This window comes from Diplotaxodon limnothrissa, linkage group LG18 (genome assembly GCF_057381915.1).
Source record: "Diplotaxodon limnothrissa isolate DT_005_m linkage group LG18, D_limnothrissa_male_GT1.1, whole genome shotgun sequence".
NCBI classification, from domain to species: Eukaryota; Metazoa; Chordata; class Actinopteri; order Cichliformes; family Cichlidae; genus Diplotaxodon; species Diplotaxodon limnothrissa.
This window is the reverse complement of record NC_140613.1, coordinates 38,838,319-39,125,029: the sequence shown is the minus strand read 5'-3', so window position 1 is coordinate 39,125,029 and position 286,711 is coordinate 38,838,319. Positions and strand designations below refer to the sequence as shown.

Here is a 286,711-nt window from a genome sequence, read left to right as displayed (position 1 = left end):
CACAGCCTGTCCGAGTCCAACAGGACAATGCCAGTGCTGATCGTGCTGATCGTGCTGATCGATGTAGCGGTTCCGAATGACAGCAACATCAGAAAGAAGGAACACGAGAAGCTGGAGAAATACCAAGGGCTCAGAGAAGCGCTCGAGAGCAGGCACGTGCGGGGGGGGGGCTTGAGGGGCTTGAGCACCCGCCCCTTTCCTGATGAGTGCCCAAAGTGCCCTTTTGTTGAAGCAACTTTTAAATTTTTTTAAATTTTTTTAATTTATTTTTTTATGTGTGTGGGCGCGCGGAGTCCTGTCTGTGCTCCTCAACAATAATATTTAACTATTAATCACAGTTTTGCTAAATAAAAGGATCTGGCTTGCATCAGTCACATGATCACATTTAACCAATGATCGCCCTTGACGGCAGAACGCGCTGGTTACGAGCCGGGAACGAGCTCACAAAGAGCACGCACATTTTTTGCGGTCCGGAGCTGTAGGAGAAACTTACCATATTTCTTCCATACAGACTGATGCGACAAAACCAGTAAGTAGGTGTGCAGCGTACACTGTAGTGTATAGCACACAGGAGTGTTAGCTTATTACGTACACGTTGGTAAGCTGTCTTGTTGCAACTGACGAACTGAAACAAACGAGCGTGCTGTGTGTGCAACAGCGCGACAAACATTACCTGTCCTTTTATTAACTGCACAAGTAGTGCTGGTCACAGCTGCTGGCTACCTGTGTAAGGCTGTCATGGGTCTGTAGCTCTGTCACCGTTTTAGGGAACATATTTAGTTTTAAAGTATTTAGAAACATATTTAGTTTTAAAGTAATTTTCTGGGCTTTTCCTGCCTTTCTGGAGGGATTATATTTCACTAAAAAACGATCTAATATGCATGTCCACATAATTATGCATTATTATAATTATAATATATTAAAAAACACACTGTATTTTACAGAACATACATTAAGAAGTAGATTATATTAGATTTATATTTTAAATAAGACAAAATTTGAATTTTACAGCAGTAAAATTATTGTATCTCTACAGTTTAAAAATGTAATAAGCTTTGCCCCTGCACAGAGTGGATAGTGAAACAAATGGAATCATCATAATGACATTATTTCATATTTATTACTTCCCCCTCCTCATTGCTTTATTATTGTAGCTCTAGTAATAAATAATAATGTAAGGATGCCCATAGTATATACAGTATTCTGAAGAAGGTCTAAAATGTCACTGTGTGTGCATGCATGTGTGTTTTATGTATATGGATTTTTTAAAAGTATTACTCATGATATAACATTGTCCAGACATGCCTGGTAAGGACATGAGGAGGAAACAGTAGGAGCTGTGTGAGGCTACTAAAGGCAGTGCTATAACATTTTTCTGTCATCATTTTATTATAGATTAAGTGCAAGAGTTGTTAGGTGTGGATAATTAGATTATAGTTTATTGCAATAGCAAGTTGTGCCTTGTTCTCAGATAGACAGCAAGTGGAGAGTGATATATGAAAAGATGGGATGGAAGGAAGAAGAGAAGCAAAGAGTGATTCACAGGCAGAGCCTAAATTATTTCTCACAGTTTTTTGTTGCCTTATGGTTCCAAGCGCTGTCACCAATCTTTGCATTTTGTTATTATCTCATGACACTTGTTTAATCAGCTACCATCTCTCCTATGGACTTTTTAATGTCAACAGTCTCAGATCAACACAGCCCTGCCCTCCAGCACTATCAGCAGCAGGAGCAGCAGAAACCCCTCAACAGCAACATTGTACCCATCAGGTAAAACATCGGCTAAGTTTGCTTTGCCTTGTTGCCCATATTAGATTCTTGATGAATGTGTGTTGTTGTTATTCAGCCTGGTTCAATGTGCCCCTTTTTAACTTTGAGCACCCGCCCCTTTAAACCTCTCTGCACGGCCCTGCTCGAGAGGATGTGGAGGGTGAAGGTAACGGTGGTCCCCGTGGTAATCGGAGCACTAGGTGCGATGACTCCCAAGCTAGGCGAGTGGCTCCAGCAGATCCCAGGAACAACATCGGAGATCTCTGTCCAGAAGAGCGCAGTCCTGGGGTGTATATACGTATATATTAGGAATGCAACGATACTCGTATCGTTGAGCGCTCAGTGGATCAGCGCTCGACAGTCGAGCGCTGATCCACTGAGCGCTCAACACAGACAGCATCGTCAGAAGGAAAGTTGATCAAATAAATTAAACATTTTGTATTGTTCGATACATATGCGTACCGAACCGAAAGCACTGTATCGAACGGTTCAATATCGATACGAGTATCGTTGCATTCCTAATATATACGTGTGTGTGTAGTCCATTAAGGGGTTTTTGAATATCCCTGGTATATCAGTTACAGCAGTTAGCTGCTTTACAACACACACCCTTTATATAGTTTCGTATTCGTTCTTCTTTGTAAAAGCGCATACTCCCAAAGAATACCACGGTATAAAAACAACTTTGTTCCAACACCCATCACTCAAATTATCAAATCATAGTTTCTATATCCTACAAGAGTGCAGTGTAGACTTTTGATTGGCTTTTTGTATATTTGTGGTATTGGATATGTATACACTCACTCAGTGTGTAGTTCATACGAATTCTATTAGAATCTAGCATTCATTTATTAAACACATTTACTGTATTACTTTTTTTAAGAATATCACTACTGAGCAACAAGTGTTCATTTAATTGTAGTCAATAATACTTTCAGTGTCAGCTGGAGAATACTGACATTTTGTTTACATTTGCTTTTTAATATACAAAACATGTATTCTACATGTTTATCTTTGCAACAACAACAAAAAAAAGACTGTTAGTAGTGTAACTCAATCCTGACTTTTCTAGTAGTCATAAGACAGGGCAAAAAGCATTTTAAATCCCATCCCCAGTTCTTTAACCTTAACAAAAACATCACTCAAAAAAAAAAAAAAAAAAAAAAGCAAACAAGCAATTTTACATCATTTTCAAACAAAGTGCCTTATCTCATCAAATCCTTCAAATAAATTAAATTTAACACATTAACAAAAGTCTCATCTTACAGACATCAGTTTTCACATTAATTCTCATCCATTTCATTTCATGAAATTAATGCAGTAACTTGAGCTGATGAAGTGTCTGCTTACATTAGGCAGCAGTGTAAATTCAGTACTCTTCATATGCTGGACAATGAATTTAACCCATCCAGTCCTTACGAATTCATTTTAAACCAACTCCTCTCACTCTCTATTATTTGCTCATCATCCAACCATGAAGGAACCAGTGGCTTTATTTTTCAGGCAGCAGGTTGAAGCTTAGGCATGGCTGACTGGCAGTTGTGTCAGTGAATGGGACATGTGTGGCTGCAGCAGAAGTGGGTCTGGAGTTTGGACTGTGGAAGTAACAAACTCAAAGTTATTCAATGATCATAGATGTCGGTAAATAAGCATGGTTTCTGACAAGATCTCAGACTTTGATTTTAACAACAATAACTGATTCCCAGTACTGAAAATGGGATTCCTCCAAACTATCAGCAAGTGATGCAGAGATTACCTTAGCTCTGAGTTTCCTGCGTATTGGTAGATTCAAAGACTGATCAGCATAGCAATGACCGTATTACCATCAGTGTTGGGGAGTAACGCAATACATGTACCGCCATTACTCATATTTTGTATTTTAAATACGTAACTGTATTCTGTTACAGTTGCTGTTTAAGAAGGTGGTATTCGGAATCAGTGTTGGTCAAGTTACTTGAAAAAGTAATCAGTAACTAATTACTGATTACTTCCCCAAAAAAGTAATCCCGTTACTTTACTGATTACTTATTTTCAAAAGTAATTAATTACTTAGTTACTTTTTAAAAACGATTTACAACCTGAATAGGTGATAAAGCGATAGATCTTTCAGCCCAATTCTACTTTTTCTGCATAATCCATCATACAAAATGTAATCAAATGGAAAAGTCTCTTTTTTTTTTAACTTGTTTTATTAGTTTTAATCTTTTAACTTTATGCATCAAGCAAAAATGTAATTATATGCAACATTCTCTGACTGGAAGAAATTTGTTTAATATATAAACCTATTTTCTGCACATTCCAGCACATAAAATATATATTTTTTTGTGTTTACACTCACTCTTTCAAATAGATGCAAGTAAAACACAGCAGAAAGTAAATAAAATCAAAGACTCGTGGTCCTTTTGCTCTATTTTCACCTGTAAAGCAGGAGTGGAGCAGGCGGAGGGTTACCCTGGTGCAGGTGTGCCGCAGCGGTCAGTGGAAGAATCCGCGAGTTTCTCTGTGTTTCCCATTACGTCGTAGCGCACTCGGTGCTTGCTTGGAAGTTTAGGGGGTTTTTTCGCTGTAAAAAGAAGTTTTCTTCCCACGCACAGCGGACGCTAATGTTTTTGTCACTTTTTATGGAATCAAACTTAAAGGTCAGTACTTCCACGCTTTAAACGCTGCACGCTCATACGCTCTCCCGCACTCGATATATTATCCATTGTTGATCTGCAGACAGCTGTTGTCACAAACGTAGCACTTGCTTATGTCACTGTCATGAGACATTCTCGCAAAAAAAAAAAAAAAAAAAAATTTCACGGTTTTAGTAACGCAGCGTTCCTACGGGAAAGTAACGGTAATCTAATTACCGTTTTTGCAATAGCAAACCTGTTACTTTACTCGTTACTTGAAAAAAGTGATCGGATTACAGTACTGCCCATCTCTGTTCAGAATACAGTTACTTTGTTCAAATGAATGGATTACACGGCGATATTTTCCTGTTTCATATGTTAGGCTATGCCCTCTCTATTTTTAGTTTTCCATGCCGGTGGACACCCAAACAAAACGCGGATTAAGAAGCTCTAATGTCCGTGTCTCAATCTCGCGGCTCATGTCACCTCTACTTGCGGACCGCATAATGACGAGAAGAAATGTTTTTTTAAGAAATTATTCACAAAAATGATTTAATATGAAAGCATTAGGCAGCGTGTTACAGGCATCGCCTTAAAGAATGTAGCCTCATGGGCAGTGTAGTCCGTGCTGCAGGGAGAATGGACTGCCATACCCGTTATGTGTCTGTGAGCGAGGGAGGGAGAAAAAGAAAAAAGTACGAGCTGTCACGGAGCAGAAAGCGGAGCTGGAAGCATGTAAATATAATAATAACCACTGCAGCCAAGAAGAGTGCCTGACGAGCCCAGTTGTAAGTAAGCTATTAAGACTCAACTGTACACTGTGTTCGTGTTTTCCTCCGAAACAATAAGTTCCGTTGGAGCAGCCTTTCAACCAAAGTAAAGCTAGTTTTCAGCTACGAGCCCGACACGAACCCGACATATTAGCCAGAGTTCCCTTTACGGTTTTACGCCTTTACAGCTCAGAGCCGCGAACCTGTTTTACAAGTGTGGAATAGTTTTCTATACGAGATCGCTGCAAAAAGTGCAGCCTTACCTAATGTCAACCTACTGTTACTCATTTTATATTAAGATTTAAAATCTAGTTGGTATTGGTATGGCAGTAAAAGTAATAAATCACACAGCAATAGTACATTCATGTAGTTGTAAAAAGCATGAGAATATATTAAGTAATCCAAAGTATTGAGAATATGTTACTCTCATTGAGTAACGTAACGGAATACATTACAAAATACATTTTGGGGCATTTATTCTGTCATCTGTAGTGGAATACATTTTAAAGGTAACCCTCACAACACTGCTTACCATCCATATAGGTCAGTGTGGTGAGGAGAGGTGCATCTGGAGAAATATAGGTGGTATACTGGAGATCATCCATCAACGGTGGAGACAGCTGACCAGGAGCAAGTGATGTCATCATTGTTGACTGGGCAGGATTTGGGTTAATGTGCTTCTTTTGACGAGCTCGGCAGTTCTGAAACCAAACCTGTATGAAAGAAGCCTGGATTAATCGCTGGTCTTGGAGTGATGGTTTCCCTTGAAAGCGCAGGGGATTGTTTTTCTTCACACAGAAAAATGTCTAGACATCAACTGTGCAAATACCCTGGATTTCTCACTATTCTCAACTTGAGGGAAAACGAACTTTGCAAGTTCATTATGTTGTTTGCTGGCATTTTAAATTCTGGATTTAGCTCCAGATTCTAACTGTTTACATTAATCCAACAATTAGCGCAAAGCAATACACCAAAAGTTACACCTATGTTTAGGGCTGCTACGATTAGTCGACTAGTCACGATTACGTCGACTATCAAAATCGTCGACGACTGATTTAATAGTCGACGCGTCGTTTAAAGCTTTGTAAGATCCCAAAAGACGCAGGAATAAGTAGTAGGATTTAAGAGTGTAATAACGGACTGAAACAGAAGATGGCAGCACTGCATCTACAAGGATGTCAGCTGCCGTTAAACCCCGAAGAAGAAGAAGAAGAAGCTGTGTCCCAGAATTCATAGCGCAGCCCAGCTCAGTTTCCAACAATGGCGGCAGCTAGTTAGTTTTAAAATTACTCTTATTATTCTTTCTGGGTCACAAAATAAACGTTTAACATATTTTCAGGCGAGAATGTTGCTGTGTAAACCTCAAATATCTGCTCAGTTTATCAAGACACCACATATTTTCAAAAGCGCTCCGACGTTTTCGGAGACGTCTGTTACCCGCTAGCTCGATAGCTAACCGGGGGCAAGGCTAACTAGAGCCGTGAGAACACCGGACTCCCGGCTGTCACTTAGATAACTTAAAAATTTTATTGTTTGGCTTTTTTCAGTATTTTATTTGTTCCTGAGTAAATCGGTTTGGCTGAGATCAAAGTTATAATTTTTACACAGCTGAATAAACATCAAGCAGACAGCTGATTATCAGAAGTGTGAGATGCTCGAGAATTTACTCCGGTGTCCTGTTATATTTTAGATAGCAAGGAGTTTATTAAACTTCACCGAAACAATCTGCAAATGTCATTAAAATTTAATAAACTATCATCTTGTCTTTATTTTTAGTTAGCACAGACCTTAAACACCTAAAGCTGTAAGCTAATGATAGTTATATAAGAGCAGATGCTGCTGGTGCAATAAGCTGTACGTTTTACGTCCAATGGATGATGATCTGATTAGTCGACTAATCGCAAAAATAATCGGTGACTAGTCGACTATCAAAATAATCATTTGTGGCAGCCCTACCTATGTTATGACCAGTTATGAAGAAATCTGACAGTTACTGCGAACTTTAAAATTCTTACAAAAATTGCCACCCACAGAGTTTAATTATGACCCAAAATTTGTTCACTCCAACCAACTAAGCATGCATTATTTCAAAGGGACTGCTAAATTTGCTCACTTAATCCTGTGACACGTTATTGCAGGACCTCCCTGCAGTCGTTTAGTATTGTCATTCAGGTCTGTTTTACCTGAATAACCCTGCGGCTGAGTCCGGTTCTCTCTGCCAGCTTCTGCAGCGTCTGTGCATCTGGGTTGTTATCTTTAGCAAACTGGGTCTGCATCACCTAAACAAGTGGAGATGACAGATGAGTAAATGTTTACATCACTGAAATCTAAGATGGGTTTCACTGTTATTTTAACAGACCATGGTAGCAGAGTGCTATGGTGTTCAAATGCCACTAGAGGGCAGAAAAACGTCAAAATAAGCTGAACAAATATCTGGCTTATATTGTTCTTTCCTCTGAACACACTCAGCAAACAGAGCCCCAGTAACATTCACTAGTCACCATACAATCATACACAGCCATCACTTTAATATTAAAACAGTAACTTAACAGGGTTCTCTCACAGAAGAACAAAGTATTCACTGGATATTAAAAATATAGACATGAAAAAAGACAAAGTGCTATTATTTTAGTCATCCATGCTAGTGGTTGTACTTGTTGTGACACTTTTAAGTGTAAATGGTCTAATGGCAATGCAGGAGTTAGCACGCAGGAAAAAAAGAAGAAAAAAAAAAGTGGACAACACCTGTAACTGGTCCACAGTGAAGCTGGTCCTGGCCCTCTTAGCTGGCTTGGGCAAAATGCTAAGGTCATCTTTGTCTGCCATCTCTTCATTTTTTGGTTGTTCTTTAAGAAAAACAGGATTAAAGGACATTTTAAATGACTGGTCCCATTTCAGGTCAGATGCCCTGCGGACATCACCGGAACACGAGTTCCATCTAGAAGACCCATGTGTTAGAAAGGTGTCTTTTTGTACAGGGTCGGGCTATATTCTTCAGTATGTGTGACAGAGTGGTAACAGGAGGATTCAGCTGTCTCTCTGCAGAGTTTAAGGTTCGGTGTGATATTGTGACAGGCAGAAGCATTCGTGTTAGCAGTACAGATATATTTTCAAAGTGGGTGTTACTAAGAACTTCTAATATTTTCATTTCTATCCTTGAGACATTTATTCAAGTATTTGATGTTTGAGTGAAACTAAAATGCCAATGCAAGCAAGTATGGCATTGAACTGTAATGTCTGGAGTATTCTAACCATAGGTTTTTTTGGAAAGACTTCCAAAATATAGTTTACATGGCAGCAGAAATGACATACCTCAGTAAGATGAGCATGTGGTCTGTACATGACATTTGCTCGTCTTTTACTTAACTTTAAAATTCAAAGTTGAATTTTTTAATTTTTTTTTGGGGGGGGGTGGAATATTCATTTCACAATCATTTTACTGTTTGCTGTAATTCAGATCGGACCCTTGTCCATCCATACACTCACTGTTTTCCTTGGCTCGTTTGAGATTCTCCATCATAATATCATAGTGTGGCCGGCAGAAGATTCGATTCTCCAGAAGTCCGCATTCTTCCCCTGTAGAAAGCTGGCGTTTACACGAGGTGCAGGAGAAACAAGCCAGGTGGAAGGTGCTACCTCTCGCCCGACGCACCCAGTCACTAGAATGGATGTTACGCCCACAACGGGCACAGCGAGTCCCATATCGCCTGGAACAGAGGGAAAAAAAGAAAAAAAAAATCTGTATTTATCTATGAAAGACTTTCTTCAGGTTTTCAGTCCATCCTTGATACCCCATTTAAAAAAAAAAAAAAGTCATTTACATTTTTTCCTGTACTTAAAATAAAAACAAAAAAGAAAACGAAAACCCTCACCCAAACAAGATTTTGTTACCGATTATAATGTCTAAGGCATAATCCATTGACATTTTTAGCCTTTCCTGTCAGTTCACTGTACCTACATTGCCTACACGCCCCAGTATGTGTACCAGCCCGGCCCTGACCCTGCATGAGGGCTGATATCAATCATCATCTGAGATCAAAGTGCATGTGTACCTGATCGCAGGTGTGATGAATATAACCAGACAATCCATTTGAAACAAACATATTCTTCTCCAGTGATGCATTTGGGGATAAGCTGCAGCAGCTTGCCCTTCTTATCCCCTAACAAGAGAAGTTGATGTGTCATACGTTATTCGGACTTCCTTAAGAGTCATGTTTTAGTCAGTTGGAATAGTCTCCCTCTGCCAAATATTAACTATTAGTCAAAATTTAAACAGGATGGAAATGACAGGAAGTTTCTAAACAACTGAAAGCAAAAGGCAGCCCAATTGCAAGGTGTTAAATATTTTCACCAGTCAGTCGATTCTGACTAAAATTAATTCATGCACGTAACACACAGATCAGATAGTTTTCTGCTCTTTGATATCATTACTTAAAGACTAGATGTGTACTATAAAAATATGAATATCATATATGCAACAAAATCTTACATTAAATTATATTAAAAAATTACCTGGGGGCATAGTCCCCACCTCTTTGCATTTGGAATGGTTTCCTCTGTTAGGATAAGCATCTGGTTAGGTCAGTTTGTTAGTGTTCTTGTTCTTCTAGCCAAATTGTTTTGTTTAAGCTCATTTTCCATTCCTTCATGTTTTGGATAAAATCTTTATGATCTTTTGGGGTGAAGTGAAAGCTACATTTTTGTAATTGTAAAGCGCTTTGAGGGCCCCAAAAAGCGCTATATAAATGCAATCCATTATTATTATTATTACTACATTTTGAATAGCAAACCTGTGTGTCCTTTCACTGCTTGACAGGAAAAAAAAAAATCATATACCGATAATGTTAAACTATTCTTGAGTCCCAGATTCCCACAGTCTGACATTTTATAAAATTCACATTTAGAATAGAACTAACTGCATATAGGACACAGGTGGTGTGTGTGTGTGTGATGTACCTGAAGTAGTCGAGTTTGCAGAAAACCTCTTTGTCTCTGATGTAACAGCTCACGTGTCGGCCCAGTGAAGTCTTACACACACTGCATGAGAGGCAGCGCACGTGCCAGCACAGATTATTGACCTAGGATTTCAAATTTTGACAGTTTAGAATTATTTAAATACCCTTCCAAAGTATATTCTATCATCATTACTAAAGACCATAGAGGCTCCTGGAATTATTGGTAATGCTTTTATTTTTCTGAATGCAATGAGATATTATTGTTCTCATTTGATAATTAATAAGCCTTTTGTGGTGTGATTCCAATTCCAAAATAATACCAAATGTACATCCAGAGACAGAAAAGCTTTAATGAGCCAAATGAATTTTGACTGCACACTCATCCATTCTGTCCTTATAGACACAGAAGTGTTTAAAACATTTTATTTATTTATTTTTCTTTAATTAATTTTCTACAAAGTTTTTTTTTTTTTTTTAAAGCAGAATAATTATGTTCCTAGTGTTAGAAGTTAGTGTTAATAGAATTCCTTGGAGTACTTTAAAGGACAGTACAGATACAATGAGATTTATGCATCTTAATTTTACAAACACAAATATAAAAATAAAATAAAAAAAAAGTCAATGTATCAGCACTGCCCTCTAAAGCACAAAGAGGACCCCATGCCAAGGGTTCAACAGCTGTACCTTAAGAACTGTGACCCCAATGACAAGGCGATCATAAACCTACGGGCAAAATGAAATACTTTATTTTCTGAGGGTGAAGATTAGTACGAAGCATTAATGTGCTGTGTAAAATTGCAGAAATACTTGTTCTGCTTAGGCTAGCTCATATATTTATATCAGTTTTCAAAATTAATAAACCCTCAAAATGATTTAATTCCTCTTGTAGGACAATCAAATCCACATTTAGCTATAAAGAGAGGCAACTTTGCTGTACAACTCTATTAAAAGAAAGCTGACAAGTGCTGAAAATATCTGAACTACTTTTCCCCCTTTTCTTAGAATGATAACTGGACTGCTTTGTATTAAAACTGGCCTAGTTTGGAAGTGTTGTCAGTGACATTTTGGCCAGACACAGTATGTTAGTTTGACCTTCAGGAGGTATCTGTCCACTATCTCCAGACCGCAGGAGGTGCACACCGGTTTCCCCTGCACACAGACCTCGGTGGGGACCGCAGACGAAGAGGACGAGGAGAGGGAGGACGGAGAGTAAGAGTCCTCATCAAAAATATCATCGGGACCAGAGGAGCCCTATTAGAAATAACAGTCCCCAGAGTAAAAAAATAAATATAAATCAAAATGATTAAAAAGGGACAGCAAAAAAAGAACTTTACACTTTTAAAAATGTCCTCAAATGTGTCACGAAATTTAGGAGCATAAGTCAATTTAAAAATTAATTGCGTTTGTTTTATGTACATTTGCTACTCAAATGCGTACACTCACGCGTGCTCCTTGCAATTTCTGTGTCTGTCTCAAGCTGTTATCCCCACGGGAAAAAGAAAACGCAGTTAATTTGGAAGTGAAACACCTACTGTGTCGCTATAAATATGTCCTTGTTGTAGCTGAGTGAAAACAACCTCCGTCGATGGCGTTTCTTCTTCTGACATGGTGTCAGCCATAAGTCTGGAGTGACGCACTAGCCTGACTGGCACCTAGTAAAAGTTATGTCGTCCTCATATGACAACCATCGAGATTAGCCTTCGCTTTCTATAGGTATGAGTGTGCATTTATTTTATTTAAGTAGACATGGGTCCAGTCATGGTGTCGAGCTAAATATTATTTTTATTACGGAAGCCCACACATGACTTAAAATATTATATTAGCATTGTGGGGAAAAGAGGACGTATATGTTCAATTAGCAGCTCGTGGGACCGCATGTAGAGCGGCCTCGCGCACAGCTGAATTTAATTCTGACTAATTGTGTGTTTAGTAACGCACGTGCACAGGCTAAAGACCACTGTATGCTTGTCACGCTACAGTCTGCACTTGGCTACAGTCTTCCAGAGTCAGGTCACAAATCAGGCTTCCCCCCCTTTCTATTACATTTTTGAAAGTGTAGCTACATGGCGTAGGCTACGAAAATATGAAACGTGGAGGTGCCCGTCTTTATTTTGTATTTATATTGCTAACGTCTGCATGAATAAATATTTATATTTTGTTTTATTTTATTTTATTTTATTTTATTTATGTACTGTGATGCGGAACTTATGCAAATTGAAGAAAATGTGTCACTTTTTTTAGAAGCCTGTACCTGACTTTATCGAAAACAAAAAGTTCGCTGAACCCTCTAACTTCAAATATTGCATTATATTTGGGGTATCTTAAAAGTTCACTAAGCTAATTTAGGTCGCTGGCCCACATTCGTCAATTGTTCGTTGTAAATGAGCACTGGGATACAGGGCAGCTGAAATGTAACGAGTCTGTTTGAAAATATTATGTAACTAATTTTCCGAAATAAACATAATAATAATAATAATGATGATGAAAATAATAAATAACTATAAGCTCGTACGAAGTTTGTTTTACCTGTGATTAACTTACAGAATGTGACTTAATGATAGATTTGTACTCACCACGCTGTTGGACACACAGTTAAACATTTTCATGAAGCATCCCCGTTCAGCCAGATGTTCACAGCAGCAGCGGTTCGCTGTTTTACCCTCCTTGTTTTATTAGTCCACCGCGCTTCTGCCGACTCGCCTGCTTTATTGTGACGGTCAGAGGTTTGTTTCTCTTCTTACCACTTGTTGCAAAAAAAAAAAAAGAAAAAAAGAAAAAACCCGACAGAGAAAGACCGGCGCACCTCCCACTGCGTTAGTCTGAGACCGCCCGCTGTAGCAAGAACTCCATTTCGGGTAGATTGGTTTAAATCGTTAGTGTTAAATTAAGAACAAAAATACTTATATTGATATTGATGAATCGTGAGCTTTAAGGCCTCAAAACTTTAGATATCAATATCAGTCAGTGAAAAATGACAAATTGTTGACTGAAATTACAAAGAAATTACAAAGAAATGAGCCAAAAAGACATTCCCCCCATTTTTGCTTAAAATATAGGTCCAGTAAAACGAATTTGATTTGGAAAATTCCCATGACGCAATGTAATATACAGTTATTTACTCGAAAACGACTTTACAATATTGTACTTGGGAAAAATGTTAATATTTGCACGCTGACAGTGTAGAAAGGGAATTTACAGCAGACAGCTTTTCAGTCGAAAACATCTAACCCAGGATTTTATATGGAATCACAAGATTTCGGTTTATATCATTTAGTTTATTTCTCATAACCTGGAAAAAAACATACTGCAACACTTTGAGAAAATCTTCTTAAAAAATGAACCTTCATAAATCTTTTCTTGTGAGAGACACTTATAGGTTCAGTTAAGCCCAGCCGGACTTTATCACCACTCTTCATCTTTTCCTTCCTTGTCATTAGGGACCTAAAGAAAACATCACAGGTTGTGTTTGGGCGCTGAATTATATTTATTTAGACATCCACACCATCTGAGCAGCTGCTAAAGTTGTTGATTTAATCCTTCGAAACTGCTCACAGTACATTAGAACAACAGTTTTAATCAATTCAATTAAGTGACCCTGCTGTTCTTTTGCTGTGCAGCATTGAAATACAGTGTGTCTATATTTATAACTACAAATAAATATTGAAAGTTAAGCTATTTATTGCAATACTATCACAACACTTTCATGACTTTTCATGTACCTTTTATTGTCCCCTTTAAAAAAGAGATGTGCCCCCCACATACACACATCCATTCTTTGACGATTACCTTATGAGACATTAAGTAAAGATGAAGGCTGACCAGAAATTGGGGTCGAAAAAGCATGAATGAAAACATTCTCAGAGGGCACTTTCTGAATGGAGAATCAAGAGGCAGGTCAAGAATTCCTTCGGGTCTTATCTGCATATGCAACCCAATACCGCAGCCCACTCAGACTTCTAAAACTGTATCTTTGACGTGGAATTTAATGGCTTGATGTGTGCTTAACCCTGAACAGAAAAGTCTGCTTTTAAAAACTGTAATGTGAAATATGAAAGTAGCAGCACCACAAAACATTCAGTTATTAATGGATGTCATCTGGACCTTTTCTGAAATAGCTATAAGAATGTACGAACATATTAAATGGAACGGTCTTTGTCAGCACTTTCTAGGAACATAAACTTGTTAAACTGTCTAACAGACGGAGTATTGTATCTTTGTCATAAGATGATACTATCATTAAAATGAACATAATAACTTTTTCAGTGAAACAGGCATTTCTGATATTTTCTTGCCCTACTGGAGGAATGGCGAGTAACATTTGTGCAGTGGTTAGCACTCTTGTCTCTCGGCAAGAAGGTTCAAATCCACCATGTGACTGGGCCCTTTCTGTGTGGACTTTGCATGCTCTCCCCGTGTCTGAGTGGGTTCCATCCAGGTGGTCTGGCTTCCTCACACATTCCAAAAACAACCAAAAAGTTGAATGGGAGGCAGAGCTAATTGGTGATTCTAAATTGCCCATAGGTGTGAATGTGAGTGTGACTGTGTTAGCCCTTTGACAGACTGACCTCTCCAGGCTGTACCCTGCCTCTTGCTGGATGGATGGATGGAACTTATCATCATATCATTATAACTTCAGAGTACACCAAAATGACAGATAATGTTGTAAAAGGTTAAATCTAATAAAGTTCCTGTCTTTTTGTGTCTAGGAGTAATTGTAATTGGACAAACTCTTGAAAAATGGCCTAACCTCCCTGTCAGCACCCAATGTAGAGACCCAAAACATAACTCTACTGTAACTCATCTCTCTCTCTTAAACACACACACTGAAGCTGATGTAAGAGGATGTTTATCTCCCAGTGATGCTGATTACAGACATGCAAACCCTTACTTACTTCTTCTCTACAAATCTGAATGGAACTGAATGGTTCAGCTCCTCCAAAAAACAAACCAAAACTGCCCTGTTTGCATTTGCATGACATCTGACATTAAATTTGAAAATTTATAGTCGGACAGTCAGCGTGTGGTAACTCTAATAAAATCTTTGTAGCACAATTAGTTTGATCTTGCTTTTCTTTCCTTTCACTTTAAATATCCACTTTAAATGTTCTGCCAAAATTAGCTCAGGCTAATGAACATTTAGTAAAACTACAGTGTGTTCCATGCTAAGTCAAAGCCATGAATGGCTATCATTCTTAAACAGAAAACACTGTTTTTGCAAAAGAGTTACCCCCTGCACCTACTACAGCTTTCTTCAGGCTTTATTTATTTTATTTGCAGCAATATGCATTAATCTCATGTCAATGAAGCTTCCGTATGACTGTTCCCACCACTAACACATGACCCTACGCTGTGTTCACTGCATCATTCCATGTCTGGCACTGATCACCACCTGCACTCATGTATATATCTTTCTACGTAGCACTTTAATTCTTATTCTTATTTTTATTTTTTCATGTCTATTTAAGCGTAATTTATGACAGTATGTTTGCACTGAAGCACTGCAGCAATTTCCTAATGTTGTAAACCTGCTCAACATTTGGCAATAAAACCCTTTCTGATTCTTATTCTGATTCTTCCAGTTGAGGACATGTGAGATGTTCTCAAACATTTATACTCATACATACTATGATTTACTGCAAAACTGCATCAACACTATGCAAGCAAATGTTTTATTTGTCTTAATGTCACTGTAAAATATTCTAATAACTACTGGCCTCTGTGCAGGAACAGAAGCCCAGTGCCCTGTCCCCCTCCCCTACACAGTGGCAAGTTTACTGTCATTAAGTCAGAGTTCGTGAGCAGTGGCAGTGTTTGTCAATGGGCTTGGTTTCCCTCTTTGGTCATAAACATCCCAGCATCATAAAAACACACAGTTATTTTTGGTTTAAGGCAGCTTTTGCTTTTAATTTGCACGTGACATGCTATGGCTTATCTCGCTGCTTGGAAGTTTTCTCAGTACGGGTGTGTCTCTGTACATCTTTGTGTGTTTGTGTGCAAGTTTATCTGAGATGATTTAGCTGAATGTCAGAGAGTTGCTGCTGAAAGATCGGTTGGGACTGCGTGCATCATGGCTGCTCACTGAACGTGTGGTTGAGAGAGGAGACCACCTTCCTCGCCAACTGCTAGGTTTCCATAGGTTATCTGACCCCTGGCAGGAAGTGTTGTGACAGGTATGGATGGAAGAACATGACTGGAAGACGGTGGTCCTTTCATTCTGTACACCGGAAACTCTACAAACGGTTACAATTAGGAAGGGCAGCACTTTGTGTGTGCGTGGATATATATGTGTGTGTGTGTACCTCTTTAGAAATCTTTGTGGGGACCAAAAACTGGAATTTTACTATACTTGTGGGGACCAAAGGTCACTTTGAGGACAAAAGTGCCTGTCCTCGTGAGTTTGAAGGCATTTTTGAAAGTCAAAATGTGGTTTTAGTGTCAGGGTTACAGTTAGGTTATGGTTTAGGCTAAGGGTTAGGGTTAATCCTTCATTTTTGATGGTTAGGATAAGCACATTATGTCAATTACATAACCTCACTAAGATATAAAAATGAGAATGTGTGTGTGTGTGTGTGTGTGTGTGTGTGTGTGTGTGTGTGTGTGTGTGTGTGAGACAGAGAGTGGCAACAGTTGCCTCAAGGCGCTTTATATTTTAAGATAAAGACCCTTCAATAATGCTTCCAGAACGCCAACAATCAGATGAGCAAGCACTTGGAGATGGTGGAAAGGAAAGACTCCCTTTTAACAGAAGGAAACCTAAGGCAAAGCTGTCTGATTCCACAGACAGCCTGAAAGCTGAAGGCTCTGCCTCCCATTCAACTTTTAAATATTCTAGGAACAACAAGTAAGGCCGCAGTCTGAGAGTGAAGTGCTTTATTTGATCAATATGATAATATTAGGTCTTTAAGATAAGATGGGGCACAATTATTCCAGACCTAGTATGCATTGAGAAGGATTTTAAATTCAATTCTGGATTTAACAGAGAGCCTATAGAGAATGCAGCGATAGAACGGGAGAAATATGCTCTCATTTTGATGCGTTGAGAGGTTTTGAACATTTTAGTTTAGTTTAGGGTAATGGCTGACGTTGGTTTTTAAATTCTTTAAGTTTTAGTTGATTTAGTATCACAAGATTATTGTTGACTAAATCTAAAGTTAATTCAGTTTACTTAAATATGTAGTGTTTACAAAGCCTCTTATTTTCCTTGATATCAAATGCAAAATGTGTCCATATGTCTACGCTTCTCTTCCCCACAAACATCGATGTTTTGTCATGTTTCCATGAAAAACAGTAAGCATGGGGGTAAGGTCGCTGACATACATTAACAGTATGAAATTAACAAGTGATGTGATAGTTTTGAAGCCACACAACAGCTACCTAACGTTCAGAGCACAAGGTTCTTGGTATGTTCACCAAATGCAAAGTTTTTGTGACACGTGATTATTATATGGCTTATTAGTATGACACAAATTTGTGCGTGTCAAACCTTTTCAACTTGGGTGAAAAATTTGCGTAGCTCTCCAGGTGGGGGTTAGAGAGAAGTGAGCAGAATAATAGGATTCATCATAAGTTAAAACAAATACACTACTACAACCTCCTTGTTCTGTTGGCTGCTGAGCTGCATATTCATGGGTTTCCAACATGACTGTATTCAAATCAGTAATGGGTGGTGAAACTTTGCTTGTCATTTAGTGTGAACATCACTATACAAGTTTCCCCAAATGTCTCAAGTCCACTTTTTTTACTTTTGGACCAAATGTCTGAAATGTCTGCTCCACATATCAAGCCAGATTTTTTATTTTCCAGGTAATTCCACTAAAAATGCTCCAACCGGCACTGACGGGAGAATCACAGTCAATAAGTTTAGTGGACAGCAGGTTGCATTATTTCAGGAAAACCTGATAATTAAATCAGCCACACCACTAACTCTAGCACTGAGATCAATGATATAAAAACAATTCTCACACGTTAAGGTTGTTAGGAAGTTGTTTTTCCATATCTACTAGAATGTAAACATGCTTTCAAACATCCTGGTGGATAGGTTCACTTTTGGAACCAGACTTGAGTGAACACAAGAGGGCCAAACACCCAGATTTCATTTAGAAGTGAGGTACTAGGTCTAAAAACATGCAAGAGGAACCCCCAACTTGTTCAGTGTAAAATCAAAAAGACCATAAAGGAAATAATATGCAAAATGATAACAAAAAACATGATAGGATAAAGCAATTTAATAATACAGACTGCCAGCTAGAGCAGGGCGATATGACCAAAAATATTTATCACGATATACATTTGAAAATTTGCGATAACGATATAAGTGACGATATAATTGACACTAGACAAAATACTTTACAACTCCACAACTTTATTAGTGCAAAAAAAACCCCCATCAATGTATTTTCACTTAAACAAGCAGCTGTTTTTTATGTGCATTAAAGTTATATAAAAATTTAACAGTGCAAATGCAAATTCCTCGCTGACAGTTTAACCAAAAGGCATTTCCAGTGGAAACTGGCCGACATATCCTCAGCATAACCATGTATAATATCCACAAAACTTAAAAAGAGCTTATACACACACAATACGGCACTATTATGTTGAGGCACAGTACGTATCACTCCGCGAGGCTGCCTACGATAGCTGTAATGCTCCGACAATCCATCAAGCGGTGCGGGTTCGTAGCTTAGCAAAGTCGTACTAAAACATTTGACAGATTTTTGAGCGCCGTGTACATAAAATCGTTTCGAGGTCAGTAAGCACAACCAGAGTTCATACATAAGGCCCATTGGATTATAAGGGGCACTGTCGATTTTCAGAAAAATCAAAGGATTGATTTTAAGTGTACCGTATTTTCCAAAAAACACGGTAATAACGACGGCCCGCTAGCATGCGCTACCAAAAATAGTGCTTTGTTGTGTAACTGCCGGATGAAAGCTACACCAGTTCCACACCACTGAAGTTGCAGCATTTTTACAAACGATTCTGGTCCATCCGCTTCATTCAACGATCTGCTTTCGCCGCCATGCTTTTTCCACTGTGTGCGTATGAAAACAAAGGCACTGCGCATGTGCGTTTTACCCATATTCTATCACAATATTTCATTTTTCTATCGTTGCCCAACATTATTACCGTGAACGGTATGATATGGCCCAGCCCTACTGCCAGCTAATGTAAGTGACAGCCAGCCGTATAGTCTATAAGCAAATAATGTTCGTCCATCTCTACATCATTACCTTCTCTTATTTTATTTCAGCTCCAAAAAATCTCCAGGACACTGGGACAAGTACAATAAACAGCACGATTCTGGGTACTGTATTGCTCTGACAAGGATAAGTTGGTAGCAGCCGGGGTAACCAGAGGAGGACCACATCTGGGCCTCATTATCTAGTGACAGATGAGTTGTATTCTGCCGGGCGACACAGCTTGGGGCTGGGTAGAGGTGTATTCTGACAGAGGGAAATGACATCATGCAGAGAAATGATGATGATTCCTGGGCCTCGGGGAGCCATTTCTGGTCTAGAGGCATTTCATTAAGTTTCATTTTATTGGGATTGTCATTAACTGATACAGTAAAGAGAGTCTCACTGCGGTCCTGAGCTAGGTCCTTGTTGTATTTCTTGTATTTCAGAGGATCAAATACACCCGTGTGCATAAATGTGTGAATGAATGAATGCCCCTCCTCTCGTTCATCATTTTGCTATTTTCTTCCTCCTTCATGTATTCCCTTTCAAAAATGGAAATGTATGAGATTGGAGGTTTAAATTACAGTATCTGTAAAAAGTTAAATTGTGTAAGGAGAACATTGTAGGAAATGCATTAGAACTTAGACATGGGTAAAGTAAAGTAACATTGACACAAGCATGATGAGCTGCTTTCTTGCATCACTTCACTTCAAAGACTAGCACAGTCTGATGGTATGGATACCGCAGCCGCCTGTGGAGGAGCTACAAGGCATCTGTTTCTCTAAAAGCCTGAGCTACTTGTCCTGTGTGTCTGTTTGTTTATTGGTCTGTTTGTTGTTAATTTTTTGGTTTTGCAATTTCCCACAAGGAAGAGCTGCAATGTACAAGAATATTCACATGAGTTTAGGACAAGTTCATCTTTTCTTTTTTCTTTTGCCTTTAAACTAATTCTCAAGACACTAAGGCAGACACTAAGGCAGAAAAATATTTTCTAATGATCCTTCAGTCCTTTATCAGGACAAATTTGGTAACAGAACACAATTAATCGATGCTCAAAAGGGACGTACACAGACAAATTAATCATTAAGGGGATTTAGGATTGGCCCGCCCCTCCCTGAACCTGGTTCTGCCGGAGATTTCTTCCTGTTAAAAGGAGTTTTTCCTTCCCACTGTCGCCAAAGTGCTGCTCATAGGGGGTCATATGATTGTTGGCTTTTTCTCTGTATATATTATTGTAGGGTCTACCTTACAATATAAAGCACCTTGAGGTGACTGCTGTTGTGATTTGGCGCTGTATAAATAAAATTGAATTGACAATTCTAACACTCATTTTTTATCACTTTAGTGATAAGAGGAAAAAAAGGTCCCAAAACATTTGGGTGGTAGTGTATGTGATCATGTTGTAAGGATCGCGAGTATATCTGACTGAGCCAACCACGATGCAGGTGTTTTTCTGTATACAGATTGCATGTGCAAGGGCTCTAAGTACATTCTAGGGAGTACTGGTCTGAATGTTGATAGCCCTGCAAACCCAAACAGAAGCGTGGAAAGATCGGCTCTCCAAAAACGGCATGTGCCTGAACATCAAGAAGACTGAGTACCTTGAATTGGGCCCCCAGACCAACAGTACCATCACTACGAAACTCGACCAGACGCCAGACTCCGAGTCAACGCAGCGTGGATGAAGTGGCGTCAGGTCAGTGGAGTCTTATGTGACAAGAGAATGCCAATCTATCTTAAGGCAAAAGTTTATAAGTCGATTGTGCGCCCAGTGGCACTCTACGGGTCAGAGTGCTGGCCAGCGACGACCAAGCACGAACAAGCCCTGCACACCATGGAGATGAAGATGCTGAGGTGGCCTCTGGGTCTCACACGACTAGACTGAGCAAGGAACGAAGATGTCAGGAAACGATGGGGAGTGACACCGATCACAGACAAGATGCGGGAGGCGAGGCTCCGATGGTACGGCCATGTTGCCCGTAGTGATAAGAACTCCATCGCAAAGACAGCCCAGCAATTAGATCTGGGTGGCAACAGGCCATGAGGAAGACCAAAAAAGTGCTGGATGGACCGAATCAAAGATGATATGAAGGCTGCGAATGTTACACCAGAAGATGCCCTGGATAGGAAGAAGTGGAGGAAGGCATGCAAAACAGCGGACCCTGCATCGCGGGATATGAACTGCTAGGGAGGAAGAAGACTGGCCTGAATATTGATGTGGTTGTAAGGTTTGTGTTGCATCTTGTTCTCAATTGTGAGACCGAAAATATTTTAAAGACTAATGTAACAATGGAAGAATTTCTTATTCTCATCAAGTCTTTCTATAGTTTTGTTTGTTATTAAAATTAACAAGATAAAAATTTTATAAATCTCTGTGGCAACCTGTCCAGGGGGTACCCCGCCTTTCAGCCTATGTCAGCTGGGATAGGCTCTAGCCCCCCACACTCTGCAAATGAGAACTGGATAAGTGGAAGAGGATGGATGCATACAATTCATTATGCTGCTGTATTCCAGTTCAGTACACTATCTTTAGCTGAAAGGGAGTGATGTTGTGCTGAACACTGTACAGAGATGTTGATAAAATTGATAATTACCAGTCTAAAGTTCTCAGGTGGCAAAAAGGAGATGAAAACAATGCAACGGACTGAATTAAGAGGTTAACTTTGTCTCCTGCTGTGTTACAAGCGTGAGTCTGCATGTGTTCTCTTGGCTTCAGTTTAGCTGAGATGTTTTGCTTACCCGTCATTCACATCAAGCTCACTGAACCTCTGTTTCAGCCTGTGGAGTTTTCAAAGCTCCCCATTCTGCTCCAAAGGAAACAGTGTGCTCTCCTCAGAGGCTAGCTAACGTGCTAGTGCTCTACTGAGATTAGTGCAGTCAGTCGTCGCCTCTGATTTTCAGTGGCTGTATTGCAGTGGAAACGAACAACAGTCTCTTTGATGTCGGCACTCACATATTGAAATGGAGAATGCTGTAATGCATCTGGGGAGGTTAAAAAGACCTGAATTCTTTGTTTTTATAGTATCCCTCTGTAACGACACACCGACAACCTGTGAAAATGGGCAGTGTGTAAAATGTTAAAAAAAAAAACAATGCAATGACTTGCAAATTTCATAAAACCATATTTTATATACAATACTACATAGAAGTGTTTAAACTGAAACATGTTATTACAAATTTTGAATTTGATGGCAGCAACATATCTCAAAAGTTGGGACAGGGACAACAAAAGGCCAGAAGGATAAGTGGTACTATAGGCTGAAAATAATGTGTAATATTTTATCATCAGCGCTGAAAGGTAAATACATGCTGCCATCCGCACAATGGGCCAGATTTCCTAAACAGGGCAAAATGGCAAGTGAGAGCAATCCCCAAATAGCGCTAACAGGAGTGATTCACAAAAGTTGTGTTGTCTTACTTGCAATTTTGTGACTGTGCTGTCTTTTTAAACTTATTTTGACTGCTGTATAGATAACAGGATGCTACATAGTGGTAAACATGGTTCTGGCCAAAAGCAAAAACGAATAGCAGAAACAAAGTAACGTTAGCTTGTTATTCAAAATGTACTTAAGAAGAATTTTCACATACTCGTTGATTCGCTTTACTTTAGAGCACTACCCTCATCACTGCATTTTCTGCAGCAGCAAATAGTTACTGTGCTTTTTAAAGTTTCTTTTGGCTGCTCCCTTATTCACTGTGTTGGGATCACTGTGGTGGCTAACTCAGCAAATTTATTTGGCAGATTTTGACACTTCCTAATGGGGTTAGGGTTAGAGATTTGTATCTCCTTCTGGAAGCAAACCAGGGATTTTATGCTTGTTGAGTTTAAACCACTACACTATGAGTACTACCTGCTTCGTCAGATTTTAAATAACCCTATAAAATTCTTGTTATTCCTGAAGATTAAACCAGCAGGTATGAATATTTTGGGGTGTTGCTCAATGACAAACATCACATCTGTGGTTGGTTTTCCACTGTCATTTGTCAGATGTCTGCAATGTAAACAGCACGTTTCAATGCCTTTCTCTGAAGTCAGAAGAAGAAAAATTATCCAATATTTAATTAAAAAGCACAGATCAGAATAAAGAACAAATGGAAGAAAATATAAAATTTCTAGCTGAACTGTCTCCTCCTGATCCCCCAGATTTATTTATGCATTTGGTTAAAAGGTTAAGAACTGAAAGAAGTTCTGCATTACTACACTACTGCATTAGTAAAGTTTTACCAGGCTTTGTGTGTGTAAAAAAAAAAAAAAAAAAGTATTTTTGCCCCAAAGTCTTTTTATATGATAGAGCTGCATTTTTATTTTTATTTTATTTTATTTTATTTTATTTTTTTGCCACTTTAGACACAGCAGTCTACATCTTTATGAAGTGTAAGGTTAAACTGAAGCATGTCCATCATCATATTTTTGATGGATTATATATAGGCATTAAATAAATGTTTTGTATTAAAAAACACATAAAAAATATGTAAAAAGTTTCAGACAACAGACAACTGTAAAAAGTTGTCTGTTGTTTTTAGGAATGAAGACTGGAGTGTCACCCAGCAGTTGTGAGGCAGGGTACACAATGTGTCAGTCTGTGACACGCAGAGACAGACAACCATTTAGAATCACCTGTTAACCTCAGATGCATGTCACTGGACTGTAATACAATGAGTTTTGTACTGCACAAGATAAGCTACCAGTTGTGCTTTTTCTAAAATAACCTCACAGCTCACTCTGGCCATCAACCATCTGTTTTGTGAAGCTGGAGTTTCAGTGTTCGGCTCTTACTGTGATGTTAGATTTCCAGTAAAAGATTTACTAAAATGTTTGCTGTGTTTGTGAGCCTTTTGGGTGCAAACTGCTTCTTATATTTGACAAAGGGTTTGTTTGTTTGTTTAGTAATTCCAACAGTCTATATTATTTATTAAGGTGTTTAAAGGTCCTTCATGGTTAATAGTTTTTTTTCTCCTTCCTGCTCCACTGCGTTTTGTATCCTTGTCTTCTCCTGTGGTCTGTCTTCCCCCTTCCTTTCTTTTACTATTTCTGTGCCACTGTGTCTCTGTCTGCTGTTCCCTGCTTTTTACCTGATGATGGTAGCCTGCACTACCATCATCACCTGCATATGCTGAACATTTCTGCATGCAGCACCGTGAACATGCATGGTGTGTGGCGACAGCAAGATATGCACCGCATTTACTGATAAGTTCAAGGACTAAATGGCAAACTAGTGCAAACATCTGGATGCATTTTATTGAGCTAAAGGGTTCATATAGGTCCTTAAAGTTTAAACACCACACTTTATCCATTATTTTTCAGATTTTTATTACAGGTCCTGACCAGTATAACAGTACATTTATTCACATTGCTATTGCACAGTGACTATTATTTTCTACTTGTACACCTCTGAATAAAAAAGATTTTCATGCGTGGTTAGCATATTAATAATATTGAAATCTCATTTGCATATCTTACTATAATAATAATAATATTAATGATAATAATTCATATGATTAATATTATTACAGTACATTTTAACACTGTACTACTCCTGTCACCGTTTTGTTCCACAGTTTACCCACTTTAAAAGTTATTGCTGTTACCTTGAACTAAAACCAGAATCTTGCTGTATTTGTTGAGTTTACAGTGTACCTGTGGTCACAGGGTGTCCTTTTCAAGCCAATATTAGACAAAACAGTCTTTACTTCAAGTAAAACGCAAAGCAGCACAAGTTTTCTCAGCTCTCTTTCCAAGTCTGTCTTGAGGCCTCACTCTGATGCTGAGAGCTGAAACCTCAGCTTCAAAGCTCTGTCTGTCAGCTGATTGGCTGACACAGCGAACAAACAAACTCCAAACTCACTGAAAGCCTATTGCTGGTGCTGACAGAACATTTTCATCCCATTTCTGTATCCCTCCACTGGCACACACAGATATGTTGCTGTGAAGTAAAACACCCTGCTGTGTGTGCGTATGTTGGACAGAATGTTGGATTCCTATCAAGCTATGTTGGAGGATCTAAAACAGGCACTTCTTATTATCACTCACACTTTATTTAATACATCTGCAAAGGCTCCAATGCAAAACGAAATGGTATATACATATATATATATAAAAAAAAAACACCCAGCACGCCCCTGCGGGCGGTTTATCCTTCAAGCTCGGGTCCTCTACCAGAGGCCTGGGAGCTTGAGGGTCCTGCGCAGTATCTTAGCTGTTCCCAGGACTGCGCTCTTCTGGACAGAGATCTCCGATGTTGTTCCCGGGATCTGCTGGAGCCACTCGCCTAGCTTGGGAGTCACCGCACCTAGTGCTCCGATTACCACGGGGACCACCGTTACCTTCACCCTCCACATCCTCTCGAGCTCTTCTCTGAGCCCCTGGTATTTCTCCAGCTTCTCGTGTTCCTTCTTCCTGATATTGCTGTCATTCGGAACCGCTACATCGATCACTACGGCCGTCTTCTTCTGTTTGTCTACCACCACTATGTCCGGTTGGTTAGCCACCACCATTTTGTCCGTCTGTATCTGGAAGTCCCACAGGATCTTAGCTCGGTCATTCTCCACCACCCTTGGGGGCATCTCCCATTTTGACCTCGGGACTTCCAGGTTATACTCGGCACAGATGTTCCTGTACACTATGCCGGCCACTTGGTTATGGCGTTCCATGTATGCCTTGCCTGCTAGCATCTTGCACCCTGCTGTTATGTGCTGGATTGTCTCTGGGGCATCTTTACACAGCCTGCACCTGGGGTCTTGCCTGGTGTGATAGACCCCAGCCTCTATGGATCTTGTACTCAGAGCTTGTTCTTGTGCTGCCATGATTAGTGCCTCTGTGCTGTCTTTCAGTCCAGCTTTGTCCAGCCACTGGTAGGATTTCTAGATATCAGCCACCTCCTCTATCTGCCGGTGGTACATACCGTGCAGGGGCCTGTCCTTCCATGATGGTTCCTCGTTTCCCTCCTCTTTCTTGGGTTTCTGCTGCCTGAGGTATTCACTGAGCACTCGGTCAGTTGGGGCCATCTTCCCAATGTATTCTTGGATGTTCGTTGTCTCATCCTGGACTGTGGTGCTGACACTCACCAGTCCCCGGCCCCCTTCCTTCCGCTTAGCGTACAGCCTCAGGGTGCTGGTGAAACCCTCCATGCATGGCAAGGAGCTTTCTTGTCTTTATGTCAGTGGCTTCTATCTCCTCCTTTGGCCAGCCTATTACCCCAGGAGGGTACCTGATCACGGGTAGGGCGTAGGTGTTGATGGCCCGGATCTTGTTCTTACCATTCAGCTGACTCCTCAGGACTTGCCTGACCCTCTGCAGGTACTTGGTGGTTGCAGCTTTTTTAGCGGCCTCTTCATGGTTCCCATTCGCCTGCTGGATCCCCAAGTACTTGTAACTGTCCTCTACGTCTGCAATGTTGCCTTCTGGTAGTTCATTCCCCTCAGTTCTGACTACCTTCCCTCTCTTTGTTACCATCCGACTACACTTCTCCAGTCCGAACGACATTCCAATGTCATTGCTGTATAGCCTGGTAGTGTGGATCAGTGAATCGATGTCTCGTTCACTCTTGGCATACAGCTTGATGTCATCCATGTACAGGAGGTGGCTGACAACTGCTCCGTTCCGTAGTCGGTATCCGTAGCCAGTATCCGTAGCCAGTCTTGTTAATGATCTCACTGAGGGGGTTCAGGCCTATGCAGAACAGCAGTGGGGACAGAGCATCTCCTTGGTAGATCCCGCACTTGATGGTGACTTGTGCTATGGGCTTGGAGTTGGCCTCTAGTGTTGTACGCCACATCCCCATTGAGTTTCTGATATATATATATATATATATATATATATATATACACACACACACACACACACACACACACACACACACACACACACACACACACACACACACAGTATATACTGGGTGGGCCAGTATGGGCCATTTATATGGATACACCGTAATAAAATGGGAATGGTTGGTGATATTAAAGTCCTGTTTGTGGCACATTAGTATATGTGAGGGGACAAAATCCTCAAGATGGGTGGTGACCATGGTGGCCATTTAGAAGTCGGCCATCTTGGATACAACTTTTGTTTTTTCAATAGGAAGAGGGCCATGTGACACATCAAACTTATTGGTAATGTCACAAGAAAAACAATGGTGTGCCTGGTTTCAACGTAACTTTATTCTTTCATGAGTTATTTACAAGTTTCTGACCACTTATAAAATGTGTTCAATGTGCTGCCCATTGTGTTGGATTGTCAATGCAACCCTCTTCCCCCACTCTTCACACACTGATAGCAACACCGCAGGAGAAATGCCAGCACAGGCATCCAGTATCCGTAGTTTCAGGTGCTGCACATCTCGTATCTTCACACCATAGACAATTGCCTTCAGATGACCCCAAAGTTAAAATTCTTAGGGGTCAGATCGGGAGACCTTGGGGGCCATTCAACTGGCCCATGACGACAAATCCACTTTCCAGGAAACTGTTCATCTAGGAATGCTTGGACCTGGCACCCATAATGTGGTGGTGCACCATCTTGCTGGAAAAACTCAGGGAACGTGCCGGCTTCAGTGCATAAAGAGGGAAACACATCATCATGTAGCAATTTCAAATATCCAGTGGCCTTGAGGTTTCCATTGATGACGAATGGACCCACTATCGTTGTACCCCATATACCACACCAAACCATCACTTTTGTTGTTCCAACAGTCTTGGAGGGATCCATCCAATGTGGGTTAGTGTCAGACCAATAGCGGTGGTTTTGTTTGTTAACTTCACCATTCACATAAACGTTTGCCTCATCACTGAACAAAATCTTCTGCATGAACTGAGGGTCCTGTTCTAATTTTTATTTTGCCAATTCTGCAAATTCTGTGCGCCGATCTGGGTCATCCTCATTGAGATGCTGCAGTAGCTGGAGTTTGTAAGGATGCCATTTGTGAGTAGCTAATATCCACCGAAGGGATGTTCGACTAATGCCACTCTCCAGTGACATGCAGCGAGTGCTGCGCTGTGGGCTCTTGCTGAATGAAGCTAGGACAGCCACTGATGTTTCTTTATTAGTGACAGTTTTCTTGCGTCCACATTTTGGCAAATCCAACAGTGAACCAGTTTCACGAAACTTAGCAAGCAGTTTGCTAACTGTAGCATGGGAGATGGGTGGTCTCGTAGGGTGTCTTGCATTGAAATCTGCTGCAGTGACCCGGTTACTGCGTTCACCAGATATCAACACAATTTCAATCCACACCTCACGTGTTAACCTCTTCGACATGTCAATGGCTGTGAACAAAGAGAAACTTGTAAATAACTCATGAAAGAATAAAGTTACGTTGAAACAAAGCACACCATTGTTTTTCTTGTGACATTACCAATAAGTTTGTGTCACATGGCCCTCTTCCTATTGAAAAAACAAAAGTTGTATCCAAGATGGCCGACTTCTAAATGGTCACCATGGTCACCACCCATCTTGAGGAGTTTGCCCCCTCACATATAATAATGTGCCACAAACAGGACTTTAATATCACCAACCATTCCCATGTTATTACGGTGTATCATATAAATGGCCCACCCTGTGGCGGAAAATTAACACTGCACATGACTCTGAACACACCATCCCCACTGTCAAATATGGTGGTGGCAGCATCATGCTCTGGGGGTGCTTCTCTTCAGCAGGGACAGGGAAGCTGGTCAGAGTTGATGGGAAGATGGATGGAGCCAAATACAGGGCAATCTTGGAAGAAAACCTCTTGGAGTCTGCAAAAGACTTGAGACTTGGGCGGAGGTTCACCTTCCAGCAGGACAACGACCCTAAACATAAAGCCAGGGCAACAATGGAACGGTTTAAAACAAAACATATCCATGTGTTAGAACGGCCCAGTCAAAGTCCAGATCTAAATCCAATCCAGAATCTGTGTCAAGATCTGAAAACTGCTGTTCACAAACGCTGTCCATCTAATCTGACTAAGCTGGAGCTGTTTAGCAAAGAAGAATGACCAAAGATTTCAGTCTCTAGCTGTGCAAAGCTGGTAGAGACAGACCCTAAAAGACTGGCAGCTGGAATTGCAGCAAAAGGTGCTTCTACAAAGTATTGACTCAGGGGGCTGAATAATTACGCACACCCCACTTTGTAGTTATTTATTTGTAAAAAATGTTTGGAATCATGTATGATTTTCGTTCCACTTCTCACGTGTGCACCACTTTGTTTTGGTCCTTCATGTGGAATTCCAATAAAATTCCAACACTGTCCACACCTTCTGTTTGTGAGGGCCAGCCACGAGGAGAAAGTTTGTGAAATGAAATAATCATACAGGAATAGGAGCTAAAGAGAATGAACTGAACACCTGCACCAAAGCACAGTATAAGAAAAAAGAAGGCATCACGCACAACTACTGTAGTAGAGTCCGAGAATAAAAAATATAGAGATGAAAATTGGTGTAATAAGTTCATTTTAAGTGTTTTATTTTTTTGATATTTGTGGCCACTCTGGGGGCCACTCCAGTGTTGCAGATCAGATGGTTCTGCAGTGTGACAGAATAAAGGAAAAGAACACTGTGCAGGGTGTTTTGCTGTCAGGTCTCAGTGACCTCTGTGATGAAGCATTCCTATCTTTATGGAACTGTTCTCTCCTGGGATGATAGTCGCCCCCATCGGTAGAGCACTCGGGCTCACCGAATGTCTGATTTTTGGAACATTGTCTTGGACAGTGATCTCCCATGTTTTCAAATTTATAGTGAGACCAGATCATGCAGAAATAATTGTTTATTTATCCTTACAACCCAATTGTACTTCAGTCGTAAAGATGATGAAAGAAACCCCCAAAATCAGTTACATCCATCACTATTATCAACAATGAGAAAAATCAGTAAGAATCAAAGAGAAAGAACACAGACGCACCTTACTAAGACACTAGCAGGGTATCAGTCACAAAAGATCATTGAGACAATGTTTTTCGTTTGTCTTTTGTTGGTTATATTTTAAATAAATTCTCTTTTCTTACAGTGAACCTGCTTGACTTTTATACTTACTATGAAACATACACCTACAAAATCCTAAAGTCAAAAGTCAAATCTTTAAATTATTATTTTCTTTTTAATTCTTCTAAAGAAATATTCAGATAATGACACATTTGTTTACTTCCAGCTGTTTTTTAAGGGTGTAATATTCTGACGTTTTTCATCAGACCTGGATGCTGATCAAAGCAGCGTCTGTCAGTCTGCTGACTAACGCTGCTAAAAACCATAACCTCTGAGTCACTTCTGTTTTAGAAAACTTTCATCGCTTTATCTGCACGCACCGCAAGCCACCGCTGTTTATCGAATCATATCATAATCACAACAAACCGCTTTGGAACTAAAAGTGGACTTCAAAGCTGTAGGAAAATATTTTTGGCTGCCTTTATCCTTTCTTTATTTCTTTCTTCATTAAACCATCTGGACCTTCTTCCTCTTTTTTCTTGATCTGTCCTTCCAGTTTCCTTCCTCCTCCTCTCTTATATTCTACCTCTGTCTCATACATTTCCCTCCTTAAGCCCACATTCACCATTTCTCCCGTATTTCCCTCTCAGCCATCCTCTTTCTATCTATCCTTCCATCTCTCCATCCTGCTCTCTCTGACATGTCTTTGTGTTTCCTGTCCTTTGTGAAACCCTCCTCTCTGTCACATCTTGTTTTCCTCGTTCTATCCTGTTTTAATCCAGTCCCCCCCCCCCCCCTCTTAGGACAGAGTCACGCTATTGGAGGAAACGGGTGAATAGTAAGCGCTGAGTGACAGGTTATTCTGGTCCGACTGTGGAGGTAAACATCTCGAGGTAATGGAGGTAAACGTCCGGTCAGTTGGCTGGGTGGTATACAAACAATAGGCCAGTAGGTTCTGGTTGGGCAGTGACACAGTCCGGATTGTCTGGTGGGCCAGAAAACTCACACAAACTAAATGAATCTAGTCTACTCTTCCACAACTAACTGCAAAATTCTTATTTTCATATCATAGCAAAACACTTCAGTGAATCACCTTGTCCAAACTGGCAATGTAATTTTTCATTTAATTTTTATTAATAGTTTCTCAATGTTCAAAAATGTGGAAAGGTCAGACTAAGGACCCGGTAATAAGGTTTACTTATAGACTTTGATATTCAGGTAGTCAGATAGTCAGGAAGGGCATCCATGTAAACCTGATTACCTATAACAAACTTAAACAAGACAACAAAAAACCCCAAAAAAACCAAAATCATTTCCTGTACAATTAATACTTCAGTGCTGTTTTGTGGTGGTCGTTTAATTTCACTAACTGTAACTTTTTGTAAAAAGGATTTTATCCAAGCCACCAAAGTGGTTAAAATAAAACTAGGTATTATAGATGAATGCTAATATAAGGGAGTTCATGTACAACAAGATAGTTTCTTACATGCACAACTAAATTATATATTTAAAAAAAATCTTCAGGTTACGTATGTGGCAGTCTGCTGTTCTTTCACAGGATGCTGGATCAAAGAACATAGCAGGTAGGGGTTGCTGTTGTTTCTGTAGTTTGACCTCACAGTAGCAGCTGGGATCAGCCCCTAATCTATTTATTATTATTAGTATTATTAAATAAGAGACAGTTACCTGCTTACCTCATCTTTTTGGTTTTTGTTGTTATTTTTTCCCCAGATTTCCGTTGCATTTGTTGACCTGCCATCCTGTTCTGGTGATGATAAAGTCAATCTGCAGGCTCAGAAGTCAAACTGCTACATTTGAAAGGTAAATAGGGGTCACGTGTGTAATTTTATGTGTGTGTGTGGTACGGCTGTCTGTGCAATAAGCATTCTGTGTGTACACGCACACTCTAGCAACCACACAAAAACATACTTTTCATGTGGGACGTCTCCATGTTATGGCTGGGTGCTCTCAGAGATGGAGAGTTAGTGGAGATGCTGAAGATAAAGAGAAGCAGACAAAATGTACTAGCAGTGCTTACAGCAAAGCCACGGCAAGAGGTTTCATCTGTTCTTCTGGGCTAGATATTCTCAGTTCAGATAAATGGTAACATTTATTTAAACAGTCACACATTTTTGCTTTCTTGTCAAACTATCCATTGTTTTTCAACAAGGCCACGAGAGTGAAATGTAAAACTGTGACCTCAATCCCTCAGACCACCCTGATTAATGATGCTGTTGCTTCACGACAGCAGTAGCATCGCGATCAAGTCGTAGTGGATCAAGTCACAGTCATATGTTTCATATTGATACTGTTGTTCGGTTAGTTAGTTGTTCCGACAATTAAAAGCTACAAAGTAGCCTTTCATTTTGCCTGAATCCTTGAATCTCTTGAATTTTCTTACCACATGAATTTTATCTTCCCCTGTTTCTTCCTCACTGCTAGCTTGTGCTAGCAGCAACAGCCTCCTGTGACTGAGAGGCCTGGTTACTAGTTGTTACTAGTTGTTGCTGGTACTACTGCTCACAGTGCAGCAGTTAACATGTTGGTTAATTTGACACATTCTGCTGCATCTATTTTCAGATTTTCAGCTCCACCTTTTCACCACTTGATCTACACTAAATTTATTCTACAAGCTCCGTGAGCGCACAGTGAAGGTAGTGGAGGGGTTGGTCTGATTGGGCAATCCAGTGTCAGTAATGAAAATAAGTGAATGGGCTGCTGTCAGTGCTTGTACAGCCAGTGTGCAGCAGTCCTTGAGGCTGGCAGATGCTGTCAGAATGACGTTTGGGGTTTAAATTGTAAGAAGTAAAGTTGAAAATTACAGAAATCTATCATTTAATTACTTTGGTGTATTGTGAATGGCCATGGTGAGAAAATGTGTAAAATATGTGAAAATACAGTTCCCTTCACATTTACCAATGTCATGCAGTGGGCCAGATTGGAGTCTTTGCCAGGCCAAATCTGGCCTCCAGACCTTATGTTTGATACCCCTGTCCTAAACACACTTCATGTTATTTATATTATTAGTGGATGAACAATGCTTTGCTTGATGAATTCTGTTTCACAATGATAATAAGAGTCGACTTCAAGGGGTCAAAGAGCAATTATCCCTGTGGTGTCCCTTTATGTTGCACTCTTAAACACATATAACTCAGTCTTTCTTTAGACAACTGTCTCATCATATGACCAACTTCTGATCTAAAGAGCAGAGTGGGAGTCATGACAAAATGGCTGTGCATTAGTGCACATGCCACATGCTAAAAGAGATACAGCGGTTCTGGAGATACAATGCCAATGCCAAGCCTCCTACTGTACATTTTACTGTTATATTCTTCTTTTTCTTCTTTCCTAGCGGTTCATGTCCTGCTGGATGCAGGGTCTGCTATTTTGCACACATTCCTCCACTTCTTCCTATCCAGAGCATCTTCCGGTATGACGTTCGCAGCCTTCATATCGTCTTTGATTTGGTCCATCCAGCGCTTTTTTGGTCTTCCTCGTGGCCTGTTGCTGCCTCCGGTCTAATCGTTGGCCTGTTTTTGCAACGGCGTTATCATCAGTGGCTCGCCCTTGATGGTGATAGTGCCGTCAGTCTGGGGGCCGCATTCGAGGTACTCAGTCTTCTTGATGTTCAGGTGCATGCCGTTTTCGGAGAGCCGATCTTTCCACACTTGTGTTCGAATTTGCAGGGCTGGGTGGTCTTCTGTTTCCGATAGGCTCACGTCATCTGCATACAGGAGGCTCCATGGGTGTGGTGATTGCAAGTCGGCCATCGCAGTGTCCATACAGAAGATGAGCAATAGGGGTGAGAGGGCCGAGGCCTGGTGGATGCTGACGGTGATCGGGAAGGCTGGCGATCATGGGACCACGCTTGTAACGTTGCAATAGAGCAGTTGAGTCCGTTTCACATAAGCTTGTGGGGCACCATGGGTTTGTAGCGATCGCCAAATCAGCTCGTGAGGGACCAGATCGAATGCCTTTTCCAGGTCCAGGAAGACCAGAACATTTTACTGTTACATTAAACACAGACCTTCCCAAAGTGTAGGGCCCGCCCCCCAGAGCCATTGCAGGGGGGGTGCGGTATGAAAAGGGGGGGAAAAAACCCAAAATGCTTAGACCCTACTAGCACGGGGCGCCCACACAAACGCAAAGCAGGAGATGAAGCATCGCTGAATATGTTTCCAAACCATCTTCATACTAAGCCAAAGACTAGAAAACATGGTGAAGCATATCTGCCCTTTGGTTTCACCTGCACAAGTGCCGAGGTAGGTCTCCCTGCAGGGTTGGTTTTCCCTTCGTCGGGAGCAGCGCTGGGCTCTTCAAATCACGGACAAACAGGAACCCACATTCTTGATTTTTAGTTCACAAACACTTGTTGTAATGACTAACTACTCCTGACATTTTGGAGATGTTTGCTCTTTATACAGTAAAGTCACCAGTGTGTGAATGTGTGTGTGAATGGGTGGATGACTGGATATGTAAAGCGCTATATAAATACAGGCCATTTACCATTTAAAGTTACAGCGGGATACAAATAACATCAGGCTGATCCTGCCACGATTTGTTCCCTCGGTTCAAATCACGGACAAACAGGATCCTACAGTTGTTTATGTTTTTAAACCCATTTTGCACAGAGAGGCATTTTTGGAAAAATGCATTGATAGCAATTTTGAATATTATTACACAGGAAAAAAACAACTACATGTAAAATAATTACACCGTGACGCCTCTGCCTTTCTAAATGGAGGGACAGTAACTGTGTGTGTTTATATGTAAGCATGTAAAACCTGCAGACAGTCAGATTAACAGTATTTTGTCTCAGTCTGCCATTCTGCTATTCATCTCATGTAAACAATAACGTGGCGCACAGCCTGACGTGAAAAAAGGCACATACCTTTGATGTTGCGTGACGAACTCTGTATTCCTCGTCCACACGTAAACGCAAAAAAGGAGTTTTAGAAAATCTCAGTTTTCTGTGATTCGAAACGCCGTTTACATGTGGACGAAACAGCTGCGTTTTCAAAACTACCCGTATAGGTGCGGACGTAGCATAAAAGAGTTAGTAGTTTATTTTCTTACTACCTGTAATTTATTGCAGATTTCTTGTATTTCGACCGTGGCTCAGGGGGTTGGTTCTGTAACCAGAAGGTTGCTGGTTCGATCCCCGGACTCTCTGTCCTGGTCGTTGTGTCCCTGGGCAAGACACTTTACCCTACTTGCCTACTGGTGTTGGCCAGAGGGGCCGATGGCGCGATATGGCAGCCTCGCTTCTGTCAGTCTGCCCCAGGGCAGCTGTGGCTACAACCGTAGCTTGCCTCCACCAGTGTGTGAATGCGAGAGTGAATGAATAGTGGCATTGTAAAGTGCTTTGGGTGCCTTGAAAAGCGCTATATAAATCCAATCCATTATTATTATTATTTCCTTAATTGTTTACTAAATGTTTGAGGTGTGAAATAAACCGCAATGGAGCAAAATAGGGGTGTGTGTGGTTGGAGGATGTGTTTGTGCGCATGCGTGCGTGCACGGGGGACGGGGGGGAACATTTTTCTTGTAAAACAAAGGGGGCCTAGCAAAAAAAGTTTGGGAACCACTGCATTAAACATATTATTTGCACTTGTATTTACAGTTTTTCCACTCTTTAAGACAGAATGTTAGCGCTGTTATTTCCAAAATCAAATGCTAAAAATCACACCAGCTGTCACAAACACATAAGAAAGAGAAAAGAAACAGACTGTCAATCTTTAAAAAATGAAACTGACATCAATATCCTGTCTCTGCCTCTAGGTGTTAAGCCAAGAGGGACACACACTCACACAAAGGAAGTGTGTGAGGCCCTCTCTGTCTGGCAGAGTGGAAGATGATTCTCTTCAAGGAATGGGACCACTTAGTAATTTATTCACACTGGTGGCCAATACAAACCATCTCCTAACATTACACTGTTAGATCTAAGCATGCAACAAGTCTGTGATCCTACACACCAAGAACTACACTAAGACCTGAAATTTGAAAGAACCATTCACTGCCCACAAATGTGTGGAATTTACATCTCAGCCCTTTGCCGAAGAATATGCAAACTGTGCCTTAAAGTAATTTAAATCTAGACTGGTTTTAATGTTTTTATCTTCTGTGAAAAGCACATTGAGTTTGCATGTAAGCAAATGTGCTAATAAATAAAACTGCCATTGCCATTCTGTTTAGGTGAGAAAATAATGATTTGATGGCTTGGCACATATATTGTTGCAGGCAGAATTCCTTTCACTTTAATGTACATTTAAGTTTCGTTAGTTACACAGCTATTACAGCAACCAATGAGATGCTCCAACCAAAAAGCATTAAAAATAGTCCTCATAAATACAATTACAGTAGCTTTGAGACCAACATCGCTATTAATGTGAACCAATTTTGTTTCATTTTCACCTTTTAGTTCGTGCAAGCATATGCCTATAAAAATAACTGCAAGCTTGCTAACGCTAGCTTTACTTTATCTGCAACTTAGATTCATCCGGCACGGTTTATAAATCACAGTTCATGTCAACATCCAACTCAAATCGAGAATCAGTGGCTCCTACGCAAGCTAGGCTTCCTAAATCACATTTCATCTTATTATATAAAACACTGCACCTCCAATCTCGTAACTGTTTTTAACTAACATCTGTTTAACCTCCTGGGACCTGGCATCCACATATGTGGACATCACATTTTGGGTTAAATTTTGCTCTACAAGGGCCTGATATCCACTTACAAGGACATTATACTGCTACTGTTCTATGAACAATTTTAAACAAATATCCTCATATGTGGCTCTTATTTTTCTTAAAAACAAAAATAAGGTAAAAAAATAATAAAAAAATCTGGTAATTCTTTGTTTTTACATTCATCGGGTCCCAATATGCCCGAATATCAAAGAGAAATTAAAAATGCATGCAGTGGAAGAGTTCAGGTCTTAGGAGGTTAATGCCTGTTTTATTCTGATTGTGAACTGATTTCTTAATTATTAATTACTGAATGAACATCAAGTTTTATAAAAAAACAAAAAACAAAAAGACTCTAGTGACCAAGAACATAACCTCGTTAGAGATCCCATCATATAAGCTGAGATCTTACTGTTTTTGTGACCACCAGTCACTACTTGGTGACCGGGAGAAAACTCCCAAACCCTGAAAAACCTGAACCATAAAATAATTTCCAGAAAATTTTAATTGTTTTAACTGAGCTGTTGATGAACCTTTTGACAATTCGTTGAAAGAAATTAAATCTTAATTTGTACATGTGACTTTTAATTTGTATCTTTTTTCTGTAATTTATTGCTTGAAAATGTATCATGCAATTTATTCAGGTTGTTCAGGAAAAAAAACACACTGATGGTGTAGAGGTCTTATTACATTACGTTACAGGGTTTAAGTTTTATAAAAACTATTTACTGCATGACAATCGAAGCTGTAAAGGAAACAGTAAAGTGGTGTCAAGAGATGTTGGAATTTCCTCACCCATTTGGACTAAAGTAAAACATCACCTTGTGTAACCAAAATGAAGAAACAAAGGTACCAGACAGCTACTGCTGCCGTGCTGCCACCTCCCCCAAAAGGTCTGGGTTCAGGAGGTAAGGGATATGTGGAGAGAGTGAATGAGGAGAGTGGGATACAGAGGGGTGAGGAAGGGTAGGGAAGTAAGAGGAGACCTCTGCACCTTCTTGGAGTGTTTATATAATGGTGGTAGGATATCCTGCTACATGGTGAAATCATTACAGACTTGTGTAGTCTTGGTTTGTGTGTGTGTGTGTGTGTGTGTGTGTGTGTGTGTGTGTGTGTGTGCGCCAAAGGTCAAAACTCTTTGTTGAATTTGTTGAATCAAACCGAGTGAGTGAGATGAGTTAGTCGTTGCATGTGCTGCACAGATCTTTATGAAGAGGAAACGTAACAGTTAAGTAAACTGTAAAAAGTGAAGCTCAGGAATTCTAACAAAACAAACTAATGTTTTTAGTTTATGGCCATTTAAATCAAATGGGCATATTATGTGTTTAATATTAAACATGACCAACGTTTGTAGAGGTAATCCCAATAAGACCTCAGCCCGCCCTGCATTCTCCGATGTCCTCAGAGCAGATATGTCTGATCTTGCTACTAACTTACATACTTGAATTCAGCCTGTTTTAACTTTAAGATCCTTGCAGTAAAAGATGCATTATAGTGACCAGCTAAGCACTCACAAAAAGCGTCACAAAAAGAAAAACAGGTTTCAAATTAAATATATGCTGATATTTATGAAGTAATTACATGTCTCTGATTTTTTATTTTCTGTATTTGTTGTTGAGCATTCAGTAGGACGACTTCAGTTTGTTCAGAATGCAACAGTCAGAGTTCTGACATTTACTACATTTACTGAACATATTACCCCAACATTCAAGTCTTGTCACCAGCTCCCAGTTTGATACAGAATTCCCTTTAAAATTCTTCTGTTAGTTTATAAAGCTCTCTGCGGTTTGCCCCAAAGGAATATCTGTGTGCGTGTGTGTGTGTGTGTGTGTGTGTTTGTGACTCATAGTCGCTTACTTTGACCTTTCAAAATAAACCTGCAGAGCTTGTTGTCAGCATGTTGTCAGTGACACAAACGCTGACATAAAAATAAAATCTGATCATTAGCATTGAATCCATTATATTGTGTTACTAACTCGCTTATCTGCTGCTCATACATGAAGGATGTCGGTGTGTCTGAGCACTTTGAAGGGGATAGAAAGGTCACAGGAAAGTCTCTAAATCCTTTAATCTTCACTGTTAAACCATTTCCATTGTAATAAATAAATGTGCAAACAGTCAGACATAAAAGACAGGAAATAGCATTCGTTTCTGTGGCTGTGCTACACTAATTAGATCTTACACACACTCACTGTGGTTCATAGTTCTTTTTCAGAAGAGATTGTTATTGTTTTTATTGTTAACTCGGTTTTCCTGGGTCTTTTCATGTGTGTTATGAATAAATCTTCTTTTTTCGGTACCGGTACTAGTTTTATTTTGTTGTATTTATTCGCGACACCTTAAAAGCCGGTCTGTGAAAATATTGTTGGGCATAAACCGGTCCGTGGCGCAAAAAAGGTTGGGGATCGCTGCCCTAGGTCAGCTCAGATCCCAGTCATATAAATTTTGTCATCAGACTGTTAGCATGATAAACCGATGTTAGCAAACAAACCCAGAGCCCATTTGGTGTACATCAAGTGTAGCCACAGAATTTAAATTACAATATACCAACTACACGGATGACGGATATCAAGTTGATGTCAAGGAAGCAGAACAGGAATGAGTATTCGGCCGTTGGGTCTTCAGCAATCAGTGTCTCTAATAGAGTTTAATGTACGCTTAAGCAGACCTTCAGCCGCACAACATCATCCTCTGCTGCTCAGAGTTCTGGAAAACCAGAGTCGCTCTGCTCCACACTGCCAACAGTAATAAAACATTTTCCAACCACCACTGAACAATGGACAAGAAGTAGTTATCAAGTCAAAAAAAACAACCCTACATTTAAAACTAATTCCAAAAAAGGTTCTCCCTGTATATTAGGCCTTTTGAAATCAAGAAGACATGAGTTTCTGCGACCTCTATCTCATCAATATGATCAATACTTGCCATGTTATGGACAAAACTCTTTTTTGTTTAAAATTAACATTGTTGTTAACAAAAACTTGCCAAAAACGCCCAATGTTTCAAATGTGATACAAAAAATATATAATAAATATACAATAAAACTATATCGTACACAAAATGATATACCAAAAAAATGTGGATTTTGTTATAAGGGTTAATAAACATCTCAGTTCCAAAAAAAAAAAGAATTTGCTGGCTATTTTTTGATGGGTTGGGTCTTACAGGGTTAATTTAGTAAAACTCACATTATCAGTAAGAACTTGCATTGATAAGACATGTACCTACATTTTCATTAAATCTGACATTTATTCGCGTGTAACATTCTTTGTTACACGCTGAACTATGTTTACTTTTTTAAGTTAAAAAACGGACCTCACAGCCCATTGTTGGCTAGTGGTGCTGGTTTCAGTATATGCAGTATATGCAAATATACTGTTTATAAGGTTAGGGAAACCTGTAGTGAGGTGAGTCTGGAGAATTCACTGGGATGATGACAAAACGCTTCTCCCACTGAAAACGCTACGTCCAGATGAGGGTTTTTTTTTAGTGGCATGGTACTCACAGGATTTTGACTAATATCAAATAGTATGCACAGTATTGTCTTAAGTTACTTTCATTTTCATGTTTGGTTTAATCACCAAAATGTTTTCCTTCTTTTACACAGAAGCACACTGCATAACAGGTTGGATATGGTCTTTATCACCACTCCCCATACTAAAAACACAGAGACACACTTCCTGTGCTTGTGTCTCACAAAGTTGGTAGATTCTTTGAGGCCGTTAATGTTCTCTTTTTGTCTCTCATGATGTGAATGTGAGTGTACAGTTGTAATGGCAGACACACTCGTGCACATTTCCTCGCCCTATCTAGGAGGAAGTTTTACATTTGTCACTCTCATGTCTGTCTTCCTACCTTGGACGTGTTGTGTGGGGTGGAGGGTTTGTTCTTTTGGGGGGCTGTTTGTATTCTGACTTGCACAAAGTAATGCAAAGAGTGGAAAGGTGCTGAAAAGCAGAGAGCTGTAACGTATTCAACAACGAAGCATGGATCCCCCGGAGGCTTATTCATACAAACACGGAGCAGGAGAGGAAACAAGAATGAATGGATTGATGAAAGAATGAGAGAGAATGTAAGAGTCTGTGCGGGAAAGAATGTTAGTCCTGCGTGCCTGCAAGAAGCCCGACCGACACATCAAGGCGTATTCGGTTACCTTTACTTTCTACATTTCAAAATATATATACCGAGTGCTTTGAGAAGCAATTTAGACGAGAAATTATCTAAATCCAAATGGCGTAGATGCATTTTAATGTTTAAAGTTGAACTAACAATAATACAGTTTTGAACTTAGCAGATGGAAGCTGATGCTGACTCGATTTCAATATAAGTACGGTATTTCCAGGGTTCACAGTCACTGAAGCCTTTAAAGTATTCAGTTTAAGGCATCTAGCATGTTCATGTAGTTCAAGGTTAGAGTTCAGAAAATGAAAATGCTGCCCTACAAAGGCAGAAAGCAGTAATTACACAAACAGTAAAGTGAAGAAAAGGCCATGTAAATAGGTTTATCCCAAATGTAAACCATAATATAACTGGAGAATGCATTTCCTGATGAAAATGCAGTGCAAATGCTGATTTTTAGCTGAAATCCTGTAATTGCTGAAATATTTGGGAAGCTTGTTAAATTTAACAGAAATACACTGTATTTCCAAAATCTCCTATTCTTTAAATCACGTTAAGAGTGGAATGATGTATTTTAAATGAATATTTGAAAAAAAAGAATATTTGCAAAACATCTGCTGTGTGTGTGTGTGTGTGCATGTGTGTGTGTGTGCGTGTGCGTGTGTGTGTGTGTGCGTGTGCGTGTGCGTGTGTGTGTGTGTGTGTGTGTGTGTGTGTGCGTGTGTGTGTCAGTGAGTGAGTGAATTACAGAGTAACAGTCACAGACACTGACTAAATCTAATGTACTCCTGACTCCATGGGCTCTGATGGGGACGTGATGTCAACATTGTCCAAATAGACTTTGAAGCATTAGGAGAAGCCTTAGAGTAATTTCTCAGAAATTAGTAAGATATTAAAAAAACACAAACAAAACGAGCCCCTGGCTCCATTTTACTGAAGGTCAAAACGTCTACTGGGAACTTTAGATAGCAAAAGGGAGCAAAGAACCACATATCCAAGATCTTCAAGCCTCCTTTTGAAACTCCACCAATGTCCAATGTACTTCCCAGTGAAGAACCTCCTTCTGAAAGTCCACCAATGTCTGATGTTCCTCCAGTTGAAGTTGAACGGTTTAATCCCCCAAAAATGTACAGAATAAAAAGCCCCTTTTCCATTAGTACCTAATCAGTACCTACAAGCATGCAAACAAGGTACTACTGGGTTGTAATGGAAAACTAGTTGATCCGAGTCGAGTTGTGACGATTCGTGGCGAGTCGACCCCAGTAGGTACTAATTGAAAAGGGTCTAAAATAACATCTCAATACTGTGAAAGCTTAATCAGCATTCACACTAATAATATAAAAAAAATCAGAATAATCAGTTATTTTCCAACAAATAAATATAATAAAACAAATAGATATAACATATGACATGCAATAGTGACATACAAACACACAAGAAATAAAAGCAGAGGAGTGGCGTGCTCCTCTTCTTCCAGCGCATCACAGGAAGAAGAGGAGCACGTAGCAGCAAATAAGACCAGAGCCCCAAGTGACATCAAGAGTAGGGCCACGTGTTCTGACCAATAGTTAAAAACATCACCATGTAAAAATGTTGTAAATACTTCACTCACCAAGTAGAAGTTATGGCTTGAGCTATTTTTCCCAACTTGTTAATAACATTACTGTAAGGTCACTACAATTAATGTAGTTTGTTGGAAGTGAGTTATAGTATATTAAAATAAAAAAAATAAAAAACAACAACAGTTCTTTAACAAAATATTTTTGTCCTATGACGCCTTTCAGCAGCTCGGTAGCGCGGTGGTAAGTATTGTTTACTCCACCAGCTGGGTGGGGCCTCTCTGTGTGGAGTTTGCATGTTCTGTCTGTGTTTGTGTGGGTTCTTCTCTCCACGCACTCCAGCTTCCTCCCACAGTCCAAAGACATGTAGTTAATGAGGTTAGGTTAACTGGTGATTCTAAATTGTCCTCGGAATCAGAATACTTTCATAATCCCTACGAAAACTATGGGGTTACATAGGTGTGAATGTGGTTGTCTGTTTCTTAAGTGTTGTTGATGTTTTGGGGTTTTTTTATTTTAAATTTCTTATGTTTTCTGAGTTTACAAACCCCCATAATTGTTTAAGAATTACAGATGAAAGCTGCTCAGTCTGATGACCTGCGTGAACAAATCACTTTTCATCACTAATAAGATGACCAACTTTCACTGACACGAGATGGAATAAAGGATCATTTCACTTTGCCTTAAAATATTAGAAATTAACACTGATTTTCCTGCAGACAGTCAGACTGTATACCACATCATAATTATCAACCTGTCTTTGATTGAGCAAGTGTCAAAGATAAATATCATGTAGCAGGCAAAAAATATTTTAATCCATCCATTATTGTACTCACTTCATGATATGCTCTTTCGGCCCCTTAAAAAAGGTAAAATATGAAAGTATTATTTTAAAAAGCCGTAATCCCCCTATTATCCGCTAGGTGGTGCTGTATGTACCTCTCATATTAGCTCTGGTTTCGTGGCTTTTGAATTGCTGTCTCACAGATTGTGCTCTTCGTGTTTTTTCAGTTGAAACAGGAACTGGAGTTAACTGTTTCACTGGACTATATGAGGCAGATAAAATCATTCAAAGAAAGTAAAAGCAAAATAAAAACAAATTTAACAATTATCTAATATCAGTCAGTGTATTTATAAGCACATTTAAAAACAACACAGGTTGTGTACAGGTTTTTTTACTGTGTACAACAGTACACAGTAAAAAAGTAAAAAGTAGAACAAACACACACAGAGAATAAAACATTATACTCAGTCACTATTAAAAGCTAAAGAGTAAAAATGCATTTTCAGATGGGTTTTTAAAAGCCCGACACTAACCCTAATATGGTAAAGCTCTAAAGCCTACTGATTTGGGGCTATTGGTTGTAATCTATGGTAACCAAGAAAAAATGACATAATTTATATTAAACTATAACTTCTGAATTTCCTCAAGAACAGTTTTACTGTGAGCTGAATGAGAAAAGCTCAAAACATGTTTCCACTAAAATCCCTGCTGTTTGTAAAAAACAACAACAACAAACATATTCCACCATTTCCTTTTATTGCTTCTATTTTCACTCGTGCTTTTAATCTTCTCGGCTGCCTCCCTTTTCCCTCTTTATATTCCTCCTCCTTACCCATGCTCTGTAAAACTAAACTGCTGCATATCTGCTGCCAAATGCCAGCACTGTGAGTCCCTTTTTTTATTCATATATTCAGATAATCTTATTTAGATTTTAATTTTAAAGAACAAGCAAAAAAATATTGGGTTTCAAATCCTCTCCATTATATTGTTATTGTCAAACATTCATACAAAGTCATATAAAAGTAACGCCATGTAACAGACATGGAAGGAATGAGCAACAGACAAAAAACATCATAATAAGTATCATTACACAAAAAACCATAGATATGCAATCTAAATAGCAATAAATGTTTGGCCTAAATCTGGTCCATCTGCAGTTTTCTATCACTATATTCAGTTCAATTCAATTTTATTTATATTATTATAGTATTTTTATTCTTATTCTTATTGTTAAGTTAAAGATTCTGCGACAATAGAAGGAAAATCTCAGTGACCTGATGACCTGAGCAATAAGCAACAGTGAGGAGAAAGAAGTGCCTGCTAACAGGAAGAGACCTGAAGCAATAATAGCTGAAGGCTCCGCCTCCCATTCTACTTTTGGAAACTCTATGGACCATAAGAACTCTTAACTCTGAGAATGTATGAGCATTTGTATAAAATATTACAATGAGATCTTTAAGGTATGATGAGGCCTAATTGATTTAGGACTTTGCATGTGAGGATGATTCCATATTCAGTTATAAGATTAAGAGGAAGACAATAAAGAGTATCTATACGGTAAATTCCAATAGCTTTTCTGGTTTCACTTTACTTGAGCATGAAGAACGTTTGCTTTTTACTATCTGTGATAAGTTATTGTTAACTGCATGGTGAAAATAATGGTTTACTTATTATTTCTGAGTGATATGAACTTAAAGCAAATGAATAAGAATAAAGGAATCAATGGCATGATCTCACCAGTGGAGAAAGTAATGCCACTGAATGGTACCCTGTTTAGGGGTGTCACACAAACTCTTTTAATGTCCTCCTTAAGTATATCCATGAATTTTCACTATGGTTTTCTTCTACTTCGCCTGCTTTGAAGCTCCATCTTCAACATTTTTTGTTCAGTACAGTGCTCCCTCGTTTATAGCGGGAGTTCTAAAAATAACCCACAATAGGTGAAATCCGTGAAGTAGCCAACGTTATTTTTTACAATTAGTATAGATGTTTTAAGGCCGTAAAACCCCTCACAACACATTTTATACACTTTTCTCAGACAGGCCTTGACATTTCCACACTTTTCTCTCGTTTAAACACTCTCAAAGTTCAAACGTTCGTAGAAAAATAAGTCCAGTATTATAGAATGAAACCAAAGATCAAACCCTATTTTTCGGTCCAGAACATGGGAATAGAGCAGCTACGAGAGAATTCAACATCAATGAATCAATGGTACGGAAGTAGAGGAAGAGAAGAATGAGTAAAGTTTGACTTATCTGACTGTTTTGTTTCGCTTAATGCGCCTTATGGTCCAAAACATACGGTACCTTCTACCTTCTGTAGTGACAATTCCTTTTGTTTGACAAACCAAACGTCCCACAATTAGAAATCCACAAGCCACTGTTGCACTGAGATAATATTTTGTACACAGGCAAAAGAAGTCCACTGTCCAAACTTGAAAGTTGTGTTTTTATGGTTTATTCATCCAGTTTGGCAAGCAATAACAAGATCTATTTTTTGTTACTTCCTGCTGCTTCTCCTGCTCTGGTAAAAAAAAACAAAAAAAACATAGACCCACCCCAGTGCATGCTGGTCCTATACCAGTCTCTTTATTTATAGAAAAAATGGCCCTACAGTTCTTACTGGCTGACTTAACAAGGTAAACACCAAAACAAAACAAAACATTGAAACAAATATTAACCTACAAATAAAACTTTTAAATAAACAAACCAAAAAAAATATAAGTAAACTAACAACAAAGTTTAACAAATTTCAAAATAATAAAAATAAAAAACAAATAGCTCCAACACTCCGGCCTCTAATTGTGTATACAATCACAATTACTTCAAAATCCCAAAAGGAGGAGCTATTCCCTTAAGCAGGTCCTTAATCTTCGTTGATTATTTTCTTCAAGATGAGGCTTCCAGTAGCAAAAGAAGTTTTGCCACTGGCCTTTCCAAAACACTGGTCTTTGTTTGTAGTCTCACAGAACGCACCAAGCCTTTTGCATCCTGGTTTACATTTAAGACTTTTGCCATCATCCACGATCCTCTTGGAGCTGTAGCGTCTGCAATCAAAACAACATCTTCAGGTATAAGACATCTTTTAGTTCTCGTCCATTTTTGTCTTTCTTGCATCAGAGGTAGGTACTCAGAAAGCCATCTCTTCCAAAACAACTCTGCCTACAACTCTGTACCTGTTTCCACCTTTTCCTGACATGAAGATCACTTTGATCAAACAGTCCTGGTGGTAAAACTGGTTTGTTTTTCAGCAACAAGAAGTGATTGGGTGTCAGTGTTTCAAGATCATTTGAGTCATCTGAAACTCTGGCAATGGGTCTGTCGTTCAACATAGCTTCAACCTCACAGAAGACTGTTTGGAGTCCTTCATCATCCAAAACTTGTTCTTTGAGAACTGAGGCAAAAATACTCTTTATGGAGTACAGAGGCGCTCCCACAAGTAAGTAATGAATAAGATAGTTGGTAGGATTTTGTAATTCCTCCACAATGACATTCACTGTCAGGTCCTTTTTGACCTCTGGGTCATCTGCAGAAATTACACTGTACTCCACATCCAGTTTAGGCCATTCCTCCTTTGACTTATAGAGAAATTCTGGCCCATTTATCCATGTCCTACATTTGAGGAAGTCCCCAGCTCTCATGCCTCTGGATGCGTCATCTGCAGGATTCTCCTTGGAAGAAACATATCTCCACTGATTCACATCTGTTGCTTCTCGAATGACAGCAATTCTGTTTGCAACAAAAGTATTAAATCTTCTGGTTTCATTGGAGATGTATTTCAGTACTGTTGTACTATCAGTCCAAAAAACAGATTTTTCCAACCTTACCTGCAACTCTTTTTGCAGAAGCATATTCACTCGAACTGCAAGAATGGCAGCCATCAATTCTAGTCTGGGAATTGTAGTTTGCTTGGGAGGAGCAACTCTAGCTTTTCCCAGGATAAAGGCAACATGTGAGATGTTATGCTTTTCCAATTTTAAATATGACACTGTTCCATAACCACTTTGACTTGCGTTTAATGGTTTGGTTTAATGCAACGTTCCACTTTGAAATCAGCTGGAGATCCTCCAGCAAATCACGCCACCGCTCAGAAAGAGAGTGGGGAATAGCTTCATCCCACTTCAAATTTTGACAGCAAAGCTCTTGTAGCAACAGTTTATACTGAAGGGAGACAAGATTCCCAAAGGATCATACAGTGAGCTGACCACAGACAAAATGCCCCTTCTGGTTGTTGGACGGTCCTGCAGGGAGGTTCTGAACTGGAACTTGTCTGTTTCTATGCACCACTGTAAACCCAGTGCTCTCTCAACTGGAAGTTGATCTGTGTCCAAATCCAGATCCTTCATTTCCTTTGCTCTTCTTTCCTCTGGGATTGACATGAGCACTGTGCGACTGTTGCTGATCCATTTTGAAAGCTTAAATCCTCCTTTAGTGCAGATATCCGTCAGCCTCTTCACCATGTGCACTGCCTCCTCTTCTGTAGCAACTCTTCTGTAGTAACTTATAAAGGAGCATCATTGAACAGTCAATGATGCTCCTTTATAAGTTGTTCCACAGTCAAATACAACTCTCAACTTGCCCTTTGTGGGATGATACATTCCATGATGAGGGATGTACCACACTTTTCCATCACTTTTCTGCAACTAATCTGCAGGCACAAATTCAGCATATCCTTGTTCAAGCATGTTGTTTATACATGCAGTGTATTCATCCTTATAACGAGCATCCTTTTCAAGTCTCCGTCTGAGACTCGGATGTTAATTGGCAAGCTGGGACCTTCTCTCCTGAAAGGCAAATCAATGTGATAATGATTTCCAATAAGTTTTATTGAACTACTAACAATATCCATGAAACACAGATCCTCTCTGGACATTTCAGTCTGCTCCTCTGATGATCTTTCATTAAAATCATGATTGTACTGTTTAATCAACATTTCTTCAAGATGCTCAACCGAAATCCTATTGGCTGTTACAGCAGTGGGGTTGTTTTTATTTCTGCTGTTACTTCCAGTGGACAGGGGACCATTTATGACCCAGCCAACTTTGGTTTCTACAGCATAAGGTCCACCTTCCACACTGTTTATCACCTTCCATGGCTCTAAAACGTTGGAAGCACCAGTAGCTCCACATCTGCATCAATGTTGTGAAGTTTAACATATTATTATTCAACGTAGAAAATGGCATGGTCTTTTGAGTCAAAACATCTGGCAACGCCATGAAATCATTGGCTCCCAAACCAGACACTTGTGCACTAACGATCCTATTTTGACTCATTGTTCTCGAAAGGATATTGGTCTTTTTACCCTTTAGATTCAGTCTTTTTGCCAGGGTTTCTGTGCAGAATGTACCTGAACTTCCAGGATTCAGAAATGCGTAGGTTTGCAGAATTTTATTGCCCTTTTGGCTCTTAATTTGAACTGGAACAATAGAAAAAAATGCATCAACTTCATGACCGGCCCCAATATGCCCACATGTCTGAGTGGTTGCAGTTGAAAAGTTGACATAGGAGCTTGTCTTGACATGCTCAGTAAGGATCGGTGAGTACTGATCCGTCACTATCGTTTTATTTTTTTGTTTTTGTCTACATTATATTAAATGTTTCATTATCGGAAACATTTTAAAATATACTTATTATTCTTAACATCTCAACAGATACTGTGACCCGTAACTATCGTAAAACGCTTCGACCGGAAGTAGACACCTTTCGCGCATGCGGGGTACGGATCGGGTAGTGACAGTGCCTGTTTGAGTTTTGGACGAAATGGATTCTGGGATATTGCATTTCACCATTTCGAGCTGATTGGAGACCAAAACAGCCGATCAGATTTTTTTGCATCCAAGTCTGTGATTGGCTGATTTTGTGGCACAAATATAACGGTGTACAGAAAGAGTTGAGCGCGCACGGGCAGAAATGTTGAGAGCGCAAGCAACACATTGCGAGCAAGCGCAAATGCAAAAACAGAGCGAGAGGGGCTGCTATTGTGTGTGTGTGTGTGTGTGTGTGTGTGTGTGTGTGTGTGTGTGTGTGTGTGGATAATAGCAAACACTGAAATACAGTTTTTGCACGCAGCAATGAATTTTGTTCACTCAAATTTAGCTTTTCTTTGCTCAAAATAAATTTCTCCTCAATATGCAACACTTGCACCTGCAATTTCTTTTTACATGCACTCATTTTTTTTTTACGTGCGCTTAGAATAGTGGCACAAAAGTAACGGCATACCAATCAGCCGCCGCCAGCTCTTTAAAGACATACCACAGAACAAATATCCAGCCGGCCAGGGCCATAACATGGCAATTGAAGATTTATGTAAGTTTGACAAGCTGAACGCACTGTACTGTACAGGAGACACTGCACGGAGGAGACTGATTGATCTGCAGCCAATTAGGACACAGAACACAATGCACTGAAAAACAAAAAAATGCAAAATTGCACAAAAAAATCCGCGAAACAGCGAGGCCACGAAAGGTGAACCTCGTTATAGGGAGGGACCACTGTATATCCACTATCTCTCCTCCTCAAAGGTCCAAACCATCTCAGTCTTGTCTCTCTACTTCTATTTCCAAACGACTCCCATTTCAATTTTCCATCCTGGTGACTTCCAATGAAAATCCTAACATCTTCAGCTTTGTCACCTTCACCTCAGTAGTCTCCTTTTGTTAGTACCACTGTGTCCAAACCATACATCATAGCAGGTCTCACTACCATCTTGTAAACTCCTGCAGCTATCTTTCTGTCACAAATTGCTCTGACACTTGTCTCTACCTACTCCACTTTGCATTCTCTTCTTCATCTGTCTTGTCCACTTTCCGGTGCTTAGGATGATTGACCCCAAGTATTTAAACTCATCTACTTTCACTATCTCTACTTGCACGTTTCCACCTCTCTCCCTCTCATTCACACACATGTATTCTGCCTTCACTCGGCGACCATGGCTCAGGGGGTTGGGAAGCGTATCTGTAACCGGAAGGTCGCCGGTTCGATCCCTGGGCTCTCTGTCCTGGTCGTTGTGTCCTTGGGTAAGACACTTTACCCTGCCGCCTACAGGTGAGGGGCCGATGGCGCGATATGGCAGCCTCGCTTCTGTCAGTCTGCCCCAGGGCAGCTGTGGCTACAACTGTAGCTTGCCTCCTCCAGTGTGTGAATATGAGAGTGAATGAATAGTGGCATTGTAAAGCGCTTTGGGTGCCTTGAAAAGCGCTATATAAATCCAATCCATTATTATTATTATTCCTCTTCTCTCCAGAGCATTCCTCTACCTCACCAGTTTCTTTTCCACCTGCTCCCTACTCTCATAATTGATCACAACATTGTCTACAAACATCATAGTCCACAGAAACATCTATCTGACCTCATTTGTCAACCTGTTCATCACTCTTGTAAGCAAAAAGGGGTTCAGAGCTGATCTACACCTCAAAAGACCCATCTGTCAAAATCGTAAATTTTGCAGATGACTGACAGTTACAGACAATGCATACATATGTGGGGTTCCGCAGCTGGCCCTGTGGTGCACACAGAAAAGCCAAGAGTTGAATAAACTGTAGGCATGACAGAGGCCCCTGTCCATTATCCTCCCTCACCTCACTCAAGTAATTACTCAAGTCTAAAGTTATGCCGATCCAGACGTAACCCAGATTAATAAGGTCCGTATGAGGTTCTCAAGATTTAAGAATTGGACAGCAGCAGGTCCTGACACAGTTCACACGTACTGACTAAAGAAGCTAACTGCACTCCATGAGCACCTGGGCACCTGTCCCCCAGAAGGGACCAGTCTCATCCAACTATTGGCCAACAACCTCAGCACAACATGAAAGCTCCAGTTAGGTATAATATCAGCTAAGATGAACAGGCTCCATACATGAGTGGGGCCCAGAAAGGAACAGGCAGGAACACCAAAGGGGCAAAACACCTCCTTCTGATAGAGCAGTCACTCAAGACTGTGAGACCAAAGTGACTCTCCTGTGAACTACCTGGATTGATTACAAGAAAGCCTGTGATTCAACGCCCTACACATCGATCCAGGAACAGCTAGAACCATACAAGATCAACAAGAGCCTAAGAGCTTTCATTAGGAATTCGATGGGGACATGGAAGAAAACCCTAGAAGCCAACTTCAAGCCAATAGTACAAGTCGCCATCAAGTGCGGGATTTACCAAGAAGATACGTTGTCCCACTGCTGTTCTGCTAATTTTTAATTGTAAAAAAAAGTTGGCCCATCAAAAAAAGTTTGGGAACCACTGGGTGAACTGGAGATTCTCATTTTGTTAGGCCTGTTGCTCCCTAGAGTGTACTCCATGAGAGCTGGCACAAGCTCCAGACCCCCATCTCAAGCTTGAATTGGATGAGCAAAAGAAAATAGATGAATGGAGGTTGTATTTCAATCAGAAAAATGAAACTTAGTGAATCCCAAATATTTCGTATATAGTTTTTGATCTCAGTACTCAGTAGCAATCTGAGTTTTGGAAAAAAAAAATTCCAAATGAGATTATTTCTGATATTATGAGTTGTTGTAGGTGTTTTATGTTGTCCCATCTCAAATCACCAAAGTTTTTAAATTTTCAGTTGTCTAGTCTGGTAGCTCCAGCTTGGCTAAAAATGTATGATCCAAAGGTTGCACATATAATGTTTGCTGTGAAATTTTTACTTCTTACAGTACCGATCAAAAGTTTAAAACCACTTGAAAAATGGCAAAGAAAATCATGTTTTGCATGGTTGGATCTTAACAGGGCAGAGCTTCAAGATGCAACAAGAAGAAATGGGAGTGAGATATAACATTTTTTGGAGCATGTAATTTATTGAAAACAACACTTAAACTGAAACAGGCTGTTTTACAGCTGATCAAAAGTTTAGGATCACACCTCCAAAAGAAACCCTGTGAACCCCCAAAACAAAAGTTCCAAACATGAACTCAGTAATGAGTAGCTCCACCGTTTCTATTGATCGCTTTAAAAAATTGTTGCGGCATGCTTGATGCAAGAGATTCCATGAGGTGAATGGGAACATTTCTCCAAGTGGTGAAGACAGCCGCATGAAGGGTATCTAAAGTCTGGAACTGTTGTCCGTTTTTGTAAACATCCCTTGCCATCCATCCCCAGGGAAACACGCAGGGTGGTCCAAAGGATCACCTCCTGAAGTTTCATTGTTCCGCTGAAGGAAAAAGCACCCCAGAACATTACGGCACTCCCTCCACTGTGGCGCATAGAAAACATCTCAGGTGGGATCTGCTTGTCATGACAGCAACGTTGGAAACCATCAGGGCCATCAAGGTTATATTTTTTCTCATCAGAGAATAAAACTTTCTTCCACCTTTCAGTGTCCCATGTTTGGTGCTCTCATGCAAAGAGAACAGAACAGTCAGCTCTGTGGCGTTCAAGGAGACGAGGCCTTTGAAGACGTTCTTTGATTTTGAAGTCCTTTAGTCTCAGATGCCGTCTGATGGTTATGGGGCTGCAGTCGGCACCAGTAATGGCCTTAATTTGGGTCAAGGATTATCCAGAGTCTTAATGGATACCCAATTGGATCCTCCAACTCAGTGCTGGTGAAATTATTTGGGGTCTTCCACTTGACTTTTTTGTTCCATAACCCTCAGGATCATTTAAGAAATTCCAAATGACTGTCTTACTGTGTCCCACCTCAGCAGCGATGCCGTGCTGAGAGAAACCCTGCTTATGCAGTTCAACAACCCGACCATGTTCAAAAAGGGAACTTTTTTTTGCTTTTGCCATCAGAATGTCATGACAGTGTGACTACCTGACAGAAAATAACAATAAATCCACATATCTGCACAGTTTTGGCCTGTTAAACACATGTGATCTTAAACTTTTGATTAATAAAAAATAATAAAATAAAAATCAATGACTGAGCATGAATATCTCAGAAACTAAAGATAAAAGCCTAAAATTTTCACTGGTCATTCTTACCATAGAGCAGAATCGAATCAGTATCTGTAATTTGGGGCATACTTAAAAAAGCTTACAATTTCACAGCAATCATTATGTATATCTAAACTTTGGACCATAAAATTTTTACAGAACGGACAGAAATATCAGAGAAAGCACAAGACTAATGTCAAGGATCAGCTGCAGTCAAAATAAAAACCTACAGTGAGCCATAACCAACCACATCTTGTATTTACCTATTTGCCTCCCTGTTCCTCACCCATGCTTTACAGTCTTCACTTCCCTCACCCTCTTTAACCCAGACACCCCCTGTGTAGCCTCGCCCCAAATCCTTTCTCTTTTCTAAATCTCCTTCCTACACAACCCAGACCCTTTCAATGCTGCCAATAATCAAACCAGCTCTCCTATAATAACCTTCAAATGTTTTTATATAATGCTCCAAAAACAGCAAATGTGCCATTTTCATGACATATTACTTATCATTATCCATAGATAGAGAGAATGCTTCCATGTGTCCACTGTGTTTTGTTTAAGCCTTCATATAAAAGTGATTTTATGCGTGAGCCAGAGTGTACATGGTATATCCACAGAATTAGTGTGTCAATCCCTAAGTTAAGCCTCAGCACTGCAGGGGTTCACTCTTTATTTAGGTCATCAGATGGTTAAAAAGTCAAACCCCTCCAGATTGGTGCAAACTGAAAAAAAGACTGATTGCAGCTCCAACAACTGGTCTGTGTTGCCTAAATCCTGCATGGGCCCTCATATTCAGAGGTGGCCACCGACTTTTTGTTTGTTTGTTATGCAGGATTTGATAGCAGATTTTATGCTGAACTCCTTTTGTATGATTATCTTCTGCATCTGTATTAAAATGATCAGTAGTTGAGCACCAATAACCAGGACATATGCCTGTGGAAAAAGGAGCTAGTTTTCAAGCCAAACTTCGTCTACATGGAACTTTACAATCATATTCTAAATACATGAACAGAAGCATCAATATATTACATTGTTCACGACAGAGTGAGAGATGGGGTACATCCTGCACAAGGTGTCAGTTTATGACAAGACTACCATAGAGATATGTTGTTTTTACAGATTCTATTTCTGAATAGAATCTATTATTGAATTATTCCATGTATAAGGAGCATTGTAAGTGAGTGAAGTGTGGTGGTTTTTAAAAGCATTGCATGTATTTATTTTGATAATGAATCAGTTGATATTATTATTATTGTCTTGCATCCCCCCCCCCCCCCCCCCCAATAAAATTATGAATTATCTTGCATAAATAGGCTGTTGATTTTCTTTACTCATTTCAGTTATTACCAGCAAAATACTTGCATGTTTAATCATCTGGGAATCAACCCAAAATTACTCATTTAATTAGACAGAGATCTTTGTCAGTGCTGTGTTGGTGTATTGCAATCAGAAGCTGCCTTTTATCTGCTAACATCAAGTAGCTACGTTAGAGAGCTGTATACCATAAACTGTGTGGACACGAGGCAGAGACGCACAGACTTATGTTGCTGGAGCACTGGGTCACTGTGCTCACACCCCTGGATGATGCATGGTACATGGACTGGTATTTATATAGCAGTTTTCTACTCCAACTGAGCGCTCAAAGTGCTTTTTACTTCAAGTGACTGTGAACAACTGTGGCTCAATATGTACAGCTTATTGTGTAGAGGTGGAGGAAATATAAAGAAAATCACCTTAAAACTGAACTAATATGAAAGATGAAACTTTTCGAGTGTACCCGGCTACAAATATGCTTTTCAAAGAGTATTGTATCATGGCAGCCTATGATCGCAGACCAACCCTTGGAGCCAGCCTCAAGTGGCACCTGGAGAAACTGAAGTTTTTGCTGCATTGGCACTGGCTTCATATTTCAGCTGCAAAGATTGGTTGTCATTGATGGCGACTTAGACCTCAAAGGAGGACCTTCAATTTAGAGTAACTAGATAACAGTACTTGTCATTAAACTGCAGGAACTCCAACTGAATAGTTACTTAACAAATTCATTAAATAAAAGCTTTTATGATATTTGAATTCTGATGATGTGTAAGAGAAGGGCTCGTTGCACAGTGGCAGGAAGAGCAACTTTAAATGTCTTGTCATGTCTTTTACTTTTTAATGAGAGGATTTTAGGAATGGGACAAAATGAATAAAACTGTGCAAAAAGAAGTGAGATGGAAGAATGATACAGCAGAAAGGAAAGAGAGAGACTTCAGCGGATAGATGGTGTGACAGATTGAGTTTCGGTAAGGCAGGACCAGAGATGCTGATGATAGAAAGAGAGGAGGGGGGATGATGCACATAGACAGGGACATTACATAACACTTCATCAGAGCAGAAGAGGAAAAGGGAGGGTAATAGGAGGAGAGGCTGTGAATGAGAAGAAACCACTCCTCTATTCTGCAAGAACCTTGAGGCCATGCCCCCTGGTTTGACCCATCAGGAGTAACTACAGTCGAGAAAGGAAAACAGAAATGGATGAGTTCAGAACAGGTTTAAAGCTAGAACTTTTTACTTTTTCAAGGATGCCCTCCTGATAATCACTCAAAATTTTATTTGAACAAATAAAATTTGTTTTTTTGTTTTATTAATACAAGAACAGATCAAACTGGCACATGTATTATTGATACGATACTAATCAGTATTTTATGTGTAATGATGTTATTTTTGAATCAACAATGAATAATGAAAGAACTGCTATTATAAACGTTTCTCTCAGCTCTTTTGGGGATAAAAAAAATGTGTGTCTCCAAATGGATAAAAAAGTTCTTTGCAACCCACCTCTACCCCCAACATCACTTGCCATACTGTTTCTGACTTAATCAGTGTAACATATCTGTTGTCACTGATACCTGCTCTGTTTTGTGCTGGGTCTTGCTATAGCTCTCTGGCTTTCAACATGTGAATCTGGAGCTATGCCACCAAACAAAAATTACTGGCAATTCTGGAACTGACTGAAGCAAGAATATGCCGATTACAGCAGCTACTTTTATTAATGAACATATCAAGTTCTTCATTTCATTTATTTTATTTCATCATTTCATAACAATAGATGAGATTATGAAGTAAGTAATAGATAGTGATTGGTGTCAGATGAATGGTGCCGCCAACTGTGATGAATATATTCATAAGAACAGTCAACAATAGGCGCTAACAAATCCTGGCTTAGGGGATCAGTTAGGTACATGTTGTTATCAATCATATACAAAGATTGGACATGATTATTAGTGTCTGAATTGAGTTAGACTGGTGGAAATACACAATTACTTTCTGCAAGGAGAGTTCTATAGGAACTTTGTTACTTTGATACTTTGCTTGTTGACCATTTTTGTGCTTGTGTATTGTAAACAATGTGTGTTATTTGGAGATTACAAACAAACTGCACTGAATCAAATGGAAGGCATAATCCTAGATAATCCTATAGAAACCTCTGTGTCCCCCAGCAGCCACTCAGTCCTCTGGTTCGCTAGCAGCTCACACAATCATCTTAACAAATGTGAAAATATTAAAAGTTAAAGGACACAAGGCAGGCAAAGCTGATGGAAACTGCAGATCAAAAAGATAATTTCAAACATTTTATCACAGAATATCCCATGTACCTGGGTAACCTGAGTCTAGAATGTCCACTAGCAACCAACACTAGCTACAAAGTGAACTAGCCCTCTTTGTTAATGGGGTTGTCTGAGAAATAATATGACTTACTGCATGGTTCAGCCCATGCAGAAGGTTTGTGGTTCAGTTTTAATGAGTGAATATTAAATATTTTTATTCTTCATTATGGTCACTTATAGCACTAATATTAGACTTTAAATTGAGAATTTCAGAAACCAAATGTCCATTTTTTATATACAGTCTCTGGTTGCTGTGTATGTCTCTTAATGTCAAGGATAATTACATTTATAACACAAGATTTAGTTGTATGAAATTATAATTCATTTTCATATTTGGGATTGAAAAATACATCTTGTTGAAGAAAAAAAATGCATATTGAGCAAGTAGCTTACTTAAGAGACTTCTTTCATCACGTTAGAAATTACAGGACAAAAATATTCTCCCAGAACAACTTTTTATCGTCCCTTTCCCAGAAGGAGAGAAGCAAAATGCCCTCACACATAAAACAGCAACCAGAGCCCCTCAATGTGGAGACCAACGGTTGCATATTTTTCTCTAATTTGTCACCCACTGTACGTGTTTTCATATTAACACGCTCCCCCTGAGATGTACGATTAAATCTCTAAATAATCAAGCCAAAACAAATAGCGCTGTCACCGGCGGTCCGTAAAGGCGGCAGCTTCCCCTCCCGCATGCAGACTCTGAAGACTCCTCGCTTGACGCTCCAGGCTCCTGATTGGTCGAGCTGTTCGGGGGAAGGGGCGTGGCTTGCGTCTCAGTCCTGGCACCAGTTTGCTCTGCAAGCACCGAAAGGTGGAGAGATTTTCCCCATCACACACTCTTACTGTCAAACACACACGTTCAGCGAGAGACTCGGGACGCATCCACACGGTGAGTTTCACTGTTTTAACGTGATTCGGGACGTGTCATCGCGTTTTCTCTGCATCCTGGCGATGCGCCAGCCTCGCGTGGGCCTTTATAAATGAAATGTAATTGGTGCCATATTTATATTCAGGTCTGCAGGCTGCAGTGGCACGGATGCAGGCCTATATTTAGCTTATGATATGGCGGAATCATAGTCGGAGACATCGCTGTGCGCGGTGTTTCCCATCCCAATGGGGAGAGGATGGTGGGCGTGTGAGGAGGAGAAAGAGTCGGGGTGGCGGGGGGTGAGGGGGGTTCAGTGTCTCATGCAGAGGTCCGTGGATTCTTGTCTCTTTGTTATGGTGGTGCCGCAGAGTCGGGATGATACACCCCTCCTGCTGAAAAATCACTACAAAACAGATTCCTCCGATAGTCCTGCTTTGGCTCCTCATTAGTAAGCCAAGAGTAATTGTAGTGGTCTCAGTGCAGTTAGCCAGCACCTCTGTCATTACAATATTCCTACATGGGACCGTAGTAGGTTTTACACGATGTTTATCTCTATAGTGAAACAGATGCATCTCCAGTACAGCGAAGGCCTTGTTATATAAAGAATAGAAGAGTATCTGATTTTTATACATAGTACCCCCCCAGTCGAGACACATACACACTTACACGCACAGACACACTCTGCATGCTGTGTGTGTGTGGATTAGAGCGCATTGTTTCGTCTATGCTCATTTTTTCTCCTCTAGGGCTCTTTCTGCCTTTTCTCTATCTCACATGTGAACCGCATTGAGCTACAGGACTGTAGACTGTCTGTGGGAATACTATGGGAAAATGGTTGTCTCCATTCTGCACTCAAAGTAGAAATGGATTGAAGGTTCAAGTAAACGGTGCATATCTGCTCTGTGTGTGATAGCTGGAGCCAAAGAAGCTACATGATGCAATGCTGAGTAAAATCTCTAAAGCCGAAGAACGTGGCTGCCCCGTTACATAAAGTGGGCATCATCTGTAGCCTGGTACACGGTACAGAGCATATGTCACTTTGACATGCTCAGTGTGTTTGGGGAGACAGACATCTGAAATAATGTACTCTCATTACACCAGTCAGACTCATCTGACACTGTATTTCAAAGTTGTTGTGTGTTTGTTTATAACTGACATTTCATTAAAAACAGATCGCTGTTTCTGTTTGATCAGTTATTTATTTGCTCTATAGATTGTGAAGATGCAGAAAATCGTAATGTTTAAAAAGGGGAAAAGACTTTGCCATTTGATTGATAGTCACCATGGCCACCAACTCATTTCCAGAGGTTTCTCATATCACTTTATTGTCATTTTGTTGCTGATTATAACAACAACAAACTCATACTACAATGTCACTGCTCCGCATTATCATCTTAAAATTATTGTATATAATATCGTTCAGGTATTTTAATATTGTGATATTGTATTTGACTTAAAAGAGGTTGATGGATCTTTCTTTTCTGTGTTCTGAGTTAAAGAGGTAATTAAGCAAAGTCACATTTGCCAGTATTAACATATAATAAATGGACTGGTTCTTAGAGAGCGCTTTTCTACTCTACTTGAGCACTCCAAGTGCCTTATACACCTTATTCACACAAGCACTTTTTTGGTGTCTAAGTGCTTTCTATCTAACACTCTGATCAGTGTATTAGGGACAGGCCACTTGGGTTTCAGTATCTTGACCAAGGACACTTTGGCATGCAGACTGGAGCAGCCAGGCATCAAACTACCAACCTTCCAATTAGATGGCCTGTTCTACCTCCTGAGTCACAGCCACTCTTGTATGTAGTCGTAGTCTAAAAATGTAATCCCCGAGATCTAAATAGCCCTAAAGCTGACCCTTAACTACAGCATGTGATTTCTTATTACTAAGACTTGGAAGAATGATTATCAAAATTGTTCTTGGCAATCAGGAGAACCCCCCAAATATTCTAACTGACATACTTTAGGATTAAGTTTATGACAATGAGCAAAGACTGTCATTTAATCTGAAATGACTTAAAATGTCCAACTCACTGAATTGTGAGAACAGGCCGAGTACAATATTTGTATCCAAAACGACCAAAACTTCCAGTGGCTTATTAGTTAAACTGTTCTCATTCCAATGGTGTCATGTTTGGCTGTTTTGTCAAAGCCCCTGGTGTCTCACAGCCCCTGGTGTCTCACACATAGGCGTAAGATATCCTTTGATGATGGTATTATTGGATGCCAAAGGCAAATGCTAAAAACAGGACCAGGAGACTGCAGTTTTTATCTCTTCTCACTTCTTAGCTTTAGGCACCAACACTGCTTACTTAGGTTTAGAAAAAGAACTCTATTTGGGCTAAAACAAACCCATTCAAAGTGTTAACTATGCATGCTAAAAAATAAATGATGCTAAAAGGATAGCCAGTCACCTCAAATTTGACAGTAAGGCTACGTTCACACTGCAGGCGAAAGCGCATCAAATCCGATTTTTTTGACCCTATGCGACCCACATCCGATCATGGTATGACAGTGTGAACGGCGCAAATCCGATATTTTCAAATCCGATCTGGGTCACTTTCGTATGTGGTGCTGAATCCGATACATATCTGATGTTTTAGAAAGCGACTGCTGTTTGAACGGTCATGTCGCATTAAATCCACCTTTTACGTCACCGACACAAGACTGAAGCCAATTATCAGCGCCAGAGAAGACATCGCGAACGCTTCCTGGCCATCCAGTGTAGATGTCAGTGAAACATACTATTGTACATACTATTGTTTGAGTACTTACGATTGTTTTTTTTGTACTTTTTATATTTTACATTTATATTTATTATTGAAACTTACACCAAGGGAGTGGCACTCCAATTTCGTTGTACTCTGTACAATGACAATAAAGGCTATTCTATTCTATTCTATTCTAAACTGTTGGGAAGACAACGTAAACATTTTATTTGTACTGTATAATCTGCAGATTCTGACAGAAATCTGCAGCTATCCTTGGAAGCACCGCTCCTCTCTTAAACAGCAATAAGGATCATTATTAGGTTATTTACATTATTATGTAAATAACAAAATAACTTAAAGCAAAAATTGGGAAACGTAAAGTCCGAAGTCTTTATATTAACGGCCATCAGTCAAACAATACTGTTTGCTCTGGGTCTAAACAGAGCGTGTTGTGTGTGACATCTTCTTTTGCGCATGCGGGCCGCTTTGAGCGTTCACACTAGAGCGCGTTTGCTGTCGCATTTTATTTGTAGTGTGAACGAGCAGACAAAAAAATCGGATTGATCAAAAAATCGGAATTGAGCATTAAGACCTGCAGTGTGAACGTAGCCTAAGAGACCTGAAGAGTGTATATGTGATGAGTTCAGATTAAAACTGAGCTCAGATATTCTAAATCTTTGCAAACAGGAAGTAATTTTTGTAGGTGAGAGTGCAGAGAACTACACAGTCCAAGTAACCGCAGAGTAGCAAATCAGGAGAACATCCAGATTCCAGACCAGGTGCATGAAAATTCCAGATCATGAATATATAAATGAAAAAGGCATGTCAGTTCAACTCCTTTGACTCCTTGAATGTTTGAATCACAGAGATACTAAATGTAAAAAACGTAAGGCCATTTTTTGCCTGAGACTGCTGGCACAGAAGCTAGATGGATTATCAGAGATGTTTTAATGCATGAGCGTTGTAATGATGATGATGCCATAATTTCTGCCTCAGGGATTGGTGGGATTACATCCAATCCCTCTCAAAGGGATCAACCAAGTGGCCCGGAAGTCAGCAGGCACCCAGCTACAGTGGGGCAAAAAAGTATTTAGTCAGCCACCGATTGTGCAAGTTCCCCCACTTAAAATGATGACAGAGGTCAGTAATTTGCACCAGAGGTACACTTCAATTGTGAGAGACAGAATGTGAAAAAAAAATCCATGAATCCACATGGTAGGATTTGTAAAGAATTTATTTGTAAATCAGGGTGGAAAATAAGTATTTGGTCAATAACAAAAATACAACTCAATACTTTGTAACATAACCTTTGTTGGCAATAACAGAGGTCAAACGTTTACTATAGGTCTTTACCAGGTTTGCACACACAGTAGCTGGTATTTTGGCCCATTCCTCCATGCAGATCTTCTCGAGAGCAGTGATGTTTTGGGGCTGTCGCCGAGCAACACGGACTTTCAACTCCCGCCACAGATTTTCTATGGGGTTGAGGTCTGGAGACTGGCTAGGCCACTCCAGGACTTTCAAATGCTTCTTACGAAGCCACTCCTTTGTTGCCCGGGCGGTGTGTTTTGGATCATTGTCATGTTGGAAGACCCAGCCTCGTTTCATCTTCAAAGTTCTCACTGATGGAAGGAGGTTTTGGCTCAAAATCTCACGATACATGGCCCCATTCATTCTGTCCTTAACACGGATCAGTCGTCCTGTCCCCTTGGCAGAAAAACAGCCCCATAGCATGATGTTTCCATCCCCATGCTTCACAGTAGGTATGGTGTTCTTGGGATGCAACTCAGTATTCTTCTTCCTCCAAACATGACGAGTTGAGTTTATACCAAAAAGTTCTACTTTGGTTTCATCTGACCACATGACATTCTCCCAATCCTCTGCTGTATCATCCATGTGCTCTCTGGCAAATTTCAGACGGGCCTGGACATGCACTGGCTTCAGCAGCGGAACACGTCTGGCACTGCGGGATTTGATTCCCTGCCGTTGTTGTGTGTTACTGATGGTGACCTTTGTTACTTTGGTCCCAGCTCTCTGCAGGTCATGCACCAGGTGCCCCCGTGTGGTTCTGGGATCTTTGCTCACCGTTCTCATGATCATTTTGACCCCACGGGATGAGATCTTGCGTGGAGCCCCAGATCGAGGGAGATTATCAGTGGTCTTGTATGTCTTCCATTTTCTGATGATTGCTCCCACAGTTGATTTTTTTCACACCAAGCTGCTTGCCTATTGTAGATTCACTCTTCCCAGTCTGGTGCAGGTCTACAATACTTTTCCTGGTGTCCTTCGAAAGCTCTTTGGTCTTGGCCATGGCGGAGTTTGGAGTCTGACTGTTTGAGGCTGTAGACAGGTGTCTTTTATACAGATGATGAGTTCAAACAGGTGCCATTCATACAGGTAACGAGTGGGGGACAGAAAAGCTTCTTACAGAAGACGTTACAGGTCTGTGAGAGCCAGAGATTTTCCTTGTTTGAGGTGACCAAATACTTATTTTCCACCCTAATTTACGAATAAATTCTTTACAAATCCTACCATGTGGATTCATGGATTTTTTTTTCACATTCTGTCTCTCACAGTTGAAGTGTACCTCTGGTGCAAATTACTGACCTCTGTCATCATTTTAGGTGGGGGAACTTGCACAATCGGTGGCTGACTAAATACTTTTTTGCCCCACTGTAGGTATAGTTAACATTTTTGCATCATTTGTAAGGCAATAGGCTTTTCTGGGCTTTTCCACTAAACCAAGCAAACAATATCATTGTAGAGCTTGTCAAACCTTGACTACATATATAAATCGTTTTACAGTGTAGCATTGACAGTAATAATCAGTTGTTAGCTGGAAATGTGTAAGCTCTGTTGTCATTCAGTAAGTCAACAAGTCAGCCAGGCAGAGCTAGTACTGTAGAGATACGATCTAATCATGTTGTAGTTTCTCCAGGCGATATCATAGGCCTGGCTTGTAAAATAAGATAAGATGACCTTTATTAGTCCCACAGGTGGGAAATTTGTTAAAATGTAAGAATTATGTAAAAAATGTAAGATTATGTAACAAAACATGGAGTTATCTCATAATGTTTGTGCCCAGCATGAAACCAGGCGATATGAAGAGTGATAGCATTCTGTAGCCATTAGGTTTTTCTGGAACTTTAAAGAAAATCTATGGACTACAAGATGAACTTCATTTGTTATCCAAAACTATGATGTTTCCTATTTTTTTCTGTTAAGTAAAGAGGAATGGAACAGTGGAAAAGATGACTAGATTACCAACAGTTAGTGGTCTACAAAAAAAGTAGTAACGGTTGTAAATAATATTGCTAATTATTAAAGTCCTACGGTCAGGAGGAGTCCTAGGTAAGGAGCTTCTGGAGTTAAGGAGTTTTCCTTTAACTCTGGGCTTCCGTACACCTCTATGGAAATTTTACCCTATTGTAGCAATTTGTTTAGCTTTTCAGTTCAATTCAATTAAGTTTAATTTATGTAGTACCAAATCACAACAACAGTCATATCAAGTTGCTTTATATTTTAAGATAAGGACCCTACAATTTATAAAGAACAATCCCAATGATCAGACTGTGAGCAAGTACTTGGCGACAGCAGGAAGGTGAAACTCCCTTTCAACAGGAAGAAACCTTCGGCAGAACCAGGCTCAGGGAGGAGCAGCCGTCTGCCACAACTGGATGGGGGTGAGGGGAGGAAAACAGGACGAAAGACGTACCATAGAAGAGAGCCAGAGTTTAATAAGAGCTAATGATTAAATGCACAATGTGTAGTCCTTTCCAACTGATTGCTGTTCTATCTCTAAACACCCATGTTTCAAGGTGCACAAGGGATGTGTATTCACCAAAAACGTTTGGGTAACACAAACACCAACCAGCAGTCAAAATAAGCAACTAGCTGTTGAAAATAGTGTGAATACTAGCTGAAATGTCAGACCAAATAACATTAATAATAAGGATAAAATTACCGTAGGTAAATTATCAGATAATGAAACAGCTAATGAAAGATAATACTGCTTTTTGTATGCTGGCTTATAAGCCCTTGGTTTGTGTGACAAATTTGGGTTTACAGCTTGCTGCATTGCTTTTAAGTGACAACACAAGTCAAATAATGCAGCTGTGTTACTCACACATGGAAAATAAACTGTCTATCAAATTCCACAAACTTTCATCTTGACGCGTTTCAAAACATTATGTTAAGACTAACTGTAAATCCACTGAAATGGAAATTGTGCTTGCAGTCTCACTCCTGCTTAGTGATGAATTCACAGTGAATTAACTTTTCATTAATTCTATATATTTATAAGTTTCCCCCCTCTGAATATTTTAATGTTATCCAGTCAGCTTTTCACTTTGCTAATATATGGATCCACACCAGTCACTTTGAGAATTCCTCTAAAGACTTTCAGCAAACTTCACTATACTTCATTTATTATTGAAACCAATTTTATTGCCAGATTGGGGACAAGGTGCGTTAACTTCCCTCAAACATTTATTATGTCTGATGAAATATATCAGTCACTGAAAGAAACATTATTGTTATGTAGTGTTTTAATCCTGCACACATGTTATCCGCTACTGGAAATATCAGGTTATGTGCTTTGATTGTACTGTTATCTTCAAATTATTTGGTTCATGTGAGGATTGGTGAGGAGGTGACCATGTTAAGCAGTATGAACATAGACCTGGTGCTGCTGCCTTATTTGTGGTTACCATAGTGATCTGCCTTGGTTAAAAGTGGATCACATTAAAGCACTTTTCCTGCTTTGTGAGACAGATCTTTTAAGAGAAATGTCGTTGCTAAATCTCAAAATAAACAGCTCAGTGCATTTTTAAAGGTTGATTGATAGCTGTAACTTCAAGATGGAAAGAGCAAAGAGCTTAATTGGTCAACCTCTAATAGTTAGCAAGACAGCAGTTCTTCTGTGAGGACTGTCAGTTTGCTTGAGGGCTTGGCGTTGAACAAAAGTGCTTCAAATGGGAATGCACACCAGATAACACTGTGTATGAAACCTTTAGAACGGGAAAGGCCGGTGTTGTATTGGATGTTAAAGTACTTGCTGTATATGATGATCAGTCCCTGTTACATCCAGGGTATCCAGTGGCATCTGTGCATTGACGGATGGGTTAACATTATAGATTGCATTTAAACAGAGCCTTTAGGATTACTAATAATACCATTACTAGTAACTCAATTATCCATTTACTAATTTACACATCATGATCTTTATCAGATCACACAGATGAACTACTTAAATGTGACCAAGCTAAATACCAACAGATATCAAGCACAGAGCAAAAATTATTGTCCATGTAGCCTTTGGAGTGAGCCAACTGTACAGTAGAGGTTCAGTGAATAGATCAAACAATGGCTTCAGAGGCAACAACAAAGGTCAGTTTTTCCTGTGGAGAAAAGAGGCGGAGATTCAAATCAGACCTGACATCATGTGGCAGTTGAACCAGGAATGATGGAAAACACTGTGTCCCTTTCTCATCTTCATATTCATCCTTCTGAGAGCTTCCATTATTATGTGTTCATGATTTGAAATAAGCAAAGGTTATTTCTGTCCTACTGAGCTTAAGATCAGACCAGCCATCAGCCAGTACAGCAGAGCGAGGCAGGAATGAGTATAAAATGTCCCCTTCATTTAAAGCATCAAAACATGCACCCTGCTCCCAGGATGTAAGCAAGAGTTCATTATTTAAACCCAAAGTCTGGAGTGCAGTCACAGTTCATCCCAGTTAAATGTTTGGGTGCAGAAAAATGTTAGCTGCTCAAAATAAGTTGAAATTTATCCAATCCTTCCATATCCATCCAGTCACAATGTTTATTTTTAAACAATAAAATAAACAAATCTCAGTGGTCCGAAACGCAGTGTATTCACTGGCTGAGTCATCCCTAATGGCTTTTCAGTTAAATGGAACCGCAGTTCTGAATACAAAAGGACACATGAACTCAATGTAATTGTTCCTCAAACTGAATTCATTATCAATCACATGTCACTAAGCACACGCAGTATGCTTAGATGAGTGACTACTGTGTTGTCACTCAATTAGCCGAGTCCCATTTTGAAGCCTAAGATGAGCATTTTTGCTGTTGCTGCTTGTTTTTGCAAACAGACGTGATGAATTGATCTGATAGTGAAACCACACATTCACTAGCTATTGATTTGTGACCTCTCAGTCACAAGCTTGGTTTGATGTTTGACATCATATGACAGAATATCTCTTGAAGTTGGATTGCAAACTTGGAAACTTTATTGGTAACTACTAGCCTAACACAAAGACATTTCTTATTTGACTGTCAACTGCTTAGTTTAAATGTATCAAGCTTTCATTTATGAAAAGATGAATGTGACTATGGCCATTTACAGTTCAACATTTTTACTTTTAGACTTTACTAGAGTAGCTTTGCATGACTCACAGTTCAAAATAAACCTTATTCTTACTCTTGGTACCATTTCTTAAGTAATCATCCATCTAAAACAAGATGTTAAAGCTCCCTTTTTTCCTCTCTTTAGGCCAAATTCTTGCTAGTACATAACATGTAGCTGTGCACACAAACTGGCTGTCTTAGCCATATCCTCTCTTTTGACATCATACTGAACAAAAAAGTAAAAAAAAATACTGAGCCAAGTTTTTACAGTCTAATGAGCCTCTGCTTTTTTCTGCTTTTTGCTATTTGTGCATACATCAACCTCATTATTAAACCTTGGCCATGTTTAAAACGAACCTCCACCACTGAATCAGTATATATGTCTCCAGAAAAAAAAGCACAAGCATAATAGTCCCACCTTAATGGACCAAGAATGAAAGAAAGTAACAGAAACAGTGCTCTGTTGAATGAATGTGTTACAAAACACAAAGAAAAATCTATGAAATCAGAGTATGATCACAGCAAGAAAAAAGTGAGATGGAAAGATACAGTATCATTTCATGCAGATCAGTTTCCATTTGTTCTCCTCTATTCAACTTCACCAGCTCATATCATCTGTGCACTTCTTGTTTTCTTGAGTACCTTGACAACTCACACACACACACAGAAACTGAAACACAACACAAAGTCACACTTGACAGGTTTGCGCAGTTAGTAATCTGGATTTAGCTGACTTGTCTGCACCTACCCTCATATACTGGAACGTGTGTGCGTGTGTGTGTGTGTGTGTGTGTGTGTGTGTTATCAGTGGTAATATAAACTGCTGCTCATCAGAGACAGTCTGTGCATGTATGTGTGTGGGTGTGTCAGAACTTGTGCCCATCAAGGAGGAGACAGTGAGGAGCTGCTGAGTCACCATGGCGACTGGCTGGGCAGCCATGACAGGATTTTGTTAACACGTTTTGATGGCATGAGTCTGAAAAACAGAAACCTTCTTATATCACTGATATGATGTTTTTGTCCTGATTCTTTAATCAATGAGAATGGTTCTTTATAGTTACCTATAGGGCTGCCACGATTTGTCGACTAGTCACGATTACGTCGACTATCAAAATCGTCGACGACTGATTTAATAGTCGACGTGTCGTTTGAAACTTTGTAAGATCACAAAAGACGCAGGAATAAGTGGCAGGATTTAAGAGTGTAATAACGGACTGAAACAGAAGATGGCAGCATTGCATGTACAAGGATGTCACCTACCGTTAAACCCCGAAGAAGAAGAAGAAGAAGCAGCTGTGTCCCAGAATTCATAGCGCGGCCCAGCGCAGTTTCCAACAATGGCGGCAGCTAGTTAGTTTTAATGTTACTCTTATTCTTCTTTCTGGGTCACAAAATAAACGTTTAACATATTTTCAGGCGAGAATGTAGCTGTGTAAACCTCAAATATCTGCTCAGTTTATCAGGACACCACATATTTTCAAAAGCGCTCCGACGTTTTCGGAGACATCTGTTGCCCACTAGCTCGTTAGCGAGCCGGGGGCTAGGCTAACTAGCGCCGTGAGAACACCGGACTCCCCACAAATCGTTTTCAAACCCACCGCTGTCTTTCGCTACTCAGGTTAAATATATATGAGTCACTTAGATAACTTAAAATGTTATTGTTTGGCTTTTTTTTTTTTTGTATTTTATTTGTTCCTGAGTAAATCAGTTTGTCTGAGATTAAAGTTATAGTTTTTGCACAGCTGAATAAACGTCAAGCAGACAGCTGATTATCAGAAGTGTGAGATGCTCCAGAATATACTCCAGTGTCCTGTTATATTTTAGATAGCAAGGAGTTTATTAAACTTCACCGAAACAATCTGCAAATTTCATAAAAATTTAACAAACTATCATCTTGTCTTTACTTTTAGTGAGCACATACCTTAAACACTTAAAGCTGTAAGCTAATGATAGTTATATAAGAGCAGATGCTGCTGGTGCAATAAGCTGTAGTTTTACGTCTAATGGATGATGATCTGATTAGTCGACTAATCGCAAAAATAATCGGTGACTAGTCGACTATCAAAATAATCGTTTGTGGCAGCCCTAGTTACCTACATGTTTCCTGTTTTCATATCACATTGTTTTCCTGCTGTCTGGACCAGGGTTTTAATAGTTTTGCAATTTTCATTAGTTTTTATTTTTATTTAGTTTTGACTTCAGATTTTCAATTTTATATCAGTTTTAATTAGTTTTTACCAATTGTTTGCTAGTTTAGTTTAGTTTTTATTTTTTTGAAAATCCTTAGTTTCAGTTTAGTTTTGATTAGTTTCAGTTATAGTTTTAGTTGTGTTTGCAATAATTAAGTGTAACAAAATCCCAGTTTCATCATATCAGTCATTCTCTTCTGCTTATCCTTGGGTATGTTGCTATTCCAGCTACCATACCCTGCACCCTGGACAGGTCGCCTGTCTGTCGCAGGGCTAACACGCAGAGACAGACAACTCACATTCCCACCTATGGGTTCTTTAAATAAATAAATAAATAAATAAAGGCAGATGAACAACCATTGATACCAGGCAACTATAAAATGTATATCTTGGCCCCAATGAGACTATTAACTCTTGCGGCACCGGGTGTTCGTAATTTTGGTTCAAGTGAATTGATAAACTTTTTGAAGGCAATTGACTCACACAGTTATGTAGATGTCCCCGTCCTGTTGTCTCGGGATGCATCATGCTGCCTTGCCTGGGGTTAGCTTCTGTTTCTGGGGATGAGGGTTGAGTGTGCTCCCTTACCTTCTCAAGGTAAGCTAGGTTAGCCTTCTTGTGTGAGCTTTTCAAGTGCACTTTAAGGTTTGTGGGATTTTTTTCCTTTAGAAATGTCCCTCATAATTTGTCTCTTTCCACTACAAGACACTTCATCCAAAACACAGTCATATTCAAAGTAATCCCAAATTGGACTCTGGCGCTTTCTCCCGACTTTTCCTGACATGATTCTGCGCGTGGACGGAGCAGCAACACAGACGACTCGACTAACGTACTGCCACCTGCTGGCATAATGAGACAGCAAGAAAAAAATCTGGAAACTTAACTTCATCTTCACCCTTGACTATTGTATGACACACACACATCAATGAAAACTAAACACATTTTTGCTATAAATTCAGTTAATTTTAATTAGTTTTGTGAACACTCATTACAGTTTTAGTTAGTTTTCCTTCTTTTGTTTTTATTTTTATTTCCGTTAACGAAAATGTTTTTTCACTTCTAGTTTTCGTTATTTCATTAGTTTTCGTTAACGATAATAACCTTGGTCAGGACCATGCGTTTGTCACACCAGGTTTTATTAAAAACATAAAAGGAGAAAAGCAAGAAAACATACGTAGTATGATGAAACCACGATTGAACTGGTATTTCTTTCAGAGTCAACATTTCTAAACCAGTTAATGGACTCTCAGACACATTTCAGCTCTCTAGATTACTTGCTCCCAATTAAATTAGGGAACATATTTATCCTCCACATCTGCCAGCTTTGTCATCTAGCTGTTGAGAGGAGCTGCCCTGTCATTGTGGGACAGATCCCTGCTTGGCATGTAACCACGCAGATGAAATCGACTTTGTTCACCGAGTAGTGAGTGTGGATGAGCTCCTTCTATTTCCCTAAAGCTGCACATAGCAATTTGTAACTACTTATTAGAACTTATTTAACCTCAGATGTTACTCCTTGCTGTGGAGTCATCATTCAAATGACTTGCTTCACATTAGATATACAGTAGTTGTTTGATCTTTCATTAATATGAAAGTTTAGATCAGTAGAGCTTCAAAATACATATGTGCATTGTGTTTAGATTGATGATATGGCACCATGTGGTTAGTCTCCAATAGAGATTTGCAGCTGTGATGGTGGAAGAGCATACAGCCCACTGTCCCTTAACAGACGTTGTTGTTTTTTTTATTACTTTGAGCCAGCTGTTTTCCTACTTTAAGGTACAGATACATCAATCAAGTCATGTTTAGTTCCATCTGAAATACACACCTTGTCTTAAGGTATTTGATGTCACTAGTACAAATCTCATACCAGTGTTAAATGAGTTTATGTTTTGTTCCATTTGCCTTTTTGTTTTTTTGTTTTGTTTTTTTGTGCAAAGTGCAAATCTATATGAAACAGGTCGATGGAGATGCAGCCAGGATTCAAATTTGGTGGAATGCAATGTCAAACCAAATTACAGTGTCCTTCTTGATCTTAGATCTGGAAAATGACAATAAATTCAGTACACACATTTTCCATTATTCTTTTTTCTTATTACTCCTACTTTCAATGTCATGGAAAGTGCTGCTACAGCAGCGATGTGCTCCTCTACTTTTTTGTGAATGAGCCTGGATGCACAGATGTGTATGAATATATGTGCTATGTTGACTCATAAAATCTCATAATAAACCAGAATCCTGAATATAACCATGTGTTGGTAACTGCACTTAATACTGTAGCTACAAATATTTGTGGTCTTCTAAGCCAAACAGAAGTGCAAATGCATATGATTTTTTTGCCATTTTTAGCCACCAACGAGCACAGTGAATGTGGGAAAGTGTATCTCCCCGGGGCCACTAACCTCTCCATTCACTGCTGTTACATCATTAGCACAGATTTAGATATTGTACTGTGAGTCATCACAGAGCTGAATTGACCTACAGCTTAGCTGAAAACTGACTTGTATCTTTCTGTGTAATGAAAACAAGTGTTTTCTAGTCTATGGTGAGATGATAACTTGACCAGATGTGTAACAAAATCAGAACTGTATTCATTCCAATTTTGTAAATCTATTTTAACCCACATACAGATGAGAAGTGAATGAAAAAAAAAAATGGGGGCTCGTCCCTTTTCGTTCGTGTGATTGGTTCGTTTCCTTTTTGCGTTTGTGGTGGGGGGGAAAACGTCGTGCGCGAGTTTTGCGGCTCTGGAGTGCGCGGATGCGGTTGGGTGTCTGCGGAGTTGTGTTTTCCTTTTTCGCTTTGCTCGTGATGTCGTTTGACATGGATGATTTTGCGCAACGTCCCTCCATTGAAAAGTTGGAGCGGTGCACAAAAGCAGATTTGTTGGTAGTGGCTAACTTATTCGGGGTGGATGTTCCGTTGAATGCTAAGAAGGCGGAAATTAAACACTGTTTGGTGGAGAGACTGGTGGACAGGGGAGTGTTTGGGGGGCAGAAAACTCCTGCACCAGGAGGGACCACCTCATCAGCCTTTGGTTCGAGTTCTGCATCCGCATTAGGAATACCAAGGGATTGTGGTCGGTATAAACAATCACAGGCGAGGGACTGCCACCGACACATACACCTCGAAATGCTGCAATGCGAACAGCAGAGAGAGGGCCTCTTTCTCAATCGTGCTGTACCCTCGCTGATGGACATTGAATTTCGTTGAGAAATAGCCGATTGGGTGATCCACACCATGATGGTCTTCCTGCAGCAATACGGCACCTGCCCCGTTTGCACTGGCGTCCACTTCCAACTTAAAAGGGCGTGCAAAATCAGGGGCGGCCAGCACTGGCGCACTGCACAGGAGAGTCTTAACAGTCCAGAACGCACTCTGACACGCAGAGGTCCACACAAAAGGTCTCAACACACTAGTGAGGCTAGTGAGAGGTGCGACCACGTCCGCGAAGTTTTGACAGAAACCCCGGTAGTAGCCCACCATGCCGAGGAAACGGCGAAGCTCACGCCTAGTCTGAGGGGCGGGAAAATCCAGTATGGCCTGGATTTTGGCCGAGATAGGGCGCACTTGCCCCTGACCCACCTGCTTTCCTAAGTACGTCACCATGGCTTTACCAAAATCACACTTGGCGAGGTTGAGGGTGAGGGATTCCCTTTCCAAGCGATGGAACACATCAGTGAGTGTCTCCATATGCTCTGACCAGGTGTCTGAATAGACGACAATGTCATCCAAATACACTTCACACTTGCAGACGCCGCCCAGCACGATATTCATGAGCCGTTGAAATGTGGCGGGAGCGTTGCGCAACCCGAAAGGCATGACAGTGTACTGGAGAAAATGGTCAGGAGTAACAAAAGCAGAGATTTCGGCCGCACGTGATGTTAGGGGAACTTGCCAATAGCCCTTTAACAAGTCCAGCTTGGTAACGAAGGTCGCAGAACCGACCCTATCAACACAATCCTCCATTCTGGGCAGAGGATAGGAGTCAGGCTTGGTCACACTGTTCACCTTCCGAAAATCTGTACAAAACCGTGGGGTCTTATCCGCTTTAGGCACTAGGAGACATGGGGAACTCCACGCACTAGAGCTAGGGACAGCAAGACAATTCTCCAACAGATAAGAGACTTCTGTCTGGAAAAGAGCACGCGTAGTGGGATTCACCCGGTAGGCATGCTGTTTGATTGGAGGATGGTCCCCCACATCGATATCATGCTCCAACACGGTGGTACAGGATGGAGTGTCCGAGAAAAGATTAGGATGATTTTCAATCAACCGACACACGTCATTTCGGACATCATCGTCTACCCCAGTTAAATGTGACCTTAAATCACGTAGGATTTCAGAATTCCTAAGTCGTGCGCAGCCCACAGCACAACCGAAAACCAAATCGTCACCTACTGGGTCATACCGAGTTTCGGAAACCGGCACCCCCACAGTCGCAACTGTTGACACACCACCAGCAAAGTAGGGCTTCATCATATTAATATGACACACACGGCACTTTTTCCTTCGCTCTGGGGTGTCGATGACATAATCCGTGTCACTCAATTTCGCCTGCACTGTATACGGACCACTGAACTTGGCCTGGAGGGAAGATCCAGGGACCGGTAAAAGTGTTAAAACTTTATCACCAACCTCAAATTTTCGCTGCACAGCCTTCACATCAAACTTCCTCTTCATCCTACCTTGTGTTGCACTGAGAGCATCCCGTGCAATTGCGCACGCTTTATGCAAACGCTCTCTGAAAGAGCTCACATAGTCTAACACATTTTCCTTAGGGGCAACAGTGTCGGACAGGAAGTTCTCCTTAAGCAATCGCAAGGGGCCACGCACTGTGTGACCGAACACCAGCTCAGCAGGGCTAAATCCTAACGACTCCTGCACACTTTCTCTCACTGCTAAAAGAAGCAGCGGCAACCCCTCATCCCACTCCTTTTGAGACTCAAGGCAAAATTTCCGCATCATCGATTTCAATGTCTGATGAAACCGCTCGAGCGCACCTTGCGACTCCGGATGATAGGCACTAGATTTCCGATGTTTAATGCCAAGTGACTGCAAAACCTGAGCAAAAATCCTAGACATGAAATTAGAGCCTTGGTCAGTTTGAACAGCTTTTGGTAAACCAAAAATAGAGAAAAAGTTTTAACACTTTTACCGGTCCCTGGATCTTCCCTCCAGGCCAAGTTCAGTGGTCCGTATACAGTGCAGGCGAAATTGAGTGACACGGATTATGTCATCGACACCCCAGAGCGAAGGAAAAAGTGCCGTGTGTGTCATATTAATATGATGAAGCCCTACTTTGCTGGTGGTGTGTCAACAGTTGCGACTGTGGGGGTGCCGGTTTCCGAAACTCGGTATGACCCAGTAGGTGACGATTTGGTTTTCGGTTGTGCTGTGGGCTGCGCACGACTTAGGAATTCTGAAATCCTACGTGATTTAAGGTCACATTTAACTGGGGTAGACGATGATGTCCGAAATGACGTGTGTCGGTTGATTGAAAATCATCCTAATCTTTTCTCGGACACTCCATCCTGTACCACCGTGTTGGAGCATGATATCGATGTGGGGGACCATCCTCCAATCAAACAGCATGCCTACCGGGTGAATCCCACTACGCGTGCTCTTTTCCAGACAGAAGTCTCTTATCTGTTGGAGAATTGTCTTGCTGTCCCTAGCTCTAGTGCGTGGAGTTCCCCATGTCTCCTAGTGCCTAAAGCGGATAAGACCCCACGGTTTTGTACAGATTTTCGGAAGGTGAACAGTGTGACCAAGCCTGACTCCTATCCTCTGCCCAGAATGGAGGATTGTGTTGATAGGGTCGGTTCTGCGACCTTCGTTACCAAGCTGGACTTGTTAAAGGGCTATTGGCAAGTTCCCCTAACATCACGTGCGGCCGAAATCTCTGCTTTTGTTACTCCTGACCATTTTCTCCAGTACACTGTCATGCCTTTCGGGTTGCGCAACGCTCCCGCCACATTTCAACGGCTCATGAATATCGTGCTGGGCGGCGTCTGCAAGTGTGAAGTGTATTTGGATGACATTGTCGTCTATTCAGACACCTGGTCAGAGCATATGGAGACACTCACTGATGTGTTCCATCGCTTGGAAAGGGAATCCCTCACCCTCAACCTCGCCAAGTGTGATTTTGGTAAAGCCATGGTGACGTACTTAGGAAAGCAGGTGGGTCAGGGGCAAGTGCGCCCTATCTCGGCCAAAATCCAGGCCATACTGGATTTTCCCGCCCCTCAGACTAGGCGTGAGCTTCGCCGTTTCCTCGGCATGGTGGGCTACTACCGGGGTTTCTGTCAAAACTTCGCGGACGTGGTCGCACCTCTCACTAGCCTCACTAGTGTGTTGAGACCTTTTGTGTGGACCTCTGCGTGTCAGAGTGCGTTCTGGACTGTTAAGACTCTCCTGTGCAGTGCGCCAGTGCTGGCCGCCCCTGATTTTGCACGCCCTTTTAAGTTGGAAGTGGACGCCAGTGCAAACGGGGCAGGTGCCGTATTGCTGCAGGAAGACCATCATGGTGTGGATCACCCAATCGGCTATTTCTCAACGAAATTCAATGTCCATCAGCGAGGGTACAGCACGATTGAGAAAGAGGCCCTCTCTCTGCTGTTCGCATTGCAGCATTTCGAGGTGTATGTGTCGGTGGCAGTCCCTCGCCTGTGATTGTTTATACCGACCACAATCCCTTGGTATTCCTAATGCGGATGCAGAACTCGAACCAAAGGCTGATGAGGTGGTCCCTCCTGGTGCAGGAGTTTTCTGCCCCCCAAACACTCCCCTGTCCACCAGTCTCTCCACCAAACAGTGTTTAATTTCCGCCTTCTTAGCATTCAACGGAACATCCACCCCGAATAAGTTAGCCACTACCAACAAATCTGCTTTTGTGCACCGCTCCAACTTTTCAATGGAGGGACGTTGCGCAAAATCATCCATGTCAAACGACATCACGAGCAAAGCGAAAAAGGAAAACACAACTCCGCAGACACCCAACCGCATCCGCGCACTCCAGAGCCGCAAAACTCGCGCACGACGTTTTCCCCCCCACCACAAACGCAAAAAGGAAACGAACCAATCACACGAACGAAAAGGGACGAGCCCCCATTTTTTTTTTTTCATTCACTTCTCATCTGTATGTGGGTTAAAATAGATTTACAAAATTGGAATGAATACAGTTCTGATTTTGTTACACATCTGGTCAAGTTATCATCTCACCATAGACTAGAAAACACTTGTTTTCATTACACAGAAAGATACAAGTCAGTTTTCAGCTAAGCTGTAGGTCAATTCAGCTCTGTGATGACTCACAGTACAATATCTAAATCTGTGCTAATGATGTAACAGCAGTGAATGGAGAGGTTAGTGGCCCCGGGGAGATACACTTTCCCACATTCACTGTGCTCGTTGGTGGCTAAAAATGGCAAAAAAATCATATGCATTTGCACTTCTGTTTGGCTTAGAAGACCACAAATATTTGTAGCTACAGTATTAAGTGCAGTTACCAACACATGGTTATATTCAGGATTCTGGTTTATTATGAGATTTTATGAGTCAACATAGCACATATATTCATACACATCTGTGCATCCAGGCTCATTCACAAAAAAGTAGAGGAGCACATCGCTGCTGTAGCAGCACTTTCCATGACATTGAAAGTAGGAGTAATAAGAAAAAAGAATAATGGAAAATGTGTGTACTGAATTTATTGTCATTTTCCAGATCTAAGATCAAGAAGGACACTGTAATTTGGTTTGACATTGCATTCCACCAAATTTGAATCCTGGCTGCATCTCCATCGACCTGTTTCATATAGATTTGCACTTTGCACAAAAATCAATCTCAGCAGTTCCTGTTTTCAATGTTGGCACAGTTTTCTGATAAGTGCACATTGCAAAAATATATCAAACTCAACTTGCGCATTTGAGTCATATGCAAGTTTTATTTGTAGTCTATATCTACCATTCATGCTGATCATTAAGAGTGTAAAAGATGGATGTCATCATTTATTATTTGATTTCTCAGAGCTGTTGCTGCTGTATGTTTGGAACCAGAAGTAACATCATTTGAGTGAAAGAACATCAGTGCTAAGTTGTCAGCTAATGGTAGCTAGCTTGGTTGTCAAGCTTCCCCCTTTAAAGAGCTCCGGTGTAACACACAGACACACATACAGTGGGGCAAAAAAGTATTTAGTCAGCCACCGATTGTGCAAGTTCCCCCACTTAAAATGATGACAGAGGTCAGTAATTTGCACCAGAGGTACACTTCAACTGTGAGAGACAGAATGTGAAAAAAAAATCCATGAATTCACATGGTAGGATTTGTAAAGAATTTATTCGTAAATTAGGGTGGAAAATAAGTATTTGGTCACCTCAAACAAGGAAAATCTCTGGCTCCCACAGACCTGTAACGTCTTCTGTAAGAAGCTTTTCTGTCCCCCACTCGTTACCTGTATGAATGGCACCTGTTTGAACTCATCATCTGTATAAAAGACACCTGTCTACAGCCTCAAACAGTCAGACTCCAAACTCCGCCATGGCCAAGACCAAAAAGCTTTCGAAGGACACCAGGAAAAGTATTGTAGACCTGCACCAGACTGGGAAGAGTGAATCTACAATAGGCAAGCAGCTTGGTGTGAAAAAAATCAACTGTGGGAGCAATCATCAGAAAATGGAAGACATACAAGACCACTGATAATTTCCCTCGATCTGGGGCTCCACGCAAGATCTCATCCCGTGGGGTCAAAATGATCATGAGAACGGTGAGCAAAGATCCCAGAACCACACGGGGGCACCTGGTGCATGACCTGCAGAGAGCTGGGACCAAAGTAACAAAGGTCACCATCAGTAACACACTACAACGGCAGGGAATCAAATCCCGCAGTGCCAGACGTGTTCCGCTGCTGAAGCCAGTGCATGTCCAGGCCCGTCTGAAGTTTGCCAGAGAGCACATGGATGATACAGCAGAGGATTGGGAGAATGTCATGTGGTCAGATGAAACCAAAGTAGAACTTTTTGGTATAAACTCAACTCGTCGTGTTTGGAGGAAGAAGAATACTGAGTTGCATCCCAAGAACACCATACCTACTGTGAAGCATGGGGATGGAAACATCATGCTATGGGGCTGTTTTTCTGCCAAGGGGACAGGACGACTGATCCGTGTTAAGGACAGAATGAATGGGGCCATGTATCGTGAGATTTTGAGCCAAAACCTCCTTCCATCAGTGAGAACTTTGAAGATGAAACGAGGCTGGGTCTTCCAACATGACAATGATCCAAAACACACCGCCCGGGCAACAAAGGAGTGGCTTCGTAAGAAGCATTTGAAAGTCCTGGAGTGGCCTAGCCAGTCTCCAGACCTCAACCCCATAGAAAATCTGTGGCGGGAGTTGAAAGTCTGTGTTGCTCGGCGACAGCCCCAAAACATCACTGCTCTCGAGAAGATCTGCATGGAGGAATGGGCCAAAATACCAGCCACTGTGTGTGCAAACCTGGTAAAGACCTATAGTAAACGTTTGACCTCTGTTATTGCCAACAAAGGTTATGTTACAAAGTATTGAGTTGTATTTTTGTTATTGACCAAATACTTATTTTCCACCCTGATTTACGAATAAATTCTTTACAAATCCTACCATGTGGATTCATGGATTTTTTTCACACCAAGCTGCTTGCCTATTGTAGATTCACTCTTCCCAGTCTGGTGCAGGTCTACATGGTGCTCTCCTTCGAGTTATGTTAAAGAGATAACAAAGACTGCCTTGTATCATTTGAGGAACATAGCCAAATTCAAAATCAACTTTTGCCAACGACATTGCAGAGGTTCTTGTCCATGCATTTGTGTCTTCACGTATTGATTATTGTAATGCTCTTCTTTCTGGGCTACCAAAGAAAAGTTTTAGAGGTCTACAGATGGTGCAAAATGCAGCTGCTCGCATTTTAACAAGAACTGGGAAATTTGAGCACATTACCCCTCTACTGAGATCTCTTCGTTGGCTACCTTGTTAGGTTCGAGCAGATTTTAAGATCCTGCTGCTCACCTACAAGGCCAGTGGATTGGCATCGTCATACCTCTCTGACCTTTTACACCTTTATGTTCCATGCCGTGCTCTACGATCTTAGGACTCTGGCCTTCTAAAGGTTCCCAGAGCCAGAAAAAAGACAATTGGAGAACGTGCGTTTTCTTTTCGTGTACCATATTTGTGGAACAACCTCCCTCAAGATGTTAGGCAGGCATGCTCTGTGGGGATTTTTAAAATTAAGTTGAAGACACATTTGTTCAACCTATCCTACATGTCTTAATTCTAGGCTTTCTAGTTTTTAAATTCTTATTGTTTTTAACTTGTATTGTGTTTTTTACTTGTATTGCTATGTATTGCTTTTATTTATTTATCCTTTTAGTTTCAAATAGCTGTACAGCACTTTGTTTATTATTGTTGATAGTTTTGTAGCCCAGGGATTGAAGGCTACAATGGGCCTACAGTTGGATTGTAGACCCATTCTAGGTCCTGACATCCAAGTATATGTAGCTCAGGAAGTCCAGTGGCGTATGAATGTGTGGGAATGTTAGATAATATGCAAATGTGTACAGAAAAAAGTGCTTGTGTGAATGAGACAAGTTGTATAAATTGTTTTGACTTCTCAGAGTAGAAAAGACCTATATAATAACTACTTCATTTACCATATGACTGCTCTTTGGTCTTGCCCATAGTGGTGGAGAGGCTGGAATTGGAAATTGATTCTGTAGACAGGTGTGCTTTAATCACATAACAAGTTGAGATCAGGACTATCTACAATTGATTGAGCCAATCTGTGGGAGCCAAAATTCTAGCTGTATTGTAGGGGATCAAATATTTCACTCAGTGACATGCAAATTAACTTCTAACTTTTATATAATAGTTTTTTGGTTTTTTTTTTTTTTTGGGGGGGGGGGGGGGGGGGGGGATATTTTGGTTTATCTTCTGACTCTCTCCAATAAGACTGCATTAAAAATTAGACACTAATTAGAATTTGGATGTGAGCTAACTTACAAATTCAATAGATCAAATAAACTGTGACAGTTAAGAATGTTGTAAATAAACACTTTCCAACCAACTGATAGTTTAATTGTTGATTTTGATTGTTAATAACTTTTTTGCATCACAAATCTTCATTTATAGTTATAAGAATGCATCAGCGTCTATAGCAGAAATGTAACAGTATACATTTTTAGTTTTAGTATGACATTTCCCTTTTTGTTTGGTTTTATTGGAGCAGATTATGTGGTCTGACTGAGCACTCTAAGCACTTTAGACAGCATAGCTCATTCACCCATTCACACCCACTGATGCAAGCATTTTTTTTCTACTTTTTTCTACATAAATTGTTGTTTAATGTTGTAGTGATTGAAATGATGAAAAGACATTTTTGTTCAGTGACTCTTGCAATTCTAAGAGTTACTCTATTTACTGATACTTTAAGATTGAAAAATCTATAATGCAAACTCCTCCCAGAAAACTTTGTCAGCCTGGTCAAAATAATTACAAAACCTAGCTAATACCCTTTTTATGTAAAGCAGAAAAAGGCAGCAATTTGGAAATAGAGCTTAATTGACATTAGGTTTCGCGTTACCTCACACACAGTTACAAAAATATCCTCAGGTTAATCTCAGTTGTATTATGACGGTACAGCAAAGTGTTTAAATTCCTGCCAGTGTGTGTGTCCTAGCTTGTGTGAGGACTGCCAGTGGTTTGGAGGGTGAAGTGATTACGTAGCAGACGGTTGGCTTCAGACAGGGAGAGGTGGTGGTTTTCGGGTAGAAAGACAGTTTTTAATCCTTCAGACCTGAACAGCTCACTCAACAGTCTTACCGTCACTATAAGCTTTTTCTTTTTTCCTCCTTACTTTATGTACTGCTTTTTCTTTGCATAGTAACATAGTAACATGATAATACAGATGTGTCGCACTGATGTTAAAGTTTATTCTAAGAGGGAACCCACTGATTGTAGCCATCCTGTTGAAATAATGTTGTTTGTAAAAAAAAAAAGAAGAAAAAAAAGAAAATGTGATTCACAGAATGTTTATTTGAATAGAAATAAATTTTCACATATTTTAAACTTAACTAACTGTCTCTGTTTAGTGCAACTTTCTTGTAGTTGTCCACTATATTTCAACATTGTAATACAGTTCACAGGTATAGTAACTGTTGACTTTGCAGATTACATTTTTAGAAAACTACCTAAAAACAAACAGAATATATTATTCTGCATCTAAAATGATGAGCATGACCAGCTGTTAACTTTACTTTAAAATTTTGGAGTGCACCACTTTTACTAGTACTAGTACTACCTTAAGATAATGTTATTTCATATGTATTATACATTGTGGGAAGAAATATTGAGAAATATATAAGCCAGATTCACTCTTCTTACAGCTCAGCTGTAATACAGCTATTACAGCTTATTCACTAGCCACTCATTAACTATGCATGCTGTAGAGGATGTAATGCACATTGGTTTTATCAGAGCTTTTTCATCTGAAAATATCTGCGTACTGCAGACATAAATAGACAAAAAGCAGCTTCAAACTGAGCAGAACTGCAGAGTCCTGTGATCATCTTTAGTGTTTTTATCATTGTTTTGAGTAATTCTCTGTAAGTAAATCTTCGTATTGAATCTAGAAATTATATACACTGTTACCTTCAAAACGTGAAGCTTTTCCATAATTGGGATTCTGGATAAGCTTCTGTATGGGTTGTATTTCCAGACACAAAACTTAATTGTTATTCTGTATAATTCTGTATGTCAGTAATGATAAAAAAAATGTCTGCTATTGTGAGTAAAAACAGTAGATAGACAGATTCAATGAGGCAAAAAAAAGCCCCCCCCCCAAAGAACCCCAAGTTCAGGCCTCTGAATGTTCTGGCTGATGAAACCTGTCCAATGAAGCGATAAATATTGCAGTATAATACGCTAGGAGGGCAATGGAGGCTTCTATTTAGGGATAGTTCATTTTAAAAATTAGAATGATGGCATTATTGAGTACATCCTGATTGTGTTTGTGTGAGGAAGAGTCAGGAGGAATGTGTGACTGTGACACAAAGTACTTGGAATGAGCACTTTTGGTAAAAATGTATGTTTATGAGAAAAATGAGAGGAGAGTGAAAAAATAATACATTTGCATGTGGATTAGCGCAACAGTGAAAACCAACAAGAGAAAACAAGACTGTTAAAGAACCCCAAAGTGACTCTCAGTTTGGGAATGTTGTGTGTGGTGACCACTGTAAGGTGTCTGACCCCTGAAACAATGGCCTACAGTTCTTCTCAAGGCCTGCTAACACTCTACTGTATGTCCTCATCCTGGCTGCTGGCCACAGAGTGTCAGTGTGTGTGTGTTTGGTACAGTTGCAAGACAATGACAGCTTGTTTGCCGCGAGTGTGGATGGAGGGATAAACAGAAATAAAGGACAGGGAGAAAGAAGAGTTTGTAATAGGGTCATGCTGTCTAAGTGTTGGGCTGCAGTGTGTATTTGTGGGATTTAGAAAGTTGTAAGGGGTAATTTCTTAACTGAACATATTGATTTAAGTTATGTCAGGATGAAGTGCATTTCATATTCTTATTTCCTTCCTTGATGCATCTTATTCCAGAAACGGTTTGTCAGTCAAATTGTGCCTCTGTGTCATGGATTAGTTTGCATCATATTTGCTTTTTATGCTGTACTGTATATTACCGCTCTACTTTTCTCCACATTGGAGCTTGCTGAACAGGTGCTTCAATTAAGCATTTAATTAAGCATTAAGATTCCTTCCAAATTAATACGATTCCCAGTAGGGCTGTTCGATATAACGATATATATTGGATGTAATATAAAAACATCTATCGTTTCAGTTTGCGCTATCGTTTGTTTAGTGGTGTCGCAAAATAAACTGTTTATGGCAATATTTTTTCATCGTTTTGATGGTCACTGTAGTGGCTGTATTAATTTCTTAAAGTTCTCTCTTTCTCTTATATTTAATATAACCACACTACAGACGGACAAGCGCCTGTTTTTATGCGTTGCCGTTAGCAACAACGACAGTAAAACCATCGCGTGTCCGCTTGTTTATTTTCCACATAACCCTTTCACAATAAAGCTCAAGATCCTGTTGAGACTTTTCAAAATAAACTGAATCACGTGAAAGAGTATGCAGAGTATTTACGGATGAGAAGCAAAAAAGAGTCGCCAGGTGCTAAAAAATAAACCTTAGACTCAAACGTTAGAACAGCCTTTTTCCCGCAGCACGCCGTATAATAAATACCCACAAAGAAAACGGTGGCCGTTACAACTTATGTCTAAAAATGTATCACTTCGTACATCGGTTAAAACACTCGACTCCAGGTACATGACGCCCAGCTGGAAACACTTAACGCAAGTCGAGCTGCCCGAGATTCACAGCATTTACAGAAAATGTTAAATCTTTGTGATTTATATCGTTAAGGGGACGATATATGTCTTATATTGGGATATGAGATTTTGGTCATATTGCACAGCCCTAATTCCCAGTTCCAGATGCACTGAAACATCCCCACAGCATAATACTCCCACTACCATGTTTCACTGTGGGGACGGTGATCTTTCTTCTTTCTTCGCACATAAGCAACATATCTGTGCTTATAGTTTCATCTCATCATCAGTAATTCTTTTTTTTTTCAACTCTGAACTGATTGCTTTTGTTTTTGGCACGATGCTTTCTCAAGTAACAGTTCAGGCCCTTTGTGAAGCTTTTATATTGTGTGTAAAGATACTCCTCAGTTTTGACTAGATTTTTCAAGCTTTGAGCATTTGAAAGGTGCTTAAAAAGAAGTAAATGGTTCAATAAAAAGGTCTGTTTTCAAGTTGCTTATTAATATTTACCCAGGTCATTTTTTCTGAAATATGCCTGCTACTTTCTGTAGATAAGTAATTTAAGTTTTCTAAAAAAGAAGTCATATGTTGAAAATCCCTTGCTCTGTTTAAAAAAAAAACTTGGGAGATTTTTTCCCAAAAACTGCCTGATAAAGTTTATAAGTGTAGTGAGCAACATGGGCGCCTGACTAAAGGTGAAGAAAAATATCATTAAGCAAAAATTTATGTAAGTAATTTTGTCCCTTTTCTCTCCAGTAACGGGACTATGGACCTGAGCCTGCGAGATGCTCTGGGTGGGGGTGGCGGTGGCGTCCAAGGTGGGGCCCCTGGTGATGCCCTCCTGAAGAGAGACTTTGTGGCTTCACTGGAGAAAGAGAGCTACGATGACAAAGTTGGGGAGACGGTCTCCAAGAGTGACTACCGACCCTTACTGGATGGAAAGGACACCAAGAGCGGTAAGTTGCTACAAGCATTTAAACATAGACATAGTGATTTTCTTCATGTGATCTTCTGGCTGAATGGGTTGGTTGGTAACCCATTAGATATTTAGATATTTTGGCATCACTAGAGTTCAATTTAAGTTGCCTGCCTCACACTGGCGTCCAGTTCAAACTGAAAAACACAACCTGTATTTACCAGTTGGTTCTGTAGAATGAGCCATCAGTTGATGTGTGCTAGCACTGAGATCAGCTGGGATTGCAACTAAGCTTGACTTCATGGCCTGCTTGAAATAACATTAGGCTTGCAGTGCTTTTAAAATGAGTTACATCTTATCAATCTGATGGTAAGTGAAAGCTTAATAATGAAGCTGTGCCATCTGTGTATGGCTGTTATTGTAGTGCGCCATATCTTAAAGTTATTTTAAAGTCTACCACATATCTATATGATAATATATGTAATTTAATAGCAACAGAAAGGCAACATTATGGTACAGGACTCGGTGATTGGATTGGAGACTGTATGCTGCTTAGTTTTTTTGTCACGTTAGAAACCTGATCACTTGAAGAACCTCTGGCACTCAGCTTGGATCCAACACTTACTATAATTCAGTTTGACACCATCCGTTTTTTAGACAGTCCGTCTCTGGGTCAAAGTTCATTTTCAGACTTTACCTCTTAAAGAAACACAGAAGAAATAATTAGTTATAGAAATAGAAGAAATAATTTCCCAGGCTGCGTTGTATCCTTTGTGACTGCTAACATATTATTAACTTGACACCTTTTGAAGATGATCGGTGAAAGAGTCACGTCAGATTTGTCCAAAGCTGTAGGAAAACATTAGTTAGTGTGGAGGCGGCTGGATCTCAGGGAAGTAATGTAGCACAGATAAAGTTCTGTTAACTGTTCATAATATCAGACAAAATGTGCTGAAAAAGTAAAGCAACTTGAAGCTGACTTGGCCTCAAAATGATAATTTGTCACGCAAGCCTGTGATTCAAATGAAAATACCACCAAAGCAAGGTTTGACATGACCATGTTAATCTTCCATAGATGTTGAGTTGATCAAAACTGTGTTATGAAAATGGTGGAGTACAACTGTCCTGTTAGTTTGGTAATGTTTCCTGGCTTGCGGTACTATAATATGGAGAACTGAAGACATATCACTAGATGTTAAGAACGACTGGTGGATAGGGGAGGAGATTTCGATTGCTTTTTGTCAGCACAACGTGTCTGATACGCTTGGTTACTGACTTTTAATAAATAAATAAATCTGAGATGCTTGTAAAAACGTGTATACAGCAACTGTTGCCTGAATATTTTTCTGTGATTCATTCCCTACATCATGGTAAATAAATATGGTAGCAGTAGATATTATATAGTGGTTTTAAAGTATACAAACATTGTCTATGAGGGCGCAGTGGAGAGATAAGCTTTGAGACTGCTTGCCTTCCTTCCATAATTGAACCATAGAGAAATGAAAGAAGGAAATGTTAGGGCATCAAGGTTAAGAGCAAAGCTTTTCATAGAATTGGAGTTTATAGCTATTTGGTTAATGCTACCATGGGGCCAAGCTAAAGAGGTACTTGGAAACCAAACATCCATTAAGAGAGAAACTTAGCCTTCTTTAGACAAATGATTGGTATGAACCAGATCCAGCCAGATGGTTGGATAGTAGGAAGTAGCCATTTGCAAATAAATAAACAAAAAGAAATAAAGAATTAAGAATTTAATGCTGGGCCCCCAAATGGGCAATCAGAAATATGACCAAAACCAAAAAAAGAAGAAGAAACAAGACAAAACAAACAAGAATTAACAATGTCACATAATATTGCACAGATATGAATTTAAAAAATACCACCGTATGTCCTTATTTTACATAATCACTTATTTCAGTTATATTTAGTTAGCATTTGTTTCACAGATTAATTGTCTATAGATTTAGGGAATAATGAATCTAGTAACGAACCTCGTCCCCTATTCAGAATTGCATGCTGGCTGAAAAAAGAATAACAATAACATTTCACTAAATAATTCATTGTTAGTTATCTTTTGCATGATAATGAAGATACAGGGAGTGCAGAATTATTAGGCAAGTTGTATTTTTGAGGAATAATTTTATTATTGAACAACAACCATGTTGTCAATGAACCCAAAAAACTCATTAATATCAAAGCTGAATGTTTTTGGAAGTAGTTTTTAGTTTGTTTTTAGTTTTAGCTATTTTAGGGGGATATCTGTGTGTGCAGGTGACTATTACTGTGCATAATTATTAGGCAACTTAACAAAAAACAAATATATACCCATTTCAATGATTTATTTTTACCAGTGAAACCAATATAACATCTCCACATTCACAAATATACATTTCTGACATTCAAAAACAAAACAAAAACAAATCAGCGACCAATATAGCCACCTGTCTTTGCAAGGACACTCAAAAGCCTGCCATCCATGGATCCTGTCAGTGTTTTGATCTGTTCACCATCAACATTGCGTGCAGCAGCAACCACAGCCTCCCAGACACTGTTCAGAGAGGTGTACTGTTTTCCCTCCTTGTAAATCTCACATTTGATGATGGACCACAGGTTCTCAATGGGGTTCAGATCAGGTGAACAAGGTGGCCATGTCATTAGTTTTTCTTCTTTTATACCCTTTCTTGCCAGCCACGCTGTGGAGTACTTGGACGCGTGTGATGGAGCATTGTCCTGCATGAAAATCATGTTTTTCTTGAAGGATGCAGACTTCTTCCTGTACCACTGCTTGAAGAAGGTGTCTTCCAGGAACTGGCAGTAGGACTGGGAGTTGAGCTTGACTCCATCCTCAACCCGAAAAGGCCCCACAAGCTCATCTTTGGTGATACCAGCCCAAACCAGTACTCCACCTCCACCTTGCTGGCGTCTGAGTCGGACTGGAGCTCTCTGCCCTTTACCAATCCAGCCACGGGCCCATCCATCTGGCCCATCAAGACTCACTCTCATTTCATCAGTCCATAAAACCTTAGAAAAACCAGTCTTGAGATATTTCTTGGCCCAGTCTTGACGTTTCAGCTTGTGTGTCTTGTTCAGTGGTGGTCGTCTTTCAGCCTTTCATACCTTGGCCATGTCTCTGAGTATTGCACACCTTGTGCTTTTGGGCACTCCAGTGATGTTGCAGCTCTGAAATATGGCCAAACTGGTGGCAAGTGGCATCTTGGCAGCTGCACGCTTGACTTTTCTCAGTTCATGGGCAGTTATTTTGCGCCTTGGTTTTTCCACACGCTTCTTGCGACCCTGTTGACTATTTTGAATGAAACGCTTGATTGTTCGATGATCACGCTTCAGAAGCTTTGCAATTTTGAGACTGCTGCATCCCTCTGCAAGATATCTCACTATTTTTGACTTTTCTGTGCCTGTCAAGTCCTTCTTTTGACCCATTTTGCCAAAGGAAAGGACGTTGCCTAATAATTATACACATCTGATATAGGGTGTTGATGTCATTAGACCACACCCCTTCTCATTACAGAGATGCACATCACCTAATATGCTTAATTGGTAGCAGGCTTTCGAGCCTAGACAGCTTGGAGTAAGACAACATGTATGAAGAGGATGATGTCGACAAAATACTCATTTGCCTAATAATTCTGCACTCCCTGTAGTTCAGCATCATCATTAATTCACATATATTCACAGATTTTTCTTTAATTCAGAATGGTTTAAGTTCATATAAACAGGGACAGCTCATGTTCCTCAGATTATACTCTACATATCCAGGCTATCAGGGATCTTCCTGGGACTGTGTGTCGCTTTAAAGATTGCTTTAAAGTGTACATGACACTTTGGCTGACCTTGTCTAGACTGAAACTGGCTGTAGGATTGTCTGTCTTTTCTCTCAGGCTTGTTCTCTGCATTTTTTCATAGTTTCATTTTTATTTCACTTTCTCTTTCTCTCAGTTTCTGTTCCATCCCTCTTTTTTGTCCTTCTCCCTTCGTGTCATTGTCATGCTGTGTCGGTCTGGAGACAGTGCTGCCTTAGCATCATTGCCTTCACACACACACACACACACACACACACACACACACACACACACACACACACACACACACACACACACACACACACACACACAAAGCCATAATTAGCACCCACCTTGAGGCACAGCCTCATCCATCGAGTTGAAAGTGAACCTGTCTGGCTTTTAATGTTTTACTTGCAATAATCCAGAGCTTTAAGGAGCCAAAATAATGCATAAACCCTTGTCTATGGCACTAATATGGCATGTTGGTAACTAAAGGACATATACTCGATCTTCCCCTTGCTCATACCCGCACACCCAACCCAGTACTGTATCTCTCTTTAGCAGAGTCAAGTGATGTCTTTTCACAGACGTCTATACAGTCTGACCTTTGCAGCCAGAGGAGTTGTCCTCTGTTGGGTATGAGAAACAATGGAGTCTACCTCTAACAGGAGTTAACCCTGATGATATCAACATGGTTTGATGATTTATAAGCAGTTTATTATGTTAACATTTTAGTTTGCCTTGCACAATCAGTAGTCTGATACAAAACTCTTACTCTGACCCCCACAAACCAAGCCTAGTCAAGTGCTACAGGCAAACAGAATTATGACTGTCAGAATGAATGCTGCAAGAGTTGTGAAAAAGCTACATTTAATGTATGTTTTAATGTATGTTAGGCCTGTAAATGGTAAGTAGAGTTGATCTCAAAAATGAAAAATATGCATATGTTTAGTACAGTTTTTCCAGGCATAATTAGTGCACTACTAATATTTTAGCTTTTTTGGTATTTTCTTAATTCATAGGCTGGATGAAAGTATAGTTGAGGGAGACACAACAACGAGAACATCTAAGCATTGGTGACTATACGCAGTAGGCCTGTAGGTCATATGAGTGTTCCTGTCCAAGAGAGAGGATCATACTGTGTCTGAGAGCAGATGTTTTACCACAGGGGTTTCTCTGATGTTGTCATATCACAACTCCTCAAATGCATCAGACACACAAGTGAGACCTGAAATGTCCATTCGAGGCCGACTTTTTTCCATGCCTAATTGACTTGGAAAGAAAATGCAATCTAAATACAAAAGTTGCACCCAAGTTAAAATAAGTTATTCATATCTTGATTTGCTGTTCGATGTTCCAAACTTCATTAATGACAAACCTGTCAGTAAACTGTTCAATTTGAGTTGCTCAGTCCAGTTGTTAGACTTTATTATACACTGCTGTCTTCTTTTATAGAGTAAAAAGTAATCGAAATTGTATAAAAATATTAGCAGCGCAATTTTCAGATATATAATAGTTTAAATTATGGGTGGGTGGTATAAACGGTATACGGTAGAAACGATATGAATTTGGCCAATGGTAGAGATTTTGACTATACCGCTCTACCGCAATAGCGTATGTTGATGGTGTCATCAAGCTGCGCCTGTTTTGGTTGAAAGTATTGCAGCGGCTGCAAACAATATCATCTGCAAATTATGCCGGGTGACAGTAATAGCGAAGAGATGAAACACGTTTTGGAATATGAAGAAAGCCAAAAACTGCGCTTCCTCCACTTCCGTACTATTGATTCATTAATGTTGAATTCTCTCGCAGCTGCTCTATTCCCATGTTGTTGCAGTATATTAATGACTAACCTCGTATTGTGGATGGATTATCTCAGTTGTTCTCCTGACTGAAGTTTGGTCCGTTTACAGCATCCTGCCATGCGATTGCATTTGTCCCTAACCATCGGGAACCCTCACGTTAACTTGTATCGAGTGGAAAAAAGTTAGCGTTCATCCTTCAGCTTCACTGTGTTTATGTTACGCTAACATAGCTGTGTCGCTAGCGATCATGTAGCACATCATTATATACCAGCTAGCCCAACTTCAGTAACCCTACAAACGTCACTGCTGTTTATTTTCTGTCTTCATTTGTGTTGGAAGTGACAGCAGAGCTGTACTTTGAATTTTTCAGTCAATACATGCTATATCATGCTTAGGTGGAAACTAGCGAGCTAACTTCCTGCTAACTTCCTGCTAACTTCCTGCTAGCTTCTAACTCCATTAAATTTAATAAATTCTGTTTTCATGGATTCCTGGATGTTAAACTTAATTGTTCCACCTTGTAAATCAGCAACTCTGATCATGTTATTAAAGATGAAAGAATTTAGACAGTTTTTAACTCTCAGTGATGCTGCAGTGTTTGTTTGACTTTGGAACCTATAAGTTTTGGACCCAGATTACTCTGCGAGGCTCCTGACTATGGTAGCTGTAATCCTCCAACAATCCATCAAGCGGTGCGGCTTCATAGCTTACCAAAGTCGTACTAAAACATTTTTGACAGATTTTTGAGCGCCGTGTACCACATATAATTAGTTCGAGGTCAGTAAGCACAACCAGAATTCATACATTAGGCGCACTGTTGATTTTTGAGAAAATTAAAGGATTTTAAGTGTGCCTTATAGTGCAGAAAATACATTATGCAGAAGAAAAGAATAGATCGCGATATATATCATTACCGCACATGCTTCAAATTATACCGCAATATGGATTTTAGGCCATATCGCCCAGCCCTAGTTTCAATAGTAAAACAATTTAATAGTAAACATAATTAATCTTGTATTTAGAGTAGTAGTTCTCTGGAATTACAATTCAAAGACTACTTTCTTAAAGCAACTCGGTAGCATAATTCATAAAGGACATTGAACGCTGTACTCTTTGACCTGTTCATTAAGAATAATTTTTACAACTGAATAAAAACAACTGTCTGCACTGATTACAGTGACTTTGGTTGTTTTTTGGTTGATCAGACTAAAAACCTACATGGCAAAAAATCTGATTCTGGATCGTCAGTAGTAGCCAGGCCAGTCAGTAATTTGAGTGGTATACCAGAAAATACATTGCATTACATTTCCAAAAAGTAGAAGATTTCAAAGTTAGGAGTTTTTCTCCAGGAGGATTTATATCAGCACTTCTTCCAGTTTGGAGGAGCGCTTATTTGATAGGAGAAGAGGAAAGAGCCAATATACAATCTGTCAAATGGACAAAAATGAACTCTAACAGCTGCCTTAATGTTATACAGGATAAAATGCTGCTTTAACATGGTCAACATTAAGAGAATAACACAACTTGACTGCAGTTCAAATACATTCTATATTAAGAGGAACTTGGTGAATCATTTTTACATAATGACTTGTTAGACTGGCACATTGACATCTCTAGGTGGATGGTGAAGACACGTCAGACACAATATCAATCAATGTCTCAGACAGGGGAGTTTCTCTTCAGCTTCTGTTTTCTCTGCTTTTTTAACTGCATTGTTTTTTCCATGTCCTCCGATTTCTGTTATTCAGTAGTAGCAGGTGTTTACTCTTCCTTTTGCTGTGCTCAGCTGGGATGAAGGCCTTTAATACACCTTTTTGTAATATGAGCTGAATATGAAGCCAGGTGCTCATGTGTCCTCAATGTCACTGAGGACAGCATGTTTTAGTTCTGCCTCGTTTTCATCCTCACACCTCATTTTACTAAAACAGCACCTACTTTACTGCTTTAGAGTGGACTGAACATGAGTGGCCTTATCTCACTTTACACATAGCAGCGGAAAGATCAAGACCAGTACAATCAGAATTCTAATTCAAGAAAGAAAAACAGAGTATTAAGTGTAGTTCAAACAAATAAATATCATATATAATAAATAATTAAATAAATAATTATTCTATTAAATTAATATAATAATAATTATTATATTAAATTATTTAATTAATGATGCCTTAACACCAATTTCTTGTCATCTCCTCTCAACCAGGCACATGATAATTTACCAGTGCATAGTCATGACCCAGTGTGGAGTACTCTCAGCTTTTTTTAAATCTAGATTTAAACATATATATACTCTTTCAAGTCTAAGGTTTGACGCATCAGGAGTTATACAGTAAAAAGAAGTCATCTGGACCTTCTGCAACATGCGCACTGTAAGCTAAAGTAGCTTTGCATGAATCATGGTTCAAAATAATCCTTACTTCATGTTCTGACCTACAGTAGCATCCTCTCCACTGTGCTGCAACATAAGCCCACTGTAAGTACAAAATACTTTCACAGTGATGAGACTAAAAGTCATACAGAAACATCCTCGCTTGAGGATCAATAAGCTATTGAATAATGGGGTACACTTAGTTTACACACCGCTTCTACATTTTGTTCAGTAAATAAAAACATGATGTAATATATCATGTGTTGTTTGTCTGATGTTACATTTAAAGTAAGGTGATTTTTTAAATTAAAACCTGTATATTCTTTTTACAATAACAAGAGATTAAAAACACTTTATTATGTATCTTTTAGGCCTGATCTTGTCACAGTTATTGTACTAATTGTGTATGTTTCATCGTTTGTAAGCACAAATATCTAAAACCACTTTATAGAAAAACATAATTGTAATGAGTAATGAGCTGCCAATGTCTTCTCTGTAATTTTTTAGTCTTTTTTTCTGTGGAAGTAAAATTTCTTTGTAGTGTTGCTTCTTTTTATTTCTTTGGTAGTTAAATGTCTTTACACTGAATGAAAGGGGAACAATTTGGAGGTGTTTTATTGAAACGATTTATTAATTGTAATTTTAGTGTTCTGGCCCAATTTAGGATTAAACTGGACTGAATGTGTATAGTGACTTTAACAGCAGAGTGAAGTTTACCTTACTGTGGGCTCATGGTGTAACACAATGGATAGGAAGCTACTGCAGGCAACTCATGTTTTTATCAAGCTGGGATGTGGCTGTGTTTGTTGAGGCATACTAACACACCCCTGCAGGAGTATGCTTTTACTGTATGTGTGGTATCACAGTACAGGGGAGGGAGAGAGGAGTGACCTTCTTGGAATATTGTGTGTGTTTGTGTGTGCCCGTGTAAAAAGAAAACACCCAGTGAGAGTGTGCGTTTGCATTTGAGGCGTTTTGCATTCCTGAGTGCATGCATTTGTATGTGTATGTGTGTTGTGCTACGGGACCTTGAGGTCATATGCAACTGCAGTACAGTGGAGGAGCAAAGGCAGCAGTGAGGTCATCACACACACCTTGGCTGTCACTGTCAATAATAGGGATGTGTGTGTGCTGAGTTCAGCTTATCTGTTGAAGTGAATATGACATAAGCGAAGCTTTTACAGCACTTCTGGAAATGGCTGATTGACTGACAGCTGAGCAAATGTGACATCCTAAAGCCACCAACACAGACAGAGCAGTTTTCAAACTCAGATGGTTTTTACTGCAAACTTTGATCTCTGTTAATAATAATAATAGTAATAATATTAAGAATTATTAAAAAAAAATATGAATAAAAGAGAAAAAGTCAGCTCTAAATTAAAATAATTCAATTGTACTCCACAAGGTATATTCTGACACATGGGGGCATAGTGAGATCTAAAGCAATATATACACTTTATTTATCACCAAAACTTTGGTGACTGTTAATCAACCAAAACATGAATAACAAGCAAACTTAATAATAGAAATAAAATAATTTCAGATTCAGTTCTCACCATTCGGTTTCAGTTCCAAAATTCAGTTTTTTGGGACTGACATCCGGTTCCGGTTCAAGAGTAATCAACCGCAGATTAGTAAAACTATGTTTTACTAGTGGACCGAAAGTGTTACTGACGGGAATCTACAGCGTCTTGAGCTGAATTAAGACTTCAGAAGTCATTCGTCATGTCGAATGACCAGCGGATGAACTCTCAGGTTGGTAATAAATGTATTACATGTATAAGACCAAGCGTCATGTTAACAAATGATAGCCGTACAGTAGCTTTTATGCTTATTGTAGCTGTTAGCTACAATAAGCATTGAATTCAGCTTTGACAAACAAATATGATCGACTGTTTCTAGTAGAATTCCAAAGTTGTCATCTTGTACCCTGTCAGAGCCCTGACAGGGTACAAGAAACTATTTTGTGCAACTTTTTTGTATTTTCAGTTTTGAGGGATAAGCCTCTTAAATTTCTCTAACCAGAAATATATGTTAAAAAAAACAAAACGATTTTCAATGTTTTTGTAGTTTATTGCACTTTTTTGCAATTTATGTAATTACTATGCACTTAATGCATACATATTATTAACATTTGGGCTATAATGGTTGTATTGATGTATAGCTCCCAAAAATGGCACTACAGCATGTAAAAATATAATATAAGCTCTGGCGGACTTGGTTCTATGGTAGGTCTTAAAGGGTTAAAATAAGATACCATTAACACTTTGAGTGCAGTTACAGTTAACAGTGAATATAAATTCTACAAATACATTTATTGCATAGTGTTACTTTTTTTTTCTTTTTTTTTAAACTTTATTTAAAGTAAACAAGTTTACATATAAAATGCACATACACATACAATTACATATACAAAACCATGAGCACATACAAAAGGGAGAAACAAGGAGGAAAATCTAGCATCTGAGTCCACACAACGTTCACAAGACTTACAGTTTTAATTCGTTCCAGGGGAAAACTTTCCCAAGTTTCAGGTCCATTGTTCGTCTTCTCCGCAGGTCTGTAATGATATGTTTACTCACAACATCACTACTTATCATCTTTTGTTCAAGTACTCCTTTGGCACGAGTTTTCCAAATATGTGTGTTTATTACACACATTACTAACCAAAAGAGTCTCCTTTTGTCGTCACACATTTTTTCTTTAAACAAACCATATTTAACTGCTTTAATATTAACATCCACATCATAGCCAATCTCTGTCATCTTCTGCCTGATCTCAGTTGTCCTATAACAATCCAATAGAAGATGTTCTAGGGTCTCATCTTCATCACAGCCTGTCATAGGACATTTCATGGTGGTAACAAAACAACTCCATTGTACCACCGCTCTCACAGGGAGGCGCCCGAGCGAGATGAGCCACACCACGTCTCTCATGCTTTCAGATAATAATTTGTCTTGTATATTTTTAACTATTGAAAGGTTTTCATCTTCATTTGCATACTTATATTGAATTACACCTTCATTTTTGGTTTCATTAATTTTTTTATAGATATTTTTCGTATTATCTTGGAGAATATTTAAACTATATTGTTCCCATTGACTTGATAAGTCACCGAACATAAGTCTGTGGTATGGAACACCCGCTCTGGCCCTGCCTCTTTTCTTTTGCCACAATTGCTCCTTCCCTCGAACCCACGGGGCACCCCGAGAAATTGCGCTTTGAGTAATTTTTATAAAAGGAATTCGCAAAACAATCTCTAAGTCTGGGGCTCCCAAACCCCCGTGCTTCCTACTCTTGTACATAAATTTTCTCTTAGTCACTTCTCGATTGGATCCCCAGATAAATTTAATGCACATCTTACTTATTTTCATTACAGTTGTTCTCGGAGGAGGAAAAATTGCGGCAAGGAAAAGAAGTTTCGAAATTATGTGTGTTTTTACAATATTAATACGCGTTTTATAATTTGTATCTTTATTTTCCCATTTCATAATTTCCATTTTAATTTCATTTTCTTTCTTATTCCAATTTAGTAAACTAGAGTCAGTATTATCAATCCATATACCCAAAATTTTAATCTCCCTACATAGAGAGATCATCATTTTAGGTTGTCTGGTCGGATGTCCAAGCCACACCCCTTCAGTTTTGTCTTGGTTCAGTTTGGCACCTGATGCCTGTTCGTAATGGTGTAATATCTCCATAACTGAAGACAGTTCGTTTTGGTTTCTAATTATCACCGTCACGTCATCTGCATACGCCAAAGCTGCGATTTTAAGGGATTTATCAAGGACGTGTTACCCCCCTCCACCATTAACAAATGGTTCAGCCCATAGCAGGACCGGCTTTTTTCTTGTTTTCAGCAGCAAGCCATGACTATGATTGTGCCAGAGCACATTTTGAACAACACCGCCCCATGTTGTGTAGCTTTCTGGATTTTATACTTATTGGGCTACATATTTATTTATTACACAGGCTATGCAGTACATAGGATCAAAATTCAGTTGTTTTATGTGGACTTTATGTGAAACTAACATGTTTAATTAGACTATATTTATATGAAAAGCATGTATACTTACTGCATTTGAATCACTTTAACCATATGTCACCACCTGCATATGTGTTTGAAAAAAAAGGCTTTGATTTTGCCACCCCATTTGATTTCTCTGCCACCCTCATGCCACCCTAAGAAAATTTCTCTAGATCCGCCCCTGCTCCAAGGCACACATTGCCAGATGTGAGCACAGAAGCCCCAACCAGTCAGAAGAAGCTTACAGTAGCTTATCTTAGCTCAGTGGTTCCCAAACACCACCTCCCCACCTAACCACACACACACATATTTTGTTTTCAAACTCCATTGAGATTTATTTCACACCTCAAACATTTAGTAAACAATTGAACAAATAAAAGTAAACTGCAATAAATTACACGTAGCAATAAAATAAACTACTAATTCTTTTATGCTACGTCCACACCTACATGGTATTTTTGAAAACGTAGCTGATTCTACGTAGCTGATTCACCTCCCACAGGTGTGTCCTGTGGGAGGTGTTGCGGGAGTATGGGGTGTCTGGCCCATTGCTATGGGCCATTCGATCCCTATACAACCGTTGCAAGAGCTTGGTTCGCATTGCCGGCAATAAGTCGGACTCGTTCCCAGTGGGTGATGGGCTCCGCCAGGGCTGCCCTTTGTCTCCGGTTCTGTTCATAATTTTTATGGGCAGGATTTCTAGGCGCAGCCAAGTGGCGGAGGGCTTTCGCTTTGGTGGCCTCAGAATCTCATCTCTGATTTTTGCGGATGATGTGGTTCTGTTGGCTTCATCGGGTGAGGGCCTCCAGCTCGCACTGGAACGGTTCGCAGCCGAGTGTGACGCTGCGGGAATGAGGATCAGCACCTCCAAATCTGAGGCCATGGTTCTCAGCCGGAAAAGGGTGGAGTGCCCACTCCGGGTCGGGGATGAATTCCTGCCCCAAGTGGAGGAGTTCAAGTATCTCGGGGTCTTGTTCGCGAGTGATGGGAGAAGGGAGCCGGAGATCGACAGACGGATTGGGGCTGCAGCTGCAGTAATGCGGACGCTGCACCGGTCCGTCGTGGTGAAGAGGGAGCTGAGTGTAAAAGCGAAGCTCTCAATTTACCGGTCGATCTACGTCCCTACCCTCACCTATGGCCACGAGCTGTGGATAGTGACCGAAAGAACGAGATCGCGGATACAAGCGGCAGAAATGAGCCGGTTCGAGCCGCGGCTTGGACAGTCTCGGTCGTTGTGTCCTTGGGCAAGACACTTCACCCGTTGCCTACTGGTGGTGGTCAGAGGGCCCGGTGGCGCCAGTGTCCGGCAGCCTCGCCTCTGTCAGTGCGCCCCAGGGAGGCTGTGTCTACAATGAAGCTGCCATCACCAGTGTGTGAATGTGTGTGTGAATGGGTGGATGACTGGATATTTAAAGCCCTTTGGGGTCCTTAGGGAATAGTAAAGCGCTATACAAATACAGGCCATCTACCATTTACAAAATACTGTTAATCTTAATATCTTCAGTTTTTACTTTACTGTATAAAGAACATCTCCAAAATGTCAGGAGTAGTTAGTCATTACAACAAGTGTTTGTGAACTAAAAATAAAAAATGTGGGATACTGTTTGTCCGTGATTTGAAGAGCCCAGTGCGTGCTCCTGATGCAGGGAGAACTAATTCTATCACAGAGACCTACCTCAGCAGTTGTGCAGGTGAAGCCAAAGGGAAGATATGCTTCACCATATTTTCTTGTGTTTGGCTTGGAATGAGGTTGGTTTGGAAACATTTTGGCGATGCTTCATCTCCTGCTTTGCGTTTGTGTAGGAGCCCCGTCAAAAATCTGTCCATTATGCTAGCAGTGTCCAAGCGTTCTTTTTTGTGTGTGTGTGGGCCCCACACTTCGAGAACCTCTGTCTTAGCTAGTGGAGTTGGGCAGTTAAAACAACTTGTTTCAGACTGAGGTTGAACTGAGAGGCTGCACTAGGGCCCAACATAATTGGCCTGTATTTATATAGTGCTTTACTAGTCCCTAAGGACCCCAAAGCGCTTTAAATATCCAGTCATCCACCCATTCACACACACATTCACACACTGGTGATGGCAGCTTCATTGTAGCCACAGCCACCCTGGGGCGCACTGACAGAGGCGAGGCTGCCGGACACTGGCGCCACCGGGCCCTCTGACCACCACCAGTAGGCAACGGGTGAAGTGTCTTGCCCAAGGACACAACAACCGAGACTGTCCAAGCCGCGGCTCGAACCGGCAACCTTCCGATTACAAGGCGAACTCCCAAGTGTTGAGCCACGATCGCCCCGAAATAATAAGGATTACTTTGAACCATCAATCATTCAAAGCTACTATGGCAGAGTCAAAAAACATTAAAATAAACAATGTGTAAAAACTTTCAGGGCAATAAATGCACACATTATAATGCATTTTTTTAACTGCATCTCCAAGGTGGATATTTAGCTTGTTGTTAGATTTTAAAGCTTCAATAGCCAAACATTTTATTGTATTTATTCATTGACTAATGGACCACAAATTCTAGGTTTGCTTTCTGTTCTCGCTAAGCAAATTTGAGACCACCGCCACAGCTTTAATAGGACAGTGTACTTACTCCTCCCAAAGTTTTAATCCTGTTAGGTTTTTTTTAATTGATTATGCTCATTATTAACTATGGGCTTCATCTATTATTACAGAGCACCTAGAGTGTGAGTTCTACAGAGGAAAGTATAACTTCTGTTAGACCGTTCTTTTGCTCTGTGTCATTCATGTGATTTCTGGTTAATTTGTCTGTGCGTATCTTTTTATATTAACACCAGTTAATTCAACACATCTCCCATTTTTCCCGGCACCATCTGCTTGGTTTCTGTCATCTGTTGCCCCTTCTTCTTTGTACTGCTAAACTTTGTCTCTGACAGCAGTAAAACATAGCCAAGAAGATTTCAAAACTTAGTAATCTTAAAGCGCTGTGGTGCAAGGAGTGATATTCTAGATATTAATATTGGTCAACCCATGAAAAAGCTAAAACCAACAAAATAGTCACTAACTTGAGCACCATAGGCACAAGGTATCATGTTTGCCAGTGAGGACTTAAATGCGGGTCTCAAGGTTGTCACAGTTAGGTGTGCTTATTTACAGTGCAATTACAAACTGCTATATACAATGGTGCTGGTAAGGAATGGGACTCCAGGGATCCAGGGAGAGGTAACAAACATCCAGTCATCAAACACTCTTCACAGAACAGAACAATCACTTACAGAAACTCAGGCTTTCCACAGTGAGGGAAAAATCCAGGGAGGTGCCGCAGTGAGGAACCCACAGTGAGTACCACCCAGGTGGGGAGAACAAAATAAACAAAGAGCAAGGCAAAGGAGGGAAGAGAGAAAAAGAGAGAGAGAGAGAGAAAAGAAAAGAGAAGACAACAAACAAGCTAACGAGCCAGGGAGGACCCCCTCCTTGTCCCATGACTGTTCCTTACACTGAAGACTGGAGAGATATGGTTTTAGCTCGGAAACATGGAAAGCATTGTCGATGTGTATGTTGGGCAAAGACTTCACGCAAGCAGAGATGGGGTTAACCTCAATCTGGCCTCAATTTCATATGGAACCGCTAAAATTTGTGGACAGTTTCTTAGATTCTGCTTGAATAGGGCCCTAGTCAGGAGCCAGACCTTCTGCCTAGGAGTATAGGAGTCTGATTCCTTCTGGAGGAAGGTTGCTTGCGTGGTCTTCCAGATACGGCGTCACCTGCACAAATGATGCTAAACAGATGGGGCAGAGTGCTCACCTTCTATTCCCGGAAAGAGCGGGGATTGGTGGCCCAAAGAGGCCTCGAAAGGGAACAGGCCAGTTGCTGAAGAGGTCATGCAATTATGAGTGAATTCCACCCAGGCAAGCTGCATGGTCCACGCGGTTATTGGTGGAGACGATGCATGGAGTGCAGATTCCAGCTCCTGATTGTTTTGTTCAGCTTGACCATTGGTCTGGGGATGAAAACCAGATGACAAACTGACCTTCATGCCAATTGCTGAACAGATCTCTTTCCAGACCTGGGGCCCGCGATCGGAGAGAATGTCAAGAAGGATCCCGTGGAGGCAGAAAATGCGGTCTGTGAGGAGCTGAACCATGTCCAGTGCTGTGGAAGGTTTGGGTTGGGCGCCAAAGTGTGCATCTTTTGAAAAGCGATTTACTATGGTGAGTATTACCGTGTTTCAACTGGAAGGGCTCAGACCAGTCACACAGTTGAGAGTGATGTGGGACCAGGGTTGTCCAGGAGTTGGAAAGTGCCTGAGCAGACCTGCAGGAGGAAAGCTGGAAGACTTATTCTGTGCACAGATAGAACAGGAAGAGAAGTATTCTCTAGCATCCTTTATCAGTGTAGGCCACCAAAAGAGATGCTATAGGAAGGTGAAGGTCTAATGGATGCCAGGATGCCATGTAAATTTAGTTATGTGTGCCCAGTGGCATATACGGAAGCAGAAATGAAGAGCCGGCTGGGCAGGCCGTTACCGGAGTATTGCTGTGACAGAGCATCATGCTTGATGTTGTGTGAACTGTGTCTGTAAGTTATGGAAAAGTGGAAATGGGTAAAAAACAGGGCCCACCTGGCTTGTCAGGCATTAAGCTGTTCAGCTGTCTGTAGGTAGGCTAGATTCTTGTGATCCATCCAGACTATGACTCGAGCCAAGGTCTCAACACCTCCAAGGTGAGGACGTTGTCGTTCTGTTCTGCAAGAGAGAGACTGCAACAAAACTTTTTTTAAGAAGTTTGAATGCAGCTTTGACTGGGTGACACCACTGAAAGGGAATTTTGGGAGAGGTTAGTTGGGTCAGAGGCAAGACAAGACTGAAATCCCTGATGAAGCGATGGTAAAAATTAGCGAATCCCAGGAACCGTTGCAGCTGTCTGCAGTCTCGGACCAGCCAGAGATGCTGGTTCCCAGCTTGATATCCAGTGTTTGTTCCAATCAATGCAGGGGTTGTGTAAACATAGCCGGGGTGATCCAGAATGAGAGGTGCTTTGAACATGTAGAAACTATTCTGCTCCATGTGATTACCCGAAAGGGAGAGAGTGACAGAATTGGTCTTATGAGTGATGTCAGGTGTTGACCATCCAGGGCACTGACCATGGAAACATTACATTTTTGCACCAGGCAATCATTAAAGTAAAGGTGCAACATTTTGGCCACATGGGAGAGGAGTTGATGTCCCATGTGACCCTTCTTATGCATTATAAGCACTCACCGGCCGCTAATCTATGGTGGTGTTCAGCGGGGGTTTGATGAGAGGGTCTGAGCTGCAAAATCACTTCTCACCTTCTCATGTCTTTCGGCCGCATCAGCAGTGCTTCTGCCCGAATCAACGAACTCTGGGAATTGGCGTTTTGCATCTCCTGATGTGCCCGCATGTGATCATGAATCCTAATACACAAAGGTATAAGAGAGTCTAGGGAAGCAGGCAAATCTCAACCACTAGTTCATCTTTTAATTCATTACAGAGGTTATTTAATGAAGTTCCCCTGAGGGCATTCTTTCCCAGCCTCTGTCCTTCGCTCCGTTTACCTTGCTTGAGGTTCAGCAGACCAAGACACAGGGCATGCAGTCAAAAGGGTCCTTAGCACATTTGTTTTGTGCAGTTCTTGCCAAAAACGAAGTCCAGTGTCTTATTTCAAAATAAAGCTGTTTGCAATTCTTTAAAGGTTTGTGACTTATATAATATAGAGGCCTGAAACTTAGTCCTTCATGCACCATACATCCTCAGGCATGCTGCTTTATTTGACTTAAACACGTACACACAGCAGATAAACACTAGCCAGAGAATATGAATTTAAGGAAATGCAATGCTAGTTCATGTCATCCTGTAAAATCACTACCACTCAGTGCCTTTAGAAGGCTTTTGCCATCTTTACAGAAGGAAACACCTGCCATTACAATAAATCTAACCTGTCTTTTCAACTTGGGCAGGCAAGCTGTCGCTTATCTTCATCATCATGTTTATTTATATTTATTCACATCAACACTGAACAATAACAAACAATAATATATTTATAATTAAATTACAATTGATCCTTCAGTTTAAAAATGTTTGTGCTTTACAACCTCTAATAGCTCACTGCCTCCATTACCATTTCTCTCTCCTCTCTTTTACATCCCACTGCTATCCATTGCCTTCTTGGCTTTCTTGTCCGCCCCTTTAAACTTTAAACTCGACTTAAGTGCTTGTGTCTCTCCAGACATAGTGACAGCTGTGACTGAGAATGTGCTGCAGCAGTTTGACTCTAACCTCTTCTGTCCTTGGTATGGAGTGAATATTAGCAGCATATGCGTGCCAATATTAGCTCCACAAACTAGTGGCAGGTAGCAGAAACAGGCCAAAGACAGCATGATAACATCGGGAAGATGATGGTAAAAGATCTCTCAATTTTGGGGGTAAAATACTGTCCCAGCTGTACTCCCCTGTGATTTGCACATCTCACCTAGTTCTAAGCTCCCTTCTATAATAGGCGGGCCCCTTTGAAAGCATTTGACTGCATTTCAAAACAAATTTGAAAAATGAGTCAGATTAAGAGTTTGCTCAAGACTAATCATATCTTTTCATTTTATGTCACAGGTCAGGGAACACTCAGGTGTTGAAGCTGGCAGTAATATCAAATGATCGTTTATTTGAACCTACAAATAAAGTAAAACACAAAGCAGTGCACAGAGGTGGCAGGAGTACCAACCAGTGAGAGAGACAAACGCAGCAGAGAACTCACAATCAAGAGGAAAATTAGACAACAGCTTTTTCAAGACTAACACACCATTTCCTTGTATTGACAACATTTAGGAAATTATACTGTACTCGTATATAAGGATTCTAAATATCACATGTATATAGTTTGTCTTCAAACATTTGACCTCTGACCTCACGTTTACATTTTTGCCTTTCCTTTAAGTTGGCCCTAAACGAGTTCTTGTTCAGGACTACTTTCATACTAAACTTCCTAAACTGACCCGTGAGATGTCTATAAATACAGCAGCAGGATTGCCCTCAGCCTGGATGCAATTATCTGGAATCGTTACTCTTGAATAGACCGGAAGTGCATCTCAGTTCAGTATTGGTGGATGGTTACCTTCACCCCTGTAAGATACGGTCCAAGATGGGAAAAAGTGCACTTAACAAAGCCCAAACTACCCCAGAGGCACTGCACAGCAGGCAGCACTATATGCACTATGACATTGCAGAAGAAATGTTTGAGTTGTGGCTTCCTTCTCAACAACCTTAAAGTGGTATTCCAGAGATGTTCACATCTGTGCTTTTATAGGACCTGAAGAATGTTAATCCTTTTAAAGAACTGGAAATTTGGGTTGCAATGTGGTACGCAGATGCACTGCACCTTTAGGCAGACCTAGACAGCTTAAATGAAAGTCAAAAGAAAGCTGACGTGAACTGGCATTGAGATCTCCTAATCCAGCTGATCTAAAAGCATTGCAACTGAGCTGCAACAAATGCTTTATTACAAATCAAGCACAGAAAGCGTGATATTGCTGACTGTCATCTAAAGTCATTATCATACTAACTGTCTCATTTACACTGCAGTACAATTATTTTGAGAGATTGTTTTTGTATAAAAGTCTTGAATCTTACCCATATGGAAAAGATATATGTAAATCTTATAAAGTTTGTATCTGTCTTGTGTGAAACTTGTATGAAAAGCATATAAGTGTGAAAACAGATATAAGATCCCTTGAAAAATTATATAATGAAACTTGTATGTTTTGGATACTTACTAAAACAATGTATGAAAGTAATGCGAAAGTGGCCACTTTCATGAGTAAATCATGTAAGCCTTATATGATTTACTCATGAAAGTGGCCACTTTCATGAGTAATCACATATAAGTTTTTACTATTTCTTTTCTGTATGGGTAGCCTCACCTGTTATATCAATCTCACATGAATATGTATGTCATCTGTCTGTTATATTGGTATATGCCATCTGATTTGCACATGTTCCAGAGTAGTGCATTTTTTATCAGTTGGACTGTGACTTTAACCTGGCTTTTAAAGCGATTTCCTTCCCTCCATAACAGCTAAAGTTTAAATAAGAGGCGCAAAAGTGCCAGACACTGTGGTGCAATAAGCCTATGTACAGCACAGTGGGAAGCCCATCAAACTGGATTCCTTCAAACTATGCAGTGAGGGCTATTTTAGTGGTGGTTCCCTGCTGCTATGTTTTTGGCTTGTTTCTGCTGGTAGAAAATTTTAAAGGGCTTCCAGTCCAGTGATGCAGAAATGACATAAAAATAATGTTTGAAAAAAAGGAGGTGTTTGACCTTGAGGCTTGATACTGGCTGCTATCCTCAGAGGGCTGTCTGGCCTCTGACTGTGCTTGCACGCACATGCTGCTGCTGCTGTGTGTGTGTGTGTGTGTGTGTCTGTGTGTCTGTGTCTTAGAAATAAGGGATACAAGAGGAGGGAAGAACAGTGAAACTTTTCAGACATAAAACAATAAAACATATTTATCATTTACTCACATAAGTCTATCGGCTGCATGCACCTTATATCTATGTAACACTCATAGCTTCTCGGTGACAAATGCTTCAATTTTTTTTCTATCGATGTACTGTAAACATGTGCATGTGCATCTTATACTGTATGAAAAAGGAAAGAAAAACAAATAAAGTTACCTTTCATTGATTTGGTATGTATTTTTTTATCAGTGATTCTGAGGAAAGCTTAACAGCAACTAAACTTGTTAACATAGTCTGTATATAAAAGATGGATGAACAATGCAGAAGCGCCTTAAAGCTGCAATTTTTCTAATGGCCAGCAGAAGGTGGCTCTTCTGGACTTCCAGTTGTACAGAAGTCTTTTGTTTCCTTGGCTTCCTGCTCCTTTTCTCATGGGCAGTTTTCCCAACTCTGCTCGGATCAGCTGGTTCATGCAGTGACAAAGCATAGGTTCATAGAAAGTTCAAGGAAGTTCCTTTGTTGGAAATGTAGCTTCGTTTTCTAAGCGGTGAACATGGCAGATTTGGTTCCAAATTATCACTGAGATGTGGATCATCTAATAGGTCCATCTTTCTCTTTAAAGCGATTCACATTAAGTAACTTCGTAATAACACAAATACAAAAGTAAGTAAAAGTGTGATAGTAATCGGGGGGAAAAAAATATGGGAGACTGGCAGCTGAAGAGAAATCTACTCAAAGGGAACCCAGACAGAAAAAGAAAAAAAAAGCTGTGACGTTGTGTCTAGAATGACTCTGCAGTTAGTGCTTCTGTGTGTGTTTCTGTGTGTGCTGCTCTATACTCCAAAAATGGTTGCAGACACAAAGGAACACTGGCTCTCAGAGACACACTCATCCAGTAGACCAAAGCTTCCCTTTAATGCACACTTGTTAATTATTCACAGTATCCACCATTACAGTGCTACTGGGCCAGAGCCAAAAGTATGTGTCCCTGTTTTCCCACAGTACATCTGAAAACAAAAAACAGCTTTTCAGTCAAAACCAATGCATGTGCATTCAGGTATACAAAGCAACAAGATGTTTTATTTTCGGCACAAAGCAGCCATTTGTGACGTGCAGCTTCAGTCAGTTTTGGTTTTCAGCTGCAGTGCCAGTTTTTATGTGTATTTCAGGACCACGGACAGATACATATTAGAATTGGTGCTGTTTGTGCAAGAAGCAAAGATCACAGTTCATTTTATTTCAGCTTCTTTCAGCTTCAGCTATTTTCATTTTGGATTGCACTCAAGTACCTTTGCATGTTCCTAATAATACTTATCTTATTCTGGGTTCTTAGTGCAGCCCCTCAGTTCATCCTCTCCCCTTTGACAGACCTTTGTAAATGGAAAGCCTCAGTTATGTATTAGTTGACTGTATTATATATTATATGCACTATATGTTAGAATCCACCACCATAGTAGATCTCGTTGAAACCATATAGTGATTTATTTTGTAATATTTATATAGAATTATAAGTGACAGCTGGTTTTATTTGTTCAACATGGTTTTGTGATTGTCAGTAAAATAACTGTGCAAGTCAGACTTGGAGTTAATGATGTAATGGCCACTGGTAGAGTAAATATTGTATTATTTAGTTAATGCTTGTGTTTCATTGTTAAGATGACAAAATTATTATGTTAAGCTAGTTTTATTTTCGGCTGCTAATGGGAATTAATGGATGCAAATCCTCCATTTATTTTACTTAACAGATTATATTACCCTTTCAGCTTCTTTCCTTTTGCAGCACTCAAAGGAGCTAAGAAAGTCTGGCTCTTCGTGTCCCATGTGTTTGTAATAGTGGTGATGTTTCTGTCTTGTATATGTGCTTGTGAGTGTGTTAGTTCAGTCCTGGCGTGTGCCTCAGCTGTTGGGAACATGCATCGATCCTCTAAGACACGTCTGTTGACAGGTTGTGTTGCCAGGGGAACCATGCTGTCATCTTCTACTTGCGTAACCATGGTGATAGTCCCTTCAGCAGTGTGTTGTGTCTGCTTGCTTCACTGTCAAATGATAGGACAAAGACATACACAGCATGTGGAGGCAGGATTTGCGAAGCAGCACCCGTTTGATGGGCAGACATCTGACAGAGCAGAGCTACATACAGACTGACTGAGGTGCACTGTCTCGCTCTCCATGTGGAGCGCTCTAAAAGGACCCAGCAGAGCGCTCTGTATGATAGGGACAATGGGAAACTACAACTAGTGCAAAAGTAAAACAAAGAAAAATAAATATATCTCCTGTTCAGTGTAATGAAAAACATAAAGCTGTAACAAAGGTTCTTCATATACAGATACGCTTTGCAAATCTAAACCTAGAAAACTAAAGAGACAGTCGTTATATTCTTATATATTCAGCTGAGGATGACAGTGATAATGCTCTTTATTTCCTCAGGTCCAGGGATGATGTCATCAATGATGTCATCAGGAGGACGCCAAGACCCACCAGGACAGCCTGCCTTCAGCTCTGACTACCTGTCTGGTGAGGGTGAATGGACTGAAAGTCATGTAGTAGATAGTAATTTTATCACTCTGCCTACAGTCACAGGAGAAAACCTCTGTAAACACTTTGGTGATTCATTTTGGGCTCAGTCATCCACGGCATTTTCTAAAATCTGGTCATTCAAATTGTCAGAAAGGAGGTTTATGCAGGGTATGCTCATTGGCTAATGGCGTGTGATTGACAAAACGAGCTCTCACTAATCACATTGTGATCACATTCACCCCTTCACATCCATTCATACAAGCACTTTTTTCTGTGCTTTTTTTATGTAACTGCTTTTTATCTAACATCCACACACCCTCACACTCCGATGGATACAGCAGAGAGCAACTTTGTGGTTAATATCTTGCCCAAGGATATTTGGCATGCTGACTGAAGCAGCCAGGGATCAAACCATCAGTCTACCAATTAGTAGATGACCTGCTCCACCATATGTGAATTAAATTCAAAATGTAGCTGTTAAAAAGTTTGAAGCTAACAGAAGACTTCAGCAGTTGACCTATGTACCAAAGTTACATATTTATACCATAAATTGAGGTTACTGTGCCTCATTCAGGATTTGTTGCTTGTTAAAATGCAAAGAGGAATGTTTTTCCTTTGAAAGAAAAGCTGTTGGTTAACCTGCAGCCACTTTACTGAGCAAAAACTTTGCATTTTCCAATCTTCTCTGGTGTGGGGATTATAAAGTAAGTATGCAACGCAATTTATTATCATGCATCAATTGCACAGGAATCATGTACAAAGGAAACAGCGAGGAAAAAAACATCCATTTTCAAAGTATCCTGTCAAAAACCATTACTGTGTGGTGTCTGAGGCTTTTGTAAATTTTTTGTTGCATATATATCTTTGTATTCAGTTTTTGTTACTCCATGCACCAAAATAAAATGCAGGTAGAGTTAGATGCTGATTTTATTTGCATTGGTTGACATTTGTTCTGCCCATTTGTTTGTTTATGTTCTGTCCCACTGCTTTATTTCTCCCTGCTCCTCGTCGTCTTCTTCTTTTTTCCACTCTGTTCATTTTGCTTCTCTCTTTGACTCTCGGTCCCCACTGTCCTTTCTCCATTTGCCAATTTTCTTTGCCTCTGTCTGTCCGGCTCTTTCTCTTGGTCAGGTCCTATGCGTGGGATGACAGATCAGTGGAGCCTGAACAAGACAAAGGACAGCAGCAAGCCTGACTCATTTCTAGGTCCATTTTACTTTTTCACCTTCTGTGCCATGAATACCTTTAACTGCAAACTAAGTAGCAGGTCACTGTATTTTGTCTCTTCTTGCTTTGAATCTAAATAAAATAAAAAGACTCAAGAATCTGGTGCAGATTCTGGTATTTACTTTAATGTGGGGGTTTTGAAATAAAGATGGGGTTAAAATTGCACATACATGGTCAGAATCCTGCATATAGCATATCTAATATTTGTTTAAATATGCCTTAGTAATTTTTACTGTCACCGGGCACTTTTAGTACTAATCGAAAGCTGTAAAGGTGTTTGGCAGAATTATAATTGGATGCATTTCATCCATTTCACCACTGGCTTCTATGTGAGTCTGCCTCATTCACAATTACATCCACTCTGTTCTGTGTACTTGTGCCACTGGTACAAAACAGCCCCTGAACATGATGCTGCCACTACCATGCTCCAACAGCTGGGATAATATTCTTGGGGTTGAAAGCTTTATCATTTCACCTCTCATCCGAGAAACCTCTGCAGTTGTTCAGTTCAGAATTGAAGTCTTTTTTTTTTCAATAATTGAAACATGCCTACTTTACACACACAGTCATCACACTACAAACAGTTTCTACCTCTCTGTCAGTGCAACACAGCAGCCTACAAACCTATTGAAGAGATGTGGGCAGCTAATCTCCGAGCAGACAAACCGCTTAGACACTGAATTAATTACTTAATTAATTAATGAATTATTAATTATGTGACAGAGAAAGTGTTCATAGGAGTTTTTGCAGGCATTTGACAAAACTAAGTACACCCCAAGAGGGAGAATCTTTTTCACACTCTTCTTTACAACATCGCTTCAGTTCTTTGTGCTTTGCTGGGATTTGCTTATGCACAGCTCTCTTAGGTTCCTTCCTCACTATTTCAGTCAGGTTGAGGTTTCCACTGGGTATTTGCATCACCTTAATTCTTTTCCTTTTCACCGTTGTGTTGTTGCTAGTGTGCTTGGGATCCTTGTCCTATTGCATTACCTAATTTTAGCTCTTGAACATGTAAATTATAGTCAAATGTGAGGCAACATTTTTATAGAGAGGCGTTCTTAGCTTTCTCAGTGACTGAAAGGTAAAACAAGGCTAAATCATCACCCTTCCAAGACAGTGCTTGACAGTTGGAATGAGGGATTTGTGCTAATATGCCAGGTTTGGTTTTTGCCAAACATGGCAGTCAGCATTCTGCACTTTGGTCTCTTCTGGTCAAAGGACATTATTTTACAAGTCTTGTGGTTTGTTTAGATATAACGTTACCATCAGTATTTAACTTCTCTCCCAGCTGCATGTGGTATGAGCATATAAAGTATACAACATTCAAACAGACAGCTTCCTGTTGGTGATGTAGCTCCTTGCTGTTTCTCTCCATCAGGCTTTTCTCAACCTGGGATTGGAGGGACCATGGGGTCCAGTATGCCACCCTTCCAGACCAGTATGAGCACTACTCTTGGCCAGACTGGAATGAGTCCAGCTATGGACACCCAGAAAAGTTCAAGCCATTTTGGTGTGGAAAGCAAAACCATCAGTAACACCAGTGGGAGCAGTCCCTTTAAAAGCAGCGATCCATTTTCTTCCGGTGGCATGGGAATCCATTCCATGAATCACTCTGCAGGTATCACACTGGAGCTTGGTTGCACGTAATACTGCATTCTGGGGCAGCAGGGGAGGGGGGAGTGAAGGACCAGTGAATCAAAATGTTAATATTGATTCAATATCGATAATATATAAAGGACTCATAAACTTTCCCAGACCAAATGGGTTTGGTTGCATGTCTAACACAGCTATAGCAACAAGTGGAGATCACGGATGGAGTTCACGGTCCGTGAACATCACATTTAATTTAATAAAAGCTGAGATGTTATGCTATTCTTGCTTTAATACTACTGAAGAGACGCAAAGGCAGAGCAGGAGGGAACAGTGGTGACAGGAGAAGTAACACCCTGATCACACAGGCCATGCTTTCAGCAGCAGAGGGCAGTCTTTTCTAGTTTTCACCGTCACTGGAACACTCCCAGCTCTGCTGTTTTGTTGCTGGTGACCTTATTGCTTTACACTCTGTGCACCCGGCTACTGTCCTTATCATCAATCGACAAACTGGATCAACAGACAAATGAAACAGTGACCATTTTAAATAATATAGCGCCACACAGTGTTCATTAGTTCCTGCAGTGAAGAGAAAATAGTAGCCTAACGTAGATTTAGTACACCACATGACATTTGTAGTTGTCTTTATTATGAATTTCTAATGTTTATCATAATCAGTAGCAACTGGGTGTCAACTAAATTTGTTGTTGCCAGGTAACAGAAACACAAACCCAGAGTAGTGCATCAGAGTTTTCCTGCTCATGTAATTGTACATTTTAGAAACTAGAATAGAAACATGCATATTCTCCTGCAAATGCTTTTATATGTCTTCATTATGTTGTCATCTACATCTAACTCTAGATTCTGCCAGAAATCAAACCCTGCTATCAAGAGTCAAAAGAAAATGGCCTGCAAAAAAACAACTAAAGGGCTCTAAAGCCCACACTTGAACTCTTATACTGACTTTCCAAGTTTCCATTTTAGGCAGAACTTATTAAACATTTAGTAATATTTTTATTCATTAGCTTTTCTGTATTCTGCTTGTTGGTGTACTAAAGATAGTCCTTCTAGCTTAAAGCCAGCTAACAGTTATGTAACAGCTTCTATTGAGTTAAGTCCCTGTCTCTCAGCAGATCTCATGCATCAGTGACCCAATGAATATATATACTAGATACTTTCAAAATTGCTCTTCTAAAACCAAAGGTGAGCTCAGCTGTTAGCCATTAAAGGCTACTGTAATGGATGCATTTGTACACCACATTTGTTGCAGCAGCTAACATATTTTGCAGATAATTACAGTTTGTTGAGCCTTATCTATGTTAAATTCTTCTCAAGTAAGGACAACAAACATATGTTCAGAGAACATCACAATGTGCATTATGTCAATACCTGATAAAAATCTGAAGCTGTGAGCTAGCTAGCTTTATTTGGCTATTGATGAAGCTTTCTCCTACTGGCTGAAAATTGGTAGTTGGTCCTTCTCCTTTTACATCAGTGTTTCCCAACCACTGTGCCGCGAGAAATGATCAGGTGTGCCCCGGAAGATTATCTGGTTCTACCTGATTAGGACTCTTAAGCAACACCACCAAACCAAAAGTGTCACAAAAAGCAATTTGATGATCTTCCCCCGCGCACCAGGTATAGCAGAATGGGCTCAATTTGTCCCCAGTATACCTTGTATGCTTTCTTCTGACCATTACTCATGCTAGGGCCTTCATCTGGGTCAGAATTTTCTCCAGGACTCAGGTCAGATTGACTGCTTTATCTTTTCAAATATTTATCTATTGCTATTATAAGCTGCATGGTCTCAGAGCATGACTATTATGTAATTTCTGTTTTACTGGCAGTTGGCAACCCATTTAATTAGAGCAGGTAGTTGTACTGCCCTCTAGTGGAACAGAATGTAATTGGTCTGCCCATTAGTCACGCTGGTCGTTTAGAGCAGCGATCTCCAACCTTTTTTGCGCCACGGACCAGTTTATGCCCGACAATATTTTCACGGACCGGCCTTTAAGGTGTCACGGATAAATACAACAAAATAAAACTAGCACCGGTGACGAAAAAAAGAAGATTTATTGATAACACACGTGAAAAGACTCAGGAAAACCGAGTTAACGCTAAAAACGATAACAAAATAACGCTGAAAACCAGACATTTCACCCCTGAGCCTCAACTCTCACGGCCCGGTACCAAACGAGTCACGGACCGGTACCGGTCCGAGGCCCGGGGGTTGGGGACCGCTGGTTTAGAGTACTCATCAGGTGGAATCAGATAATCTTCCACGGCACACCTGATCATTTTTCATGGCACACCTATGTGCCGCAGCACAGTGGTTGGGAAGCACTGCTCTAAGCGACCCAGATGAAGGCCCTGGCATGAGCAGTGGTCACAAGAAAGCAAAAAAGGTATATTGGGGACAGACCGAGCTATACTTGGTCTGCGGGGGAAAATTCTCAAAATGCTTTTTGTGACATTTTTTTTGGTGGTGTGCCGTGTGATGTTTCTAAAGTGAAATATGCGCCGTGGCTCCAAAAGGCTGGGAAACACGGTTTTACATAACCAAGGTGAAAAAATGTAACCTTCCTGCTTGACAATCCTGCTTGTCCCCTCACTCAGAACTCATCTGCTGTCCCTCAATTTCTCTTAACAGTTGTTAACAGTAAAGGACAAGCAAATGTGATAAAAGTGCAGACTTTCAGGTTTAATTTAAGAGTTTCACAAAATATATTGCATTAAGTGTTGGGATGAGACTCTATGACAGAGACTCTATGGAACTGCAAATATGTGGTACAATGAGATACTGATGCAAGTGAGGAAAGGCCATCGTCAGACTGACAAATCCAAATAAACCTGTCAGAGAGATAAAAGAAGCTAGCAAACACTTTCAGAGTGGCTAAATCAACAGTCTGCTGCAAAAGAAAAGATTTTCTCAAGGCAAAGAAATAAGATATTCATCTAGACTTTCATCCAGGCGTTAAAAACGGAAAGAAAATGTAGTGTAGAATTCCTAATGTAATTCATCTGTAATTCCTGAACAATTAGTGCAATCCTTTTGTAAAACCCTTGAATAAAAGTCTACACTTTAGTCACATTTTGATTGAATTATTTAAAACCCACTGTGGTGGTGTCCAGAGGCAAAGACGCACTCTAACTAACTGTAAGTACGAAGTGAGAAAGCAGTAATGTCATTCCATTGACGCCAAATCATAATTTCCTGTCGACACAGTTGCCAGAAACATCTTAAAAGTTAGTTTTTTGATTGTCCCACATTATCTTTAAGCTTCAGTGAGCATGAATAACTCATCCCTGTCGGCAGGCAGAAAACAGAAACCCAAATTTGGGGTGATGGCGAGTCATGCCTCTCCATTTCCTCCTGTCTCACATCACTGGGTATCTAATGAAGCAACAATAAAAAAGCAAAAAAACAAAAACATGTTACTTAAAGTCACAGGGGGATTAAATTGGATCTGTCTAGGCATTGGCACAATTTAGGAATTTACATTCATGGAAGTGTCATTGCTGAGGTGCTTTATAAGTATGGAAAATAGTCATTTATAACACAAATTCTGTGTGTCTTTTTAAGTTGTGTCTACAACTCAGTGTGGGGATATTTCTGCAGGATACTGATGACACATTTTCCAAACATGCTTCTATTCTTCTGCGTTTACTATCCTGTGTTTAAGGCTTGCAGTCCACTGCGCTCCTGCTCTGTCTGCGGTAAACCTTAAATAGAATTTGGCAAATTACAGCTCATACTGTGTTTTTGCATGGGTCATGTGTTCAAAGCAGCCCATGCTCCAACCTTAATGTATTTCATGGCGGTTTGCCAGAGTCCAGATTAAGAAGTACTCCCATTAAATATGTTATCCTATTAAATATAGATGATAATATCCCTGGTCTTGTCTTCCTTTAGTGTTGTTTATAGCAGGGCAAGCATCAGGTTGTTGGGAGAAAATAGCCAAGTCAATCAATTAAACCATGCTGGGAAAGGTGCCAGATTTAGAGAGGATTGCACCTTTTTCTGGATTTCCATTAATAAGTAGTGATGTAAGACTGCAGTTAGGATGATGAAAACTAGAAAAAATAATAATATTTTAGACTGGAAGAAGAGCCGATGAGCAGTCATAGACTATTTTACAGTTTGCCTGTTTCTGTCTGTTCATCTTACTGTTTCTTGTTCTCTCTGAGCTGATGACGTGCTTGTCAGAAATAATTGAGAAATATGGATTCAGAGGAAAAAGCCAGAGCCAACTGCGATGCCTTCATTCCTCAAATAAGAGAAGATAGTGGGAACAGACAAATAAGAAGATCATTTCAGTGCAGGCTGAACATTTTTTGCTTTGTCTGCCATTTGATCGTTTTGTGATTCCGCAGTGCGTTCCTAACGCTTAATGTGATTTGAGTGCGTTTGAATGTGCACTTAGTAGACACGCATGTTTTTAATTTTGTTCTTGCATGCTAGATCCTGTGTTAACTGTGCTTGGTATATTTGTCTGTTTAAGTTGCTTCAAGGTTGCATTGCTCTCACAGTGTGCTTATTTTTCTGTGGCGTGTGTGCGTCCTCCCTCTAAGAGCAACTTTGTATCCTGGATGGTGGTGATGATGATGTTTAAATATTCAGAATTATGCATATTTGTGCAAAAGGACACTTGCATCACACATTTACTGGTTGACTGGCACTTCCTTTCAGACTTCACTGGCAATTTGGAAAACAGAAATCTACACCAAACTATATGACCAACTTTCAGTTTTGACTTCCTCTCATTTTACATTATAGTTATTATCATAAAGAGTAACAACTAAAAACAACATTACCCTTCATGCACACAAATGTGCATGTCAATCACAGTCTAACTTGGTCCTAAAAGGTTCCCTCAAACGTTGTTGTCAGTGAAATTTTAGTTTACAGTATATCCAGTCAAATCCAGGCAGCTGGGACACCAAGCAAATATATCTAATGCCTGGTGTAAAACAGCATCTATAAAACGTTTTATGCACGTGTGATCTATTATAGTCTTTACAGAACCATAGACAAAACAACAGGTGAGTAAAGCAAATACAGGTTGAATGTATTTATAAAAGCAGGCACCATCACATACAACTTACTATAATAAATTGTTGAAAATGTTGTGCCTAAAAAGAGCCTAAGAGCAGTCAGACTATGGTTACTATCACTGGAAACCAACCCAGCAAAACAAACTTCACTTCATGATTTTATGTGCATTTCCTGGTTGGCATGTGGCATACCACTAGTACACAAGGCGGGAATTTATTGCGTATTATAGCATGTAGCCACGTGTGCTTTCCAAATGCATTGCTAATACATCTTCTATAGTACCAGCTTAGGTGTTTCTCCTGTCCAACCATATCATGTGATGTCACTAAAAATAATCTGTCTTCATCCGGTTGTTATTTTACAGTGTATGTACACCACACCGAAATATTTCAGCAGGTAATAAATTTAAACGAGTAAAATTTTAAAATAAGTTATGTTCCACAAAAATGTCTGTTCTTTGTTTTTTGGGGGATGAGTCAAGGCTCCAGGTGACAGTAATAACAGACGTTTATTATTTACAGTATTTGTTAAGCAATGAGAATAAGTATAGTTCAGTAAGATAAACTCATAGAAGACACTTATCTCTACAAATAAACAAATTTAACATTAGTAGGAAATTAGTCCAGCTTTGCTCAATTAATGTGCATAATTGAACTTATTAACAGGATGCGAAGAACTAAAAGCTATCACTGAATGTCAGAGATACCTCTAACTTGCATTGCAGAGATATCTACTGAAGTTAACTCTCATCAGGTAGTCCTCATCCAGGGACTCATGTGATACCTTTTTGGTACCCAAAGATGGCCTAAAGAGTAGGCTGCCCTCAGTGCAACTTGAAAGGACCAAGAAGTAGCGCTGCCTAAATGTGGTATTTTTCTTTTGTAGAGTCTGTAGCTATTATCAAACCTGAACTTCGAACAATTTTTAGTTAGCTATGTTGGTGTAGTTTTCACACACGTCCTTTCTCACATGTAGCACACATCAGGGAATACTCTGGATGCAAACTACTCTAATTACTTTGGTTTAGACAAAAAAACTACCTGAATCATGTTGAAGGACAGGTAGTCAGTGCAACAGTAAGGACAGTGAGGGCTTAAGCTCTTGTAATGCACCCACTAAAGAGCACTATTAACAAGACAGCTTGCTGGTTAGAGTTTGTTTTTAGCCTAAAATTGTGTAGCTTCTTTAACGTATCGTCAACCACAATGGTCGTTAAATCATTTTGATTGTATAGCAGCGTCTGGCAATGGTAGACATAACAGACTGGGGGTTTTGATGAAGTTAAGAAATGTCAGCCTGGAAAGCACAACTTAGGATATCAAGCACCACTGAGTGCTCTTGTGAAACCACAGAAACCCTTTCTAAGGTAAGATACATATCTTGCATAAGTTAACCCAACTGCGTAAGAGGGGGGAAAAATGTCTGCTTTAGCTTATTTCATAAAAACTCATATTTCAACATGAATTTAGAGTAATCCTATTATCTTCACTACATCAACTTACTTTCACTGTCATAGATGCAAGAGTTATTTACCAAAATAGCTGGTACACCCAGTTAAATCAGATTTAAACCTGAAATAACGAGTACAGCTATAGTAACCATAATCTGATGGCTTTTTATCAGGTGTTTCTCTGACACAGTATGTGATTGGTTCCTCCTCTTATAAAACCCTCCCCCTCGGCAGCTCCCATCCTCTCTCCCAGCGGCTCAGTGGATGACAGCAGTGCTACATCCTCCAACTCTGAACCCCTCAGCCCTGACAGAGCAGGGCCGGGGAACGAAGCCGGCAAGCAGCAGCAGCGGCGACGGAAGAAGAAGAGGAAGGGCCGTGATGAGGTCTACGACTTCTTGGATAGCCAGGAGAATAACATCAGCAGGATGCAGGATAAAGGCAGAAGGGAGGTGGAGGAGGACGAAGATGAGGAGGAGAACTGGGAGTGGGAGATCAGAGAGAGTGGAGGAGGGGGTAGGGTAAAAGGCAGAAAGACTAAGAGTCGGGCAAGACTTCCAGAGGAGTGGGGAGCTCCACAGCAGCCTGTCTCTCCCACACCAGCTACAGTTGCCCCTAAGTGGGCTGCAGGTGCTGACATTGGCTCTAGTGACCCCAAAGCTCCAAACTCCATCCCCAGCCCCACTCTACCCTCTGCCCCTGAACAGATACCCACAAGTTTTACCAACTGTTCCCATGTTGGCCAAGTATCAGATTTGTCTTCGCGCTCCTACGAGCCTATGTGTTTAGATGACTTTTCTGTGTCTGTTAAAAATGGGCAAAAGCCCATTGAAGAGAGAATGTCAGCCAAACCTGAAAACCATATTAGCACAGCTGCTAGTACAGTCACCAAGAATAGTTTAGCTGGGGATGTCAGCGGTAGCCTAGCACTAATGACAGGGGACAACCTAAGCCCTGTCTCCCAGACCTTCTCTTTCCTTGATTCAGTTCTCCAGACCCCACCGGGTTCCACTCCCGACTCCCAGACAACCACCCCCATCACCAACACAGCCTCACTTGCTCCTGCTTCCCTCACAAAGTCAACCCCAGTAGAAACCACTGTCCTTGCTTCACAAGCTGCTTCTGATTTCAACCCTTTCAAGAGCACTTCAGACCTTCCCCCCACTGTGTCCACCAGTCCATCACCTTTAACTTCAGCAGAAACATATCCTTCAGCAGCCATAGCTGGATCGGCCCTCAACGTCGATGCCAAGCCTTTCATCCCCTCAGCCACACTAATGTCCTGCACAGCTACCCCCAGTAATTCGGAGGCCACTCCTGTTGTTAGAACAGCAGCAGTGGCCTCCACGGGAACCGCCGGTCCTGCATCCTCTACCACTTCGGCCACACCTCTTAATTCCTCAGCTGCTTCCTGTAAGAAAGAAGCCACCCCTGCATCGTCATCACCAGACACTCCCCCCAAATGCGTACCAGTGTCCCTTAGCTCAGCCACACCCCCTCCTCCCATCACCCAAGCAGCCCCTCCCTCTCTCCCTGCACACTCAGACCACCAGGAGTCCTCGTCGCCACAGCTCCCCCCATTGGAAGGTTGGTGAACTACAGGGAAGATTATGAATAACATGGAGCTAATTTAAAGAAAAGTGATTGTAGGCTAGAATAGCAAGAAGTAGTGATGTTTGTCTCCCTGTATGCATGGCTCTTTGCCTGCTTGGTGCTCGATCCTGTCGCCTGCGAATCCGAAATAACCGGGGCCCGACAGATATATCCAGAACAGCTTCTGTTTAATCAGCTTTTAAGATATTTACCTTTACGACAGATAAACATCTGCTCTTTGTTACTACTGCAAATATAATCTGGAAAATATCGCAGACAGAAATTCATTTGTGTCCAAATATAATAATATCCTATGCTGCCAGCATGACTATGGGACACAAATGTACTGTGCTGGTCGGGCCCTACAAACCTGCCAGGGTAAACTGTCTGATTGGATTTTCCTCTGCCTGCCTCTGTGTATCTGTTACTGTGATCATAACAATTTGATAATACTTGACCTGCTGCTGATAGCTGCTGCCGTCTATGCTTGCTCCACTGTCTACTGTTTCATGTGATTGTCAGCTGCTATGTAACCTACCACTATCTCCTTTTTGTCTGTAAAAACACACATAACCTGGGTCGCTGCATGGAAAAGCCAGTTTGTCAATGCCTTTCAGATTCAGTCAGTAACTTTGTAGACTTTAATCATCTGCATAGAGGCAAATTAGTGTATGTAGAAGAGGCAAGGTGTGGCCGTGACCATAGACGTCATATAAAAGATGGACAGGATGTAGCCACTGTGATGCCATTTGTTCATTTGCAAACTTTAGAGGTGTGTTTCTGCTGTCATGCTGCCATCTTGTCTTTTTGATGCCAAACTGTGAAATTAAGCAGGACTGCACAGTCATAGGATTGCAATGTGTCAGTCAAAATCAGGCTGGAACTAAAGCATAACCTTGTTATCTGAACTAATAGTGACTCATCAGAAAAATGTCAGCTGAGGTCACAGAGCGAGGGAGCCCTTAGACTTCTGTACTTCCTTTTAGACACCAGGAGTTACCACTTCCTGAGTATCAGAAAGCACTTGATTTTTCAGATGCAAAGGCTATGCCCATCTTTTATACACAGTCTATGGTTGTGAACAAGAAAACTGGAAAATGTGTTACAAATTCATCTTTCATTTATTTATTAGGTCGATAAGGCACAAAACCCAGTTTTTTATTTTTTCACCTCTAAAGTTTTATTTTCGCAGTGATTTTCAGTAGTGAATTCTATTGCAGGTGTTTATTATAAACTATATATGACGTGTTATATGTTAAAGATGCATTACTCCATTCAGCTATTTTCTAAATTCTCTACAATGTAGTATTTGACCCAAAATGAACCAAAAAATCCTCAAATCTCTACTACTTTGAGCCACAGGATGTGACCTTCATCATAAAGTTACCCATGTGTCACCTGTGAGTGACCATATTTTCACATTAAAGTCAAGTATCGGTCTCTGAACCATTTTCATGTCCCTCATTGTTAGATTAAATCTTGTAACAAGGGACTTCAATTTATTCTTTATATTTCATTGGCCAAGAATTAGGGGATCTAAAAAAAGATCAAACGGTGGCCCTCACCGCAGCAATGTGCTCCGATGTGATCAACTCAAGAAAATACCAGCAAAGAGGAAAATACTGTAAAACACATAACAGAAGTTGGATAAAACACAAGTGAAACAGAAAAAAACGGCACAAAAATACCAACTTAAAAACACAACAGAAGTGTTTTTGGGGAGACAACAACGTGGACGCAACAGTTACAAAATTCACAAGCTAACAGTAAACTGCTAATAGCAAACACATATGTGCAGTTTTTATGTGAATCATATGATAAAAACACACAGACTCCTCTGTTTCTCTCATGCATGTCTCAGTGCAGTCCTTCACATGTTTTGGTTTCTGTCACATTCATATCGTAACACTTCTCTGCTCTTGTTTTGTGAGATTTTTTTCTAGTTCCACTCTGTTTTATTCAGCTTCTGTTGTGTTTTGTGTGTTTTTGTAGTATTTTTCTATTTACTGGTATTTTCTTAAGTTGCAGTCTGTTTGACCTCTCAGGACCACCAATCTTAAACATAGTTAATTTGTAGGTACGGAGGAATTTATATTTTTGCTCAGGTCATACTTCAGATTACAATCTTTGTTTTTGCATTATTATCCTGATTAGAAGTAACCTTCATGTAACAGGATTTTCCCCTGTTGTTATTACAACAGACAGGCATATCCATCCAAATCTAACCAATCACCAGCCACATAGTAACCTGCAGTTTACTGTCCAGTGCCTGGTAAGGCCTGCCTCCTGTAACCTGAGAAAAACCCTGATGGCACCTCATTCTAGTACTCCTTCCTCTTACTTGAAATGCCTGCATTCTAGCCTGATCACTCTGTCGCTACAGACTACATCTCGTACCCTCCTTATGAAGATTTACTTTCTACTGTAATTCCCTGTGCTTCGCTTTAGTCCCGACCTTAAACCACCCTGACACTCCTGGTGAAATATGTGTTTAATGCTCTTTAGATAAAAGGTTTTGTCAAGTAGCTAGAATTGCGTCTGTCTCTTCCACACAGATCTTGGCCTGAGCGAAAGTTTTCAGGTACATGACTCAATACTCGAGTCTTATTTTAGCGAGAGAGGTCTTAAAGCAGAGGGATTGTTAGAGCTGACGTTGGAGAATTGTGTATAAGACAATGGAGTTAATTCTAAAGCGAGTAAACTTGATTTTTTTCTCTCTCCCTTTCCATTTTTTCTTTTTCATAATGCCACCAACAATGTAACCTCCACAGGTAAGAACAAGTTTCCCTTTTCCCTTTTTCTTCTTTCTGACCCAGGAAGTTTGCACATCCTTATGTTAGATCATTTTGGGGATGTTTAGTATGCTTGTCCCTGTGTTTGTTTGTGGATGTGGATGACAGTGAAGTATTTAAATACACAGAACACAGAAAATGTATTTTATTTCTAAAAGTGAACTGAGGGATGTTCCTGTGGTTTAAGATTCTTAAAGCTAATTTGAGATTTCATCCACCTAGCCCAGCATACATCACCACATTACCTTCTTTAGGTGAAAACTGTACACTGTATGTATCTCAAGTCTAAGGTTCATTCCCTCCTTTGTAAGATGGGGTCTGACGAACTCACTAATGTACATGGAAAGAATGCCTGGATCTGTCCATTTATAGTCCAGTTTTGACCTGGAGACTAATGTTTAAACCAGAAATCTCATAGAAAATACATCTATAATTCATTTTCATAAAGATATAAGTAAACAACCAGTGACTTTGAATGACTAAATAAATGTAAGTGATGATACTTGGCACTCTCTAAATGGGTTGATTTTTATGGTGCCTAAGTCAGCCCCACATCCTGTACGACTCTTCAGCATTACAAATACAGTGATGATGTTTGCAGGGCTGCGATGATTTTTCACAGATTTTTCCTTAAGTTTTTATTCCACAGTTCAAATTTGAACTGCACATTTCCCATTGTGTTTGCAGAAAACTTTATGGTTTGTTATTGCTACGATTTAGTGTTACCAAAAATCTCAATGACATTTCCTAACAAAAGCTGGAAACGACTGAAATCACAAATTTATTCAGCTGTTTGTTGTAGGATGTGTTTAATGTGGTTCACTACACATTACAGTACTTGGAAGACAGTTGTGTTGCATTTGACATGTATTTCGCGTGGTTTACTGTGAGACTGACATCACTATGTAAGGCATAGTGATGTATTGATGTTTTTTTTGAATGACCACAGTTATAGTGAATCTTTCTCATCCAACTTGTATCCTGTAGCTTGTATTTCTGTGTTTGCTGAGAGGCAAAAACGCTAATGCTGGAAATAGAACAGCTCTAATAAATAATTTAAAGTTACTGTGAGAGTCATGTCCACGGTGAGTGTATGTACATTTTTCACCACAACTGTACATTATTTCCTTTGGGAATTAGTAGAGATCAAAAATGGAGTTATTAAAGAGTCTGTTTGAGTTTACCTGAAACACAACTTCTATGTGACTGCTTAAAATGGGCAGGGTTGTATCCACAACAACATAGAATCAGTGATTGCAGGTTAAATGATTAAAAATATATTTTTAACAGTAGTATTTCAGTAATATTAGAGACAACCAGCCACCCTTCCTCCAAAGGGTGTCTGGTTGTATGGTTGCTGCTGTGCTCCGATGTGATCAAATATTAAATATTAGATATTAAAAATTGCTGCTGTTAATGACCTTGTGTGTTAGTCTCTTCACTCTGTGTAATTTGGCCCAGACTGCGCAGGTTGTATGTTTTTATTACCCAGCCAGTCTGGGAGTTTCTCTCTCCTGACTTTATCTTGACTCCATCTATTTTTAACTCTGCATCTTTCTCTCATATACAATATTGATGACAGTGACTGTTTCACCCTTATGTAAGGCGAACACACCCTCATTTTTTCAATGTGCATGTAGTCCGAAAGAAAGAAGAAATTGTTGTCGTTCCTGCTGTGTCAATGTGTGTGTGTGAGACAAAGAGTCTCTGGTATGCAAAGCAAAGTGGCAACCATCTTTTACCTGATGCTGTGTCCTGGATTCGTCCTTGAGAGAGAGCCAGGGAGATTAAATCAAAGCAAATTCTAGAAATTGAGATAACCACCGGGAAACCCAGTGTGTTGTGGTTGGCTGTGTAACACTGCATACAGTCATGTTGCAGTCTGTGTCGGCTGTTAAGAAGGTTGCTGTTGTAGAATCTCAGCCCTGCTCACTGGCTCCATCAGGTGCCTGCTACAGAAATTACACCTATGAACCACTGCTCTCTGAAATCATCACCAAGAAACATGTGCAGGTGTCATAATATTGTCGTGTCTCGGCATAACTGTAAATATTCTTTTTTAGTTTTTACAAAGCATTGTTTCGTCACATTCATTTGGCAAAAATCCAATTTTGGTTCTATTTTTGAAGCATTTTATGGTCTAAAATGTAGGACAGAGGACAGAGAGGACAGAGTCCATCTGACTGAGTCACCTTAGTGTTGTTATCAACTTTTTTCATTAGAAAAAACTGGGCTGCATTTCATTTTTTATTCACAAATGTGCTCCACATTTATTTTCAGTGTTTTCAGTGTCAGATTTTTCTTTTAACTGGCAATTAAGATTGAGTTTGTTTTGCATGTGCGACTGCTATCCACTGACAAAGCTGTCACCGCTGCTTGTCTGAGCACTAATTAGGAAAATTTGAAGAAGTGTTTAAAGCCATTGCTAACTGTTTCCATGTGATCGGTGCAGACTTGTTTTCGTAACAATAAGCAGCAGCATCACTGGTGCCAGGAGGCTAACACTGGTACAGCAACAGCTTTGCTAAATTAGACAAACACTGCATTAGTCAGATATATATGTTTCCTGAAGTTGCTGGTAATGGTTCCGTTTACGCATAACTAACATTTTACACACAGCAGCTTTCATTTAGCTGCATTTGTTTTACATGTGGACTGGCAGACCGGGGTGGTGGTCCCCATCTTTAAGAAGGGGGACCGGAGGGTGTGTTCCAACTACAGGGGGATCACACTCCTCAGCCTCCCTGGGAAAGTCTATGCCAGGGTGCTGAAAAGGAGAGTTCGTCTGCTAGTCGAACCTCGGATACAGGAGGAACAATGCGGTTTTCGTCCTGGTCGCGGAACACTGGACCAGCTCTTTATCCTCTCCAGGATACTTGAGGGTGCATGGGAGTTTGCCCAACCAGTCTACATGTGTTTTGTGGACTTGGAGAAGGCATTCGACCGTGTCCCTCGGGGTGTCCTGTGGGAGGTGTTGCGGGAGTATGGGGTGTCTGGCCCATTGCTACGGGCCATTCGATCCCTATACAACCGTTGCAAGAGCTTGGTTCGCATTGCCGGCAATAAGTCGGACTCGTTCCCGGTGGGTGATGGGCTCCGCCAGGGCTGCCCTTTGTCTCCGGTTCTGTTCATAATTTTTATGGACAGGATTTCTAGGCGCAGCCAAGTGGCGGAGGGCTTTCGCTTTGGTGGCCTCAGAATCTCATCTCTGATTTTTGCAGATGATGTGGTTCTGTTGGCTTCATCGGATGAGGGCCTCCAGCTCGCACTGGAACGGTTCGCAGCCGAGTGTGAAGCAGCGGGAATGAGGATCAGCACCTCCAAATCTGAGGCCATGGTTCTCAGCCGGAAAAGGGTGGAGTGCCCACTCCGGGTCGGGGATGAGTTCCTGCCCCAAGTGGAGGAGTTCAAGTATCTCGGGGTCTTGTTCGCGAGTTCAATTCAATTCAATTCAATTCAATTTTATTTATATAGCGCCAAATCACAACAAAAGTCGCCTCAAGGCGCTTCATAGATACAGAGAAAAACCCAACAATCATATGACCCCCTATGAGCAAGCACTTTGGCGACAGTGGGAAGGAAAAACTCCCTTTTAACAGGAAGAAACCTCCGGCAGAACCAGGCTCAGAGAGGGGCGGCCATCTGCTGCGACCGGTTGGGGTGAGAGAAGGAAGACAGGATAAAGACATGCTGTGGAAGAGAGACAGAGGTTAATAACAGATATGATTCAATGCAGAGAGGTCTATTAATACATAGTGAGTGAGAAAGGTGACTGGAAAGGAAAAACTCAATGCATCATGGGAATCCCCCGGCAGCCTACATCTATTGCAGCATAACAAAGGGAGGATTCAGGGTCACCTGGTCCAGCCCTAACTATATGCTTTAGAAAAAAGGAAAGTTTTAAGCCTAATCTTAAAAGTAGAGATAGTGTCTGTCTCCCGAATCCAAACCGAATCCAGCGAGTGATGGGAGAAGGGAGCCGGAGATCGACAGACGGATTGGGGCTGCAGCTGCAGTAATGCGGATGCTGCACCGGTCCGTCGTGGTGAAGAGGGAGCTGAGTGTAAAAGCGAAGCTCTCAATTTACCGGTCGATCTACGTCCCTACCCTCACCTATGGCCACGAGCTGTGGGTAGTGACCGAAAGAACGAGATCGCGGATACAAGCGGCAGAAATGAGCTTCCTCCGAAGGGTGGCTGGCCTCTCCCTTAGAGATAGGGTGAGAAGTTCGGCCATCCGGGAGGGGCTCAGAGTAGAGCAGCTGCTGCTCCACATCGAAAGGAGCCAGCTGAGGTGGTTCGGGCATCTGACAAGGATGCCCCCTGGGCGCCTCCTGGGTGAGGTGTTCCAGGCATGTCCCACCGGGAGGAGGCCCCGGGGCAGACCCAGTACACGCTGGAGAGATTATATCTCTCGGCTGGCCTGGGAACGCCTTGGTATTCCCCCGGATAAGCTGGAGGAGGTGGCTGGGGAGAGGGAGGTCTGGGCCTCTTTGCTTAGGCTGCTGCCCCCGCGACCCGGCCCTGGATAAAGCAGATGAAGATGGATGGATGGATGGATGTTTTACATAAGTAGACAGCCCACATCAACTAATGGCTCAGCATCTTACTGAGTATGTGCTAGGGCGTTCTATCTCAGCTCCAGCCCAACAGACTGACGACCTGTCTAGGTTGTACCCCAACTACTGCCCTGTTGCTGAGATAAATGACAGCCCTCCCGCAACCCTGAATTAGATAAGTTGAAGAAAATGAATGATTGAATTAATAAATAGGTCACATTAGCTACCTACCTTCCTCCTTTCATGCTGTTTCTGACTTAATCACTGTCACAAATGTCTCAGAACAGCGCCTGCCACTAAATATTAATGAATACAGTATCAGTCTTCTTTTAACTCTAATGGTCTTGAGTAAAATGTACTTTTGAACATTTTGACATTGTTAGCCATAACCAGAGAGCGCTCAATATCAAGGTAAACGTGATCACTCAGCACCAGAAGCTTCATTATAAGGACATGGTGAATTTGAAAATTTCAGCTATGTTAGAATTAAGTAAGATTGCGTAACCAGTATTATCTTTTCTATTGGTAATGAATAATTATGTGCTAATTATTTCTCATCCTAAGTAATCCTGGTCCTTCATACTCTATGACCAGAAACTGTGAAGAAATTCTGAGTTAGGAGTGATGTGATCTATGTTCGCTTTCACCATTGTCGAGTGTAGAAACTCTAGCACCATATCACAGTAACAGTCACCTCAACGCGCTTCATATTATTAGATATTTAGTATTATTTAGTATTTATTTAGTATTTATTTATTTATTGTCATTGTCAAGAACAATGAAATTGCGTTTGGGGCTTCCATACAACCCAAAAAAAAGAAGAAAATAATAAATACCCCTTAAAACCCAAGTGTACATATTTAACCCAGTGTGACTCCAATGCAATAAGACAATCCTTAGCAATAATGTTCGTAGAAATTCAGACAAAGACCTGAGAAACATGACAAAATACAACAATGCAACCCATAGATAAAAATATGTCTGTGAAGGTTCTCAGTCATCCAGGTCATCATAGTCTAAGGAGCTAGGAAAGAAAAGCTTCTGGACTTCTTTGAGTTGCTTGAAGACGTTTCACCTCTAATCCGAGAAGCTTCTTCAGTTCTAAGGGTCCGTTAGAACTGAAGAAGCTTCTCAGATGAGAGGTGAAACGTCTTCAAGCAACTCAACTTCAAGCAACTCAAAGAAGTCCAGACGCTTTTCTTTCCAAGCTCCTTAGATTATTAGATAAAGTTCCTACAGTAACACAGAAAAAAAACAACAACTATGAGATCTCTGTGCAAGCGCCTGGCGGCAGTTGAAAGGAAAAACTCCCATTTAAAAGGAAGAAACCTCTGGCAGAATCAGGCTCACTGATGGACAAAGGACACACTGTGGAAGAAACGTAACATGCACCCAACCTTGAGATGATTGATACTACTCTCATATGTAACAAATATGTAGCTTCAACCTGTTAGTTTATCTTAATGTAGAGACTGGAAACGTGTATTTCACCTAACTATCCATGCTTAGATATCTGACTGCTCACTCATCATGACAGCTCATTTGGTTCAGTCACGTGATGACTATGTAAGGTTGCTTATCTCTCAGTAGTGTTTAGACTCTCTAAAAGGCAGAATTTTACTCACAAGTGAGCTCAACATAAGACATAGATCCTCTAAAGAACAGCTTTGGACTGAAGATTGACATCTTTACATGTCTTCTCCTCTGCCCTTTGCATGCCAGTGTTTGCACTATTCCTCCTTCTCCTGTATTTTTATAATTTTTTCACTCCTTCCCATCTGCTGCCTGCAGATCATCTGAAAGTCGCTCCATCTTCCTGCGTTCCTGCCAATTCTGACTCACTGGCACGTAACAAAAATTGCAATGTAGAGGCTAGAAGTATCTGCCAGTCTTCTATTTGCTTATTTGGGTCTCAAAATGTATCTTTTTCTTTCTTATTTTAGGACAAAATATATTGTCTTTGATGTTTTATCAGCTCTAATTTTCCTAATTAAAAATCTCTGTGGTGCTTTTAAATTAATTCCAGTCATAGGAACAACAAGTGGGCTAAGGGGGAGGTTTTGGAAATAATTTTTGTTTCTTGCCCTCCTTTTCTCCCGACTTATCACCTCCATACTTCACCCCAGTTTTCTTCTTAGTAGCCTCAATCCCCTCTCTGGTTAAGTCTCTTCCTCATGTATTAGCTTTATTTAATCTTTCTATTCCTACCGTTCTCCCGCTTTCTCTTCTACCCTTTATCATGTCTCATCTTTATCTTCTGTCTTCCCCATTCCCCCGTCTACCCACCCTCCTTCTCTCTATTTGTCCTTTCTTTTAATGCCCTCCATCCCTCATTTTCTTCCCCTGCCTCCTCCCTCCCTCTTTGCCCTTACTGTCTCCTCCATCCACATCACGTCTTTCCCTCTCCCTCCCAGACTCCCCGCGTTGCTGCAGAACCATAATAATCACCGCATCGACAATTTGGGTGTGGGTGGGGGCTGTGGGGGTGTCGGCATTGATGGTAGTTTGGGAGGGAGGAGGGTTGAGGAGGGCGTTGTCAGGGAGACATGGGAGGCGGTTGCCGTGGAAACACAGAGACTCTGCAAGTGAGGGATGGAGAAGGGGTGGACTGGGTGTGACACTCAGTGAGGTCGAAGAGTTAAAAATAGAAACGCTCTGACAAGATCCCCCTCCCCACCACCACCACCACCACCACCTCTCCACACTGCTCACAGTTTCTCTTTCACTCTCTCTCCCTTTTCTGATCTGTGCCACGGGCAACCAGCTGTGGCATGTTCTGCCTTCATCTCCAGTTTATCCTTGACCTTCAAAAAGAGAGCTGTTTGTGACCTCCACCTCCGATAAACTGCGCCACAAGACTAGATAAGATTTCATTTGCTGCTTTGTCTACGTATGTGATTTTGTTTTGCTGCCTCAAGCTTCTATTTGTGTCCCCAGTGGCTCTGTGGTTGAGTTGCCAAAGTTTTAGTCAAGTACAGATTTTTACATTTACACTCAGGAGGCTGTATTTAACAACTTCAAATTTCTAATCATCAAACTTTCCAGAGATAATTTCTCCAGGCTGAATTTGCATTTACAGCAGGCCTTTCATAGGCAAAGTACAGCCACGTTAGCATACTAATGAAAAGAAAGCTTGGAAAGGACAGGAAGGAGCTGGAGTAAAGGAATGAAATATTGGAGCTCATTGCTATCGTTTCTCTTTTTGCCTATGAAGATAATATTGAAAATATTACTTAACTTTAATTTCGTTTGCAAAGAAAAAATGTCTTTAACAATGTGCATAGGGTTAGGGTATTCTGAACAGTATTCTGCCTTAAAAATCACAACAGTAATTAAAGTATGCTAACATAGGCAAAAATAGGCCTAATAATGCCAAATAATTGCAGCTATTAAGTCTATAAAATTAAGATTCTTTAATTAATGGCTGAACTAAGAGTTAAGCAGTCCATGCAAACAAAGTAACAAAGGCAGACACGAGGCAGAGTACTAGAAATATTCCCAAAACTCCAAAAAAGCAAAACTCATGGGAATTATGCAAAAGCAGTGGAGTTGCAATGCAGTTGTGGAGAGACAATCTGGCAAGGAAGAAATGGAAGCATGAGGTTGTACCTGTAAGTATCGAGTGACTCACCTGTTGGGAAAGGTGTGGTACAAACAGCAAGAAAGTCAAAGTAACGGCAGTAAAACCAGGAGACAGTTTCTCAACGTTATACAGGTCATCACATTTTTACATAATCATTGTTAATAAATAGTAAATAATAGTTAATTAAACTTCAGTATCTTGTTATTTTGCTATTGAAAAAGTTCAATAATAATCATTTTTAGTAAGGTTGTAATTAATGTTTGAATGGTTGTGTCATTAGTCAAATGTCAATTCTTAGTGAAAGCAGTGAAACAGAATTTTAACCGATTTCAGTTTTGTAAATGTCATCCAATAATGTTATTAGACCCACCACACAATATTCATTAATGAAAAATTGCTACTTTACAAACTAACTATTAATCCGTTTTTTATTAGTATCATTCCATTTTTAGCAGTAAAAAAAACTTTTCAAGTGGATTTTAATTAACTGTCAAGTTCTCAGAGTAACTTGCAAATATTGGATGTTTCACAGCAGTTCTCCAAAGCCCCTCTTCTCTCAGTCAAATAGGACAAACAGCAGAGATGGATGTCAGGTTAGGGAGAAAAATAGGTCGCTAACTGACATAGAGACCTCATTTTGGTTCATATCTGCATATAAACTGATCTGATATTCTTTTTTAACGACACATGCAGTACTCTGCAAAGAAATGAGCCACCCTTCATTTCTTCATGTGTTGCCTCCAAGGAGCCAGACTTTGATGTCATTTTTTAAAGAACATTAATCCACAAAACTGTAATATTTGGTAAAAGAAACAATCCATGCTGGAATGGTGGTTATGTAGTTTAGCCGAATGATTCAGCCTTCTAATTAACTTGGTCAGAATTTGGAGCTACAGTGACTTTTAAACACGACTCACTGAAGTAATTCAGGTAATTAGAAACTTTTAAATTGATCTAATTTGTGTCAAAGCTCTGAGCTATAACTCAAAGCTCATACACATATTTTTAGAGCGAGCGTCAACTTTCTCCACACTTTCTTGATCGAGGCTGCTATGGTATCGGCAGAGATATTGACTCACAGCTCATGGAGCCAATTAAGGTAGAGGGTTTCTCACATCACACGTCAGTCACAAGGAGACGATTCTCATATTTATAAATTCAGCCTGACTTAATTGGTAGGAAAAAAGCACATGATGTCTTTATAATTATCTGGTTTCCTGAACTGGTAATAAAATGGGATTGAAACTTTGTGTCAATTACAAGTGTAGAAAAACACAATGTGCTTAAGCTAACATCACTGACTGACACTGAGACACAAAAGAAACAGGCATCATGTAGATGTGCAAGATTCTGCCCAAATCTGAATGATCCAACTTTTGTTTCATTAAAAGATTGTTTCATCTCTGCTTTAAAGGTTCATAGTCCAAAGTCCAAAATAATCTGTATGTATCTGTTTATACTAAGCCTTGGTTTAGCCATTTAGTTCATTGATTGATTGAAATGAGCTTGATTGTGTCACAGTAGACACTAGTTGTAATATTCTTTTTTGTACTAGAGGGAAACGAAGTGTTGAAAAAACAAAGCTGTGAAATATTAACTATGTGTCATCATGGTGAACTGCACTGTACTCTAGCAACACAGTGAAACCTGATGTATGGAGTATTGGCTACAGGCCACAAATCCTTCAGATCTGATAGTTCAGCAGGTACCTACAAAGGACTGAATACAAAGTGGAAGTCGTCATCTGTCACACTTTAAACCTTGAACCCAGTTGTGAGTTAAACCATACTCAAACATAAGTGGTGCCTGGATCTTTTGCATAATACCTATCCTTTCTAAGTCTGTTGAAGCTATGCAACGGTCTAATGTCTTCCTCTCATTTGGTTACACTAGACAAATTGTTTATGGATAATTATGTAATAATACTCATTCATTTTCAGTCACGCTTGATGAGCTGTTCTTGCTCTTTTGGCACAGGCCTGGCATCTATTAGGGGTGAAGTGGTGTTTGATGGAGACACTCGACTGCCCCAAGTTGCTTTAAGAGGCAGATTATCTACTGTCTACATATTCAGTAGTGCTTTCTACTACATTCTCTGTCTTTCTAAAGTACTTTTAATCGTTTAATATTATTTTAAGTGTTGAACCATTGGCAGTACAAAAAGATGAAGGTAGCTTTCGGTCTGAAAAGTGAAGCCAACAAAGAAGTGCCTGGTGTCTCCTGTGGTCTTTTAGAAGACTATGAGAAAAAGGCCCTTGACCTTGACCTTGGTAAGCTAGTTTTGTAAATTCATTGTAAAATAATGTTATTAATCCTATCATTCATAACATAGAGTTTCAAAACACAGAGAAGATGACGGCAAAAATGCTCATCTTCAGGTTTCAGAATGGGACTTGGTCTTTAGGGGTTAGTGTTACTGATAGAATAGGATTAGGTTCAGTTTTCCATTAAAGTTTTGCCTGGAACTCCCTAATGGAAAAATTCTACACTAATAGAAAAAATGTATGAGATTTAATTTGTAATGTGATATCTTGTAGTTTCTGAATATTTGTCAGTTTAGCATGTGGGTAAAACAAAATTCAAGGCTAATGCCACGCAGGTTGTTTGGTGACTCAGATGTTAAGATGAAGGTAACACTGCTGGCTGATACTACTAGAACAAAACATTAGCAGGAGACAGCTGCCTGGGGACTGACGTCTAAGTCATCATCGCTGGTATCCCTAACCCCTTTTTTGAGGAGGGCAACTTGGAGGACTTTGATCTCAAAGGGTTAAGTCAATTATGATTGCTAGTTCTTAGTGGCTTCCACCTCTGTATGTACTCAGTGCTGCTGATCAGAAACACCCTGCTTGCCTTGCCATTTTGGACATGCTCCAACCCAGTCATCTAGCAGTTGTGATTTGGCCTCGTTCCAAATCAGTTAGGCCTTAACACCTGCACATTTCCTCCACATACAAGATACTGAGTAAGAGAACCAACTGTCATTTATTACCTAATATATCCAGGACTTTCACATTCATCGCTGCTCCAAGACAGTCATCATTGCAGTTTAGAGTTCCATGACGTACATACAGGATATTATGAGAGCTATATCCCCTTTAAAAACATGACCTTGGTCCTTTGGAAAGGTTACTTCTGCCTTTAGGCAACCATAAGAATCTCTAGTAGATTGTGCCAAGAGAGAATGCTGAATTCCAGATGGTTGCACTCCTTGAAGTCAATTTATTCTCACTGCAGTGCACATGGTGTTTGTGATATGAGTGCAGCACAGAATGTCAGGTCACTCTGGAAACAGCATCATTTGAATGCCTAGAAAGTGCCTGGAAATTTCACTTTGCTGAACAAGCCTACAGAGAAATGTAATGTAATACTGACAGCTGATGAAAGAGTTCTATTCCTCCTTACAAAGGTTTGTCCCAGGCTGAGACCACTGCACAACTCTTAAAAATCCTTTTTTATAGTCTACGTCAGCTCCAAGTGTTTGGACTTCATCTTAATTTAATTATTGGTGTGTTGTGGATGTCATTGTAATAAGGGCACCATTGCCTTGTGCTTTGAGTATTACACAGGCATGCAGAGCAATCAAACCTAATGAGTCGCTCTTGGTGACACTTAATACCACCGTGCACAAAAGACAGCCACTACTCACTTCGCCATGACCATGTTGCATTAACAGATCCAACCAGTCGCCTTCAGGCAACTTTTGTTGTAATTTGTCCATATATAAATAAAAATATCGTGCTATATTTCATAAATAAAATTATTATTTTTTTAAAAAAAAAATTTTTTAAACTTCCTATCCACTCTCTTACTTATCTGCCCTAACTTTAAATATAGATATTCTTTAAATGGTAGATTTTACATGATGAGATATCCATTCATTCATTTTCTTATTTAGTCTTAATTGGTCAGATCAGTCAGATCTCTCACTAGTCCATTTTGCATCACTATTAATATAAAACAAGCACAATGTTCAGTGGAATTTATTACTCATCTGGTCAACATCTCTTATACTAATATATTTAGCTAAATGTGGGACATGTTTTTGACAAGTTACTTTTACCTCAGATAATTTAGCTTGAGTTAGTGATATATGTGCTACATGTGCACAGTCACCTAAAACATTCACAGTCTACTAGGGATTCAATTCAATTTTATTTATATAACGCCAAATCACAGAGAGGTCTATTAATACATAGTGAGTGAGAAAGGTGACTGGAAAGGAAAAACTCAATGCATCATGGGAATCCCCGGCAGCCTATGTCTATTGCAGCATAACTAAGGGAGGATCCAGGGTCACCTGGTCCAGCCCTAACTATATGCTTTAGCAAAAAGGAAAGTTTGAAGCCTAATCTTAAAAGTAGAGATAGTGTCTGTCTCCCGAATCCAAACTAGAAGCTGGTTCCACAGAAGAGGGGCCTGAAAACTGAAGGCTCTGCCTCCCATTCTACTTTTAAATACTCTAGGAACAACAAGTAGGCCTGCAGAGCGAGAGTGAAGTGCTCTAATAGGGTGATATGGTACTATCTCTTTCTAGTCGCTGTCAGGACTCTTGCTGCAGCATTTTGGATTAGCTGAAGGCTTTTCAGGGAGTTTTTAGGACTTCCTGATAATAATGAGTTACAGTAGTCCAGCCTGGAAGTAATAAATGCATGAACTAGTTTTTCAGCGTCACTCTGAGACAGGATATTTCTAATTTTAGAGATGTTGCGCAAATGGAAGAACGCAGTCTTACATATTTGTTTAATATGTGCGTTGAAGGACACATCCTGGTCAAAAATGACTCCAAGGTTCCTCACAGCGTTACTGGAGGCCAAGGTAATGCCATCCAGAGTAAGAATCTGCTTAGATACCGTATTTCTAAGCTTTTCAGGGCCGAGTACAATAACCTCAGTTTGATATGAATTAAGAAGCAGAAAGTTAGTGGCCATCCAGGTCTTTATGTCTTTAAGACATTCCTGCAGTTTAACTAATTGGTGTGTGTTATCTGGCTTCATGGACAGATAGAGCTGGGTGTCATCAGCATAGCAGTGAAAATGTATGCTATGTCTTCTAATGATGCTGCCTAAGGGAAGCATGTATAGTGTAAACAGAATTGGGATGGGAATTGATAAGGATTTAGTGATTCCACAATATCACTTATTCATTTAATTCCTTATAGATTCTCCTATCGATTCCAACTGCTCCATTTTGAGAGTCACCACCATGACTGAGCAGCACAGACATTAGATTCTTGCAAATGAATTACATGCTGTGGGTCAAATGTTTGTGCCTGTTGGAGGTTTTTCCCCTCTTTGCTGTGATCAGTGTTGGGGTCATTACTCATAATAATTATTACACATAATACACAGAAAACTTTTTGTAAAAAATAACGCAGTACTTGACTTAATTACAGAAAGCAGAAAGTAAGTCATTATGCCGCTTGTTACTTTACGTTCATGTTACTCTCTAGAATCACCTTCTGACACATAGTCTAATAATCACCATTTATACCATCATACCATCAGTCCCACACACCAACACCAATCCCTATCCTAATGAGGATACACATATGTTTCTCCTAGTATTTAAATATGAACAAAAAGAGACTTTAAAGTAATCGTGACAGTAATTTTACATTAGAAACATGAACAGGTAGAAATGGATCTGACTGCTCATCTGCTTCTCACCTGTTGAAGTTTAGTGTCTGGTTGCTGGCCTGGGGTATTCACTCAGCTTTAACATCATGCGGGTTCTTGAATAACTTAGGGTTAGCATGTTGTCTGTGCGGGTCCTTACAAAAAACTGAAGTTATGTTAGCAGTAAAATGTGGGTATTTCTGCCCTGGACGCTCTTGTCCTTTTATGCAAGAAAAATGAAAGTAATGTTCATATCTGTGCTGTAGACTGTGTCACTATTGTCACACGAACTGAAAACACCTCATTGTAATGCAAGTACAAGGGGAACTGATAAGCGGGATCAACAGGCAAGCAGACATATAATTCTGGGAACCTGTTCTGGATATCCATCCCTGCATTCAGTACAGCAGTGTATATTATTTCATATGCAAAACTAATTTTGTTAAATGGTTATTATTCTTATTTGTGAATAGAAGAAGAATTCTTATTATTGTCCTTCTAATTAATAGGAATAACAATCCTTTTATTGTTACTTGTTTTGTTTTTTGAATTCCAGTAACAACAAGAAAAATGGAGGCAAGCAAGAGCCTTAAAAAATATATAGCACTATATATTCCAGAAATTTGAATCAAAGAACATTTAGCCTTGTCTAGTAATGGTTATGAATGCAGAATCGGTGGCACTTATGTTAATCCCATTGTAGAGACATTGGCTGCAATTCATCCGGAGATGCTTCAGAGGTCACTTGCAAGATAATTCTTCACGAATAGAAGTTAATGGAGCTAAAGGGCTACATTAAAAAAGGCCAGAGTGTGTTGTAGGTTTTGCAAATATACTATTAAATATATTTTAGGATTTAATACTTATGCCCTTTTTGATCTCTTGTTTTTGTTTTTTTGACGAAGAAGCCCATTTGTCCATAAAACACCCGCTAATGTATGCTGATCCATCTCTTAACAATAATAACAGGAGTAATTGCGCTACAGTTACAAATATGTAGTGACTTTCATTACAAAGTTAAGTGCAAGTTAGCGGATAAGAAGGAAAAAGAATAATGTGTTTTCTTGCTTTAATCATCTGGTTTCAGTTTATTTGCCGGGAGGAGTGAAATGGTTGAGTGATCTACAGGTTTTGAGCGGTGAAAATATTTCTTTTAATTTTTAATGCACAAAAGTAGAAGATAAGAATGCAAAGTGCTTTCAGGACAGAAATAACTGCATTATACTGCTAACACAACTTTGGTTAATGCTAACACAAAGCTAGTCAACATGTAATTAAGGCAAGTGGTGAGCAGTTAGCAGCATTGTAGCCTCCATTTCTACCTGTTCATGTTTCTACAGTAGACTCACTACAGTACAGTAGAATTTCAAGTGTCGTTGGTCTGTTTTTTTCAGAATCAGAATACTTTATTAATCCCGAAGGAAATTAGGGTTACAGCAGGCAGCACGCTAATGGCGCATGCGCACTTACAAAGGAACCTTCAAACCTTTTTTAACTTTGCTTTGTATTGTTGGTTTTGTTAGTGTGTGGAGCCATAGCCTAAGGTTTATAGTGTTAACTAGTAACTACATGACAACTACTTTAACATGGGCATTTTAGGCAGTAGCATGAATAACTATCCCAACACTGCTCACAACTGAAACTTCCATGCGTGTGCAAGAAGTAGCTGGTTGTGGTGTTTGAAGGTAATGCTATCATGGGACATCCCCAACACTAAAACTGAAAATGGGCCTAGATCCGTTAAAAACATGATGAAAATGTCCAGAGGATTTCCAGATTGTTGGCTAAAGCTCCATTGGGCTGCATGCTGTTCTTTCCAAACCCCATGTCTGGAGTTCAGAGTTGTCACATTGTCATCTGTTGTTAAAATGTCAGCTATATTTGGCCCCTTTATAAATTAATTGAACCTCAGTTAAAGTAATAAGTGTAATGAAAGGATTTGATTCAGTAATTCATGTCAAGTGGATAAAATCTTTGCACAGGGAAAATGCGAAAAGCGCAAAACAATTTAACTGAAGGCACAAATTAATGGAGACAAGAGTGCAAGGTTCAGACGTAAATTCGTTTGTGTGGCACTTCACGACGTCACTGTGGTAATTTTTATTATGTAGTTTGTCTGCTTTTGTGGCCAGTCACTGGCTGATACAACAGGGAGACAAGTCTCACCAGGATGATTACAGTCTTCAGCGTGTCTTTCGCCATGTATCAACATGTGAACACTGGCTGTCATTTGGCAGACGAGTGACTGTGGCAGCCATTGATCTGGTGCTTGCGCGCATGTGTGCATGCATGTTCCCCGCATGTGTGTATGCAATCTTTGTCTTCATGTGTGTATGCCTGTGCATGTTTGTCGCTAGGGGTTGGATGCTGAAATCTCGCTCCAGCGAATGAGGGAATATTCCTGGCTGTCATGTGACTGTGTGATGTCAGTGAGAGAGAGAGAGAGAGAGAGAGAGAGAGAGAGAGGAAGAGAACAGAGATAAAGACATAGGGAGAGAGTGTGAGCGAGAGAGAGAGAGGAAGGTGCAATTTACCCCCACAGCTGATCAGTGCAGTGCTCAGAGAGAAGCTGAGACGACTAGACTCACACACACACTTCTTTTGGCTCACTTATATGCACATGCACTGCACACACACACACACACACACACACACACATGCACTTTGGGCATGTCAACACACAAACTGGGAGGCATCACTTTAAAAAAGAAAGGATGCATTGCTTCCTCTGCTTTCTAAGCTCATGATACTTTGGATACCGAGGACAGATCTGCCTCCTGGACAAGAGTAAAACGATTCTTACTGGAGAGAGCGAAAAAACTCTGAAGAAGAAAAAAAAACTACACAAAAAAGGACACGCAATACCAGCAGAGATTATTACTGGCAGCAGCGGGTTTGGACAGTGGGTATTATCAACAGCAGCTGCACCAGCAGCAGCATCAACAACACAAACCTTCCAGCACTCTCTCTGGCGTTAGCGTCCCTGCGCTCCTGGCCTCCTCTCCACTGTTTCCCTCCAGTCCAGTCTCTATGCACCACAGTGACTGGTACTGCCAAGGCCAGATGGCACTGGGGGGGCAGGTTGCAACTGCAGCTCAGGCAGGGTCCAGAATAACTTTGAAGGAAGATCAGGTGAAATTAGGGCAAGCCAGGATGGAAGGTACATCGTCCAGAGTGATGCCCGAGGCTCCAGGTGCCCAAACCTTCAACATGCCGGCACAGAAAATCGATGATGAGGAGTTCAAAGGGGGGAGATTGAGGGAGGGTGGACTTAGGGTGGGGGAGGCAGGAGGGTCATTAGGAAGTGCAGCACAAAGTCCCAACAGCCCCCTGTCCTCCCACTCCTCCCTATCTTCTTCATCACCCTCACCTTCTCTCTCACCTGGGACATCCATTCTGAATTCAGCCTTGGACCCTAAACCTATACCCAAGCCCGACATTGGCCAAAGTAATCTGCAAGCAAAAAATACAGGCAACAAAGATGATTTGGCTGTCCAGGGCCAGGGCTCACTTTCTCCTGCAAAACAGACTTCTGGCCAAGGCACAACAAGCCCTTCCTTCACTGGAAGCACCAACTTAAGTCTTGGAAGTCAAGACAATGAGAAGAAATCATCTGGGAACTTACTCGGAAAGCACAGAGAAACTTTTCCTGCAAGTACAACTGGAAACCAAATCCTCAAGCCATATTTAGAAAAGCAAAGTGTTCATACACAACCTGGTGAGACTGCTCTTCCATCTGCTGACTTAACCCTGAGCAAATCTGGTCACACTGCTGCACAAACCACAGACCCACCTGCAGCCTCAGCCAACAAAACTACCACTAGTGTTGGACAGAGTGGATTGGAAAGAGAATACTCAAGCCATACTGAAAAGAGAACGTCAGGATCGTGGACATCAGAGGATATTAGTGTTGAAAAAGAGCACGAGGTTGCAAGTCCCAGAATGTGCCGGGATTTAAATGGCGCTGAGGATGGCAGAGCGGGATCGTGTCGTCCATGTAACAGAGAAACAAAAACAAACCATAGTAGTGATGCTCCACAGCGGGCTGCAGTGAGACGAGCAATGTCTGACTGTTCACATCTGGCTGTTCCCATGGTAATGGCAGGGACATACCCCACCAGTATGGGAGGCTCACCAGTGATGGCACCAAATGTGCTGAATTTTACCATGACAGGAACAGCATGCCTGACCAGGGCGCCCTACCAACACGTGGCTGTCCGGCGCTCACTTACGGTCACGGACGGCACCGAGGCGGCTGCTGCAATGGCGACAATGATGGTTTCCCCATTAATAACATCTCCTGTTTTGCCATCTTCCCCACCCCCAAAGAGACATCATGGAAGCTGCGAGAGCAATTTTCTAATTCCTGTCCCACCCCCTGTTGGAGCGTCAGCTAACGTCTCTCAAGATAGTAAGCTAAACACAGCGGGTAAGACTTCTTGACTCCCTCTATGTGTGTGTAGTTGTAGTCACTGGAGGCCATGACTATGCATCAACCAATCAGCACACAGTTTTGCTTGACTGAATAATATTTACGTTCTACTAAAAAAAATCAGTTTATACAGCGTATACTTGTTTTGTATATTTCTCTACATTTTGCTGACATCTAGTAGCATGTAAAATGCCTCATCTGCCAGAAGGTGAACTTAATATAATCCAGTGTTTTGGTTAATAGTGTTTCCCAAATACTATTAACCAATAAAAAAGAATGCCATGCGCGCAAGAATGCTTCTGTGTGACATAGTGAGATTAGATGCTGCTGTGCAAACAGAAAAGTAGAAACATGCGAAGCAAAGACTATCGCAGCCATCAAATGGCTCTGTCTTTAAAAAGTCCATCAATGGTAGATCTCACTGTGAGACCTAGTGACCCTGCATGCTCATTTTCTAATGGCTTGGGTAACAAACGCAAGCCGTTTGCCAGTGAGCACATCCTGTTGTATCCTCATTGTGACTCCTGTTAATGTTGACTTGAAACTAGTGACTAAACCCACAAAGTCATTAGCTTACTAAGGCCACAGGCTTCTATACAAAAATTTAAGTTTTAGGCACTTCTGCATTGGCTTTATTTATTTCCATGCTGTGTACTTGCATTCTTGAAAAACTGTGACAATGTAGTAGTAGTAGCTACGCCCACTGCTTTCACAAAAATGTATATGCATTTGGTGAGATGGACATTGCAAACTTGTTGGAGCAGCCCAAGGTAGTTAAATTAATAGTGTTACTTCAACCCATAGCCACATTGTATATTGAGGGGCATCCCACACTAGCAAAATCAAAACCATGAAGACTAAATGTGTAGAGGGTTTTGCCTTGCCAGGAGAGTTTATTATCTTCAATTAAATTTAAAATCTTCCTTATGTCACTGGAGCATTAACATTATACACCTAAATTCGTGAGTAGCAGCAGATCTTTCTTTGCCCTTCCTTCCTCTGCACTTCAACTGACCACATATCATTACAGCACAATTACATTTGGCTAAATTTAGCTGTCTGCTGTGGCTTCCTTTCAGACAATAAGCCAGAGTGAAAAGAGATGCATTTTAAATTTCAGTAAGAGGCTTTATTTCTTTATTAGGCTGCCATATCAGTTTCAGTTTTCACAGAAGCCAGTTTTTATCCACAGCGTACATCTAGTGTCATTCTAGTTTATGATAGCAGTTAATCAAGTTAATGAGCTGAGTTGAAAGGAGTGTATGGCAGTTGCACATGTCAATATGTGGAGTAATGTGTAATAAAGTAATGTAATAAAGGTATGAGAGGGTTATCTTACACGGCCACTAACTTAAGTTTGGAATCAATGTATAGCTAAGTTGCATGGCTAGTAAACACACTGAAAATAATGTGGACAGAATGACAAAGAATAAAGGAAATGACAGCAGACAAGAGCTGTTTAACCAGGTTATAAGATTTCTTGCAAAGGGGGAGGAAGAATTACGATGTTGTATTTGAAGTAGAGGTATGATCCATAACCAGGTCAGTGTTACATTGAAAGCTGTCTGGCCAATAGACGTTCTCCTCCAGGGGACTCATACTATAAAAAAACATAAAAGGTTGAGTCTCTTTTAATTGACATCTTCTCCTAACAGGTGATGGAATAAGATAAATCAGTCTGGGAAATAACATCACATCTTTATCGTGTTTCATCTTATCTGATGAGTGTCTAACATAGATCATGGTGCAGAATTCTTTTATGAGTGCCTAGAGATATTCAAAGGACATTTTCACAGGTTGAGACCGATGGTGAAACAAAAGCATGTGAAGAGAACAGGCAGAGGATTATGGGAGAACTCTGTCATAGATAATTTCCTTTTTTATAGCCTTTTATCTATAACAACAAATCATCTATAACAGTGTTCTGCCATAATCTTCTGCCTGTTCTCTTCCCATGCTTTTGTTTCATCATCATTGCGGGGTGGCTGTAGCTCAGGAGGTAGAGCAGGTCATCTACTGATCAGAAGGTTGGTGGTTTGGTCCCTGGCTCCCCCTGTATGCATGCCCCAAATTGCTCTCTGAAGGATCCATCAGAGTGTGAATGTGTGTGAGTGTTAGGTAGAAAGTATTTAAAAAGCATAGAAGAAAGTGCTTGTGTGAATGGGTATGAATGGGTGAACGTGGCGCTTTGAGTTGAGTAGAAAAGCGCTATGAGGAGTCAGTCCATTTAATGTTCCGAGACTGAGTAGAGAGGCCCTGCTCTGCTCACTTTTTGCACCATACCTTTATTTTAAGACTACTAAAGTAGCTTTGCATGATATATAGTTGAAAATAATCTTCGTTTATCTCAGTCAGGGCCTTAGTTTACTTGAAGGCTTATTTTTGATTAGCTGCCCTACGTGAAAGGTTTGATCAGCCAGAGTTGTTTTCCTGCAATGACCTTCTAAGGATATTCGCTGTCACTGATGTCATACAGATGCAAGAGTAGGAAAAACTGCCTGAAACATAGTGTTTAGTGCAGTCTAGCCTGATCCAGTTGCTCGCAGAGATTACTTGTACTGACCTCATTATTTGAAACTGTGTCCATGTTTAATGTGAGTATCAGTCATTGGAAGTGTTTGTGTGACAAAACATAAAAGAATAGGCTGAATAGACCCAATCTGAGATTATTTAATATGTACCATTTGCTCTTATTGTAATGGCTTCTGCTGGTTTACTTTTAGAATAACTGCATGCCTCTAACTGTTTAATCCATCCATTCAGTGTGTTGTTTTGTTTTGCAGCCTGCAGTTGACAGAAAGCTGGAACATTGATTAGACATTGACACTGACTGTACTCATTCAAATATAGAGCGGCTATTTCTAGAATTGTGTGTGTGCATATTTGTTCATACACACAGTATGTGTGTGTAGGTGAACAGCTTCCACTGACGTGAATCTTTGAGATTCTAAAGGCACACACCCACACAGACACACTCACAACAGACAGCATGTCTGCAACTTAAGGTGCTGTCTTCATTCAGCACAGAAGGGACTCACAGCTACACGTACCACACGCACAACAAAGTACACAACTGTGAAGGGAGGGGGCAGACAAGTGCAAGGCTCAAATCTTGAGCTTACACGACACAGACTGAAAATAAGCAGATATTAAGAACAGTTAGGCTCAGCTAACGGCAGCTTTCATTTAAGACACGTCTTTCAGCTGATGGCATCAAAAGCTTCGTTATGTGCTTGGACTCTCAAACAAGACACAGCTTACAGCAGCTGCCTGTGGTTTTTAGAGCTCATTCAAAGGACTGAGACTGGTACTTATATAGGTGTTTTGTGCTCGAACTAGGCACTCAAAGCTCTTTTTGGACTCTGCTAAATTTGGTAGTATCACTGGTTCCCGTTAATAACAGCAAACTAACGTTAAAAAGCAGCTGGTTCATCTGTAGCCCAAAACAGATCATGGTTTTTGTTTTTTAACTGGAGGTCAGAACACAATCAAATAAATCAGCAAAACAGTTTTTACATAAAATAAGTACTTTACTTCCTGGTTTGTTTGTTGTCAGAAAAGCTGGAAATGGCATCTTCTGGTCATGTTTTGTTAGTTTAATTTTGCTAGCTGAATACGTTTTGCTAAATGCTAAGAGTTATAACCACAAATGTTACAAAGTTGCTTTTTGTAACAGTGAGGCTAAAACCAATGAGGCACATTATACTTAAGTGCTTTTTAATTTGCAGGGTTAATGATGTGAACAGCATATATTTAACCCAAACCGTCATCTTTCATAAGTCTAAACAATTTGTATTGTGCTTCAGTGTAGCCACAAAGCCAGTGAAAGGAGTGAAACAAAGCTCTGATTTATTCCACCTTCATTTACAATTTACAAAATTTCATAAACACAATTTACTAAATTGTTAGTTTGCTACAATATCTGTTAACTGCAGCTCAATTAAGTATTAAATGTAATATCTAGTGTTATTCATTGTTTTAATTATTTTAAATTCAACATTAAATTTTATAATTTGTCCAACAGAAAAAAAAACTAGTACTATATGAGGAAGTCAGGAGCAGTAAAGAAGTATGTGAGGGTGGTGAAGTAAGAGACTGGTGATGGGTCATGGTGGGGAGGGTATGACATTAGGTATCTACTTTGAGCCAAGGGCGTAGATTTGGTTTTGGCATTGGTGGGGACGGATGAGTCAACAACCGAACCTGCCCCGTTTCTCTTTTTTTTTTTTCCTTTTTGTCGTTGCTTCTTGATAACAAAAGGAGAAATATACTTGCCTACATATGCTATTCTACATGCTTTTAAACCATTTAAAATTACAATTCATAATTATATAATGAATTATATAATTATGACATATAATTATACGTCAATTTTATAATGTTAAATTACTATTAAACAAATAACTAAGTATTTTAGACTTTAGTTTACTTCAGCCATAATCCATATAAATCAGGTATCGTACAAAAATAAAAATAGCTTCAAATACAGTCATGACAATAAAAGAATATGACTTTAAGGACTTAACAACATTACTTCAGTTATAATACACCAACATCTCTGATACATTAGCACTAAGGGAACACTGAATGACCTGCTGGCTACTCATCTAAGATTACCACAAAAGATCTCTCAGCAAAAGTATGCAACATTTTAGGCACTACTGCTCCAATCAAATCAGTGAGCTGGGATTTTTTATTCTAAACATGAACTACTGTTACAGCAACAGACATTAATACTACTGGTGCCCCACACAACAACCCAATGTCCACTATGTGAAGCAGCCAAACACATGCCTGCTCCTCTCGTTAACTGAGATAAACTGCTGGCATATTGGTTTTGCATCTATACTGTCCAGGCTCTCCTGGTGGACACACAGCAGCATTGTTTAATCTCATTTGAGTCATTGTTGACCTTAGCCATCTTTTTAGTCTTCTGAGAGCACTGAAGCTTCTTTTAGCCTCAGTACCTGCGTTTTATCCTCAGATTAAAATTATTATTATGTGCGTGATGTGCCTCACCTTTGGCCCTGGCTCTTCCCCTCTGACTGCACTAAGACATATTGCCACCGGATAAAATAACACATTGATTCGTGCCATATAAAAAGTGAGACATGTCAATTCAGATTCTTTGTCAAATATACACTAATGAATCAATTTACATCAGCAGCCTAACAATTGTCATGATAATAAATACTAGTTAATCTATAACACCAAATCATCAGTCAGTCACCTGTGACCTCGGCTCTTCACCTCTGAGCTACAACATGGCAGAGCTGCCTCTGTCACCTGATCAATAACAGTGAGACATTCCAAATACATGCAGTCACACATGAGCTTCAAATACAGTCATGAACCATCAAGTCATCATCCAATTTCACCTGTGATCTTGCATCACCATTACTCTCTGAGCTTTGTGTTGGTTCTTCTGTCACCTGACAAATAGGACAAACATGACAATAAGAATAAAATGTGCAGCTGCTTCAGTGTTTCTGTCACTTTGTGCAGATCTTGACTCATCAGTAATGTTTGTAGGGTGAGTGCATTTTTAAACAATTTGTGCAAACTGCACTACAAGGTGGAATATTTGCAAAATCATGACTACCTCATGATATTTTGTCTCAAAAATTAACCCTATGAATATGTCACTACCATTAGGATGGAATTATTGTGTCACCAACATTTTAACGTTAGACATATATTTTTAACAGCCTCTGTAAACTAATATCCTGGCTGCTCGAAGCTGCCGTTTTCTCTGACAGTTTCAATCAAAATTAGAAATGCTGCTCTGAGACTGAGAGAACTAATAGTGCTGCATGTTGTGCAGTTAGTTTCCAAAACACGTTATTCATGGTTACATACAATTTTAGACCGATGTGGGCCAAAGCCTAGCATAGCCTGTAACGTTACTAAGACGGACACATTTTACGAGTTAACTTGACTTTAAGTAACTTGCAGGTTTCTTTGAAAAATACTTTCTTATATCCAGGTTCTTCCTTTTTGCTGCCATCCTCCTCTCCTCCTTGTAGGTCCTCGCAGCGCAGACTTGCTGCTGCTAAAACTAAACAGAGCTCCCTGAAAGGCACAGCCAATCACATTGGCCATATTTGTCACATGACGTAGGACTCCAGTAGAGAACGTAATTTAACTCTTTCTGCACCGCTGGGTGAATGAGACGTTGACAGATTTTATTTTTTTATTTTTATCGGGTTTGTTTTTCTTTACTCGAAGAGATCAAATTATTGGTGGGGACAATTCAATAATCACTGGATATTGGTGGGGACATGTTTTGAGCTCATTCTTGTTGGACAGGTTGACAGATGAGGTCAGGCAGGAGTCTCCGTGTACAATGATGTTTGGAGTTTGTAGACTTCATTGTGATCTGTACTGTGAGCAGGGAGCAGGAGGAAGAGAGCCTGGACAGGTGGAGGTATGCACCGTAGAGGGGAATGACAGTGAGTAGTATGGCCATGTTCTGATTTACACAGCAGTCAGCTGTTTCTTTCTCTCTCTGTTTTACTTACAGACACCAGCATGTGCAGTTGGTTGCTAGCAGCTGTAGCATGGTATGATGGTATGGATGATCTGACTTGTTCATGTTGGATGAGTCATATTGCTGGTGTGCCAGGGTGCAGTAATGTGACCGTGAAAACCGAGCAATAGAACCACCAGTTTATTAATCAGGGTATGAAATATAGTGGAAACCATAGAGCAGTCCTGATGTGTCTGCGGTCCATGTTGTTGAGTTTCTCTGAGTTTCACTGAGTAACTAAAGAATAATTTTGATGGTATCCTTTGTTCTCTGTATTTGACATTTTAGTCAGCAAATTGTATGCTGTGATCTACAAACACATATATCACCACAATGCAGTCCAGCCAACAAACACTAGCAATCTGAGGTCCTAAAAGCAGATATAAAATGGATAACACACAGGTTTCTACATACCTGTGTGTTATTGCTGAGACAGCACAGATCCTCTTTGCCACCACTTTCCACATAAAAGGCTCCTTGGGTTCGCCTCCCACAAGAACACCTTTCTAGCACATTTAATACTTACAGCATGTAGGTCAGATGACATATATATATATAAAACACCCAGCACGCCCCTGCGGGCGGTTTATCCTTCAAGCTCGGGTCCTCTACCAGAGGCCTGGGAGCTTGAGGGTCCTGCGCAGTATCTTAGCTGTTCCCAGGACTGCGCTCTTCTGGACAGAGATCTCCGATGTTATTCCCGGGATCTGCTGGAGCCACTCGCCTAGCTTGGGAGTCACCGCACCTAGTGCTCCGATTACCACGGGGACCACCGTTACCTTCACCCTCCACATCCTCTCGAGCTCTTCTCTGAGCCCTTGGTATTTCTCCAGCTTCTCGTGTTCCTTCTTCCTGATATTGCTGCTTCTATCTCCTCCTTTGGCCAGCCTATTACCCCAGCAGGGTACCTGATCACGGGCAGGGCGTACGTGTTGATGGCCCGGATCTTGTTCTTACCATTCAGCTGACTCCTCAGGACTTGCCTGACCCTCTGCAGGTACTTGGTGGTTGCAGCCTTTCTAGCGGCCTCTTCATGGTTCCCATTTGCCTGCGGGATCCCCAGGTACTTGTAACTGTCCTCTATGTCTGCAATGTTGCCTTCTGGTAGTTCAATCCCCTCAGTTCTGACTACCTTCCCTCTCTTTGATACCATCCGACTACACTTCTCCAGTCCGAATGACATTCCAATGTCATTGCTGTATAGCCTGGTAGTGTGGATCAGTGAATCGATGTCTCGTTCACTCTTGGCATACAGCTTGATGTCATCCATGTATAGGAGGTGGCTGACAACTGCTCCGTTCCGTAGTCGGTATCCGTAGCCAGTCTTGTTAATGATCTCACTGAGGGGGTTCAGGCCTATGCAGAACAGCAGTGGGGACAGAGCATCTCCTTGGTAGATCCCGCACTTGATGGTGACTTGTGCTATGGGCTTGGAGTTGGCCTCTAGTGTTGTACGCCACATCCCCATTGAGTTCCTGATGAAGGCTCTTAGGGTCCCATTGATCTTGTACAATTCTAGGCATTCCAGTATCCAGCTGTGGGGCATTGAGTCATAGGCCTTCTTGTAATCAATCCAGGCAGTGCACAGGTTGGTCAGTCTGGTCTTGCAGTCTCGGCTGATTGTTCTGTCTACCAGTAGCTGGTGTTTTGCGCCTCTGGTATTCTTGCCAATTCCTTTCTGTGTCCCGCTCATGTATTGACCCATGTGCCTGTTATGTTATATGATGCCTGACAGGAGCTTCCATGTAGTACTGAGGCAGGTTATTGGTCGGTAGTTGGAGGGGACCGGTCCCTTCTTGGGGTCCTTGGGGCTCAGGACCGTCCGGCCTTCAGTTAGCCATTCCGGGTGTCTCTCGTTAACTAGCAGCTGGTTCATTTGTGCTGCCAGACGCTCATGGAGTGCAGTCAGCTTCTTCAGCCAGTAGGCGTGAACCATGTCGGGCCCTGGTGCTGTCCAACTCTTCATACTGGAGACCCTTTCTTGGATATCTGCCACTGTGATGGTTACTGGACCCTGTTCAGGGAGGTCGCTGTGGTCTGCCCTCAGATCCTCTAGCCACTGAGCATTGCCGTTATGGGTTGCATCCTTCTCCCATATGCTCTTCCAGTATTGCTCCGTCTCCAGCCTTGGTGGTGCTGTCCTCTTATTGTTCCCTTGCCACTGAGAGGACACCTTTGCTGGTTCTGTGGAGAACAGCTGGTTTATTCTCCTGCCTTCTATCTCTCTGGTGTACCTCCTCAAGCGGCTGGCCAAGGCTGTGAGTCTCTGCTTGGCAGTTTCCAAGGCCTCAGGTATGGACAGCTTGCTGTATTTCTTAGGCACCTTATTTGTCGCACCTTTCTGCAACTCCGTTAGTTGGCTAACCTCCCTCCGTGCTACTTTGATCTTGCCCTCTAGCCTCCTTCTCCATGGAGGGTACTGCCCCTTGTGGCTGTTCAACTTGTAGCCAAGCATCTCACTGATCACTGCTGCCGTATTGTAGATCAGCTTGTTAGTGTCGGTAATCGTGGTTGTAGGTATTGCCCGTAGTGCTGCATTAACATCATCTAGCAGACCTTCTGAGGGTACTTCACGTAATCTTGGTAACCGGCTACGGGGGATCCAGGTTTCAAGCTTGGCCATGATCCTATTTTTCAGGTCAGTTCCTCTCGCACTCAACGATCCTTCTCCTATCGCACTTGGGGCTATGTACCCAATCTCGGGTGGGGGTGATGATATCGCCCCCCTGACCTGGCGTCCTGACTCCTCCTTGCCGTAGCATTTGTGTTGTACCTCGTCAATCTCTAGCTGTGAGAGCAGTCCCTTCTTTCGAATGTTGGAACACTGAGCTACTAGTTGTTTCGCCGTCATTGTGGATGTTGGGTATCGAAGAATCCATAGGTCCCTCATCCTATTCATGTAGCCCCTTCCGCCGGGGTTACTTGCGTAGTAGCATTCCAACAACGCCCTGTTTTCGTCTCTTGCCCACCGATGCCTTCTTGTTCCAGTAGGGGGTCTAGCCTTAGGACCCTTACTGGATACAGACGCCCCAGGCAGGAATCGAACTTGCGATCCTCTGTTCCTAAGGCGTGTAGTCTAACCACTACGCTATCCAGCTGCTATGGCTATATATATATGTATATATATGTATATATATATATATATATACCACCTTTTTCACATTCACTAAGGGATAATTCAAGTAACATATAACTAGTAAACTCAGCTGAACAGTTAAAGGTAAACGTTCAATAGGTCTCAGTCACACAGGCATAGAGACTGGTCAGTGACCCTCGGGCAACCTCTGTTCACTAGAGAAATAAAAGACAAATGGCAACACCAATGACAGCAGACCAAGCTTGCTGTTTAGCAAGGTTACATACAGTCAAGACTACCTACAAAGACAAGATAGCGATGGCAATAATATATTTGTAAGAGTAGCTGGATCGAAAACAAGGCTAATCCTACTGTGAAGGCTGTCTGGCCAAAGGATATTTTCCTCCAAGGGGATTCAAATTTATTCTGGATGTAATTCATTTTCATTATTTCTAAGGTTAAGCCTCTTTTAATTGTCATCTCCTTCTCTAGTTTGAGATGTAATAAGACAATTCAGTGAGGGGGAATGGGTTTTCTTCATCATTGGGTTTCATCTCATTTGATGACTGTCTAACAGATATGATCTTGCACATTGGTTGATGAGTGTCCGGATGTATTTTTCACATGTGAAGACTGGGGCTTCAATTGCGAGGCAGATCAACTTTTTCTGGGGAAATCTGTTTTGTCCATAGAAGCCCATAGTCTATAGAGGCGAAAAAATGAGGACATTTGTGTTTATTTCTTGCAACAATGCTTCAGGCACTACATTTTATATCATTGAAAAGCCTGTTTGTTTCCCCTTTTTATGGGTTGAGGACCAGAGTTGAGTATTTGGGTCGCACCCATGAAAAACTCAAGCTTGTCTGCCAGTGCCATTGTTTCGTTTACTTAATTGGATGATTGAAGTTTGAAGAAAGAGGATGTATTGGCAACAATTGATTCATTTAACGAGGGGGGCCTCAGTAGCACGTGGAAGAACATTATGCAGCCACAGCCTGGCACCTCCTCCTTGTGCTGGTCACCAGCTGTGTGACCAGCATTTGTTTTAAGTAAGCCAGTGTGGTTGCACATGCTATACCTCCCACAACCACTTGCCACCTGGTTGTGGACTACACACTTTGGTTACCAGGATATCACAAACCAGTCTCTAGGCTTGTATGAAGAAGGATTTAAGAAGGTTATTTAAAGCCACAGAAAGCTTGTCGCTGAATCTTGTGCTTCGTATTGCTGAACTATCACTAGTAAAGTTCTATTGTGGCTAAACGCAGGCACCACAGAAAAGGAATGTGTGGCATGAAAAGGACAGTATGTGTGCCTCTGCTCCACTGATTTTGATCTAATTGATCAAACTGGAACGTGTTAATGAAGTGTGCTGCCAACTCAGTATTCTTTTGCACTGGCTGGATTTCACTGTCTGTGAGAAGTTTCTATAACACTCAGTGTTGATTTCTGCCTTTATCGAAAGACTAAAAAAGACGCTGAGTAATATTGTTTGGAATAAGAGACACATTTTATGGACCTTTGCTGTTCACTGCAGCTGAAGACGTCAGGATGCCTCATTTCTTCTGTCATCAAATTCTCCTTTTAGTTTGTTTGCTGCTATTTGAATGAAATGGATAATATTGACTTATTTTCACCAAAATCAGACAAAGCTCTGCAATAAATCTCGGCCATCAAGGCCATTAAAATTAATTTAACAAAGAAGGCCTCTTTAAGAAGCCACTGCAGCAAGTTATGAGTTTGCATTAACATTAGCTTAACCTTCCAGGGCAGGAAGTGACTTCATTTACAGTTTGATAAACCACCACAAAATAAATCACTGGGGCAGACAACCAGTAAAAAGAGAGAAGCAGCAGGATAAATAGGACAGTAGCACTGAATGCTGAACATACTGTGGCACCTTACCGGCACACGTGAGCCATCCATGTGGCAACTTTCCGTGCTCATTACTGCTTGTGCCTGATTTGATCTCTACTGCAGGCTAGTTTGCAGCTCCAGTTAAGAGCAGCATAAGAAAATGGATCTTTTTTCATGGCAGCTGTAGATGCTGCTTGATTGTTGGAGAAAGCACAGCAGCAGCAAGCTGCCATCGGTTGAAAGGAGGAAGAGCAGTTATCGCACAGTAAACAGGGGGCAAGAGGGGGGGAGGCATTAGGGTACAGCACAGCCAGGCCTTTCCACTGTCACAGTTACATAAGATGTGTCTTCATGGCAACAAAAGGCCTCTGTCGTTTTCTGCTCCCAGCCCTCAGCCCCGCCGGCTGTGTCCTTAACCCCATCGACCTCATTAAATATTCCCCTCTGCTCTCCTCATGTATCCCTGTTTACTTTCTTTCTTTCACTTTATTGTCCTTTTTCCTCTGTGGATCAGTTATTACCGCCAAAGGTTCTTCATAACCATGTCACACACTGAAAAACACTGGAATTTATGTAAACACGAGTATTATTACAGTGGCATGTTTAAAGTTTCAAATAATGTGGAAATTTTTTGTAGAAGTATCCCTGTAGGCCAAACTTCAGGTGTTTTTTGTACTCTTTGTTCTTCATGATGTCATTCTGTCATTCTCGTAGTGAGAAAAACACGCCACATTTAATTTGAGGATTTTTACTCTTGGGAGAGGTGCTGAAGATAGTCTATTGATGAATGATTACAAAAATGTATTAGAAAAATACACTCCGTGATTGCCATATCATCCTCAGAGATGTTAACCAGATACGGAAGAACGGGGCCCATAACACAGCCCTCCTTTCACCGTCGTTGAATATCATTTTTTTGGTCTCCATGTTCCACCATAACTCAGATCACAGGGCGCAAGCTATTTAAGTATCTCCCAGATTATTAAGGACTCAGTTGGTGGTAGAGCTCTGCTGTTGTGGAATAATTTATTAAGATCACCATCGAGACCTTTAAATCGAGACTAACAACCTATTAATTTCACTTGCAAATGCAGCTTTAAAACCTTCCTGCTGGAACCTCATTTTGTGTTTGCTTTAGTTTTATTCTCCAATCTGTTAGAGTACTCTGCACTTTGTAGTTATTAAGCATTTAATGATAGATGGTGTTTCTTAAAAGAAACGGTTTAGATATTTTGTAACAGTACAATACAAATAAAGACAAATAAAATCTAATTATAGATGAATCATAAGAGAGATATAAGTCATCTAGTTCATAAAAAAGATGACAGATCGACTCTTAAAAAGGGTTCAGGGTTGGATAGGGTTTGACCCCTCTGACATGGATTATTGTGAGGATACAGCCTCACCATTGCAAGCTCTTACATAAGGCAGTGCAATAAAATAGATGGTGCTGGCCTGTTTACCAGCCAGACCCAGAATCATCTGCTGCCTCGACCTACATAAAACCTTCCATGTGGAGATTCAAATCTATAAATAACAAAAGTGCAGTTGCAACCAGAAGATCATTTGATGTGATGGGTTTTGTTGGTGAACACAACCTTCAACATTAGCACTGTGTCATCATTTAGGTGCCACACTGGATTAAAGTTTGTGCTCAAGCTTGGTCCTGTTTGTATGTCACTGTATATTCTCACATTTCACAGGACAGAATAATCTTTATCATTTCACAGACATGGTTTCTTCATAGCCTCAGATGGCCTTTGCTTACACGGATATGACGAGGGCCATTTAACAAATAATGAGTGCACATTGTTAGTGCCAGAAAAAGCTCAGAGAAGATCCGGGATGGGTGGATAAGTCAGCTTTGGTTTCTTTTACTCATTACTACATTTGTCTTTTATTTTATTTATTTTTTCAGCAGCGGTCCCCAACGCCCGGGCCACAGACCGGTACCCGTCTGTGAGTCATTTGGTACCGGGCCACGAGAGTTGAGATTTTCAGTTTATGGTTTTCAGGGTTTTTATCGTTTTTTTTTTTATCGTTAACTCCGTTTCTCTGGGTCTTTTCCCGTGTGTTATGAATAAATCTTTTTTTTGGTACCAGTACTGGTTTTATTTTGTTGTATTTATCCACCATAAATACAATAAACGAACCGGTCAGTGGTGCAAAAAAGGTTGGGAACCGCTGGTTTAAAACATACAGAATGTTTTAAATTATGCCTGGATGATTGATTTGTGAGGCTGATTTTTATTTAACCTTGTAGAAAGTAAAATGTTAAAACGGATTTATGCTTTCTGCTCAGATAGCACTTATCTTAAATCAGAATCAGAATCAGCATACTTTATTAATCTCTAAGGAAATTATGTGGGTTACAGTTGCTCCAGTATAAATATCAATAACAGAAACAGACAAGACTATTTAACAATACAATATGTTACAGAATTAAGAAATTTAAGAAATAGAACAATATATACAAATCACTAAATAATAAATATCAAGGATTGACGGAGGTGATTATAAATAAATGTCAAGAATGTTGACAGCAACATTACTGAGTAGAAAAGAGTGTGTGCAAAAAGGATGTAACTATTGCAGTGTTTACAGTGTGTTAGATGGAGGAGCTGTACAGGGAGATGGCCACAGGCAGGAATGATATCCTGTGTCATTCAGTGGTGCTTTTTGGTAATCTCAGTCTGTCACTGAACGTGCTCCTGTGACTAGCCAGCCCGTCATGGAGTGGGTGGGAGGTATTATCCTGCATTGTCTTTATCTTGGACAACATTCGCCTCTCCGACACCACCTTAAGGGAATCCAGCTCCATCCCCACAACATTACTGGCCTTGCGGATCAGTTTATTTGCATCTGCGACCCTCAACCTGCTGCCCCAGCATGCAACAGCATAGAGGATAGCTCTGGCCACAACAGACTCACAGAAAATCCTGAGCATTGTCCAACAGATGTTGAAGGACTTCAGCCGCCTCAGAAAATAAAGATGACTCTGGCCTTTCCTGTAAAGTGCAGTGGCGTTTTTTTTGTTTTGTTTTTTTTTTTAAGCTAGAGATATAGAGATTTTGAGAATATGAACTAGACTGCACATAATATGTACATCCCCCTTTTGCTTACTGCAAAGCAGCTTTCAAAATCATGTTGTAAGTTGAACAGAATCTTGATATTTGATGACATTTATTAGAATTTTGTTACAATTTTGAATTTATATATGTGGGCTCTTTTGTCTCCAGTCACATCCCGTTACTCATTATGCAACAGGGTTTGTTAAAATAGTCTGACGCTAATGACAGCATTCTTTCTTTCGCAGTTAAATCTGACAACAAAGACAAGCAGGAGAAGACAGACACCGTGTCTGGGAAAACAGACAAGATTGACAACTTTGACAAGAAGGAAGAACAGCAGAAGGACTACGGCCCAGACAAGAACCAGAAGTCTGAGAAGATAATCAAAAACGAGGAAAAGCTAGAGAAGATGAACGCGGAGAAAAACAACAAGGCGGAAAAGGTGGACAAGCCGGAGAAGACCAACAAAGATGAGAAGAAGGAGGAGAAGGGTGTGAAAGGGACGGCCAAGTCTCCCACAGGGAATGGTAGCAAGACCCTGGCGAGCCCTGACAGCAAGAGCAAGGTGGGTCACATACAGACACGCATAAAGAGAATAATTAGTGTCATCTACGCACATTTCCAGCACGCAAACTGCACAGTCATCGTGGTAAAAGCAGTCACCCGATAATAACAAGTCTGACCTCCCACAGTTGCAACGAAAGCCTGTGAAGTGTCCTTGAGCAAGACACACAATTGCTTACAAATGCTGCAGAAGCTGATCACAGAAATCACAGAAACATATTTCCTTTATCTCTTGTGTGTGTGCTAGGGGAGGTCTGTGTGTGTCTGTCTAAAGTCTTGGTCACACCAGTATTTTACCTTCTGAGGCCCATGACATCATAGGTGGTAACCCTAAGCTTGGTGTGAATAGCGTTTGAGGTGCGCCAGTTGGAATAATTGTTTTATTTTCTGATTGACAGGACTACATTACACACACACGTGCGTGCACACACACACACACACACACACACACACACACACACAATTACAACCATTTTGAGTTGCAATTTCACACACACACACACACATATATATATGCACATATATATATATATATGTGTGTGAAATTTCACTGCAACTCAAAATGGTACTCAGTAGTATGCATGTCCCCCGTGTGCTTGTGTGCATGCTGCCAGTGAGATGGTATCCTGGTGGATCTCCTCCCAGATCAGGACCAGGGCATCACTGTGCTTCTGGACAGTCTGCGGTGTAAACTGGCGGTGTCGAAGGGACTGAAACCTAATGTCCCAGAGGTGTTCTTTTGGATTCACGTTAAGTGAGCGTTGGGGTCAATCATCCTTTATTCTCCAGGATAAATTCTCCTGCTTGCATACTCTTACCACTTGAGACCTGGCATTGTCGTCCATCAGGAGGAACCCAGGACCCACTTCACCAGCAGTGGGTCCAAGGATTTCATCCAGATACTTAATGGCTGCCAGGGTGCTGTTTCCCAGCCTGTAGAGGTCTGTGCCTGTCTTCATGGATATGCCTTCCCAGAGCATCACTGACCCACCACCAAACTGATGTTGAGCAACATGTTGAAGAATATTACAGACAGCAATATCTCTCCCTTAGAGATAGGGTGAGAAGTTCAGCCATCCGGGAGAGTCTCAGAGTAGAGCCACTGCTCCTCCACATCGAAAGGAGCCAGTTGAGGTGGTTCGGGCATCTGACAAGGATGCCTCCTGGGTGAGGTGTTCTGGGTATGACCCACTGGGACCCAGGACACGCTTGAGAGATTATATCTCTCTGGTGGACTTGGTGTTCCCCTGGACAAGCTGGAGGAGGTGGCTGGGGAGAGAGAGGTCTGGGCTTCTCTGCTTAGGCTGCTACCCTTGCGACCCGGCTCTGGATAAGCGGAAGAAGATGGATAGATGGATGGACAAACAGTAATACAGCCCACTAGAGGACGTCAGGCCCTTGAGCCATCCAGTGTATTTCTGATTGTTTGGTCAGAAACATTCACACCTGTGGCCTCCTGGGGGTCATTTTGTAGTTCTGGCAGTGCTCGTCCTATTCCTCCTTAGACAAAGGATCAAATACCGGTTTTGATGTTGGCTTAAGAACCAACCCTTTTCAGCTCTCCTAGAGTAACTGCCTGTTTCCTGGAATCTCCTCTATGCTCTTTAGACACAGTAAACCTCTGGCACTGGCATGTATTGATGTGCCATTCTGGTGGAGTTGGATACTCTGTGCTACCTTGGTAGGGTCCAGTTATTGTCTCATACTAGTAATAGTTACACTGAGGCTAGTAGTGACAAAAAAATGTTCTTGACAAAAAATATCTTGACCTGTAAAACCATTTGTATTGCCTCAGGTTGTCTCATTGTTTCCCCTCTATTGAACCTGTTTCATTAATCGGTTTTAGCTGCTTTACTGTTAATGAAACAAGTGTATACATACAGAACAGAATTATATACATAATAGACTATCACCTTTGGAGTAAATGAGTATAAATTTAGGAGTAAAGACAAAAACCCAAAGAACTTTAGTGACCAACTGGCAAATAAACCGCTTTCATACTGACATGTTCCCAGTAGGTAGCATTTAAGCTAACTGTTTACGTTAAAGCCACGAGGCCAGAGAGTTTTCATACAACTTTCTACATTATAAGCTTACACAAATGAAACTCATTGTCCACTAACTGCATGCTAGCTGACGTGTTTGTGAATCTGTCCAGTGTCTGACATTGAATTTCCATATTACATGCAGCTGTGGGCTACTGCTCATTTTATCTCACTTGAGGCCTGTAATTTCATTATTTAGTAATCATGACCTTTCTAAGCTGGTTATAAATTGCTTAGTCGGTTTTATAATTTATGGCCTGTTTTATGATTATCTATGGTTGCTGGCTGGGCTGCTATATCACGCTGTCATTGCAGTCATTGCTGAGTTCACTGCAGCTTTTTCTTTTTCTATCTGTCTTTCTTTTTCTTCCTTTCTTTTCTGCGCTGTCCTCCTTTTTTTACTATTATTTTGGCTTCTTTAATTTCATAATCACCAGCCTAATGCAGGTTCCACCAAACCAGATTCTGCCAAATCACGCCCATCCACTCTCTCCACAAATGGCGAGGCCAACTCGGCCAAACGCCCCTCCCCCACCACTGCTTCAGCCAATAAAAAAAGCCCTGTACCCAAGGCAACTACACCTACTGCTGCCAAGCGGCCGCCAACAGCAACTAGCTCTGCTAAGGCTGCCAAGGTAAGTATAAGACACAAGGTTACATGTATATCTTCAGTGCAAGCTATGTCTTTATTTGGTAAAGACTGGATGACTCTCAGTCTACATTAATATCTAGATATGTATTTCAGAGTTATAAAATAGGATCCTTACATGCCATTTCACATTTTAAAATATATATTTCACCCATACATGAAAGATCGATGTAACCACCACTGCCCATTAGATTATGGCAGGGGCCTCCAACTCCAGTCCTCGAGAGCTACTGTCCTGCAGCTTTTAGATCTATCCTTGTTCCAACACACCTGAGTCAGATTAATGGCTTGTTACCAGGCCTTTGCCAACCTTGACGGCACACTGAAGAGGTAATTCAGCCATCTGAGGCTGTGTCCCAATTCAGAGACCGCACGCTTGAAGTATGCATTTTGAGTGCGATTACGTCACCGCCACGCGACGACGGCTGTCCCAATTCAAAGTGTACTCCAAATGCGCCGTCGATTTCCCCAAATATCAAGCGTGGTCCGTGTCACTACCCGATCTGTACCGGAAACCCGATTGATACCCAGCATGCGCAAAAGGTGTCTACTTCCGGTTGAAGCATTTTACGATAGTTATGGGTCAGAGTATCTGTTAAGATGTTAAGAATAATAATCTCTTAAAATGTTTCCAATAATGAAACATTTCAATATAATGTAGACAAAAACGAAAAATAAAAAGATAGTTACGGATCAGGACTCCCGATCCGTACCGCGCATGCGCAGATGTTTTCTTCTTCTTCTTCTGTTCATTTAATGGCAGTTTATTCCTCAGTGTACGAGGATACTGCCCCCTGCTGACCGAGCGAATGAGCCCTATTGTAAACTGAATTAGCGTCATTACAAAACGTGTGTTAAATTTGATTTAGTGATAGTCGAGTGTGTTTATGCTTGTCTGTGTGGAGAGGATTGATTGGAATAGTGATGATGATGTCCGCTATCACTGTCAATTGTCAGTGAACACTTCATCTGGCTGATGAATCTTCACGTGACATATTACAAAGTCTGTATTATTAATTAGGCGCCATTTTTCTTATTTTACGGCGCTGTTGTTCAATCGGGGAACGCTCTGTGTTGAGGAGAAAAGCATGCATTTGTTTGTATACGGATTATCCATTGTTTAAATGTCCCCGTAGTCGAAAAGGAGGCAGAGCTGTTGAGAAATACTAGGTGCTAACTGGGCGCTAACCGTATCATTCAAATATATTGAATGTCGCAATGTTGGCAAAGAGAGGAAGTGACCTAAGATTTGCGCATGCGGGGAACCGATCGGGTTTCCGGTATGGATCGGGTAGCTACAGTCAATGGTAGTGACAGTCCGGTGCACGCTTCGTGGTCCCATATATCCCACAATTCATAGCGCAGCGGTGGGTGTGGATAATTTTACCGAAAAATACGGCAGACGGCAGAAGAAGAGTGAACTGTCAAAAGTAAGTACTGAATATGATGTCACTTACTTATGTGCGAATGTTTAATAACAAAGAACATTAAAACATTACTGTTGGCCACATGTCGGCAAAGTTATGTGACATTAGTGATGTTTGTACTTTCAGCGTTAACTTGGTTTTAAAGCCTCTACTTCAATATATATATATATATATATATATATATATATATATATATATATATATATATATATAGTTGACCTTAATCTTACAGAGAATGTGATGATTTCATGGATAATTAAAGTCAGTCATATATCCACAAACACAACAGGCTGAAAGTCAGTGATGCTGCTCGGTTTGCAGTCCTGAATATCACGGCACAAGCAGGATTCACTGCACTGTTAATGTTAGCTATGTTATATTGCTGCCTCTGTTCGGTGGTGTCGAGCCAAACAGACTTTAACGTGTGTTTGAACGAGCTGACGGTTCACTCCTTAAGCTGAAAGAAAGATGCTTTAATCACAGCAGTCACACGTGTGTCCACTGTACCATCTGGGACTCTTCTTGTTTAGCACTCGTAATAACACAAACACTAAATCCTCTTGTTTGTAGCAGTGTGTACACCTGAGACTGTCACCTGTCTGTCTGTCCTGCACTCTCTCTCTTTTTCTTTCTGATTGTGGAATAAAAGTCTGAACATGTGTTTATAAGTTACACTTGTTTGAATCCTGCAGCTTATCACACATTTGATTTCCATGTGTGACAACTGCAAGTGTCCAGAGTGAGGACAGACTGAGGGACCCACTGCTGCACATCATCTGTGAGGCTTTGCACCCCTGATGATCCACCAGGACAAACTCAGCAGTGTGTGAGGAAGAGGAGGAGGAAGAGCCAGCAGCAGCTGACAGATGGAGAGAATAGACAGACTGTTCCCTGTTTGTGAAGGACTGCTAGGAAAGTTTAACATAACTAATTGTCTGTCCTGAATCAGTCTTATTAGGTAATGTTCAAATAATTTTATCATCCCAGTGTTTTCAGTGTGGGAGAAAGTACTCAGGGCCTTCAAGTTACGCACTATGAAAGGCAGCAACAAGTTTAATGTTCAGAAACCTAAAGTATGTATCAGCAGCAGAATGGAGCTAAAATAAATGTTTGTTTCAGTTCTATGAAGCTTTGAGTATTTTGGATCAGTAGCACTGCTGTGTTTGTTGCATCATATTGCTGTAACTGTTTATATGCTTTATATATTCTGAGGTAAGTTGATCTATAGTGTTACATCATATTCTATAAGGATGTTATGTGTTTGTAGACTTTCTGCCCAGTTTGACCCATTTAGCAGAAGTCAGCCTGTTTAAGGCTCTGATATCTATTCTGTATGACTTAAAGCAGTTATGACATGGTCTGATTTTCTCACCCAATAAAGGAATATTTCATATATCAGTCTACTCTTCATTCTATCAGAAACAGTTATCACAGCTTGTACATTTTCTTTTTACACATATATGTAAGCAAGCTAAATGTAATAATGCGAACATATTAAGAGAACAATATTTGTCTCTTATGTATAACACATCTGTATATACACTGTCAAAGATACTTGTCTTTGACTGAAGATTTAAGGTGATAGGAAATATAAAATTTTATATATATATATATATATATATATATATATATAGATATATAGATATATAGATATATATATCATACTAATCTGACAATACATATAATATTGGCCATATTATATTTACATTACCACAGTGAGATGATTTTAGTCTCATGAACAACATTAGCTAATTGTTATTTACTAGCTAATCTTAAAATGACTGTTCAGCACAGAAATGAAGACCAACAACAGTCATGTTTTACAGTCCTGTGGTCTCAGCCTCAGATACTCAACTAATCAAAGTGATGTCATGACAAAAATGAAGGAGCAAAAAAACATTTTTCTCCTTCATTTCTGTCACACAAAGCTGTATGAAACGTTTCTCGTGGTTAGTATCATGGTTGCTAGGCAACCTGAACAGCGTGACGAAGGCTAGACCGTCCCATTTCACAGGCCTCTCTCTTCCGCACTTCTCGTACTTATAGTATGCACCGTACGTAGTACGCGTAGTGCTCGTACTTAAAGCGTGCGGTCTCTTAATTGGGACACAGCCTGATTCAGCTGTGTTGGAGTAGGGATGCATCTAAAAGCTGCAGGACAGTAGCTCTCGAGGACTGGAGTTGAAGATCCCTGGATTATGGACTCTGAAATTAAACATACTGTATAATCCTGTGGTCATGCTATTAATAATGTCCTCTTGTTGGCCATGCTTGGATGACACAGGTCTTCCACTGATTGAGAGCGTTTTCATACAAATCTTTTGCCTACTATCATTTTAAAAGCCCTGATTGTTCCATGTGGTTCCAGATATCAGCCACCATCTGTCGCAAATGTCCTTTTTAATCTCCCAATGTTAAAACGTTAGCCTCCTCTTTTCTCTTGTCACTTTCATTTTCTACTTGCATTTGGCTGCACTATAAAAGCCTGGAAAACACTCCTTATGCACACAGCAGTCATACACAAAGTCATACACGTAAAATTCAGGAACACAGCTGTTTATCTCTTCTTTGGTTTTTCTTCAGACTCCAGAAAATGGGGAAAAACATCCACCTGTGCCAAAGGCCACGCCCGCTCCCCGTACAACTGCCAGTAAGAATGGCTCCTCTGCAACTGCTGCAGGCAAGACTGCAGGTACGAGGATACAGTGCAGCATCAGTTCCTTTGCTGCACCTGCAGCATATCTGACTGTACCGGTTTGCATGATATGAAATAAGATAAGATAAGATAAGATAAGATAAGATCACCTTTATTAGTATCTCAACATATTCTCTGCAACAGGAAACTTCACTCGCTGCTCTAGCTCGAACAGTGACTTGCATTGCACACTGGCGCTGCTCCAGGCTGCATCAACAGGCTAACTGAATTGCTACCATATGTTAGACTTAATCAGATTCAAGTGCTGGCTTTTGAAGAGCCCAACTGGTATTTTTGTCTGCACATGACAAACAGTATCTCACCTCTCAGAGCAAGGGAGATATGAGCTTTTTGTGTGTACCCTCACACAATATGATTCAGTCACCCAGTTCACAGCAATAGGTGTTATGTGCTGTAGGGTTTATGTTTCATTTTAGCTGCATGAGTGCTCCGTTACTCTTTGAGACTTTTGCCCCAGTGTCAACAGTTATGTCCAAGTCCATGATGTTTCTGTCACATCACAGCAGTATTACATACTGTGGCTTTATCAAAAACTGTACATACTGTTACTGGAAACTCATGTTATGCAGTTAACAAACTTCATGTCACCAGAAATTGTTGAGTTTCTGTCTGATTTTGCCTTTAAGCAGTCAGCTCTGCAATATTGTAGAAAAATAAATATCTATGGGCAGAACATATCAGTTAAATAATCACATCGTTGCCAATAAAACCTAAAAGTAGGTGTGATAAATTCAAACTACATCATATAGAAACATATAATATAGTGATAAACAATAGTCTACACTCACAAAGCTTAATTAAACACAATATTGACAAAACATTTTTAGTTTTAGTCTTTGATTATTTGATCAGTCTGTAAGTCAGCTGATTTGGTTGTCGGGTCTGTATAATCATATCTATTCTAAATGTATTTTACTTTGCCTAAATATTGCATGTAAATATAAATATTTGAAATACTATAAAAGAAACTAAAATGATCAAAACTAATCCCAAAAGTAACCAAAACCAAACGACACAAAAAAAAATGTGACAAGTTCATCCAAGTTTTCTTGTCTTTCGGAAATAACAAGTAAGAAAACAACTCTACAGCAAGGTAAGAATGGCAGAGCCGTGATTTAGCACTTCTAAATTTACCGTGTGTTAGTACGGTTAACAGTTTTCTGTAACATCAGCTAGACAGGAGGTGACAACAGCAGTGATTGTACATGTCTATTCTTCACTCTCTTTATAGCTTCGATTTGGTGTCCACAGACTTGAGAATAAACAAATAACTCATGAGATGCTGAATATTGAAGTCTCAGCTCAAGTTAGTCATTAATGTTGTCTGTCATATTATTGGATCATTACTATAATTTAATGTGAAAAGAAGTGTCCTATTCAACAGGGTGTTATATATATATATATATATATATATATATATATATATATATATATATATATATATATATATATATATATTAGGGGTGCAACAATACACAAAATTCATGGTTCGGTTCGATACTTTGGTGTCACGGTTCGATATTTTTTTGATACAAAAAATGTTAATGCCTTTTTAATTTGTCATTTATTTAAATTATAAATATATATTTTCACTCAAAAGTACAGTTTTTAAATTTAATGTTGCTGAAACAACAAAATAATAAAAAAATAAATCGATCTGATCGAGAAATCCCTCATCTTTGGAAAAGAGAGTTTATTACAGAGAAATGTCTCTTTCCAAAATAAAAGCTATACTATACGCTTCTTCTGGGCTATATTCTCAGCAGCATATTAAACATATCAGGTCCCCATAAGGAGAATCATGTGCTAACGGCTGTCTAAATAACTCGGGTAAAGTTTGTAGCATGCGTGCTTGTTGTTTTTGTCTGCTTTCACTTGTCTTTGCACTAGGATGATGTTGGTGCAAATGTGCAGTCATATTCGTTGTGTTCCCACTAGTACTGTCAGCGTTAATCTGAAATGACGTTAATGCCACAACACGGCAAATCTTCGTTAACGAGCTACCGCGGATTGCCCAGTGCGTGGGGCTAGACAGCGTCAACACGTTAACGAGCAAACTGCGCTAATGCACTAGTTCCCACCCATGTAATTGAGCATTGTGTGGCACATCCGACATACTGTTTTGTCCATGACGCGCTTACCTTCAGGGTCATACTTCACATGAAGACCAAAATAGTTCCAAAGGCCAGATCTGAATGTACGGAGCTCCGCAGGGGATATGGGAGAAGAAAAAAAATTAAGACGGACTTTTGCGAGATCTCGCAAAACAAACTCGGGATCTCGCAAAAGTTTTAGCTGCATTCTTCGGAGGCCGCCAGCTCGAAGCCAACCGGGAGGTCGAGGCACGATGTGCCGGGAAAGCGGTGTTCCCCCCAGCTGTAGTAGGTCTCGACCTCCCGTTAGCTTCGAGATAGTGGTGTCAGATCTCCGAAAACGTCAGAGCACTTTTGCAAATATGTGATGTCTTGTAAACCGAGCAGGTATCTGACAATTACACAACTACATTCACGCCTCAAAATATCTTAAAAGTGTATTTTGTGACCCAGAAAGAGTAATATTACAACTAAGTAGCTTTGTTGGATTTCAACTTTTGCGAGATCTCGCAAAAGTTTTGCGAGATCTCGCAAAAGTTTTGCGAGTCCGTCTTAATTTTTTTTTCTCCCATGTCCCCTGCGGGGCTCCGTATGAATGAGGGTGGGGGAGGTTCAATTTGCCATGTTGCAACGAGCTTAGCTTCTGTCTTGCTAGCTTGCGCTGCGCTTAGTGGATCAGCGCTCGACAGTGCAGCCTAGGCGGAGTAGTCGAACGCAGATCCACTGAGCTCTCAACACAGACAGCATCGTCAGAAGGAAAGTTGATAAAATAAATTACAAATGTTGTATTGTTCGATACATATGCGTACCGAACCGAAAGCACTGTATCGAACTGTTCAATAGCGATACGAGTATCGTTGCACCCCTAATAAATATATATATATATATACTCCTTTCATGCTCACCTTTCCACTCTTTTTACTTAACCTATTTCCCAGAGGAACCCACCCGAGGGATTAATAAAGTTCTATCTAATCTAATATATATTCTATATTCCTTTTTTCCCTCTTCTTTCTGGAGCATTAAAATAAGTACCCTAACTCCTCACAACCTTAAGCCTATTTTTGGAATGGCTAGAGGGGCACCACCTGAGGCTGGAAATGCCTCATTATTTTTTTTGTATTGCTACCTAAAAATTATGGCGAAAAAACCTGTTTTCTGTTTTCCACTTACAGCCAACAAGAACGACAAAACTGAGAGCAAGACCAGTGAGGCCAAGAAACCCAAGACTACACGTAAGAAACATAAAATACTTAAAATAACAGGTTAATTTTTTTTTGGGGGGGGGGATACACAAACTACACAATACACATGTTTTCATGCAGTTGTAAGTTAGTTTCACAGACATCAATGACTACAAAAGCTCCTTGGGTATTTCCAGTACTTCTTCTACCAGTCAGGTCCCTGTATCCACTTCAGGACCACTTTGAGGTATTTTATCAAAGCAGGGACCAGCATGGTAACACAAAATTCTGGGCCCAAACGTGGGAGAAGGTTACCACCAAAATTTCAGATGCAGCCCAAAAATTTTGTCCTCCATGATTTTATTCAAACACTGGCAGAAGTGTCACAACACTGGTAGAACTGGGGTAATATAGAGTAATAAGTATGTTAGATTAAATAATTAAGCAACATATTTTATTGTATAAGCATTAAATGTAATAGAGAGAAAACCCCAACAATCAGACAAACCCTGTGAGCAAGCACTTGGCAACAGTAGGAAGGAAAAACAATGCATACTTTCATAAAAAGTAAATGACATAGTGGTAGGCTTTTACATTTTCACAAATTTTACTATATTATACTAGAATATAAATTATTATACTATTATAGTGATATATAAATTATACTTATTATAATTTCTGTTTCTCTGTAGCCCGTCCTCGCCCAGCCTCAACCGCCGCTCCTGCTACCCCGGCTGCTTCCACCAATGGAGAATCCAGTGCCACTCACCGCCGTCGGGTCATCACCAAACCCCCTGTGCCCAAGCAGACTCCCCTGGATAAGAAACCAGCTGTTCCCCGTGCTCCCCGCACCCCCCGACCCATCAATGCTCCAACACCAGATCTAAAGAACGTCCGTTCCAAGATTGGTTCCATTGACAACATCAAGTACCAGCCTGGTGGAGGAAAGGTAAGACAAAGAGACAGCACAAGAGAGTACTATGAATAATTCAGGACAGTGATGTACCTGTCAAGATTCATGAATGAATGCTTTTCTTGTAACAGCGAATGATTTGGCGATGGGTGGTTTGTACTTTAAATAGCGCATGTGTGTTATACAGCATAATAACATGAATTAATTCCTTTACTCTGGGATTGAGATTGGATGTCAGAATATATTTAATTTAACCTCTGCATATTTCATAGTTAATTTACAGTTTTTCTTTTTAATTCCTGGTCATTCTGAAACAGATAACATTTTTTAAATAGATAAAAGTAGTGTTGAAAAATGCTGAATTCAAAGTATTTCAAGTGTTTTACCTTAACTGTATAATAGGTCCTGGTACAAACTCTCAGAACAGCACTGCAAATCTTTCTCGCAGTAGAAGTGGATTTCCTGAAACATTGTAAATGTGTTCCTGGATCCTCATAATTCTGTACAAACAATGTCAGTGCCTGGAGTGCAGAAACGATCAGATGACTACATGCTCTGACTCTGCGGAATACACTGGATTCAGTTATATTTGCAGTGCCGTATAGCAGTGCCGTTGGCACGGTGCAGCTATGGTTAGACCTACAGTAGAGAAGAACACTAGTAATCAATCAATCAATTAAAGCTTTATTCGCCACATGCAGGTTGCCCTGCAGTGAAATGGGTAAGTAAACAGTCTACCAGCCAACCCAGGTGGCCTTGCATGGAATGGGAAGGAACAGACTCAACACAGTGGTTATCAGGGTGTTTTTGTTCGCCTCCGGCCTTGAGCCCACAGCTGGCGCCGAAGGGGTAGCCACATCATAATGGTGATTTTTCTTTTAGAAACAACTCATGAGAATTTCAAGCTGTTTTTAACACTCCGACACTGGTCTCTCAATCTCCCATTGGATAGCTGCGAGTTTCTCCATGATGTTATTTACCTTCAATTCTGTGGTCTTTTCAGTCTTTTGCTCACAGAGCAGATTCTGAGACCTCACGACCCGCGTGTAATCCAGAGGTGTTGTTCCGAGTGGATTCTTCCCTGATGTAATCCAATATACGCTCAGAGGTGTTATTCTGAGCCTTCACTGCAGCCGTTAGCGCCTCCAAGCTCTTAACCATGCTGCCTTCAGTGAGCCCTTTCTGAGAAGCCGCACCTCGTCCCATCGTTTCAATCCCAGTGGGCAGCCTTGGGGGAGTTTGAACAGCCCGTTCCGCTTTCTTAATTTTCCAGCCAGGGCCAAGCCAGCTCCGATCAGCAAGAACCCTGTTATCATGGTTCCGAATAGGTAGATATCTTCAGCATCTTCGATCGACAGTCCCGCCAGGCACACGATCCTGCATGTCTGCCACCCGTCCATCGTGTATCCGGCAGGGAAAGTCCCTCCAGGGCACTCGGGCTCTCACGAGCCCAGACTTCTCGTTGAGAAAAGGGTGTCAATAGCATTCAGAGACCAGGTGATCAAATCCATAATTCTCTTTAGGTTTTAGAAACAGACTGTGAGAGTGTGTTCCAGGAAAGTGAAAAAAGCACGAGACAAGACAAGGACATAAGAAGCTAAGCAGGGAAGATAAGGGAGAGGAGAAAAGTGCGACCGCTGAGAGCCAAACGAGAAGAGAGTAAGAGAGAAAAGCAATCCTCACATGAGCTACTGAGTGTATATAATTTGACACCATTTGAAATAACAATAACTCAGAAACATGTCACTTCTGCACTGTGGGCATTTTAAAGGGCGTGTACATGTTAACTGAGAAAATAGCAACTTTACAACTCTATATTCGTTTTCCAGCGTCCTTCTAACATCAATCTTTTAACATATTCCTCTTTCTGAAATATCCAGTTTTTAACAGCATCTTGCTGCAATGCAAATGTTCTGACAGATGATGTTCTATCTCAGAATGACATACAGAACAGGAAGCATGCATGCTACCTGTATTCCACCACCCTAAAGTTGCCCAGCATGTCATGACATGGATCAGAGACATGACTGTGTTGTCCGTCTCCCTTCAATGTTATGTGACAGTGTGTCTAGAGGAAGGGGTGTGCCGTCGCTTTCAATCACAGGCATCATCCTCTCTCTGTCTGCCCTGCCATGTGAAATAATGTGTCCACTCTATCCATTATATCTTCTCTATTGTCCGTCAGAGAGTGGTTTTGCCTCAGAACAATATTGTGCTGAGAAAGTAGCCATTTTGGAAAATGTTCAGGGATTTTTTTCTTTCTTGTTGGGAGTTATTGAGAAGTTTGACGTCTCTCTCAGACGTTTTGAGCTTACTAAAGCTCGAGCTGGAGATCAATTGGATAGGCTTGGAAAACAGAAGCAGGGAAATGGCTAATATGTGTTTTTTTACTTGTGAATGTTTTCTGTTTATGCACAGATAGTAGAAAACATGGACGTGGCTTCCAAATATGAAAAAAACAAAAAAAGCTAATGGGGAAGTGCCTCACGCTGTGTACGTAAAGTGCTCTTTATCTGAGGGCCAGCGGACGGTGATTTGCTGTCTGTTTACAGGTTAACAGGCTCGTTCACTTGTTTTGGTTCATACTGAATAAAAAATTAAGTCACTTTTATAAAACTTGGTCATATCATGATTCAAAATCGAGAATTATGTTTATTATAAAATCACAAGCTAATTGGCTAATAACTTGTCATTAACAAATGAGTGTTTCGCACCTACTGCTCCTGGTGGCATCGTCTTTTGTTTTGCAGCCATGAAAATGGTTGATGTCGCACTAGCTACGTCCGTCGTAGTATTAGCTAAAGAGTAGCAAAATACAGTCAGGCAAATTTACATACGTGCACACACAATGAAATCGGAATAAAATATGTTTATTCTTGAGCTTCAGAGGTTCTGGTAGGGTTGAATGCTAATAACTAAGCTAATGGGTTCAAGCTTTATGTTGATCATTCAGATAATCGGGGCAGGGATAGCTCAGTAGGTAGAGTGGTGGCCCCATGATCGGAAGGTCGGGGGTTCGACTCCACTGAACGGCTACCCTGAGGTACCCCTGAGCAAGGTACCGTCCCTACACACTGCTCCCCGGGCGCTACATTGGTGGCTGCCCACTGCTTCACTGGGTGAATGGGTTAAATGCAGAGAAACTATTTCCCTATGGGGACTAACACGCACACTTTACACTTTTTACTTTACACTGATCAAGAACGTCTACTTTGCAAAATGTTGAATTATATTTAAATGTTCTCACAACTAATAGTTGCATTCCTCATACACTTGTTGACATTTTGTCCACTTGTTTGTATGTTTTTGTGTTTCTCTAGATAGTCAAAGTTAATTTGCGTTCTTTTGCACTAACTACATCGGTTTCATTTCCATGTGTCTGTAGTGACCTTTTCTGAAATTGCAGATACAAAGTGTCTTTCTGTGCACCAAAATAGGTGCACAATGATTAACAAATATTTATGTTAATATCTTCCTTTCACATCCATTACTTTCTCCTGCCTGGTCATACTGCAGTGTTTGGTTGGGTGTTGTTGTATCCAGCATAGACGTCGCCACTACTCCCATTCAGGGGAACACAATCCATGCACCTTTTCAGCAACGCTTAACTTCCACAACCTGTAGCGTTTAGTCATGATTGTATGGCCAATTAAAGTTAGATTACTGTAGAAAAGGAGCTGTTGCTTTCTGTGCAAATAGTTCTGTGAAATTGCCCTGACCTTGTACTTTTCTGTGTGTAACAAAAGAGCAGTCGGAAGGGAAAATATTGCTATGAACTGTACTTAACCGCTCCATTCACTCTTTCAGGCATTGTGTTTCACAGGAGCATCTTCCCTGCTTTTCAAAACACGCTTTTACTCTTTGAAAGCTTCTTTACACAAACACATCGGCGCCCTGCATCGTAATTACTGGCACTGACTCATTCAGTCTTTTGTGATACTAAATTGCTTATGTTTACATTTTCTATTCAGGAGCAGTTTATGTGACTAATAGCCTTTCCCACCTCAGTATTTAGCAATAATATCAGTGCTGTTTATGTGAGCAGTGGTACACTCCAGAAATGTGACATTTGATTTGTTGTTTTCAGACTGTATAAATAAGCCGACACTCTTTTTTTGTGATGGTATTTGATTAGCTTTTGTCACTAACAAAAGAAAAATGTTACTACATTTGTACTAATGTCATGTTTTAAAAAGGCTCCATCTGTTCCAGTTTTCTACCATCTGAATGCACAATACTCCTGATCTTCATGCTAAATTGTCCCAAAAATAAATTCTAACATTTAACCGGTGCCACTACTATCAATTATATAATATTATTCATACACCCACACATTTGGTTAATGTATTTGGTTCTTCGGCTTCTTTTTTAAGTAGCTCTAACATCCATTACACTCACACAATTGGTCCAGGCATTTGCATTCTTTTGATCACACCCATGTCGTCCACCTCGTTGTGGTGTAGCATTTGGTTGGTTGGAGGTTGTATTGACCAGGGGTGCTGGTTGTCTCCTCAGGTCTCTTCCACCCCGAACAACAAGACATCAGACCCCTCCACCCCTGCTGCCAAGGCCAGAGTGAGTCCTTGCCATTGACACCTTCACACCCCAGTACATTCACCCTTCTGTATGCATTCATCACAAGCACCACCTGCTCAACATCTCGAACAACACTCCACCTTGCTGTTCATTCCTACATGCACCTGCATATTCTGTCTGTTGATACTAAAGCAGGTTTCATTGTATGGTATATTTGTAAGAGACAAGTATAAAAAACAACAACTCTAAGACTAATTTCTAACACCAGTACCTTGATTAATAAGTGTAATTGTTTAAAATCATTATTGGACAATATCATATTATGTCATTATTGCAGTTCTGGACAGGCTCTAACTGCGTTATATAAAGTTTTAAAATCTCAAATTTGCTTGGAGTAAACAGTTCAGTGCAAAGGGAGTCTTGTAGTGTCTGACTCTTTCATGCAGTATATTCAGTGTGTTTATAATATTCTAGTGAAGTCTAAGAACTTGGTATACTATTTGAAAATGTTTAAAAATCCCAATGATTTCTTGGCTTAACTTGGATTGCCTCAATATAGAGGCTTGTAGGTGCTTTAACAACAAATCGTGAATAACCAAGAGGTTATTCAGGTTCAAGAATGAGATAAAAAAAAAAGAGAAATGGCAACAGAAAAAGGATGAATCTGTATGCAAATGGTAAGCAATGTGCAATTTTATGGCGTTATTTTTGTGCCACTATTCTGAGCGCACATAAAAAAAATTGCAGGTGCAAGTGTTGCATTTTGAGGAGAAATTTATTTTGAGTAAAGAAAAGCTAAATTTGAGTGAACAAAATTCATTGCTGCGTGCAAAAACTGTATTTCAGTGTTTGCTATTATCCACACACACACACAACAGCAGCCCATCTCGCTCAGTTTTTGCATTTGCGCTTGCTCGCAATGTGTTGCTCGCGCTCTCAACATTTCTGCTCGTGCACGCTCAACTCTTTCTCTACATCGTTATATTTGTGCCACAAAACCAGCCAATCACAGACTTGGATGCAAAAAAAATCTGATTGTCTGTTTTGGTCTCCAACCAGCTCGAAACGAGGCAGCGGCGGAGGAACACAGAGTGGCGGAGTTTGAAATAATACTCTTTCTGGGTCACAAAATAAACTTTTAAGATATTTTCATGTGAGAATGGTGCTGTGTGAACTTCAAATACCTGCTCGATTTATCAAGACATCACATATTTGCAAAAGTGCTCTAACGTTTTCAGAGTTACCCGAGGGCGGCTGCTATTGTGTGTGTGTGTGTGTGTGTGTGTGTGTGTGTGTGTGTGTGTGTGTGTGTGTGGATAATAGCAAACACTGAAATACAGTTTTTGCACGCAGCAACACGCTGCTGTCAGATGCATTCGTCAGCAAATGTGGCTGTGTTGGTCACTCTTGCATGAACAGCCTACCCAAGCTACCCTACCCAATCTGTGAGCGAACCGGTCCAAGATCACTACCTCCAGAGAGCCGTGTGTGGTTCTTCCACATGCTACTGAGCCTCCCCCCGGTTGTTAAATTGATAAATTGTCAGTATGTCTTGTTTTTTCAGACTTCAATCACCCAATCCAATAAACAACACCAAACAAGAGTCAATAGCAGAATAAGCTGTCTGGCTTTGTCAAGTTTTTCATGGGTGTGACACACAACCCAACTGCTGCTCTACCCACAAATGCTTTGTTCTTACAAATGTGACACCATTTAATGGGAAATAAACAGGCTTTCCATTGATATAAGATTTACTGCCAAGAAGCATTGTTAGAAACAAAGAAATAATCAACCAAACACAAATTCACTTACTCTTTGTGCTAAGATTTATCCACTGCAATGAATACAGAACATGGGTAGTATAACAGAGTGTGTACCATTAGCTAGAAAAGCTAGAAGACATGATATGTGTACAAATACAAAATGCAAATTAATCTCACGCATTATCTTTGGCTGAAATTGATGTTGCATTCTTTGAAATGTGGTCTCCTCTCATGGATAAGTGTCACTTGGTTGCCACTTTTTAGCGGTAATTTACTAAAATATTTTCATCATCCTACTTCTTTATCTAGCATAGCATGAGAATCATTAGAAATTAAGGAGACATGATGAACGAGAACCATGCAGCTGCTTGAAATCAATTAGGATATTTATGATGTGCTATCTGTGAGGAATACAAACTGAGGAGTCTGCTGCTTTTTGTCTGTGTGTTTGTGTGTGTTCGTGCTTACGCATTAAGTGTATGTGCACTCACTGCTCAGTGAGTCATCCTTTGCTGGTGCCACCTGCGTCATCATGCCATTTTCATCCTGGAGAAGCAACACTAAGACAAAGACAGAGAGAATGGAGGAAGGCGTCTTAGGCTTGCTGCAGGGCTTTTTTACAATGCAGCGACAGAGCCAATCAAAGTGATATCACACAAACAGGTTGGTGTTAGCTTATATAGAAGCAGGACAGGGTGGCTGCTTTTGATTCTTCATCATCAAAGTGGCTTATCTGCAACATCTTAAAAGCTTTGACTATTTTACCTGAGAAAGTTTTGGACACACTAGTGAGTCCAAAGTCCACAGTCCACAGTCCTTAGGTTGTGAAAAAGATGAAGACATCAAAGGGCAGCCTATTATTTCCATTTCTGGCTCTATATTTTTATTTTGGGAATTTACTAGAATAGCTTTGAATGATTCAAAATTCAAAATAATCCTTCTTTATCATATACTGGACCTTGGTGCAGCCCCTTAGTTTCTCAGCTGTCTGCAAGTGACAGATCATTGAAATTTGCTGTGTCGCCACGGCCATGCTTTTTGACGAAAACTCAAAAACTCCACATTATGACCCAGGTTTGTAGTTGAGACTAACCAAATATGAAGTTGGTCCTACAAAAAAACAAGGAGGAGTTGGCAAAAGTATAACAGCATGAATAATCTCCTGAAATGCCATCTTCAATTCAAAGGGCAAAATTTCATGAGTTTTCAAGCAGATTAAAGGCCTCAAAAAGCCATTAGAAGTGATTACACGTTTCATGCTCCGGCCATAATGATAGTAGTTGGATTAATTCTTATTAAAAGGTAATTAAAAATTAAAGTTTATTTATGAAGGGTATTTTTTCAAGTCAAGTGGCTTTATTGTCATTTCAACCATGTGGTAGTCACAGTGAAACCAGACAGCATTCCTTCAAAATTACGGTGATTTATATAACAGGCAGTCAACACAGGGAGTGCAAAAAAACAGTGCAACACCAGGCAGAACAGAACAATCCCACATAGCAAAATTGGTATGGATCGGATCTGGCCCACACACCGCAAAGAATGACGGCCTTTTGGTGGCCCAGATCTGGTTTGCCAGATGTGGCCCACACATGGACCAGCAGCAGACACACTGGTGGTCCTGTGCCCAGAACAGTTTCAGCTCTGGCCCTAGATGTCAGCCTAATATGTACCTTAATCAAGACATGTAATAACAACATGCGCCAGAATATAATAGTGGAAAAGTAACATGAAGAAACTCTGTTCAGACAATGAATGGATTGATTCTTATATAGCCCTTTTCACTGTCCCAGATTACTGAAAGTGCTCTAAGCAACATGTCACATTAACACACTTTGTCTAAACTGAGTGCTTCCTAACTACATTCATACTCTTGGCATGCAGACTGGAAGAGCCAGGGATCTTACCACTACCCTTCCGATTAGTAGGTGACCGGCTCTACCTCCTGAGCTACAGCCACACAATGGTAAACATGAGTAAACCCTCACTAGGTTTTGGATAAAGTTTACACTCACAAACCTGTCAAACCTGCATTTAAAACGTTGGCTACCACAGCAGTATAGTATTGCAACATGGCATTTGGGTCTTCTAACTAAAACAGGAAAATAGGAACATAACTAGTGCCATCAATGCCAGACCTGGCACACATCTGGTTGACATGCACCAGTCAGTCAGAAGTGCCAGCTTGATGCTGGATCCGGGCCAGACCTGTTTTCTATGAGCCTGGGCCACATAAACCAATCCACAATCGGGCCAGATGTGGCATGCCATCACATAAATGGTGCCATCTATGCCAGGCCCATATCTGGATGACATATGTCTTACCATGCCAGAAGTCAGCCAGCAGTGCCAGCTTGATACCAGATCCGGGCCAGACCTACTTGCTACATGGGATAGAGATACAAGACAGTGCAAACACAACAACAATTTAAACATGCATTTCACTGACAGAAGTTTCACTGACAAATGCAACTGCATGGCAGGATGCTGTAAACGGACCAAACTTCAGTCAGGAGAACAACTGAGATAATCCATCCACAAAACAAGGTTAGTCATTAGTATACTGCTGCATGGGCTGGGCTGTAGTTACATCACAAGGGTTTAAAAACTGAGCTTTAAAATGTACAGTGGTAATAAAAACCGAGAGAGGCCGACAGTGATCCCTAACTGTTTTTAGGGGCTTGTTCAGATTAAACAGAACAAGATACAAATCAATTATAACATGTTAAAAAACATGTTTAGAAGTGACCAAAGTCACATTTTGGCAGGTTGAGTCAAGTTTGCTTTGCTCAAAAATGTCTTTTATCTGCAACATATTACTCAGCCCCAATTCAGAATATAAACCCAGATTGTCCAGATAGGCTTCACACCCAGAGAGACCCGCAAGGTTCAGTTTTAACCAGCCTGATCAAGTTTAGTTATTCATTGTGCACTGCAAGCCCACTCTGCACAATACTCCATCCTAAGCAAAGGGTATCATTCAGGCTTTGTCATGCTGTTCACTTTCTGGAATCAGTACAAATCTGATCTGACTTATTAGATTTCTCACTAAGAGGCAGGAAGAATCCAGGTTACTTAACTCTGAATTGTTTAACCTTCCCTGTATCGGTCAGCACTGGATGGCACTACCACAGGTAGAAGCAAACTTTTCTGGTTGATCACAGGCCTTCTACTGAGGGAGATTCAAGATTCAATGTCACATCAATCGGATCACTGAGCTCTTTGGCCCCACAGTATGGTATGCCTTCAACACATTAATTTTAGGACAGCCTTCTTTTGCAGTTTGAGGTTAGCAATCAGGTAGGTTCTCAGTCATCCAGGTCATGGTAGTCTAAGGAGCTTGGAAGGAAAGTGACTGGACTTCTTAAAGTTTCATGAACCCCCAAAAAGCAAACGGCATCAGATTTAAATTGGATAAGTATAATTGTTTTCTACTTATACCTCAAACCTATGTCTATGGTGTATGGCAAAGACACTGCAATAATTCAGAGAAAACTCTAACATCAGACAACCTGTTATGAGCAAGCACTTGGCAACAGTGGGAAAGAGAAACTCCCCTTTAACAGGAAGAAGCCTCTGGCAGAACCAGGCTCAGGGAGGGGCGGCCATCTGCCGCAGCCAGTTGGGGTGAGAGAAGAAAGACAGGACAAAAGAAATGCTGTGGAAGAGAGCCAGAGATTTTTACATTTCAGTTATGTGTCTCATTTGTAGCCAAAGCTGAAATACTAAGGAGAGAAGCTGACCATATAACATGTTCTTCCAGCTTGTAGTGTACTGCTGAAAGCACTTCAGACAGAACAACAGGTTTTTCTGCAAACTAGTCTATTTTTGAATCTTTTTAAAACCACCTTGTGCCCTCTGTTGTTCTGAATCTGTCACTTGCGGTTGCTTTTTTGCTTTGCTTTTAGCAGCATGTGTTAACACAAAATTACTGTCCACGGCACTCTTGCATGTACTCTCTCTCATCTTTGAGTGTTTGTCTTATGCTTTTTTTTGTAGCTATTGCTGTTTATGGAAGCGCTCTGTTGTTATTCACTCAGTATTCTCATCTTTTGCTAATTATGCATTCATTTTTGTAAGAATCTGCATTGATTCTTTCTAAGAATGTTTCCCATTAACATTCTCATTTTGATGGTTTGTCACATAATGTACCAAAAGCATTTTTGCTGTCTCATGTGCAAACCATCAATGAGCTTCTATAAAAAATGAATAGCAAAAAGTCTTCCATACTTACAGTACAAGGCTACTCTGTTTCCTGTCAACTAAACCTGCCAGCTGATCAGCTTTCTTTCTTTCTTTCTGTCTTTTTTTCTTTCCTCATGTTGCTTGTCTGTGTGTCTGCCTGCTTGTCTTTAGGTTCAGATAGTGCACAAAAAGCTGGACTTCAGCCACGTCACTTCTCGCTGTGGCTCCAAGGACAATATCAAACATGTCCCTGGAGGTGGCAATGTAAGTACTCCTGAAGCTGGAAGGAGACTCTCACATTTTATGCTAATTTAACCTAATTTGGACTATCTTGCTCAAAAGGTTGATCAGTTGGGAATGCCCCTTGTGCCTTGTACTCACCTAGCAGGTGTATTTGTTACAAAGAGATAAAATGGGAATTTATGTTCTTGGTATGTAAATCAGGTCCATCGTTGGGGGATGCATATTGTATTGGGTCCTTATTTACACATTCATACAGTATTGCTCTTGCAAAACAATATTCCTGTTCCTGTTTAAACAATTGCCAGATAATCTCATAATCTCATCGTAAGAAATTGAATCAGTCTGACTTATAAACATTGTACTGTCCTCCGGTGTTCTCTGATTGGATCTCTTCAAACAAATTTAGTAAATAGGAGCACCCATAAGATCTGAGACTGACAAAAATATTTACAAGGTTCAATTCCAAAAATGCACTTTGCGGTTTTGCCTCTTGGTTTAGTTTAACGTTCAGTAATTGAACTGACCGCAGGTGCTCATGCCTACCCTTTCAGGACTTGTTTCTACCTGGTCTGAAAACCTGCTTCACTATCGCCATCTCGCACAACCACAGAGTATATACAAAATATTAATTTAGTCTCCAAGTTAAGCCACTGTAGAAGAGCCTTTAAACCTCTAATGGCCATCAGGGGGCAACTCCTGTAGTCGAAAAAGAGGTCTGATTGTACAGAAGTCCATTAATACATTAACCTGCTGCTAACTGATGAGATTATGTTCTCAATTTAGAGTAAAACAGTTGATAAAGCAGGGTATAACAGCCAGATTGTCGAATCTGATGAATGAAAACCAGAGTCACTGTGACTGTTTCCATCTTTCACATACTGTAGTCTATCCTCAAAACCACCGCTTTGCTCTGTCAGCTCAAATAAACTGGGTTTTTTTTTCAGTGTGGGGACATGCAGTCATACTAAAAGGTCATGGTAAAAAGAAAGTATACCTTGTGTCATTTTTACTTACTAGTGCTTACCAACTAAAACAATCATTTGGAAGTTTATTGGGATTTGTCTATACACAGCTCTCTTAAGATCTGTTATAGATTTGCTGGTTTGCTTGGGATTATTGTCCTTTTACATTAAATCAATATGGCCAAGAATTAGCTGTAGCAGGCCTCATGTTTGACTCTAGAATACTTTGAGAGCTTTGTGGTTGACTCATGGTGACGACATGGTGCCCTGAGGCCTGTACTATGAAGCAGGATTTAATCTTATCAAGGTAACTTCAGCGTTCATCCTGAGTTTTCTATACTAAGAAGATTATTCATTTCTTACTGGAGTATATTGCCATAGAAACTTATGCTGTGAACTTGAACTGGGAAGAAGCTGGTTATTTTCAGATTAGAGATCAACAGGTATGAAATCACCACTTGCTGACCAACAGCATTCCCCGAAGGCTCTTTGGACCTCTGCTGTGAGAGTTTGAGGGTTTAACATTTTTCAGCTGCATCTAAAGTCTTCGCATTTCCCTCATGAGCATCAATATTAAACATAGGTTCTTAGATACAACTTAGCATTACTAAAACACAATACACAGACATATCAAGTTTGTACATAGACTAGGCCTAGCCTTTTTTATCTTAAGTCTTTACTCTCAAACCTTTAAACAGCGCTGAGTCTCCAGGTGAGAGATTTAAAAACTAAAGCTGTTGGGAGCAGGTTATGTTGAGAGTGTTGGTTGAAAATCATCTGGATGTTTTCACTGTTTCTTTTAGTTAAAGCATGTTTTATACATGATGTAATACAGTTTCTATGCTGGGGGTTACATTTTACATCTGCAAGCTGCTGCACCTTAGTAGAACCACTGAATGAAGCACAAACTGTGTCGCATTGTCTTGGAGATGTGCATGAATTCGTTTGGTGATGAAATGTTACAGTGGATAAAATAATTATTTGAGCTCGTTCACTTAAAAAAGACATAAACACTGTCTAATTTTTATGGTGGTTTCATTTTAATGGAAAGAGACAGGATATCAAGGCAAAATCCAGGAAAAAAAAACACCAGCATTTACATTTTCTGTATTTACTTACATCACTGATGTGTTTTTATAGTGGAAGATGACATTATGGATATTTAAACTGACTTTTAAGGATTTTAACTATTTGTTTCTATTCTTTAATATCCATTCACATTAGGGTAAGCTACGGGTCCAACAAAAGGTTTTGACAGTTTGTGTTACTAATAAAATTTTATCAGCAGAGTTATGGTCATCTCATTCTCCAGTCTGTCATCTTATATGTGAATCTGACTGATTTTAGCACATGTTGTGAGGCAGGTCATCGTGCCAGCTGCCAACTCTACAGTCATGGTGTGACTAGTTACAGCTCGTCCTGATTTATCTGCACAAACGGAGCGCTGCCGAACAAAACAAAAAGGCACCTTCTAAAATAATGAAACGGGTTAAAACAGGAAATCAAGCATGATTGGTAAAAAAAGCTGTGAGTCAATTTCACATACTCTGTTGCATTGTCAGGAATGTCACGCCGCTATATGAATGCGGCAGATGCAGTATAATGAATGATAGCGATTTTCTAAAGTGGCCTTGAGTGGACGCTGAAGTGAAAGTTGCATTGTACTGAATGACTTAGAAAATAAAAAGACAAGATTTTTATGTACTCCACCCCAGGTGCAGATCCTGAATAAGAAGGTTGATGTGAGCAAGGTAACATCCAAATGTGGCTCCAAGGACAACATCAAACACAAGCCAGGTCCATCCCAAAACATTTGTGCTTTTTCTTGCCATTAAACCCAAATGGCATCATATTAATTTTTCCTTATTTTTTTAATCCCAGGTGGTGGTGATGTGAAGATTGAGTCTCATAAGCTAAACATTAAGGCTAAGTCTAAGATTGGATCCGTGGACAACGTGGGGGCAGGAAATGGACAGACCAATGGACAAAAGGTCACTCTTAAACACAGTTAAACATGTGTTAGCAGCTCACAGAAAATTACCTTTTGTGGTTCTGCTGATTCATTGTGCCACTACTGGCCACCATGTGCCACCATGAGTTTTCAAACTTTGTATGCCCATGTTTCTGTCTGACCCCTACGAACTGTGTTTATTTTTGGCTGCAGGAAGAGAAAACTGAGCAGAAAACATCATCACCCCCAAGTGGCACTCAGACAACAGGACCAGGAGTCACTGCTAAGGCAACAGCACCTGGAGGTGTTGCTAAGGAGAACAGCATGAAGGAAACCACACCCACTCCTTTTGGGGGAGATGGACTGAGGGAGCCCCTCAGTGCAGAGAAATGCATCACTGAGACAAGTGGGTGTAAAGGCACACACTCACACACACTGGCTTCATTTTTTATTGAGAATGCATACAGTTTACAATTATGACAGGTGTGCTACTGAAGTGCCAAATAAATGAGAATAGGGTTCTTAATCCTAGCCAGTCACTTCACGCTATGCTACTCATATCTGCGAACCTTTAATCTGTAAATGTAGGGACTTTAATCTGGATGGTTCATGTGTACAACTATAAGAAATCTCAGAAATTTTTTTTATTGTTCCTTAAAGCTTTTAATGCTGCTGCTAACACCTGTAAACTAATGTTAACAGTAAGTTGTGGGTTAAAACTCTTTCTTCTGCTCACTTTTTAATGCTTTCCATTGTACATTTGAAGTGACAATTACACTGTTATAACTTTGTTTGAAAACAATCAATAGATAATTTAACCAAGATTTCTAACTTTTTATGTATTTTCCAACGCCTGGCTGGAGCAAACCTCTCCAAAGTATTACAATCCCATCTAATGCTGCTTCAGTATATAGGAAAATCCACAGCTTAAATGGCCTACTGTGTCACTTATTAGCAATATGTAGCTTGAAAGTCACTGCTCTGAGAATTTGCAAAAACTCAATTGTAGTGTATTCTGTTGCATTCACTCTGTTTCTGTTTATACTGTGGATATAACACTGCTACTGAACCGCAAATGCCTTGCTTTGAATCAAGGATTTTCTTTAGTTATTTATCTGTGTCACCTTGTACCACCCAGGCATAATTTCTGCCTGAGCTATTTTGATAGTGCTTTAGATAAGGCTACCTTAGGCTACCTGCCTGAAAGCCTGGTGTTATTTGCTCAGAGCCACTTGTGCTGACTTTCTAAGAGATCTCGCCTATCAACACAGAATAGCACACAATTTGATTGTTGCCTGCAGGTGCAAAATAATAGTCTTAATACACTTTCAGCATCTGAGGAACTTAAGATTGCTATTATCTTTATGGCAATATCTTCAAAACTACAGGAAAATTGTCCAATGTGTGGTTTTATTATAGTTTGCAGACTTATGTTAGCATCTGTATGCTTCTCTCATACTTGCTGTATTCAAATTCAGCAGTCCTCTTTTACTTTCTCACTTTCTATTTCCAGTTAATAGGAAATGAATATGGCATTTTGGTCTTTGCCTTTCTGGGGTTTTAAAATATGCATGACTATATTTGGACAAGCAGGCAAAATGAATAGCTAACAGTAACATTAGCTGGTTAGGTTGGTAAGTAAGATGACAGAGAAAAACCCCAGCTCAAAACAAAATATATGTAAACTGAACACTATTTTCATATCTTTTAGTGTAACCAGAGAGTGAATATGTGGTCATATATAGTACTAACATCTCAATCACAAGTCTCTGCCAGATTCTATCTAAAAGATATAGCCTGGGAGCCAATGTTGAAGTCCCCTAAACCTACAGTCCTTTTAATGAAAAGCAGAGGGTGAAGGTTGGCCTTTCAGACAGTATGAACATGTAGTTTCCCTCAGATCTTTCTCACAGTGGTCACATCCAGTTTCAAAACAACAAGATGGGGGAACGTGGAATGTTTAAACTAACAAGGAAGTCATGCCACAGTGGCTACATCCATCTTTTATAAAATTGGGTGATTTGTAGAGAACCAACATTGCTTTATTGTTGTCATGTGTCATGAAAAGTGAAAAGAAGTACAGAGGGAAGCTACAGCATGACAACAGTAATGGGGTTTTTCAACATTAAAGCATATACACCTATTCTTGTAGACCCCTAAAATAAAAATTATGAATAGTGGTACATGTACGATAGGAGTAAATTAAAAATAGATAATGTAGATAGTGTGTGTTTATGAATGAATAACCACATATACCCGCTCCCTGCTTACATGTCGGATAGAGTAGTGAAGCCAGCTCACCTTTTTACCAAATTATGAAATGAAATAATGAGGAGACCTTCAGAGTGAAGATGAGCCAGTCATGGTGGATAAATTCATCTTTACCACAGCTTTACCACTCAGACTCCCCGAGTTCAGAGGGACAACAGACTGTTGCTGTTGCTAAACTCATCTTAATTGATGAATGGCTGTAGCACTAATACAATTTTAAAAATGTCATTTGCCCCATAATTCATATGAGCTCACAGCAGACATCAGCTAGAGCCTGTAAGGCTGATAAAAACAACAAACTTGTTTTTCATCCTATCATTTTTTCTTCGTTTTGCGCTTCATCTGTTTTTTCTTCTTTAACTTGTCTCACCTCAGACTGAGTCCCAATGACCCGCAGATTTTGGCGGGACACGCATGGCGCTCGCTGGCCTGCCAATCAACTACCAACCAACTACCACGGCGCAGTCACTTTCCTCTGATCCCGCCCTTCATCTTGCCCACTGCAGCACCGAACTGACCGATCGCCTCTCAGTGTTTCTCTGGGATCTGCCTGCCAGCTTCCTGCTACCAACTCTGACCTTTGGCCCCTTGTCACCCTTGGGTTGCCCCACCTACCACAGAGAAAAGTAATTGCTGTTTGTCCATGTTTCTCTGTGCAGGTTTCCACCAGCTTCTCCACTGATGCCATTTCCTTGTAAGCACTGACTAAGGTCATTCCAACCTTAAAGCCCAAATGTAACAACCCCAAAGCAATAATCCCACAATCAATCAATCAGTGCTCTATTAAGTATCTTGACCATAGCCACTTTTTCTCATAGAATGTTCACCCTACTAGTGAAAACAGTTGCCTCAGATCACAGTAATGGAGCTTTGTTCTAGACCCTCTGGCAGGCTTTCACATTTAAAAACCAAACTAACAAAAACAGCACCATTCGTAGGTCATCAGACGTCTCATTACAGGTCAGTCTACAATTCATCACACGTTACTTCTCTTGGTATCAGTGCACCAGTTTGTCTCTTCAGAGTTCTTCACAATAATGATTCCTTGAATTTTAATATTATGATGTTTGTAGTCGTGGCTGCAAAGAGCACAAAATGAATCTGGTCTCGAGCGGCTATGAAGAGAGATGTCTGGAAGCAAATCTGAAGATGGATTTTAAAACCAGTGCAATAGCATCTCAAAAGTCAGATGGTTTTAGTACAATTGAAATCATTTAGCGATGTAACTCGTGCATTATGAAAGCAGCAAGAGGGAGGATACAGGAGCTCTGCTGATACTCTGGGTGGTTTCGGCTCAAAGAGGATTTGGCACAAAAAAATCTGTGTTTTTAAAGTTAAGATCTCTCTAATTGACCTTGAAGGAGTGAATATAAATTCCAGCTGAATGAGTGATATTGAAGGATGGTAATAAACCTTGAAATTAAACAGAGTGGCACAGAACACATGCACTCTATAATGTAATGTAGCACTTATGATGGACAGTGTCAATCACAGTGTCACAGGATTCTTTATAAACATTCAGTCACACCAGCACATCAAATGTCTCCATTTCAGAGTCATTATAGTGTAGACCTGTGGAATCTGTGTGATGGTCTATGGTTGGCATGTCCATACAGGCCAAATGGTTCCTTGCAAATTTTCACTGCTGACTAATAGTAAGCCGTCTTGACAATGCTGAGAGAACAAAGCAGTTTTCAACTGAGGAAGCTACTGTAGGGATCCAGCTGTTTTTCAACATCAGCTTTTATTTCACCTCGGTACGCTCGGGAGCTTTTTTTTCCTTTTCTTAGTACTTGATTGAAATTATAGGGCACAATCTCTGGCACAGTATAAAAAAATGTAGAAGCTTAGAGAGCTGTTGTGATGACTAACTCTACAGCATGCTTTCTGCTTGCTATATTCCAGGCCACCTGCAGTATTAAGTCATTTGAATTTGTTAACATTTGTTCATATATCAGGATATACTAACAAAAACTTCTGCTTTAGATAAATGAGTACAATTCTTTTTCTTTCTCTGTTACTTACTGTCCACATTCTCCAGAGGAAGTTGAATACTTTGATTTGCAACCTCTTTTCCCAAAAAAGGCAGAAGACTTTGTAGATCATTAAAATGTCGTTTGGTGTTAAAATGTTCATTTGAAAGCATATTGTTGAGATATTCACTCAAGCTGAACTAGGGTTTAATGAGTCACTGTTAGCTTTATTTAACCAGGAGAGCAATTAAGAACACTTTGGGTAAAGGCATTTAAAAGGTAAAAGAACATTTCTACACACCTGAAGCCATTTCTACACGCTCACTGGTGATACACTGCCCCATAGTGGCAGAGGTTTTACTTACATTTTTCAACAATTACAAAATGTTCCTTAAGGTGATCCAACTTTTTTTGAAAAATCCTGCTGATGTTAAAAATGTAATGGCTTTTGCAAAGCACTGCATTCTGCATTTATTTACATTTTACACATGGCCAACTTTTTGGAAATGAGGTTGCAGATCAGTCCTCTGCAAAGTCATCTGATATATCAGCACTGCGGATATTTTGTTTTGGGATGGTGAAGGTATTCAAGTACTAGCTTAATCAACAGCTATTTCAAGACATACAAGTCATTATTTGAGCTTTGAAGGGTACTACACTTAAAATCAACATCATTGTTTGGCTCCTGCACTGATTGCAAACCTTCACACCCACTCATTCACCTGCACCCATCATGAGGGACCTCAGCAGTCACCCTGAGCTTGTATGGCATTTCCTGGTCATGTGGTTGACCCCAGTGGAGGGTTTGGGGCTGCAGACCAACATTCTCTAGTTAAATCCTCCCTCCTGCTGGTGCTTTGTAGAGCCCACTCCATAAAACCATTTAGTCTCACACACATAAGCACAGACTGATACAGGAAAGCACACATATGCTTGCTGATGTGCATACACAAATAGACACACAAACACAAAGCACCACCGAAAAAAGGTGGTGTGCTGACGACAAAGCATTTCTCTGTTCTGGAATCAAAGCAACTCTTCATTGTTTTCCTTTTTTTGTCTGTCTGTTATTTTGGTGGTCCATGCCGATATTGTTCAAATAGTGATGAGCTGTGTCAGTGTGATGTTCCTATTATACCATTTTCATGATGGTATCATCGCCTCATTGCACCACCTCCTCATCTGTCACCTCTACCTGTGTCTCACTCCAGTTCTCTGACAGCAATACAGTGTAGGGAAAGCCTCCAGTTACCTGCACATGCACAGGGCGTTCAGATAGAGAAGGACAGACAACCACTGATGTTATCCAGTAGTTATGAGAGGAGAGAGATTGCGTAAATGAAATAATGTATTCATGGCTGATCTAACACCAGAGTTTCCTTTGTAGTGATTTACTTATACTAGACTGGACTGTCTAGTAGATTGAATTTACTGAGCGCTATTTAGCCACCGTGACTACCCACAGTAGCAGATGATGAAATGCCTTCTCTGGCGTATAAATGAGTTTACCCTACATCTGTAGTGTAAATAGAAGGAGCTAAATAGTTCTTGTTTGGTTTTTTGCTTAGTTTGTGTGATTTTTTTAAAAAGTTTTGTTTAAGTAAAAACCTCAAAGTTAAAAAAAATGTAAAAATTGAAACTCTTAAAGTAAACTGGACAGCGGGAACTGCCCAGCTCCAACATGCCATGAATGCAGCAGTATTTCAGCCAAGCACATCCGAGAGGAGCCTGAAGATACTATAATGAGGCCCACTGAGTGTAAGCTATAAAAATAATGCGCGGGATCACAGTACACACACAAAAAACCTGAATGGCTTAATGCTTTATAGGAAATAATCAACTGAAAGCCAAGTGTGCTCATTTTGTTGTAATTCCAGATGCTATCTTAAGAAATCAAACATGTCAGTTTTAGGTACAGTTTAGATTCTAATAAGCCAGCACTGTGATGTGACTTTGATTTGCACACTGAAAGCATTGCTCCGTATCAGCCCGGTAATACGGACAGGCCCCGTGTGCTCAGTGTGCATTAAAAGGCTGGGATGGTCTCTGCTGAAAACACTGAGGGATTAGTGACATGTCTGTGGCGTGCTCCCATAGTTGTCAGATGTGTGAAGTGTTACTACTGCATCCATCCTGTAGAGAGCGCTGCTTAGCCTCTGGAACACTGATAGTCTGGCTCTTAACAAAGGCTGAGTGAAAAAGCTTACGTCACTATTAGAGATGCTGCAGAAGGCTTCCATTCTGCCCTCATTCAAGCTATCACTATATTATTGTGTCTGGAACACTAAATATTATCATAATCATACAAATTATGTACAGTTCCCCAGAAAACTCTAAAGTCTCGTGCACTTGAACATAGTCTTGTTCATTTTATTGATGCACTTAAGTGATATTAAAGTTGCTTCACTGTATGTTGGTAAACATTGTCAGCAGTGTACTGTACATGTGTGCTTCTGGGAACAAAACAGTTTTGGTAGCTAGATGACGTTATAATATTCAAAGAGCAAGTGATCAAATAGTCAACAATTAAGACAACTAAAAGCACCATTTAAGAATATTCAATATTGTGTTGTTCCCTCCAGATCATTCCCATGCGTTGCCTAAAAGTAACATGTCTTACATGACATATGCGTGGGTCATATGTGAAATTAATGATGTGAACCAACTTTCTTCTGGAGCAGAAGAACAAAAGTATGAAAGCACTTTGGGTTGTGGATCGTGTATATATAAGAAGTAAGGTGTAGCTCCATGCGTGAACATCTGGTGGGATGAGCTGATGTTGTGTGTCTAGATCTGGATTTTTGTGGCATTGTACTGTTGGCTACGATGATTTGACGCTCAGCTCTCCAGTCTGCTCTCATGTTGTTCCTGTTAACATTCCCTGCGTCTTATTTTCTGGCCAAGCTGCAGAGTAACATTCTGTAAGAAGTCCATTCAAGGTCTTTAATGACCTTTTGGAGGAGCCAGTGGGCCCCTTGTTTGATTTATTCTGAGAGCGCTGACTTTAAAACTATCTCTGGTCAAGAACAGGTTTCAGTGTTAGCATACAGTGTGTTAATGTTAGCATACAGTGTGTTAAATAACAAAAGCTGATGTTATGAAATCAAGACTGTTAAAATGGCCCTTTTATAAACATGTTGAGCTCCATATTTATATTCTTGGACTAGAGTAGAGTTCAAAATAATGCTTGCTGGTCTTTTGCTTGTGCAGTCCCTCACTTCATCCTATACCTGAAACAAGCCTTTAAATCAGCTTTGTTCTGATTGACGGATCCTATGATTTGGACAAAGTAATCTCACGATTTTTTTCTATTGTAAGGTAAATATTCTAAAGTAATACAATTCTAATGTTATTCAAGTTAAGTTATATACATTGACAGAAAATACAGGAAAGCCCCACAGACCCTCTTTAAAGCTATGAACTTTAAGCCTGTTTCATTTTGCAACACATTAAATCAAAGAAAGAATTCGTTAACAACAGAAAAATTCTAAAATATTTAAGGCTTTCCACCCTGGCAACCAGTATTTGTACACAATTTTATTTGTATTTATGAGTATACACAAACTTTTCAATGTGAAAAAAGACTGTTAATTTACAAAGTTCTTTAGGAGCAGCTTTTTGGGACCATTGATTATGAGCCAGACAGTAGCCTACAACATGCTTGTATCAATGCTCCCAAGTTAGCAGATAAAAAGATTGATGGTGGAGCCTACTTGGTAAGTGGGTTATGAAAAATTTAGAGGCAGACATGTTAATTTATATATATAATATGGCCTTATCTTATAAATGAAAAGAATGTGTAGATTTGAAGAGCTCAAATATTCTTATCAGTTTCAAAAATGCAATCTAGTCCAGCTGAGGTTTTTGTGATTTGAGTCTTGTCTTTGGATATTCAGTAAGGAACTCAATGGACCCTTCAGTTAGTAAAGTTTTAATAGAACCATGGGAATGTGCTCAGTGTTTACTACAGTCATCAGGAGTGTGATACAGTTAATGTTACTTTGGAGCTTGGACAGAAAGTAAGAGTCAGATTCACTCTGATGTCCGTTTGAACTCCCAGTTATTGCACTCAAATACCACCCTTCCACTAGTATTTCACACTGTATATAGACACCATCACGTTTTTATCACTCCGCGTGTAACTCAAATTAGTTCAAATGAAATAAAAAGAAGAAAAAAAAACTTACTTCTTAACAGGGTGTAGTGGATGTTGATAGACGGGCATTTATGTTCATAAACCTAGTTAGAGTTGAGGTAAGACATTCTGGTAAGACTGAAAGCATAGGGAAGGAAAAGTGTACTTTTTTTTCAGAGTCTGCCTTTTTTCCATCAAGAAAAGGGCTGCTGAAGTTTCAAGAATGTTTTAAAAATGTATTAAAGATGCAAGATTATGAATACATGTATGAGGTTTGTCTCTGTTCTGTTTTGGAAGATAGCTCACATATGGAAAACACTGTTTACCAGATTCAAACTGACAGGCAGGAAGAGAACCAGTGTGTGTCCACTTAGATATGATCTGAAGAAGCTTTGCATAAAGAGAACATGAGGACACTCCTCAGAATTGGCAACATTTGGTGTGAACTGCACTGACACACACTGGTGAGCCCTTTCTTCTCCCTACCACCACCAGAAAGTAATACCCTTTATTAAACAGCTCCTATGTAGACACCTTGACATATCTACCAACACGGGACTGAATTAAGGCAAGTCATGGACCAAATTATCTTCCCACTGTCAATAACAACAATAATAGACCATTCTGAACCTCTTTGTAAAGTAACAGAAAAGTGCTTCAGAAGCAAAGTTTCAAACACTTCAAAAGTAGTGTTGGTAGATATATCTGGAGCCCCTAACCACGTCTCCCACCTGCAGTGGCTCATCAGCACCACAGCACTGAAAAGCAGCTGATTTTACCTCTGTCCTTTACCATATATACAGCAGCTACCAATTAAACCAGTATTCCAGCTGTTTAGATGTCAAGTGGAGTGGAAAATTACAAGTGTGTGTATTGTATTCTGGTCTTCTGCTTGCCCTTACTCAACCTGAGAGGCAGCAGGCAAAAAGAAGCTACTTTTCAGCACTGTAGAATAAACCCACTGTAGTGTGTGTGTGTGCTGTATTACTTTGTAGGGCGCAACACCATAGCAAGAGCATGCAGAAGACAACAAACCAACTGCTGGTTGTTAGAGGTATCTGTCCTATTAGATAGAGCTTATCTCCCCTTTCAATTCTGAATATTTGGTATGAAAGAGATGTTAATTGTGGTTAATTGTTAACTAGTGATGTGAATATTAATCAAGAAATAAAAAGATAAGCAAAAGTTCACTGTTTGGTCATTTCTTCACACATTTCTCTCACATATTGACAGATTGCTTTCCACCAGCACAAGGCCATCAGCAGCTGTCAGTGGATAAGAAATGTTAACAAGTTTAAACCATTGATGCGTTTGGTGGTAATGAAATTAATAACAGCTGCACTAGAGGGGCAACAAAGAGACAACCCACAAAACAGGGATGTTTTACAGGTGAGGTTTTCAGGTGTCAAGGTTTGTTGTGTGTCTCAAGAGTATTGAGGCGATTCCAGCAGACAAGCAGTTACTGTAGGAGAGCTGGACAGGGTTGTAGATGGTTCTTAACCCATCAGCAGGACCATTATCTTCTCTACTCTGTGCAAGGAGGAACAGGATGAGCACTACCAGAGCTACTAAATGACCCCCAAACCACTGGTGTGAGTGTATCTGACCAAAATCAGAAACAAACTGAGGGCCCAACATCCTCTGGTGGGCTCTGTGCTCACTGCCCAATTCTATGTAGTCCAACTGCTATTAACCAAGTACCAGAATCTACTAATGGTGCTTTTTACAGATGAAAGCAGGGAGATCAAAACACCTGGGGACATGTAATAGATAGTATGCGATCTATTACATGCTATCAGCTATCAGCACACACAAATGAAATTATACTTCAGTCAATCAGTAGATTTGAACATGTTAATTGATGCTAGCAAAAATGATATTAATCAGAAACAACTAGTTAATTGTAAATTCATTGATCTTAATGTTATTTTAATCTAACTTTATGAAATCAGAAAAAAATACTTCAAAACTTTTTGCTGTATTAACCACATGAAATATTAGCAAACTATAACATTTTGGCATGTAGTTTTTCTGGTCTGTTTAAACAAATGTACCCACTTTGAACGAGTGTGATATTTTTGGCTTTGTCGTCCTGTTGGCTGCTACCTTCTGTATCATGTTACAACCCACCTGATTTAGATAGCAGAAGCATAGGAGAGCTGGAGGACCCAGATGAACAAAGCATTTGAAACTAAATAGGAAAATTTAATAAACAATTAAATTCTAAATATAATTAAAGTTTGACTGCAGTATTAGTGTGTATTGTTTACATAAATGAATAGTAACTGATGGTACTTGTCAAACTTTAAAATCAATTTACCCAATTTAGGATGGGTAATGAAAACCCTACCTCTTCCCATAATGCATTTACCTGACCACTAAAATACAATGAATTATTAGTACTGTTTCTATAGTTCTTTTTAATCGTGGATGATGAAATTGGACAAGGGTTATTCTCTGACTCGTCAACTGCAGAAAGGACAAAATGAAAACATGTTTAACTGGAGTCGGTGCTTGTCGGGTACTCTTGATGTCTTCAGTAAGGAAGACTTTAGTTGCTGCAATAGAAAGAAGACAAAAAAGTAATTTGATGACACAAATCAGTGGCGCAGATAAAACACACTTTAGCTGAAACATAGCAAAAGTGCAAACTGTTCTGAGAATGTGGGGACATTGCTGTGAATTACTACCTTAACCTGAACCTTCTGAAATGCTGGTCTTTGGACATGTTTAGTTGCTAGAGCCAAAGAGTTGGTCTACTTCATTAGTTTGGTGTGTTTAAAATTTCTTTTGCTTTTCTAGGCTAATTAGCCTTCATTATGTGTTTACATTACAACTTCAGTTCCAGGTGACTTCAAGTCAGGATGTGTCAAAGAAAGAGAGCAAAAAGAAACTGTTAAGACAGTGAACAGTGAACATCTAATTAAAAAGCCAATGTGTGATTGTGGCGGACAGAGGGGGTGTAAAAAGAGCATGAAGAACCAGGTAAGCAAATAGGGAGACAATGAAGTTGGGTGAAAAAACAATAACTCATCCATCCATCCATCCATCCATTCGCTTCCGCTTATCCTTTTCAGGGTCGCGGGGGGCGCTGGAGCCTATCCCAGCTGTCATAGGGCGAAAGGCGGGGTACACCCTGGACAGGTCGCCAGTCTGTCGCAGGGCTAACACACAGGGACAGACAACCATTCACACTCACACCTAGTGACAATTTGGATTAATCAATTAACCTATCCCCACAAGCTGCATGTCTTTGGACGGTGGGAGGAAGCCGGAGTACCCGGAGAGAACCCACGCAAACACGGGGAGAACATGCAAACTCCACACAGAAAGACCCCGGCCTGATGGTGGAATTGAACTCAGGACCTTCTTGCTGTGCGGCAACAGTGCTAGCCACCGTGCTGCCCTCTAATTAAAAAGCCAATGTGTGATTGTGGCGGACAGAGGGGGTGTAAAAAGAGCATGAAGAGCCAGGTAAGCAAATAGGGAGACAATGAAGTTGGGTGAAAAAACAATAACTATTTTTCACAAAACATTTTACATGTATCTTATGAATGGTTTATGCACTTTTCAATAGTACTCTTAAAAAATACCAGTGAACATCCTAAACAGAACTTTGGACATCCACTGAGACAATCAAAGTTGGGTGTGGGTTAATAATGGTCACTGTTGACCACAAATATGAAATTAAATAAAAATGAATAATAAAGATTAGCTGAAAATAAGCCGTGTGGAGACCAGAACTTCTAGAAGTCAGATGTCCACTTGCTTCTCCCCTCGTCCTTGCCTTCTGGCATGGCATTGTATCTTTGAGCACAAAGATAACCTGTGAAATTCCTGCTGGCTGCCTTCAGCGCGGTGATGATTTAGTGGAAAGTTTATGAACCACTTCTGACGCACAGCAGAGGAGCAAACAGAGAAGCTGCAACAGGTGATCATTAAGTGACGGACAATAATATACTGTACAGCCATTTGAACTAGGGAACAACAACAATGTATACTGTACTGTACTGTCCTGTTCAACAAATGCAAGAAAGGGCAAGGCAAGAAGCAACCTATTTTAAATGTGAATTTTATATAAAAATTACACAGACATGCTTGTGAGACAGTTAAACTTCTGCAGCACAATCATTTTGTAATTGTATTTTTATCATCCAATTAAAAATGATGGCTTACACCATTAACTTGATGCTACCAATTGAAATACCTCTGTTATGCACAAACCCAATAGTTATGTCAACAGTATTATCATATTTGATCCTGTAATGTTTTAAAGTCTCCAACCACTTTATAACAAGTCCAATGTTACTGAAGGACTTATTCCGACACAAAAGGAAGACGTCACTTGTGTTTTTGGTGCCAGCTGCTGTAGGAATCTCAACTGCTTGGCGCAACCTACTCCTTTGCAGCCACTCCAACTCAACTCAGTGCTCCTCTTTCAACCAGTCCCAGCAGACTACTGAAATAGAGAAGGCATCTTCAACTAAAAGCAGCAGATCACAACCTGTCACATACTTCCACCACCTGACTTAGGCCCAAGAGCCGTCAGACCTAACCTGTCACTATGGATGATAGCATCATACACCACCAGATAGGTGGCAGCATGTACAGAGTGCAGCAGGTGCTGGAGGCGCTGGAAAGGGACTGGGGATCCAAGCAAGCGGAAAGTGAGCGTGACGAATTGGTAGAATTTGCATGGTGTGGAGAAGGATGTTTTTTTCTTAGTCGCTCTTAGTCTCTAGTTTCAATATCTCTTGGTCAAATCCAGCATAATAAAAAAAAACAAGCAGTGCCTAACCGGTCCAGGAGCTCACTGACCCATATAGACCCGTCTGTCTTTACCAGAACTCCAGGGCTACACCAAGCACTGTAGCAATCTTTTATCACCCTCATGTCCAGCATGCCATGTGATCACACGGCAAGTGGGCGATTTGGAAAGAAACTTTGAGCTGAAAGAAGAAAGCAAAAAAAGCACTTTGTCCCACGGTGAAAATTGTCTGAGCATTGTACAGGTGCTGCTGACAATCCTGGCCCTGGCCGTATTTTCTGGTTGATAACCTACCCATCATGCAGCTTTGGTCTTAGGTCCAGGGCGTACTGAATTTCAATTTTGCTTGGGCTTGGGCTTTCCTCTCAGTTTTCTTTAATTAGGTCCAGGAAGAAAATCCAGTAGACGCCTGGGGGACCACCCACACTGCAAAACTGTCCAAATCAATGTTGAATTCTCGCGCAGCAGCTCTATTCCCTTGTTGTTGCAGTATATCAGTGACTAACCTCATATTGTGGATGGTTTATCTCAGTTGTTCTCCTGACTGAAGTTTGGTCCATATACATGGTCCATCCTGCCATATGTCCATAACTATCAGGAATCCTCCACATTAACTTTTATCAAGTGGAAAAAGGTTAGCTTTACTGTGTTATGCTAACATATGCTAACATAGCTGTGTCGCTAGCGATCACATAACACATCATTATATACCAGCTAGTCCAACTTCAGTAACCCTACAAAAGTCACTGCTGTTTAGTATTTCTGTCTGCATTTATGTCGGAAGTGATAGCAGAGCTGTATGTTTTAATTTTTTCAGAAATCTCTCAGTCAGAACATGCCATATTACGTTTAGGTGGAAACTAGCAAGCTAACTTTTTGCTAACTTCTAACTCTGTTAAATTTAATAAATTCTGTTTTCATGGATGCCTGGATATTAAACTTAATTGTTACACCTGGTAACAGTGGCGGTCCAAGCCTGTTTGGCGCCCCGGGCGAACACTCCCTCTGGCGCCCTCCCTCTTGGATTTATAACATTATGAATGAAATGTGCACTATTTGGAAGCCCCCCTCCCCTTTCGACAGGTTGTGTGAGACTTTAAATCATCAAACTGTAAATTACAAATTTTAAATTGTTATTGATCCCTTTACCTCTGGTCCTAAAGTGTATATTTATTTTCTTACTCTTCTTATATATATATTGTTTGTTTACTGCTGTAACTGGAGCCTCGTCGTCTCGTCTCTATATACTGGACTGTATGTAGCGGAGATGACAATAAAGTTTACTTTGACTTCAGCACCGCAGGCGCACCGAGGGCTCTCGCGCTCACTATTCGCGTATAGAATTTCGAAAAAAAACATCGGTGCAAATTATAAGTCTGTATCATGTCTGGTGTTTTCGTGTTTGTTGGTTTGTTTTTATTTTATTTTGTGAGTTGGTTATTAGATGCTGCTCCAGCCAGCCAGAGAATCCCCCGCCGCCCCGCCCTCTCCTCCCTGTGCCGCAAGCAGCAGGCGCACCTCGCAAACGGAGGGCGCCCTTACTCCCAGCAAATGGGCGATAGAAAACCGATCGGTGCCTATGCCATTCCCAATATGCGCTGGCTGATGTCAGGGCAGCATGAGTACGAGCAATTTTTTATTTTTATTTTTTTTGCCAATGCCTGTGATGCCGCCCCACCACAATGCCGTCCCGGGCAACCGCCCGTGTCGCCCGTATCAAAAACGCTACTGCCTGGTAAAGCAGCAACTCTGATCATGTTATTAAAGATGAAAGAATTTAGACAGTTTTTAACTCTCAGTGATGCCGCAGTGTTCATTTGACTTTAGGACCTGAAGCGGACGAAGTTTTGAACCCAGATTACTCTGCGAGGCTTTTGACTACGGTAGCCGTAATGCTCCGACAATCCATCAAGCGGTGCGGCTTCATAGCTCACCAAAGTTGTACTAAAACATTTTTTGACAGATTTGTGAGGGCTGTGTACCACATAAAATTGGTTTGAGGTCAGTAAGCACAAACATAAGGTGCACGGGATTATAAGGCACACTGTTGATTTTTGAGAAAATTAAAGTATTTCAAGTGCGCCTTATAGTGTGGAAAATACGTTGATTTCTTTTCCTGCATCCATCCCCAAACCCTGACAAAGCCACCATGTTCTAAAGATGGCTATAGACACCCACTGTTGTACCTGACCTCTAATGGATACATTGATTTGAACTAAAAATTTCCAATTTGGGTTCATCATTTTATCATGCTCCGCTTCTCTTCCTTAAGAATGGCATCTTGATAGCCAGCAAGTAGTAGATGAAGAACTGAAAGGCCAGATGCATCTCTCAGGTCTTTGCTGGATTTCCTGTAGTTTTCATCTGAGAATCACCTTGCTGGAAACAAAATGCCTAAAGATACAATTTAAAATGGGGTTTTTTTTTTGTGAATTGATTGTTATGATGTTAAGTGGCCTCTCCGTGAATCGCTACCTCATCGTGGTGGAGGGGTTTGTGTGTCCCAGGGATCCCAGGGGCTATTTTGTCTGGGGGCTTTTGCCCCCTGGTAGGGTCTCCCATGGCAAATTGGTTCTGGGTGAAGGACCAGACAAAGAGCGATTCAGAAGACCCTTATGAAGAAAACATCGAGGGAAGAGTTTACCCTGCCCGGGATAGGGTTACCGGGGCCCCGACCTGGAGCCAGGCCAGGGGAGGGTGCCCGAGGGCGAGCGTCCGGTGGCCGGGCCTTAGTTCATGGGGCCCAGCCGGGCACAGCCCGAAAAGGGGACATGGGCTCATCCTCCCGCAGGCCCACCACCCGCAGGAGGCGCCATAGGGGTCGGGTGCATTGTGTGCCGGGCGGCGGCCAGGAGCGGAGGCCCTGGCGGACTGATCCCCGGCTGCCAAGACTGGCAATTGGGACATGGAATGTCACCTCTCTGGTGGGAAAGGAGCCTGAGTTAGTGCGTGAGGTTGAGAGGTACCGGCTAGATAGTCGGGCTCACCTCTACGCATGGCTTGGGCTCTGGAACCAGTCTCCTGGAGAGGGGCTGGACGCTGTCTCAGTCTGGAGTTGCCCCTGGTGAGAGGCAACGGGCTGGGGTGGGTATTCTAATATCCCCTCGGCTTGCTGCCGGTACGTTGGGGTTTTTCCCGGTGGATGAGAGGGTTTGTTCCCTGCGCCTTAGGGTCGGGGAACGGGTCCTGACCGTCATCTGCGCTTATGCGCCGAGTGGCAGTTCAGAGTACCCAGCCTTCTTAGAGTCCCTGGGTGGGGTGCTGGAAGGTGCTCCACCTGGAGACTCTGTTGTCCTGCTGGGAGACTTCAATGCTCACGTGGGTAATGACAGCGAGACCTGGAGGGGCGTGATTGGGAGGAACGGCCTCCCTGATCTGAATCCGAGTGGTGTTTTGTTATTGGACTTCTGTGCAAATCACAGTTTGGCCATAACGAACACCTTGTTTGAACATAAGAGTGTCCATAAGTGCACGTGGCACCAGGACGCTCTAGGTCGCAGGTCGATGATCGATTTTGTAATCGTATCACCAGACCTGCGACCATATGTTCTGAACACTCGGGTAAAGAGAGGGGCTGAGCTGTCAACTGATCACCACCTGGTGGTGAGTTGGATCAGGTGGCGGGGAGGACGCTGGACAGACCTGGTGCACCTAAACGCGTAGTGAGGGTGTGCTGGGAACGTCTAGCAGAGGCCCCAGTCCGCGAGATCTTCAACGCACACCTCCGGCAGAGCTTCAACAGCATTCTGAGGAAGACTGGGGACATTGAGTCTGAATGGACCATGTTCAGTGTCTCCATTGCCGAAGCTGCTGCATTGAGCTGTGGCCGCAAGGTGGTTGGTGCCTGCCGTGGTGGTAATCCCCAAACCAAATGGTGGACACCAGAGGTGAGGGGAGCCACCAGGCTGAAGAAGGAGTCCTATCGGGCTTGGTTAGCCTGTGGGACTCCGGAGGCAGCGACAGGTATCGACAGGCCAAGCGGAATGCGGCTCAGGCAGTGGCTGAAGCAAAAACTCGGGTGTGGGAGGAGTTCAGAGAGGCCATGGAAAAAGACTTTCGGACTGCCTCGAAGAGATTCTGGCAAATCGTCAGGCGTCTCAGGAGGGGAAAGCACTGCACTGTGTATAGTGCTGGCGGAGCGCTGCTGACTTTGACTGAGAAAATTGTCAGGCGGTGGAAGGAATACCTCGAGGACCTCCTTAATCCCACTGACACATCTTCCGAGGAAGAAGCAGAGTCTGGGGATGAGGGGAATGACCCGCCAATTTCGGGAGGCGAGGTCACTGAGGCAGTTAAACAACTCCTTGGTGGCAGAGCCCCTGGTGTTGATGAGGTCCGCCCCAAGTTCCTGAAGGCTCTGGACGTTGTAGGGCTGTCCTGGTTGACACGCCTCTACAATGTTGCGTGGAGATCAGGGGTAGTACCCCTGGACTGGAAGACCGGGGTGGTGGTCCCCATCTTTAAGAAGGGGGACCGGAGGGTGTGTTTCAACTACAGGGGGATCACACTCCTCAGCCTCCCTGGGAAAGTCTATGCCAGGGTGCTGGAAAGGAGAGTTCGTCCGCTAGTCGAACCTCGGATACAGGTGGAACTATGCGGTTTTCGTCCTGGTCGCGGAACACTGGACCAGCTCTTTATCCTCTCAAGGATACTTGAGGGTGCATGGGAGTTTGCCCAACCAGTCTACATGTGTTTTGTGGACTTGGAGAAGGCATTCGACGGTGTCCCTCGGGGTGTCCTTTGGGAGGTGCTGCGGGAGTATGGGGTGTCTGGCCCATTGCTACGGGTCATTCGATCCCTATACAACCGTTGCAAGAGCTTGGTTCGCATTGCCGGCAATAAGTCGGACTCGTTCCCGGTGGGTGATGGGCAGCCAAGTGGCGGAGGGCTTTCACTTCGGTGGCCTCAGAATCTCATCTCTGATTTTCGCGGATGATGTGGTTCTGTTGGCTTCATCGGGTGAAGGCCTCCAGCTCGCACTGGAACAGGTTGCAGCCGAGTGTGAAGCAGCGGGAATGAGGATTAGCACCTCCAAATCTGAAGCCATGGTTGTCAGCCGGACCCACTCCGGGTCGGGGATGAGTTCCTGCCCCAAGTGGAGGAGTTCAAGTATCTCGGGGTCTTGTTCGCGAGTGATGGGAGAAGGGAGCCGGAGATCGACAGACGGATTGGTGCGGTGGCTGCAGTGATGCAGACGCTGCACCGGTCCGTCGTGATGAAGAGGGAGCTGAGTGTAAAAGCAAAGCTCTCAATTTACTGGTCGATCTACGTCCCTACCCTCACGTCCCTACCCGCCACGAGCTGTGGGTAGTGACTGAAAGAACGAGATCGCGGATACAAGCGGCGGAAATGAGCTTCCTCCAAAGGGTGGCTGGCCTCTCCCTTAGAGATAGGGTGAGAAGTTCGGCCATCCGGGAGGGGCTCAGAGTAGAGCCCTGCTTCTCCACATCGAAAGGAGCCAGCTGAGGTGGTTCGGGTATCTGACAAGGATGCCTCCTGGGCGCCTCCTGGGGTTGGTGTTCCCAGGCATGTCCCACCGGGAGGAGGCCCCGGGGCAGACCCAGGACACGCTGGAGAGATTATATCTCTCGGCTGGCCTGGGAACGCCTTGGTGTTCCCCCGGATAAGCTGGAGGAGGTGGCTGGGGAGAGGGAGGTCTGGGCTTCTCTGCTTAGGCTGCTGCCCCCGCGACCCGGCCCCGGATAAAGCGGATGAAGATGGATGGATGGATGGATGGATGGATGGATGGATGTTAAGTGGCTTAAAAACACAACAAACACAAAAAACCCATTCTTTAAAAATGGTCAGGTACATGGAATCAACTGAAACTGAGAAAAAAAGTAGCCAATCTCAGGAGAAAAACTTTAACAGACCTTTAGAAAAACTGGAGAACTATTGTTCAACACCACTTTAAATATTTTGCTATTTGGAAGCAAAATTCAATAAAGAAGATGAGGGATGGGTCAAGGCTTTTATACAGAACCAAAACATCTAATCTAGATGATAACAAGACATTTTAAGGGCCTAACTATTGTAAATATGTAACCATTACATTTAACCCACCAAAAGTCAGAAATTGTGAAAAAGGACACGCCTTAAGTAGACCAACCAGATATAATAGCAGCCTAGTAGACTATATAACAAGTGATCCTTTAGGATGGAATAAAATTCTGAATATATGTGTACACATGTGAATACAAGTCAAGATTGCACAACACTGCCCTCAGTTTTTACTGACTAGCCAAGCAAACTTACATCATTTTGGGCTGTCAGATATGTATTTGTAGGCAGAAACATCCCAGTGTTTCTCCAATGTGTCCAAATATTGGAACTCTAGGATTTTTCAGCTATGTAGTATTTCACCCAGGATTAAACTATGAGTGAAATATGTCTCACTGTTGCACCAAGCCACACTCTAAAACAACAGTAGAATGCTAACAACGTGTTATTTTCGTGTTATAAATTGTTACCTTTTAGACTTCAATATTTAATGTACAAAATGCCAAAGTGAAAAAAAAATATTCAACCAACTGTGCATAATTCTTGTTATTTAGCTTATTTAGATCATCAAGGTTAATCTGTTGTAACTTGCAGACAGTTTACCCCACTGAGGTATTCCTTACATGAAATTATAATGCAAATCCTCTAACAACACTTGCTGAAGCAGTTCTGCACTTGTTTGGATAGGTTTATACACATTTACACTACTGCACCTGATGTAGGGAACACAGATAAAACTACATGTGTCAGATTTAATATTGGCTGTGGCAACCATAAGGGATGACTAAACAGGGGTTTGCTGCAACACATGTACAGTACATACTTAGTATTAATAGAGGCCTAGAACTGGCTTAAATGAGTTGTGAAGTGGCATGATGGATATAGACTGAACATGTACATGAAAACTAGCTGTAAAACAAGTAAACAAGATTGTTATAGTGCCTAATTTTAAAGTAATAATTAAAAATTATAAATAAAAATAAATGAAAAGTTATCCGTTGTAATCAGGACAGAGGGGTAATATTTCTGCTTACTTTTAGCATATTCTGCATTTTTATTATAATTGCATTTAAGCTAGTATTGACATCTGTGATGGATGTCCACAACAGGCAGTCTCTGATATACCAATACTTTAACAGTGAAGGCTTCTTAGCCTAAGCTACAACTGGAAATTCTATTGATCAGTCTCCATACAGTGTACATACAGTATATAATGTTAGCAGTGTGTCAGCCCTCATACCAAACTTCTGAACTCCTTTACTTAGCTCTAATCTATTCCAGGCACCGTCAAAGGTCCCATTCCCAGCTGTCCAGAATCCTTGTATCCTTGTCTTCTTCAATGACTTGTATATAGAAGGGAAGGTGTGAGACACCTTGTCTCTTAAGTTTGAAGTCTGAGCCAACTGTGGTTTCAGATGTGGTTGCTATTCTTAGAATGCTTGATATTTACTGAAGGTCACTTGAGGAGGTGTTGAGCATTGGTCCCTGCCTCCATATGTCCTCTTGTATTACCCTTTCTCCTTGCCTTCAGTTAGACAATAAAGGAGTTAGTGTTTGGTGTCTTTGCAGTCAGTTCTAGAAGACTTCTGTACATTAAAAAATATGTCTGTTGCTGAAGACTGAATTTCTGTTGAACAGATGAACTTTGCAAGGTATGGTTGAACTTCATCAATCTTTATATAATGTATTTGTTTTATATTTACTGTACAGTTAATGCCTATAAATATAAATACCATATACATTTTTCTATTTCTATTCTATTCTGTTTAGCAGATTAGCATTACTGTTGTTCTAATATCTGTTGTAAATCCAAAGTTTTCTTTATACACAGTAATGTGGAAAAGTTTTTGAACTACGCCTCATTTCTTTATATTTTGCATCCAAGAAGCAGGAAATTCTTGATAATGTGTATTTTTTTGTCAGAATGTTGCATGAATTAAAATAATTTGATTTGTTTGAAATTTTCTTACCCTTTCCTTCCTTCAAAGGTTTTTTTTAAATGGGAAAACCAGAGGAATGAGACAAACTCGGGAATTGCATGTCACTACGTAAGGTGAGTTCTTGGGAGAATTGCTGTTTGAATTTTTATAAGAGGTCACAAATCAGACACTTAACTATACCAATGTAGATATGTGCATATGAGAAAGTCTTGATTATATGGTTGAATTACGCAGTGGCTAAAAGGCCAGACTACTGTCTATATCAGTGGTCATTATTATAAGTTACCCTTGTAAGTAGGACAAATTCTAAATAACATGGTCTCTTTGCAATAAAGAGCTTAAGCTAATTAGAAATCTGCTGGAAGTGCTGAGGGTGCTGTGGCGCTGTGGGGTATTGTAGGGAACCTCTATGTCTACAACTACTAATTGAAAGATAACATTTTAATTTTGTTTTTTCAATGACAATAGTGAATTTTAAGTTGCTTAGGTTCATTCGTGTCTCTAACTATAGTGTAGTTACCAAACTTTTTGTAAACAGGCATGCTGTCACACATGAAAATGGATATGGAAATTTCAGATTAATCAATTAATCCATGAAAAAGGGCGCAAGTTATCAGATGATCAGAATCAACTGACGTAATCGTGTGTATTGTGCTTATAGTTACACGATGAATTCAAAAATATCTTGGCTGTTTCATTTGCTGTTCAGAGGAGCAGGGAGCTAAACTTTATAGTGTTTGGATGCACAGGGCATGATGAGAAGTTCATCAGTGTGTGACTGCTGAGTGAAGAAACACTTTGTGCATTGTGCTCTGCTACCATACTGTCTGCCCTAGCTTTGCCTGTATCCATGATAAGCCATGTTCTGATCATCAAGATATTTTGTCAATCTTCCCATGAGCTAGGTGCCATAGTCACTTTGTGTATTTACCCAGTATTTTCTGTATTAATTTTCTCTGATGATTATCCTTTAGTATTTGACCATGATAAAACTGTATTATTGTCATCAGTGTTTTTACTACTGTATTTTACATCATTAGGACACAAAACATGCAAAAAAAAAAAAAATCCAAAACATGCACAACCAATATACATTTCAAAGAATGTATCAATTCTATATATCTCTTTCCTGGATGGGTGGTGTAGCACCTCTTACATAAAACAATGTTTTCACTAGTTAATTAGGTGGGAAAACTCAGCCACCATCCATTGTCTAGAAACAATGTATTCAAAAGACAGCATAGGTCCAGCCAGACTTTAGCCAATCTATCATGAGAAACACTGACACACAAACAAACACCCCATAAAGCTGTTTAACATGAAGCTGCCTATTTCGACTAGTGAGGAAGTTTGATGTAATTATATAACTTTTTTCTTTTCTTTTTTTCATATAACCTTTTTTATCAACTGTTTTCACTCCTCCATTAAGAAATTAATGATTATTTATTAATTAACTTATATATGAAAGATACAACTAGTTTCACATTTTGGACAGAGAGGACAGATGGTTTGAAAGAGGAGTGAAAGAAGTCCACTGTGAACGAACATCCTTGAACAGAGACGGTGTCTGCCAGCTATAATCCAGTTTTGAGATCCCTTCCCAGACGCCTTAACGCCCACTCACACCCTGGCCCATCCTGATTAGGTAGAGGATCAATAGGGGGTCCACGACCCTCTTGGTGACACTCCCATAAGGCTTAGAATATGGGACTCTCCACCATTTGCTCTTAGAACTGAAGAAGCTTGTCAGATGAAACTTAAAGAAGTCCAGACACTTTTCTTTCCAAGCTCCTTAGAATACAGCTGGGTCATAATGTATTTTTTGTTCTGTGATCAAAAACTCTAAATCAATCTTCGAGTCTGTAGATTGTCTCACATGATATCCACTCTGCTTTTTTAATAACCATTTAATAGCCATTTTCACACGTGTGATACATTTTCTTGATTCCAAATTATTTGAGAAAAGTGTATGCAGTATCATGTTATATTCAAGCTGTACTTACATTTTACAGTTTAATTTTTTAGTTATATTTCTTATATGTAATATTAATTAATAGGACTGCCACTAATAAGCAACAAAAAAAAGTCAAGACACAGTTTCAGATGCAGATTCATTTTATTCTACTGACCAACCAACATGCATAGGGAGACACCGTTACTAATACATCCGATGTCTCAGAAACAGGGATTCAGACCATGTGTTTTACTCCTCATCATGACCTTTCTGGAAACAGAGACACAAACAAGAGAAAATGAAATATTGTTAAGTATTATTGGACATATTAATGGTTCACTTTAATGTGACAAAACTGAAAACTTTCAAGTGTTGTAGATTCAATTTTGGACATATTTGTAAAATTAACTTTTAAATATGCAGTTATATGCAAACTGTAAAATGCATCTGTGGATTCTGATGGTAAATGAAATCTTTATAAAATTCCTAAAACAGATACATGCGATGTGTCATTATACAGATACTGACCTTTGACCCTGCGTCACGGCTTTTGACACGTAGTTTGTTGACCTGGGACTCGGCAATGTCAGCTCTTTCCTCAGCTTCATCGAGCTCATGTTGAAGTTTGCGGAACTTGGTAAGATTACTGTTGGCCTGTTCCTCCTGTAGAACAGAAGCACAATATCCTTAAGATGACCTGCTGTATATTTTCTATATTTCTATATGATTAATAGGCGAGTAGAAATGATGAACAGGTGCAATGCTTTTTTAGTGTGTAAAATGTAAATGCAAAGACTACTTACAGCTTCCTCAGCAGCTTTCTTGTAGGATTTCACCTTTAGCTGCAACTTGTCCACCAGATCTTGCAGACGGGTAAGATTCTTACGATCCTCTTCTGTCTGGAAGCAAACAAGAAAAAAATTGTATTTCTCTGAGTCAAAGTAAATATGAATTTAATTTTTACTGTTTCTTCCCTCATTCTCTAAGGTGACTCAAAAATACCTGATACGTCAGCTCTTTAATCCGTCTCTCATATTTTCGTATTCCCTTGACGGCATCACTTGATTTCCTTTGTTCAACTTCAACTTCACTCTCCAATTCTCTGATCTGTTGAACAAAAAGATTACTTATAACATACTAAATATTTTCCTTGTTTGATGATTTGGTAATTTATTATATCGATTTGACTTCATTAACACGATTTTGACTTACCCTGGCCTCGAGCTTCTGAATCTGCTTCTTGCCTCCCTTCATGGCGATCTGCTCAGCTTCATCCAGGCGGTGCTGCAGGTCTTTGATGGTTTGCTCCATGTTCTTCTTCATTCGCTCCAGATGAGCGCTGGTGTCCTGCTCTTTCTTCAGCTCCTCTGCCATCATGGCAGCATCAGTGATGGCCTTCTTGGCCTTCTCCTCTGCATTCCTGCACTCCTGCACTGACTCCTCCACTTCAGTTTGAAGCTGGGATGTATCAGCCTCCAGCTTCTTCTTTTGGTTTATCAGGCTGGTGTTCTGGTGTTCAGATGAAAAATATGATTTTTTAAATTCCTGAGTATATTTTCAATAGATAGTTTCTGTAACAAGTCTTCTCCAGTCTTACCTGTGAGTGCAGTAGCTGCACTCTCTCACTGACATCCAGCAGCTCTTGCTCTGCAAGTTTGCGGCTTCTCTCCGTTTGATCCAGAGCTGCTCTCAGCTCCTCCACTTCAGCCTGAAGAAGGTTGTTGCGTCGCTCAACAATGACAATGTTTTCCTTCATATCATCACTGGCTCGCAGAGAGTCATCCAGCTGAAGTTGAGTGTCCTTGAAGATAAAAACCCCCAAAATTTTAACTGATGTTTCACTTTGGTTTTGATTTTTGTTTCAAAGAAGTAGAACTGCTTGTTTATTCAGACCTTCAGATGGGCATGGACGGCCTTAAGTTGTTTCTGGGCCTCAGCTGCCTGCCTGTTAGCCTGGCTTAGCTGGATCTCCATCTCATTGAGGTCTCCCTCCATCTTCTTTTTCAGACGCAGGGCCTCGTTCCTGCTGCGAGTCTCAGCCTCCAGAGAGCTTTGAAGAGTATCCACAGTTCGCTGGTGGTTTCTTTTCGATTGCTCCATTTCTTCATCTTTCTCAGCTAGCTTGCGCTCAATGTCAGCCTTTACTTGGTTAAACTCAAGTTGGGCTCTGAGAATCTTCCCTTCCTCATGCTCCAGTGTGGCCTGTCACAAATAGAAATTAGACACAATGACTACATAACTTGTAATGAATTAATCCTCACAACCTAAAATCTTTCAAATTTGAAAAAGGCCAGTATGCAGCAGCTTACCTCTGCTTCCTCCAGAGCTGTCTGTATCTCAGACTTCTCTTGTTCCAACTGCTTTCGAATCTTCTCAAGCTCATGAATATTCTTTCCACCTTCGCTAATTTGTTCAGTGAGGTCAGATATTTCCTCTGAGGGCATATTGTAAAAAATAAATGCCGTTATACTGTGAACAAACTGTTCATGTATGATTTTAATGGGTAATTAAGTCACCTTGTAAGTTCTTGTTCTCTCTCTTCATGGTCTCCAAATGTTCAAGAGATTCTTCATAGGAGTTCTTCAGTTTGAAGAGCTCAGTGCTCAGAGACCTGGCATCTTTCTGAGAGCTCTCCAGCTCTGTTTGAGACTCCTCGTACTTCTGTTTCCACTCTGCCAAGACCTACAAGAAAGTTTTCATTTTAGATAAAAGATTGACCTTCCGCTTCAGTGAAATAATAAGTGCCGGATGAAAACCTTGTCAAAGTTTCTTTGTTTCTTGTCCAGAGCAGCGGCAGCAGCATTAGACCTCTCTACATCCACCATGAGATCTTCAATCTCATTCTGCAGCCTGTGTTTGGTCTTCTCCAGAGAGGAACATTTAGCATTCACTGCTTCAACAGCCTCCTCAGCCTCCTGCAGACGCTGAGCCAGCTTCTTTCTAGGTGATGAAAATATGTATTTGTGGTTAAACGCTCTTTACCTTTGCTGAGTTAGTGGACTTAGTGTATTTGGCTTACTTGGCCTCTTCTAGTTCTTCAGTCCTCTGGATGGCATCAGTTTCATACTTGGTTCTCCACTGAGCCACCTCAGAGTTGGCCTTGGACATGCTACGTTGCAGTTCAGCTTTAGCCTCCTGCTCCTCCTCATACTGCTCCCTGAGCAGGTCACAGTCATGGCGAGAAGACTGCACTGCATGGGCTAATGCGTTCTTGGCCTAAAAGAAAATGTATCTTTATGCACTGGGTGTACCAATGGTCTCTACCTAATGAGGTTACACTGATGATTATTTGCTACCTTGACTTCTTCCTCCAGTTGTCTTTTCAGGTCTTCAATTTGCTGAGTGTACGACTGTTTTCCTCTCGTGAGTTGAGACACCAGAGAATCCTTTTCCTCAAGCTGCCTCAAAAGTTCACCTTATTTAAGCATAACATTCAATTCAGTACCGCACAATGGCACAACTAAAATATGCTGTTCAGGTCTAATGCATACCGTTCTCAGTTTGAAGCTTTGCTTTCTGCATGGTGAAGTCATTGATGGCACGCTGTCCCTCTTCTGATTTTGTTTTATATTCATTCATCTGGTCTTCCAGAGACCTGCACATTTTCTCCAAGTTGTTCTGTGAACAAAAAGCAGTAGATGGCCAATCATGTACACAATTATAAAATTAATGTTTGATTTGGCAATGAGAACAATCCCTAATACCTGAAAGTAACTTACCTTTGCCTTGACAATTTGTTCCATATTGGAGACCACATCATCCAGCTCCAGTCTGAGCTCACTCTTCTCCTTCTCCAGTTTCTGCTTGACTCTCTGCAGGTTGTCAATCTGCTCTCCCAGCTCAGCAACACTGTCGGCTTGTTTCTTCCTGAGTGTGGCAGTAGTGGCTTCGTGGTGCAGAGTGGCCTCTTCGAGGTCTCTGCGCAGTTTCTGGAACTCGGCCTCCCTCTTCTTGTTCATCTCAATCTGGGCAGCTGTGGCTCCTCCAGCCTCCTCCAACCTCTCACTGATCTCCTCCAGCTCTCTGGCCAGGTCAGCTCTCTGCTTCTCCACCTTGGCTCGAGCAGCTCTCTCTGCTTCTAGCTCTTCCTCCAGCTCCTCAATACGAGCCTAGATCGGAGTCAAAAGCAAACCTTGACATTTAATTTTACTCCTCCAAACCATATGTTTTTCTTTTTCTTTTTCATGGGTCTTGTTTGATTCGTTACCTGCAACTCCTTCAGTTTTTTCTGGAGCTGGGCACTCATCACCTGCTCATCCTCAACTTTACCATTCAGCTGACTGATTTCAAAATCTTTCCTTTGGATATAAAATAAAAAGGTTTCACTTGAGGCACAATCGAAAGTGTGTTTTTATTGCTTCATTGTAAACCTGCCCATCTCATCTTACTTTTTCAGCCTCTCTTCGAGCTGCTGCTTATCATTTTCTAGGTCCATGATACTTTCTTGAGCTAACTTGAGGTCTCCTTCAAGCTTCCTCTTTGCTCGCTCAAGGTCCATACGGACTTTCTTTTCTTGCTCTAAAGACCCCTCAAGCTGTGGGGGAAAATAAATATTATTACAATGGTACTGATATATTAAAATTATTATTCATTAACTACCAAAGTCAGTCTATGTTCTTACATCATCCACTTGCTGCTCCAGCTTAGTCTTGGCCTTAGTTAGAGAGTTGACTTTGTCTTCCTCACTCTGCAGGTCATCCAGAGTTTGCTGATGAGCTTCCTGTAAAGCTTTCTTTTCCTTGGTCAGCTTGGCAATGATTTCATCCAATGCAGCCATTTCCTCAGTCAAGTTTTTTACCTATAGCCAGAATAGAGGTTCAGTTTAGTAACAGATTAATTTCACAATGACAGTCATTAATAGGTTTGTTGTACCTTGTTCTCAGTGGCATGCTTCTCCTTCTCCACTTTAGCTAGAGTTAACTCTAAGTCATCGATGTCTTTCTTCAGCTCGGAGCACTCGTCCTCCAGCTTCCTCTTCTTAGCAGTCAGTTCTGCATTCATCTCCTCCTCATCCTCCAGCCTCTCTGTCAGCTCTTTGATTTTGGCCTCCAGCTGAATTTTGCTCTTGATCAGCCCCTCACATCTTTCTTCAGCATCGCCTAGATTGTCTTGCTCCTGAAGACAAAAAGTATGACATACGCATTAAGCCGACAAACACACACAATACATGTGATGTTGATATTTGTTGTCATACTGTAAGAAACTATCCTTTAACATACAGCCTGAACTTGGAGCTGCAGGTCGTTCTTTTCTTGGAGAAGAGTGACCGTTTTCTCTTCGAGTTCTTTCCTGCGGGCTTCTGATTTTGCATAAGCCTCTTTCAGTTTGGCAAACTCTTCCTTCATGTTGGCCATCTCTTTCTCAGTCTCTGCTGACTTCAGCAGAGGTTTGATCTTGAAGAACATTTTCATCCAGGGCCAATTTTTGACCCCCATGAAGGCACGGATGTTCCACTGGATCACAAGAAGAGCATCCCTGCAGACAACAGATAATCAGTGTTTGTAAAACTCCACCCACCGTTAATCCTTCATTAAAAATATGTTTTTAATATATTTAACCAAACCCTCACAACATTCTCCTATGCATGTATCTAATGACAGTTGCCGTATTTTGTGTCCATAAGTCCATGAACATATTGCATTTTGATATTTTGTTCGGTGATAAAATATGGTTCAGTGGAAAATATGTCTTGTATACTGGACAGATGATAAATTTTAATGATGCAAATCTGTTTTGACATTGTGCTGCACAACATAAACTGAGTTGGCTAACAGAATTTGACCAAGCTTTGATAAGTTACCTGCGTTCAACAATCTTCTGGAATTCAACTCTTGCCAGCAGGCCTCTTGATCGAGCTTGGATGCCAGTGATGATTAGGGCTAATCTCTCATCTCTCATCTCCTCTAGCTGGCCCAACAGCCCAGCCTTGAAAAACACCTTTTACAGCAACACATAGCAGAGTCAGTAACAGCTTGTTTCTGTTCAAAGTGTTCTATAAGTATGCAAATACTGACCTTGGTGTGTCCCAGTTTGTACTGGTTGTGGTCTAAATCTAAAGAACCCAAAAGTTTTTCAGCAGCCTTCTTGTTGTCAATGAACTGTCCCTCGGGAATGGCGTTAGGGTTCAAAATACGGTACCTTTGTTAGAAAAACAACAGATGAAAGAGTTGTTTCTTTTCAAGTACTTACTAATATGGATGGATTGATACTAATATGCATTTGTTTTAAGAGAACTTAAACCTCTGCTTGAAATCTCCATAGAGGATCCTGTTGGGGAAACCCTTTCTGCAGATCCTGATGCCTTCCAGCACACCGTTACAGCGCAGCTGGTGCATCACCAGAGGGTTCTCCATGGCCCCTGGAGTCTTGGTCTCGTTGGGGATGATGCAGCGTACAAAGTGAGGGTGAGTTGACCTCAAGTTGGTCATCAGCTTGTTCAGGTTCTCCTGAAAGTTTTTCATATGTAAATTGTTGCTATTGCTTTTGACACCAAGTACAGTAAGTACGTAAGTTTCCTTTTGGGTGTTTACAAAGTAGTTGCCATAGTCAATTTTAGTCAGATTGTTGACCTTTCTAATGCAGCTCATAAAGGGTTTGTGTCGCCTGGTTAATTTCAGTGTCTATAACTTCAAAACTGGGCAAATCAGAACAAAGTTTTGAACCTCTATCAAACTAATGAGAAATTCTTGCTGAAGTCATGATGTATAACTCAGTACAATCTCTCCTTTACATTAAAAAATAAAAACATATCTCACCCTGTGCAAAGCTGATACAGTTTGGAAGGAAGAACCTTTCTTCTTGGTTCCACCTTTGCCCTTCCCACCTTCCTGAGCTAAAAAAAAATTAATGTCGAACTTTATTGAGAGAACCAACAGATCACAACAGATTTTTAAGGCATTTCAAATCTGTAGAAAAATTGATTACAATACTGTTGTTGTTGTTGTAAATTATTATTGACTTCTAATTTTCACTATGGGATGTCAAAATACCTGAATCAGCTCCTGCATATCCGGCAAAAAGCACGCCTAAAAGCTTAAGGTTAGACTTCTGGAAAAGACCAACAACAGTCTCATTCAGAGGATCCTTGTTCTTCACCAACCAGTTGTTGATATTGTAATCAACAGTTCCAGCGTAGTGCACAAGGGAAAAATGAGCCTCTGGTTTTCCTTTGACAACTCTGGGCTTCTGGAAATTGTTAGATTTTCCCAGGTGGTTGTCATAGAGCTTAGCTTTAAAGGTGGCATCACTGGCTTTGGGGAACATGCACTCCTCTTCAAGGATGGACATGATACCCATGGGCTAAGATAAATATAATGAAGAAAAACAATTTTCATGACAAAAATGTTAACATACATTTTAGTTTTAAGAATAACATGCACAAACAGTGGGATAAAAATAGAAATTTTTTATATAGTCCAGTGTCACACCTTTTCAATCAGGTCGATACAGGCCTGCAGATCCATACCAAAATCAATGAACTCCCAATCGATGCCCTCTTTCTTGTACTCTTCCTGCTCCAGTACAAACATGTGGTGGTTGAAAAACTGTTGCAGTTTTTCATTGGTGAAGTTGATGCACATCTGCTCAAAGGTGTTGAACTGAAATGAAATGGACCACAGTATGTTCATGATTTAAAATGCATCCTTACATTAGGGACAACCATTTATAAGATTATAAGAACTTATTTTTCCAAACTCACATCAAAGATCTCAAATCCAGCAATGTCAAGCACCCCAATAAAATACTGGCGGGGCTGTTTGGTGTCCAGGGACTGGTTGATTCTCACCACCATCCACAGAAACATCTTCTCATATACTGACTTAGCCAGTGCACCGATAGCGTAGTACACCTTAGAACGGAAATATGTGATTCAAAATAAATGGTGCGTTTTCATTAAATCAAAGCCTGACAAAATTCCCTGTAACTCTGTACCTGGGCGACATTCTGTCCTTTGGTGACCCACTCGTTTCCTACTTTGACTCTTGGGTGACAGAGACCTTTGATGAGGTCAGCAGAGTTCAGGCCCATCAGATATGCAACTTTGTCAGCATCTGAGAAATAGTGACAGTGATACATTTTTTGCATATTTTATTTTGCACAGTTTAAGATGTTCTGACAAAAATAACATCATCCATTCACATTCAGTATTTTTTTTACTTTAAATTGTACTTTAACTGTTCTCCCCCAGAGCTGTCTGTTTTTCTGGTGGATAGTGGCTCTCACCATGGCTTCTTGCAGTTCCAAAGCCTAAGAAATTGATTTTTAACCCTTTGCAGACTGATAGATGTCGCCTGTTGTAGAGGGTTTTTTTTTACATTGTTGTATCCTTCACTTTGTTAGGTTCCATTTAGCTTCTATTTAAGTGATTCCTTGATTCATCAGGTCTGGCATTAGTCAGGCGTCAGAGTGCCTAGTTATTTGAATATAATCTATTATGTTATAATTATATTCACCTTCAGTACCATCGGCCTCTGCCTGCTCTTCTCTCTGCTTCTGTTTAAACTTCATGTTGCCATAGTGCATGATTGCACCAGTAAGCTTGTAAATACTGTTCTTCTCTTCTTGAGTGAAGCCCAGAACATCAAAGGCTTGCTGACGAAAATCAAAAACATTAATTTTACTATTTTCTTTTTTGTTTTATTAAATGAATTTTCGACTAAAATTGCTGCAGTGAATCTGAGATTCAACTCACATCAGTGGCCATCAGCTCTTCAGAATCATTGATAGAGGCTACTGTTGTCTCTCCTTGGGAGATGAAGGCGTAGTCATAAGGGTTGTTGGTGATGAGCAGCATCTCTAAAATTAAATAGAAAATGTTTATTTCACTATGAAATGTATGATTGAGTACAAATCAAACACCTGTCCTGTACTCATCCTTACCTAGAAGTTCAGGCTTTATCTGAGACAGGATCTGGTAGAAAATGTGGTAGTCCCTCTCAGCTTTGAGCTGGAAGGTCACACGAGACTTTTCCAAAAGGTCTGAATGAGTTATTATAAATGGTATGAAAGTGTGACACACAGTAACAAATTTAATAGAGTTTTTCAAATGTTTAATTATGAAATAATACTCCAGTTTTAAACAGGCTTTGCATGGTTAAAGCACTCTTGGTTCATATTTCCAGAGGCCTCCAACCAAACAAAAATGGCTCAGAAAATGGATACATGGATTATCTTAATTTTACTTACAGGTCTCGATGTCAGCCGAGGCCAGCTTTCCTCGGTTGTCAAAATGAATACGGATGAATTTACCCTGGGAGGAAAATGTGTGTTCACTTGTATTTTTGGAATAAGAAGTAACTTCATTTATGAATGTAAACAAGTAGTCTGACATCAGCCAGATACAGACACTCACAAATCTGGAGGAGTTGTCATTCCTGATGGTTTTGGCATTGCCAAAGGCCTCTAGAGCGGGGTTAGCCTGGATGATTTGATCTTCAAGGGTTCCCTGATTTAGTTAAACAAAAAAGAACCTTGAAAAACAGCAATATTATGACTATATTTTGTTTGTCGAACATTAAGAAAATCTTGTCTCGTAAGAACCTTCTTCTCTGCAGCTGGATCTTTCTTCCCACTTGGGACAGCAGCAATGCTGGCAAAGTACTGAATGACACGCTTGGTGTTGACAGTCTTTCCAGCTCCAGATTCTCCACTGAGTAGAAAAAGACATACATTTCAAGACCAAGAAGTATAACTCTTAACTGCTGAAAAAAGACCCTTGTTGGTAAAGTTACTTACGTGATAAGGATTGACTGGTTTTCTCTGTCTGTCAGCAAGAGAATATCAGAAAATCAGGGAAAATGCGACGATGTCCAAACAAAATGTCAATCAAGATGAATGCTAAAAGGGATATTTGTACCTGCCAGCATGTACTGGTAGGCATTGTCAGAGATGGAGAAGATATGAGGAGGAGCTTCAGTCCTCTTCTTTCCTCTGTAGGCAACGACCACCTCCTGATTGTAGACTGGCAGCCACTTGTAGGGATTGACAGTCACACAGAACAACCCAGAGTAGGTCTGTCATGTAAAGAGAGGGATATTAAATTTTGTTTCAGATGCGAAAATGTTATTTCACTAAAGATAACTTTCAAGTTTGGTAACTCACGTAGATCATCCACGCTGCGTAACGCTCTTTGAGGTTAAACAGCACAGCTGGTTCATGGAGGAAGGTGAACATCGCCATGTCTTCAATTTTATCAAACTTAGGCGGGTTCTGAGGGTGCACATCGCACTCCTTCACTGTGACGGTCTGCAAAAAGAAGTACCAGGTATTGCACAAAGCTAAAAACTAAAATACATTTGAATGGAACTGATATGATGAATATACCTTTCCAAATTCAGTGTCGACGGTGGCTTTGTCGCCATCGCGGCTAGTGATTGTTGCTTTAACGTACTCAACTTCAGGGTCAGGAACGAAACACTGTTTTTTCATGTCAAATGGGCGAGTCTGGGCCTCCAGACGCTCCTTATCTGACTTTCTCAGGTAAGGAGCCGCCGCCCCAAACTCTTTCATGGCAGCATCCCCCATTTTTCAACCTTTAAAAAAATGTCTATTAAATGTAAATAAGCATAAGCATATATTAACCAAATTCATGTAAGACCCAGGAAAAATGCACACAAAGCAGGTTTAGTAACAGAGACAGTAAAAGAATTTCTAAAAACAACAAAAAATATTTATATTCTTGTATATCAAGCATTTCCGGTAACTTTTAGTATGCAGAAGGCTCAAATTAACGTGTTATGCAGCAGGTCTTTGCATGAGACACAACTACTAAAGGTGTTTGAGGTGTTTGGGTATTTAAGACCAGCAACCCCAAACAGACATAATTGCAACAAAAATGCCCATTCTTTTCTGACACACACATGCACCAATAGAAAAATGCATTTAAGTTAACTGATTCAGAAATTCAAGAAGTGTAGCTTTAAATTTTACCTTAGGCGTTTCACTCCACAGGAAGTAACGATTTGTGCTATTCATATGAAGCACACAGAAAGGAACCAAAGATCACATATAACATCACAAATTCATTAGACATTTGACAGCAAGGTTCACAGAAACAGGAGTCCTGTCACTCAAATCAATTGCTAACCTATTACAAAATATAGCTAGCAGCAGAAATTTTAATATAATTAAAACTTTTATACCTGCGTGGGTGTTCTCTTACCTCTGACTGTCAACCTTAAGAGAAATGACTGATCCAGTGGCTGACCAGGCTACCTCTCCATTAATAAAGGTTGTAGGTCAACCAAATATGGGAATGAATATCAGAGAAATGGCATCCAGGTTGTCTATCACAAAAAGCATTCTCCAAATTGGGTAGAGCCTGGAGCAGCTATTTGCTGCTCTCACCTTGTGAGCAACAGAGTAATGCACCCACATGGGCATGACAAAGAAGGGTGAAGGAGGAGGTGGGGGAGGCTAGGGCAGATGGTAGTCTGTCTGTCTGTCTGTCTGTCTGTCTGTCTGTCTGTCTGTCTGTCTATCTATCTATCTATCTATCTATCTATCTATCTATCTATCTATCATCGTCTGTCTAATTCTAAGTATCAGTATCTAATTAATTATTTGTAAGTAGGTTTAAAACAAATGGTAAGCCAAAACACCATGAGATAGAGATTCAGATATTTTAACCAGGGTTTCTATTTTAGGGAACAATAATTAGGCCGATTTTTTTTTCGGGATGAAAAAAAAAGGATATTTGTTAATTAGAAGGTAGAGCCACCATGTCATAGGCTTTTGCACTCTGTCGTCTGTTCAACATATGAATACAGTAGGCTAGGATTTGTGTCACTTTAAGCATCTTGACATCTAAAGTTCAACAATAGTCTGTAAAGCAATAGGGTGTAAAATACATTTCAAGAGGAAGAATAAAGAGCAGCTGTTGTCTACAGAGAGGCAAGACAAGGCCAAGGTCGCAGCTGTGAAGTCCCTTTATTATCACTCACCACTGTTCTCAATTAGATCGACACCCTTAGTCTAACCCTGGTCACTCTGCATTCTTTACTTTTCTTTACCAACAATAGATGTGTTCAGATGCAATGCAATCCAACCCAAGTTCATGTTTCATGAAAAAAGGGAATCAAAGGGCTGTAAGTTTTGTACCAAATTAATATTAACAAAATTATAACTCCTCTATTTTACTAAAGAGCATCTGTAATATGATTCTTCTTTTAGCTTCCGTTATCTTTCTGCAGTTCAAGCAAGCATATGAATGGTTCACTGCAACTTTCATGTGTTGTGTTTGTGGGGTCTTCACTCAGCAATATGAGTAGTATAATTGTGTTGCTATGCTAAAATTTGCAGTAAGTCATATTTAATTGATCAAGGAGCATGACCTCCCTAATAGTGTGTCACATGTAATACATGTGTGTATGTTCTATGTTACTGTAACTCGTCATCAGCTGTTTCTGAACAGAGAAGAAAAATCTTGGTCCGTTCAGCAGATCAATAGCACAATAGTATATAAAATGGGTATTTGTTGTACTTGCATGTACATCTCTTGGGTCTTACAAATAACGTTGCCTTCCCCTTTCCTCTACACAGTTTTAATAGACAAAATGATTTCTGGTGGAAGAGCAGTGGGAGTTTTCCTGATGCTGGACTTTATTTCTTGGTTATTGTTGTTATATTATTATTATTGTTATTGTAAAATTATTCATATTGTGTTTCAACTCTGTCTCTATGATAAAGAGACAGAGATATAAGGAAATACACACAGATGTGAACGTTTAATTTCATTTTTGTATTGATTGATTCATTTTGCAAAAAGTTTTAGCCCAACATAAATTAAGAGCTCTACATGCAAAGTGTTCTTAATTTTAGAGGTCATAACTCTTCTCACAAGAATGCAAATTATTTTTGTCTTTCTCCAGATGAAGCAAACCTTTTATTTCATTTAGTTTTCTATTAAATAAATGACCTTTTGCCACTAGAACAAAAGACGAGAGGGCACAAATGACCCCTGACTATGTAGCTATATACTTCAACCTGCTATCAGATGTGACATGCAGCTAGTGCACTTGGCTGGCTTCTGTTGACATGGAATTGTTTTCTTCCCTTTATCCTTGAGCACAAAGATAACTTGTGAAATTCCTGTTGGCTGCCTTTGAGGGCTTGGCGGTTCAGAGTATAGCTTGGGGACAGCTTGTGACGCAAGTAGTTGAGATTGGTTTGTATTTCTTCTTTGACCAGCAGCAACAGGTGATAACCTCAAGGGAACATAACAATATACTATAGCTAGTATATATACTATAGCTAGCGTATTGTGGGATAATATATCATTTATATAAAGCAATATACTATAATTAATCTACGTTCAGTGCAAAATGCATGAACAAATAAACCTGTATGTGTTACAAATGAAACCTCTAAAACAAGACAAGGAGGGCAAATCAGCTTTCAAAGTTTCTCATCAGTTTCTTTTCTTTGTTTGTTTGCTGTTGTTTTTTTTGTTTGTTTGTTTGATGAAGGTCTGATGAAGGTCTGGCACAAATTAAATCCTTCTACAACCTCAATTATGTGACTTTCTATCAGATCCCATTTCCTTCTCCTTTACTTATCCTCTGTCTATTCCAGGCTCTAGGAGAGTACTCTTCCAGCCATTTAAGGTCTCATTCCCAGCTGTCCACGGTCTTTGTGTCTTTGACTTTTATGATCACATGAGCACACAAAAGAAGGTGTGAGGCACCTTGCCTCACTTAAGTGTGAAACTAGATCCAGCAAAGCTATTGGCAGAATTTGTCCTATGTTACTGTGAAAGGTCACTTCTAAGTTGTGATGAACTTTAACAGAGGCTTACAGGAGTTGATTGTTCTCCTCCCTTGTCCTCTTCTCACTCATTCAGACTATGGACCTCTCTATAGGATCAAGTCCAGAGTACTGCTTGTCTTCAGATGAGGTAGTGACCAAGAGATCCTCTCATGAAATATTGAAAAGGTAATGTTGGCCATTTAAAGATTTTATTATCAACTTTTTGTTTTACTTTATGCAGAACTTCTCATTCCTGATTGCGGAAATGGCAAAAATAGAAAACATTTCTTTTAGACCTAATATGCTCATATTGTTAATGTACTATTTCCTGTTGGAGGACACACCAAGACCAGATTATCTGCTGCCAGTCTGTCAAGTCTGCTTGTATCCTGTGCTCCAAATGGCCCTCCCCAGTCTGGCTCCAAAAAGAGAGTGCTTGTTAAAAGAAAGAATGGGCGCTACTACTGATGTGAAGGTTAGTAGTTTTCACTTTTATAGTTTAGTTTTTCAGTATGTTAGCCTTTAGTCATATCAAAATGGAAAGAAATAGTCAGAAATAAATGGTTGTGTCTCTGGATGATGTCCAGTTTTCTATACCCGAAAGAAGTAGTGAGAAGATGGCTCATATTTATGCAAAAAGAGTAGTCTGTGAGCTTGTTTTGTTAATTATCTATTGTGGGTGCATGTGGAGTAGAAATGTCTCACTTATCAAGCACTGTGTCATTTACAGTTCTGTACATAAGCATATTGTTCTTAGTAGCTTCCTAGAGTAATAATAATAATAATAGTTCAAGACTACATTCATAAAATTCTTCTGCATTTTCTAGTTGGTAGTTTCATTTAAGTAAGTGTTATAGAAAAAAAATGGATTTATTTTCTTATTTGAATCAATCAACCTGAATTCTGCAGTCCTCTCTTCACATGTCACTAATTATTCTTTTAAAGTCTTCTTCAATACCATTGTCACCTATTTTAATCTCATTTAAATCCAGAACACCCAAAAAACATTTAAAAAAATGTTAGATGTCATGCTACAGGGAAATATAAAACATATAAAATGACTGAAATTTTAAAGAAAATGACAAAGCAAACTCTTCTTATCATGTAACATGTAGAGTAAGTTCCATTATCAAACTATAAGAAATGGATCTGTGAGCGCCATCTGGTGGTCATTTGATGTTTGACTGACTTCTGATGAATGAGGTATAAAAGCTGCCTAGTAATAATACCGTTGTCTACCTTACAAAATATAGCGCCTTGAGGCGACTGGTGTTGTGATTTGGAACTATATAAATAAAATTGAATTGAATTAATAATAGTCCCAATGGGAACGACTTTGTCATTTATAAGCTACACATAGTTTTCTGCAACACATTTTTTATTTCTAAAAGCTCAAAGAAATTGATTTAGTGACCATGGTTTCGAATTTTGTATTCTCTACTATATTGAATACCAAAATGCTTTTTTTATTGTAATGTATTAGTTTTTGTGATTTTGTCTGAAATCACAGTAAGTACAACTGACAACTTGTTCCCTCCTTTCATTGGAAAGAAGTGTGAGAGGGAAAACTACATATTACTATATCTATGGGGAAATTCAGTCAAATTACCGATACATTCTTTATAATGCAATTCTTTAATACCAGTAATAGACATTTAAAACATAACACTTTCACTTTATCTTTGTTGCTATCCTTTTAGTTAATTTTGATCTTATTTTTCTACTAGTTTGGTTCAAATTTTATATTTTTTTGTTTTGTAAAATCAAGTTTGGTTCTCACCAGTATAAACAGCAAACACTTTTATCAATGAAACTCACAACACTGTTTGAGATGCTCATTAACTTTATTCTACTAAACAAAAACACATGCATAGGGAGACTTCATTGCAGGACCAAGAGGTGTCTCAGAAATGATCATTTCAAGGTGAACTTCATTCTTCATCAAGTCCTTTCTGAAACAAGAAAGAGGGGAAAAGAGGATCATTAGTGATCATTTTTTGATTTGAAAAGAAGAGCTGGATTGTAAATGAAGTGAAAACAGTCAATGCTCACTCTACAGTGATTCTGCAGTGAGACTACAATGCATGCTTTCGCTTTTATTTTTGTCAATGATCCTTGAGATAAAAAGCTAGAATTTGTGTTGGTGATCTGTCAGCAGGATGCTAAGAGTCCTACTATTCCGGACTAACACTTTTTTTTTAACATGTACACATACGAACCTTTGATCCCACATCACGGCTTTTGGCGCGCAGCTTGTTGACCTGAGACTCGGCAATGTCAGCTCGCTCCTCAGCTTCATCGAGCTCATGTTGAAGTTTGCGGAACTTGGTAAGATTACTGTTGGCCTGTTCCTCCTGTAGAATAGAAGCACAATATTGTTTGTAAAGAAAATATTCAGTCAGTGGTCAGATGTAAGGGCGGTATTTAAAATCTGTATAACTTACAGCTTCCTCTGCAGCCTTCTTGTAGGACTTGACCTTTAGCTGCAGCTTGTCCACCAAATCTTGAAGACGTGCTAGATTTTTGCGATCTTCTTCGGTCTAATTAGTACAAATTTTTACATAGTTTTGTTTCTGAGTGTAATTTCCATCAGACAAGCTAACTGGTTAAGAATTAAAGTTACCTGATAAGTAAGCTCCTTGATACGCCTTTCATACTTTCTTACTCCCTTCACAGCATCGCTGGCCTTTTTCTGCTCATTTTCCACCTCATTTTCAAGTTCCTTGACCTATAAAATTCAGATCCCACAACAAAATTCAGATAACATCACTTAAATTTAGACCAGCTATTTATTTGATATATAGATGCTGTAGTCAAAGAGATTATAGGGAGAGACTGAAGTGTTATACCCACCCTGGCCTCGAGCTTCTGAATCTGCTTCTTGCCTCCCTTCATGGCGATCTGCTCAGCTTCATCCAGGCGGTGCTGCAGGTCTTTGATGGTTTGCTCCATGTTCTTCTTCATTCGCTCCAGATGAGCGCTGGTGTCCTGCTCTTTCTTCAGCTCCTCTGCCATCATGGCAGCATCAGTGATGGCCTTCTTGGCCTTCTCCTCTGCATTCCTGCACTCCTGCACTGCCTCCTCCACTTCAGTTTGAAGCTGGGATGTATCAGCCTCCAGCTTCTTCTTTTGGTTTATCAGGCTGGTGTTCTGGTGTTCAGATGAAAAATATGATTTTTTAAATTCCTGAGTATATTTTCAATAGATAGTTTCTGTATCAAGTCTTCTCCAGTCTTACCTGTGAGTGCAGTAGCTGCACTCTCTCACTGACATCCAGCAGCTCTTGCTCTGCAAGTTTGCGGCTTCTCTCCGTTTGATCCAGAGCTGCTCTCAGCTCCTCCACTTCAGCCTGAAGAAGGTTGTTGCGTCGCTCAACAATGGCAATGTTTTCCTTCATATCATCACTGGCTCGCAGAGAGTCGTCCAGCTGAAGTTGAGTATCCTTGAAGATAAAAACCCCCAAAATTTTAACTGATGTTTCACTTTGGTTTTGATTTTTTGTTTCAAAGAAGTAGAACTGCTTGTTTATTCAGACCTTCAGATGGGCATGGACGGCCTTAAGTTGTTTCTGGGCCTCAGCTGCCTGCCTGTTAGCCTGGCTTAGCTGGATCTCCATCTCATTGAGGTCTCCCTCCATCTTCTTTTTCAGACGCAGGGCCTCGTTCCTGCTGCGAGTCTCAGCCTCCAGAGAGCTTTGAAGAGTATCCACAGTTCGCTGGTGGTTTCTTTTCGATTGCTCCATTTCTTCATCTTTCTCAGCTAGCTTGCGCTCAATGTCAGCCTTTACTTGGTTAAACTCAAGTTGGGCTCTGAGAATCTTCCCTTCCTCATGCTCCAGTGTGGCCTGTCACAAATAGAAATTAGACACAATGACTACATAACTTGTAATGAATTAATCCTCACAACCTAAAATCTTTCAAATTTGAAAAAGGCCAGTATGCAGCAGCTTACCTCTGCTTCCTCCAGAGCTGTCTGTATCTCAGACTTCTCTTGTTCCAACTGCTTTCGAATCTTCTCAAGCTCATGAATATTCTTTCCACCTTCGCTAATTTGTTCAGTGAGGTCAGATATTTCCTCTGAGGGCATATTGTAAAAAATAAATGCCGTTATACTGTGAACAAACTGTTCATGTATGATTTTAATGGGTAATTAAGTCACCTTGTAAGTTCTTGTTCTCTCTCTTCATGGTCTCCAAATGTTCAAGAGATTCTTCATAGGAGTTCTTCAGTTTGAAGAGCTCAGTGCTCAGAGACCTGGCATCTTTCTGAGAGCTCTCCAGCTCTGTTTGAGACTCCTCGTACTTCTGTTTCCACTCTGCCAAGACCTACAAGAAAGTTTTCATTTTAGATAAAAGATTGACCTTCCGCTTCAGTGAAATAATAAGTGCCGGATGAAAACCTTGTCAAAGTTTCTTTGTTTCTTGTCCAGAGCAGCGGCAGCAGCATTAGACCTCTCTACATCCACCATGAGATCTTCAATCTCATTCTGCAGCCTGTGTTTGGTCTTCTCCAGAGAGGAACATTTAGCATTCACTGCTTCAACAGCCTCCTCAGCCTCCTGCAGACGCTGAGCCAGCTTCTTTCTAGGTGATGAAAATATGTATTTGTGGTTAAACGCTCTTTACCTTTGCTGAGTTAGTGGACTTAGTGTATTTGGCTTACTTGGCCTCTTCTAGTTCTTCAGTCCTCTGGATGGCATCAGTTTCATACTTGGTTCTCCACTGAGCCACCTCAGAGTTGGCCTTGGACATGCTACGTTGCAGTTCAGCTTTAGCCTCCTGCTCCTCCTCATACTGCTCCCTGAGCAGGTCACAGTCATGGCGAGAAGACTGCACTGCATGGGCTAATGCGTTCTTGGCCTAAAAGAAAATGTATCTTTATGCACTGGGTGTACCAATGGTCTCTACCTAATGAGGTTACACTGATGATTATTTGCTACCTTGACTTCTTCCTCCAGTTGTCTTTTCAGGTCTTCAATTTGCTGAGTGTACGACTGTTTTCCTCTCGTGAGTTGAGACACCAGAGAATCCTTTTCCTCAAGCTGCCTCAAAAGTTCACCTTATTTAAGCATAACATTAAATTCAGTACCGCACACTGGCACAACTAAAATATGCTGTTCAGGTCTAATGCATACCGTTCTCAGTTTGAAGCTTTGCTTTCTGCATGGTGAAGTCATTGATGGCACGCTGTCCCTCTTCTGATTTTGTTTTATATTCATTCATCTGGTCTTCCAGAGACCTGCACATTTTCTCCAAGTTGTTCTGTGAACAAAAAGCAGTAGATGGCCAATCATGTACACAATTATAAAATTAATGTTTGATTTGGCAATGAGAACAATCCCTAATACCTGAAAGTAACTTACCTTTGCCTTGACAATTTGTTCCATATTGGAGACCACATCATCCAGCTCCAGTCTGAGCTCACTCTTCTCCTTCTCCAGTTTCTGCTTGACTCTCTGCAGGTTGTCAATCTGCTCTCCCAGCTCAGCAACACTGTCGGCTTGTTTCTTCCTGAGTGTGGCAGTAGTGGCTTCGTGGTGCAGAGTGGCCTCTTCGAGGTCTCTGCGCAGTTTCTGGAACTCGGCCTCCCTCTTCTTGTTCATCTCAATCTGGGCAGCTGTGGCTCCTCCAGCCTCCTCCAACCTCTCACTGATCTCCTCCAGCTCTCTGGCCAGGTCAGCTCTCTGCTTCTCCACCTTGGCTCGAGCAGCTCTCTCTGCTTCTAGCTCTTCCTCCAGCTCCTCAATACGAGCCTAGACCAAAATCAAGGCACACCATGCCATGAAATTTTGTTGCTCTACGTTACTTTTCACCACTTTTCACACTTTGTTCTATTCTTTTATCACCTGCAACTCCTTCAGTTTTTTCTGGAGCTGGGCACTCATTACTTGTTCATCTTCTATTTTACCGTTCAGTTGACTAATCTCAAAATCTTTCCTGTGGATGGAAAAAATATATTTTGCTGGTACAAAATAACTTTGTTATGAAAACAAGTGTTAGAAGTTCAGTTCTTAATTCTTACTTCTTCAGCCTCTCTTCGAGCTGCTGCTTATCATTTTCTAGGTCCATGATACTTTCTTGAGCTAACTTGAGGTCTCCTTCAAGCTTCCTCTTTGCTCGCTCAAGGTCCATACGGACTTTCTTTTCTTGTTCTAAAGACCCCTCAAGCTGTGGGGAAAAAAGTAAATATATATAAAAAGTAAATATATATAAAAAGTAAATATATATAAAATGTAAATACATAAAAAAGTATTATTATTTAAAAGTTCTTACATCATCCACTTGCTGCTCCAGCTTAGCCTTGGCCTTGGTCAGAGTGTTGACTTTGTCTTCCTCACTCTGCAGGTCGTCCAGAGTTTGCTGATGAGCTTCCTGTAAAGCTTTCTTTTCCTTGGTCAGCTTGGCAATGATCTCATCCTGAGCAGCCATCTCTTCAACAAGGTTCTTGACCTGTTGCAGGTAAATGATGGTATTACAAATTCTGTGCACAGTTTAGAAACGTCTCTTTTTCATACCCTTGTTGTCAGAAATAGAAACATCAAGTACCTTGTTCTCAGTGGCATGCTTCTCCTTCTCCACTTTAGCTAGAGTTAACTCTAAGTCATCGATGTCTTTCTTCAGCTCGGAGCACTCGTCCTCCAGCTTCCTCTTCTTAGCAGTCAGTTCTGCATTCATCTCCTCCTCATCCTCCAGTCTCTCTGTCAGCTCTTTGATTTTGGCCTCCAGCTGAATCTTGCTCTTGATCAGCCCCTCACATCTTTCTTCAGCATCACATAGATTGTCTTGCTCCTGAAGACAAAAAGTATGACATACGCATTAAGCCGACAAACACACACAATACATGTGATGTTGATATTTGTTGTCATACTGTAAGAAACTATCCTTTAACATACAGCCTGAACTTGGAGCTGCAGGTCGTTCTTTTCTTGGAGAAGAGTGACCATTTTCTCTTCCAGTTCTTTCCTGCGGGCTTCTGATTTTGCATAAGCCTCTTTCAGTTTGGCAAACTCTTCCTTCATGTTGGCCATCTCTTTCTCAGTCTCTGCTGACTTCAGCAGAGGTTTGATCTTGAAGAACATCTTCATCCAGGGCCAATTTTTGACCCCCATGAAGGCACGGATGTTCCACTGGATCACAAGAAGAGCATCCCTGCAGACATTTGACTTGTAAAAAATTCTGTAGTAATCCAGACTCTGCTTATTTAATGTCAATGAATCGTTTTTTCAGTCTTCAGTTTGTGAGTGTGAAAGTATCTATTATATCTAAATAAACCTGAAAATATTAATTGTCAGAGTAAATTGTTTAATGTTGCCATTGTTGTACTTAAATTTGTAAACTTTGCCTTAAACAGCATGTTTAGATATTCTTTTGTTCTCCTCCCCGGCCTGTTGAATGCTGGGGAGGCTGGAATGTTTAACCGGAGGCACAGTCCATGTGAGATTCTGGTTTCCTTATCTTGTGGAGGATGTTCACTCACGGCCATTTAGCCATACTCATCTAGCCTAACCATTAAACCATTAAAGTTAGGCCATATACGGGTGTGGGGAGATGTCCTGTGGATAACTAGGAAATGTGGTTAAACAGTTGTAAGCATATATTGTGTGGCGGGAAGTCATGTATACACACACACACACACACACACACACACACACACACACACACACACACACACACACACACACACAGTGTTTTAACTTTTTGTGACCATATGGGTGGTGCTTGTATTCACTGAATAAAAGGCTGCAGGGAAGGCTGTTTCTTTGAAGTTGGCTGGGAAACAGGTGAGGAGCGTTCAGCTCCAAGAGCCTGGTTCCGACCAGCCTTCCCTTGCTATCAAGTAAAGACCGGTTAAGTTGTTGTCTTGCTTTCTTCATGGGTGATGAGTCTCTGAGCTAGCGGGCCTGCTAAAGCGCAGAACCAACATTAATGAATAAATAAATTACGTTCTTTATTTAATTTGTACCCTTTATGAAGATGTTTTCAGTGTTCCAAGGAAAATAAAATAGCTTGCTAGGATAGTGTAAGGTATTGAGACTACAATACAGTGTCAGAGGACTTTTACACCAAACTCATTTGGTTCAAACTTTTGGACTTCACCTGATCCTAAAAGTAATGTTGTGAAACCTCCTCAAAACTAAAGACCATAGCACACAACCTAGCGGTGTTTTTGACTTTCAGTTAATGAAAGGAAGACGAATGCTACCTTTATTAAAATGTTTTGTCATTTCTTTGATATTCCATTTTTCATGTAACTTTTGAACTGATTTGAAATCGGAGTTTCATTGTACCAAATACCTGCGTTCAACAATCTTCTGAAATTCAATTCTTGCAAGAACACCTCGGGATCTTGCTTGTATCCTCGTGATGATTAGAGCTAAACGGTCATCTCGCATCTCCTCCAGCAGTCCAAGCAACCCAGCTTTGAAGAATACCTAAGATCAAGAAACCCATGTTGAAGGCACTTTTTGTGTGTGTTAGAATTACTCTTGACCACTTTATTATCATCATGGACATGATAACACCAAGAATAACAGCATATGCCAAAATTTGTTCTATCAGTACTGACCTTGGTGTGACCCAGTTTGTACTGGTTGTGATCTATATCCAAAGAGCCCAAAAGCTTCTCTGAAGCCTTTTTGTTATCGATGAACTGTCCTTCAGGAATAGCACTTGGGTTTAAAATGCGATACCTGGGGGAAAAAAGTGAGCATTTCAACTTTATTTTATATTACATAAAATGTCAAACCACAAAAACACACCAGAATGGATAACTAAGAAATTTGATGTTGCTTATATTTTCCAATTATCTAACAGACACCTCTGCTTGAAATCTCCATAGAGGATCCTGTTGGGGAAACCCTTTCTGCAGATCCTGATGCCTTCCAGCACACCGTTACAGCGCAGCTGGTGCATCACCAGAGGGTTCTCCATGGCCCCTGGAGTCTTGGTCTCGTTGGGGATGATGCAGCGTACAAAGTGAGGGTGAGTCGACCTCAAGTTGGTCATCAGCTTGTTCAAGTTCTCCTGATAGCACATCATAGAGAAAAGAATTGCCATTGTCCTTCAAAATACATTACAATTCAAAATGACTTTTAAGGTCCTAAATTCAGGAATAATGTTTCTATTAACCAATCTATAACATGTACAGTTATACTGATATTACCCTGTGCAAAGCTGATACAGTTTGGAAGGAAGAACCTTTCTTCTTGGTTCCACCTTTGCCCTTCCCACCAGATTCAGCTGTAAGATACAGTTGTTATTTGTGGGAAAGTGGGCAGGGGAAGGTTGGGCTAGTAGCTTATTACATGATGCTTTAATAATCACTTGTAAACTAAGATGCTAGTAATTTTTTAAAACCTACCCGAGTCAGCTCCTGCATAATTTGCAAAGAGAGTTGCAAGAAGTTTGACGGTCGACTTTTGGTACAATGCCACAACAGTCTCATTCAGAGGATCCTTGTTCTTCACCAACCAGTTGTTGATATTATAATCAACAGTTCCAGCGTAGTGAACCAGGGCAAAGTGAGCCTCTGGTTTTCCTTTGACAACTCTGGGCTTCTGGAAGTTGCTGGTTTTTCCCAGGTGGTTGTCATAGAGCTTAGCTTTAAAGGTGGCATCACTGGCTTTGGGGAACATGCACTCCTCTTCAAGGATGGACATGATACCCATGGGCTAAAGGACAGAAAGTATAAGTGTTTGTTAAAGACTATATTTGCATTAGTTTTAGCTGAACATGTAATTGTACAGTGTTTCACCTTTTCAATCAGGTCGATACAGGCCTGCAGATCCATGCCAAAGTCAATGAAAGTCCATTCAATGCCCTCTTTCTTGTACTCTTCCTGCTCCAGTACAAACATGTGGTGGTTGAAAAACTGTTGCAGTTTTTCGTTGGTGAAGTTGATGCACATCTGCTCAAAGGTGTTGAACTGAAGCGAGACGGACAACAGTATGATCAGGATTTAAATTGTATTTTACATCCAGGACTACCATATAAGAAGAATATAATATTTCCAAACTCACATCAAAGATCTCAAATCCAGCAATGTCAAGCACCCCAATAAAATACTGCCGAGGCTGTTTGGTGTCCAGGGACTGGTTGATTCTTATTACCATCCACAGAAACATCTTCTCATACACTGACTTTGACAGCGCACCGATAGCATAGTTCACCTAACAAGGAAATGCATAAAAGTACACCTTGATAAAGTTTAGGGAATTATTTTGGAATTCTCCAAAAGTTTCATATTATCTCACCTGGGCCACATTTTGTCCCTTGGTGACCCACTCATTTCCTACTTTGACTCTTGGGTGACAGAGACCTTTGATGAGGTCAGCAGAGTTCAGGCCCATCAGATAAGCTACTTTGTCAGCATCTGTGGCAAAATAGCAGTTTTGATTTAAAGTCATCAGTGCCCACAGAGATCCTCACTGACTGTAGTTTGTCAATAGTCTTCTCTCACCTTCAGTACCATCAGCCTCTGCCTGCTCTTCTCTCTGCTTCTGTTTAAACTTCATGTTGCCATAGTGCATGATTGCACCAATAAGCTTGTAAATACTGTTCTTCTCTTCTTGAGTGAAGCCCAGAACATCAAAGGCTTCCTGACAAAAATCAAAAACATTATTTTACTATTTTCGTTTTTGCTTTTGAATTTTCGACTAAAATTGCCGCAGTGCATCTAAGATTCAACTCACATCAGTGGCCATCAGCTCTTCAGAATCATTGATAGAGGCTACTGTTGTCTCTCCTTGGGAGATGAAGGCGTAGTCATAAGGGTTGTTGGTAATGAGCAGCATCTCTAAGGAGATAGAAAAATATAAAATTACAAAATGTCTAGCTGTTTTCCATATAGTGATAGTTCTTAAGGTTAATGACTGTGTACCCAGAAGTTCAGGCTTTATCTGAGACAGGATCTGGTAGAAAATGTGGTAGTCCCTCTCAGCTTTGAGCTGGAAGGTCACACGAGACTTTTCTAGAAGGTCTGTAAGAGAAATCAATTATTTGTAACTTATCTGGTATACAGATAAGTTGCATGTAATAAGTCTACTTTCAAATTTTCCACATAAACACAGTTACTTACAAGTTTCAATGTCAGCAGAGGCCAGCTTTCCTCGGTTGTCAAAGTGAATACGGATGAATTTCCCCTGTTAGGTGGAAAAAAGCAGATTTTAGTCATCATATAGCCATGCACAGGGTTGGTGTGACAAAGGAGAATGCAAGGGATAGAGTGAAGTTGAGGCAGATATTCCACTGTGGTGACCCCTAAAGGGAGTAGCTAGAAGAAAAAGATGGAGATGATAAAGGGAAAGAAGAATCTAAAGACACTCACAAATCTGGAGGAGTTGTCATTCCTGATGGTCTTGGCATTGCCAAAGGCCTCTAGAGCGGGGTTAGCCTGGATAATTTGATCCTCCAGGGTTCCCTGATGTGAAAATCAAAGACAAGATCTAAAGTGCAAAGCTTCCCAAGTGGAATTGTGATTGTGAAAAGCATCTTGAGGCACTTGTTGCTGTGATTTGGTGCTATACACATACCCATGAATTGAACTGAATTGAATTGAATTGAATTGAAAATGTTTGAAAACCTTCTTCTCTGCAGCTGGATCTTTCTTCCCACTTGGGACAGCAGCAATGCTGGCAAAGTACTGAATGACACGCTTGGTGTTGACAGTCTTTCCAGCTCCAGATTCTCCACTGAGTAGAAAAAGACATACATTTCAAGACCAAGAAGTATAACTCTTAACTGCTGAAAAAAGACCCTTGTTGGTAAAGTTACTTACGTGATAAGGATTGACTGGTTTTCTCTGTCTGTCAGCAAGAGAATATCAGAAAATCAGGGAAAATGCGACGATGTCCAAACAAAATGTCAATCAAGATGAATGCTAAAAGGGATATTTGTACCTGCCAGCATGTACTGGTAGGCATTGTCAGAGATGGAGAAGATATGAGGAGGAGCTTCAGTCCTCTTCTTTCCTCTGTAGGCAGCAACCACCTCCTGATTGTAGACTGGCAGCCACTTGTAGGGATTGACAGTCACACAGAACAACCCAGAGTAGGTCTGATAGTTGGTGAAAAGAGGAGAGCAAAGTGTCAAATATGTAGAATTTGTGGGAGGGCAGTTAGTGTGTTGTGCTGTCAGCTCACGTAGATCATCCACGCTGCGTAACGCTCTTTGAGGTTAAACAGCACAGCTGGTTCATGGAGGAAGGTGAACATCGCCATGTCTTCAATTTTATCGAACTTTGGCGGGTTCTGAGGGTGCACATCGCACTCCTTCACTGTGACGGTCTGCAAATGGAAATCAAACAGTTAACAGCCATGTTAACCAAAACAGCACCAAAGTCCTTCGTAGACACATGTACACACTTATGCAGAACCTGAACTTTATTCACCTTTCCAAATTCGGTGTCAGCAGTGGCTTTGTCGCCATCGCGGCTAGTGATGGTTGCTTTAACGTACTCAACTTCAGGGTCAGGAACGAAGCACTCTTTCTTCATATCAAATGGGCGAGTCTGGGCCTCCAGACGCTCCTTATCTGACTTTCTCAGGTAAGGAGCCGCCGCCCCAAACTCTTTCATGGCAGCATCCCCCATTTTTCAACCTGTTACAAATGTGAACGTTAGTCTCTAACAATGAATGCAAGCTAGAATCATTCATTGACGATTATTAACGGTGTGAACTGCAGTCGTTTAGCCATCAGTTACCAGGTAAAGTGCGAAAAGATGCAGGAATAAGCTACAACATCAAAACAGAAGAACAGCAATCATGTCATTACAATGCAGTGTTCTGCTGCAAAATCTTGTATTATGACATTCATGTGAGTGTCACACGTACCACTCTCATAACTGTTGTTGCAGACCAAGAATGCCACCCGCCCACCCACTCATGACATTTTTTTATTGCTGCAATAGTGTGGTGTCAGTCAAAAACTAATATGTACAGAGGCAAAAGACTTTCAGTCAGTTTTATTTACGTTGCCGAATTACAAAATCTCAGCTTTGCCTCAAGCTGCCGTACAATCCTTACACCATTCAAAACTCGTGTTTTAATACTTTGAATTTCAATACAGAATTATGCCATAAAAACCATGATGAGAATAGACACCCACTTACTTAGAGTATTAACAATAAAACTTGCACATTTCTAGTTAAACCACAAAAACGTAAGTCCTAACTGAGGGTCATTCCCGTTCAACTCAAACCAAGCACAGCTTTTACCTAGGGTGGGTTGGATTCCAAAAAGAAGAGCAGGATCTGTCAGGACTTGCTGTTTAGACCAGAAGAAAAAGCAAAACAAGAAAAATTCCATTACCACTACCACACAGCATCATAATTTATTACCCCACACTAATACGATGTACATGTAAAGTATGGTGACCTTCTATTCTGAACATTAAATTATATGTAAATGTTTTGCTTACCTTTGACTCTAAACCTTCAATCAAGTGGAGTGAAGAGCCCTGCAGCTGACATCTTCCCTTCATCCTTTAATAAAGGTTCTTTATCCACCAAATATGGCCTGAATTTTTGGAGAAAGGTTACACATTAAAAAAGCATTCTCCTAATTGGGTAAGTTGTACTGCTGCTATTTGTTGCGTTCACCTTGTGACAAGCAGGGCGAGAACAATACAGGACAAAGAAAGGGGAGGGCAAGAGGTGGGGATCAGGGACAGGCTTGATATCAAGTGACTCTTATTTTATTCGTTTAATTCGTAACGGGTAACTTTATATATTGTTTGTAATACTGATGAAATTCAGTTTAATACTTCAAGTCATATTTACAATCTTAATATTTATATTTGTCTGGGTTTTACTTACTAGAATAATCCACATGTATTCACTATGTCTGAAGAATCTTCAGCCTCTGTTCTATAAAGTCATTATTGTCACATGGTGTTGGTTGTTTGCTTACAGCAGCTGATAATCTTTCCTGATTACAACTTGCATACAAGGCAAAGCAACAAAACCAAGAGCAAATGGTCTGTTTAGATTCAGGGGTTATGACAATAATTCATTCAAAACCTGGTTACAAACAGTAACTTTCATTTTACTACTTAGCACCAGTCAATTCAATGCCCCTTTTCCAAATTCCAAACAAAGTAGACAAGCAAAATTAAAAAGACTAATTTGCTCCTAAAATATTGTACCTCTTGAACAGCTTTGGCCTCATTGCTCATGCTAAGATGTTTAATCAGAAAGGCAAACTTCAGCAAAGGTCAGGCATGTGAAAGGAAGGTGAAAAGCATTTCTGGAGTCACTGCTGCTGAAACAAAGTATAGCAGCTGTTGTCAAGTGAGAGCTAAGATCAGGGATCACTCACCACTGTTCTGCCCAGTTTGGTCTTCACCCTTTGTCTCACAGTGTCATCATGGCATTGTTCCCTCTCCTTTGGCCTTGAGGACAAAGATAACCCTGTGAAATTCTTGTCTGGATTTTTTCTCTCTGATTGTGAAGGGCGGCAGTAGCAGAAGTGCATTCTTTGATGTCACGATGGACGGGGGGTAACAGGTGCACATCACTGAAAATGCTCCATATGTTGAAATGTATCTGTTTGATGGTGTTTTCTAAATGTTTGCATTAAAGCACTGGGAAGTTTTAGCTAATTAGGGTTTTATGCCAAGTATTTTCTTTGCCCACAGTCATTGAACATTAAAATTAGATGAACATTGTCGTGGGGAGAAGCAGAGACTTTATGTGACGCAGACAGATCTCCATTATCAGCCCTTAATAACTGAGGGAATTAGAAATTTGGTTTCCTATGGTAAAATGAGAATGACCTTCACTGTGGTGCAGAGCAGTGTTCCAGTGGATCAGAGATTGCTTTCACATTGTTGGACTCATTCTCATTCTCAGCTGTTTAAGCCCCTGTGGAAATCTTCATCTGCTCTTTGGTCCCTTCCTGGCTTCCATCCCTCATCTAGCTGCCTAACCCCTCTAAGGTAAGGTCACATGTTCTTTCATGGAAAATATAAATGGTGTCACTTTATGCTGGGGGTGTCTGTCTAATAATCCTAAAGTATTTCTAAACATCAAAGGCCTAGATGTTAAGTAGTTGACACACAGAAGCCTGCAGCACAGAGGTGACGGTATTAAAAGGCTGTCAAGCCCCAAAGAGTCAAAAGAAAGACAAACAAAGCCACGGCTTAGATGGTTGTGTGTGTCTCAAAGTCTGGATAGGAAAGAATAACACGAAGCAATTCGCTTATTTTCTTATAATCTCTCCATTAATAGTGAAGACCTTTGGGCTGTGTTAGATCAGGGTCAGCTTTCACCTAAACCACTGACAGCACAAGAAGGTGTGCTTCATTCAGTCTCTACTGTCCTGCTGCAGAAGCATAATGAACGGTAAGCCTGTCAAAGATTCAAATAGGAATACATTTGCTGTAAAATGTGCTCTTATTTTCTTAGACATACTCTAGTTTCTTTTTTGTGTGTGTTTATATGGTTTATTTCCATCTATATTTGGATTTAATGTGATACATTTTCTCTGAAAGTAGCACAGTGAAAATTGATGATGTCTTTTAAAGAATAATTCTTATTAGTTGTTTTGTTTTACAGCGTTAAAATATCCGTATATCACAGTGAGAGATTGTAAGCAAACCTGAGATATGTCCAACAGTTGTTTAGTGCATTAGACACGAGGCTTCTTTAACCAATGTTGTTTAGTTACAGCCTGGTCTAAATCATCAGGATATTATGTTACAACAATTATACTCAACTAATTACACTGTTTTTATATTTGACCAGATTATAATGTGTTACAAAAAACACACACAGAGATATAAAGTTAAAAATGCACATCATAAATATAGTAAATAATTTACTCTTGAATTTGTTTGTTTCATTGTTCTGCACGTAGAGATTCTAATACTGTCCTCCTCTGGTTTTAGGGAAGATTTTAATCATATTTATTCAATCATTTTCTGCTATTCAATCACATTGTTGGAGTATTTTAAACTGAGAGTATTTTCTTTCTCTCTCCTTTTACTTAGTGAAAGTAACTATTTCTAGCACTGCCTCCACACTCACCAATGGTCCTTGTGTATATAGTAGCATAAGATAACAAGTGGTATTGTGCTGATGGCAAAGAACTCATCACGTTACAGTTATTTCATTGAACACGTGTCACATTATGAAGTCTCTTCACTAAAAAAACTTTGCAGCTAATTTTAAGACATCAGGATCAGTGGTATGGGACAAGACTGAGTAAGAGACATACAAGCACTTTTACTTTGAAAATGACACTTTATTGTGGAAATAATTTTTAGGCTTCATTCTGTTTAGCAACCATAAAATTACCATTATTCCTCCCTCAGATTTATTATAAAAAAACAACTTCTGACACAGCATTTTTTAGACCATTGCAAGTAAATTTAAGCTGAATACAGACTCTCATTATAGCTTTTCTATTTCTTTCCTAAACATATTTTTGTCTACTTTGATTACTGCAGCTCGATAAATCTCAAAAACTTGCTGGATTGAGTTTTAAAGGCTTCACACAGAATGAAATCTGCATTTGCAGAAATCTATTTCTGTGGCATATGCTGTATGAAATGATTGTAAATAGGGTGGAAAATATTTTCAGAATACCCACTAACAGTTAATAAAACTTTGCAGATTTGCAGCTGCAACTGTGAATGAATATCAGAAAACAGCACAGAATTCAACACAAGGTGGCAGAAGTTACCCACCTAACATCACACCCCAAACATGATCCTGTGTAAAAAATATAGTGATTAGTAAACTGATTAGCTTCACATGTTGTTAATGTGGTAACACCTTACACTTAATATCAGTTTGTCCTTGAATTCTTTGGTACTTTATAGAATTTTTATACCTTCAAAAACATTGGTATTTTGTCAGTGATGAACACGTGAAATGTAAGTTTTATATGTTATTATTGACGACTTTATGTGGTGCTACTTAAAAATGAATAAGCACACATTAATTTGAATGCACTTTGCTTTATTCTACAGTTACTTTGGAGACAAAGGAGAACCAATAGAGAAGATCCCAAAGGTCTTAGGTGGCCGTCTGTGAGTTTCACTCCTCATCTAGCCCTTTCTGTGATGAAGAATGATAAGAAAGCAAACAATGAGAGACAGATTAGTGACTGAGGACTAACAACACTCAAATGTGTCGGACAATAAGTACACCAGTAGTTGCTGCCTTAAAACTAATATTCCCATCGATCCATCCATTCGCTTCCGCTTATCCTGTATCAAGGTCGTGGGGGGCTGGAGCCCACCCCAGCTGTCTCATGGTGAGAGGCGAGGTACACTGGTACAGGTTGCCAGTCTGTCACAGAGCTAACACATAGACACAGACGACCATTCACACTTACATTCACTCCCGCATTCACACCTATGGGTAATTTAGAGTTTCCAATTAACCTGCCCCACTAACTGCATGTCTTTGGATGGTGGGAGGAAGCCAGAGAACCGGGAGAGAACCCACGCAAGCACAGGGAGAACATGCAAACTCCACACAGAAAGACACCGGCGTGATGGTGGAATTAAACTCAGGACCTTCTTGCTGTGAGGCAACAGTGCTAACCACTGTTATATTAAAATACATATTAGCTGAATAGAAAAGACTTTTAGTCACTGAGAAGCATAGGCTTCCATAGTTGAGTGTAGCTGATGAGCGTCTCTACTTATCATTTCATTCTATACTAATATTTATAACCTGCCTAGCTAAAAAGTTACAGCTAAGCCAAAAATGTGTTTTTATCTCTACTTTTATCGTAGATATCATTTTACTCAAAAGACATTTATTTTATTTTCATGTTTAAATTCTAAATACCAGCAATGATCTTACATTCAACAAATTCACTGAAAATACTGCAAGTAGCAACAACAGTGAGAGCTGGGCTTAAAATTCAGTTATGACACTGATGAAGATTAAGTATTGCTTTGTCTGCCGATGTTCTTGAGTTTGGGATATTTGGGGCACTTTTGGGAAATTTGTAAAATCCTCCACCCGTCAAATACATCTTAACCTTCCTTATTCTGTTATTCTTTGTTATATAATATTATACATTATATATAATAGTCCTCAATTCATCATATCAGTGTCTACCTCAAGAAGAATTTATTGTTTTGACATTTAAACTGATATTTTATTCAACTATTCTAATCTACAAGATTAATATTTCGATTTCAGAATATTATTGATTTTTTTTCAAGAATGTATTCTCTGCAAATGAAAATGGTCAATGTTATTAAATCATAGGGGTGGGGGGGGAAATCGATACTGTGTAGTATCGTGATATTTTGTTTGCTAATAATGTATCGATACAGGGACAGCAGAAATCGATATTTTGTTACAAAAATAGGTTTTTGTGCTCTGACTTCAGAGCATGTTGATCCTTTTTCTGAGCAAGAATCCTGACATTCCTTCACTGTCCAAATGTGTTTAAGTTTTTTTTGGCAGCAATAAACATGACAGTTTACTTATTTTAATTTAAGACATGTTTTATTTTAATTAAGTTTAAAACTTTTTTATTTAATGTAAAATTATATTTTGTTTTAATTTACTTTCAAATTCTTCAGTTGCTGAAGGGGCTGCATAGTTTTCATAAATTGCATAGTTCAGAATAGCTATAATTGTACCAGATGGTTGCATTCAGTTAAGTTGGACTAGACTGTAATACAAACCGTTCAGTTTGTCAACAATAAAACTGACTGAAATGATAGAAAGACTGAGTGCGAGACTTTGATATTAGATAAAATGAATATTGATAAAGTTTACCTTTATGTACCGAATCTGAATATCGCAAAATATTTTTAAAAATTGCAATAATATCGTATCGTGCGTTAAGTATTGTGATAATATCGTATCGTGGGATGTATGATGATTCCCACCTCTATTAAATCACACTGCAAAATCTAACCAATAAGGCAAAGCTTGAGAATAAATAAGTAAAATAAGCAAATAACATAAATCAGCAGGACTCTCTATGATGACATCACAACATTGATCGCTGTCCAGTGCACTGATATCAGAGAATAACAACCACTTGGCAAAAACAACATCAGAGCGTGGGTCAGGATTCTGTTATTGCATCATGTCGGCTTGGACAAAATCAACACGAATGTTTCATGAGACCAGAAATGTAGCTGAAAAATCTTGAAAAGCTTGTCCACATTTAAGGCTCAAGGCGTGTCTTTAACTCACTGAGTTAGCTAATTCCAAATCTGAATTATGATGCTATAACTGGAAATTTAGACGTTTTTGTTTGTTTTGTTGTTGTTGTTTTTTTAATTTGTTGTTTTTTAAGAAGGTAGAAATATGGCTAAGTAAAGCAACACAGACAATATGTTAGCAAGCTTCATTCACTGCATAAGAGGACAAATTAGTATCTGTCCAAAAGCTGGAAATATATAAACACACAAATTAATCACGAGGTCTTTAAAAAGAACTATACATATATTTAGTGGATGGCAGGAGATAGCTTAAAGCTGTTTGTTACATCCAACCTCTGCCCTTTTTATGACTCATATCTGTTATATTTTTTATTTTTTAGCCTCGTAAAAAACAAACATGTAAAACTACATATTTTTAGTGAAAACTGTCACCTGAATGAGACAAATGAAGAAGGCTTCTGTGAGATGATAAAATAATAATAATACTAATAAAATAAACTTGCACCACTAACCAACCTCTAATGTAAATGCCACTAAAACAAACCATACAACTCAAAATAAATGGATTTTTAAAGCATCGCTTCGAATGTGTTTATTGTGTCCTTTTTTAATGAGCCATTTTACAAATTGCAGAATAAAAACAACTTGAAATTAATCGTGTTGAACTGATAATGACGCGGTGAGTTATCATGAACATCATAACAGGGGTTGAAAACTAGAGAAGCCGCTTACCTTAGAGCCCACGTCACGACTCTTGGCACGCAGCTTGTTGACCTGAGACTCAGCAATATCAGCTCTCTCTTCAGCCTCGTCCAGCTCGTGCTGCAGTTTACGGAACTTGCTCAGGTGAGTATTGGCCTGCTCTTCCTACAGGATTAAAAAACAACACAGTCCACAATATTAAGAGGCATGGGGGAGTCGACGTTTCTTGAAGCCACACATCGTAAAATAAAAGGTGTCGGCACAGATGTAGCCAAAATGTTTGTGTTGCAGCAAAAATATGATATGGTATGTATCGAACAGCTATGTTTAAAACTGCAAAAACTTAAAGTATATGTATGGGAAGGAATATTTAGGTTAAAAGAAAGAGGAAAAATCAAAGTTAGAGACAACTTTGTTAGGAATAAACTCACAGCCTCCTCTGCAGCTCTCTTGTAGGCTTTGACTTTGAGCTGGAGTTTGTCAACCAGATCCTGCAGACGCAGAATATTCTTGCGGTCCTCCTCAGTCTGAGTAAGCCATGGAGACAGATGAGAGAAAATAATGAACCTTTGTAATATTTCCGAAAACTCTGTGGGAATTATTTTGTTAATCTGTGTATAAAGGGGCAGGATAAGAGGACTCCTATGACTGAAAATGTATGTTTGCCTAAGATAAAGCAGCACGTCTAATATTTTATGTGAAGTAACAGGAACACAGACCCCTTTACTCATATCACACAACTATACATTAAATGTGCTATTAACTTCCTGTTGCTGAAACTGAAACACAGTAAAGGTAAAAATGTGAAGATATTAAATTCTTTAATAAGAGTCACACCCTGGACTTGCTGCTGACGTTAAGGAAACTTGAATCAATGTCCAAAATTAACTATAGCAGGTTTTCATTTGTGTAGATTTCACAATAATAATAATTGATTTGAGAAATTACTGACTGAGTCAATTATCTTAAAGTATATGAATATATATGAATATTAATTATTTAAGTACTCAAAATGTCTAAAAAAAAAGACCTGGTATGTGAGCTCCTTAATGCGTCGCTCGTATTTACGGATTCCCTTCACTGCCTCGCTGCTTTTCTTCTGCTCCGACTCCACCTCATTCTCAAGCTCCCTCACCTGAAAAGATGCAAAAATCATTTTCTACAAAGACTCTGGTCCACCACAAATTTTAAAGCTGCTTACATTAAGTATAAACATTTATTACAATTTTAGTAAAAACACATCAACTAAAAGACAGTAAACTAAATTAAGTTAAAAAAAATACCTGTGATTTTTCACATTTGTGTACTTGTGATTCTTACCCTGGCCTCGAGCTTCTGCACCTGCTTCTTGCCTCCCTTCATGGCGATCTGCTCAGCTTCATCCAGGCGGTGCTGCAGGTCTTTGATGGTTTGCTCCATGTTCTTCTTCATTCGCTCCAGATGAGCGCTGGTGTCCTGCTCCTTCTTCAGCTCCTCTGCCATCATGGCAGCATCAGTGATGGCCTTCTTGGCCTTCTCCTCTGCATTCCTGCACTCCTGCACTGCCTCCTCCACTTCAGTTTGAAGCTGGGATGTATCAGCCTCCAGCTTCTTCTTTTGGTTTATCAGGCCGGTGTTCTGTATATTATTAAGGTATGCAATGCAAGAATATGAGAAAAAGTGTCCATCTGCACTTTAGAAAAAGTATTCATACATCTGCATGGTTGCAGTAAACAGAACTCACCTGTGAGTGCAGTAGCTGCACTCGCTCACTGACATCCAGCAGCTCTTGCTCTGCAAGTTTGCGGCTTCTCTCCGTTTGCTCCAGAGCTGCTCTCAGCTCCTCCAGTTCAGCCTGAAGAAGGTTGTTGCGTCGCTCAACAATGGCAATGTTCTCTTTAAGGTCATCATTGGCCCGAACAGAGTCATCCAGCTGAATTTGGCAATCCTAGATGAGATAACATTATTCACATTAAAATTTATACCCAGTTTGAATGTAAAACATCTGAAAATTCTTTCACTTTTTTTAGTTTACCTTCATATGTGCATGGACGGCCTTAAGCTGTTTCTGGGCCTCGGCTGCCTGCCTGTTGGCCTGGCTTAGCTGGATCTCCATTTCATTCAGGTCTCCTTCCATTTTCTTCTTCAGCCGCAGAGCCTCATTCCTGCTGCGACACTCAGCTTCAAGAGAGCTCTGCAGGGTGTCGATGGTCCTCTGCAGGTTTCTTTTGCACTGCTCCATCTCTTCATCCTTCTCGGCCAGTTTGCGTTCAATATCAGCTTTAATTTGATTGAACTCAAGCTGGGCTCTTAGAATCTTACCCTCTTCATGCTCAAGAGAGGCCTAGTGGGCAAGAAGTTGCAGAATTACACATAATGGCAGTTAGTTTTACTTAAAAATGTCTTATTAATTATTCGGAGCGTGTACCTCAGCTTCCTCGAGAGCAGACTGAATCTCACTCTTCTCCTGTTCCAGTTGTTTCCGTAACTTTTCCAGTTCATGGATACTTTTGCCACTCTCACCAAGTTGCTCAGTGATGTCAGAAATCTCCTCTATGGGATGTCAAACACTGCGATTAGGATGACTTTAAAGTTTAATGCTGTGTCTACAGATCTTGTGCACAAACACCACCAGCAGACCCTACCCTGTAAATTCTTGTTCTCTCTCTTCATGGTCTCCAGATGATCCAGAGCTTCCTCATATGAGTTCTTCAGTTTGAAAAGCTCAGTGCTCAGAGCCCTTGCTTCCTTTTGGGAGCTCTCCAGCTCGCACTGAGACTCCTCATACTTCTGCTTCCACTCAGAAAGAACCTGCAGTGTAACAAAGGCCAACAATAAGTCTGTGTTTGCCAGATTGATTATTCCAATGGACTTATTCCAATATTAGAAATAGTGCTGAAGGAAAGACAGCATTTATAACATTCACATTCACTCTTAACAATTGTGCTCAGAAGGGGGCAGCCTGTTGTGGATTTTTAAAACTACCACACGCTGCATGTGTGTTTATATTCTGCTTAAATAACCCCTGTGGGTGCTGAGATTGTTTCTAGTGTAAGGCTTTAGAAGCCACCTTGCATATTGATACTTTTGTCACAAACACTTCAGTGTGTTTCACCTTGTCAAAGTTTCTTTGTTTCTTGTCCAGAGCAGCAGCAGCAGCATTAGACCTCTCTACATCCACCATGAGATCTTCAATCTCATTCTGCAGCCTGTGTTTGGTCTTCTCCAGAGAGGAACATTTAGCATTCACTGCTTCAACAGCCTCCTCAGCCTCCTGCAGACGCTGAGCCAGCTTTTTCCTTAAGAAATCATCATTCAGAGCTGTTTAATTAAAATGCAGCTGTGTGGTGGATAACTAAACTGTGAATTCAACTGCTACAAGTAGCTGCTTGGTCATCCAACAGACAAACTTTTTGTTCGTCTTACATTTTAGTAGGAACATAATACAAACAAAAAGCTGATCTGATAGACGAACGGTAAAGTTTCTTTAGGATAATAAACCATCTATTTAAATTTCAGACTCTTACTTGGCCTCTTCTAGTTCTTCGGTCCTCTGGATGGCATCAGTTTCATACTTTGCCCTCCACTGAGCCACCTCAGTGTTGGCTTTGGACATGCCACGCTGTAGTTCAGCTTTAGCCTCCTGCTCCTCCTCATACTGCTCCCTGAGCAGGTCACAGTCATGGCGAGCAGACTGCACTGCATGGGCCAGAGCACTTTTTGCCTGTTAAAAGAAAGTTATATGAAGAGGTGACACTTTTTAGGAAATAACCGTCTGGTGCTGTCAGCCGGCAGCACCAGACGGCACCAGTGAAACTTTATTTCACCTTGGTCTCCTCTTCCAGTTGTCTCTTTAGATCCTCAATCTGCTGAGTGTAGGACATTTTCCCTCTTGTGAGTTGAGACACCAAGGAATCCTTATCCTCCAGCTGCCTCGAGAGCTCACCTAATGTTATGGTAAATGTAGATTGTTATTGTTAAGACCCAAAGAACACAAAAATCCTTGTCTGATTTCAGAATAACAATTGAGTTTTTCAGGTTTAAACACTTTTATACAAAATTGAAGTGTAGTGTTTTCTATCATACAAACCAAGTACATGTAGGTTGTAGTAAAGGAAAAATATACCATTTTCTGTTTGAAGTTTTGCTTTCTGCATGTTGAAGTCACTGATGCAGCGCTGAGCCTCTTCAAACTTTGTCTTGTACTCATTCATTTGATCTTCCAGAGTCCTGCATGCTTTCTCTAGATTAGTCTGAAATTCAACACAAATGTTCAATATGCATGTATTAAATCTATGTCAACATGGCTATGTTAACATTGGAGAAAAAAAATTACCAAATAATGTGATTTTAGCACACCTTTGTCTTCACAATATGTTCCATATTGGAGACCACATCATCCAGCTCCAGTCTGAGCTCACTCTTCTCCTTCTCCAGTTTCTGCTTGACTCTCTGCAGGTTGTCAATCTGCTCTCCCAGCTCAGCAACACTGTCGGCTTGTTTCTTCCTGAGTGTGGCAGTAGTGGCTTCGTGGTGCAGAGTGGCCTCTTCGAGGTCTCTGCGCAGTTTCTGGAACTCGGCCTCCCTCTTCTTGTTCATCTCAATCTGGGCAGCTGTGGCTCCTCCAGCCTCCTCCAACCTCTCACTGATCTCCTCCAGCTCTCTGGCCAGGTCAGCTCTCTGCTTCTCCACCTTGGCTCGAGCAGCTCTCTCTGCTTCTAGCTCTTCCTCCAGCTCCTCAATACGGGCCTAGATCACAGCCAAAATCACTGTTAAAGACTTTCTCACTAATAAGTGTTAAACTAGTTTTGATAGCATCACATATTAGTAAGTCATTACCTGAAGCTCTTTCAGTTTCTTTTGAAGCTGAATGGCAATGGCCTGCTCATCTTCAATTTTATTATTAAGCTGGCTGAGCTCAAAGTCCTTCCTGTGGGGAAGAAGGAAGGGCCACTTATAGCACTACTTATATAGCTTTACTTAATTTGTTTGGAACTTTTAGGATGTGAACGTGCTTACTTTTTCAAATGCTCCTCAAGTTGTTGCTTGTCATTCTCAAGGTCCATGAGACTCTCTTGGGTCAGTTTCAGGTCTCCTTCCAGCTTTCGCTTTGCTCTTTCAAGATCCATCCTAATCTTCTTTTCTTGTTCCAGAGAACCCTCAAGCTGAATGTTATTAGAAAGAAGCAAACTAATGTCTCCATAATACAAAGGAAAATGGTTCACCAATCAAAAAGTTAAGCTAAAGTGGATAAGTTCATTATAATTCTTACATCATCCACTTGCTGCTCCAGCTTAGCCTTGGCCTTGGTCAGAGTGTTGACTTTGTCTTCCTCACTCTGCAGGTCATCCAGAGTTTGCTGATGAGCTTCCTGTAAAGCTTTCTTTTCCTTGGTCAGCTTGGCAATGATCTCATCTAAAGCAGCCATCTCTTCAACAAGGTTCTTGACCTGTTGCAGGTAAATGATGGTATTACAAATTCTGTGCACAGCTTAGACACATGACTCTTTTTCATACCCTTGTTGTCAGAAATAGAAATATCAAATTAGTCATACCTTGTTCTCAGTGGCATGCTTCTCTTTCTCCACTTTAGCTAGAGTTAACTCTAAGTCATCGATGTCTTTCTTCAGCTCGGAGCACTCGTCCTCCAGCTTCCTCTTCTTAGCAGTCAGTTCTGCATTCATCTCCTCCTCATCCTCCAGCCTCTCAGAGAGCTCTTTGGCTTTTGCTTCCATCTGAATTTTGTGTTTGATCAGCCCCTCACATCTTTCCTCGGCATCTGCAAGATTATCTTGCTCCTAATATTTGATGATATTCATTAGCGTATAAGATACAATATCCCTGGTTGAGTGTATAAGGAATATTGTGATTAGACTTACAGCCTGAACTTGGAGCTGCAGGTCATTCTTCTCTTGGAGAAGAGTGACCATTTTCTCCTCTAGTTCCTTTCTTCGAGCTTCAGATTTTGCATAAGCTTCTTTGAGTTTTAGGAATTCTTCCTTCATGTTGGCCATCTCCTTTTCTGCCTCAGCAGATCTCAGCAGAGGTTTGATCTTGAAGAAAAGCTTCATCCAGGGCCAATTCTTAACCCCCATGAAGGCACGTATGTTCCACTGGATCACAAGAAGTGCATCCCTGTCAAAGATCAACCATTAGTACAACCATACTCATTATGATCAATAACAGTTTTTTTTGCTCCTTTCAGCTTATTTATATTTAAGTCTGTCTGACCTCCTTTCAACAATCTTCTGGAATTCCACTCTTGCGAGCAGACCTCTTGATCGAGCCTGGATTCCCGTGATTATGAGGGATAAACGGTCATCTCTCATCTCTTCAAGTTGGCCAAGAAGACCAGCTTTAAAGAATACCTTTAAGAAGCACGAATGACATTAATATATTAGTGTTGAAGAGTTGAATTACTTTTACTTTTTACCAGATATTTCAAAATCTATCAGATAGATAGATAGATGTGTTTCTGACTTTTTTGATACCTTAGTGTGACCAAACTTATACTGGTTGTGATCAATATCCAAAGACCCAAGAAGTTTCTCTGCTCCTTTCTTGCTGTCGATGAACTGGCCCTCAGGGATAGCAGCAGGATTCAGGATGCGATATCTGTAAAATCACAGGTGTAAGTGTCTAGGAGCTTAGTATTACAATTTTTGAAGGAATTGTATAATATGTGATCCTTTTCTTCTTTAAATAAACATCAGTTAACCCAAAAGCTCTTTGAGATTAAAATCTCTCTTTGAAGAGACACATGACCAAGAAGTGGAATGTAATACCTCTGCTTGAAATCTCCATAGAGGATCCTGTTGGGGAAACCCTTTCTGCAGATCCTGATGCCTTCCAGCACACCGTTACAGCGCAGCTGGTGCATCACCAGAGGGTTCTCCATGGCCCCTGGAGTCTTGGTCTCGTTGGGGATGATGCAGCGTACAAAGTGAGGGTGAGTCGACCTCAAGTTGGTCATCAGCTTGTTCAGGTTCTCCTGATAGCACATCATAGAGAAAAGAATTGCCATTGTCCTTCAAAATACATTACAATTCGAAATGACTTTTAAGGTCCTAAATTCAGGAATAATGTTTCTATTAACCAATCTATAACATGTACAGTTATACTGATATTACCCTGTGCAAAGCTGATACAGTTTGGAAGGAAGAACCTTTCTTCTTGGTTCCACCTTTGCCCTTCCCACCAGATTCAGCTGTAAGATACAGTTGTTATTTGTGGGAAAGTGGGCAGGGGAAGGTTGGGCCAGTAGCTTATTACATGATGCTTTAATAATCACTTGTAAACTAAGATGCTAGTAATTTTTTAAAACCTACCCGAGTCAGCTCCTGCATAATTTGCAAAGAGAGTTGCAAGAAGTTTGACGGTCGACTTTTGGTACAATGCCACAACAGTCTCATTCAGAGGATCCTTGTTCTTCACCAACCAGTTGTTGATATTATAATCAACAGTTCCAGCGTAGTGAACCAGGGCAAAGTGAGCCTCTGGTTTTCCTTTGACAACTCTGGGCTTCTGGAAGTTGCTGGATTTTCCCAGGTGGTTGTCATAGAGCTTAGCTTTAAAGGTGGCATCACTGGCTTTGGGGAACATGCACTCCTCTTCAAGGATGGACATGATACCCATGGGCTAAAGGACAGAAAGTATAAGTGTTTGTTAAAGACTATATTTGTATTAGTTTTAGCTGAACATGTAATTGTACAGTGTTTCACCTTTTCAATCAGGTCGATACAGGCCTGCAGATCCATGCCAAAGTCAATGAAAGTCCATTCAATGCCCTCTTTCTTGTACTCTTCCTGCTCCAGTACAAACATGTGGTGGTTGAAAAACTGTTGCAGTTTTTCGTTGGTGAAGTTGATGCACAGCTGCTCAAAGGTGTTGAACTGTAAATAAAGTGACAACAGTATACTTGTTGTTATTACTAGTGTTTGTCCTGTCTGTGTTATTTCTTTTGTTGTTGTTGTTGTTGTTGTTGAATTGAGGATTCTTACATCAAAGATCTCAAATCCAGCAATGTCAAGCACACCAATGAAGTACTGGCGGGGCTGTTTGGTGTCCAGGGACTGGTTAATCCTCACCACCATCCACAGAAACATCTTCTCATACACTGCTTTAGCCAGTGCACCCATAGCATAGTACACCTAATGCAGAAATCCTCCTGTAGCTTTAGAATTTACAGATAAACCCATAATGTAAACCTTATTCAGCTGTTGATCATCTTATTACCTGCTGTACATTTTGTCCTTTGGTGACCCACTCGTTTCCTACTTTGACTCTTGGGTGACAGAGACCTTTGATGAGGTCAGCAGAGTTCAGGCCCATCAGATAAGCGGATTTGTCCGCATCTGAAGAAAAAACATGCAAATTTAATTCTTTCAATGTAAGCATCAGATACAGACACGTTTAACTTTCAGGCTTTGAAAGAGCTCCTCTCACCTTCTGTGCCATCTGCCTCTGCCTGCTCTTCACGCTGCTTGTTCTTGAATTTCATGTTCCCATAGTGCATGATGGCACCAGTCAGCTTGTAAATGCTATTCTTTTCTTCTTGAGTAAAGCCCAGCACATCAAAGGCATCCTAAATTAGAAAAGGGGTGTTTCTTACTTATTTTTACATAGTATCAGAGTGTACAGTGTAGAGTTACAGGGAAGATCCAGGGATAACATGGTATTTGCTCTCTGAGCCTTCAAAATCCTGCATTAAACTCGGACTGTCATCTGACATCAGATATTTAATCCAGTCTGTTCAAGTTGTATTCACTCACATTTCATGATTCAATGACACTCTGTTATAAATACTCCTAAAAGAAATGTAAAGTTAAAGCTGACATCTGGAGTGAAAATTTTTTGTGTGTTATTTGAATTTACAGCCTGTGAGGTTTAAATGTAGAATACCCAAAGTATTAATTGAACTAATATGACTTAATAGCGGCACAGGTGCAGATTATTGTTGGATTTCTACTCACATCAGTGGCCATCAGCTCTTCAGCATCATTGATTGAGGCTACTGTTGTCTCTCCTTGAGAGATGAAGGCATAATCATAAGGGTTGTTGGTGATGAGCAGCATCTCTGAAAGGAGAACCAAAGTTGGATTTTTCATTTTAGTTCTACAGGAGTGTTGTTGCTGGTTCTCGAAACTCAGGTTTTTATTTACCGAGAAGCTCGGGCTTCCTTTGAGACAAGATCTGATAGAAGATGTGATAATCTCTCTCAGCCTTGAGCTGAAAGGTGACACGGGACTTTTCCAGCAGATCTGTAAACATGTTTGCATTATGTAGATAGCTGATCATTGCGAACATAGAAATAAATTGGATGAAAGCACAGGAAAGGGACTTACATGTCTCTATGTCAGCAGAGGCCAACTTCCCACTGGCTGCAAAGTGAATTCGGATAAATTTACCCTGCAATGTACGAAGGAAAAAAAACATTAAGAGCCTTGGGCAGTGTCAGAATATTACTGTATACCTGGAGTATTTAGGAACCACATTATACTTTCAGAAGTATGACAACTTCACCAAGCTGTGAAACATGGTAACTGCAGGTAGTGACGGAAGTGTAACTAGTAAAGTGATAAAGGTGAGCCGCCCCACATAGATTTCAATCCTGAAAATCTGGGATAAGGGTAACACTCCAAGCATGAGTTTCTTTCTGCCTGATTACTGACTAGTCTAAACTCAAGACAAATAGATACAGTACAAGCCTAAGCATAAAAAAACAATCAAATGAGTTACTGTTATCAACAAAACTTTACAAATCTGGAGGAGTTGTCATTCCTGATGGTTTTGGCATTCCCAAAGGCCTCTAATGCCGGGTTAGCCTGGATGATTTGATCCTCCAGAGTACCCTAAGAAAAAAAAAGCAAAACCTTTATTCAAAACACTTACACTGCAGGAAAAGCTCTACATCCTGTAAATTGAAGATTCAAACCTTCTTCTCAGAGCCTGTATCCTTTTTCCCACTTCCAGCTGCAATGCTGGCAAAGTACTGGATGACTCTCTTGGTGTTGACAGTTTTCCCAGCACCAGATTCTCCACTGAAAACACAAATAGAATGATCAAACAAACAGGACACATTATTCTTCTGGCTGTTCCCTGCACGTCCAGTATATCCACCATCCCTCCTGCGCACATGTTCAAACCATCTTAGTCTCGCCTCTTTAACTTTGTCTCCAAGCTGCTTAGCTTGAGCTGTGCTCATTTCTAATCTCGGCCATCCTGGTCATTCCCAAAGAAAATCTTCGCATTGTCAACTCTGCCACCTAAAACTATTCACCATACCATACATCATAGCAGGTCCTTTTCATCCATCCTTTTCACTCTTGCTGCAATCCTTCTGTCACAAATCGCCCCTGGCTCTCGTCTCCACCCACCCTGCCTGCACTCTGTTGTTCGCCTCTCCTGTACACAAAAACATTGCTTTGGATGGTTGACCCCAGGTATTTAAATTCATCTGCCTTCGCTATCTCTTCTCCTTGCATGTTCACCTTTCCGCCTGTCTCGCTCTCATTCACCCACACCTCTCCAGACTTTCTTCCAAAGGCTCCCACTTTCACTACAGATGACAGTGTTGCCTGCAAACGTTACAGTCAGCCTGTCCCTCACCAAAGCAAGCCAGAATGGACTCAGACCCTATTCCCGTTGCCTCGCCTAGAACTCAAGTAGACAATCCAGTCATCTCTATAATAAGCCACCCTCTCTCACTGTACTTGATTTGTCTATGGCAACAAGTGAAAAGCGCTATATGAGTTCATTAGAATATGTAATACGTATTAACTGTTTTAGAGATATTAGCGACATTTTAAAGCCTTCTTTTGAATTTCTTCCCTATTAAATTAATGAAATGATGCCAACATTAAACCTTTCCAATATACCATACTAAGATCTTCTGTTCAAGGACTTCATTTACATACTAAACTGACAAAGCACCACTTAAGCTAATATTCCTGTGGTTAAGTAGACCATCGAGCATGTCAGCAAAAACTGAAAGGTTTCCAGATGCCACTTAGTACAATTCTCACTGTATGATTTACTGTAATTGCCAAGATCAAACATACAGAGTCAAAATGAATGACTTACGTGATGAGAATTGACTGATTTTCTCTGTCTGTAAAAGAGCAGGACATATAAGTATTTTAGGACAACTCTTACTACAAAATCTTATTTTAATTTCAACATGCTTCAACAATGGAAGGTAAATTACCAGTTAGCATGTACTGATAGGCATTGTCAGAGATGGAGAAGATATGAGGAGGAGCTTCACTCCTCTTCTTTCCTCTGTAGGCAACGACCACCTCCTGGTTGTAGACTGGCAGCCACTTGTAGGGATTGACAGTCACACAGAACAACCCAGAGTAGGTCTGATAGTTGGTGAAAAGAGAAGAGCAAAGTGTTAAACACGTAGAATTTGTGGGAGGGCAGTTAGTGTGTTGTGCTGTCAGCTCACGTAGATCATCCACGCTGCGTAACGCTCTTTGAGGTTATACAGCACAGCTGGTTCATGGAGGAAGGTGAACATCGCCATGTCTTCAATTTTATCGAACTTTGGCGGGTTCTGAGGGTGCACATCGCACTCCTTCACTGTGACAGTCTGCAAAAAAGGACACAGTAGGTCTTAATATGGACTTATTTCCAAAATATTGTAGGAAGGAGATCTATCAGTCTAGGATGAATTATGCCAAACAGTTTGAGAGGAAAAGAAGAAAAGCACAAAACGAAGAAAAGCATGTATAACCCAGTTAAGTCGGTTCGGTGAACAGGAGTACACTGGAGGACTGCTGTACCTTTGACAAACATAATTAATTATGGCTATCCACTTTAATGTGACAGTACAAAATTGGCTTGTTAAAAAGGTTGCAAAAGTACCCATTCATTACATAAATGCACTCATGGTTGGACTGGCTCTTGTCTAGTCTTATTGTTGACTCAAAGCTTTATCCGTTTCATGTCTTAGAGTTAACCAGCTAGTCTGGAAGTTCTTAATGCAGATCCTCACAGCTGCAAGGCTACAGTGTGAACTTGTTGGAGTCTTTTAAATCCACTTTGTATAAGAACCTTAACATTTAAGGAAAAAATAAATATTTTACATATTTTCTTTGTGTGTGTGTTTTAGCCAAACAGAGGCTGTAAAATAGTAAATGTCTTATATAACACTTTTCTACTTCAGCATTCAAAGCCTCATTCACCGATTAATACAAGCACTTTTTCTACACCCAAGAAAAATCTAACTTTCACACACATCCATACTCCTGTGAACACATCAGAGAGCAGCTTGGCGTTCAGTATGCCCAAGGATATTTAGGCATGCATACTGGAGACTGGAGCAGCCAGGGACCAAAAGCCAACCTTCCAATTAGTAGATGACCTGCCCTACCTCCTGAGCTACAGCCACTGTATGCTGATATTGCATCTCAAAATATAGAAGAAATTATGTAAAGCTGTACCTTTTACTACTTGGTCCTAAAAATGGTACACATAATTACCTTGAGGTGTCAAAGTTTATCCTAAGTGGAAAAAGGTTGATTGAAATATATTTTTATTGTACTCTTGCTTCTGAGTGTGTTTGACAAAATAAACAAAATTCAGCTGTTGAGCTCAGCTGTGTCATGGAGAAAAAGACTGTTCTGGTTGTATCTATACTACATTTGTTAGAGGAAAAATAAGTTCACACCATTTTGGTCTTAGTTAGGAAACCAGCTGTATGAAGAGCAGCTGTGCCAACAAATCACTCACCTTCCCTTTCTCAGTCTGAGCAGTGACTTTGTCCCCATCACGGCTGGTGATCGAAGCCTTCACATATTCATCACTGGGGTCAGGAACAAAACACTCCTTCTTCATGTCAAACGGGCGAGTCTGGGCCTCCAGACGCTCCCTGTCTGACTTCCTCAGGTAAGGGGCCGCTGCCCCAAATTCTTTCATGGCAGCATCACCCATTTTTCACCTTGTGTACAACAAAAAGGGACAAATTACTTATGCTGCAGATAAAGATTTTTCTTTTCCTAAATTTTTTACATAACGTTATATTTCCATTTTTCTCCAGTGTCCATTTGGACACACGCTTACCTTTATCCTTACTGAGAAGACTGAGGTGTACTGGTCCTGAGGAAAGATATAATGGAAAATGGTGAGACTGGTCTGCAGCACAGATAAGCCTATAGCATCAAGATCTAATTTCTCTGTTTGTGAGCACCCGTCCTCACGCCTTACCTTGAGATAGAACGGTGACCTGTTGGAGTTTCACCATGAGTTCTCCTTATAAGCAAAGCCCCTCTGCCAAATATGGAGGAGGGCTTTAAGGCCCAGGAATGTTTTTGTGTCTGGTTGGGCTGGGAGTTAGTGAAGGGAGGTGGTTAATGAGTGGTGGAGGGTAATATAGAAATCAGCGGGATAGAGTCTTATCAGTGATGGAGTCTCCCAACGAGGCCATATTAGGAGCTCCGTGCATGCAGTGCCGTGATTAATCAGCCAGGGGACCACAATTCAATCTTTAAATAGACATGGGGAGGAATTCCTCTGTCATCATCCCTTAAGTGTGCTTGTGTTGCAGGAACAATACATGTCGTACCGAACAGAGGCATCCTCATTTAAGACAGGCAGAACTAGCACAGGGTGAAGAATGTTTAAATGTATTTAAATGATGTGTCAATTACACAGATCCTGCAGGGGTCTAAAAACTCTTACCAAAAATGTATTTTATTAAAACCTTAAGATGTGTATATATTCATCATAGGACAGATACTAACAAAAAGCTGTTCTTTCTGCACATCACTGTTATACATGGTGATTAAATAAAATTAGATAAAAAATACAAAGATCAAGAAATCTTTATTAAGGCCCTGCCCACACATACATGAGATTTTCAAAAAAAATCTGTCCTGTCATCAACTTTTCTAGAATATTTTAGACTTTTTGGATGAACTCTTGTACTTGGCGTGCTCTTAGTAGTGCTATTCTTTTTTTTTTTTTTTTAATAAAAAAGGAATTAGAAAACCCCCCCTGTTTTAAAACCCCCTATGTATGTCTGTGGAAGTGTAGTGTAAGACAAGTAGATGACAACACTGAATTTATCTTTTTTTTTTTTTTTTTGCTAAAATTCAGAGTGGAGTTGATTTAAGTGAGTTATTATGTATCAGTTTTGTTTGTTTGTGTATTCTTTGAATAATTTAATCTGATATGATCAGAAATAAGTGAGTTACAGATTGAAACGTAAGTAAGTCAGCTTGAAACCCAAGGTAGTTGTAGTGTCTAAAACCCAACTATAAACTAGGTGTGAAAAAAATAAAAATAATAATAAGTAGTAATAGTAACTAATAATAATAACTTTAACAATGAAAACTAACTGAAGCAAAATTTTGTACTTACGAAATATAGGTAATTTAGCAATTTAAAACAATTATTGTGTAGTTTGTAGTATCTGCTATAAAACTAGCAAAACAAATATGTGATGCAGCCAGAAGTAGTTTTTATGTTTTATCTATTTTTCTAAAGATTGTGCAAATTTACAAAAACACCCTTAGATAACAATAATTACGAAACCCACCAAAAACAAACGCTAACTGCAATAAAAACTAAAAACTGAAACAACAGTGGAAACAGAAATGAGAAAAAATTTGAAAATAACCCCAAATAAAGCCTTAGTGAAAAATGTGTAACCATGTAATCCCTACTTAGAGCAAAAAAGCATCCTTTGAATATTTTCCCATCCCAAGGATGTTGCTGAAACACAAAAGACGGCGCACAACGTATCTGGGGAGATATTTTAGAGAAGTACGTTATGTATGGTTCTCAATTACTCTAGGAGCTTAGGGAAAGGCATCGTATTGTGTGTAGTTATCACAGAATGAGCTTTGTGGTAACAAAAACAGACATCACATACTGAGTAAGTCGGTCTAAATAAAGAGCATAAGCATTTGAGCTCAACTAGGCAACAAGGGCGGAGTAACACAGACAGAGGTCTGCCACAGGTGACATGCTTGAGATTCATTGAAAGGCAATGATGACACCACACCAGAGGGCTCAGCATCGCACTGAATCGGTCGTGTTGTGCAAAGGTTACTGTAAAAGGCACCTCCCATTATCAGGCAGCAGCTAGCAAAAGCTGGCCCCATGGTTACAGCCCCGTTTAAATGGCATTGTAACTTTGAGGACAAAGATAACTGTGTGAAATTCCTGCCGAGAATGCGGCACTTGATCGAGAAGAACAGCCACGGCTTTCAGGGTGCTGCTATTGCTTGCAGCCAGGATCAACTGTAGCAGATGATGGTCTCACACTGATCTCAGTCTCACATAAATCTCCTGAGAGTGACAGATATTATCCGACAGCCTATCAAGTGAGAATGGCCCTGCTTCTTTGTGGAGTCGGAGCTTAACTGCCTTCAACATTGTAGCACGATTTACTTTAGGTCATAATAATGATATGATATGTACAATAACAAAGAAAAAAAGAATGCATTAAAACTCTGTTAAGTATAAGACCTGCTGATATATAGTCCCATTAAATGTCATCTGTATAACTTTAACAATATAATACTGTTTAATAATGTGCAACTTACACACATGCATACATTATGCATAGCACTCATCACAGCCAGCCACTAGCACCAGTAATAACAGCTCCTCGAAAGGTTAAGAGATAAAAGGAGGGTCAACAGCTGCTGACAAGAGCTGAGATTATTTCCATTCTGATAACTTCCCCGGCCCTCTTATTGGCAGCTGGCGTCAGCTGGAAGTGAGCGATTCCATGCCCTGCTAAAGAGCAAGTGGAGATAACATCAACCTAAAGGTCAAACGTCACTGAAATATTTCTTTATGTCACAACAAATACACATTGTCACCACATACACTTAATTAAATACAAGGTTGGCCTTGGGCCCAGAGGACGTCCACACGACAGGCAGCTATTGTTACAAACTGTATCAGTGAGTATTATGATTTTTTAAAAGAAAAAAGCCCACTTACATAAAAACAATGTTTTTAATGTGCTTTACTCTGTATTTCACTGTAGAGTATTTATAAAAGTGCTGTGTAAATAAAGTTATCACTGCCATTGTGGATTAGTTTTGCAGTCTGTCTAGATCTGGAACCAGGAATGTTTGGAAGAATTTCAACAATGAAAGATCAGATGAAATTAGAAGATTAAAAAATGAGAAGATTCTATTGAGAACTTCAAGGTACAGTCTAATATATGGCTTCATATGTGGTCTAATTACAGAAGCAGGGAATTGCTGTGTCATTCATGGCTTGTTTTATTCACTCGAGCGTGAGCGCCGATATCTTGTTAATGACACTGATAATCTTCAGCGCATGCTGTGCTGTATGTGGTGTGAGCAGAGGTGTGAATGTGCTTTCATTAGCTCATAGACAAACTTCTGTACCTGTGAGCCCAAACAAGGAGTTAAAGATATGGGATGTAATAAGAGAAGACAAAGGGCTCCCTAAATTTCACACAAAGGGATTCTGGGGCCTCCCTCTCCTCCCTCCTCCTCTCCTGCCTCATATCAATATTTAGTCTCCAGCGGAAACAACAACCACTAAGACCTGACAGCAGCACCAAGGCAAAGCTCTAGACAGGTAAGATTAGCAGTTTCTGTAAATGATAAAAGCAATGGTGCCTCTACACCATTGCAACTATTAGGGATCAGAAACAGCTGCATTTTCAAATATTATGTTCAAGACACTGTAAAAAAAAATACATTAATTGATTAAAAAGTAAATAAACCAACAGAGTCGAACCTGCTAGATTAAGCATGAAGATCCTGACATGCAGTTTGTATTGCATCCCATTGTGTTTATCTTTCTGTCGATGTTTGCTTGTTAATCCTCTGGAATTCTCCCCAGGCCTTTGGAACAGACAGACCTGGGCAAGGATTCACTGACCAGCTGCAAGTGATTACAGGCAGTATTACAGTAGGTCCAAGTATGAGCACTGGTTTATGTTTGACCTTGAGGTCCAGGCTCTTGGGCTTTCTTGACCTCTATTTTAAGAACATGAATTTTGTTTTTTCTCTCGCCTCTTTTATTTATCATCACTATCTCACTATTTAACTTTTCTATTCTTTCCTACTTCTTCACTCGACTTCTAATTTTCCCATTTAGGCCTAGAGCTTGATATATGCCAGTGCTTTGGATTTTACACCATAGCACATGTGTTAGCGTGACATAAAGCTTTCCAGTAAAGAACTACAGACCTACATTACTTGCTTTTAATGCTATTGCAATAGCCAATATTTTGCGAGTGTAGACAACTGCTGTTTCCTTGTTTTCACAGCGCTGACAGAATCTGTTCTGAAGCCTCTCCTTATCGCATTTTATTAAAAGTGATTATTGTTCATGGTGTATTCCCCTCAGCATGGTCTGGTCACTTTCACTATTATAGATTTAACTGAACACTTGTCTGCATTTGTAATTGTACACTGGTGTGCTCTAATCCAGTGTACAATTACAAATGCAGACAACAAAGCTGAGAAGTCGAGATTAACCCATCCCCAACCACACCCAGGTGCTTTCAGCTGTTGGACTGACCCGAAGCAATTCTCCCATTTATCATTTATCATATATCTATCTACAGTAGCTTGTGAAGCCTTGTGGATGGGCCTGTGTCTAGAATCCAACTGGGATGTGTCATGAAACCTAAATGTGTACCAGCCACTATCCCATACCTGACTCATGGTTTATGTTATAATCTACTTCTAAGATACTTATTTACTGTAAATGCAAGTGAAGGGAGGACACCTTCAAATGTATTTTACATCAATATTTTTTAGCATCTAGAACATTGTAGCTGCATTTTCACCATTAATAGGTATATCTACAATTTTATGTTTTTAACTACCAGTTAATGTACTACTGCATTATATTGCATGTGTTAGAGGTCATTCAAGTCTTGTACAATTTGTCATGAACCCACTTTGAGAAAAACAGAACGAATACAATGTTGTGCAACAGCTTAATGAGATTTTATTAGCACTGCAGGTTGTAAATAGTGATAGTTGAGGGGATCTATAACACACAGCAGACAAAGGGGTTTCTGTTGACTCCAAAGCTTCACTCCTCATCAAACCCTTTCTGTAGCAGCCGGGGGAGGTTGGAAAAGAAGAAGAGAAACAGCTGTCAGGGCTCCAGATTAGTGCAGCTTTAGTGCAACAAAGCAACTATATATATATATAATTACAAAGTGATATCAACTGACAGAACACATACTCTATCTGTGCTAAAGAACGAACAGCAGAGCAGCAAAAGAGTTAAATGCAGCCACTAGAGGGCAGCACGTGTCAGGGTCAGATGCTGCAAAGTGCATGTGTCAAACCTTGGATCCGACATCGCGGCTCTTGGCACGAAGCTTGTTGACCTGAGACTCAGCGATGTCAGCTCTCTCTTCAGCCTCCTCCAGCTCATGCTGCATCTTGCGGAACTTGCCAAGATGAACATTGGCCTGTTCTTCCTGTTAAGGTTAATGAAACAAACCTGAGTATTTGGAGACAGAAGACGACACCACGTGTAGACTTCACCTCAAACATTACCACACTTACAGCCTCCTCTGCAGATCTTTTGTAGGCTTTAACTTTCAGCTGCAGCTTGTCCACTAGATCTTGAAGCCGCACGATGTTCTTGCGATCTTCTTCAGTCTGTGGAAATGAGAAACAAGGTTACACATTTGGCCTGTGAAAGACTGGCAACCTGTTTAGGGTTTACTCTGTAAGGGCTCTGTCAATCACTCCCATAACCCTAAAGCAGATAAGTAGTGAAGAAAATAAATGGATGGATGGTTTCAAACTTACAAAAAATGCTTAATTCAACCTGGGAAAAGGATGCTGATAGTTTCCACAAACCTGGTAGGTGAGTTCCTTGATGCGACGTTCATATTTACGCACCCCCTTCACAGCATCACTGCTTTTCTTCTGCTCCATTTCCACCTCATTTTCAAGCTCCCTTACCTGGTTGGGGACATGAAATACAGATAACTCTCCAAAGAATTTCTTTCAAGAATTGAAAAATTTAATTTCCCAGAAATAACACAGATATGTAAAAGAAGTGCTCACCCTGGCCTCGAGCTTCTGCACCTGCTTCTTGCCTCCCTTCATGGCGATCTGCTCAGCTTCATCCAGGCGGTGCTGCAGGTCTTTGATGGTTTGCTCCATGTTCTTCTTCATTCGCTCCAGATGAGCGCTGGTGTCCTGCTCCTTCTTCAGCTCCTCTGCCATCATGGCAGCATCAGTGATGGCCTTCTTGGCCTTCTCCTCTGCATTCCTGCACTCCTGCACTGCCTCCTCCACTTCAGTTTGAAGCTGGGATGTATCAGCCTCCAGCTTCTTCTTTTGGTTTATCAGGCTGGTGTTCTGCATACAATAAACAAAGACAAATGATGTCGTATGATATGCAGTACCTTTGGTCAGCAATTTAATATGAACCTTTCTGTCTGTGTCACCTGTGAGTGCAGTAGCTGCACCCTCTCTGTAACATCCAGCAGCTCTTGCTCTGCAAGTTTGCGGCTTCTCTCTGTTTGCTCCAGAGCTGCTCTCAGCTCCTCCACTTCAGCCTGAAGCAGGGTGTTGCGTCGCTCAACAATGACAATGTTTTCCTTCATATCATCACTGGCTCGCAGAGAGTCGTCCAGCTGAAGTTGTGTGTCCTAGAAAAATGTTTGATCCTCTGGTTATAAATAATCCATTACAGAAATAGAAACATGAGAAATAATTACTTTTTAGTTTACCTTCAGATGCGCATGAACAGCCTTAAGCTGTTTCTGGGCCTCGGCTGCCTGCCTGTTGGCCTGGCTTAGCTGGATCTCCATCTCATTCAGGTCTCCTTCCATTTTCTTCTTCAGCCGCAGAGCCTCATTCCTGCTGCGAGTCTCAGCTTCAAGAGAGCTCTGCAGGGTGTCGATGGTCCTCTGCAGGTTTCTCTTGCTCTGCTCCATCTCTTCATCCTTCTCGGCCAGTTTACGCTCCATGTCAGCCTTGATTTGGTTGAACTCAAGCTGAGCTCTTAGAATCTTGCCCTCCTCGTGCTCAAGAGAACCCTAAGACGGTCGTGAAATCACATTTTGAACTGTTCTTTTTAAAGTTATAAATATATATACATAAGAGACTGGAGGATATTAGGTTTTAGTCGCACCTCTGCTTCCTCAAGGGCAGACTGAATCTCACTCTTTTCTTGCTCCAGCTGCTTACGGACCTTCTCCAACTCATGAATGGTTTTTCCCCCCTCACCAAGTTGCTCAGTGAGGTCAGAGATTTCCTCTGTGTATGAAAGTGGTTGTGTTCAGTGTACTTTTCTTTTGTACCTGTATGTGTGTGTGTGCATGTGTTGTGAATGTGCGTTCAGTTACCCTGAAGATTCTTGTTCTCTCTCTTCATGGTCTCCAAATGTTCAAGAGACTCTTCATAAGAGTTCTTCAGTTTGAAGAGCTCAGTGCTGAGAGACCTGGCCTCCTTCTGGGAGCTCTCCAGCTCACACTGACACTCCTCAAACTTCTGTTTCCACTCAGAAAGAATCTGAGATAGACATTGAGATAGAAATGGTATGAATTTAGGCTTAAATCACTGACCTCTCCATAGTTTCCCCTGTATCTGCACTGTAACAACTCTTAGACAAAGCAAGAGGTAGTTATTTGTCACAGACATGCCAGGTTTATAGTTCAACATGAAGAACAGAAAGCATGATTTTAATGATTAATGTGTTTGCAGTAGTTTAACGATAAAATATGAAAAATACTTTGTCAAAGTTTCTTTGCTTCTTGTCCAGAGCAGCAGCAGCAGCATTAGACCTCTCTACATCCACCATGAGATCTTCAATCTCATTCTGCAGCCTGTGTTTGGTCTTCTCCAGAGAGGAGCATTTAGCATTCACTGCTTCAACAGCCTCCTCAGCGTCCTGCAGACGCTGAGCCAGCTTCTTTCTAAAAGTGAAACACAACTGTTTTTATATTTTGGGCCATTATTTAGTTATTGAACATTTGTACTCTGTAGCCTTCTATAGATATAAAAATCTATCGAAGGCTTGCAGACGTACGTATGTTTATGCTTGCTTCCAATTACATATTAGAAGCTTGTTTTATTTTGTTTTTGCCTGAAAGGGAGCTTCAGGAACAACACTTTCCTTTCAGAAAATGTTAGATTTTACATTTGTTCAGGTGACCACAAGAAGTCAACTATGTACGCGGCATTTTTTAACTTTCGAATATAACCAACTAGTATTGTTGTTTTTCTGTCATTCTGGGCCAACGACACCCAGCAAAGGACACCACGTGCACTGTGGACATTGGGGTGTATGCTCATTACTTGAACTCCTTGATCAAAACGGCTCAAATCAAAACATTGAAGACGTAATTATCGTCATCACAGCTGTCGCCACTCAGCAAAATCTTCTGCACCAGCGTTGGTATTGGAGAAAAAAAAAAAGCTACAAAAAAATTCCAACTGTTTTCAAAGTTTCCTCCAGAAGGTCTCGCCTTATCACGTATACCTTCTCTACCTATCATCTGGAAATCTCAGAGCTTCTGTACTGATACATTATTGAAATGGCACTGAAGATCAAATACTCGTGTCTTCAACCCATCCATGGTACCCGCGCAGCAGGTTGTAAAAATTGGGACGTGCACAACATGCCATGCCACCATTTGATAGCAAAAAAGGTATAAAAAAGGCCTTAAAGCAGGTGGTCCTATCTTTACTGTTCTTCTTTTGAGCTCTTTATCATATTTCACAGTTTAGATTAATATTCTTGTTTGTATTTAACTTACTTGGCCTCTTCTAGTTCTTCAGTCCTCTGGATGGCATCAGTTTCATACTTGGTTCTCCACTGAGCCACCTCAGAGTTGGCCTTGGACATGCCACGCTGCAGTTCAGCTTTAGCTTCCTGCTCCTCCTCATACTGCTCCCTGAGCAGGTCACAGTCATGGCGAGAAGACTGCACTGCATGGGCTAATGCATTCTTGGCCTGGATGGATATATATATATATAATATGTGTATAATGGGGGCAATTATCTTGCAGCTTGGGTTTTTATTTTTAATTTATTTGGATCTATACTAGTTTTGCATACCTTTATTTCCTCTTCTAGCTGTCTCTTTATATCTTCAAGTTGTTGGTTATAGGAATTCTTTCCTCTAGTCAGCTGAGAAACGAGAGATTCTTTCTCTTCCATCTGTCTTAAAAGCTCATCTGCAGAGGTTCAAGTTCATTATATTCCATTGTTTTGTATTAAATGCGTATGACATTTTAAGTGAACACAGGATAATACAAACCATTCTCTGCTTGAAGCTTGGCTTTCTGAGTGGTTAAGTCACTAAGGGATCGTTGATATTCATCACACTTGGTCCTGTATTCATTCATTTGATCCTCCAAAGTTCTGCAGGTCTTTTCCAGTGTAGTCTAAATATAACAGTTCACAGACAGTCTAGATGTTAATCTGTTATTTGAAGTGACCAACCACATTTTTAAACTTACCTTAGACTTTACAGTTTGTTCCATATTGGAGACCACATCATCCAGCTCCAGTCTGAGCTCACTCTTCTCCTTCTCCAGTTTCTGCTTGACTCTCTGCAGGTTGTCAATCTGCTCTCCCAGCTCAGCAACACTGTCGGCTTGTTTCTTCCTGAGTGTGGCAGTAGTGGCTTCGTGGTGCAGAGTGGCCTCTTCGAGGTCTCTGCGCAGTTTCTGGAACTCGGCCTCCCTCTTCTTGTTCATCTCAATCTGGGCAGCTGTGGCTCCTCCAGCCTCCTCCAACCTCTCACTGATCTCCTCCAGCTCTCTGGCCAGGTCAGCTCTCTGCTTCTCCACCTTGGCTCGAGCAGCTCTCTCTGCTTCGAGCTCTTCCTCCAGCTCCTCTACACGAGCCTGGTGTGAGAATAACATGTTGAAATGAGTCAGTACTTTAAAAAATACAGTTAAGACAAAAAACAGTGCACATTTTGTCACCTGTAGCTCTTTCAGTTTCTTTTGCAGTTGAATAATGATGGCCTGTTCATCTTCAACTTTGCTGTTCAGCTGGCTGATTTCAAAGTCTTTCCTGCAGCATTTTTTCTTGTCAGTGTTAGGCAACAAAACAGTGTACATGGTATTCAGTGATGATACTGACTGAACAATGTTGAGATGAATGCTTACTTTTTCAGACGCTCCTCCAGCTGTTGCTTGTCATTTTCAAGATCCATCACAGACTCCTGGGTCAACTTTAGATCTCCCTCTAGCTTCCTCTTAGCTCTCTCGAGGTCAATTCGAATCTTTTTCTCTTGCTCAAGAGATCCTTCAAGCTTATGGCAAAACGAAATATTATTGCATTTCTGAATAGCTTAATCCCCAATATAGTGTCATCTAAGTAGCATAATTTCAAAAAGTTTATATTTTACATCATCCACTTGCTGCTCCAGCTTAGCCTTGGCCTTGGTCAGAGTGTTGACTTTGTCTTCCTCACTCTGCAGGTCATCCAGAGTTTGCTGATGAGCTTCCTGTAAAGCTTTCTTTTCCTTGGTCAGCTTGGCAATGATCTCATCTAAAGCAGCCATCTCTTCAACAAGGTTCTTGACCTGTTGCAGGTAAATGATGGTATTACAAATTCTGTGCACAGCTTAGACACATGACTCTTTTTCATACCCTTGTTGTCAGAAATAGAAATATCAAATTAGTCATACCTTGTTCTCAGTGGCATGCTTCTCTTTCTCCACTTTAGCTAGAGTTAACTCTAAGTCATCGATGTCTTTCTTCAGCTCGGAGCACTCGTCCTCCAGCTTCCTCTTCTTAGCAGTCAGTTCTGCATTCATCTCCTCCTCATCCTCCAGCCTCTCTGTCAGCTCTTTGATTTTGGCTTCCAGCTGAATCTTGCTCTTGATCAGCCCCTCACATCTTTCTTCAGCATCACATAGATTGTCTTGTTCCTACCAAATAGAATTCTTGTTAGTGCTCACTTTAATGACACATTTAAAACAATATATAACTATGGTGTCATTCTTACTGCTTGAACTTGGAGCTGCAGGTCATTCTTCTCTTGGAGAAGAGTCACCATTTTCTCCTCTAGTTCCTTTCTTCGAGCTTCAGATTTTGCATAAGCTTCTTTGAGTTTTAGGAATTCTTCCTTCATGTTGGCCATCTCCTTTTCTGCCTCAGCAGATCTCAGCAGAGGTTTGATCTTGAAGAAAAGCTTCATCCAGGGCCAATTCTTAACCCCCATGAAGGCACGTATGTTCCACTGGATTACTAATAAAGCATCTCTAGAAGTTTTTTCAAGTAAATTAGGGATTCAGTTAAGCATAAAATCACAAAACAATAACTACTGAATGTTTAATGACCAGTATCACGTGGCTGTAGAAGATACCTGCGTTCCACCATCTTCTGATACTCAATGCGAGACAAAAGACCACGGGATCTGGCTTGAATCGCTGTGATGATTTTGGAAAGACGCTCATCTCTCATCTCCTCAAGCAGACCCAGCAAGCCAGCCTTGAAGAACACCTAACAACAGCAATGGGTTTTAAGGTTGCAAAATTCTGTTTTTATTTTTGGACATTTTTACTGATATGAGTAACACCTGAGAAGATACCTTTGTATGCCCAAACTTGTATTGGTTGTGATCAATATCCAAAGACCCAAGAAGTTTCTCTGCTCCTTTCCTACTGTCTATGAACTGGCCTTCGGGAATGGCAGCAGGATTCAGGATGCGATATCTAGAAAATGATGTAAACTTGTGCTTATAGTGCAGTGGAAATGCTATCAAAGTTTTGAGATACCCCTACTGAAAGTAGAATGAAGCACACGAGTGTTTTTCATATTCTCTAGTCTAAGGTGTCTAATATATCAGATTTCTTCTTGTATAAAAATATTTTACTGCATAATTAGTAAAAGCAAAAACTTCAATACTCTGAACTCATGTAATTTCATAATGGAATGTCTGATTCTTTCTGAATTGGTGTGAGAGTCAACAAGAGGTCTTTATACATGTCTGAAAAACAGAATGTGAATTTCTTAATGTCTTAGGTAAATTTACTACTTTCAAATATTTTTAAGTATGAAAATCTGTGCTTTTAATGTACTCATATACTTTTCAACTTTTTATTCTTTTTGAAAACTTGACGACATGATAATTATTGCTCATTTGGAAGCATTTTTCTTTATAGTTTTTCAAGAAATTGAGTACGGGTTTGCACTAAAGAGCTTAAAGCTAGCAACTTAGGTAACTCACCTAGCTTCTCCAAACTAAATGAGTTTTTCAATTTTTCAATCTTCAAAGACTTACCATGGATATTTTAGAAATACATCTGTAAAGATTGTGGCTCATTGGGGTTGGTTTAAATTACAAATGAAACATACTTTAATGTGAAAAAAAATTCATCTAACCAGTTACTCATGAGCTCCTATCAGTCAAAGCCTATATGGTGCCCTTTCCAGCAATCTTTTACAGTTTTGTTTTGGGATTTTTTTTTTGTTAATTTAGGCTGCATATCACAATATCTGTCAATGTAAATATTTTTGCAGTAAAATATTTTACACAAGCACTAGTATTGTTCTTGACAGCACTAACAAGATCCCATTTCATATATTAGACATTTTAGACAGTATGAAAAATTGTTTGTTTTTCTTGTGGTCTGGGTATCTCGCATGTGGGAGCATTTCCAACCTGTGATCTTAATGAGGTAATACCTCTGCTTGAAATCTCCATAGAGGATCCTGTTGGGGAAACCCTTTCTGCAGATCCTGATGCCTTCCAGCACACCGTTACAGCGCAGCTGGTGCATCACCAGAGGGTTCTCCATGGCCCCTGGAGTCTTGGTCTCGTTGGGGATGATGCAGCGTACAAAGTGAGGGTGAGTCGACCTCAAGTTGGTCATCAGCTTGTTCAGGTTCTCCTTTAATGAGGTAAAACAGATATTTAGAAATACTAATGATAGTTGCATGTAAAAACCATTTAGTCCAAGAAATCTAAAACATAAGCAGTACCCTGTGAAGAGCAGACACTGTCTGAAAGGAGGATCCTTTTTTCTTCTTCTCTTTTTTTCCCTCGACAGCTTCAGACATAGCTGTTGAGAAAATATGTGTTGTTAGTACTAGACAAGAAACCCTACAAATATCTTCAAACTAGATATTCAGCCAGGTGTACCTGAGTCAGCTCCTGCATAATTTGCAAACAGAGTTGCAAGAAGTTTGAGGGTAGACTTTTGGTACAATGCCACAACAGTCTCATTCAGAGGATCCTTGTTCTTCACCAACCAGTTGTTGATATTGTAATCAACAGTTCCAGCGTAGTGAACCAGGGCAAAATGAGCCTCTGGTTTTCCTTTGACAACTCTGGGCTTCTGGAAGTTGCTGGATTTTCCCAGGTGGTTGTCATAGAGCTTAGCTTTAAAGGTGGCATCACTGGCTTTGGGGAACATGCACTCCTCTTCAAGGATGGACATGATACCCATGGGCTGCAATTTATGAGTGAAAGGGCAAAATATGAGTTTTGTTTTTTTTAAAAAACCATATTTGAGCTGAACATGTAATAGTTCAGGGTCTCACCTTTTCAATCAGGTCGATACAGGCCTGCAGATCCATGCCAAAGTCAATGAAAGTCCATTCGATGCCCTCTTTCTTGTACTCTTCCTGCTCCAGTACAAACATGTGGTGGTTGAAAAACTGTTGCAGTTTTTCATTGGTGAAGTTGATGCACATCTGCTCAAAGGTGTTGAACTGTAAAGAAAGAAAGAAAGAAAATGTATTCAATTTTAATCATTCTGTACATATTATGTTGGGAGAGATGCAGTTTACTGTGATTACTCACATCAAAGATTTCAAATCCGGCAATGTCCAGCACCCCTATGAAGTACTGGCGAGGCTGCCTGGTCTCCAGTGACTGGTTGATTCGCATTACCATCCACAGGAACATCCTCTCATAAACAGCTTTTGATAGAGCACCAACAGCATAGTTCACCTGTGGAATGGGAACACAAGGACCATACAAGAAGCCACAAAGCAAGGAGGGTGTATTCCTCATTTTTGAATCTAAATCTAACCATTTAAAGATAACTGTATTGAAATATGCCTTCTCTTATTCTCTGACCTGGGCCACATTTTGTCCTTTGGTGACCCACTCGTTTCCTACTTTGACTCTTGGGTGACAGAGACCTTTGATGAGGTCGGCAGAGTTCAGGCCCATCAGATATGCAACTTTGTCAGCATCTGAAGAAAAAATAGAATACTTTGATTGGTTTGATTCTGTGCCAAAGTGCCAAACAGAACCACACTGTACCTTCAGTGCCATCAGCCTCTGCCTGCTCCTCTCGCTGCTTCTGCTTGAATTTCATGTTACCATAGTGCATGATGGCACCAGTCAGCTTGTACACAGAGTTCTTTTCCTCTTGCGTAAAGCCCAATACATCAAAGGCACTCTGTAGAACAGCATACAATAATGTCTCAACATCCTTAAAGTGAAAATATCACTTTAAGTAATCGGTCCAAAACTTCTACGGTGCTCTATAAGACCAACACCTGGACTTATTAAATGAGAGGTTATAAAATAGCAATAAGTGAGAGCCTGACATCTGTTGCCATGAGTTCCTCAGCGTCATCAATGGAGGCCACTTGGGTTTCCCCCTGTGAGATGAAGGCATAGTCATAGGGATTATTGGTGATCAGCAGCATCTCTGGAAGACACATGAATGAATGAAAAAAGGTGATAAAGGTGGGCATGTGACAATATAGAACCTATGTTTTATATTTTTTTATACCGTTCCATGCACTAACCCAAGATTTCAGGCTTTTTGTTGGACAGAATCTGGTAGAAGATGTGGTAATCTCTCTCTGCCTTGAGCTGGAAGATCACACGAGACTTCTCCAGAAGGTCTGACAAACGTGAAGTAGAAGGTATTTGTGTTAAATATACTGTGTGACTGTTTGACAAAATAAATATTATATAAGTGTTGAAAGAATGTTTGTTCTTACATGTTTCGATATCAGCAGAGGCTACTTTTCCCCTGGTATCAAAGTGAATTCGGATAAATTTACCCTGAAAAGATAATATTTGCATTTAAAAACCTTCCTCTTACTGACTAATTCCATAGAAACATAATATTCACAATACTCATGGTTCAGTTTTAAAATATTTGCCACTCACAAATCTGGAGGAGTTGTCATTCCTAATGGTCTTGGCATTGCCAAAGGCCTCCAGAGCAGGGTTAGCCTGGATAATTTGATCCTCCAGGGTGCCCTGTCATAAAGGAACACTGTGGTTGTTAAATGTGTGAATATTTAGAGGTTATCTCTTTTTTCTTTTTCTTTTTCTTTTAATTAAGAATCTCTGCTAGCAGATTATATGAAATCAGGAGAAACGTTTGTAGTCTTTGCAGGTCTTAAGCCATCATCATTGATGAGAAGCAATCCAAGCCTGTCACCCTGGTTAAAAGTGAAAAATTCTTTTGGTTAGTGTCAATTAGAATATCTATTTCTCTACTTGTTGTCCATGGTTACCCTGAAGAACAATTTTAAAAAGCCTAACATGTTTTGATAACATAGTGTTTGAGGTACTTTGCATTTGCATTGATGATCTCTTGGACCTAAGACAGAGTTTACTGCTTACCTTGTCCTTGACATTTGCGTCCTTCTTAACACTTCCAGCCGCAATACTTGCAAAATACTGGATTACTCGCTTTGTGTTGACGGTCTTTCCTGCACCAGATTCTCCACTGTAATTGCAAAGTCACTCATCAATACGTAAATGCACCATATTGTAGAATAATGTTGTGTTGTGTATCCAAGACTTTACATACGTGATCAGAATTGACTGATTTTCACGGTCTGCAAAAAAGTACGTTTGCAAAGGTTATGTCAGTATATGTCCCAAAACTTAAACCAAACTGTATCTATTAATATCCATCTGTACCTGCCAGCATGTACTGGTAGGCATTGTCAGAGATGGAGAAGATATGAGGAGGTGCTTCACTCCTCTTCTTTCCTCTGTAGGCAAGAACCACCTCCTGATTGTAGACTGGCAGCCATTTGTAGGGGTTGACAGTCACGCAGAACAACCCAGAGTAGGTCTGAGAATATAAAGAAAACCATTGCTGTTAAGGCATAAATGAATTTCTATTTCTAATTTAAAACTTTTTGTTTGGATTTGCTTCAGGCTTTGGACATGCCGCTCATTTGATGGTAACTCCTAGAACATTGTTGTGTCTAGATTCAAGATTCAAGGTCTTTATTGTCAATGCAGTGTACTAAAATGCCACTTCACCCCAAGCCCCCCGTGGTGCATTTATAAGAATATAAAAAACATATCTAAAAACAGATATGAGACTAGAAATTACAAATAAGTAATAACTCACTAAATTTGGGTAAAGTTAAGAGATAAAAAGTACTATTACTAACTATATCTATGCACAATAAACAAAGACAGGACAGAGGCAATATGAAGTGGCCATGTGCAATTACAGTAAAGTGAGATGATTGTGCAGTAGGAATGAATACCAGGTTCAAGTTATGAGTCAGGATATTGTACACAAGACAGGACGAAGACGTGCAAGATGCAAAATGTGCAAATATAGTATAGTTTAGATGTGTTCAGTAACTATGTGACTGAGGTGTGCAAATAAGCGTATTGTTCCTAGTTTGTAGTAGATTTGTGGAAGTTTTTGAGTTTTTTGGTGAGTATTGTAAGGTGTTTTTAAAAGTGTTTGTGTTTATCAGTCCTTTGGTGGTAGTGAGTTGAGGGCTTTGACTGCTTGGGGGGAAAGCTCTTGCTTCTATGTTAACATTTTAAGTACATTCCTAGTTAATGGAATACAGTATTTGCTAAAGTTAGAAAAAATGAAGCTTCTGAATATTTCTGGCAGCCCCCAATATCAAGCTTAACCACAGTTCATAGGTCATCTTCGTGCCAACGTTCCCCAGCCGATCGCTTATTGCTTCCCTACAGTTCTTACACATCTGCTATCCTCTTTGCAACCCACTTATACGCAATCTCTTCAGTTTCATGCTGTGTCTGATTTAATCAATGCCATCTCATTCCTGTTCTTTTCAGAACATTTTGCTGCTCCTCATCTGGTGAAAGCACCAGATGTAAATGACTGCAAATAGGTTTTACCAGGTTTTCCTTGTTTTTGACTTGCTAACTACTCACATAGATCATCCATGCTGCATAACGCTCTTTGAGATTAAACAGCACAGCTGGTTCATGGAGGAAGGTCAGCATGGCCATGTCTTCAATCTTGTCAAACTTTGGAGGATTTTGTTGCAGAATCTGCGAGTCTTTGACAGTCACAGTCTGGAAGGAAGAAAATAGAATGTGTTTTGATGATTTGGGTTATGAAACCAAACATTAACCTCCTGTTGTCTGTGTTACCTGCTTGTTCTGCCCTGTTATTGTCAGCATTACTTGTGTAGTGTTACAGTGCATACCACAGGCTGTCATTGCCAGATGGCAGCAATACCTCGCTTCATCACTCAGCTGCTCTGTGCTGTGAGCGGAGACTTTAATTGCACTAGTAGACAGGCTTCCATTTGAACTTGTCCTGACACTCACTTAAGGACAACACTTTAAATCATTCATAGATTTACACTCAGATTATCACTTTCTCCCAGACATGCACTCATATGCACTCACATCTAATGTGTTTCCTGTGCTGCTCTAACTGACCTGGTTACTGGAGTGGCTCCAGTTCATCAAAATCACCTGATAGATTTAGTTTTATGGTACAGAGTGGTGTACTGAACGATCAAGTGGACCAGGCAATCGATTGCCTACCACTACAGTATGTAAGGTAGGCTAAGTAAGATTATATTTGACTTAACCGCAATCTCACTGTGCAAACAAAATGCTAAAAACAGCAACGAACTAACCTTCCCATTCTGGGTCTCTACAGTGACCTTGTCTCCATCTCGGCTGGTGATGGTTGCCTTCACAAACTCTTCTACTGGATCAGGGACAAAGCATTCCTTCTTAATGTCAAAAGGACGCGTCGAGGCCTCCATACGTTCCTTCTCCGACTTCCTTAGGTACTGGGCAGCCGCCCCAAACACAGACATCTCTGCATCCCCCATCACAGCACTAATATACATGCAAAGAGTTGGTTCAGAGCTTGATACTTTTTCTTTCTTTTCTTTAAAAATTTACTGCACTCCATACTTATGCAAATGAAAATCTAACTTATTTTCTTTGTCCAAACCATATATAGAATTTCCACTGATGGAAATATATAATTGCCATATAATTGACTCTGTAATATAAGTTGTTATAAAAAGAAAGATCATTTACCAGTGGGTTCAACTCAGATGACAAGTGAGCTCAGACTTCACTGTATGAAATGATGATTCACCTGCAGTAACCAGAGAAAAAGAGTGTTTAATGAGATTCTGCAACATCCTTTTGGGTCATGTAAATGGACTGGATCTTATGAAGTGCTTTTCTACAATACTTAAGCACTTAAAGTGCTGAATACAACGTGTCTCAGTCACCCAAGTATTTTTTCTACATCTTAGTGCTTTCTATCTAACATTCACACTCAGATGGGAGCAACTCGGGGTTTAGTCTCTTGCCCACTTTGGCATGTAGCAGCCAGGGATCGAACCAGTAACCTTCTAGATTAGTAGATAACCTACCACAGCCATACAAAGTACACCAGTCCAGTGTTAGCTAAGTGTTAAATAGGACCAGGAGACCTTATAACACCACATTTAAACCTGTTTAGTTTAGACAATGGGAAAATAAACTATGATAACAGCATGCAAAGTATAACCAGACTTACAGAGGCCAGGTGAAGAGAAAGCAGCTGGTAGACCTGCAGGCAAAGCTGGGATCAAATATATAACCCCAGATAACCCTACCTTACAAGGCCAAGGGCACCACCCTGACCTGATAACACACACACACACTTGGTAACCACCATCATTTTCATCACTTATGACAGGGCTCTCCATGGTCATGAGATCATGTCTGGCTGCCCTCTCTGCTTGTTTGTCTCCACCTCTCATGTCCAAATAATGTGATTTTTGGGAACACCGCCAGGAACTTTCTGCAGCATAACTCATCTGTGACTCACCCAAACATAGCTTCTCTATCTCTAATTCTGCCACACTTTTTTCCTGTCATCTCTTGCACTGAATTCTTCTTCCAAGTGGGGACTGGTCATGGATGGAAACCAGATTCCATTTACTGCCTGGGCAGAAGGGGAGAAAAGGACAGAATGACACTTGAAAGGCACAAATTGCCACCATATTTACTTATAGTCTACAATGACTCAGTCATTTTTGCCATGGGCAGTGCACTTCCATAGCTTGGACTTTTCTCCTTGTCAGCAGTCCAACTTTCAGCAGCCCACAGAGCAGATGGAATCTTAGCAAAACATTATACAGTTTTCACCCAGTTAGGCACAGTTTGCAGGTTGTCTTAAACACATGTTTGTGTTACACACGAGACACAATAATAAAGGAAGTTTAAAAATACATCACAGATGTCATTTCTAAAATACAACTCAGAACCGTTCACACTTGTCGCGAATGATGTTCATAAAGACTCGTTACAGCTATGCACTTCAGAGTGCACAGCTCTGCACACAAGGTTGATACCAGCGACTGAAAACAATCTAAGGGAAAGTAATTTCAGATTAAATGTGGGCCAATAACCATGTTAAGCTGAAATAGTTTCACATGGAATGACAGGCAATTTGAAAACAGACCTGCTATAGTATGAGACTAATATATGTCGGACTTTCAGATACTCAGGAAAGTGTGTCCTTTCACATTTTTCTCAAATTTGTTCATGTTTTAGCTTTTAGAATTATATTGGATCAGTAAAAAGTGAAATTGGATAGTATTAAGTCAATTAAAGATTGAGACATGCATTGCTAAAGACTTGAGCCACCCCGTTTGTTTTAACACTTTGCTTATTTTTTTGTTATTTTAAAGGCTCGTCGTGAGCAACAGGTTTTTAGGCTTTCTGAAGGTTTAGACTGCTTTGTTAGTTTTTTTCAGTCAAGTCATTGTAACAGACTATTTTCAAAGGAAAGTTATTTGTTGTTGTTGTTGTTGTTGTTAAGCCGCTGAAGACTGACCTATGAATCATTCAAAGCATACAAAAGGCACCTAGCTCAAGGTGATTTCCAGTGAGCTATTAGCTGATCCACTCTGCAGTCCCACCTGGAAAGTGTCCGATTGGTAACAGCTTCATTTTTCAGTCTGACAATGATCCCAAACACACTCCCAATGCAGTAAAAACATTGGATAGAAAAAACACGCAATGAACACTATCAGTCATAGATCGGCTTTAATCTTGTGCATGACACTGTATACATCTTTTTTGGTCTTTACATTTCCAACACAGCCCCGTGGGATTAAAAAGCTTTTCCAAGCCCTGAACATTCTGTTTTTTGTTTTGTGGAGTGTGGAGTGAATCTGGTTTTGACAGATACAACTGTTTCAAAAGATTTGTGAGATTGTGTGAGAACAATTAGAAGTTCATATAGTGCCAAATCACAACAGCAGTCAACTAAACATGCTTTATATTGTAAGGTAAAGACTTGACAAAGCCAATCAAAGGGGCACAGAGAGATTGATTTACAGCCTAAACTCCAGGAATTAAATGACCCCCTTTGATTCTAGGTGAGGTTGTTTTTCTGGGAAGAGGTTGGATTTAGTTTGGTGATTCAGTAGTGGTCAGTGTTTTGGAATGACTCACTGAACCAAAGCTTGTACTGATGGTGAACAATTGACAGACGACTTGGAGCCATGGGCTTCTAATACACTTTCTAATAACAGTTTTATTTTTTCAGTTATTATACAGGAAGTTCCACTTTTGATTTTACATGTGGTTGAATCTTCTTCACACTCACAGTTTGTAGATTATGAATCCTTATAGATGATGATTATACTGTAAAGAGAGAAAGCGGGAGCGAGAATGACATTTGTATATATGAAATTAAAACTTGAAAATATTTAGAATGTTTAAGCATGAGCAAAATTACATTCAAATAAAATTTTCAAATATGTCTAATTAAATTCTGAGTACACTGAAAGATGTTTGAACATTAACCTGTGACTGATAGTAATACTGAAATCATCCACAGGATAGCCTTCTGAACACTTGGATTTTAAAACTGCAATCCTGAAATGTTCTGTTTCTTAGTTTAATTTGAAAACATTTTGACACCTGGCCATATGCAAATCAATGCCAACAGAGGAGGCTATACTGCATCACCACCTCAAGGATTTTAGTTCCATTCTTATTGCAAGTACAAAAACATATTTCTGAGAGTATTGGTTGTATTAATGATATTGTGTCTGTCAGTTCAGGCAGGGTATTATTAGATGCTATTCTTGGTAGCAAATTCTTACACCCATCACACCTCACTGAAGTGATTTGTTGGTCTATTTAAAGCCTCTCACAGCTGCATTCATTCTGTGAAATTCACCCCACCCCAAACTTCCTCTGCTGTAGTCAGACTGTTTTTGTAATCACCACAAACAGATCAAATGGATTTTACAAAGACAGACTTTCATTTTAAGTTTATGATTCAGTCACTATAGAGCAAAAATAGGTGATTTTTTTTTTTTTTTTTTTGAAGACACCCACCTGGCAACCTGTGCAGCTGCTTTGCGACTGAGTTGCCCAAAGCCTGAGAGTGACCAGTGAAATAATTCAATAGAATCACCGAGCATACACAGATATATCTTAATCACAAGGAGGTTGCTTCCTATTTTTGCTCAAATCACACTAACTGCAATCGTTCCCAGTCAAGCTTTGCAAGTATTACTTTTTAATTTATAAACTCCAGATCTGACAGATGCTGAAAAAAACAAGCAAAAAAACTACCCCGACCCCCCCACCACATTAAAAACAATCACCAAAGCAGGGGACAACTACGCTCTCTTGACCTGTGTAGTGCACTCTATGTAGTATTTTGCATTGTAGTAACTGTAGACTGGGATTTCTAATCGATTTAAAGGTTTCAAGTGTATCTGAGACCAGAAGCTTTGAAGTTTTCCGACTCCCATTTTGCAATAGGAAAGGATATTGATTCATCCATTCTGGAGAGTGTCCTGTATATTTTAGACAGTAATTTGGGGGTTTTGAGATAAAGGAATTGTACCACATTTTCTTGTTTGCAATTTCACTTGATTAGGCTTAAATTTCGTTTTCAAAATAGATTTACTTTTTTGACATTCAACAAATCCAGTTTTGATAATCCATATTGTTTAACTAATGTATCAAATAGAATAAAGTCTATTCTGTAATTGGCTAATGGGTTCTGGGTCAAGACAGTTTAACTACAGCCAGCTTGAAGGCCTGTGGTACATAGCCGATTATTAGAGATAGGTTGATCATATTTAAGATCGAAGCATTAATTAATGGCAGGACTTCTTTGAGCAGTTTTGTACGAATGGGGTCTAAAAGACCCGTTGATGGTTTGGAAGAAGTAATTATTGAAGTTAACTCAGAAAGATCAATTGGAGAAAAAGACTAAATGAATATCAATGGTGCTGAAAGTAGCTGTAGATAATATTACATCTGTGAGATGATTATTAGTAATTTTTTCTCTAATGGTTAAAATTGTATTTTTGAAATTCATGAAGTCATTACTAGTTAATGTTGAAGGGATGGTTGGCTCAACAGAGCTCTGACTTTTTGTCAGCCTGGCTACAGTGCTGAAGAGAAACCTGGGGTTGTTCTTATTTTCTTCAATCAGTGATGAATAGTAAGATGTTCTGTCTTTGTGGAGGGCAGCAAACTATTTCTCCAGGCTAAATGATGATCTTCTAAATTTGTGATACACCATTTCCTTTCCAGATTACGAGTCATCTGCTTTAAGCTACGTGTTTGAAAATTATACCACAGAGTCAAGTACTTCTGATTTGAAGCCTTATTTTTCACAGGATCTAGTATTTAGAGTCATACGAGGTGTGGAGGCAAAGTTATAAGCAAGATAATCAACCTCTGTGGGAGTAGCATTCAGGTAGCTGCTCTGTGTTGGTACAGGGCATTGAAGATGATAAAAGTGAGTGGATTATATTCTTAAACTTAGTTACAGCGCTTTCAGAAAGGTATCTACTGTGATGAAGTCTACAGTCTGACATTAAAGACATTAAATTTAGTGACCTGCGATTGACGTAACCGAGTGTCATTACTGCCAACATGAATTATAATTTTATTGGAGGATGATTTTACAAAACCAGTTTGGTCAGGATGTATTAAAAGGGGGTTATCTTCACTAATCTTTTTGAGAGAGCTTTGCAGATTATTTTAAGTGATATTGGGCGATAGCTGGTAGGAAATACAGGGTCTTCCTGGTTTTAGCAGGGGACAAATTTTGGTAGAATTCATATTTAGTGGTAGTGTGCCATTTTCCTTGATTTCCTGCAACATTCCATGGAATACTGGTGCCAGAATTGTCCAAAATTCTTTGTAGAAATCTGCTTGAAATCCATCTGGACCTGGAGCCTTATTATTGGGTAAACAGTGGCTTCCTGGAGTTTTCCTCATGTCAGCGGTAAATCCAGTGCTATTGCTTGACTGTCTAATAATTTCAGAAGGTTTATGTCAAGAAACATCAAGAAACTGATCAATTTCGTCATTGGATGGGTTTACAGAAGTGAATATAAAGTCTTGTAAAAGTCTCTGAAGGTGTTATTTATTCTTTTAGGGTCATATACTGTGTTCCCAGATAAGTCCTTGGTCGTTTTTTCTTTCTTTATTTTCACTTTCTCTGGTTCACTTAAGATCAACCTGATTTATTACCATGTTCAAATATTTGCAAGAAAAGATTTCATATTAAAATTTTCTGTTAATAATTTTATTTAATTCTAGATTTGCTGTATGTATTTTGTTCAGCATTTCCTGTCACAGGCAGGAGACAGACTTCTTCTAAGGATTTGATGATTTCTTCTAATTCCTGAATACATTTGTTTACTCTTTTCTTTTTATCTCATGAGAATGAAATTGTTTTACCTCTCACCACAGCTTTCCCTGCTTCCCAGAGAACAGATGCTGATGTTCCAGGCACATCTTCACCGTCTAAGCCCAAAAATATTCCTGACAACTCTGTCAGGACCTCCTGCCTTTAGCCTCACTAAAACAAAGCTGACACATCCACAGGATTCAAAGAACGAATGAATGAGTGAATGAATCTTTAAATTTGTCTGCTTGATATACTCAGCTAATCATATGCACATCAACCGTTCAAGAGCAGTTATTTCAACTCACGAGGACAATGCCTGGCTTTAGACTGCCACATTCATGTCACTTCTAGTTCCTATGAAGTAATCACAAGGTTAGGGTTCAAATCCCTTACAGACCACAGAAAAAATTCTTTTTCCACTTGACTGTACTCTAAATGATAAATATCGCCATGAATTTGTTACAAATATAACATGGAAACTTAAATTTTATGGAAACTTCTTTTTAGCGTTATTCTAATTTCTTAAAGGATATTTGCCTTTTTCCAAGCCGCCACTGTAAATATATGTAAGAATGTATTCTTAATGACTTGTAAATTATGAAAAAGTGAGAAAAAGTAATGCAAACACTAGTTCAACTTCAGCTGATATCTCTTGAAAACAAAATACAGATTTTCCAAAACCTCTATGTTTTATGTTGAACACATTCTGTTGATGGCATCAGTCAGATTTGAAACACTGAAAAAATCAACCAAAATCTGCAGTCTGGCTTTGTGAAGTCGTTGCTGTTTAAGTTGACTAGTCCAAGATTAGTTGCTGACTTTTTAATAACAGCACTGTGAATGCAGAATGGTGGAGTCATTTTGGTATATGTCAGTTTCTGTGCACCTTGCACCTTTGAAATCCTACTGCAGGAATGAACACCTGAATGTAGAAGATCCTATACTACTATAATCATCATCATTAATAAATGTAAACTAAATCTGTTATATTGAAAATATGGTGGTAATTACTAGCAGTCTTCTACTCTGTTGGTGTTCTTTTAAGTACTTTCTAACCACCACACACATTCACACTCTGATGGATCCACTGGGGACAGTATGGCATTCAATTTCCTTAGCCAAAGACATTTTGACATGTGGACTGAAGAAGCTGAAGAGTGAACCACCTACCTTCCAACTGGTGGAACCCACCCGAGCCACAACCGCTCGCTGAGCTTGCTGAAGGTTAGCAAGAGATTGTGGGTTGGGTTAAAACGTGAACTTGAGAGTGAACTTAAACAACTACTTCTTACTAGCTTACAACTGCTTCCTTCTCTCACTTCAACCTGGTTGCGGCAGATGGCCGCCCCTCCCTGAGCCTGGTTCTGTCGGAGGTTTCTTCCTGTTAAAAGTTTAAAAGTTTTTCCTTCCCACTGTCACCAAAGTGCTTGCTCATAGGGGGTCATGTGATTGTTGGGTTTTTCTCTGTGTGTATTATTGTAGGGTCTACCTTACAATATAAAGCCCCTTGAGGTGACTGTTATTGTGGTTTGGGGCTGTATAAATAAAATTGAATTGAATTGAATTACAACTAAGGTATGCTGAAAAGCATACATCAGCATCAGCACGCAACACAGAGAACCTTGAAGCAGATGGACTACAGCAGCTGAAGGCCACAATAGAAGATTGGAGAAAAATTGCAAGAAATGATTTGTTTCAATATCTGCTGCAGCACTCAGAGTGTTGGGTCAGAACTTGGTGTGACCAACATGAAAGCAGAGCTTCCTCATATCAATGGTTCAGGCTGCTGATGGAGTAACACACCATGTCACAAAGACCAAATCATCTTAGACTGTTTACTTGAACATGACAGTGAGTTCACTCCACTCAAATATCCTCCACAGTCACCAGATCTCAATCCAATAGAGCACCTTTGGCATGTGACATCAGAATGTACCAAAACATCTGAGGAATGTTTCCAGCAACTCTTTGAATTCATGCCATAATCAATTAAAGTAGTTCTGAAGTCAAAAGAGAGTCCAACCTAGTACTATCAATATATAACCAATGAATTGACAGGTGAGTGTATACCAGGGGTGGGCAACTCCAGGCCTCGAGGGCCGGTGTCCCTGCAGGTTTTAGATGTGTCCTTGAACCAACACAGCTGATTTAAATGGCTAAATTAGCTCCTGAAGTTCTCCAGAGGCCTGGTAACGAACTAATCATGTGATTCAGGTGTGTTGACCCAAGGTGAGATCTAAAACCTGCAGGACAGCGGCCCTCGGAGCCTGGAATTGCCCACCCCTGGTGTATACAATAATTTAATTGTTTATTAACAGTAATTGTTTATTACAATTTATTTCACTATTAATGTACCATTTATTAACAGTGTTAACAAACAGAACATACTCACATCATCATGTTCATTAAATCCTTTAGTGACCCCTCATGAATGATGCTATCACTCAGAACATTTATTTACTCCTCTGAAGTGAACCATTCAGAGTCAAGCATACTTTTTTAGTTACTAGTATACTAAGTTTAAAGTAGCCTATCAATAGAATGTAGCGCTCACCTTTGTCCTGTCATTGTTTATGTATTAAGCATGTGTGCACTTTAATAACTGCCGGTGTGATAGATTAATAATAGACCTTTTATTTGCTACCTTGCCTGACCCCGCTGCTTTCCACTGCATGAGCAGACTGGATGAACTGTTAGAGCCTGTGTACTGTCCACACTATCAGTAGCATTCTCCACCTGATAGCAGGTGGAGAGATAAAGGCTTGCTTTTACAAGAACAGATCTGAGCCATGCACAGAAGATATAGTCATAGAAGAAAAAATATCCACCACAACTACACGGAGAGGCTAAAGCGGTTATTGTCAGGCTGGTATAATGTTACTTTTTGAACTACAAAGGACAATACAAAATGAGTTTAGTTAGTAAAAAAATAAAGTAAAAAACATAAAATTATATGTTAAAGTATGAAAGAGGACTCCAGCATGTCTGACCCTGTCTGTCCTTTCTGGCTTTCCAGTTTGGAACATTTTCAGCAGCAGGACAGGGCAGAGGAGATCAGGTCAGCAGCTGTTTGTGTTGCCAGTCAGTCTTTAAGGGGGATTAGAGGCGAGATCCCACAGCTGACAGCTTCGATGACTGCCACACAGATAGCCAACCCTTTAATGGATCCGGAAGTGGGAGAGGCAGCACAGCATTACTAGCTTTCTATCACATCAAAGAGAAATTCAGAGTCACACAGTACAGAACAAGCTTGACAGATGTAGGAAGCGAAAGGTTTCAAAGATTCTGGAAAGAAAATTACCTAGAGATGTGTCCAGAGACACCATAACAATGGCCAAAACACTTGTGAATGACTTAGCCAAGTTGGGAAATGTAGTTCCAATGAAAACAATCACTCCAACCTTGCAGAGGGATGGAGTGCGAGGTTGCACTTCACTTGGCTGCTGGTTTAGCTCACTGGGATGAGCGGGTGACCATATGCTGCCTTGCAGAGAGCAGCCGGCCTAGGTTTGGTTCCAACCCGTTGCCCTTTGCAGCATATCTTCCCTTTCTCTCTCCCTCTGTTTTCCTGAGAAGAGGGAGCATAATCTCATCAAGGTGCAAGGAATCGTGAAGAAGAAAGCTATGTGAAGATTTTGAAAGAAAACCCCAAGCAGTCAGCAGGATAACTGGGTCTGGGTCATAATTTTGTCCAACATGCTGACCCATAATGCTCCCTTTGAAGAACTATTTTCATAAGTTAACATTATTAACTGGGAGCTTACTTGAAGACATATAAGAGACAAGTGTCAGTTGACTATTTTTTTATTTATTTTTTTTGCTGGATAACAATTATTATATAATTATTTTAAGTTCAATCAGAAAGATCTGTGGTCACACATCTGTCTGCTTTCCAGGTTTTTGGTGGCTAATTTAAGTTTTACATCACTTTCCCACTCTGTCAAGCTCACTGTGGACATCACTGGTCTAGTCCAATCATCTTTCTCCCTGCGTTCTCAAGGCCAATCAGCCTCCACTCCCCATACTTTAAATCTGTCATTCTGCCTTGCAGATGCCTTCATGCAACCCACCTCCTCCCCATCTCCTCCTTACCTTACAAGTTACTCAGGCTCCATCCAAGCCTCCATCTTCATCTCCACCACCAGCATCTAGACTCCACTGGGTCCTGCTCTAACTCCTATCATTCTGCTGTGTTGGGCCGTCAGAGTTTAACTGCCAAATAGATTAATTGAAATCTGTATATCAATAAATCATGTTCAATTCTGTCTCCTTTTCAGGAGTGACTGTTGGCATCAGAGGGGTACTGAAACTTGTTTCTGCCACTGAACAAAGTTTTTTTTGACATGCATAACTCGAAATTTTGAAGGTATCTCTAAATCCCCCACTGTTCTGTCTGCTCTACAGTTGTACCTACATGATGCCTCCATTACTTTGTGTTGTCGACTCTGTGGTCTGCTACAGCTGAACACAGGATTGTCACACCAGAGGATCGCAGCAATGGCATCCTGGTAAACAGGAGCATGACTCATTGTCACAATGATATCACCAGATTTTGAAAAGCAACTACGAGTATTGAGATTGAAAAGGAAGAATGTGACCATTGACTTACTATGGTCTGACTGGTCTGATCACTGGTGTCTGCCTGCATGTAAATGTAAGTGTAAGTGTGTGTGTGTGTGTGTGTGTGTGTGTGTGTGTGTGTGTGTGTGTGTGTGTGTGTGTGTGTGTGTGTGTGTGTGTGTGTGTGTGTGTGTGTGTCATAGGGACATTTATAGTCATATTTTTTATAGTCATCCTTTGGGGGCACAAACCAAGTTTACTTGGTGATGGCTTGTTTGAGTTCAGGTTATGTTTAGGGTCCATACTGTCCATTACTTGTTACATGAAAGTGACTATGACTATTACACCGGTTGCAGTAAACTGTTATGTCTCAGCTGATCCACAGAGTGGCAGGGTTTTTGTTCACCCCCAATTCAAAAGCATACACTATACATATAAGTTCTAATATATTATATATAAATGTACCTGTCCACTGGTCGATCACATGAGCATGTGGAGGCAGGGAGTTCATAGCACAAGCATGCTCCCATCCTATTATAAGATTGTGCTTTGCATTATTAAATATAATGTGTTTTATTTATCCATTATATTTCTAAACATGAAGAAGTCACAAGCAAAGTGAGACCACACCACAGCACATGTTTAAACAAGGACATAAAAAAAAACATGTATGTATTATTGTAGGGTCTACCTTACAATATAAAGCCCCTTGAGGTGACTGTTGCTGTGCTTTGGCTATATAAATACACTGAACAAAAATATAAATGCAACACCTTTGTTACTGCTCCCATTCCCCATGGGATGGACATAGAGACCTAAAATTCATTCCAGATACACAATATAACCATCCCTCCCAAACAGTGGTCACAAATCAGTCCAAATGTGTGGTAGTGGGCACATCTGCTATATTGAGATAATCCATCCCACCTCACAGGTGTGCCACATCAGGATGCTGATCTGACATCATGAGTAGTGCACAGGTGTACCTCAGACTGCCCACAACAAAAGGCCACCCTGGAATGTGCAGTTTTGTCTCACAGCAAAATGCCACAGATGCCACAAGCAATGAGGGAGCGTGCAATTGGCATGCTGACAGCAGGAATGTCAACCAGATCTGTCGCCCGTGCATTGAATGTTCATTTCTCAACCATAAGCCGTCTCCACAGGCGTTTCAGAGAATATGGCAGCACATCCAACCGGCCTCACAACCGCAGACCTCGTGTAACCACACCAGCCCAGGACCTCCACATCCAGCAGGTTCACCTCCAAGATCGTCTGAGACCAGCCACCCAGACAGCTGCTGGAACAATTGGTTTGCACAACCAAACAATTTCTGCACAAACTGTCAGAAACCGTCTCAGGGACGCTCAACTGCATGCCCGTCGTCCTCATCGGGGTCTTGACCTGACTCCAGCTCGTCGCCGTAACAGACTTGTGTGGGCAAATGCTCACATTCGATGGCGTCTGGCACGTTGGAGAGGTGTGCGCTTCACGGATGAATCATGGTTCACATTGTTCAGGGCAGATGGCAGCTGAGAATGTCCCAGTTCTTGCATGGCCAGCATACTCACCGGACATGTCACCCATTGAGCATGTTCGGGATGTGCTTGACCGGCGTATACGACAGCGTGTACCAGTTCCCACGAATATCCAACAACCTCGCACAGCCATTGAAGTGGAGTGGACCAACATTCCACAGGCCACAATTGACAATCTGATAGACTCCATGCGACGATGTGTTGCACTGCATGAGGCAAATGGTGGTCACACCAGATACTGACCGGTTCTGGGTCCTCAGACCCCCAATAGCGCAAAAAACTGCACATTCCAGGGTGGCCTTTTGTTGTGGGCAGTCTGAGGTACACCTGTGCACTACTCATGATGTCAGATCAGCATCCTGATGTGGCACACCTGTGAGGTGGGATGGATTATCTCAATATAGCAGATGTGCCCACTACCACACATTTGGACTGATTTGTGACCACTGTTTGGGAGGGATGGTTATATTGTGTATCTGGAATGAATTTTAGGTCTCTACGTCCATCCCATGGGGAATGGGAGCAGTAACAAAGGTGTTGCGTTTATATTTTTGTTCAGTGTAGATGGACCATGACAGTCTCAAAACAACATTTCTCCATATTTAATTTTAGGCTAATGTTGATTGTCCAATAATGCGTATTCAAATACAAATAGCCTTCAACAGATCGTTCTGCAGTCAAAACTCCAGTTCTCCAAACTGAATATTAAAAAAGCGTAGCTCTAACAACAAGATAATGGTTCTCATTGACTCTCAATAATCCACATTTTTTTAAGACGCGTGGGGTGGGGGATTCTTTCAAGTAAAAAAAAGCTTTTCCTGTAGATGTCAGCAGCACTACAATAATGAAATCCAAGCACAGAGGGTCTCTGTATTGCTCTTGGGAGTGCTGTTGCGCTACAGACAGCGCTACACTGAATCTTACAAACGCTGTTGTTTGCAATCATGTGGAAATCATCTCACGATGGTGGAGCTGCTCGGGATAGAAGTAACAATGCAGATGAATGGTCAAATAATAAGTTAAAGAAAGATGAACCTGATTTCATCATCATTTCAACTGCTGTAACAAAAGAATTTGCCACATCTCAGATAAAGTATTTTTCAATTATTCACTCATATTTGTTCATGCTGAATATGTACATTATTTGATTTGATTTTATTGATTGATTAGCATTCAAATTCAAATCTCAGTGAAAACAGTGAGAAAAAAAAAACAAAAAACAGTGAAAACAGAACAAAAATCTACCATAAAGAAAGAAAGCATGAGACAAGGCTAATCAAAAGGTATTGGCTGAAGCATTTGCTTATTACGCCAACCCTTTTCACAAAATATCTTTTTGTATGCAGCTCCTGTACACAGGGCTTGAAGAAAATAATAAAACAAAGCAAAAACAAAACAAAACAAACAAACAAACAAACAAACAAACAAAACAAAGAAAAAAAAAACTTTCCACCTTAGATAAGTAACTACATCAAAGTAAAGAATCAAGAGGTTGTTGTTTTTTTTTCTCCTTTTTGTTCTTTTCATTCTTGATTTATATATTTTTCTAATACTCTATTTTTAAACATGTTTTTAAACAAGGAAAATGAACTACACCTTTTTAAATCACTGTCATAACTATTTATTCACCCTATACTATAAAGACACATCTCCTGGATGCACTGGTACGCATCTTCAGTGATGAATCCTAGGGTCATCAGGTGTTTCGGGTCTCACAACATCATACACCCTCGCCCAGGCGACCCAGCCGGGGGTGATCAGGCCCCGACTTGCGTACCAGTAGCTACCCACGGATCAGCCCTCTTAATCCACAGCCACCTTGTGGCTTTCTCTGCCGCTTCACTCACAGCCTGGATGGCCCTCTTCTTGGCTGCCCCAGCCACGCCCAGCCGGCCTAGAACTTTGCAGAGTGATCGTCCTGCAAAGCCCCTACAACCCACTTCTATGGGCTCATAGAAAGTCTTCCAGCCCCTTCCCCTGCACTCTTGCACTAGTTCCTGGTACTTTCCTCGTTTCCTTTCATTAGCCTCCTCAATCCGCTCTTCCCAGGGCACTGTGAGTTCCAGCATGATCAGCTGTTTTGAGGCCTCAGAAATAATTATCAAGTCTGGCCGGAGTGATGTTTCTGCAATGTTCTGAGGAAACTTTAGTTGTTTACCCAGGTCAGCCTGTAGCTGCCAATCAGAGGCTGTGTTGAGAAGGCCAGTTGTCAAATGTGGGCGCCCCTGGGGTTTCTCTCCAGCCTTAATAAAAGAGATTGCCTTCCTCGGAGCATGATGATGCTTGCTGATGCTGATTGCTGAGGCAATCTTTTCAGCAACTACTCTGAGCACCTGGTCGTGCCGCCAACGATACCGACCATCGGCCAGGGCCCTTGGGCAGCTGCTAAGGAGGTGTTCTAGGGTCCCTCTTCCAGAGCACAGGGGACAGGCAGGTGTCTCGCTCTTTCCCCACAAATGGAGGTTTGCTGGGCTTGGCAGAGTGTCGTATACTGCCTGCACTAGGAATCGGATCCGGTGGAAGTCTGCCTGCATGATGTTTGCCCAGGTGACCTTGCGCTGCAAGGTGCTCTCCCACCTTGTCCATGCTCCCTGCCGCTTAAGGCCTACAGCTCTGCTTACTCGCTCCTCCTCCACACCTGCTCGGACCTCTTCCTGGAGTAGCTGGTGTCTCTCCTTTCCCTGTGCCCTGCTGACCTGGGCCTTTGGGATGTACCCCAAGCCTGCTCCCCCTGTTGCTAAGACCCCCATTAGTGTTTTCTGCCTTAGGCGTGACTCCGCCACCTCAACTGCCTTCTCAGCCTTCCACTTTCTTCCTGTCCTTACCTCAATGCCTGCTGATGCCACCTTGCAGTCTTTAGAATCTCTGTACTGTAGGGCTTCTCGTGTGCGAGCCACCTTGAACTCTTCTGTGAGACCACTGAAGGGTAACTGCACGCTGTTGCTTGTCCCATACAAGGCAGCGCTGGTGAGACTGCGGGGAAGTCCCAGCCACTTACGAAGAAAGCCACTGATCTTTCTTTCAAGGGATTCCACAGTAGTTATTGGAACTGTATAGACAAGCAAGGGCCACAGGATTCGGGGCAGGATGGAATGCTGGTAGATCCAGGCTTTAAATCTTCCAGGCAAGCCGGACTTATCCACCTTAATAAGCCACGCTCCCAGCTCCTCATTTGCCTTCTGGATAGCAGTAGAGTCTTTCAGGCTGGAGTCAAAGAGTTTCCCCAAGCTCTTAACTGGTTGTTCCGTTATGGATGGAATAATGGTTCCTGAAATTGAGAACCGGAACTTGTCCGTCACCTTGCCCTTCTTCAGTACCATCGATCTTGACTTGGAAGGTTTAAAACTCATCCTTGCCCATGAGATGAGTCTCTCAAGACCTTGCAAGATCCACCTACACCCGGGAACTGATGATGTTGTAATGGTGAGGTCATCCATATAGGCTCTGATAGGGGGCTGACGAACACCTGACCTTGTTAACGGCCCTCTGCACTCCACCTCCGCAGCCTTTACCACCATGTTCATTGCCAGGGCAAAGAGCGTAACTGAGATGGTACAGCCTGTTATTATACCTTTTTGGAGTCGGTGCCAGTCTGAAGTAACTGCCCTAGAAGTGACCCTAAGCCTGAAATTGGCGTAATAGTCCAGGATTAGGTCCTTGATCTTGCTGGGGACGTGGTGGAGGTGCAAAGCATGCTCAACCAGTTTGTGTGGGATCGACCCATACGCATTAGTTAGGTCCAGCCACAATACAGCTAGGTCGCCTCTGTTCTCATGTGCTTCTCTTATAAGGTGTGTAACTACACCAGTGTGCTCTAGGCAACCAGGAACTCCTGGGATTCCCCCCTTCTGAACTGATGGATCAATGTAATTGTTTCTAAGGAGAAACTCGGTCAATCTCCGGGAGACAACGCTAAAAAACACCTTCCCCTCCACGCTCAATAGCGAGATACTCCGAAACTGGTTTATGTTTTTCGAATCCTCCTCTTTGGGAATCCAGACTCCCTCTGCGCACCTCCACTGATCAGCAACTCTCCCTCTCCGCCATATCACCTTTAAGATCTTCCACAGGTGGCGGAGCAGCTCTGGGCAGCGCTTATAGACAAGGTAGGGTACGCCACTGGGACCTGGGGAGGATGCTGAGCGGGCTGCTTTGATGACCTCACACACCTCCTTCAAACTTGGCTCCGTCAACTTGAACTCTACTGATGGTGGGGCAGGGTTGATGAGAGCTTTGTTTGGTCCCAAGTCTTGTTCCCTCAATGGGTCACTCGTGGTCTCATGAAGGAAGTTATTCACCTCCTCTGCTGAGCACTCCAACTGCCCGCTTCGCTTGACCCCAAGCAATTGTTTGGAAAATCGAAAGGGATCAGCAATGAAAGCTGCACGTTTCCTGGCTCTCTCTCTTCCTCGCCTCCTGTGCCATTCTGCTCTACGGAGGGTAATCAGCTTCTTCCGCAAGATGTTATGCAGCTCCTCTAAAGCTTGCTTCTCCTCCGCATCAGCGTTCTTGAACTGCTTCTTAAGGCTCCTAAGCTCCTGGCGTAGTTGATGAATCTTCATGGCCCTGCGGTTCATGGTGTAAGGGGTCTTGTTGTTACACTTCTCGATCAGGCCGAACCTTTCTGAGGCGTAGCTGACTATGATGGTGGTTATTGTTTTAAGCCTGCTGTCGGCACCTCTTTTGGCCACAGCTTGTATGATGTTGGAGACATCCTCATCAAACTTCTGCCACTCGCTCTGGCTGCTGGCTGGGGGCCACTTAATCCGCTGTTGTGGAACTACACTGCTTGGATTGGAAGAGTCCTGTGCATGGAGGGACTGGGCTCTGTGGGGTGCCTCCTGGCCGGGCTCCTCCTGCGTCTCACCAGGTTCAGGACCTGTGCGTTGCACCTCACTCTGCCGCTCCAAACATTTCATTCTAGCCTGATGGACCTTTAGGCCACGCTGGTTCTTGCACAGCTTGCCGCAGATACATGTCTTACTCGTAGTCCTTTCCATTGCATTAGTCGTTAACCTGTTCATTGTAAATAATTCGTATCCTTCCAGTCCCATTTCACTAACTTTCTCATTATCGAGCCATGTTTCTGATATTGCAATTATATTAAACTTTTTTAACTTACTTAAACATTCTGTAATTTTAGAAAATTTTTTATACAGGCTTCTACTATTGAAATGTATGACCGACAATGCATTTGCCATTTTAATATTCACATTGAATTGGTCATCTGTATAGTACTCACAAGTATTATTGGTGTTATTGTAGAAGTGGGTATCTGGGTCAATGCTACTTTCAGGGTCATTCATGTTGTGCTCTGCATAGTTAAACGTTTTGAAGTTCGTTTTCTCAGCATGTGTGGCAAAATAACCACCTTGACAGTCCTTTTCATAATCAAAGTCTTCCTCTTCAATATCTCCGAATGGAAACCTATAATCTGTGTCCAAACTTGTCATTTATGTGTTTTTGTTGTTGTTGTTTCCATTGTTTTTGAGCCATAAGGCCAGAAATACTTTCCATACCCATTGTTCATTATCCAATCGTCACTTTTCCAATAGATTCCATAGCAGATTCCTGATTATTTATATTGCTCTAAGTCTTTGAGTTCTCTTATCATCACAACTTTCGCTTCTTCGGGATTGCCATTTAGTCTTATCATTACTTTGCAGTTCCTCGTCCATGTCGCTTGTATCTTATTTTGTTTTCTCAGGATGCGTGCCTGTCTTGCAATTTCAGCAGTCTTTTTCGTTAAATGTTCATTTAAATACACACCAGTCCCTTTTAGCTTCTTACCCTGTTTCAGTAACTCAATCTTTGTTTTGCGACTCACAAACCGAAGAATGATTGCTGGCTTTGTTTTACTGTCTTTTCTGGGGAGCGTGTGGCATGCTGCAATATGATGGCTCTGAATACTTACATTCTTCGTTTGAAGGAATTTTATCACTTGCTGTTCAAGCGTTTGCTGCTCCTCTACCGGGGCATCTTCACCGTCTTTACCTCCGCCAGCTGTTACTCTGGCGTAGGTTCGGTGTTGCGTCTCCAGACCACTTATGATTAAATCATCCATTCTTGTGTATTGTTCAAGGTCCTCGATTCGCCGTTCCAAGTCGTCTATTTTCTTGTCCTTGTCCTTTATGAGGTTTTTTAGTTGTTTTATTTCATCCATTAGGTCATGTAGCATACCTTGTTGTTTAGCCACTTTGCTCAGTTCATCAGACATGAAATTAAGCGATTTCCTAATCTCCTCCAACTCCTCTTCAACTCCTGGGTTTGCTTTTTTAGGTGGCATTTTGAAAATGATGAGATTGGTATTTCCTTTTAGCCAAAATATTGAACAGTGCAGAGAGATGCGGCAGTCTGTGTAAAATGATACACCTGTAAATCAGACGGTGTTACAGTGTAACAACACATAACACAGAAACACACACACTAATAGAGACATTAGTTTAGGTAATACAATGAGAGTAAATAAAAATACTGAACATATTTCAGTGGCTGATTGAGTTCTCATCATTTTTTTCATGCTTACAAAAACTATAAAACTATAGTTTTATATATAGTTGAAGCTTTCTATTTTAATTGTTTATCCATTCATCGGAGCTTATCCACTATTCATTGCTTCTAGCAGACTAATCTTAATGATGCATTGGTGTTGTCTTGACATAGGCTGTCCAGCTTCATTGGAGGATTGCACTGGACCATTGGTTCAGTACAGGAGGCAGGACTGACAGTAGGCACCAATCTTGAACAAGGGCTTAAAAAAGAACATGCTGAAAGAGTTACAGTGACATAAAAAGACAGAGGGGGAATACTGTGGCCTGTAACGATACTCCTAGAACACAAACACGTTTTGTAACTTACTCAGCACACTAAATATAGTCTTGGTCAGGTATCAAAAAGTGTGATTCAGATCCTTTCATGTCATGGATTTCCTCAACAAAGCCTGCTCATAAGATGCTGGTTACAGTTATGTAATGTATTTCCCAAAATATTGAATTTATCAGAACTAATTTTCTATGAAGTCTACATTGAAGACAAAGCTATTGACTGTAAGTAATTAATGCAACAACACTGAGACTGCTAAGCAGGAAAGATCTAGTGCTGCTTAAAATGAAAGTGAAGTTTACAGAATGGCATACAGTTGATATGTAGTATGAATATAACTGAAAATTAATCTGACTAAAAAGCAAAACAGCTATATATTTAAAAAGTAAACAAAAACTTAGACTTAATAACAACCAATGCAGATGAAATTATAAGAAAAAAATAAGAAAAACTGGACTTATTTAGAGCATGCTAAAACAGCACAACAGTACAACGTAACAACAACAATAACAATAATAATAATAATAATAGTGCCATTTATTGGTATGATGTAAGAGCCACTAAGAGTTGAAGGATCACTGTGTATAACAGAAATTGTTACAGAGAGAGCTCTGTGGACTTTAAGTGACTGGGTGCTGAGAGGACAGAAGTGCCTTGGTCAATTTGGCTCAATTAAAGAAACTAAATGAAACAGAATGACAGCAGACCGCGGAGAGCAAGAAAGGACAGCAAGTGATTGACAGAGACAGACTTCTACAGCAGCTGAGCCTCAGCTCAGATACAGTACAAAGGTTATAGCTATTAATACACCAGGACACATACAAACACACACATAATGTGACACATTTAATTTAATTGATGTCACTTCTGGTTCATGACGCTGCTCAAGTCAGCATTGCTCAGTTTACTCTCACCCTTTAACTTTGCTTTGCATTAATGTGAATAATCTGAAACCCCATGATATCCATTTTACTGTCAAGGAATCCATGTCAGTGGTTCGACCTTCAGCTACTCCAATATGAGCAATGTGACACGGGTAAGAGCACACTATGTACATATTGGGTGGTTGTGAATGACAAGAGCACTGAGGGAGAAGCTACTGTTACACTGAAGATAGCAGAAGAGTATTCTGGAGCTACAACTATGGGATGTCTCTGAGTGTCACAGCTGGGTTGACACTGCATTTTTGAAGAATCAGTGCAGGCGTGACCAGTGACAAACGCACAGTCTCACAGTCGCATGGCAGGAAACCAGGAAGGAGAGAACTTCTTCAACAGAAGCTCACTCAGCTCTGAACTAAAGCTGTGAATGGAGAACAGCAAACTTCCCTGACTCAGTAGAAGTGCCTGCTGGACTGAAGAATTTTAGGGCTGGATTTCATGGGTTGTCAAACGCCAGTTGTCAATTCATTCATACATACCCCTGGAAGTAAATACTAACGTCACAGC

The 286,711-nt window shown here is 40.5% G+C and overlaps 6 protein-coding genes across 11 annotated transcripts in view; 2 read left to right on the top strand and 4 right to left on the bottom strand.

Annotated features, from left to right (window-relative positions):
• Nucleotides 1-3,288: 3,288 nt before the first annotated feature.
• Nucleotides 3,289-11,729, bottom strand: LOC146614160 (LIM/homeobox protein Lhx8-like). The gene is made up of 8 exons (XM_085377625.1): nucleotides 11,643-11,729; nucleotides 11,203-11,361; nucleotides 10,112-10,233; nucleotides 8,642-8,862; nucleotides 7,901-8,001; nucleotides 7,339-7,434; nucleotides 5,688-5,868; nucleotides 3,289-3,365 (listed from the first exon to the last, which is right to left on the bottom strand). The coding sequence occupies exons 1-8, from the start codon at nucleotides 11,727-11,729 to the stop codon at nucleotides 3,289-3,291; spliced, it is 1,044 nt and encodes a 347-aa protein (XP_085233751.1).
• Nucleotides 11,730-57,685: 45,956 nt separating this feature from the next.
• Nucleotides 57,686-181,716, top strand: LOC146614159 (uncharacterized). The gene is made up of 17 exons (XM_085378090.1): nucleotides 57,686-57,740; nucleotides 84,115-84,314; nucleotides 107,131-107,217; nucleotides 108,352-108,426; nucleotides 109,826-110,065; nucleotides 116,778-118,130; nucleotides 153,898-154,217; nucleotides 156,699-156,896; nucleotides 160,921-161,029; nucleotides 164,322-164,381; nucleotides 165,023-165,279; nucleotides 169,759-169,818; nucleotides 175,899-175,991; nucleotides 178,648-178,729; nucleotides 178,814-178,923; nucleotides 179,097-179,289; nucleotides 181,530-181,716. The coding sequence occupies exons 2-17, from the start codon at nucleotides 84,125-84,127 to the stop codon at nucleotides 181,532-181,534; spliced, it is 3,432 nt and encodes a 1,143-aa protein (XP_085234216.1). The 5' UTR covers nucleotides 57,686-57,740; nucleotides 84,115-84,124; the 3' UTR covers nucleotides 181,535-181,716.
• A 20,360-nt stretch (nucleotides 181,717-202,076) lies between these two features.
• LOC146614158 (myosin-7-like) lies at nucleotides 202,077-229,123 on the bottom strand. Of its 5 annotated transcripts, none has more exons than XM_085377992.1 (39): nucleotides 229,085-229,123; nucleotides 228,882-228,930; nucleotides 228,057-228,265; nucleotides 227,809-227,952; nucleotides 227,566-227,722; nucleotides 227,445-227,472; nucleotides 227,250-227,358; nucleotides 226,995-227,087; nucleotides 226,746-226,809; nucleotides 226,548-226,646; nucleotides 226,360-226,463; nucleotides 226,128-226,266; nucleotides 225,922-226,040; nucleotides 225,688-225,837; nucleotides 225,423-225,593; nucleotides 225,030-225,339; nucleotides 224,832-224,908; nucleotides 208,165-208,370; nucleotides 207,939-208,062; nucleotides 207,725-207,861; nucleotides 207,144-207,399; nucleotides 206,797-207,039; nucleotides 206,546-206,722; nucleotides 206,313-206,458; nucleotides 206,132-206,222; nucleotides 205,644-206,033; nucleotides 205,416-205,542; nucleotides 205,221-205,339; nucleotides 204,944-205,140; nucleotides 204,681-204,864; nucleotides 204,441-204,606; nucleotides 204,234-204,358; nucleotides 203,818-204,126; nucleotides 203,522-203,725; nucleotides 203,137-203,433; nucleotides 202,927-203,031; nucleotides 202,728-202,823; nucleotides 202,453-202,587; nucleotides 202,077-202,194 (listed from the first exon to the last, which is right to left on the bottom strand). In XM_085377992.1, exons 3-39 carry the CDS (start codon nucleotides 228,255-228,257, stop codon nucleotides 202,174-202,176), a joined length of 5,820 nt encoding a protein of 1,939 aa, XP_085234118.1. In that variant the 5' UTR covers nucleotides 228,258-228,265; nucleotides 228,882-228,930; nucleotides 229,085-229,123; the 3' UTR covers nucleotides 202,077-202,173. The 5 variants fall into 5 exon arrangements, with proteins under 5 accessions (XP_085234118.1, XP_085234113.1, XP_085234114.1 ...); XM_085377987.1 differs by lacking the exons at nucleotides 224,832-224,908; nucleotides 225,030-225,339; nucleotides 225,423-225,593; ... (12 more) ...; nucleotides 228,882-228,930; nucleotides 229,085-229,123 and adding exons at nucleotides 208,680-208,756; nucleotides 208,914-209,223; nucleotides 209,352-209,522; ... (12 more) ...; nucleotides 212,854-212,890; nucleotides 213,086-213,141; XM_085377988.1 differs by lacking the exons at nucleotides 224,832-224,908; nucleotides 225,030-225,339; nucleotides 225,423-225,593; ... (12 more) ...; nucleotides 228,882-228,930; nucleotides 229,085-229,123 and adding exons at nucleotides 208,680-208,756; nucleotides 208,914-209,223; nucleotides 209,352-209,522; ... (12 more) ...; nucleotides 212,854-212,890; nucleotides 213,086-213,141.
• A 3,568-nt stretch (nucleotides 229,124-232,691) lies between these two features.
• LOC146614157 (myosin-7-like) lies at nucleotides 232,692-266,494 on the bottom strand. Of its 2 annotated transcripts, none has more exons than XM_085377993.1 (37): nucleotides 248,227-248,427; nucleotides 246,941-247,084; nucleotides 246,698-246,854; nucleotides 246,574-246,601; nucleotides 245,426-245,531; nucleotides 245,250-245,342; nucleotides 244,836-244,899; nucleotides 244,653-244,751; nucleotides 244,464-244,567; nucleotides 243,937-244,075; nucleotides 243,727-243,845; nucleotides 243,492-243,641; nucleotides 243,213-243,383; nucleotides 242,820-243,129; nucleotides 242,622-242,698; nucleotides 242,277-242,482; nucleotides 241,983-242,106; nucleotides 241,723-241,859; nucleotides 241,371-241,626; nucleotides 241,047-241,289; nucleotides 240,765-240,941; nucleotides 240,512-240,657; nucleotides 240,332-240,422; nucleotides 239,852-240,241; nucleotides 239,619-239,745; nucleotides 239,320-239,438; nucleotides 239,020-239,216; nucleotides 238,608-238,791; nucleotides 238,138-238,303; nucleotides 237,921-238,045; nucleotides 237,528-237,836; nucleotides 237,237-237,440; nucleotides 236,834-237,130; nucleotides 236,544-236,648; nucleotides 235,945-236,040; nucleotides 235,544-235,678; nucleotides 232,692-232,727 (listed from the first exon to the last, which is right to left on the bottom strand). In XM_085377993.1, exons 1-37 carry the CDS (start codon nucleotides 248,425-248,427, stop codon nucleotides 232,707-232,709), a joined length of 5,817 nt encoding a protein of 1,938 aa, XP_085234119.1. In that variant the 3' UTR covers nucleotides 232,692-232,706. The 2 variants fall into 2 exon arrangements, with proteins under 2 accessions (XP_085234119.1, XP_085234120.1); XM_085377994.1 differs by lacking the exons at nucleotides 232,692-232,727; nucleotides 235,544-235,678; nucleotides 235,945-236,040; ... (32 more) ...; nucleotides 246,941-247,084; nucleotides 248,227-248,427 and adding exons at nucleotides 253,495-253,557; nucleotides 253,799-253,933; nucleotides 254,022-254,117; ... (32 more) ...; nucleotides 265,575-265,718; nucleotides 266,294-266,494.
• A 13,690-nt stretch (nucleotides 266,495-280,184) lies between these two features.
• On the bottom strand, nucleotides 280,185-283,441 carry LOC146614156 (uncharacterized). Its single transcript, XM_085378630.1, has one exon. It carries the CDS (start codon nucleotides 283,439-283,441, stop codon nucleotides 280,199-280,201), a length of 3,243 nt encoding a protein of 1,080 aa, XP_085234756.1. The 3' UTR covers nucleotides 280,185-280,198.
• A 2,898-nt stretch (nucleotides 283,442-286,339) lies between these two features.
• fitm1l (fat storage inducing transmembrane protein 1, like) overlaps nucleotides 286,340-286,711 on the top strand; it is a 2,346-nt gene continuing 1,974 nt past the window's right edge. Inside the window, exon 1 of the mRNA XM_085378053.1 lies at nucleotides 286,340-286,711. This exon is cut by the window's right edge and continues 570 nt beyond it. The gene's annotated coding sequence lies outside the window, so the exon portion shown is untranslated.

Bases quoted from the DNA above. Each gene is read 5' to 3' on its own strand.
- LOC146614160 (XM_085377625.1), bottom strand. From the start codon at position 11,729: ATGGCTGACACCATGTCAGAAGAAGAAACGCCATCGACGGAGGTTGTT. The intron at 8,863-10,111 runs GTACATCACACA...CCTCTGTTCCAG, and splicing joins TGCAAACTCGACTACTTCAG to GCGATATGGGACTCGCTGTG. The intron at 8,002-8,641 runs GTGAGTGTATGG...TTTTTCTTAAAG, and splicing joins CAAACGAGCCAAGGAAAACA to AACAACCAAAAAATGAAGAG.
- LOC146614159 (XM_085378090.1), top strand. From the start codon at position 84,125: ATGGACCTGAGCCTGCGAGATGCTCTGGGTGGGGGTGGCGGTGGCGTC. The intron at 110,066-116,777 runs GTATCACACTGG...CCCCCTCGGCAG, and splicing joins TTCCATGAATCACTCTGCAG to CTCCCATCCTCTCTCCCAGC. The intron at 175,992-178,647 runs GTAAGTACTCCT...ACTCCACCCCAG, and splicing joins ATGTCCCTGGAGGTGGCAAT to GTGCAGATCCTGAATAAGAA.
- LOC146614158 (XM_085377992.1), bottom strand. From the start codon at position 228,257: ATGGGGGATGCTGCCATGAAAGAGTTTGGGGCGGCGGCTCCTTACCTG. The intron at 207,040-207,143 runs GTATGTTAAAGG...TTTTGTCTTCAG, and splicing joins TGCAGCTCCAAGTTCAGGCT to GAGCAAGACAATCTAGGCGA. The intron at 203,726-203,817 runs GTCTGAATAAAC...TTTATCTTCAAG, and splicing joins CCGTCCATGCCCATCTGAAG to GACACTCAACTTCAGCTGGA.
- LOC146614157 (XM_085377994.1), bottom strand. From the start codon at position 266,494: ATGGGGGATGCAGAGATGTCTGTGTTTGGGGCGGCTGCCCAGTACCTA. The intron at 262,392-262,520 runs GTCAGAGAATAA...CCCATTCCACAG, and splicing joins AAGGACAAAATGTGGCCCAG to GTGAACTATGCTGTTGGTGC. The intron at 254,427-254,531 runs GTGAGCACTTCT...GTCCCCAACCAG, and splicing joins TGCAGAAGCTCGAGGCCAGG to GTAAGGGAGCTTGAAAATGA.
- LOC146614156 (XM_085378630.1), bottom strand. From the start codon at position 283,441: ATGGAAAGGACTACGAGTAAGACATGTATCTGCGGCAAGCTGTGCAAG.